Raw genomic sequence first — 288,358 nt, 5'->3', positions numbered from 1 at the left:
TGAAGGATTGAGAAAGTCACAGCCCAAGGACTAAGAAAGTGGGCGGAACCTCCGACTGCAGTCAAAAAGTGATGGCCCGCCACAAAAACCTCCCGGCCCAGCAGATTAACAGCCACTCTTCCCATCCTGGGCAGTGCTTGGGGCCTACATCGAAGGACTCCTCACAAGCTCCAGTAAAGTGCAGCTCTGGCGAAGCCGTGTCTCCCAATGACACCACTGGACCAGGGACCACCCCATGAGGGCAGCTATTGACAGAAGACCTTTAAAGGGGCATGCCGAAGACCCAAGGATTCCCTAGAATGTTAAAGTTAGTTCCCAGCTTTTTTAATAAAAAAACTTTTAAACAGTTAATGCTGTTGCTATTGACTCATTCTAAGTGTAATTATTTCATTTATTTCAATGATTGAGTATAATTATTAGTCAATATTTCTAAGTAAACTTAAGTTTTTCTTATTTATGTTGAATTTGTAATGTTATTAAATGACTTTTAAGTGCAGAGTGCTTAAAATTATTCATATTTTTGCATTTCGAAGATGACAACTCAATAATGTGGAGAAGAAGGAAAGTCAAAACTTCACAGATGAGGAATTGAATATTCTGTTACGCGAGGTAGAAGAAAGATGCGTGTATATCCTAGGATGTGGAAAATCTAAATCCCCAAGGAAATATCAGCTGGTTACAGTAGTTCTGGAGCTCAACAGCATTGTGCCTATATCAGTGCATCAGTGCCATAAGAAAGTGAACAATTTTACCCCTTCAACCAGGGTATGGATATATCTGAAATAAAAACAGAGCATGCTGGAAAAATTCAGCAGGTTTGGTAACATCTATGAAGCGGGAAGAGCCAATGTTTCATCTGTATGTCTTCTTCAGTGCTAAATGATATGTATATGTCTGACTACATAAAGTAATTTCTGTACTTAAAGTCCCACTTTGTGACTTTAAAAATTAAGATCAGAAATGTTTGTTCTGCCTACTAAGTTTCTGAGGTGTCAAAAATGCAGTTCCTGTGGAGATGCTTTGAACTAGTTTTAAGATAAAGATAGATAGTTTTTTGAAGAATAAAGGGATTAAGGGTTATGGTGTTCGGGTCGGAAAGTGGAGCTGAGTCCACAAAAGATCAGCCATGATCTCATTGAATGGTGGAGCAGGCTCGAGGGGCCAGATGGCCTACTCCTGCTCCTAGTTCTTATGTTCTTATGTATCCAATCTTGATAAGACAATACTGTTTATTTGCTAACTTTCTGAGGTGACGTAAAATGCAGTGACCTTAGAGATGACTCTGAAGTGTTATAATAGACCAACAAGTCCCCCAGGGTACAAGCTTTCAGCTGTCTCCAATCCCATCAAGAAAGCAATATGTCAGATGTGGGTTGAACGAAGGTATGAAAAGCCGGGCAATCACACCATCAAGGTGACAGTAAATCTGTTACAATAAATAATTGTGCTTTTCTTGCTCTCACAGATACCATGGTCTCATCAAATTTCAATGGAGGTGAGTTTATTGTTGCAACAGTGATACCTGCAAGAGGTCAGGATGTAACAGAGACAAGAACATCACAGCAGTGCAGCACTGTAGCTGTAGCGGAGGAAGAAGAAGTCCTTCAGGGGGGATGAGATCTCAGACTTTGAAGGTGATGCTGAGGAGCATCCTGTAGTAACAGAATGCTTAATGGTGCTTGGGGAGGGGGGGCCCGTGATGTCGAAGGGAGGGCTCAGAACCTTCGGAAGGTGAGGAACCTGCGGCATTGGCAGCTGAAGCTCCCCATCTCCATGACCTCACAGGCAACCTACAGCCCATGTGGTTGATGATGAAGTTGCTGAGATTATTCTTGACTGCCTGTGTTAGGATCTGTCACGGGGGTGGGGTGAAAATTGTGTGGTCAATTCACAGCTGCACGAACAAGCCTTAACTGATGTTTCCCAGTATCACAGAGGCCAATGCTCAGCAGGCTGAGTTTATGAGACAGCACAATGACCTTATGCAACAACATAATGAGTCTCTTTGTGAGATTCTTTCTAAAGTGCTAACACCTTCTGGCCAGGAGCCACACCGTTCAGAGACAGTTATTGATGCAAATGTTCCAGATCCTGCACTTTCTGTCCAGCAGCTGCCCAGTTTCGAGAAACCTGCTGCTGGTAATGCATCTGGGACACAGGATGTTACATCATGTGGACGGGGAAGGGGCCAAGGGCAACACGCAAGGAGTAAGGGTCCCTCTCCTCTCCCTCCAACATTGCCTCCTCTACCTCATTCGCCCCCATTTTTTAATGGCGGATATTTTTTTGTTTTTTCCATTGCTTTGTGCCCCTTGGTTATTGTTCTTTTGACCTCTGGCTTGACAGTAAACTTTTTTTTGTTACATTTGATTTTTCTTTTTGTTTGTGTTTGTATTAGGATATTTAAACCTTAATTTAAAACTGCCCTGTTCCAATCAAGATTTGTTGTTTATTTGAGTTATCTCCGATTTAAGTGTTCAGATTTTTTGATGTTATAACCACACGTTGGGCACAATCTACCCGAATGGGGACAGAGTCCCATAGTGCACACGATTAGCTGGGTGTTTCCTGGCCTTGGAGTGCCAAGAAACACTTTGCTATCTAACGTCCATCCGGGTAGATTAGGGGCCTCAGCAGGGAATGGGCGGCCTGGGCTGCACTTAGCCCCGTTCCCTGCACTGAGGAGCTCCACTCGCTGGAACTCAAATCCATGAGTGGAGCTCCTCAGTGCAGAGAGAGACTGGGATGTCATTTAAAAATGGCAGTGCCAGGCTGTCAGTGCCAGGGTGCCTAGGTGCCACCAGCAGCACCAGGGTGCCACCATGCCCAGAGGGCATGCACCTGGGGGCCTACGATCCCCTGGGAGACTCCCACAAGTGCCGTTCCATCTGGTCTCCCTTTGTGGAGACCAGTGTTGAACGGCGCTGGCCTTAGGTCTCCAAGGCGAGGGGGTTAAATCCCACACCTCGGTTAGATGTTGGGAACGGATATTAGAGTGAGACAGCTAGTCTCAGATTTGCCAGAAAGTGATCATGCTCACAATGGTCGGGATTCACATGCCGACATCTTGTGAGATCACATTAGATCTCATGAGGCGTGGCAAGCCGGGTAGATCCCAGAAGTGGAGTCCCCCGCTATCTACCGGCCGGGCTTCAAGCCTTTCGGGCGCAACGCGGCCGGTAGATTCCGCCCATAGTCTGTAAAGTTTTTATGGAAAACATCTGTTCAGGAATGTAAGAGATAGAAACATAGCAAATAGGAGCAAGAGGAGGCCATTCGGCCCTTCGAACCTGCTCTGCCATTTAGTATGATCACGGCTGATCATCCAACTCAATAGCCTGATCCTGCTTTCCCCCCATATCCTTTGATCCCCTTCACCCCAAGCGCTATATTTAACTGCTTCATGAAAACTTGATTAGGCCTCAACTGTTTTTTGTGATAGCAAACAAGCTCTGGGTGAAGAAATAGCTCCTCATCTCTGTCCTAAAAGATTTACCCCATATCCTCAGACTGTGACCCCTGGTTCTGGATACCTCCACCATCGAGAACATCCTTCCTGCATCTACCCTGTCTAGTCCTGTTAGAATTTTATAAGTCTCTCTGAGATCCTCCCTCATTCTTCTGAACTCCAGCGAATACAATCCTAACCGACTCAATCTTTCCTCATACGTCAGTCCCGCCATCCCATGAATCAATCTAGCAAATCTTCGCTGCATTTCCCCTGGAGCAAGAACATCCTTGGAAACCAAAACTGCACACAATATTCAAGGTGTGGCCTCACCAAGGCCCCGTATAATTGCAGCAAGACATACATCCCTGTTCCTCTTCTCAAATCCTCTCACTATGAAGGCCGACATACCATTTGCCTTTTTTACTGCCTACTGCTCCTGTAGGCTTAAGTTGTTGCTAACTTTGCCTTAGTTCAATTGCTCTGTTTTATTACCTTTGCTCTCGAGTCGTCAGGTATCTTTACGATACCGCCACGTGGTTCAAGTCCGAGTAATGATCAATAGTCCAATACACCGATTAGTAAGGTTTAAATCAAAGCACATTTATTATACACCGTAATCGCTACTCATGCACAAATTCTACGTCTAAGCTACTTCTATAACTAACAGGCCTATACTTAACTTGGAACTGGCCCACCAGGTCAAGTAAACAAATGGCCTCTCGTTCGGGTTCTGAGCCTGCGGGATTCGAAGTTGGTACAGATTGGTAGCTAGGAGCGCCTATCTCGTAGCGAGCGTTGAATTAAACTTACGGGTTCGATCTTCACTGCTCCGGTCACGGTCAATGTTGGTTCGTTGTTGCTGGGTGACCCAGGCAGGAAGAAGAGCTGAAGAGGAGCAGCTGAAGAGTGAAGAGAGTGATTTAAACTTGGGGCTCAATTCTTATAGTCCCCAGGGGCTTCCCGCCTTTCGGGACGGACTCTGTACCTGGTCCCAAGTGATTGGACTTTGTCCCAATCGCTTGGTTCGATTTTCTCCAATGCTGGAGCGGTTCCCTGATCGATGGGCGGTCTTGAGGTGCTCGTTCACCTTCTTTTGTGTAGGTTCCTGCTGGCGCCGAAGAGTCTGGTTTTGCTTTGTGTGTCTAAATGTTGCTTATTGTTCCCGGCGATTGCTCATTAGTATGCAGATGGCTGGTGTTTTGTTATGCTGATGGTTGCTGGTATCGATAGTGTCTGGCCTTTCCAGAGGTAAATACACAGCCAACCTGCAGCTGCTCATTTTTGTCTTGTTGGCTGACTTTCCCATCAGCCTTTGCCGTTCGCCATTTTGAATCGAGAGTTGGCCATTTTAAGTGGCTACAAAGTGATCGGTGTACAAGGATAACCAGGTCTCGTTGCACAGTCCCTTCTCTTAATTTATAGCCATTCAGATAATCTGGCAAATCTTTGCTGCACTTCCTCTAGAGCAAGAACATCCTTCCTAAGATAAGGAGGCCAAAACTACACACAATATTCCAGGTCCTGTGTAAATGCAGCAAGACATCCCTGTTCCTGTACTTGAATCCTGCCGCGATGAGCGCAAACATACCATTTACTTTCTTTACTGCCTGCTGTACCTGCATGCTTATCTTCAATGACTGGTGTACAAGGACACCCAGGTCTCATTGCACACTCCCCTCTCCTAATTTATGGCCATTCAGACAATAATCTGCCTTCCCATTTTTGCTACCAAAGTGGATAACCTCACATTTATCTAAGTTATACTGCAGATACTTAAAAATCTTAAATATTTTACAATACAGTGACCTTTGACTTAAACAGCTGCACAATGACAAGTGGCATGGCTGCATTATGCTCCGCGTTGCCCTCCTCCAGCTCCTCCATCTCTGACAACAAGCCACCTTCAGGGTGCAGTTCAGTCCTTGCTGGGGGGCAAAGTTGTGCCATGCGCAAGATAATACAACAATCTTTGAGACTATCTCAGGTGCACACTGTAACGTACCCCCTGACCGGCCAGAGATTGAAAACACGCCTTTAAATGTCCAAGTCTCCTGTCCACCACTTGACACATTGCTACTTGTGTATGGTTGCATTGCTCCTGTCCTTCATTTTTAGTCCTCTGAAATGATGCCATAAGCCACATTCTCAGTGCATGTCCCTTATCACCCAGTAACCATCCTGTAATTCCTGGTGATGTTGTCACGGCCCGGTGCAACATTGAATTCACCAAAGTGAATGAGTCACGGGGACTTCCCCCGTTGTTTGCATTCACATTGACAATCCTCATTTGAGCATTACACACTACCATCAAATTTAAAGAATGGAAACCCCTCCTGTTGAAAGAAGAAAAAGCCTCATCTTTTGGCACCTGCAATGCAATGTTGCTCCATCGACAGTCCCGATAATTTTCAGGAAACCAGCAATCCTCACAGGGGATATATCAAAAACAATCAATTCTGAAGCCCTAAAAGATTGCTTCAGTTAGCTGGTGAATGCAGGCCCTCACAGCATTCTGGAAAATGTTACCCATGTCACTGATGCCATGTTGAAAGGACCGAGGGACAATAGAAATTCAGCGCTGTCGTGAGTTTCATCTCCACTGTTAAGGCAATGCGGCATTTCGAGTTCAGCTTCAGGTCTTCCTTCAACATTTCACAAAGGTGTCCCATTGCTTTCTTGCTGAAGCGCAGTCTCCTGGCAGACATCTACTGGGACATCATTTCAGATGGCATCCTTTGCCTGTACATTCTGGGTGAGTAAACAATCAGTGGACAGATTGCCTGATTCTCTTCTCATGGCCCCAGCACCTACATGGTGGGAGCCCTTAACACAGGTTGAGCAGTTCCAATAAGCAGAGCTGAAATTGGAATATTCCAAAATGTTTGAACAGCTGTTCCAAATATTTATTACAGCTAATGATTTAAGCACTGCCTCTGACGCAACGAAAATATCCCTACTACTCTCAACAGGAGGGCATGAAGCTAGAGAAATGTATAATTGCTTTAAATACTTAGAAGGTAAAGAGAACACCAAAGTAGATGGTATTCTCAAAAGATTTGCTAAACACTTGTAACAGTCAGGCTGGTGCAATGCTGGAAAGATTTAACTCTTGTCAGAGAAACGGAGGGCCCATCTCTGATTTTATTACAAATCCCAAGTTAATACCACAAGGCTGTGATTATGCTGATTTCAGAGACATTGTGATAATGCATCAATTAATTTCTGGACTATCTGATAAAAATTTGAGGGAAGAACTATCACAAAATAAGCATCAAACTCTAGAAATTGCTATTCAAAAATGTGCTTATGAACTTGCTTATGAACAAAAACAAAATCAATACTGTCAGTCTTGACAAACACAGAATCGGTGTCTGGAGAAGAAAATCGGAAAAAACGGCGGCAAAACTTACCACGAGGCAGAGGCAGGATTGAAGGAAGTTCTGAGCGGCAGCCATTTTGAGAAAGGAGCCACACATGCGCAGTTGTGAAAAGAGCGCACAGTACAGGAAACTCGGAGTGCGCATGGGCAATCGAGTCCTACGCATGATGTCACGAGCGTCATGGCGTCAGCGGACCAGGACCACACCCACTTAAAAGGGAAATGCACGAAAATGAACGAAAAGAAATTTAAAGCTGCAAAACCCAATTTTCTTGCCTCAAAAGACAGAACAATGCCCAAACTTACACCAGCAGTTGAAAATAACTGTCACAACACCCTGGAACAAGCAGTTAGCACCGCCCTCGAAGATGATATGGTCCTTGTGGACTACGACTCAGACGAAGATTTCATCTTGGGAGGTGGCTACCCCAGTACCAAATCCGAACCGCAACTAGAGGTGTTGTACCGTGAAGACCCCGACGATGAGTTCTTCGGATTGGGGAATCTTCAGCCCAGCATATATGACATCCCGACTCGTGAGTGCAGGATTATGCTGCGGCCTGACGACAAGAAACAGAGAGTGGTCCACGCACCACAAAGGGTCCCAGCCTCCACACAAGAAGATGATTTGTTCATTGAACATGAAGAGAACGATCACAACTCCGAAACAAAAAGCGATGATTTGTCTATTGAACAATACACACAATACTGCTCAGACATGGCTGAGTTATTCGGCGATCCTGATCACAGCATCAGCAACATGGTTGAAAAGCTCAATACGACTCTTCTCATGGTAGATGAATCCAACACCATGATGCCATGGCAGATCGTCGATACATTGGATGACAGCAATACCCAAGACGAAGACTACGCCACACAGAGAGCACAGAACAACTCCGTTGAGAGAGCACAGATTGACTCTACAGCGAGAACACTGCACGACTCCACAAAGAGAGCGATGACAGACTCCACAGAGAGAGCGATGACAAACTCCACAGGGAGAGCGATGAAGGACTCCACAGAGAGAGCGATGAAGGACTCCACAAAGAGAACGACACAAGCCTCCACAAAGAGAATGACGCAAGCCTCCACAGACAGCTCGGTGACAGAATCAAAAATGGAAGCAAGCAAACACTCCATAGCGACCGCCATGCATGTACAAGACCATGAAGATCTATCAAGCTTATTTGAGCCACCAGAAGAAGACACTGAATGTCTACCCACTGTATGTGAGACAAGTGATGAAGAAATCATAATTCCCATACAGGATGTGCAGGATCCGCGAGATCGACATATCTCAGCTCGTCTGCACAGAAGCACTCAATAGTCAGAGGACGGCCACCCATGAGTCCAGAGAGACCACGTCAATTGAAATCTTGAAGATTTTGACTCCAGAAAAGGAGCACCAAGTGTCCAGAGAGACCACGTCAATAGAAATCCTGAAGATTTTGACTCCAGAAGAGGAGCACCACGACCCACAACAAAATGAAATTGTGAAGATTTTGACTCCAGAAAAGGAGCACAAAGAGATCACAGATGATTCAAGTGAACCTGAAATGACTCCAAAAGAGGAGCACCTAGAAATCAATGATGATTCAAGTGAACCAGAAATGACTCTAGAAGAGGAGTACCAAGTAAGCAAAGAAGAGGAATTGAATCCACCACAAATGACTGATGTCACCAACATCAATGCAACATCAGATCATTCTCACAATTCTCAAGAAGACACACTCAATGTAGCAGATACCACAAAGGACACTGACACCAATACCTATTACAATGACTCAAATCATCCACATGGCACACTCATTGAGCGCAACAAGAACAACAAAAACTGCAAGATGCACAGCAGAAACAAGAACATCAACAGCAACAACAAAAACGACATGCAGCGCAACAAGAACGACAAAAGCAACAAGAAGCATCCCAGAAACAACAATCACAACAACAAAAAAAAGGAACAAGAATAAAAGTGAAAACAATAAAAACAGAATCAACAAGCGCAACAAAAAGAACAAGAACGACAACAACAAGAACGCCAACGAAAACAACCAAGACAGAAACAACAGAAACAACAACAATGAAACAACGACCTGTACAACTCTGCATGTGAAGGACAATGCCACAGCACACTGCAAAACAATGACAAGCCTACAAACATGCCATGGCATGATAAAGAATCTCACGATTTCACATCTGCTCCAGAACAAACAAGCAAAACAGCTTTCACGAACGATGACATACAGAATCAATACCACAAACACAGGAAAAAGTCGAGGTCAGACAATGGTGCGACACAGAATCGCTACCCGCAATCAAATGGAACAGGGGAAAAAGGTGTCCACATCATTAAATGACTCATCAGCAAAGCAGCCAAGTCACATTCCAATATCAACCTAGCTCTGTTATTGTACCGAGCAACCCCATTGAGCTCAGGACTGTCGCCAGCGCAAATGCTCTTCGGCAGAGACATCCGGACAACCCTACCGGCAAAGCAAATCCGAGACCCCGGCAACGCACCGGTTCTTGACGATATGCGGGCACTATGCTCCAAACAAAAACTATACTATGATGAGCATGCGATCCCACTCAAGCCACTGACAATAGGTGATACCATCAGAATCAGGGACCCAGAAGGCGGATGGTCCGAGTCAGCCACAGTGATCAGGCAGGAGGCACCGCGGTCCTACATTGTCAAATCGTCTGTGGGAGTACTTTTTCACCGTAATCGCTGGGATCTACTCGAGATTCGACCTACAACGCCAGTATTTCCCACACTGGACTTGACCGAGTCCATTTGTCCACAGGACGTTCCTCACCACACAACGGCAGACAGTACTCTTGATGACATCAAACCATCATCCCTGCTACCACCGTTAAGACGCTCCAGAAGAAGCCGTAAGGCACCCGACCGGCTAGATTTGTGACGACACTTCAACACACGCACAAGACGAATATGGACATTTCTCACGATGGACTCGCAACACAGTTAATTGTTTCTGTATTACTTTCATCATTTTCATAGTGTGAAGGTTTGCATATTCTCACCAGTTTTCTGTACAGTTTTCTTGAGGCCAGTCTAGAAAACATGTCCAATAAAAGAGGGGGGGGGGGGAATGTAATGATCTGCACATCTGTAAGTACATCTGCACACATACCAGGGACTGCAGACAGATGCAACAGCCATAGCATCACTAGAGGGCATCAGAGATAGATATAAAGGGTCCAGCCCAAGGTAGGATCCGCCTCTTTCAGGAGCACAGGGCCAGTGAGCAGCAGCAGACAGAGACAGCTCAGCATAGGCAGCTTACCTTAGCTTCACTGGTCATACCTCTTGACTGTATTATATCTAGTTAAGCTCTGGAAACAGAAAAAACCTACTGAATAAAGTATTTTTGCAAACTGGAAGTCTACAATCTTTATTCAGACATCGAGAATAACATAGAAGCCTCTTCCAGACACTGCTATGAATTGAATCCATCATGTTAGATATAAAAGCATTTTTAAATCAAATAAACAGCAGAATTCATAGAATCATAGAATCCCTACTGTGCAGAAGGAGGCCATTCGGCCCATCGAGTCTGCACAAACTCTCTGAAAGAGCACCCTACCCAGGCCCAAGCCCTCACTCTATTCCCGTAACCTCACCTAGGGGCAATTCAGCATGGTCAATCCACCTAACTTACACATCATTGGACTGTGGGAGGAAACCAAAGCACCCGAAGGAAACCCACACAGACACGGGGAATTGTATGACAAAGTTGTAAAAAGATTAACATTTCTTATCTTTCCTACACTTTCTGCACATTGTCTATACTTACAACATTGCTTAAACATATATCTTAGGATCATTGAATTTATACAGTTCAGAAGGAGGCCATCAGCACATCGGGTCTGCACTGACCCTCTGAAAGAGCACCCTATCTAGGCCCACTCTATCCCCATAGCCCCACCTAACCTGTACATCTCTGGACAATAAGGGGAAATTTATCATGGCCAATCCACCGAACCTGCACATCTTTGGATTGTGGGAAGAAACTGGAGCACCCGGAGGAAACCCACACAGACACGGGGAGAGCGTACAAACTCCACACAGTCAGTGACCCAAAGGCAGAATTGAATCCGGGTCCCTGGCGCTGTGAGGCAGCAGTGCGAACCACTGTGTCACTGTAAAAACAGCCACCTAAAGAATCTCTATGAAATATTCCTGCCTCTCTTCACTGTAGTTAGGCCTGGAATGAAAGGTTTTCATAAATTCATTTACGGGTTGAGGGTGTTGCTGGTTCACCAGCATTAATTGCCCTTCCCTTGTTGCCTTTCAGAAGGTGGTGGTGAGTTGCCTTCTTGAACTGCTGCAGTCGCTGAAGTGTAGGTACACCCACTGTGCTGTTGGGGAGGCAGTTCCAGGATTTTGATCCAGCAACAGTGAAGGAACGACGATATATTTCCAATCCAATATGGTGAGTGACTTGGAGAGGAACTCCAGGTGGTGGGATTCCCAGGTATCTGCTGCTCTTGGCCTTCTAGATGATAGTGGTCGTGGTTTGGAAGGTGTTGTCTAAGGAACCTTGGTGAGTTACTGCAGTGCATCTTGTAGCTGGTACACACGGCTGCCTCTGTTCATCGGTAGTGGAGGGACTGAATGTTTGTCATAGGAGTAGCAATCAAGTGGACTGTTTTGTCCTGGATGGTGTGGAGCTTCTTGAGTGTTGGAGATGTACTCATCCAGGCAAGTGGAGATTATTCCATGTCACTCCTGACTTGCTCCTTGTAGGTGGTGGACAGGCTTTGAGGGGTCAGGAGATGAGTTACTCACCGTAAGATTCCTAGCCTTTGACCTGCTCTGGTACCAGAGTATTAATCTGGCTAGTCCAGTTCAGTTTCTGATCAATGGTAACCCCATTGGTTATGGAGGATTCAGCGATGGTAAGCCATTGAATGGCAATGCCATGGATTCAGCGATGGTAATGCCATTGAATGACTCCAACCAGCGGAGAGTTTTCCCCCTGATTCCCATTGACTCCAGTTTTGCTATGCCTCCTTGATGCTATACTTGGTCAAATGCTGCCCTGATGTTAAGGGAAATCACTCTCACCTCATGATGTCATGAGAAGAGAGTTAGGCAACATGTCCACTGAGCAATTACCCACACCCGAGAGTGTGAAAAGAAATCCATGTAAAATACATAGAACAACATAGAATATAGAACATAGAACAACACAGCACAGTACAGGCCCTTCGGCCCACGATGTTGTGCCGATCATTGATCCTAATCTAAGATCAACCTAACCTACACCCCTTCAATATACTGCTGTCCATGTGCCTGTCCAAGATTCGCTTAAATGTGCCTAATGACTCTGACTCCATCACCTCCGCTGGCAGTGCATTCCACACACCCACCGCTCTCTGTGTAAAGAACCGACCGCTGACATCTCCCCTATACCTTCCTCCAATCACCTTAAAATGATGTCCCCTCGTGACAGCCATTTCCGCCCTGGGGAAAAGTCTCTGGCTATCCACTCTATCCATGCCTCTCATCACCTTGTATACCTCTATCAAGTCACCTCTCTTCCATCTTCGCTCCAGTGAGAAAAGCCTGAGCTCCCTCACCCTTTCTTCATAAGACATGCCCTCCAGTCCAGGCAGCATCCTGGTAAATCTCCTCTGCACCCTCTCCAAAGCATCCACATCCTTCCTATAACGAGGCAACCAGAACTGGACAAGTGTGGTCTAAGCAGGGTTTTATAAAGCTGCAGCAAAACCTCGCTGCTCTTAAACTCAGTCCCCCTGTTAATGAACGCCAACCCACCATAGGCCTTCTTAACAACCCTATCAAGCTGGGTGGCAGATAGCCAAATACTTGCCTATCATTTTTTTAAAAGTATTTTATTGGCATTTTTCAAGTTTTTCCAGAATAGCAACTTAACATTTAGTGCACCTGATATTTACACGTTGTGACGTTTCTTATTTACAAATTTTACATACATTCCCCCGCGGTTATTCCCGGTCACAAACGTTCGCCCTGGATGTCATATTATTGTACTCCGCTCCTCTCTTCTGTGGTTCTTGTTGTCTTTTTGGGTTCAGGGCAGGGAGGTAGGGTTCCTGCCCCTTCTCCCTTTTTTCTCCACCTTTCTCTACATGACTCCTTTGGGTTCAGTTCTCACCTTCTCCCCCCTATGCTCCTCTCCATTGTGTGTGTTCTTATCTGCTCTCCTCCGTATCCCCTCCGTCCTTCTCTTCCTAATCATTATTGGCTTCGAACATGTCTTGGAAAAGGCACATGAATTGCCCCACGCTTTGTAGAAGCTCTCGTCTGATCCTCGGATTGTGTACGTGATCTTCTCCATGTGGAGAAATTCCGGCAGGTCTGTCAGGCAGTCTGCAGCTGCAGTTGGTGCTGCTGATCGCCAGCCGAGTAGGATTCTCCGGTGGGCAATTAAGGAAGCAAAAGCCAGGGCGTTGGCCCTCTTCCGCATATGTAGTTCTGGCTGGTCCGATACCCTGAAGACTTCAACTCTCTGGCATGGCTCCACCCTCACCCCCACAACCTTGGACATCGCCTTGAAGAAGGCTGTCCAGAACCCGATAAGTCTGGGGCAGGCCCAGAACAGTTGGGCGTGGTTGACCTCTCTGGCACCGTTCACATTTATCCTCCACCTCCGGGAAGAACCTGCTCATTGGGGTTCGGTGAACCACTTTGAACTGCATGGGGCTTAAGGCGTGCAGGAGGAGGTGGAGTTGGCCCTACTCAGTGCTTTGCTCCAGATCCCCAACCCACTTCGGTCCCGAGTTCATCTTCCCATTTTTGCCTGGCTCTGTCCAGTGGCGTCCTTGCCCTTTCCAGCAGTTGTCCATAGATGTCCCCACAGTTCCAATACTTGCCTATCCTTGGCGTATCTAGCAAAGTTAGCTCTAGCATGTGAATTTAAATAGAACCGCAGTGTAACTCGGCTGTGCAGTTAAAACTCCCGAATCAGGGGTGCGAAAAACTGGCGTGAAAAGCCACATATTCCTAGCCCTGCAGGGGGCTATCAGTGAACCAGCATGAAACTAACAGCTTTTGCTGCAAATACGGGCCCCCGCACTTCCGGGTCAGAGGCCACGCATGGCAGCGGCCTCCAGCAGCCAACGCGTGCTCCATGGTGGACTTAGGCCGCGGAGCTGGACCTGAAACATACTGCCCCCGATCGGCCCCAACCAGACCGCTCGACCAAAAATTGCCCGGCCGCATATAAAGCCCCCCTGCCCTCTGCGGACTGAGTCCGCAGCCGCCACGCTAGTATCCCGACTGGCCGGACCATGTGAGATCCACGCTGTCGGGACCTTGGACGGTCACGGGCGGAGAATGGCGGGGCGAGTCTCCAGCGATGGCCGCAGGTAGGTGCTATGCGGCGGTCCCGATTCCATGCGGGGAAATGGATTCTCCGCCCCGGCACTGGCCGTTATTTTGCCGTCGGGGTGCAGAGAATCCAGCCCCAGAACTTTGAATGCATCTGTGTGCGCCCGATGCGCAATTTCCAGAATATACTGCTGGGGCACCAGGAAATATTGTGGAAGTTAAGGTCACCCAGTGTAAATTTAGAGTGGATGAATTCAATGTCAAAGCACAGATACCGAACAAAAATAAAGAGGGAAATAAATATTGGATTAGAAGACAGAAAGTAAAAGTTAAAAAAAATTGATATTCAAAATAATCACTAACAAGGCCTAAAAAGAAGCCTTACTTGTCAAAGTTAATTTTCAGTGTCAGAGAGATGGACTGCCAGTAGTTAACAGTTAGCACATTGTTAAAAGGGTACTTGAACTGAAGTGGAGAAGATTGAAAAGCATTTGGCACATTTGATTCATATCTACTGCACAAATACAGCAACTGCATGCTGTTCAATGATGAAGCAGACAATGAGAGGCCATTTTCACTAAACTAATCACATCTCGCACACCAACTTTTGGATGTGGTTTTAAAAGGCATCTGCCCTCACATCGAGCTGCTGTAGCGTGTGTGCACAAATATAGGTAACCCCATTAGCCTTACAAATATTGTGACAGCAAATGATGGTGTAGTATGTTCTCAGCAGCCACATGCCTGGCATTGCAGCAATCTGAACAGAGGATAGCAGAAATCGTCTACGCAAAAGATAAAAGCCCAAAAAGCTTACTTTTCAAAGATCTAACCAAAAAAAACTAGGCAGGATTAGTGGTGTAATTCCTGGCGATAATAGCAGCAGGAACGACCCCGCTATATAACGGCATTCTGTTTCCCCTGGAATCCCTTTAATCATCATAGAATTTACAGTGCAGAAGGAGGCCACACGGCCCATCGAGTCTGCACAAGCCCCTGGAAAGAGCACCCTACCTAAGCCCACACCTCCACCCTATCCCCATAACCCTGTAACCCCACCTAACCATTGGACACTAAGGGGTAATTTATTATGGTCAATCCACCTAATCTGCACATCTTTGGATGGTGGGAGGAAACCAGGGCACCCGGAGGAAACCCAAGCAGACACATTAGATCTCACGAGGCAAGGCGAGCCGGGTAAATCCCGGAAGAGGCCTCTCCCAGCATCGATCGGTTGCGTTGCGTCCCCATTCGGAAAGGAAGCCACCGGGAGATCACGTCCTATACTGGAGCGCCATCTACTGCATAGATGACACAGAATTTCTTGGAACATTTTGACATAGCTAGAACACAAGTTGCACCACTTTTTCTGAGGATATTTGCACATGACTAGTTTACGTTAAAATATCATTAAATGTAGACGCCCTCTATCATTGACATCACTTCTGAGATACAGCCATCAAAAGTATCTCTTAGTCACCACCATGTGTCATGCCTGCCATGGTCCAGTGAATAGTACTCTTTTCTCTGAATCAAAAGGTTGTGTGTTCAAGACTAATTTTAAAGACTTGACCACAAAGTTTAGACTAGACACACGTGTGCATATCTGAGGGAATGCTGCACTGTTGGTGGTGCTGCCTTTTGCATGAAACATTGAACCAAAACCCCATCTATCCCATTGCGTGGATGCGTGTCACTGCAAATGGCCTCTTCCCACTCCTAGTTTCTGTTTCTATCTCAAGGTGTGAAGAAACCATCAGCTACACGACCAGGAAACACCAAAACTGGTTTGACACACCACCCAAGACCTCATCGACAAGAAGAAGAAAGTTTTCTGCATCTGGCAGAACAACATAATCAGCCAGGCAAATCAGAGAGCTCAACAATCAGCCAAGGCGGAGGTACAAAGAAGAACTAGGGAAATTAAGAACCAATGGTGGATTGAGAAAGCTTAACGAGTTGCAACTACTCACTGACACCTGGGGCTTCTTCAGTGCCACCAAGGCAAAATATGGACCTAACTCCCTAGGCCTCAAGCCTGTGTGGAGTAAGGACAGAGATGTCGAGAGATGGAGAAAACATCGGCCTTCGATGGAGAGAACACTTCAAAGAACTCCTAAACTGTGATACAATCATACATGAGGATGTGTTTGAAGAAATCCCGCAACTCCCCATCGAAGATTATCTTGGACTCCTACCAAGCGTGGATGAAGCTGAAACCACCATTGAACAAGTGAAGAATGGAAAAGCCGCAGGAGTGGACAGGATTCCAATGGAGATTTTCAAACTTGGAGGAGAAGTGATCACCCATCATCTCCATCAGCTGTTGCTGAAAATCTGGGACAGAGAAGTAATTACTCATGACCTCAGGGTTGCCGTCATCGCCACCATCTTTTAAAAAGGAGACAAAGGACTGTGGGAACTACCAAGGAGTCTCCCTACTTTCCATCGCCTGAATCCTTACTAGCCGCCTTCTCCCAGTCTCTGAAGAAATTCTTCCGGAAAGCCAGCGGACACAATTTTCACTGCTCTACAACTTCTAAAGAAATGCCAAAGACAACATCACCCACTCTACACGGCCTTCATTGATCTAACCAAAGCTTTTGACTCAGCCAATCGGGAAGTGCCATCGAAGACCCTGTCAAAGGCTGGCTGTCCAGAGAAATTCATCAACATTTTCCAACTCCACCACGACAAGGTATAGGCAACAATCCTCACCGAGGTCAAGGCTGGAATCAAGCAGGGAATGTCATCATCCCCACTCCTTTCTCCATCCTCATTGCCAGCATCCTTCAGCTTGTCAAGAATAAGCTTCCCAATGGAGCTGACACTATCTACACAGGATGGACGGAAAATATTTCCACCTCAACCAGTTGAAATCCAAGAAATAGGCAACGCTGACATCGCTGGTGGAACTTCAGTATGCGGATGCCATCGTCATCTCCACTCTCCTGAACAATAAGAGGACAAAGGAAGCGCTTCAAAGACACCCTGAAGGTTTACCTCATGAAATGCAACATAGATGTCAATGCCTGAGAGACCCTTGCTTAGAAGAGACCTACTTGGAGGAATCTCCTGATTGAAGGGACACAATTCTTCAACGACACCCAAAGGCAAGAGGAGACCCAGAAAAGGAGTCTGAGAAAGCAATACCAGCAATCTAGAATCCAAGGACCGACCCCACCTTCTAGAAATACCTGCCAAGTGTGCGATCGAAGAAGCAACTCTAGGATCGGGCTCATCAGCCATGGACCCACAGAGCCCATGACCAGTAACATGAGTTTCTTAAGTGGACAATCATACTAATTAGCGAGCGATCGCCGAAGAAAAAGAAGCTCACCGATGCCAGGTTTGTTTCACGATGTGTTAGAACCTAGAACATAGAACAATACAGCGCAGTACAGGCCCTTCGGCCCACGATGTTGCACCGAAACAAAAGCCATCTAACCTACACTATGCCATTATCATCCATATGTTTATCCAATAAACTTTTAAATGCCCTCAATGTTGGCGAGTTCACTACTGTAGCAGGTAGGGCATTCCACGGCCTCACTACTCTTTGCGTAAAGAACCTACCTCTGATCTCTGTCCTATATCTATTACCCCTCAGTTTAAAGTTATGTCCCCTCGTGCCAGCCATATCCATCGGCGGGAGAAGGCTCTCACTGTCCACCCTATCCAACCCCCTGATCATTTTGTATGCCTCTATTAAGTCTCCTCTTAACCTTCTTCTCTCCAACGAAAACAACCTCAAGTCCATCAGCCTTTCCTCATAAGATTTTCCCTCCATACCAGGCAACATCCTGGTAAATCTCCTCTGCACCCGCTCCAAAGCCTCCACGTCCTTCCTATAATGCGGTGACCAGAACTGTACGCAATACTCCAAATGCGGCCGTACCAGAGTTCTGTACAGCTGCAACATGACCTCCTGACTCCGGAACTCAATCCCTCTACCAATAAAGGCCAACACTCCATAGGCCTTCTTCACAACCCTATCAACCTGGGTGGCAACTTTCAGGTATCTATGTACATGGACACCTAGATCCCTCTGCTCATCCACACTTTCAAGAACTTTACCATTAGCCAAATATTCCGCATTCCTGTTATTCCTTCCAAAGTGAATCACCTCACACTTCTCTACATTAAACTCCATTTGCCACCTCTCAGCCCAGCTCTGCAGCTTATCTATATCCCTCTGTAACCTGCTACATCCTTCCACACTATCGACAACACCGCCGACTTTAGTATCGTCTGCAAATTTACTCACCCACCCTTCTGCGCCTTCCTCTAGGTCATTGATAAAAATGACAAACAGCAACGGCCCCAGAACAGATCCTTGTGGTACTCCACTTGTGACTGTACTCCATTCTGAACATTTCCCATCAACCACCACCCTCTGTTTGTACAGCAAAGATGTTGCAGCTGCAGACAGATGCAAGCTTCCAGATCTCTCTCATTATGCCTGAATAAGCATTAGACTAAATTAAGTTGTAGTTAGCACGAGTGGCTTGAGACCCATGTCCCATGTTCACAAATAGTAAAAAAGAATGCAAATGATCCATGCTCTTTGATTTAATGGCTAAAAATAGTCACAGTAGCTAGGACGGATTGTGAGCTCTTAGTTCATTGCTCAGCAAAATATACAACAGATATTGGTCAGGGAAAATATGCATTTTGTTTGCAGACATCACATACTGAAGAAGTAAATAAAACATTTATATCATAAAAGGTGCCTGATAACTTGCATTTCCTTGTGGACCTTAAAGCCAATCAGAACAATTCAGTGTAGAACCTTTGAACTACTTTGTTTCACAACTTTTCTTTGCGTGTGGATAGTAGTCCCCACTATCAATATCCTGGGAGTTACCACTAACTTGGATACTGCAAAGCTCTGTGCCTGGACAATATTCCGGTAATAGTACTGAAGACTTGTGTTCCAGAACTTGCTGCACCCCTAGCCAAGCTGTTCCAGTACAGCTACAACACTGGCATATATCCAGCAATGTGGAAAATCGTACAGGTGTGTCCTGTTCACGAGAAACAGGGCGAATCCAACCCAGACAATTACAGCCCTATCATTCTACTCTCCATTATCAGCAAAGTGATGGAAAGAGTCATCAGCAGTGCTATCAAGCGGTACTTACTCAGCAATAACCTGCTCACGGGCACTCAGTTTGGGTTCTGCCAGGGTCACTCAGTTTTTGACCTCATTGCAGCCTTGGTTCAAATATGGACAAAAGACCTGAATGTCAGAGGTGAGGTGCGAGTGACTGCCCTTGACATCAAGGCAGCATTTAACCGAGTGTGGCTTCAAGGAACCCTAGCTAAACTGGAGTCAATGGGAATCAGGGGGAAAACTCTCTGCTGGTTGGAATCATACCTGGCACAAAGGAAGATGGTTGTGGTGGTTGAAGATCAATCATTTCAGCTCCAGGACATCACTGCAGGAGTTCCTCAGGGTAGTATCCTAGGCCCAACCACCTTCAGCTGCTTCATCAATGACCTGCCTTCCACCATAAGGCCAGAAGTGGGAATGTTTGCAGATGACAGCACAATGTTCAGCACCAATTGTGACTTCTCACATAATGAAGCAGTCCATGTCCAAATACGTGGACAATATTCAGGCTTGGCTGACAAGTGGCAAGTTACATTCACGCCACATAAGTGCCAGGCAATGACCATCTCCTACAAGAGAGGATCTAACCACCACCCCTTGACATTCAATGGCATTACCATCGCTGAATCCCCCACAATCCACATCCTGGGGGTTACCATTGACTAGAAATTGAACTGGTCTAGCCATTTTAATACTGTGGCTACCATGGCAGGTCAAAGGCTAAGAATCCTACGGCAAACATCTCACCTTCTGACCTCCCAAAGCCCGACCACCATCTATAAGGCACAAGTCAGGAGTGTGATGGAATACTCTCCACTTCCCTGGATGAGTGCAGCTCCAATAACACTCAAGAAGCTCAACACCATCCAGGACAAAGCAGCCCGCTTGATTGCTCCCCCTTTCACAAACAGTCAAACCCTCCACCGCCGACGAACAGTCGTGTGTACCAACTCCAAGATGCACTGCAGTAACTCACCAAGGTTCTTAGACAGCACCTTCCAACTCCACGACAACTACCATCTAGAAGGACACGAGTAGCAGATACCTGGGAACCCCACCACCTGGAGGTTCCCCTCCAAGTCACTCACCATCCTGACTTGGAAATATATCGCCGTCCCTTCACTGTTGCTGGGCAATATCTTGGAACTCTCTCCCTAAGATCATAGTGAGTGCAATGAAAATGAATGAAAAATGAAAATCACTTATTGTCACAAGTAGGCTTCAAATGACGTTACTGTGAAAAGCCCGTAGTCGCCACATTCCGGCGCCTGTTCGGGGAGGCTGGTACGGGAATTGAACCATGCTGCTGGCCTGCCTGGGTCTTCTTTAAACGCCAGCTATTTAGCCCAGTGTGCCAAACCAGCCCCCAGATTGTTCAATAAGGCAACTGACCACCACCTTCTGAAGGGCAACTGGGGATGGGCAATAAATATTGGCCTAACCCACATCCCAGAAATGAATTAAAAAAAGAAACTGAACTAGGCTAGCCATAATATGGCTACAACAGCAGGTCAGAGATGAGGAATCCTGCAGTGCATAACTTATCTCCTGATCCCTAAAGCCTGTCCACAATGTACAAAGCACAAGCCGAAAGTGTACAAAATTGATTTGAAAACATTTGCTTGTAATGAATTTTGATGCAGGTTATTAACAGTTCAGGCTTCCACCTCACTCTGCTGTGTGCAGTCTGTAGATGGCGCTGTGTGCTGAGAATGTGCACAAAACTTCATGGGCGGGATTCTCTGTTTCTGAGACTTAGAATTTCTGGGCGTTTTACGACGCCAAAATCAGCAGGGAACTCTCACCGATTCCGCAACTGGTGAGGGGCTAGCAGCGGCGCCGGGTAAAACTCCCGGCTCCTGTGGCAAAAACGGCCGGAGAATGGCCGGGTCCATGGCTGCGCAGCCCCGACCTGCCAAATACGGCCCCACAGGCAACCCCCTGGCACCACCCGCAAGTTCCCGCAGCCCTCGCGGAAGCCCCCCCCCCCCGGCCAGCGGTATGGCTCCCGGCTGACAGTGGCGGCGCTGGGTTACCAACCGCTCAGACCACACATCAAATGCGCATTCGGGAACTCGGCCCATCGGAGGCGGTGCATCGGGGAAGGACCTTCTGATGACACGCCAACACCGTTCCAATGGCACGCGGCGTGCAACGCAATGATGCCATTTCGGAGAGGGCAGAGACTCATAAACCGACGTCAAACCTGCGGCGCCCCCAATTTGGACGTCGGAAGGGATTCTCTACCCGATCGCCGAATACGATATCGGTGTCAGGCAACGGAGAATCCCGCCCAATGTGTTGTTGCCAGCGCAGAATTCCATGACAGCAAAACTGGTTCTGCACCTGGAGCGATTCTGCTACTGTTGAGGGGCTAGCACTGGGGCCACATAGAACACAATCGATTCCAATGGGAAACGGTGCCGGATTCACCGGTCTCGTGATTGGTACTCAGGAGGCTGGCAAACTGCAGCCGCATATACACACTTCACTCCCCACACACAAACCATGCCGGCCAACAAGGCATGCGGCTCCACGCTTCACGGATGCCGAGCTGGAGACCCTCCTGGACCCGGTGGAGGAGGGGCGGATGACCCTGTACTCCGGCCCGGGAAGGAGGCTGCCAGCCGCCGTGCCTGGGCACAGGTGGCAGAGGCGGTCAGCACTGTGGGTATCGCTGTCCGAACTGGACAGCAGTGCAGTAAAAAAACGCATGACCTCCTCAGGGCGACCAGGGTGAGTAGGCAGCACTGTGGCCCTGGCACTAACCCTTGTCCCATAGACCTGTAACCCTAACCCCCTCAAGCCGGAGGGCGGCAGAACCCTCACCCTGCACCACATGCTGGCACCCATACCATCCGCTATGGCCGGGTGACGTGGCAACTGAGGCCACCAGCTACCCACCCCCTGGACGGCATGCGTTGGACTGTCTAACAGTGCCGTTATTTGGTCTGCCCACCCCCCACGCAAGGAGAAGGCCGTCCATAACCGGGAGTGGGAGAAGACTGGAGGGGGACCGCTCGACCTGTGGCCCCTAACCATGACAGAGCAGGGCCCTGGGCGTGGTCGGCGGCCCGGAGGAAAGGGAGGTCGCTAGGGTGGAGTTCGACTGCGGGCGAGGAAGTGAGACCCTCCTGAGTTGCGGTTCTCCATGACACGTGTGTCAACCCCCCCCCCCCCCACACCATACCACACCACCCTCACCCCCGCACCACCCTCATCCTCACTCCCACCACCCGCAACACCCTCATCCTCAACCCCACCACCCGCACTCCCCCCAGATCACGGTCTAATCATGCGTCTTGTCTTGTGTCTTCCTGGACCTGCTGGAGATGGGGCAGTTCGACCTGGCGTGGCCACCTCCAGCCAGTGCCACCTGTGAGCCGAGCAGCGATGAAGGGAGCAGCTTGGACACCAGCCCTCCACCTGAGATGCAGGAGACCCGGAGCTTGAGTCCGGGGATGACACAGATTTCCCATCACTGCTGTCACCAACACCCTTCCCCATCCCAGAGACACTCACCTCGGTTGGGCACTTTAGTGAAGAGGTTCCTGGGACACTGTCTGGTGCGCCCCACACACGTGCTCTGGTACATCAGGTGGAGGTAGGAATATCCGAGGGGCCAGACGGTCGGAATGCTGGCCGATCCCAGGAACTAGCTGCCGTCCAGACGAGTCTCCAGCTACTGTACGGACAGTCCCATCTATTGTGGAGATGCAGTCTCAGAGCCAGGGACTACATGAGGGGTTGTCGGCGAGCATCCAGCACCTGCAGGTGCAGTTGGAGGAGTCCAACCATCTGCAGCAGCAGGAGGTGGTGCTGACCATGCGTGTCACCCAGGCCAACACCACACAGGTGGCGTCCGCGGTGGAGGCATTGGGGGTGACGGTTTTGGCTATGGATCAGCGTGACAAAAGCCTGGGGCATTCTGTGCAGGCACTGGCCAAGCCCCAGGACAGGGTTACTGCCTCACAGGCATCCATGTGCTAGAGCCACTTAGGAAATTGCAGCGGCGCTCCTAAGCGTGGCCCAGACACAGCAGGCCATGGCTGGGAACGTTGGCAGCATTGCCCAGGCGCTGGCCGGCATGGCGCAGGCACAGAGGGAGGTGGCGCAGTCACTGGCTGATGTGGCAAAACCCAGAAGGTGGTGGCACAGCCACAGCGTGATGTGGCGCAGTCCCAGACGGAGATGGGTCACTCCCTGTGCTCCATGACTGAGAGCATGCAGGCCCTGGTCGAGACCAGAGTGAGCCTCCAGGACTGGCAGTAACAGGTGGTGCGGGAGCCTCTGGGGATAGCTCCACTCGCACTCCCATCCCTGGAGTAGCCCGAGGGCCGCGGGCACCCCGAGGGAGGAGGAGGTGATGGGGCCCTTGCCGGTGACTCCCACAGGGAGATGCCCAAACAGCGCAGCACCTCGGACTCTCCCCCCTCCAGTCCCTGGTGCATCTGGTGGGCAGCGGGCAGAACAGGGCAGCACCGTGCCACCTGGCATACCCGAGTAGCAGCCAGGCCCATCCAGGCCTGGTGCCAAAGAAGACAACTGCCAACAGGAACCCAGGTCGCAGGGTGGGAATCACAGCAGGCTGCCTCCGCTCCTGCTATACCGTCTGGGGAACCACCGAGACGTAGTGTTAGGTCCCATAAGGCCTGAAATTTAGACACTTACTAAGTTGGCACGGGTGCAGGGCACAGTTTAGTTAAAGAGGCTGGGGCATAAATTTGTATATATATTGTCACATTAAACACCTGGAGCGGGATTCTCCCCTACCCGCCGGAGCGGGCTGTACCGGCACATCGGATTGGATTTGTTTATTGTCACGTGTACCGAGGTACAGTGAAAAGTATTTTTCTGCGAGCAGCTCAACAGATCATTAAATACATGAGAAGAAAAGGGAATAAAAGAAAATACATAATAGGGTAACACAACATATACAATGTAACTACAAAAGCACTGGCATCGGATGAAGCATACAGGGTGTAGTGTTCATGAAATCAGTCCATAAGAGGGTCATTTAGGAGTCTGGTAACAGCGGGGAAGAAGCTGTTTTTGAGTCTGTACATGCGTGTTCTCAAACTTCTGTATCTCCTGCCCGATGGAAGAAGTTGGAAGAGTGAGTAAGCCGGGTGGCAGGGATCTTTGATTATGCTGCCCACTTTCCCCAGGCAGCGGGAGGTGTAGATGGAGTCAATGGATGGGAGGCAGGTTCGTGTGATGGACTGGGCTGTGTTCACGACTCTGAAGTTTCTTGCGGTCCTGGGCCAAGCAGTTGCCATACCAGGCTGTGATGCAGCCTGATAGGATGCTTTCTATGGTGCATCTGTAAAAGTTGGTAAGAGTCAATGTGGACATGCTGAATTTCCTTAGTTTCCTGAGGAAGTATAGGCGCTGTTGTGCTTTCTTGGTGGTAGCGTCGACGTGGGTGGACCAGGACAGATTTTTGGAGATGTGCACCCCTAGGAATTTGAAACTGCTAACCATCTCCACCTCGGCCCCGTTGATGTTGACAGGGGTGTGTACAGTACTTTGCTTCCTGAAGTCAATTACCAGCTCTTTAGTTTTGCTGGCATTGAGGGAGAGATTGTTGTCGCTACACCACTCCACTAGGTTCTCTATCTCCCTCCTGTATTCGGACTCATCGTTATTCGAGATCCGGCCCACTATGGTCGTATCGTCAGCAAACTTGTAGATGGAGTTGGAACCAAGTTTTGCCACGCAGTCGTGTGTGTACAGGGAGTAGAGTAGGGGGCTAAGTATGCAGCCTTGCGGGGCGCCGGTGTTGAGGACTATTGTGGAGGAGGTGTTGTTGTTCATTCTTACTGATTGTGGTCTGTTGGTCAGAAAATCGCGGATCCAGTTGCAGAGTGGGGAGCCAAGCCCCAGGTTTAGGAGCTTTGATATGAGCTTGGCTGGGATTATGGTGTTGAAGGCGGAGCTGTAGTCAATAAATAGGAGTCTAAGGTAGGAGTCCTTGTTTTCGAGATGCTCTAGGGATGAGTGTAGGGCCAGGGAAATGGTGTCTGATGTGGACCGGTTGCAGCGGTATGCGAATTGCAGTGGATCAAGGCGTTCTGGGAGTATGGAGGTGATGCGCTTCATGATCAACCTCTCGAAGCACTTCATTACGACTGAAGTCAGGGCCACTGGTCGGTAGTTATTGAGGCACGTTGCCTGGTTCTTCTTTGGTACCGGTATGATGGTGGTCTTCTTGAAGCAGGTGGGGCCTCGGAGTGGAGTAGGGACAGGTTAAAGATGTCCGTGAATACCTCTGCCAGCTGGTCCGCGCAGGCTCTGAGTGCACGACCAGGGATCCCGTCTGGGCCCGTCGCCTTCCGAGGGTTCACTTTCAGGAAGGCCAATCTGACTTCTGACAATCTGACCACTGATAAAAATCGCCAGTAGCAGAAATGGGTGGGAATCCCAGAATCAGAATACATTCGCCATTTTCAAATGCCCCCAGAGTTGTCCAGACTTGTCTAATCTGACTTCGGAAGCTGTGATGGTGGGTATGGGTGAATTATGGGCTGCTGGGGCACTCGCCAGTGGATTGTTGGTTACCTGCTCAAACCGAGCATAGAATGCATTGAGTTCATCGGGGAGGGGTGCGCTGCTGCCAGAGATACTGTTCGGCTTCGCTTTGTAGCCCGTTATGTTGTTTAGTCCTTGCCACAACCGCCAAGAGTCTGTCTGTGACTCTAGCTTGGTTTGATATTCTCTCTTAGCATTCCGGATGGCTTTGCGGAGGTCGTACCTGGATTTCTTGTATAGGTCAAGGTCGTCTGCCTTGAACACCTCAGATCTGTCCTTCAGTAGGGAGTCAATCTCGCGATTGAGCCATGGTTTCCGGTTGGGGAACGCACGTACTGCTTTCTTTGGCACGCAGTCGTCCACACATTTGCTGATGAAGTCTGTGACGGTGGTGGCATACTCATTTAAGTTGGTCGCTGAGTTCTTAAATATGGACCAGTCCACTGTCTCTAAGCAGTCACGCAAGAGCTCTTCTGTCTCCTCGCCCCAGCACTGCACAACCTTCTTAGCTGGATTCTCCCGCTTGAGTTTCTGCTTGTATGCCGGGAGAAGGAGCACCGTCTTATGGTCTGATTTCCCAAAGTGCGGTCGGGGGATGGAACGGTAAGCGCCCTTGATTTTTGAGTAGCAGTGGTCAAGAGTGTTGTCGCCCCTGGTGGGACAGGAGATGTGCTGGTGGAATTTTGGCAGTACACTCTTGAGGTTGGCCTTGTTGAAGTCTCCGGCCACGATGAACAAGGCCTCTGGGTGTTCTGTTTCGTAGTTGTTTATTACTGTGTGTAGTTCGTCCAGCGCCTTCCTCACTACTGCCTGGGGTGGGATGTAGACCGCTGTGATAATGGCTGAAGTGAACTCCCGTGGAAGATAATATGGGCGGCACTTCACGGTCAGGTATTCCAGGTCCGGGGAGCAGTAGGTCGCCAGAGTCGCCACATCCAAGCACCAGGAGGAGTTGATGAGGAGGCAAACCCCTCCACCCTTCGCTTTGCCTGATGATGCTGTGCGGTCCGCCCGGTGAACTGAGAAGCCTTCAGGTTGTATGCATTGGCCCTGGCACACATGTCCTGCGAGCTCCCGTACCTGCCTGGCTCCATGTCCTGTGCATCCTCCTCCTCCCCCGCATCCTCCTCGTCAGACGAGGTCTGGCATTCCTCCTCCTCCTCCAGCACATCGCCCCTCTACTATGCAATGTTTTGGAGGATGCAGCAGACCACCACAATGCGGGTGACACTCTCAGCAGCAAATTGGAGGCCTCTCCAGAGCGGTCCAGGCACCAGAACCACATCTTCAGGAGGCCAAAGCACTGCTCGATCATGCTCCTGGTTTCTGTATGTGTGTTGTTGTAGCGGATCTCCATGTCGGCCGGTGGCCTCCAGATAGGAGTCATCAGCCACGACCGCAGCGGGTAACTCCTGTCACCCAGGAGCCAACCCCTCAGCTGGGAGGGGGGATCTCGAAAATGTCATGAATTATCGAGTGTGCCAGGATGAAGGAGTCATGCACACTGCCCGGGTATCGGGCGTAGAGGTGACTGAAGCAGAGATGATGGTAACATATCAGCTGCACGTTCATTAAGTGGAACCCCTTTCGGTTTGTGTGGAGCGGCCTGTTATCCGCAGGTGTCCGTAAGGGCACATGCATCCCGTCGATCATCTCCTGGACCCGGGGCATCCTGTCGATGGTGGCGAACCCTGCTGCCCTGGCATCCTGGTGGGTTGACAATGAAATGAATGTATTGAGCCGACTGGGCATACAGGGTCTCGGTGACGGCGCAGATGAACCTGTGCATCGAGCTCTGTGAGATCCCGGACAGATCCCCACTCGCCGCTGGAAGGACCCCGTGGCGTAAATGTTCAGGGCGTCCATCACCTTGACGGCTACCGGGAGCATGACTACATGGTGGCACTGGTTGGCACTGTGGGCTCTGCCCTCACATGACCCCCCCCGCCACCCCAGTACCCCTGGCACCATCGGTGGCCGGTTGGCCCTGGCGGCCATCCCTGCTGCCAGGGGTACTATCAGTTGGCACTGCCTTTGCCAGCGGTGCACTCCACGGCCCCCATCTACCACCCCCCATAGGGGCTACTGTGGGCGTTGCCCTGGGTGGGCCGCCGGTGGGTGGCGGCTGGGTGGGCGTGGGTAACGCAGAGGGTGGGGCCACCCATGTGGCCAGTGTCACTCTGTAGAACCAGGGGGCAAGGTGGTTAGTCAGTGGAGTGTGCAGTAATGTGGCTTGCCTTGCAGGCTGCAGCAATGGCGCCCTGTACCTGGACACTGCCCTAGTCCTGTGGGGGGTCACCCTGGCCATTCGGCCCGTTCTCCCGTCAACCCCCTCCCCCGGCCCTAGAAAAGCCCCCCCCCCCCCCCCCTTCCCCCAATATCCGTCCCGGTAGCCCACAGTCCCGTCTCTCTGTGTCCTACCTCCTCTCTCTCCCGTATAAGCACAAATAAACCGCGCCGTCGAGAACTCTGCCCATCGGAGGAGGAGAGTCGTGGAGGCCCCGGAGATTACCGGGTCAGGCCGGCTAATGATATGCAGTGTTTACTGTACATACATTCTGGACCGCATTGTAGCCGCTGTCACGGTGACTGAGAATTGCGATTTGGCGCCAAATCGGCGCCCGCCGCGATTTTGCCGTCGGAACCTATTCTCTGTCCAATTGCGTTTCACGATTTCAGCATCAGCCAACGAAGAATATCGCCCCATTTTGTTCCACACCTGCACACATCACTGACACACTGCAAGTAAGATTACGCAAATATCAAATAAATTGCTCAAACTCTCCCAGCAATTGAAACGCAGTACCCAATCAAATATGTTTCACACATTGTAGTCAAGGAGAAGACAAGTTAGTTGTCAAAACATCTCATAGTGCTTCATAAAATGAACTGCTTTCTTTTTCAGTACTGTTATATATTAAGTTGTCATACATGCCCACCATACATGTCATACATGCCCACCATACATGTCATACATGCCCACCATACATGTCATACATGCCCACCATACATGTCATACATGCCCACCATCACTGACATTCAGGGCTGGATTCTCTGTTTGCCGACGCCAAAATCGAAAATCGCGATTGGGCGGAGAATAGCTTCTGACGCCGAAATCGCGGTACGCGTCAGTTTGATGCCAAATCGGTATGCTCCGGACGAGTTCTAATAATCTTTATTAGTGTCACAAATAGGCTTACATTAACCCTGCAATGAAGTTACTGTGAAAAGCCCCTAGTCGCCACACTCCGGCGCCTGTTCAGGTACACAGAGGGAGAATTCAGAATGTCCAATTCACCTAACAGCACGTCTTTCGGGACTTGTGGGAGGAAACCAGAGTCCCCGGAGGAAATCCACGCAGACACAGGGAGACCGCGCAGATTCTGCACAGACAGTTACCCAAGCCGGGAATCAAACCCAGGTCCCTGGTGCTGACCACCGTGCCGCCTTCGCTACCCTTCACTAACTGACTTTCTGAAGTTGAACAAGTTGCAGCAGGTGGCATATCTCTGTGACAGCCTCTTTGTGAAGTTGTAATGTGCAGCATGGTGTTTAAACATTGGTCATGGAGTTGTTACACCCGCATTATCATCTGCCCATAAAACAGTTCTCCTCATCTAGGCCATGCAGTATTGTCAGAGCCCCTCGAGGAAATCCCATTCTCATCATTTTGTTTGCTGTAAGCGGAACAGCAAGTTGCAATACTCTGGCAAATTCGTAACAGAAAACAAAATCACACTTTCACATTCCAGCTAGAAAATCATTTACATTGGGAGCAAAGTTCAACCAAATATCAAACCAAATGATACAAACTCTAAGAGGTGTAAAAACAGATTTCATAACAGTACTCTCATTTTAAAATCTAACTTTTGCAGGTTGGGACTGATTTGCCATTGAGCTATCTTATATGAACAAACTTAGCAGCGGTACAATCACCGAGACGTGAAAATCAGAGAGTGGTTAAATATATAGGATTTTAAAGCCAGCAATACGATTTTGCCAGGTCCACAGTTCTGCTCCTCTCACAATTGGAATTTTCTTCACTATAAAACAGCACATGACTGGCTGTGGCAAAAGAAAAGAGAAATTCCAGAAAGTTACAGAGTGTATCACATAATGTTTTTTATTTGTTCAAGAGACGTGAGGGTCCATAATAGTCCTCAATACTAAACAACAACACCGCCTCCATAATAGTCCTCAATACTGGGGCCTCACAGGGCTGCATACTTAGCCCCCTACTCTACTCCCTGTACACACACGACTGCGTGGCAAAACTTGGTTCCAACTCCATCTACATGTTTTCTGACGATACGACCATAGTGGGCCAGATCTCGAATAACGACGAGTCCGAAGACAGGAGGGAGATAAAGAACCTAGTGGAGTGGTGCAGCGACAACAATCTCTCCCTCAATGCCAGCAAAACTAAAGAGCTGGTCATTGACTTCAGGAAGCAAAGTACTGTACACACCCCTGTCAGCATCAACAGGGCTGAGGTGGAGATGGTTCGCAGTTTCAAATTCCTAGGGGTACATGTGGTGAATGTATTATGGCAATAATCCACCATTGTATTTGTATCTGTGCTGTTGCCCTTGTATTTGTATCTGTGCTGTGTTGTTGCCCTTGTGGGCTCCTCCTATGGGCCATTGTATGGCATTGTATGGCATTATCCATCGAGGAACGTGTTGGGGCCTGTATGGGCTCCGCCCATGGCTCCTCCCCTTGAAGGGAGGAATAAAGAGCAGTCGACCTGTAGGCGGTTTTCAGTATTGGCTCAGTCGCAGACAGGCACTGTTCTAAGTTGATTAAAGCCACAGTTTACTTCTACTTTTGTCTCGAGTGAATTGATGATCGCATCAATTTAATCAACTTAAACGCAACTATGGAATCGGCCCTCAAACCTGACCGACTGGAACTCGATCCGCAGGCCGTGGAGGCGAAATACATTTTTTCGCCCTGGCTCCGCTGCTTCAAGGCCTATATCGCAGCCTCTTCCATGCCTTCCGTCACCGACGGACTGAAGCTGAGCCTCCTCCACGCACGGGTGAGCCATCGAATCTCTGTTCAATTCGACGAGGCCTCCTCCTATACATATGCCCTCGCGCTGCTCGAACGCCTCTATGTACGGCCCGTGAACGAGGTCTACGCGCGACACATCCTCACCACTCGCCGCCAGCGCCCTGGGGAATCGCTAGAAGACTACCTACGTGACCTCAAAGCACTCGCACGCAGCTGCAACCACCAGGCCGTTACAGCCACTCAACATATGGAACTCGCCGTCCGAGACGTCTACGTGGCGGGAGTCCGGTCCATCTACGTGAGACAGCGCCTACTCGAAAAGGGGGCCCTGGACCTGGATCAGATTGTAAAGTTAGCCTCCTCTCTGGAAGTAGCGTTCCAGAGCCTTAACGAGTTCCCGGCTGACCAGGCTACCCCCTCGTGGAGCCCCGACCAAAGACTACCCCAGGCCTGTGCCCGCCCGCCCAAATACCTTGCTATTTCTGCGGCCAGTCCCAATACTCCCGGTAGCACTGCCCAGCCCGTAACACGAACTGTAGCAGCTCCGGGAGAATAGAACATTTCGCCAAAGTTTGCCTGGCCAGGTCCAAGAACTCTAACTCACAGGCCCGATCCTCAGTCTCACAGGCCCACAGACCCCGCAGTGTGGCAGCGTGTCTGCCGACTCCGCCCCCTGTAGACGCATCACCAGCCTTGTGCTATCCGTGGGGGAAGCCATCTTCCAGCCCTCACAGCACGTGCGAATCAAGGGGCCGCCATCTTGGCCATCCTTCCCCACGTGGCCGGCCACGTGCGATCCATGGGGGACACTATCTTCCTCACCGCCCGCCACGCTCGGCCAACGGGAGCCGCCATCTTGGCCGCCATCTGCTACGCCGCTCGACGCGTACGATCAACAAGGGCAGCCATCATGGAACCGCCCCAGCACCTCCGACCACGCCGGCTACCCGCAACTCAGCGCGGTCACCCTGGACCAGTCGCGACCCAAGCACCTCCGGAGCTCCACGATGGCCGTCCGAGTAAACGGGCAGGAGACGCCTTGCCTTTTCGACTCCGGGAGCACAGAGAGCTTCATGGTAAGACGCTGCTCGCTCCCAGCTTTCCCGGTGCACCAAACCATCTCCCTCGCCTCTGGGTCGCACTCGGTGCAAATCCGAGGGTGCACTACCACAACCCTAGCAATACAGGGCGCCGAGTACGCCAATTTTAAATTATATGTGCTCCCAGACCTCTGCGCTCCTCTCCTATTGGGACTAGATTTCCAATGCAACCTCAGGAGCTTAACCCTGAAGTTCGAAGGGCCCCTACCCCCACTCACCATATGCAGCTTCGCGAACCTAAAAGTCGACCCTCCCCCGCTCTTCGCAAATCTCACCGCCGACTGTAAACCTGTCGCCACCAGAAGCAGGCGGTATAGCATACAGGACAGGACTTTTATCAGGTCTGAGGTCCAGTGACTCTTACGGGAGGGAGTCATCGAGGCCAGCAATAGCCCCTGGAGAGCTCAGGTGGTGGTCGTCAAGACTGGGGAAAAGAATCGGATGGTTGTAGATTACAGCCAAGCCATAAACCGGTACACTCAACTCGATGCATACCCCCTTCCCCGGATTGCAGACATGGTAAACCAGATCGCTCACTACCGGGTGTTCTCCACGGTGGATCTGAAGTCTGCATACCACCAGCTCCCAATTTTCCCAGAGGACCGCCACTACACGGCTTTTGAGGCAGACGGCCGCCTTTTCCATTTCCTCCGGGTCCCCTTTGGCGTCACGAACGGGGTTTCGGTGTTCCAAAGAACAACGGACCGAATGGTGGACTGGTACGGGCTGCGGGCCACATTTCCGTACTTGGACAATGTCACCATCTGCGGCCATGATCAGCAGGACCACGTCGCCAACCTCCACAGATTTCTCCAAACCGTCCAAACCCTAAACCGCACGTACAACAAGGAGATTTTGTGTTTTCCGCACAACCAGACTAGCCATCCCCGACCCTGCCCGTATGCACCCCCTCCTGCAACTCCCCCTCCCCCACTGCCCCAAGGCCCTGAAGAGGTGCCTAGGGTTCTTTTCATATTACGCCCAGTGGGTCCCCCAGTATGCGGACAAGGTCCGCCCACTAATCAAGGCCACCATCTTCCCACTGGCAACTGAGGCTCGCCAGGTCTTCAGCGGCATCAAGGTGGACATCGGCAAAGCCGCGATGCGCGCGTGGATGAGTCCGTCCCCTTCCAGGTGGAGAGCGACGCATCAGGGGTCGCTCTCGCCGCTACCCTCAACCAAGCAGGCAGACCGGTAGCGTTCTTTTCGCATACCCTCACCACCTCCGAAATTCGACACTCCTCAGTCGAAAAAGAGGCCCAAGCCATCGTGGAAGCCGTGCGGCACTGGAGGCACTACCTCGCTGGTAGGAGGTTTACCCTCGTCACCGACCAACGATCGCTAGCCTTCATGTTCGATAATACGCAGCAGGGAAAAATTAAGAACGATAAGATCTTGAGGTGGAGGATCGAACTCTCCACCTATAACTACGATATAGTATATCGTCCTGGGAAGCTCAACGAGCCCCCAGATGCCCTGTCCCCGCGGCACATACGCCAGTGCGCAAGATGACCGATTACGGGCTATCCACGATGACCTCTGCCACCCGGGGGTCACCCGGCTTATCCATTATGTCAAGGCCTGCAACCTGCCCTACTCCACCGAGGAGGTCAGAGCTATGACCAGGGACTGCCAGATCTGTGCGGAGTGTAAACCGTACTTCTATCGACCAGATAAGGCCCACCTGGTAAAGGCATCCCGGCCCTTTGAGCGCCTCAGTATCGATTTCAAAGGGCCCCTCCCCTCCAATAACTGCAATACATATTTCCTCAAAATTACTGATGAGTTCTCCCGCTTCCCCTTTGCAATCCCTTGCCCCGACATGACCGCGTCCACCGTCATTAAAGCCCTACATAGTGTCTTCACCCTGTTTGGTTTACCCAATTATGTCCACAGTGACCGGGGCTCGTCGTTCATGAGCGACGAACTGCGTCAGTACCTGCTCAGTGAGGGCATCGCCTCGAGCAGGACTACCAGTTATAACCCCAGGGGAAACAGGTAGGTGGAGAGCGAGAACGCAACGGTCTGGAAGACCGTCCTACTGACCCGGCGGTCCAGGAATCTCCCAGTTTCTCACTGGCAGGAGGTCCTCCCCGATGCACTCCACTCTATTAGGCCCCTACTTTGCACGGCCACAAACAAAACCCCCATGACCGCCTATTCATTTTCCCTAGGAGATCCACCTCAGGGGCCTCGCTTCCATCCTGGCTGAAGACGCCTGGGCCAGTCCTACTCAGAAAACACGTCAGGAGCCATAAGTCCGATCGTCTGGTAGAGAGGGTCCTGCTCCTACACTCCAATCCCCAGTATGCTTATATTGAACTCCCCGATGGCCGACAGAATACGGTCTCCCTCCGGGACCTGGCGCCCGCCGGTTCCACCACCACCACCACCACCGCCCCTCCACCATATCCCTCCCAATCTGCCATGACCAGCACCCCCACCCCTATATGGCTCCCGCGCTCCCTCTCGCCCGCTATCCCCCTTCACTGATCCACAGGAATTAAGTTCCTGAAGAGACGCTGCCAGAGTCCACGTCTGTACCCGCACCGGCGCCCTCACTACCGATGCCAGAACAGACGAGCTCGACACCCGGGCCAGCAACAACGCCAGAGCTTCGGCGATCACAGCGCACAATCCGTGTGCCGGACTGGCTGAACGTATGAACCCGTCACCCCTGCCGGACTTCATTTTATAACAGGGGGTGAATGTGGTGAATATATTATGCCAATAATCCACCATTGAATTTGTATCTGTGCTGTTGCCCTTGTATTTGTATCTGTGCTATGCTGTTGCCCTTGTGGGCTCCTCCTATGGGCCATTGTATGGCATTATCCATAGGGGAACATGTTGGGGCCTGTATGGGCTCTGCCCATGGCTCCTCCCCTTGAAGGGAGATATAAAGAGCAGTCGACCTGTAGGCGGTTCTCAGTATTGGATCAGTCACAGGTAGGCACTGTTCTAAGTTGATTAAAGCCACGGTTTACTTCTACTCCCGTCTCGAGTGAATTGATGGTCGCATCAGTACACATCTCCAAAAATCTGTCCTGGTCCACCCACGTCGACGCTACCACCAAGAAAGCACTACAGCGCCGATACTTCCTCAGGAAACTAAGGAAATTCGGCATGTCCACATTAACCCTTACCAACTTTTACAGATGACCATAGAAAGCATCCTGTCAGGCTGCATCACAGCCTGGTATCGTAACTGCTCGGCCCAGGACCACAAGAAACTTCAGAGAGTCGTGAACACAGCCCAGTCCATCACACAAACCTGCCTCCCATCCATTGACTCCATCTACACCTCCCGCTGCCTGGGGAAAGCGGGCAGTATAATCAAAGACCCCTCCCACCCGGCTTACTTACTCTTCCAACTTCTTCCATCGGGCAGGAGATACAGAAGTCTGAGAACACGCACGAACAGACTCAAAAACAGCTCTGCCCCGCTGTTACCAGACTCCTAAAGGTCCCTCTTATGGACTGACCTCATTAACACTACACCCTGGATGCTTCACCCGATGCCGGTGTTTATGTAGTTACCTTGTGTACCTTGTGTTGCCCTATAATGTATTTTCTTTTATTTCCTTTTCTTTTCCTGTACTTAATGATCTGTTGAGCTGCTCGCAGAAAAATAATTTTCACTGTACCTCAGTACACGTGACAATAAACAAAATCAAATCCAATCCATTCCAAATTGCCCTTGAGGGGCAGTTAAGAGTCAACCACATTGTTGTGGGTCTGGAGTCACATTTAGGGAAGACCAGGTAAGGATGGCAGATTCCCTTCCCTAAAGGACATTTGTGAACCAGATGGGTTTTTACGACATTCGACAATAGTTTTGTGGTCATCATTAGATTTAATTCAATTACTGAATTCAATTTTCGCCATCTATAGTGCCGGGATTTGAACCTGGGACCTCAGAGCACTCTGGGTTACAAGTCCAGTGACAATACCACTACGCTACTGCCTCCTCTGACAAACAAAAAACTCTTGAAGCGTTTTCCATAATTGAATATAAACAGAGAGATATATCTAGTTCTAGAAGTTCAAGCCTATTCTTTTGCCGTTTTCGAGGACATAGATCAGTCACTGTGAGGGAGACATGGTAGCACAGTGGTTCGCACTGTTGCTTCACAGCACCAGGGTTCAAGGGTTGATTCCCGGCTTGGGGCACTGTCTGTGCGGAGTCTGCACGTTCTCCTCGTGTCTGCGTGGGTTTCCTCCGGGTGCTCTGGTTTCCTCGCGAAAGACGTGCTGTTAGATAATTTTGACATTCTGAATTCTCCCTCAGGTGTCGGAGTGTGGTGACGAGGGGCTTTTCACAGTAACTTCATTGCAGTGTTAATGTAAGCCGACTTGTGACAATAAAGATTATTATATTATTATAATGGATAAGCCCAAAGTGCACCTGCTATTGGACCCCAGGCCTCGCTAGCATTGGCTGCATCCCTAGTGTTATGGGCCAGGGTTTAGAAACTCTAAAGTGTATTATGAAGGCCACCTGACCTACAACCTTTATGTTGAATTTGGCTAGGATGAGCACGAGAGCCTTCCCTCCAGGTGTGATTCAACAGTCTTCCTAAACTCTTTAATCAAAATAAAATTTATTCTAAGAACTTAGTTAACATTCATACAAAAACACCGCAAGAATTTTTATCAATTACAAACATAAAGACATCCCACAGCTACAGTAATCTATGTATAACACTTAATGAATTCCCCCTTAACTGTTCTAATTCAAAAACAAAATCCCATAAACCAAAACCCCTTTTCAAGGGGTCTTGAATGGGCCAGCTCTCTGCATTCGCACTTGAATATGACTGGCTTTCCCTGAGATTCTGACCCCATCTCACCAACAGGTTTAAACCCTTCCGGAAAGCAAACTATATATTTTAAGTTACCAAAGCAGGTAGCTATAATCAATGTTTTTTTCCTGGAACAACTCTTCAAAATGAAAATAGAGAGAGACAGGCCAAACCACTTATTTACTCTGCCTGTAATCCACAGCAGTCAAAACTGAAAGTGAAAGTGAAACAAAACCTCACAGCTACAGCTGAGCTCCACCCACAAAATGACATCACTGAAGTCATGTGATAAGATAACAACCTTTCTTAAAGGGACACTCCCATGATACTAGGCAGCTTGCTGACTGCCGCAATGCCAACAGAGCTCTTCAGGGAAGGGGTAAAAGAGAGGTCATTGAAAATGGAAACTTGTAAACTGTTGGCGGCCATGAAGTGAATTGTTACAACTTTGGTGGCTCCCGTTCGAGGTGGATTTTTTTGGTTCTTCCCCACCCAAATTTTGTGGTGTTGGATCACAGAAGGTGTATGAGCTCTGAGGGAATTTAAACTCTTCTTATGTGACTGGTTTATGGCTAATTGGATGAGAAGTGCAACGAGAAAGGGACAGCAGCTTGTGTAAGAGAGTATTCGTGGTGCAACACAGGGGAAGATGACGGAGAGCAATGGGGCTCCACTAGCTTAGCCAGTGGTCTACAGAGCAGCTGGCAGAATTCCTCAACAGCAAGTTCCAAAAGCAGGGAAGGAGGCCTTAGAGGACCTGATTAAGGTGGTGGAGCCTCTTAGGGCAGTGATTGAGCGCGTGGAGCACAGGCAGGAGTCACAGGACCTAGGGATCTAAAAGGCGGAGGAGTAGGTGGGGAGTATGACGATCGGTTGATCTCGCTGGAGGTGAAGATGGGGATGGTGACAAGCAGTCAGAAAAGGCTGAGGGAGAAGCTGGACGATTTCGAGAACCCCTCCAGGAGGCAGAACCTTAGGATCGTAGGGACGCCTGAAGGCATTGTAGGTGCGGAGGCTGCCAAGGACATGGCGAGCATCTTGAACAAGCTGATGGGAGTGGGCGTTGAGGAGGTGGGGGTAGCTGTTAAATGCAATGGTGGTGAAGGATGGTGACAAGAAGAAGATCTTGAGGTGGTCGAGGCAGACCAAGTAGTGCACTTGGGAGGAGAGCGAGCTGTGGATCTATCAGGACCTGGGAGTGGTGTTGGCCGGGTACAACCGGATCAAGGCTGCCCCTACAAGAAGGGGGGGAAGTCTGGGGTTTTGTATTCTGCTCATTTGTGGGTTACGCACCAGAAGCAAGAGTTTTACTTTGACTCGCCGGAGGAGGTGAAGGTCTTTATGAGAGACTATGGACTGGGAGGACTGGGAGACATTGAACATTGGAGTGGTGTTTTGTATAAAATGAGGGCATGCGGGGGCAGGGGCAACGGTGAGGGTTTGTGTACCTTTTGTTTTTCCTTGTATGTTTTTTGTGTGGGGTTGAGGGGCGAATTGGAGGGGGAGGGGCAGTCAGAGGCCCCAGGCGGGGGCCACCATGCTAGCTGGTTGGGTTAGTTAACGGGAGTAAAATGCGGGTTGCCAGGAGGTGACGGGGGGGAATGGGTTTTTGTTTAGTTATGGGGAGGGGGGAAGGGATGCTGACATGGGCGCAGTTGGTTAAGGAGATGGCAGCAGACATCTTGGGGCAGGCCTGGAAAACAGAGAGACACGGACCGGGGGTAGCTGGCGAAAGAAGTGGTATGGCTGATCGGCGGAGAGGAGGGGCAGCGGGGGGGAGGGGGGCGGGCCGGGGGGGGGGGTTGGAGTCCTACCAGGTTGGTTACTTGGGACGTGCAGGAGTTTAATGGGCAAGTTAAACGGTTGCGTGTTTTCGCACACTTGAGGAATTTGAAGGCAGACATTAATGCCTCTGATGCTGGGAGGTCAGAAGAGGCTGAGGAAGGGATGGGTGGGGCAGGTGTTCCACTCGGGATAGGACATGAATACGAGGGGGATGACGGTGCTGGTCAACAAGAAAGTGGCCTTTGAGGTTTGCGTATTGTAGCCGACCTGTAGGTCAGATACATGATGGTCAGTGGGAAGCTGGAGAGGACGCCTGTGGTCCTGGTGAATGTTAACGTCCCAAATTGGGATGACGTGGACTTTATGAGGCGGGTGTTAGGAAAGAGCCCGGATCTGGACATACATCGGCTGATAATGGGGGGCGATTTTAATATGTTTTTGGATCCGAGGATGGATTGGTCGTGTTCCATGTCGCTGAAGGTATCGGCGGTGGTGAGGGGGCTGAGGGGGTTCATGGACTATGTGTGCGGGGAAGGGTGGGACAGACCTGTGGAGGTTTGGGAGGCTGAGGGCAAAGGAGTTCTCATGCTTCTCACATGTGCATCGGGTATACTCCTGGATTGATTTTTTTTCTGATGGCAGCGGTTGTTGGCGGGGGTAGTCGATTCGGAGTATTCGGCGATTGTGGTCTCTGACCATGCACTGCACTGGGTGGATGTGCGAGTGGTTCATGGGGAGGCCTAGCCGCAGCAGTGGAGGTTGGATGTGGGCTTCTTGGCAGATGAGGGGTGTGCGAGAGGGTGAGTGACGTCATTCAAGGGTATGTGGAGTGGAATGCCACGATGGAGGTCAACCCTCCGGAAGCCAGGGGTGAATTTATCTTGATTCTGGCGCATGGAGAGAGGATGAAACGAGAGGAGAGAGCGAGGCTGGTGGGTGAGATTTTGACGGCCGATCGGAGGTATTCGGTTGCGTCAGAGGATCGGCTACTAAAAGAGAGGCGAGGCTCCAGATGGAGTTTGGGTTGGTGTTCATGGGGAAGGCAGTAGGGCAATTCGGAGGGTCAGAGGGGCAGTCTACGAGTATGGGGAAAAAGCGAGGAGGACTTTGGCGCACCAACGTAGGAAGCAGGCAGCGATGAGGGAGATTGGAAGGGCGAGGGATGAGAGAGCAAGGTATTGTTGAACCCAGAAGGGTTGAATAGGGTGTCTGAGGCCTTCGAGAGAAGGTTGTGTGAGTCGGAGCCCCTCCTGGTGAGGAAGGCATAAGGTGGTTCTTGGAAGGGTTGGAGTTCCCAAAGGTGGAGGAAGAGAAGGTGCAGGAGTTGGGAGCCCAGAATGGGCTGAGGGAAGTGATGGACTGCATAGGCTCAATGCAGGCAGGGAAGGCCCCAGGGCCAGATGGATTGCCAGCTGAGTTTTACAAGATGATTGGTGCAGAACTGGGGCCCCTGCTTGTGGGGATGCATAATGTAGTGAGAGGGAGGGGGGAGCTCACCCCCACATTGACCCGGAGCAGTATGAGTCGTACCGCCCGATTACACGCTGCTAAACGTGGGTGCGAAGTTGTTAACAAAGGTTTTAGCATCGTGGATAGAGGACTGTGTACCAGGGTGATAGGGTGGACCAGACGGGGTTTGTGAAGGGAAGGCAGCTGTCAGCAAATGTGTGCAGGTTGCTCAATGTCATTATGGTGCCCTCGGAGGGGCAGGAGGTAGAAGCGGTGATGGCGATGGATGCGGAGAAGCTTTTTGATCGGGTGTAGTGGGCATATTTGTTGGAGGTGCTGGGCCAGTTCGGGTGAGGCCAGGGTTTCGTGGATTGTGTTTGGCTGCTGTATAGGGCATCGATGGCTAGTGTCCAAATAAATAGACAAGTTTGTGGTACTTTGGGCTGCATCGGGGGATGAGGTAGGGGCGCCCGCTCTCCCCGTTGCTCTTTGCTCTGGCAGAAGAGCCATTGGCAATGACACTTAGGACGTCGAGGGGGTGGAGAGGGATTGAGTGGGGTGGGATCGAACAAGGTCTCGTTGTATGCGGACGCTCTTCTGTTATACATTTCGGACCCGGTGGGCAGCTTTGATAGGATCATGGAGATCCTATGGGAATTTGGCCGTTTTTTGAGGTATAAATGGGGAAGAGTGGGGTGTTCCCGATTAATGCTAGATGGTAGTAGAGGCGGCAAGGAGAGCTGCCGCTCCGGGCGGTGGGGGCACGTTTCCGGTATCTTGGTGGTGCCGAGTTGGGCACAGCTGCATAAATTGAATTTGGCATGAGTGATGGGGGGCATGAAGACGGATTTCACAAGGTGGGATGTGTTGCCACTATCACTGGCTGGGTGAGTGCAGACGGTTAAAATGACGGTGCTGCCCAGGCTCTTGTTCGTGTTCCAGAATCCCCCCATCTTTGTTCCCAAGTCCTTTTTTTAGGAAGGTGAATGGGATAACTTTGGGGTTTGTGTGGGCGGGGCAGACCTTGTGGGTGAGGAGGGTGTTTTTGGAGAGGGGGTCGGGGGGGGGGGGGGGGGGGTGCTGGCATTGCAGAGTTTGATGAACTATTTTGTCCATGTTTGAACAAAGGCTGTAATGACGTCAGGAGCTGAGTGACCCTGGCAGAACCCAAACTGAGCGTCCGTTATTGTTATTGTTGAGTAAGTGCCCCTTGATAGCACTATTGATGACTCCTTCCATTACTTTGATGATGATGGAGAGTAGACTGATAGGGCAGTAATTAGCTGGGTTGGATTTGTCTTGTTCCTTGTGTACATGACACACCTGGGCAATATTCCACAATGCCGGGTAGATGCCAGTGTTGTAGCTGTACTGGAATAGCTTGGCTAGGGTTGTGGCCTGTTCTGGAGTACAAGTCTTCAGTTGTATTGCCGGGATATTGTCAGGGTCCGTAACCTTTGCAGTATCCAGTGCCTTCAGCTGTTTCTTGATAACACATGGAGTGAATCGAATTGGCTGATGACTGACATCTGTGATCCTGGGGACCTCTGGAGGAGATCGAGTTGGACCATCCACTCTGGTTGAAGACTGTTGCGAATGCCTCAGCCTTATCTTTTACACATAAGTGCTGGGCTCCTTCATCATGGAGGATGGGGATATTTGTGGAGCCTCCTCCTTCAGTGAGTTGTTTAATTGCAATCACTTGGCTCTGTTTATTATTTGCTGCTTATGCTGTTTGGCACACAACTAGTCCTGTGTTGTTGCCTCACCAGGTTGACACCTCATTTTTCGGTATGCCTGATGTTGCTCCTGGCATTATCTCCTGCACTCTTCATTGAACCAAGGTTGATCCCCTGGCTTGGAGGCAATGGTAGAGTGGGGACATGCTGGCCATGGGGTTGAATACAATTCTGCTGCTAATGATGGCCCACAGCGCTTCACGGATGCCCAGTCTTGAGTTGCTAGATCTGTTCAAAGTCTATCCCATTTACCGTGGTGGTGGTGCCACACAACACGATGGAGGGCATCCTTTATGTGAAGACTGGACTTTGTCTCTGCAAGGATTTTAATTCCAGATATTGTTTCATTAAGTTTAAATTCCATCACCTGCTGTGGTGGGATTTGAACCCGGGTCCCCAGATCCCCGCTGTGTAACTTTGTGTTGCCTGAAATTTATAAATGCAGTTAACCCGATCAGAGCAGGAATTGAATGAATAAAATCCCTCATCTGAACTACATCACATTGAAAGGTAGTGGGATTGATGCCCACATTCTCCATGTTGGTATGTGGAGCAGGGTCAAGGGGCTGAATAGCCTATTTATGCTCCCAATTCATATGTTTGTTTCTGGATTTCAGCGACGTGGATAAATTACTTTATATTTCTTTCAGTAAAAGGAAACTTTATCATTAGTTAGGCTGATTACAAAATGCAAACTCCGACAAATGTAATTTGCCATCCAAATTCCAATTTATATCAAGGAGTAATATTGCCCATCAATTAGGAAAATCCAGTACATGATACTACGGAAATAATCTGTACTGCAGATAACCCCTACAGTCGAAAGTTAACAGTTGCTAAGCAGATAAAATAGTGTCTGTTATTCTGCTGATAAGAAATTAATAAACAACCTGTCTTGCAGTTGAACCTTTGACTTTCCCAATCAGCTGCCAAAAAATACACAGGGAGTTTGCCACATTTTACCACAGCTGTTTGAGTGAAGTGCTGTGTCGAACTAATTTGTTTTAGGCGAATAAATAAATTCAGAGTCAGTGTGACTTATAAAAATGCTGAAATCTATTTTCAAACATTTAATCGGTGCAGCATTAATTATTGCCATTCTATTCTAAATGCTTCTCGATGAAAAACAATCGTATCTTGATGTTTATCTATCTTAACTTCAAATCTTCTAAATCCCCACCAAGTGAAATAACTTGCTTTCATCTACGTCATCCATACCTCTCATGAGTTTGAAGATCTGGGTGTCCTCTTCCAGCTTCAGATTTCTATTTCCTTTTTTGTTCATGGGACATGAGCATTACTGGAAAGGTCAGCATTTATTATCCTTGCCTAATTTCCCTTGGGAAGGTGCTGGTGAGTCGCTTCTTTGAACATCTGCAGTCCATGTGGAGTTGATACACTCACAAGGTTATTACTGAGGGAATTCCAGAATTTTGATCCAGCAACAGTGAAGGAAAGACAGTTCCAAGTCAATATGGTAACTTGGAGAGGAACCTGATGATGGTGTACCCAGGCAATTCCTGGCCTTTTTCCTTTGGACGGTAGATGATTAGGATGTGCTGTTGAATGATTCTTGACAAGATGCAGCAGTGCATTCATGGATGATCCACCACTGCTGCCACTGTGCGTTGGTGGTGGAGAGTGTGAAGGTTTAAGATCATGGGCAGGGTACCAATCAAATGGGCTATTTTGTCCTGGATGGTGTCAAGATTCCTGGGTGTTGTTGGAGCTGCACTCATCTGGGCAAGATAAGACTCCTGCCATGCGCCTTGTAGATGATGGCCAACCATTGGGGAGTCAGAATATGAGTTTTTTGCTGCGGAATTCTCTTTTCTTGGTAATTACAGTATATATATGGCTGGTCCAGTTAATCTTCTGGTCAATGGCAACCCCAGGACATTGGTAGTAGGAAATTCAGCAATGGTAATGCCACTGAATGTCAAGGAGACGATGGTTGGATTCTTCCAATTATTTATTTATTCATTTGATATAGGCGTTACTGGCATGGCCAGCATTTGTTGCCCATCCCTAATTGTCCTTTCAGGGGGCATTTAAGGGTCAACCAGACCGGGTAAGGATGGCAGATTTCCTTCCCTGAAGGACATTAATGAATCAGATGGGTTCTTATGACAATTGATAATAATTTTATTACTGAGGCAATTCCAGAATTATTAATTGAATTTAAATTCCACCAGCTGCCGTGGTGGGATTTGAACCTGGGAGACAATGATTACTAGTTCAGTGCCATTATCACAATGCCAATGTCTCCCCACACCTTGTCGGATGTGGTCATTTTCTAGTACTTTTGTGTTCAAACGTTACTTGCCACTTATCAGCCCAAGTCTTGGTATTGTGCAAGTCTTGTTGCATGTGGGGATGGGCTGCTTCAGTATCTTCAATATCTGTACATGGTACTCTGTGCACATGTTTGCTGTTTGCAAATTGAACACCTTGGGTACCGGAGCAATAGGTCAGAAGCTGAAAAAATTGAGGGAGAACTAGGGAATAGGGCCAGTATAGCTCGGAGGAAGAGCAGACAGGGAGATGTTGCTGAAAACAGCGGGGCTGGTGACCTGAAGTGCATATGTTTTAATGCAAGAAGTATACCAGGTAAGGCAGATGAACTTAGAGCTTGGATTAGTACTTGGAACTATGATGTTGTTGCCATTACAGAGACTTGGTTGAGGGAAGAATAGGATTGTCAGCTAAACGTTCCAGGATTTAGATGTTTTAAGCGGGATAGAGGAGGATGTAAAAGGGGTGCAGGAGCTGCACACTGGTTAGGGAGAATATCATAGTTGTCCTGCGGGAGGACACCTCAGAGGGCAGCGAGGCTATATGGATAGAGATCAGTAATAAGAAGGGTGCAGTCAACAATGTTGGCGGTTTACTACAGGCCTCCCAACAGCCAGCGGGAGATAGAGGAGCAGATAGGTAGACAGATTTTGGAAACGAGTAAAAACAACAGGGTTGTTGTGATGGGAGGCAAAGCCTGCGTGGAATATAAGGAAAGTAGGAAGGAACTTATCAAGGAGTCAGGAGGGCTAAAAGGGGTTACGAAAAGTCATCAGCAAGTAGGGTTAAGGAAAATCCCAAGGCTTTTTATACGTACATAAAAAGCAAGAGGGTAGCCAGGGAAAGGGTTGGCCCACTGAAGGATAGGGGAGGGAATCTATGTGTGGAGCCAGAGGAAATGGGGGAGGTACCAAATGAATACTTTGCCTCAGTATTCACCAAAGAGACGGAATTGGTGGATGTTGAGTCTGGAGAAGGGTGTGTAGATAGCCTGGGTCACATTGAGATCCAAAAAGACGAAGTGTTGGGCGGCTTGAAAAATATTAAGGTACATAAGTCCCCAGGGCCTGATGGGATCTACCCCAGAAGACTGAAGGAGGCAAGAGAGGAAATTGCTGAAGCCTTGACAGAAATCTTTGGATCCTCAAGTCTTCAGGTGATGTCCCGGAGGACTGGCAAATAGCCAATGTTGTTCCTTTGTTTAAGAAGGGTAGCAAGTGTTGCGTTTTCTTCTTTTACTCTTTTACTCTGGAGACGGTCCCTCATGGCAGACTGGTACAAAAGATGATGCCACACGGGATCAGAGGTGAGCTGGCAAGATGGATACAGAACTGGCTAGGTCATAGAAGGCAGAGAGTAGCAATGGAAGGGTGTTTTTCTGATTGGAGGGTTGTGACTAATGGTGTTCTGCAGGGATAGGTGCTGGGACCTTTGCTGTTTGTAGTATATATAAATGATCTGGAGAAAAATGTAACTGGTCTGTTAATAAGTTTGCGGACGACACAGAGGTTGGTGGAACTGCGGATAGCGATGAGGACTGTCAGAGGATACAGCAGGATTTAGATAATTTGGAGACTTGGGCGGAGAGGATGGCAGATGGAGTTTAATCCGGACAAATGTGAGGGAATGCATTTTGGAAGATCTAATGCAGGTAGGGAATATACAGTGAATGGTAGAACCCTCAAGAGTATTGACAGTCAAAGAGATCTAGGTGTACAGGTCCACAGGTCACTGAAAGGGGCAACACAGGTGGAGAAGGTAGTCAAGAAGGCATACGGCATGCTTGCCTTCATTCAGCATGAAAATTGGCAAGTCATGTTGCAGCTGTATAGAACCTTAGTTAAGCCACGTTTGGAGTATAGTGTTCAATTCTGGTCGCCACGCTACCAGAAAGATGTGGAGGCTTTGGAGAGGATTTACCAGAATGTTGCCTGGTTTTGAGGACATTAGCTATGAGGAGAGGTTGAATAAACTTGGTTTGTTCTCACTGGAACGACGGAGATTGAGGGGCGACCTGATAGAGGTCGACAAAATTATGAGGGGCATAGACAGAGTGGATAGTCAGAGGCTTTCCCCCGGGGTAGAGGGGTCAATTACTAGGAGGCATAGGTTTAAGGTGCGAGGTGCAAGGTTTTTGGGGCTGGTTTAGCACAGTAGGCTAAACAGCTGGCTTGTAATGCAGAACAATGCCAGCAGCTCGGGTTCAATTACCGTACCGGTCTCCCTGAACAGGCACCAGAATGTGGCGACTAGGGGCTTTTCACAGTAACTTCATTGAAGCCTACTTGTGACAATAAGTGATTATTATTATTATTATTATTATTATTATTATTATTATTAGAGGAGATGTACGAGGTAAGTTTTTTACACAGAGGGTAGTGGGTGCCTGGAACTCGCTGCCGGAGCAGGTGGTGGAAGCAGGGACAATAGTGACGTTTAAGGGGCATCTTGACAAATACATGAATAGGATGGGAATAGAGGGATACGGACCCCGGAAGTGTAGAAGATTTTAGTTTAGACGGGCAGCATGGTCGTGCAGTTTTGGAGGGCCGAAAGGCCTGTACCTGTGCTGTACTTTTCTTTGTTCTTTGTACTTCTGACCCTGAACAGACAGAAAAGAAACACATTTACTTTCCTCTGATATTTCAGGGTCGACTTCCCATGGTGGAACTTGCAGGAATGCTTAGTTGGAGCAGTGGACAGAATCAATTCAGAAACCACCGTTCCCTTTTTAGGGCACTAGCTGCCATATTCTGCAAGTAAAGGATTTAAATGTCTCAAAGCCTTGGAGAGAAGGTGAGTGTGTAAGGGTGGCGGTGGCAGCTGGGTAATGTCATAAGGTAGGTGGGGAGGGTGGCAAGTGGGTAAAGTGGCAGGTGGGCGAGGTGCTAGGGTGGAAGGGGTAAGCTGATGGGTAGCAGGTGGGTGAGTGGGTAGGTAGATTGGGGTAGTTGTGTCAGGTGCTAATCAGCTCAGGTCCAGGGATACTGGGGGTCGAGGGCAGGCATTGGGATGTCAAAGGGGGAGTCGGATGGTAGGGTAGGGTCAGGTGAGGAGCAAGGTTGGGGGGATTGGGATTGTGGGATAGTCAGGTCAGGTTGGTGGTCAGTGTGAGTGATATAATTATCCAAGAGTTAAACAATGTTTTTCCCAGGGTAACTATCCAGACCAGTAATCAGAATTGCCCAAAGTCTCCAACTGTCATTCAGAGTTGGAGATTTTTGGAAGTTTTTGAGGAGCAGGGTAATTACCCATTGGAAGTTGAAACATCCTGGGCAATTCCCACAGAGTCCTCGCATTGGGACTTCCAAGAATCTCATTACATATCGGCCAGGGTCCAGAATCATCGCTCTAGCCCTGGACTCTACACAGCAGTGGAAATATGTGAGGGGCACCTGGAACTTGGACCACCCTCCACGTGCCCTCCTCCTCCAACAACTCTCCAAGTGCCCTCCTCCTCCAACAACTCTCCACGTGCCCTCCTCCTCCAACAACTCTCCACGTGCCCTCCTCCTCCAACAACTCTCCACGTGCCCTCCTCCTCCAACAACTCTCCATGTGCCCTCCTTCTCCGACCACTCTCCATGTGCCCTCCTTCTCCGACCACCCTCCACGTGCCCTCCTTCTCCAACAACTCTCCACGTGCCCTCCTCCTCCAACAACTCTCCACGTTCCCTCCTCCTCCAACAACTCTCCACGTTCCCTCCTCCTCCAACAACTCTCCACGTGCCCTCTTCCTCCGACCACCCTCCACATGCCCTCCTCCTCCAACAACTCTCCACGTGCCCTCCTCCTCCAACAACTCTCCATGTGCCCTCCTCCTCCAACAACTCTCCACGTGCCCTCCTTCTCCGACCACCCTCCACGTGCCCTCCTCCTCCAACAACACACCACGTGCCCTCCTCCTCCAACAACTCTCCACGTGCCCTCCTCCTCCAACAACGCACCACGTGCCCTCCTCCTCCAACAACTCTCCACGTGCTCTCCTCCTCCAACAACCCTCCACGTGCCCTCCTCCTCCAACAACTCTCCACGTGCTCTCCTCCTCCAACAACTCTCCACGTGCCCTCCTCCTCCAACAACTCTCCACGTGCCCTCCTCCTCCAACAACTCTCCACGTTCCCTCCTCCTCCAACAACTCTCCACGTTCCCTCCTTCTCCGACCACCCTCAACGTGCCCTCCTCCTCCAACAACTCTCCACGTGCTATCCTTCTCCGACCACCCTCCACGTGCCCTCCTCCTCCAACAACTCTCCAAGTGCCCTCCTCCTCCAACAACTCTCCACGTGCCCTCCTCCTCCAACAACTCTCCACGTGCCCTCCTTCTCCGACCACCCTCCACGTGCCCTCCTCCTCTAACAACTCTCCACGTGCCCTCCTCCTCCAACAACTCTCCACATGCCCTCCTCCTCCAAAAACTCTCCACATGCCCTCCTCCTCCAAAAACTCTCCACGTGCCCTCCTCCTCTAACAACTCTCCACATGCCCTCCTCCTCCAAAAACTCTCCACATGCCCTCCTCCTCCAACAACTCTCCACATGCCCTCCTCCTCCAAAAACTCTCCACGTGCCCTCCTCCTCCAACTCTCCACGTGCCCTCCTTCTCCGACCACCCTCCACGTGCTCTCCTCCTCCAACAACTCCCCACGTGCCCTCCTCCTCCAACAACTCTCCACGTGCCCTCCTCCTCCAACAACTCTCCACGTGCCCTCCTCCTCCAACAACTCTCCACGTGCCCTCCTCCTCCAACAACTCTCCACGTGCTCTCCTCCTCCAACAACTCTCCACGTGCCCTCCTCCTCCAACAACTCTCCACGTGCCCTCCTTCTCTGACCACCCTCCACGTGCCCTCCTCCTCCAACAACTCTCCCCGTGCCCTCCTTCTCCGACCACCCTCCACGTGCCCTCCTCCTCCTACAACTCTCCACGTGCCCTCCTCCTCCAACAATTCTCCACGTGCCCTCCTCCTCCAACAACTCTCCACGTGCCCTCCTCCTTCAACAACTCTCCACGTGCCCTCCTCCTCCAAAAGCTCTCCACGTGCCCTCCTTCTCCGACCACCCTCCACGTGCCCTCCTCCTCCTACAACTCTCCACGTGCCCTCCTCCTCCAACAACTCTCCACGTGCCCTCCTCCTCCAACAACTCTCCACGTGCCCTCCTCCTCCAACAACTCTCCACGTGCCCTCCTCCTTCAACAACTCTCCACGTGCCCTCCTCCTCCAACAACTCTCCACGTGCCCTCCTTCTCCGACCACCCTCCACGTGCCCTCCTCCTCCAACAACTCTCCACGTGCCCTCCTCCTCCAACAACTCTCCACGTGCCCTCCTCCTCCGACCACCCTCCACGTGCCCTCCTCCTCCAACAACTCTCCACGTGCCCTCCTCCTCCAACAACTCTCCACGTGCCCTCCTCCTCCAACAACTCTCCACGTGCCCTCCTCCTCCAACAACTCTCCACGTGCCCTCCTCCTCCAACAACTCTCCACGTGCTCTTCTCCTCCAACAACTCTCCACGTGCCCTCCTTCTCCGACCACCCTCCAGGTGCTCTCCTCCTCCAACAACTCTCCACGTGCTCTCCTCCTCCAACAACTCTCCACGTGCTCTCCTCCTCCAACAACTCTCCACGTGCTCTCCTCCTCCAACAACTCTCCACGTGCCCTCCTTCTCCGACCACCCTCCACGTGCCCTCCGACGATGACCACCGTCCACCTGCCCTCCTCCTCCAACAACTCTCCACGTGCCCTCCTCCTCCAACAACTCTCCACGTGCCCTTCTCCCCCAACAACTCTCCACGTGCCCTCCTTCTCCGACCACCCTCCACGTGCCCTCCTCCTCCAACAACTCTCCACGTGCCCTCCTCCTCCAACAACTCTCCACGTGCTTTCCTCCTCCAACAACTCTCCACGTGCTCTCCTCCTCCAACAACTCTCCACGTGCCCTCCTCCTCCAACAACTCTCCACGTGCCCTACTACTCCAACCACCCTCCACGTGCCCTCCTCCTCCAACAACTCTCCACGTGCCCTCCTCCTCCAACAACTCTCCACGAACCCTCCTCCTCCAACAACTCTCCACGTGCTTTCCTCCTCCAACAACTCTCCACGTGCTCTCCTCCTCCAACAACTCTCCACGTGCCCTCCTCCTCCAACAACTCTCCACGTGCCCTCCTCCTCCAACAACTCTCCACGTGCCCTCCTCCTCCAACAACTCTCCACGTGCTTTCCTCCTCCAACAACTCTCCACGTGCTCTCCTCCTCCAACAACTCTCCACGTGCCCTCCTCCTCCAACATCTCTCCACGTGCCCTCCTTCTCCGACCACCCTCCACGTGCCCTCCTCCTCCAACAACTCTCCACGTGCCCTCCTCCTCCAACAACTCTCCACGTGCCCTCCTTCTCCAACAACTCTCCACGTGCCCTCCTCCTCCAACAACTCTCCACGTGCCCTCCTCCTCCAACAACTCTCCACGTTGCCTCCTCCTCCAACAACTCTCCACGTGCCCTCCTCCTCCAACAACTCTCCACGTGCCCTCCTCCTCCAACAACTCTCCACGTTCCCTCCTCCTCCAACAACTCTCCACATGCCCTCCTCCTCCAACAACTCTCCACGTGCCCTCCTCCTCCAACAACTCTCCACGTTCCCTCCTCCTCCAACAACTCTCCACATGCCCTCCTCCTCCAACAACTCTCCACGTGCCCTCCTCCTTCAACAACTCTCCACATTCCCTCCTCCTCCAACAACTCTCCACGTTCCCTCCTCCTCCAACAACTCTCCACGTGCCCTCCTCCTCCAACAACTCTCCACGTGCCCTCCTTCTCCGACCACCCTCCAAGTGCCCTCCTCCTCTAGTAGTCAAGGAGGTGCTAATGTTTGCCAGCAAGGAGGAAGAGGGTCAGCCAGCTGTTTCAGAGGCTTTCTCTCAGGGTGTTCCAAGGGCCTGCAGCTGCTCCTCAGCTCCTCTGCCAGTGACCCCAATGGTTCCAGTAGGTGATTCCAAAGGGGATGCATTTACACAGCTTTGTGGGGCACACCAAGCCTTAGGTAATCAGGGGATGGCCCACCCAGGTTATCTCAGACAACAGGGCATCACACTCAGCAGCCTGCCTCCATTTCAGCTGCAGATGCCGGGGTCACACCAGGTTGGAATGACTGTAAGAATAAGACCATAAGACATAGGAGCAGAATTAGGCCACTCGGCCCATCGAGGATGCTCTACCATTCAATCATGGTTGATATATTCCTCATCCCCATTCACCTGCCTTCTCCCCATAACCCCTGATCCCCTTATTAATCAAGATCCTATCAATCTCTGTCTTAAATACACAGTGATTTGGCCTCCACAGCCTTCTGCGGCAAAGGGTTCCACAGATTTACCATCCTCTCGCTGAAGAAATTCCTCCTCATCTTTGTTTTAAACGATCGTCACTTGAGTCTGAGACTGTGTCCTCCGGTTCTAGTTTTTCCTACAAGTGGAAACATCCTCTCCATGTCCACTCTATCCAGGCCTCGCAGTTTCCTGTAAGTTTCAATAAAATCCCCCCTCATCCTTCTAAACTCCAACAGTACAGACACAGAGTCCTCAACCGTTCCTCATACGACAAGTTCTTCATTCCAGGGATCATTCTTGTGAACCTCCTCTGGCTCTTTCCAAGGCCAGCACATCCTTCCTTAGATACGGGGCCCAAAACTGCTCCCAATACTCCAAATGGGGTCTGACCAGAGCCTTATACAGCCTCAGAAGTACATCCCTGCTCTTGTATTCTAGCCCTCTCAACATGAATGCTGACATTGCATTTGCCTTCCTAACTGCCGACTGAACCTGCACGTTAACCTTAAGAGATTCTTGAACCGGACTCCAAGTCCCTTTCTGCTTCTGATTTCCTAAGTATTTCCCCATTTAGACATAGTCTATGCCTCCATTCCTCCTTCCAAAGTACATGACCTCACACTTTTCCACAATGTATTCCATCTGCCACTTTATTGCCCACTCCTCGCCTGTCAAAATCTTTCTGCGGTCCCCTTGCTTCCTCAATACTACCTGTCCCTCTACAGATCTTTGTATCATCTGCAAACTTAGTAACAGTGCCTCAGTTCCTTCTTCCAGATCATTAATGTATATTGTGAAAATTGTGGTCCCAGCATCGACCCCTGAGGCACACCACTAGTCACCGGCTGCCATCCTGAAAAAGACCCCTTTATCCCCACTCTCTGCCTTCTGCCAGTCAGCCAATCCTCTATCCATGCCAGGATCTTACCCTTAACACCATGGGCTCTTAACTTATTTAACAGTCTCCAATGCGGCACCTTGTCAAAGGCGTTCTGGAAATCTAAATAAATACGTCCACTGGTTCTCCTTTGTCTAACTTCCTTGTTACCTCCTCAAAGAACTCTAAAAGATTTGTCAGACATGACCTCCCCTTGACGAAGTTGTGCTGACTCAGTCCTATTTTGTCATGCACTTCCAAGTACTCTGCGATCTCATCTTTAATAATGGACTCTAAAATCTTACTAATGTCAGATCTACATAGGTGGCAAGGGTGTTCCAATGCTAGAATCCAGTATATCTTAGTGTGGTGATTAAATAGTCTTGTTCACTTTATTCATCTATAGTGGGTGGTTTTGTTGGTGGGACTTGTTTCACAGGTTCTCATTTACCTGATAAGTGGCATCCTGTATGGGTGAAGGAGAGGTATTGACATCTCAGTGATTGAGCTGGGCGGCAAGGCTGGAGTGGTTTGTCTGCATACATGGGTGATTTGATGCCGGGTGGATATGCAAAGGTCACATTGGTGTAAGGCCTAGACTGATAGGTTTTCAAAGGCATAATTCTTGATGAAACTAGTTCAGAAAGAGGGAATCATGGATCTCCCTCGCATATCCCTCCACGATCTTGGCATCTGATTCTGAGACCCCAACACACAGGTTTTGCTCTTGTGGTGCTTCTTCCCGATCACCTTCCTGCGGTGAGAAGCGTGCTTCCTAAATGTCTGTCTGGCAAGCCCTGTCTGCTGTGCGAGGTTGTGCAGTACGCTGTAGGCTACTTTAATCCTGAGATCCTCTGAGGCGCAGAATGGAGAGCTCCGTCGGAGAGCTCAAGGCAGCTCGATTTCGGCGGCGTGAGAACAGCTGGTGAGTCAGTTTCAGCGGGAGCATTGCGGAAGGAGGTTGCTGGGAGGTAAGTCAACCTTTAAAAGCACTTGTCTTTGCAGGGGCAGGCCAGTCGATTTCGGCGGGAGTGGAGCTAGCTGGTTAGCCAATTTCAGCAGGAGCTGAGAATTTTTCTTTTTTTTTAAATTAGTTTTTTAGGCGGGAACAGGAAGTCGACCCGCGGACGTCTGGGAAGACCCTCACCAATAAATTCTGGTGGAGAGGAAACCCGAGACACTACACGTGTAGTGTCTCCCACCCGCCCTCCTCCTCTAACCTAATAATAAAACCCATTGGTCTGAGGTAAGTACCATATTTTATTTTATTATTATTTTTTATAAAAATTTAATTTAGTTGTTAGCCAGATCTTGGTAGAAAGTTAGAGGAATGGCAGGGAAGGGAGTGCAATGTTCCTCCTGCAGGATGTTTGAGGTGAGGGATGCAGTTAGTGTCCCTGCTGATTTTACCTGCAGGAAGTGCTGCCATCTCCAGCTCCTCCAAGACCGAGTTAGGGAACTGGAGCTGGAGTTGGAAGAACTTCGGATGATTCGGGAGGCAGAAGGGGTCATAGATAGCAGCTTCAGGGAATTAGTTACACCAAAGATTGGAGATAGGTGGGTAACTGTAAGAGGGACTGGGAAAAAACAGTCAGTGCAGGGATCCCCTGCGGTCGTTCCCCTGAGAAACAAGTATACCGCTTTGGATACTTGTGGGGGGGACGACTTACCAGGGGTAAGCCATGGGGTACGGGCCTCTGGCACGGAGTCTGTCCCTGTTGCTCAGAAGGGAAGGGGGGAGAGGAGCAGAGCATTAGTAATTGGGGACTCTATAGTCAGGGGCACAGATAGGAGATTTTGTGGGAGCGTGAGAGACTCACGTTTGGTATGTTGCCTCCCAGGTGCAAGGGTACGTGATGTCTCGGATCGTGTTTTCCGGGTCCTTAGGGGGGAGGGGGAGCAGCCCCAAGTCATGGTCCACATTGGCACCAACGACATAGGTAGGAAAGGGGACAAGGATGTCAGGCAGGCTTTCAGGGAGCTAGGATGGAAGCTCAGAACTAGAACAAACAGAGTTGTTATCTCTGGGTTGTTGCCCGTGCCACGTGATAGTGAGATGAGGAATAGGGAGAGAGAGCATTTAAACACGTGGCTACAGGGATGGTGCAGGCGGGAGGGATTCAGATTTTTGGATAACTGGGGCTCTTTGTGGGGAAGGTGGGACCTCTACAGACAGGATGGTCTACATCTGAACCTGAGGGGCACAAATATCCTGGGGGGGAGATTTGTTAGTGCTCTTTGGGGGGGTTTAAACTAATGCAGCAGGGGCATGGGAACCTGGATTGTAGTTTTAGGGTAAGGGAGAATGAGAGTAGAGAGGTCAGGAGCACAGATTTGACGTCGCAGGAGGGGGCCAGTGTTCAGGTAGGTGGTTTGAAGTGTGTCTACTTCAATGCCAGGAGTATACGAAACAAGGTAGGGGAACTGGCAGCATGGGTTGGTACCTGGGACTTCGATGTTGTGGCCATTTCGGAGACATGGATAGAGCAGGGACAGGAATGAATGTTGCAGGTTCCGGGGTTTAGGTGTTTTAGTAAGCTCAGAGAAGGAGGCAAAAGAGGGGGAGGTGTGGCGCTGCTAGTCAAGAGCAGTATTACGGTGGCGGAGAGGATGCTAGATGGGGACTCTTCTTCCGAGGTAGTATGGGCTGAAGTTAGAAACAGGAAAGGAGAGGTCACCCTGTTGGGAGTTTTTTATAGGCCTCCTAATAGTTCTAGGGATGTAGAGGAAAGGATGGCGAAGATGATTCTGGATATGAGCGAAAGTAACAAGGTAGTTATTATGGGAGACTTTAACTTTCCAAATATTGACTGGAAAAGATATAGTTCGAGTACAATAGATGGGTCGTTTTTTGTACAGTGTGTGCAGGAGGGTTTCCTGAAACAATATGTTGACAGGCCAACAAGAGGCGAGGCCACGTTGGATTTGGTTTTGGGTAATGAACCAGGCCAGGTGTTGGATTTGGAGGTAGGAGAGCACTTTGGGGACAGTGACCACAATTCGGTGACGTTTACGTTAATGATGGAAAGGGATAAGTATACACCGCAGGGCAAGAGTTATAGCTGGGGGAAGGGCAATTATGATGCCATTAGACGTGACTTGTGGGGGATAAGGTGGAGAAGTAGGCTGCAAGTGTTGGGCACACTGGATAAGTGGGGCTTGTTCAAGGATCAGCTACTGCGTGTTCTTGATAAGTATGTACCGGTCAGACAGGGAGGAAGGCGTCGAGCGAGGGAACCGTGGTTTACCAAGGAAGTGGAATCTCTTGTTAAGAGGAAGAAGGAGGCCTATGTGAAGATGAAGTGTGAAGTTTCGGTTGGGGCGATGGATAGTTACAAGGTAGCGAGGAAGGAGCTAAAGAGAGAGCTAAGACGAGCAAGGAGGGGACATGAGAAGTATTTGGCAGGAAGGATCAAGGAAAACCCAAAAGCTTTCTATAGGTATGTCAGGAATAAGCGAATGACTAGGGAAAGAGTAGGACCAGTCAAGGACAGGGATGGGAAATTGTGTGTGGAGTCTGAAGAGATAGGCGAGATACTAAATGAATATTTTTCGTCAGTATTCACTCAAGAAAAAGGTAATGTTGTGGAGGAGAATGCCGAGCCCCAGGCTAATAGAATAGATGGCATTGAGGTACGTAGGGAAGAGGTGTTGGCAATTCTGGACAGGCTGAAAATAGATAAGTCCCCGGGACCTGATGGAATTTATCCTAGGATTCTCTGGGAGGCCAGGGAAGAGATTGCTGGACCTTTGGCTTTGATTTTTATGTCATCATTGGCTACAGGAATAGTGCCAGAGGACTGGAGGACAGCAAATGTGGTCCCTTTGTTCAAAAAGGGGAGCAGAGACAACCCCGGCAACTATAGACCGGTGAGCCTCACGTCTGTAGTGGGTAAAGTCTTGGAGGGGATAATAAGAGACAAGATTTATAATCATCTAGATAGGAATAATATGATCAGGGATAGTCAGCATGGCTTTGTGAAGGGTAGTCATGCCTCACAAACCTTATTGAGTTCTTTGAGAAGGTGACTGAACAGGTAGACGAGGGTAGAGCAGTTGATGTGGTGTATATGGATTTCAGCAAAGCGTTTGATAAGGTTCCCCACGGTAGGCTATTGCAAAAAATACGGAGGCTGGGGATTGAGGGTGATTTAGAGATGTGGATCAGAAATTGGCTAGCTGAAAGAAGACAGAGGGTGGTGGTTGATGGGAAATGTTCAGAATGGAGTACAGTCACAAGTGGAGTACCACAAGGATCTGTTCTGGGGCCGTTGCTGTTTGTCATTTTTATCAATGACCTAGAGGAAGGCGCAGAAGGGTGGGTGAGTAAATTTGCAGACGATACTAAAGTCGGTGGTGTTGTCGATAGTGTGGAAGGATGTAGCAGGTTACAGAGGGATATAGATAAGCTGCAGAGCTGGGCTGAGAGGTGGCAAATGGAGTTTAATGTAGAGAAGTGTGAGGTGATTCACTTTGGAAGGAATAACAGGAATGCGGAATATTTGGCTAATGGTAAAGTTCTTGAAAGTGTGGATGAGCAGAGGGATCTAGGTGTCCATGTACATAGATCCCAGAAAGTTGCCACCCAGGTTGATAGGGTTGTGAAGAAGGCCTATGGAGTGTTGGCCTTTATTGGTAGAGGGATTGAGTTCCGGAGTCGGGAGGTCATGTTGCAGCTGTACAGAACTCTGGTACGGCCGCATTTGGAGTATTGCGTACAGTTCTGGTCACCGCATTATAGGAAGGACGTGGAGGCTTTGGAGCGGGTGCAGAGGAGATTTACCAGGATGTTGCCTGGTATGGAGGGAAAATCTTATGAGGAAAGGCTGATGGACTTGAGGTTGTTTTCGTTGGAGAGAAGAAGGTTAAGAGGAGACTTAATAGAGGCATACAAAATGATCAGGGGGTTGGATAGGGTGGACAGTGAGAGCCTTCTCCCGCGGATGGATATGGCTGGCACGAGGGGACATAACTTTAAACTAAGGGGTAATAGATATAGGACAGAGGTCAGAGGTAGGTTCTTTACGCAAAGAGTAGTGAGGCCGTGGAATGCCCTACCTGCTACAGTAGTGAACTCGCCAACATTGAGGGCATTTAAAAGTTTATTGGATAAACATATGGATGATAATGGCATAGTGTAGGTTAGATGGCTTTTGTTTCGGTGCAACATCGTGGGCCGAAGGGCCTGTACTGCGCTGTATTGTTCTATGTTCTATGTTCTATGTTCTATGTTCTAACTTCATTTTCAGCATTCCAACGGACTGTGGCTCTTGGGAACCATGGAAAACATTGTAACAATACTCAGCTGGAATTCAAGGGTTTCTGATTGGTGTCATCAACCAGGTCTTGAGCCTCTGCCACCCATAATTCATCCCGGCTGGCGTGCGGTGACCTCGAATAGCTTTGGAGCCAGTCGCAGACTAAAACGTGAGGAAGTCAATTGTCAACCCCCCCCCCCCACCCCGCATTTCTGGGAAACGCACAATTTCCCTGAAGCCCACTGATCCTGCGGCCTCACTCTCTAGACCCACATTGAAGTGCACAAACTCTCTGACCCTTGCAAATGGAACATTGGTGATCTCTCTGATGCAGCAATGTGTGGCTGCCTGGGAGATGCTACACACGCCGCCAATGGATCCCTGGAAGGGGCCGCTGGCCAACAGGTTCAATGCCACAGTTACTTTTAACATTTGGGTTCACTCCAGTCATGGAACCACAGAACAATAGAATCCCTACAGTGCAGAAGGAGGCCATTTTGATCCATCGAGAGTTCACCGGCACTCTGAAAGAGAACCCAACCCACCCCATCCCATCACCATACCACCATAACCCCACCTAACCTGCACATCATGACACACTAAGGGCAATTTAGCATGCCCAATCCATCTAACCCACACATCTTTGGAATGTGGGAGGTAGGGCAGCACGGTAGCACAGTGGGTAACACAGTTGCTTCACAGCTCCAGGGTCCCAGGTTCGATTCCCGGCTTGGTCACTGTCTGTGCGGAGTCTGCACGTTCTCCCCATGTCTGTGTGGGTTTCCTCCGGGTGCTCCGGTTTCCTCCCACAGTCCAAAGATGTGCGGGTTAGGTGGATTGGTCACACTAAATTGCCCTTAGTGTCCAAAAGGGTTAAGTGTGGTTTCTGGGTTATGGGGATAGGGTGGCGGTGTGGGCTTGTCTAGGATGCTCTTTCCAAGGGCTGGTGCAGACTCGATGGGCTCCTTCTGCACTGTAAATTCTATGATTCTATGATTCTATGAAAGCGGAGCACCCGGAGGAAACCCATGCACGGGAACAAAGTGCAAACTCCACACCAGAATTGAACTCGGGTCCCTGGCCACTGTGCCACTGTGCCACCCAACTCATCCGGAAGGACAGCACACGTGTCAGTGATTGTCTCCCTACACATCTTTCCACCACACTCTTAGACCAGGCCCCGTTCATCGCTCACACACTGCTCTAGGACCACTCCCTGCTCTTGGACCACAACCTGCTCTTACACCACACCCTGCCCTTCGACCACACCCTGCTCTAGGTTCCCAGGTGTTACGGTACACCAATAGATCATCGATACACACAACACAATTGTGTAATCGGCAATGATGTGATTTGATATCCTTTGAAATGTAGTTGGTGCAATCTTCAATCCAAATGGGATAATGGTACATTGCTACAGGCCACCTGGGGCTTGGCTTTATCTATTAGATGAACTTCTCAATAAGCTTTTAGCAATTTCTGTATTTCCAACTTGATCAATGCAATCTTCAAGTCGGGGAACTGGGTATAAAACAGTTTTTGTTACAGGATTAATTTTCCAGTGAACAATGCAGAATCTCAGTGATCCATCAGATTTTGATACCAATGATACTGGGAAACTCCAGCGACTTTGATTCAGTTCAATGAGATTCAATTTTAGGTAGTTCTAGACTCCTCTACCTTTGGGAAAAGATGTTGACTATCTATCTGATCAATGCTCCTCATTATTTTATAGACCTCGATAAGATCACCTCTAAGCCTCCAAGCCCCAGGGAAAAAAGTCCCAGTCTATCCAGCCTCTCCTTATAACTCAGACCATCACGTCCTGGTAGCATCCTTGTAAATATCTTCTGCACTCTTTCTAGTTTAACAATATCCTTGTCAACTCTCTGTGTCCCGTCATCTTGTCAATCTTCAATCCCTGACAATACGTTACTCCCTATATCATGAGCTTTTATTTTCCACCATAACCCTGTGATGTGGCATCTTATCAAATGCTTTCTAGAAATCTAAGTACAGCACATCCACTGGTTCCCCCTTATCCACAGCACATGTGACAATATTTCCCGTACTTTATGTTCATCGCACAATTCAAAGTGACTGAAACCAGTTGACCCATTAAGTGGATCTCTAATAGCAAATATTAAAAATGAAATTTCCAAATCCCTGTCCTCAAGATATATGAGACAACAAGCTTGAATCATTGTTTCTTAATCATAGCATACAATTCCCCCTGAGATTGTGGTTGGTATGCTGATGATTAAATCTGCTTTAATCCTGAACTATGCAACGGCTGGAATTTTCCGATTTCATCCATCACAGGATTGGAAATTCCCACCCAAAGTCAATGGACCTTTGGCTGCTCCATCAAATTTTCCCTCCGCCACCTATGGTTTCCCACCATAGGTGGGACCTAAAATACCAGCCATTGTCTTCTGGAGTGCTTGTGACATGAAATTTGATCCTTGATCAGACTGAAAATCTCTGGTTAACCCATACCTGAGGAAAAACGGAATTAATGGGGAGGCGGTGGCAGAGTGGTATCATCACTGGACTAGTAATCCAGCGACTCAGAGTGATGTTCTGGGGTCCCAGGTTCAAATCTCTCCACTGCAGATGGTGACATTTGAATTCAGTAAAAATCTGGAATTAAAATCCAATGATGAACATGAAACCATTGTCAATGATGACCAGAAACCATTGTTCACTAATGTCCTTTAGTGAAGTAAATCTTCCAAGCTGACCTGGTCTGGCCTGTATGTGACTCCAGACCCACAACAATGTGTTTCATTCTTAACTGCAATTAGGATGGGCCATAAATATGGGCACAGCCTGATGCACTATCAATTACGACGAGACGAGAGTAGAGAGTAATCGAGGCTTTATTACGCAGAGATGTGGAGCCTCCCGCAGCTGCTGCCGAAATGGCTGCAGCTCGGAGAGCACACACATTTATACTCCGCCTACTGTTTGAAGGTAGGGATCTACCCCCGTACCTGAACTACCTTACCGTAATACCCTCGTATGCAGTATATACAATACAACAGTGGTGACTACCACATTCACCCCCTGTTAAAAACGAGTCCAGCGGGGGTGGTGGAAAACTATTTACATACCGGTTGTTTAAAATTTAAGAAAGAGTTTATATATTTAGATGATCGGGCGCCTTGATCCGTTGTTGTGAGCGCCGCAGTTCTGGTGGCGATTCAGACGTTGGTTCGGTTGTCGGTGACTCCGGGAGCATGTAGACCTCATCTTCATCCCCGGGTGGGAACAAGGGGAGGACGGATCGTCCTGGAGCGGAGGCTGTGGTGGGGTGCGCCGGGGGGGAGGGAGGGTGCGCCGGGGCAGAGGGAGACTGTGTCTTGGCAGCCGTCAGCGTACGCTACGTAGGCGTACTGCGGGTTCGCGTGGAGAAGCTGTACCCTCTCAACCAACGGGTCCGCCTTGTGGAGCCGCACGTGCCTGCGGAGGAGAACGGGTCCTGACACTGCCAGCCACGTTGGGAGCGAAACCCCCTGAGGTGGACTTCCTGGGGAAGGCAAAGAGACGTTCATGGGGAGTTTTGTTTGTCGCAGTGCACAGGAGCGACCAAATGGAGTGAAGGGCGTCGGAGAGGACCTCCTGCCAGCCGGAGGCCGGGAGATTTCTGGACCGTAGGGTCAGCTGGACGGCCTTCCAGACTGTCCCATTCTCCCGCTCCACCTGCCCGTTTCCCCGGGGTTTGTAGCTGGTCGTCCTGCTCGAGGCAATGCCCCTGTTGAGCAGGTACTGGCGCAGCTCATCGCTCATAAATGAGGATCCCCGGTTGCTGTGGACGTAGGTGGGGAAACCGAACAGGGCGAAGATGGTGTTGAGGGCTTTGATGATGGTGGCAGACGACATATCGGGGCATGGGATGGCGAAGGGAAATCTTGAATATTCGTCGACCACATTAAAAAAGTACGTCTTGTGGTCGGTGGAGAGGGGGCCCTTTGAAGTCCACACTGAGGTGTTCAAAGGGGTGGGAGGCCTTCACCAGGCGCACACGGTCTGGCCGGTAGAAGTGCGGTTTACACTCCGCGCAGACCTGGAAGTCTCTGGTGACAGCCCTGACTTCCTCGATGGAGTAGGGCAGGTTGCGGGCCTTAATGAAGTGATAAAAGCAGGTGACCCCTGGTGACAGAGATCGTCGTGCAGGGTCCGGAGTCGGTCCAGATGTGCGCTGGCACATGTACCTCGGGATAGGGCATCGGGGGTCTCGTTGAGCTTACCGGGGCGGTACAAAATCTCGTAATTGTAGGTGGAGAGCTCGATCCTCCACCTCAAGATTTTATCATTTTTGATCCTACCCCGCTGTGTGTTGTTAAACATGAAGGCAACCGACCGTTGGTCAGTGAGGAGAGTGAATCTCCTGCCGGCCAGGTAATGCCTCCAATGCCGCACGGCTTCAACGATAGCTTGGACCTCCTTTTCGACAGAGGAGTGCCGAATTTCGGAGGCATGGAGGGTGCGGGAAATGAATGCCACGGGCCTGCCTGCCTGGTTGAGGGTGGCGGACAGAGCGACGTCTGATGCATCGCTCTCGACTTGGAAGGGGAACGTCTCGTCGACCGCGTGCATCGTGGCCTTGGCAATGTCGGCCTTGATATGGTTGAAGGCCTGGTGTTCCTCGGCCGTCAGAGAAAAAACTGTGGAGTGGATGAGTGGGTGATCCTTGTCGGCATAGTTAGGGGCCCACTGGGCGTAGTACGAGAAGAACCCCAGGCATCGTTTGAGGGCCTTGGGGCAGTGGGGGAGGGAGAGTTCCATGAGGGGGCGCATGCGATCGGGGTCGGGCCCTAGAACTCCGTTCTGAACCACATAGCCGAGGATGGCTAATCGGTTTGTGCTGAACAAGCACTTCTCCTTGTTGTAGGTTAGGTTGAGGAGTTTGGCGCTGTGGAGGAATTTGGAAAGGTCGGCGGCGGTTGCAGGCGATGAGCAGCCCGATAAGGTGTCCGACGACCAAGGGTCCTGATGTGGGGAAGATGGCGGCGCCCACGTGCCGCTCATGTTCTGAGGCGAGCAAGCTGGCGAGCAAGATGGCGGCGCCCACGGGCCGCACGTGTTGTGAGGCGAGCAAGCTGGCGAGCAAGATGGCGGCGCCCACGGGCCGCACGAGTTGTGAGGGGAGCAAGATGTCGGTGCCCACAGGCCGCATGTGGTCTGAGGCGAGGAAGATGGCAGCGCCCGCGATTCGCACATGGGGGGTGCCGGGACAATAGTGGCGACCGAGTGGGCCTGGCACACAGCAGCGAAATGTCCTTTCTTCTCGCAGGCCTTGCAGAGCGCAGTCCGTGTTGGGCAGCACTGTCGGGGGTGTTTTGTGTGTCCGCAGAAGTAGCACTTGGGTCCCCCCGGGTTGGTTGGCTGCCGCGCGGCGCAGGCCTGGGGTTGGCTGGGGGAGGTCGCTGATGGGGTCCACGGTGGGATGTTCACTGGCGGGGTCCACGATGTCCAGGAGGGGTGGGCCATGCCGGCGGGGGCATATGCCTGAATATTGCGTGAGGCGACTGTGAGCGAGAGCGTTAGTTTCTTGGTCGCTGCGAGGTCGAGGGTAGCCCCTTTTAATAGGTGCAGGCGGATGTAGGCTGACCCTATGCCCGTAAAAAATGCGTCTCTAAGTAGCAGGTCAGAATGTTCAATGGCCGAAACGGCCTGGCAATCGCAGTCTCTCACCAGGGCGTGCAGGGCACGCCAGAAATCTTCCACAGACTCACCGGGGAGTTGATGCCGTGTGGACAGGAGGTGCCTGGCGTAGATTTTGTTGGTCTGCTGAGTGTAGTTCTCCTTCAGTAGTGCCATGGCCTCAGCGTAGGTCGGCGCGTCCCGGATGAGGGGAAAAATATCGGAGCTCAGCCGCGTGTAGAGGATCTGGAGTTCTGTGCCTCTGAGGGTGGGTCTGTCGCAGATCCTATGTAGGCTTCAAAGCAAGCTGGCCAATGTGCGAAGGCCGACTTGGCATTGTCTGCTTGAGGATGCAGCTGCAGGTGATCCGGATTGATGCGGAGATCCATAGTTGTAAAATCTCTGCGTAATAAATTGATGCACTATCAATTACGACGAGATTGATGCACTATCAATTACGGGAGCCAATTTGACACCAAATTACAAATCCCTGTCACCACGACAGTGGCGTTGATGCGGTCTGGAACGCACATTCAGCAATCACCGTTTGCATATCGTTAGCAGGCCTGACCCGGTATTCTCTGTGGCCTCCGCGATTCTCCACCCTCCAATGGGCTAAGTTCCTGATGCCATGGTTCACTTGTGCTTTTAAAAAACGTGAAACCAACGTCGTGACTGCTGAGGGAGAAAGAGGGGGTACGGAAAATGTCCAAAATCGCCACAGTTGTGCCGCTGGCTGGGGAGCTTCTGCCAGAGTCGAGAGTAGTAGCGAGGGGTGACCAGGAGGTGGGCTGTGGGGTCGGGGTGGACGGGCAGGGAACACCATTGCATGCCGCTGACTGCCCACTGTGAACTTAGGGCTACGGGTCGTTTAGGTGTCTCCCCTGGCTACCCCCCCCCCGAGGTGTCCTCTGGCCCCAGCAGACCCATCAGCTGTATGGGCGCACTCCAGCACTATCAGTGCCATCTTGTTGGCTGGGATGAGTGTGTGTGCGGAGTGTAATGTGTATATGTGGCTGCAGCTTGTCAGCCTCCCGAGTGTCAATCACGGATCCAATTTTGCTGTCGTGAAAGTCCACGAATTCTGTGTCGGTGTCGACACTTCCGGCTGTTTCAAGTTGAGGGATTTGTATTTGGAGGAAGGGTTTGCCAGTCTGGAGGAGCTAAGGGAGGGGGTAGAGCTGCCGAGGGGGAGTGAGTTCAGGTATCTGCAGGTTAGGGGCTTTGCGCGAAAGGTCTGGACGGGAGTTCCTGAGGTTGCTGGGATACACCCTGCTGGAGCGACTGCTGCTTCCGGATGTGGAAGGGGAGGGAAAAATTGGGGATATATACAAGTGGCTGGGTGAGCAGGGAGGTGAGTGGGTTGTGAAGATCAAAGAGAAATGGGAAGCGGAGTTGGGAATGGAGATCAATTGGAGAGTACCGAGTGAGGCACTGCGAAGGGTAAACGGGACCTCCTCTTGTGCAAGGATGAGCCTGATACAGTTTAAGGTGGTGAATATGACTCGGGCGAGAATGAGTGGGTTGGTTCAGGGGGTAGCAGATGAGTGTGAGAGCTGTGGGCAGGGGCCAGCGAATCATGCGCACATGTTTTGGGATTGTGAAAAATTGGGAAGATTCTGGGCGGGAGTGTTTGCCCTCTTAGCCAGGGTAGTGGAGGAGGAGGTGGACCCGGACCCTTTGGTGGCGATATTTGGGGTTTCAGAGAAGCCGGTGCTCATGGAGAGGAGGAAGGCCGTGTCGTGGCCTTCGCCTTTCTGATTGCACGGCGACGAATTTTGCTGGAGTGGCGGTCGACATCGCCACCGGGGGTAGCGGCTAACCATTCCTGTGGTTAGAGAAGATAAAGTAAGAGTTAGGGGCTCAGCAGGGGAGTTTGAGAAAAGTTGGGGGATGTTTGTGACAGTGTTTTAGGAGCTGTTCGTCACAGGGAGGTGGGAAGGTAGGTGGTGGGGGGATGGGGTAAGGTGAAAAAGGAAAAAATCTGTACAGACTGCATAGTTGATTGCTGGTAAGTATGTTTCCCGGGGTGTTTATTGGCTGTAACCGTTTTGATATATGTTTGTAATAACATACATTTGAAAAAAACACTTCGGGTTGTTTTAGCAAGGTAGATTTGTAATGATATGTATATTGACTGGGATTTAAAGAGTTAACAAGTTAATGATAATGCTTCTCACCACTAGAGGGAACCACAGAACAGTCATATATATAATCTGACCAGGGGATTCTGGGATTAGAAAATGATTAGGACTTAAGAGTTAGGAGAGAGCTGAAAGAGGGTCAGGCTTAGAGAGCAGTTGTATACTTGAGAATTCTGTAAGTTAGTGATAGCATAGTTTTAGACAATAACCTACTACTTTAGGAATGTGAACAAATCTCAGTTAGTAGTGTAATAAATTTATAGTTTTGTTTGTTAACAAAGCTTTGTGTTCTTTATTCGACACTACGCATCCGAGCCATCCAGGTAAAGCAGAATAGAGAATACAACATGGTACAAGGAGTGAACAGCTTTAAATTTTAATGTACCACAATACAACATGGTATCAGAAGTGATCTTAGAGTAGAATAATAAGGTTTCGGGAGAAAGAAAGAACCTCAACTCGAAGAGAGAAAAAAACGTGTGAAGAAAAATCTCAGCCAGACTCCAGTAGCAACAATAAGACTCCAGCAACAACCAGAAACATCACAGAAAGAAATACCTAACCGAAGAGTCATAGAAGGTCTGCCATTTCCAAAAGCATTCAGCATATCGGGTAATGTAGATGTAAACTGGAAAATATTCAAACATGAGTTTGAACTGTATCTTTCATCCTTCAACCTCCAAATTTCCAGTGATAAGCGAAAAACTGCTTTATTACTATTGATGTTTGGACAACAGGCTATAGAAGTGTATAACCCATTCCACTTTGAGAATGAAGTTGAAAAAAATGGGCGTCATTCTCCGACCCCCCGCCGGGTCGGAGAATGGCCGTTGGCCGCCGTGAATCCCGCCCCCGCCCCCGCCGAAGTTTCTGGTACCGGAGATTGGGCGGGGGCGGGAATCGGGCCGCGCCGGTTGGCGGGACCCCCCGCTCAATTCTCCGGCCCGGATGGGCCGAAGTCCCGCCCAGAAATTGCCTGTCCCGCCGGCGTAAATCAAAGCTGGTATTTACTGGCGGGGCCAGGCAGCATGGGCGGGCTCCGGGGTCCTGGGGGGGGGGGGGGGCGCGGGGCGATCTGGCCCCGGGGGGTGCCCCCACGGTGGCCTGGCCCGCGATCGGGGCCCACCGATCCGCGGACGGGCCTGTGCCGTGGGGGCACTCTTTCCCTTCCGCCTCTGCCACGGCCTCCACCATGGCGGAGGCAGAAGAGACTCTCCCCACTTCGCATGCGCGGGAAACTGTCGGTGGCCGCTGACGCTCCCGCGCATGCGCTGCATTTCCGCGCCAGCTGGCGGGGCACCAAATGCCATTTCCGCCAGCTGGCGGGGCAACAAACGCCATTTCCGCCAGCTGGCGGGGCGGAAATCCCTCCGGCGTCGGCCTAGCCCCTCAATGTTGGGGCTCGGCCCCCAAAGATGCGGAGCATTCCGCACCTTTGGGCCGGCGCGATGCCCGTCTGATTGGCGCCGTTTTTGGCGCCAGTCGGCGGACATCGCGCCGTTGGGGGAGAATTTCGCCCAATAACTTTGAAGTGGTCACTAAAAAATTTGATCGTCATAGTTTAAAAGAAAATGAAAACCTGTGTAAAAGACTGCAAAAGAAACAAAAAACGATGCTGGAAGATTCAATCGAAAACTGCCGTGCAACTAAAGAATTTTAAAACTGTTACCTCACGGAGTTGATAGAGAGTCTTCGTAGTGGATAGTCATAATTTGTAGTAGCTCATAATTAATTTGTTGGTAGTTTTTGATAGTATTCTTATAGTTATCTTAAGACGCAATTGTTCAATAATAAAACTTGAACTAGAACATAGAACATACAGTGCAGAAGGAGGCCATTCGGCCCATCGAGTTCACACCGACCCAGTTAAGCCCTCACTTCCACCCCATACCCGCAACCCAATAACCCTTCCTAACCCTTTTGGTCACTAAGGGCAATTTATCATGGCCAATCCACCTAACCTGCACGTCTTTGGACTGTGGGAGGAAACCGGAGCACCCGGAGGAAACCCACACAGACACGGGGAGAACGTGCAGACTCCGCACAGACAGTGAGCCAGTGGGGATTCAAACCTAGGACCCTGGCGCTGTGAAGCCACAGTGCTATCCACTTGTGCTACCGTGCTGCCCTCCAGACGTTCTTTAGTGCACTCATTCCAACTGGCCAAGCACCGGAACCTAACAGGCTTTAGATTTAGATTAATTTATCAATAAGTCTTACTTTAGAGCTGGTGGAGATTACAGTAAAAACTTACCAGAATTCTCATCCACATTCCCCATGTGCTCTGAGACCACATTGCCATTGTTTCTTCTATCTGTTAAATGCAGACTCAAAATCACAGAATCCGCTGGTCCCAGTCTGCTTCACTCTCCTCAGCTCCACTCCCAGTCTGCTTCAAAATGCTGAACTCCACTCCCAGTCTGCTTCACAATGCTGAACTCCACTCCCGCCTGCTTCACTCTGCTCAACTCCACTGACACCTGATTAACTCTGCTCAACTCCACTTACCCCTGCTTCATTATGCGCCAACCCACTCCCAGTCTGCTTCATAATGCTGAACTTCACTCCCAGTCTGCTTCACTCTGCTCAACTCCACTCCCAGTCTGCAACGCTCTGTTCAACTCCACTCCCAGTCTGCTTCACTCTGCCTAACTGCACTCCCGTTGCTTCACAGGGAGTAGAGTTGAACAGAGTGAAGCAATGGGATATAATGGGATTGCGGATATAATGGGCTGGACGTTGTATGTTCAAAATCATACTGCTTCAAAAAATCCATCCCCTCGCAGCTGTTGAAGCACGGACCATTGTCAGTCATAACTATGAGTGGAATACCATGTCGAGCAAATACTTCCTTTGTGACTTTGATTACTGCTGTTGAACTGGAGTTCGATAAATGGTATCATCTCTGGGTAATTCGACGAATAATCAATGATTAATAAGTAATCTTTGCCATGAAAATAGAATATGTCGATGCCTACTTTAGACCATGGAGTCTTTACAAGATCATGCATCGTCAACTTCTATTTCTGTTGGAATGATTGGTTGCGTTGACAGGTGCTACATTCTCACACTAGGTTAGTGGTATCTGTATTAATGCCTGGCCAGTAGACTCTCTGTCGACCTTGCCTTTTACACCATTTGATACCTAAGTGACCCTCGCGAACCTTGTTTAGGATCATCTGTCTTAGTGTCGTTGGAATAACAATGCGATCTTGGCTAAGCAGGAATCCATTGATTATTCTTAAATCAGCTCGAATGTTTCTATAATTAGAACAATTTCCTTTGGGTGAACCATCTTTCAGAACTCTCATTACACGTTGTAATGTTTGATCTTTTTTTTGTTTCCTCTTTGATCAACTTGAGTTTCTCATCTGATACAGGTATATTCTCTTCCAGGAAATTAGTTTGATCTTCAACTACCTGTATAATGCATCTGTGTATCTTCTTCAGCAGCTCTAGATAGTGCATCTGCTACTATAAGATTCTTTCTGGGTGTGTATACAAGTTGGAAATCATAACGATGAAGTTTCATTATGATGCTCTGTAAACGTGGTGACATATCATTGAGATTCTTTTTTATGATACGTACTAATGGACGATGATCAGATTCTACTGTGAATGTTGGTAATCCGTAGACATAGTCATGGAATTTTTCAATGCCTGTCAGAAGACCTAAACATTCTTTCTCTATCTGAGCGTATCTCTGTTCAGTTGGCGTCATCGTTCTGATAGCATAAATAATGGGTCGCCAATGCTCCTCAGAAGTTCTCTAAAGGATCACCGCCCGAATGCCATTCAACTGGCATCAGTAGAGATTTTTGAATCCTTCATCAGGTCGAAATATGATAGAACTGGTGCAGTGGTAAGTGCTGTTTTCAAATCAGACCACTCATTTGCATGTTCACCTGTCCATGAGAACAAATCATTCTTCTTGATCAGCTGTCTCAATGATGATGTTCTAGAAGATAAGTTTGGAATGAATTTCCCTAGGAAATTAACAACACCAAGCAACCTGAGAACTGCTATCTTTTCCTTGGGCTTGGATATCCTGTTTATAGCTGAAATGTTCTCGTTGTCTGGTTGTACACCTTTCGCAGAGATTTGATCTCCCAAGAATGATAACTTGGATATCCCAAATTGGCATTTGGTCCGGTTGAGCTTCAAACCAAATTTATCTACTCGCTATAGTACCTGCAGAAGTCTTGCATTATGCTCTTCACGGGTTGATGACCATATGATTATACATCTACGTAAACTCGCACACCTTCAATTCCTTCAGTCATCTGCTCTATTGCACGATGGAATATCTCAGAGGCGGATATAATGCCAAAGGGCATTCTATTGAAGCAATATCGACCATAGGGAGTATTGAATGTGCATAACTTCCTACTGCAGTTATCCTATCCAGTTTTAACTGCCAGAAACTTTTTGAGGAATCCAGTTTGGAAAAAGATTTTGCATTCGCCATCTCACTGGTAATTTGTTCACGCTTGGGATGGAATAATGATCCCATTTAATGTTCTGATTTAGATCTTTTGGATCTGTACATATTTGAAGATCTCCATTTGGTTTCTTTACACTTACCATTGAACTGACCCAGTCAGTGGGCTCTGCCACTTTTGTGATGATTCCCAGCTGCTGCATACTGTTGAGTTCCTGTTTCGGCGTTCCCTTAATGGAGCTGGAATCCTGCTCGGTGGGTGAATCACGGCTTTGGTAGTCTCTTTCAACTGAATCTTATACTGGAATGGAAATGTACCCATTTCTTCAAAGATGTTTGGAAATCTTTCAATGACAGCATCTATTCATCTTGTGCATGGACTGAAATCTGGTCAGCACTGTGAATTCTTTTCATTAATCGCAATGACTCACATGTCTGCATGCCTAGTAGTGAAGATCTTTTGGGACTTACTGTCTCAAAGTTCAAATGCATCCTTGTGTCTTTACGTTGCACTGTTAGATTACATGTTGCCCATGTATTGATTTCATTACCATTGTAATCACGTAATTGACAGTCAGTGTCATGAATGGTAGGTTGTTGACTTAATTTGGGTAAGTCCAATTTGTTAAAAAGATTCACAAGAGCACCTGTGTCTAATTTAAATAAAATATTCACTGTCAATGGAATTGTCCAGTCATCTGTATTGTGGACTGTGGAAATTGGTTTCAAATGTTGTCTTATTAAAAAACAAGCTTTTCTACTATTCCTACAAAGAATGTATCTTCCTGGTCGTACATGTCTGGAACAGTGTTAGGTTTGCTCACTTGTAGTGCACTATTATCTTTATGAATACTCTGCAAAGTTTTCTTTTAATTATTTGAACTTCTTTTAATAAACAGAATCGATTTTGTTACTGTGCGGCATTGCGCAGCAAAGTGATTCTGCCTGCGACACTTCGCGCACACTTTCCCGAAGGCTGAGCATTTTTTCACTGGGTGGGCATGACCACAACGTTTGCATATCACAACGTTGGTTGCGTCATTCGCAAAATGGCCACCATCTGTAGCACGCTGTTTTTTCGAGTGCGCCACAGCTTCAATGGAGTTAGCCACATTGTTTGTTTTCACGCCACTTTCTCAAATTAACATTTGGTGAGCTAGCCTTTGACATTTGTCAGGAATTTCCGAACTTCCAGCAAACTCGCACGACACATACTGATAGCTTCTTCTAGAGTAGATTTTGCCGGAGCAATCTCTCACACAGCTTCTCATTTTTTTATACCGAATACAATCTGATCACGCAGAAGGGAGTCTATTAATAGCGAAAAATTACAGGTCTGAGCCTTGAGCCTGAGATCAGTTATAAAACAGTCAATCGTTTCACCTGCCTTTTGGACTCGTTTTCAGAAAATATAACGCTCAAAAGTTTCATTAATTTGCGATTCACAGTGTCTGTCGAATTTTGCTAAGATAATATCATATTTCTTCTGATCACTATCATTCTCAAAGTGGACCAGCCATGGTTAAAAACAGTGCAATCTTTCGCTGATCACTGACGCTTCGAGGTCTGGGTCTGAGAGATAGAGTTCAAACTGTGTTCTAAGATTCTATGGCCAGGATTTCCGGGGATTTCGGAAATTCATGACAAATGTCAAAGGCTAGCTCACCAGATCTTCTGTACCACCCATGACAGGTCCCACTGCGGGTGAGATCAGAAAACTCTGCTCTTGGTTCAATGAAGGGAATTTTCTCCTGGAGTGCGTGCCTGGTTGTGTGAGGAGCTTCCAGGCTTAGCGGGGGAGGGGGGGGGGCGGATTCTGCTCCTGTTTTCAGGGGGGAGTGGGAAATCCCATGGGAGTCCTAAAATGAGACTTATACCCACAGGATTTGCTGTTCCAGTGGTCCCTCTAACCCCCCCCCCCTCCCCGCAACAATGAATAGAACATGACCAATGAGCAGTCAGGACACTCAGGGGTGGTATCGCACTATAAAAGGGATGAGGCACTCACACCCCGCCTCTTTCCACAGATCAACATCTACAGAGTGAGACAGGGGGTGTCGTGTTGGGTGTTCCGATACACAAACGAACCAACACGGTTGTAGATGGTACAACTCTGTTTAATTATTCTGTGTAATAACAACTGTTAACTTCTGGCTGTGGTTCGTACTTCAGCAGTTAACCTGTGGACCCAGCCCTAGCACTATCTTAGTGAGGCACTCAGTACATGGTGTATGTCTGAGTGGCACGCTGTGAGCTCTGTGCTCTGAGCTATCTCCTGTGGAATCAGCGGGAACTGTGGTGTTCCCTGTTTTATAGTGCATGTGCTCTCACTGCTGATTGGCTGTGATGTTGCGTGTGTGTTGATTGGTCGGTCGACCTGTCCATCAGTGTGTGTGTGTGTGATTGCACCATGATATGCTAATGTGGATATCATGACAGGGGATATCCTTAGCATCACACCCCAGCACGTGGCTTAGAGCAAGGCTGGTTCAGTTAGACTGAGTTACTACATTTAAATTAGCAGAGAGTCGAACTTACTGAGAACTGTGCTAATAGTTCAATAAAACACATTGAACTCACTTCAAAGTCTGGAGCATCTTTTACTCAAAACTTCATCAAGTGGCAGCTTATGTTATTCCAAATTACATAACACAACATGATACCAGGAGTCTGTTCAATCTAGTTAGTTCAACTCAGCAAGATCCGTGACGACCAGCGAATGTATACGGCACAATGGAAAACATTCCGGCTCCTCACCAGCTCAGGACCTTCGGCAATCTCAGTGCCAACTGGCGGACATTCAAGCAGAAATTTCAGCTATACGTCGAAGCATCAGACCTCAATGGTGCGTCTGATGCACGGAAGATAGCTCTTTTCCTCACCACAGCGGGTGATCACGCCTTGGAAATATTCAACTCCTTTCATTTCGCCGAAGACCAGAACAAATTTCAGACCATCCTGGACAAGTTTGACAGCCACTGTGAGGTGGACACCAACGAAATCTTCGAGCGCTACATATTTAAGCAGTGATCGCAAGGTAAAGACGAATCCTTCACCTCATATTTAACTAACCTTAGACTGCTAGCGTAATCCTGCAACTTCGGTGATATCACTGACTCCCTGATCAGAGACCAAATCGTTTTTGGAGTTCACTCTGATCCTCTGAGAGAGCAGTTACTGAAGATCAAGCATATGACCCTGCCAGTCATGATTGAAACATGCACAGTGCATGAGCACGCTGAAAATCGCTATTCCCAGTACGAAACGGCAGAAAATGATAAACTAGCTTCCCATGAGGCGGAGAGTGTGCAGGCCATTTCCCGGATGCAGCGCCTCAACATTGACGAAAGCGGCCATTTCGCGCGTTCTTCCCGGGGCCTGACGCATGCGCGATGCGAACGGGATAACGAAGTGGCCGAAACCCGCATTGCGCAGGTGCAGACGTCTGAAAACCGCACTGCGCATGTGCGACGACGCGCGGACCGTCAGAACACCGGCGTCATGACGTGTTTGAACTGTGGCACCACCCATTTAAAGAAACAATGCCCTGCAAGAGGCAGACGCTGTTTAAACTGCGGGAAGCCAGGCCACTATGCAGCCCTGTGCAGATCTGCACCGCCAGTCAGGAGCCAGTGCTCCCATTTCCGACGACGGCGCATCCGGAATGTGCAACAACGCCTACAGGATTCTGATCCTGGCAGTGCAACGGATCCAGATGCTGAATGCCTGGACAACGCCTACCATGTGGGCATTATTACAAAGTGTGAATATGCCACACCAGACTCATCGTAAGTCCAGTCTATCCTAGCTGTGGATTCCGAGGACGGATGGTGAGCAGTGATGAAGGTCAACCACTGCCCCATCCAGTTCAAGTTGGACATAGGTGCCTCTGCCAACCTCCTCTCGCAGGCAGACTTCAGACACATTAAGAAGCTCCCCACGGTCCTTCCAGCTGCCTGCAAGCTCCTGGAGTACAACGGGAATGCCACCACTGGGCACTGGGATCCTGCCATCTGCACGTATCCAACCGACACACACAAGCACGGTTACGCTTTGAAATTGTAAAGCCGGACAGGGCATCCCTACTAGGTGCGCACGCCTGCAAGCAGCTGAACCTCATTCAAAGGGTTTACACCACGACATCCTCCCATGTGGTGCTTCAGGCCGGCATCGACGACATCCTCGCCCAGTATCCAGATGTGTTCAACGGGATGGGCATGCTGCCGTATCGATACAAGATTCTGCTATGACCTGATGCCAAGCCAGTGGTCCACGCACCACGACGAGTCCCTGCTCCACTGAGAGAGCGCCTGAAGGCACAGCTCAAGGATCTTTAGCAAAAAGGCATCATATCCAAGGTCACTGAACCGACTGACTGGGTCAGCTCGATGGTGTGCGTAAAGAAGCCTTTGGGAGACCTGCGCATCTGCATTGATCCCAAGGATCTCAATAAGAATATCATGCAGGAACACTACCCCATCTCGAAGCGGGAGGAACTCACGAGTGAGATGGCACCAGCGCGCTTCTTCACCAAATTGGATGCATCACAGGGATTTTGGCAAATCCAGCTGGAAGAGTCCAGCAGAAGGCTCTGCACCTTCAACACACCTTTTGGCAGATCCTGCTACAATCGCAAGCCATTTGGCATCATGTCGGCATCGGAGATATTCCATCGCATCATGGAGCAGATGATGGAAGGCATTGAAGGGGTCCGTGTGTACGTGGACGACATCATCATATGGTCCACGACCCCTGACGAACATGTGTCCCGTCTCCAGAAAGTATTCCGCCGTGACCATGCCAACGGCCTAAAGTTAAACAGGTCCAAATGTTGTTTTGGCACATCGACGCTCAAGTTCCTAGGTGACCAGATCTCACAGCATGGTGTGTGCTCGGACACAGACAAAATCAAGGCCATCGAGGCGATGAAGGTCCCTGAGGACAAAAAGGCGGTGCTGCGTTTCTTGGGTATGGTCAATTTTCTGGGCAAGTTCATTCCAAACATGGCCACACACACCACGGCCCTACGCAACCTGGTGAAAAAGTCAACTGCTTTTGAGTGGAAGGCGGCACGCCAGACAAAGTGGCTAGAGCTGAAAGCTAAGCTCACCACTGCACCAGTCCTGGCGTTCTTCGACCCGGACCCGGAGACAAAGATATCCACAGATGCGAGTCAGGATGGCATCGGTGCGGTGTTGCTTCAACGAGATGACACATCATCCTGGGCGACAGTAGCCTACGCGTCACGGGCAATGACGCCCACTGAAACCAGATATGCACAGATTGAGAAGGAGTGCTTGGGTCTTCTCACCAGCATCCTCAAATTTCATGATTATGTCTACGGCCTGCCGACATTCACTGTTGAGACGGATCATAGGCCCCTGGTCCACATCATCCACAAGGACCTGAACACCATGACGCCTCGGTTGCAGAGAATCCTGCTTAAACTTAGGAGGTATGACTTCAACTTGGTGTACACACCTGGCAAGGAGCTCATCATCGCTGATACATTGTCCACTGTCACCTCGCCCAGTAAAACGCTGGAGATCATCCAGCACATCGAATCGCAGGTGCAGCTGTGTGCTAGCACTCTCCCGGCGACAGATAAGAAGGTAGTTCTCATCCGTGATGAGACAGCCAAGGACCCCCTCTTGCAGCGCGTCATCCACAACCTCACCAATGCCTGGCAGAAAGGGCAATGCCAACAATTTTACAATATGAAGGATGACCTGACGGTGATTGATGGTATCCTCCTCAAGCTGGACAGGATTGTCATTCCGCTCAGTCTCCAGAGCTTGGTGCTGCGCCAGATTCATGAGGGACACCTGGGCATCGAGAAGTGCAGACGCAGAGCCCGGCAAGCTGTCTACTGGCCCGGCATCAGCAGGACATCACGAACATGGTCCTGAACTGTGCTACCTGTCAGCGGTTCCAGCCAGCGCAGAGCAAGGAGACGCTCCAACAGCATGACATAGTGACCTCTCCGTGGCCCAAGGTTGGCATCGACCTCTTTCATGCGAATGGTCGCAACTACTTATTGATCATCAACTATTTCTCGAATTACCCTGAGGTGCTGAAGCTCCCGCACCTCACCTCTTGGACCGTCATCAAAGCCTGTAAGGAGATGTTCTCAAGGCATGGCATCCCAATCACCGTCATGAGCGACAATCGCCTGTGCTTTACCAGTCGAGAATGGTCCACGTTTGCCAGGTCATACAATTTCCAGCATGTCACCTCCAGTCCGCACTATCCGCAGTCCAATGGAAAAGTCGAGAAAGGGGTGCACATTGTGAAACAGCTCACCTGCAAGGCTGTGGACTCTGCTTCCGACATACACCTTGCACTTCTCGCATACAGGGTGACTCCATTGTCCACTGGCATGTCGCCGGCTCAACTCCTGATGAACAGCAACCTGCGGACGATGCTTCCAGCCATACACTTGCCCAACATGGATCACCTCCCGGTGCTGCAGAAGATGCAGCAGCTCAGAGACCATCAAAAGCAGGGCTATGATGCCCATGCCACCCATCTGGCCGTGCTATCCCCGGCAGACACTGTCAGGATCAAGATACCGGATGGTGGGTGGTCTGCCCCAGCTATTGTTGTTCGACAGGCCGTGCCCTGCTCTTATGTTGTACGTATGGCTGATGGCTCCATCGTGCGAAGGAATCGACGGGCACTGCGCAAAGTTGCCTGCCCGCAACCACTTTCTCCTCCATTTCCATATGTTGAATTGCAACCTCCTGATACCTCGCACCATGAGGCCACCAGTCAGGCTTCCATCCCACCTGTCCAGGTGCCGTCGTCCCCTCCGCCACCTCTCTGGCGGTCGACCAGGATCAGACGCAAGCCTCAGAGATTGGACTTGTGAACGTTTGTTTTGTTTGCTCTGTTCTGTTGTCCTCCGTCAGTCACGTTAGACAGACTCATTCACATGTAAATACATTCACATACGCCAACAAAACATTTAAAAAAGGGGGAAATGTCATGATATGCAAACATGCAGCTAATGAACACATAGAATAGGACACAACCAATGTGCAGTCAGGACACTCAGGGGTGGTACCTCACTATAAAAGGGATGAGGCACTCACACCGCACCTCTTTCCACAGACCAACATCTACAGGCATGTTGATGTGTTGTGTGTGGGGGGGTTCTGTTTTTTTTGGGGAGGCGGGTGTTGGGCTGTTCCATCGCTTTGGGGTGTTCTGTGATTGGGAGGGGGGGGGGTCCAAATCTTTAGAGCCTACACTTCTGGCGGGCGGGCTCTAGTGTGTCTTCGTGGGATCCATCCCTTAAATTTTGTAAAATCAATTTGCCTGACAGTGTAGTGGAGGAAGCTGCCGTTGGTGCCAGTGGCTTCCATGTGGTTTTTCCCGTCTGCTGCCACACTCTGCAAAAACGTGGGAAAATGCCACCCTTACTCTCAGAAGGGAATTGGACCAGAGAAAGTTCCACCAACATCATCTCAACATGATGGCATCTCTGGATCAAAACCCCTCACTCAGAAACACTGGAAGACTAACATTAAGGACATCTTCAATGGATTCTGAACTGTTATAAGCTCCCAACTGAAGCTACAGACCCTGAGAAAATTCACCAGAAAAAAGTTCCAGTGAGAAGAGACACTGCACAATATCCCTTGGAAGCCCATATTCAGCACAGAGCTCATAGCCTGCGGGGGTGAACAAAAACCTTTTCACCTTGAGGCTGCAGCCAGTCCTGAGAAGTCCTGTTACTAATTCAGTCAGAAGCACTGAATGAACGATACCCATCACTAGTCCCGATTTTCCGCCTCTGAGCCTCAACATGTGGCCTTCGAGATTAACAGAAACAAAACAAATTAATAAATAACTTAATGAACCCTGGGGAAACGTCCAAATCCTTAAACAGTAAACTGCGGTTAGTTTTAAACGTCTTGCTACTCACAATGCATTGAAGAGCTCCTCAAAGATGAATGTAAGTATGAAACGATCCTCGCTGGTCGCCGAAGCTTGCTAATCCCAATTGTTGACACCCACAATCGAGCATCAAAACCTAGCAAGACATGAAAGGTGTAGCCTACTACATGCACCAAAGAAATGCCCAGCATTTCATCAATTCTGCAAGGAATGTGGCGGAAAAAGCCATAGGCAGCAGCAGGGCATTAGAGCAAAGGCTGAAACAACTATAAAGGTGGTGTGCAGATCCAAACAGACCATACAAAATGGTAACATCAAGCAATAAGAATGGCCATCTGGTAGACAGTCAGAAACATATACACGAGATGCTTGATAAACCAAAACATGATGATGATGTGCATGATGAAATGAAGAGCAGGGAAAACATGATTCACATTGTCAATCTTGTGGAAAACATAATTGCCATCACTCATTTACACATCGGTATAGATCAGATGAGAAGACTCGCTAGAGAAACAGTCTATTGACTGAGTATGAATAATTAGGTTGTCGTCAAGAAGTTCAAGAAATGTCAAGAGCAATTGCCAAATCAGCACAAAGAACCATTGATTCCACAAGAAGTTCCTATCCTTCCTTTGTCCAAAATTGAATCCAACCTCTTTCACGTCCATGACACTGACTTCATCATCATTGCCAACTACTTTATCAAGGACTGCATTATTTGACAATTGCGCAATACCTCAGGCACAACTGTTGTGCACATTCTTAAGTGTTATTCTCTTGTATCTTTCGTGTGCCGAGAGAGATCATTACGGATACGGTCTGCAATTTATTGGTAAGCCATTTCAGGATATGTATGAGAAGTCGAATATCAATCACGCTACTTCTTCTCCTCATTATCCAAATGATTCGCACAGCAAAATCCCTGGGCGCAATTTAACATGGCGTCCCACTGGAATTGGGACGGGTGCTGCCGGTAGATCCCGAGAGAGGACTCTTCTGGGATTCCCGACGAGACGTTTGGCAGACCAGTGTGTACCAATTTACCTGCTCTTACCCATTCTATCTCTCAGAAATTAGAGAGCAACTTACAAGAGAAGCTGACCAATGTGCATGATAAAAATGCAGTTACAAAATTGCCAAGTTTACAAGTTCACATCCAGGATTCCGCGGAAAGTATATGGCAACCGGCCAAGGTGACAAGGATTTGTTCAGAGGCAGTGTCCTATCAAGTCATTGTACACAAAGATGCAATGGTGAGGAGTAACCAAGTACAAATCAGATCTATTCCAGCTCCTCAGCCATCGCACAGTCTCATTGCATTGAGGACTAGATCCAAAATACAGCCAGGAACAACATCCAGGAATAACAACTCTACAGGTCACTGTGAGCGATTAAAGAAACCTGGAGATGAGATTACCTATTCAAGATCTGGGCATAGCTCGACACTTTGGCGACTCATAGATTCACCAGTCCTGTACACTTAGCAATGGTAACTAAACATGAACATATATTATAGTTATATTTGTTGGAACGGGGAAAAGTACTTTTAAAAAGAAATGGTAGCATGCCGTCACTTTAAGGGAAGTGTATCATGTGATCCAACCTCGGTTTCACTGCAGTCGGGAGCAGATACATCCATGCTACTGATTTTCTCAAGCTGTCCACATGTATCTGTTCGTATGTGCCGAGAATTTATAAATTAACCCAAGACATGTTCGTACAATCCCTTTTGAGCGATTGGTGTCTTTTATATCATTATACACACACAACAGAGGCCACAGCCCAGAAGATTGGGCATGTGTGTGTTGGAATCCTGCTGCAATGGAGTGTATGCTTTAAGATTGTAATTACAAGCAGCTACTGCCAATTGGGAAAAGATTTATACATTGGCAAATGTATTAAAAATGTACATAGTGGGTGTTGGGGGTGACAAGAGGAACATGTGCCTAGATTCTGTGGTCTTGGAAATAAATCTGGATTAAGGGAAATACTGGCTTGAGATTCAACCTTTCCTCAATGTTTTGTCAGTGGCTTTAACAGGCAGATTCCTCCCATGGGGTGCAGAGAGGGAATTGGGATTGTTTATTATTGAAACTGGAGAGTGTTATATGGGCTGCCGGGTATTCTTTATAAAAGTCAGGAACTATGCCACTGAGTGTCTGTTGAATCAATACAATTTTTCGGTAAACTAGTTGACTATTAATAGGAACTACCACCAATGTTCTGCTGCTATTTACTGAGAACAGATTTTCGAGGCAGATATGTTATAGTAAATAGCTATTTACTATGATAAAGTCCACAAAAACTGCATACATTTGGCTGAAAAATAAGTTGGATGTTAACATTCAGCCGCACCATTTTGATTTCCAAGGCGAAGGAGGCCATTCGGCCCATCGCGTCTACACTGATCCCTCTATAAGAGCATCCTACCTAGGCCCACTCCCCCATCCACTGAAATTGTTTCTGTTTTCCATGCATACCGCCAGCATTTTCAATCTTAATTGCAATCTGGTGGAAAATGAGGAAAAGCAAGAGCGCAGAGGTGGTGCACGTTTCTGGTTCCATCATTAGGAATAGCGTGCCCTGGACAAAATTACGCCCTTGATTTGGTAACAGCTATTTAAACACAAATCAGTGTCAGAACAGTGGGGAGCAGTCAAGAATGAGTTAAAGAGGGTTGAGAACAAACATATTCTAAAGAAGGAAAAGGATAGGATTCTCAAACATAGACCTGGATGTTAAAGGGCATAGAGGGTAGGATGCAGTGAAAGAGGGAAGCCTATGCCAGCTCTCCGGAGCTCAATTCAGCAGTAAGCCGAGACGAGTGTAGAAAATGCAAGGGAGAAATTTAAAATTAAATTAGGAAAGCAAAGAGACGACATGAAAAGTATTGACAAGTAAACTTAAAGAAAACCAAAAGATGTTTGTAAATACATGAAGAACTCAAGGATAATTAGGACGAGGGCCTGCAAGAGACCAAAAAATGGAATCTGTGAATGGATGAGTAAGACATGGGAATGGTTCTTAGATTCATGAGACTGGATTTTCGTTACCAAGGCAAGTAGCTTGAGTCAGGAAGTCTCCTTGCTTAGCAGACTCACCACAATTTAAAGGGCTCCATTGTACCCAATTTTGTTCCAATGTGGCAGGGGTGGGATAGAGCTGGTTGTACTGAACCTGGAAGCAGTTCGTAGGCAGTTCGACTAAAACCGCCGAGGTAGACTGGTTAGAAGGCCTGCCTCAGCTTTCTAGGAATTCGTCCCAGTTGCTTCCCCTCTCATGAAACTCATTCAAATATTTCAAATCTCCTTAACTGTTTAGTTTGTTATAAGGAACACAGATCTATTCAGTAAGCACATTAAATGCTTCAGCAATCTTTTTAAACAACTGACCAAAATGTGAACTCAAAGCTCCCTGCTGAGATAAGTGCCTTTGTAGCTTTTGAAACTCAACCAAGCATTTATAATGACAACATTTGGGAAATGTGAACAAAAACATGACTGAAACTGTGGAAACAGGGACGGGATTCTCCGACCCCCCGCCGGGTCGGAGAATCGCCGGGGGCTGGAGTGAATCCCACCCCTGCCGGTTGCCGAATTCTCCGGCACCGGATATTCGGCGGGAGTGGGAATCGCGCCGCGCCGGTTGGCGGGCCCCCCCGGCGATTCTCCGGCCCATGATGGGCCGAAGTTCCGCTGCTGGAATGCCTGTCCCGCCGGCGAGAATCAAACCACCTCTCTTACCGGCGGGACAAGGCGGTGCGGGCGTGCTCCGGGGTCCTGGGGGGGGGGGGGCGCGGGGCGATCTGGCACCCCCCGGTGGCCTGGCCCGCGATCGGGGCCCACCGATCCGCGGGCGGGCCTGTGCCGTGGGGGCACTCTTTTCCTTCCACCTTCGCCACGGTCTTCACTATGGCGGAGGCAGAAGAGACCCCCTCCACTGCGCATGCGTGGGGATGCCGTGAGCGGCCGCTGACGCTCCCGCGCATGCGCCGCACGGCAAAGTCATTTCCGCGCCAGCTGGCGGCGGGGCACCAAAGGCCTTTCCCGCCAGCTGGAGGGGCGGAAATCAGTCCGGCGCGGGCCTAGCCCCTCAAGGTGAGGGCTCGGCCCCTCAAGATGCGGAGAATTCCGCACCTTTGGGGCGGCGCGATGCCGGACTGATTCGCGCCGGTTTTGGCACCGGTCGGCGGACATCGTGCCGATTGCGGAAAATCCCGCCCCAGATGTCTAATGGCTTTTTTCGAACTTATATCAAATGGCCAACCAATCAGTTTAGCAGAGGATGTTTTTTTAATTCAAACTGAAAGCTACTTAAAGGGTTAGGATTTAAAAATCTTCGGATCATGAAACATAACCAGGCCTTGTCCACCCTTCAAAGTATATAGGACTAGTTTATAAACTGTGGCTCCTGCACTGCAGGTTAAAGCCCTCAGAATAGTTTTAAAAAGGGATCTGTTTGAACTCAGCACTAATTTGAAATGGCTTACTCAAATGGGTTTAGCCGCCTGTGTGATTCAGGTCCCTCCCCCTTCCTCCACCACCAGCATTAAGGGGATCTTCAGAAATCAGGGCATGACTGCTGCATCCGGGTCCCACCCGACATTTTTAAAGGTCTCCAGAGTTGTCCCAACTCAGCAAATATCCAGCCCATGGAGTCAATATGAAATGAAATGAATGAAAATGAAAATCGCTTATTGTCACGAGTAGGCTTCAATGAAGTTACTGTGAAAAGCCCCTAGTCGCCACATTCCGGCGCCTGTTCGGGGAGGCTGGTACGGGAATCAAACCGTGCTGCTGGCCTGCCTTGGCCTGCTGTAAAAGCCGTGATTTAGCCCAGTGTGCTGAACCAGCCCCTTTCCTGCCAGCTGGAAATATGACACAGGAATATGACACAGGAGGAGGCCATTCAGCCAGTTGGTTATTTCCCTGAAGTGCCTTGTTGCTCTCTTTGGTTGTTTCTGAATATGGCGATCAATATGGTCGCCTTCCTTAATCCTAATTGTGTTTACTCTAGAGTCGCCAGGTATCTTTCGATACCGCCACAAGGTTCAAACCCGAATACTGATCAAAGAGTCGGTACACCAGTTAGTTAGTTCAAAGTCAATACCATTTATTTACACACACAGTAATATATACTCATGCACGAAACGCTACAGGCTAAACTATCACTACTGCTAAAGCCTATACTTAGCTTCGGGAGCCCACTCAGTCCGAGGAACAATGGCCGTTGTTCGGTTCTGAGGCTGCTGGGGTTGAAGTGGTGAAGGGGAACAGCTAAGGTCGTCCGTCTGGTAGCGAGTGTTGACCTTGGACTTACTTGCTTCTGGTGATGCTGGTGGACGGGCCTCTCCGCTGTGAGAGCCGAGTCCAAGAGAGCGATTCTCTCTTGGGGCCTTCTTCTTACATCTGAAGGGGCTTTGCGCACTTTTGGGCGGGCCTTGAACTTGGCCCCAATTAATTGGGCTGTATCGTGATCACTCGTATTGATCTTGACCAATAAAGGGGTGGGTGCCCTGAAGGCTGGGTGTGTCCTAGGTGGCCGTTGGCCTGCTTTGTTTTCTGCTTTCGGTTTGGGGAACTGGCGCCGCAAGGTCTGGGGCCAGATCGGTTACTTAAGTGTCTTCCTTTGTTCCCGGAGATGGGCCATCCATATGCTAATGGGCCTACAGTTTCAGTCTTGTCTGGGAGCTGCGGCTCCAATATGCAGACAGGCTCTGTGCCTGCTTGCTTTCTTAACATTGTCCACTTTCCCCTGCAATCTTTGCAAATGTCCATTTTGTATTCTGGAAGTGGCCATCCCAGATGGCTACAGCCTGTCCAATATCTTTTTAAAATCATTAATCATCTCCACTTCCATCACGTCCATAGGCAGCCAAGTCCAGGTCATTACCACTTGCTGCATAAAAGTGCCCCACCTCACATTTCCCCCTGCATCTCTTGCCAAAATTTATAACTGTGTCCCATAGTCCTTGTACCATCAGATACTGGGAACAGTTTTTCTTTGCCTCCCTTATGTAAACCTGTCATAATCTTGTACATCATCACCAGATCTTGGGCATGATGTAATGGCCTCGTCGCAAGATTCGCGATGCTCGAAACGCCTCGCGAGATGTAACAAAATCTCGTGAGATGTCGCGACCTTGATCTCGCCCACATTGGCAGACCTTGCCATGACACCGTTTAGCACTGGTTTCCACAAATGTGGAACAAGCACGCGCCAATGTGCCCGGGTGTCAGGTTGCCTGTGCCAGGGACAGGTCCAGGGGTGCCTTGCCCTTAAGAGGTGGGGTTAGTGGAGGCTCGAGGACCCCATAGTAGGTACGATGTGTGCAGTGGGGGGTCTGGACAGTGTGGTGGGGTGGCTGAGGGGGGGTCAAAAATCGGGTCAGCATTTAAAAATAACGATCTGCGAGTAGTCTTCCCACACTGGCGAGCTGAGCTCCTCAGTGCACGAAATAATGTAAGTGCGGTCTCACCAATGCATTCCTCACCGAGGCCAAAGAAAACGGCAAAGTGCCGTTAAGTAGCGGTGTCATTTTCAGCGCAGCAGGGCGGCGCGAATCCCCAGTAAAAGCACTCAAAACAGGACTCTGTTTCTGTTCCGTTAAATCACTCCCCTTCCTTAAATGTCCTTTGCTGCGAGGAGAACAATCTCAACCTCACCAATCTAACCTTGCAACCAAACTAAAATCGCTGATTCCTGGGATCATTCTGGTAAATTCTGAGAAGGAGTGTGAATTATCAATTACAAAGCACAGCTAAATCAAAGATAGTCAGCAGCGATTTGTTAAAAGGTCAGATATAACTAACTTCATTGACGTTTTGTGGCAGCAACAAGTGGGTTCATTGAGGGCAATGTGTTTAACGTGGTCTTTAACCACGGTTTGACAATCAGTGGGATTTTCCGGCAGCGGAGGCGGCCCACCATTGGGCGCTGGCAGGATCTTCCAATCCCACTGACATCTACAGTGTTTCATGTGCCTCTCCGCTGTCTGGGAATGTCCTACGGGGGTCACCAGCGGCGGGACTGGAAAATCGTGCTGCCAGGAATGGCTGGAACATTTTTGACCAATATTTCACACTGCAGACAGATCAAAAGTAAAACCTCATACCCTCCATGGGAGATCAGCAAGCTGGATCCTAAATTGACTGAGTGGAAAGCAGCAAAGACTAACAGTTGATGGGCATTGTTCTTATTAACTAAGGGCCTCAATTAGCGATATGGGCGGATGGGCCAATCTAGGCCTCGCACACCACCAGTGAAATTGAGGATGGGTCGACATTTTTGTTATGTTTCCCTTTTGTTTCATTTTCTTCTCTCCTATCTTTGCTTTCAATTCTCTGCATTATCTTTCACTTCTTTTTAAAAAATATTTTTATTTGCCATATTTACATCATTTCCGCCATACAAAAAAGAAACAGAAACAAAACAACCCCAATAATATAATACATAAAACATAGAACTTTTGTAAGGGCCATGAAGAATACAGCACGAGTTTTAAGGATACAAAGTAATAACATTTATTTACTATAACATATATACATAACAGTAGCAGTAACTTCCCTTGCTACATACTCCTTCCTGCTGGTTCCTGAACTGGCCAGCTTTATTTATACATGGAGTTTACTAGTGGTTTCTCCGCCCCCCTCATTGGGGAAGCTCATACTCCCACAGGATTGTGGGATTGTCATTAGTCCCCAGCCAATGGTAAGTAGGCAGGTTATAACATCCCTCCCCCCCAAAGTCCAAAGAATCCACCGAAGACCCAGCCGAAGGAGGGCGTCGGACTCGTTTGGCCGCAGGCCGGACACCATTTGCACGCGGCGTTGGATCAGGCGGCGTGTAACGAGACGGAGACCGGCGCTTCCGTGATGAACGGCATAACGGTTGTACATCCACGGCCCGTGGACCCGAGGATTCCCCCTCTGATGCATCCTGTGTCTCCATCTCGGACTCAGAGTCTGCTGCCTCCGTCATGTCAGCGTCTCTATCTCCATTCGGTCCCGTAACGACCTGCGCAGGCTTCGAGTGAGGCATCAGTGGAAGATTGTGAGGACTACCTTCCCTTGTCTCTGGTCTCTGCAGCTGTAGAAATGACCTCCGGGGGCGGGGAATCTTTTGAGGGGATGGTCTTCTGGACCGAACGTGGTCTACATGTTTTCTCTGGAGACGACCCTGGGCTTGCACTTGGTAAGATATAGGGCCCGTTTGGCGAAAGATTACACCAGGAACCCATTGGGCACCACCAGCAAAATTCCGAACGAACACTGGGTCACCGGGCGCAAACTGCCGAATCGACCGATGCCGAGAAAAGCCCTGTCCCTGCCGTTCTTGTGTGCGGCCAACTTTTGCACCAATGTCCGGGAAAACCATACTAAGGCGGGTGCGAAGTCTCCGGCCCATGAGGAGTTCTGCGGGATCTACCCCAGTCACTGCATGGGGGGTGGTCCTGTACGTAAACAAAAAGCGAGCCAGTCTCGTGTCCATTGATCCGGGAGACTGCTTCTTTAGGCCTCTTTTGAATGTCTGCACTGCGCGCTCTGCCAACCCATTTGAAGCCGGGTGGTAAGGGGCAGTGCGGATATGGCGGATGCCGTTCATCTTCGTGAACCTCGCAAACTCCTCACTCGTGAATGGAGTGCCGTTATCCGTGACCAGCACCTCGGGGAGGCCATGCGTACTAAACGATAAACGCATCTTTTCAATTGTTGCGCAGGACATTGTTCCCTGCATATTATGCACCTCTAGCCATTTGGACTGGGCGTCAATTAGTAGAAGGAACATAGATCCTTGAAAAGGGCCTGCAAAATCTGCATGCAAGTGTGCCCAAGGCCGCCCTGGCCATTCCCAGTGATGTAGGGGCGCGGCCGGCGGAAGCTTCTGATGCTCCTGGCAAATGGAGCAGTTTTGGGCCACCTTCTCAATGTCGGTGTCGAGGCCTGGCCACCAGACATAACTCCGGGCCAACATTTTCATTTTGGTCATGCCTGGATGCCCATTGTGCAAGTCTGATAGTATCAGCTCCTGGCCTTTTTCTGGGACAATCACACGCGTCCCCCACAAGAGGATGCCGTCTTCCACGCTGAATTCTGACAGCTTGGAGGAAAATGCCCGCAACTCGCCTGGGCGCTGTCTATGCTGCCCACCATACAGGACTATATGCCGAACCTTTGACAGGACTGGCTCCATCTGGGTCCACTCACGGATCTGTGATGCCGTGACAGGCAATGTGTCCATAACATTTAGGGTTGCAACCACCTCACCGGTCGTGGGGGTCGACATGGGGCTGGTCGATAAAGGCAATCGGCTCAGTGCGTCGGCATTTGCTATCTGCGTACCTGGTTTGTGCTCCAGAGAATACTCGTATGCAGCAAGCAACAAAGCCCAGCGCTGGATCCGTGCAGAAGCAATGGGCGGTATTGGCTTATCCTCTCTGAAAAGTCCCAGCAGGGGCTTATGATCAGTCACGATAGTGAAATGGCGGCTGTACATGTACTGGTGGAAGCGTTTCACCGCAAAAACCACTGCCAGGCCCTCCTTCACGATCTGCGCGTACTTTTTCTCCGCTGCAGTCAATGTGCGGGAGGCGAAAGCTATTGGTCGTTTGGCCCCGTTTTCCATCTTGTGGGACAGGACGGCCCCAATACCATACGGGGATGCATCACATGTGACGAGCAAAGGTTTTCCAGGATCATAGTGGGTTAGTAACCCAGACGACGACAATTGTTGCTTTACCCGCCGGAAAGCGGTTTCTTGCGGCTGACCCCAAACCCAGGTGTGATTTTTCTTTAGCAGAAGGTGTAAAGGGGCCAGCGTAGTTGCCAGATTGGGGAGGAACTTCCTGTAATAGTTTACGAGACCGAGAAAAGAACGAAGATGCGAAGTGTCAGTCGGGGCGGGGGCATGTTGAATTGCACGCACCTTCTCTGCGACGGGGTGCAGACCTTCGGGGTCCACCTGATAACCTAGGTAGACTACTTCCTTTGCCTGAAATACGCACTTTATGCGACGTAAATGGACTCCAGCCTCCGAAAGGCGTCTAAGGACAGCCTCCAGATTTTCCAAATGTTCCTGCTCCGACGTCCCTGTAATCAAAACGTCATCTAGGTAGACAGCCACACGTGGGAAACCTCTCAAAATGCCCTCCATAACACGTTGAAAAATTGCGCAGGCAGAGGATACTCCAAAGGGCAACTGTGTATATTCATACAGGCCACGGTGTGTATTAATCGTTACATATGGTCGGGAGGCAGGGTCCAGCTCCAACTGCAGGTAGGCGTGACTCATATCTAATTTTGTGAACGAGAGTCCACCTGCAAGTTTCGCGTAGAGATCCGCTATGCGAGGCATTGGATATCGGTCGAGTCGGGAAACCGTATTCACTGTAAGTTTATAGTCGCCACACAAGCAAACTGTGGCATCTGGCTTCATTACAGGTACAATTGGTGCTGCCCAGTCAGCAAAACGGACGGGCCTGATAATACCCAAACTCTCCAAACGAGTGAGCTCCCCTTCTACCTTCTTGAGCAAGGTGTAAGGCACTGGGCGCGCCCGGAAATAGCGCGGCGTGGCTCCTGGTTCAACTTGGATACGGGCTACGGCCCCTTTTATTTTCCCCAAACCAGGCTGGAATACATCTGGGTATCGTCCTAGCACCTCAGTCAACCCTTCAGAAACTGTTTGGAGGATGTGCTGCTATTGCAACCGCAAATGGTGCAACCAGTCCCGACCCTACAGGCTGGGCCCATGGCCGCGCACCACAATAAGTGGGAAAAGCCCCTCCTGGCGTCCATAGACAACAGGGGTCATTGTAGTTCCTGCAATGTCCAGTGGTTTCCCCGTGTAGGTGGCCAACCTGGCCTGTGAGTTGTTTAATGTAAGGGTCTGTATACCCTGCTTGATGCGGTCGAATGTCCTCTGGGCGATCACGGAGACCGCTGCGCCAGTATCCAACTCCATCTCCAGCGGGTGGCCATTGACCCGTAATGTCACCTTAATGGGGGCCACATGGGGAGCTGCCACACAATGCAGCTGCAGGCAGTCGTCCTCCGTCTCCATGTCCTCAGGAGTAGTCGCCGCAGGTTCATCGACATGGAAGGTACGGCCTGTGGGCTGGTCCCAGTTACGGCCCCTGGGCTGGTCCCAGTTTCGGTCGGAACGACGACGCGTCTGGCGCCCCCAGGACCGCCGTCCGCGACAGGTCGGCGCCTACAAGTCTGACACGGACATGGCTCCTCATCCATTGGCTCTGGAGAAGGCTCCCTTCGGGGAGGAATGTCCGACAGCCACTGGCGTCGGTCCGGACGTTGCCTCGCCCAAGGTACCGCAGGAGTGCGGAGGGACGTTTTCGGACGGAAGGGGTTGCTCCCCAAGGCATGCACTTCCATTCCCTGTAGCTCCTGTACTCCTTGCTCTGCGCTCTCTCGGGACAATACTATTTGAATGGCCTGTTGAAAAGTCAATGTTGGCTCCGCTAACAAATTTCTCTGGGTGGCCGCATTGTTAATACCGCAAACCAAACGGTCGTGTAACATTTCTGACAAGGTCTCACCATAGTCACAGTACTCCGCAATCTTGCGTAGCCTGGATAGAAAATTGGCAAGGGATTCTCAAGGGGTCCTCTCAGCGGTATTAAACCGGTAACGCTGGACTATCGTGGACGGGGTTGAGTTAAAATGTTGCCCCACTATATTCACAAGTTCATCAAACGTTTTGGTGTCCGGCGCAGCTGGGTACGTAAGGCTCCTAATCACCCCAAATGTATGCGGGCCGCAGGCGGTGAGCAATATGACCACCTGGCGCTCGTTTTCGGTGATATTGTTTGCCCGGAAATAGTAACGCATCCGTTGTGTGTACTGGTTCCAGCTTTCCAGCGCAGCATCAAAAACATCCAAACGTCCGTACAGAGGCATGGTATAATAGAAAACAACTTCCAACCTGTATCCAACAAAAATCCAGGGAGGTGGCTTCAGCAGCGTAGACAGCTATTCACTTTAACCTTCGTCGCCAGTTTTGTAAGGGCCATGAAGAATCCAGCATGAGTTTTAAGGATACAAAGTAATAGCATTTATGGACTATAACATATATACATAACAGTAGCAGTAACTTCCCTTGCTACATATTCCCTCCTGCTGATTCCTGAACTGGCCAGCTTTATTTATACTAGGAGTTTACTAGTGGTTTCTCCGCCCCCCTCATTGGGGAAGCTCATACTCCCACAGGATTGTGGGATAGTCATTAGTCCCCAGCCAATGGTATGTAGGCAGGTTATAACAAGAACAGAAAAGGAAGCAGTCTCTCCCCTTACCTCCGTCCCTCCCCCCTCAATATTCAACGGTAACCAACTCCCGAAAATGCATAATAAACAAATGCCAAGAATTGTAGAACCCCTCCGTTGCCCCCCTCAGCTCTAACTTCACCTTCTCCAGGGTCAAAAACTCCCAACAGATCCCCCCGCCACGCCGAGGCACAGGGTGGAGAGACTGACCTCCACCCCAACGCCCAGACCGCACCCCCTCCCAATCCCCTCCCGCTGAAAACAAAACATAACCAGTGCACAAAAATCGCACCGCAGAAAATTGGCATGACCCCAAAGCCCAATATTCTCATACCCACTGTAGCCCATAGCAAGGGTACACTACCCTTACCCATCAACCAACCCAAAAACCAAACCCCCAACTGTTCCACCCACAAATACAAAACCAATACACATCCTGAAAAAAGAGAGAAGGCTGTATCCAACGTTTAACACCCTCCCTTCAGTCCAAAGCCAATCCCCAGCCCCATCTCTCATTTCAACCCCAGTCCTTCTGCCGACATGAACGCCTCCGCCACCTCCACATCTCAGAGTAGAAGTTTCTCGAGTTATAGGTCGCCCTCAGCTTCACCGGGTAGACCAATCCGAACCTCACGCCATTGCTGAAGAGTGCTGCCTTCACCCGACTGAAGGCCGCCTGTCTTTTTGCCAGCTCCACAGTTAAGTCCTGGTATATACGAATACCAGCTCCTTCTGTAGTAATATAATTAGGGCCTAGTTTTAAGGCCGACTAAATTGGATATCTTAAGTGAAAGAATTGGGCACTTTAAAAATCATCGTCTGCAGAAGCCTGCAGAATCCGAATATACAGAAAAGGCTGCCGGGGCATGGCTGGACCAGCCCCTGATAACCCATCAAGTAATTATTGCTGCTACTTGAGATACATTGGTCTATTGTCCACAGTTCCTGATAACCCATCAAGCAAGTATCGCACCTCCCAGGGAGGGTTCAGGTGCCCTGTCAATTGGTCATCAACCAGACCAATGGGCACTGAGACCTTTCCTTCTGAGACTCCATTGGCCAAAGACAAAGACTCAGTGTGTGAGGTGACCTTCACCAGACCAGAAGGAAGGAAGTAGGCAAGCAAGGAAGAAATAGCCAGCGAGAATCACCTTTGCAAAGAGGAACCAGAGGGACTCAGGGATCGGATCTACAGCTTCCCAACCACCTTTGCAGGTAGTCTCGTCAAATCCTGGGTGTTTCTTGTATGTACAGTGGGTAATTTACGGGTTAACTATATTTAACAAAGATTGTTGCATTATATCTGTGTCTGTATTTTGTTCTACTCATAAAACAGTAAAAGTGGTTATATATATTCTACTCATAAATAAAGACACCTGGGTAAACTTTAATTAAGGAGCTGGTTGAAGCATCTGAATTGGACAGATACATTTTGGCACCCCAGATGGTCCTTCGATAAGAAACGATACATTGTTCTGAAGTCGAACCTTCAACCCAGTGTTCTCCAAAATTCCATCTGAGCCTGAATTAAAAGGGCAGATTGTCCCACGTAATGGCCAGTCTTAAGTGAGTGGAGGGCTAATACAGATTTCGACCAGTAAAGTTGGGTCATAAACGAGGTGAACAAACTACATATTTAGATCTAGGATGGTCAAGGGAGTGGGGTAAAATCTGTCGGAGTGAATTTAGTGAAAGCCGGACCCGTAACCCAGAGGAATCCCACACAGCTGTGACAAACCCCAGGGGGAGAGAGAGAATACGAAGAGTAAAGAAATGGCAGAATGCCCAGAGTGAGGAGTGACCCAAGTGGGCACTACAGTAAAATAGAAAGGGTCTGGGACCTAAAGGTCAATAAGTAGAGGTCGGACCCTCGAGGTTAAAAAGCGCAGCACAGTTGCATCAGTGCTCCTCTCACCGGGTGGTGGCTGGTTTACTCATCCCCTCCTGTACTGTTTGGTAGCGTTAACCGTCCTGTAGTCGGTAAGTTCGTTAGTATTGACGTAAATCTGGCGTACTTTCCGCATCTGTACTGATGAATAGTGACTGTAAAAATTAGCGAATGGGACCGAGATCCCTAAAAGTCATGGAAGAAGGAAAGGATATTCAAACCACCTTGTGGAAGGTGGCCAGTGACAAAAGGCTCCTCGAGGGATACTTTGTGTCAAAGGGGGAAGGGAGATATGAGTTTTCGAAGAAGTGAGTGTGGAAATATGAGTTTTTGAAGAAGTCAGTGAAATATGAGTCAGTATGGAAACATGAGTTTTAGAAAAAGTCAGTGTGGAAATTTGAGTTTTAAAAGAGGTCGGTGTGAACATTTGTGCTCTGGATAGTCTGGGATTAAAAAATAAGAGGCTAGTGAGTCTTGGTACATGACGTTTTAAAAGTCAGTGGAGATCGGTGCTCTGGGAGCACCTTAATGTTAAAAGTTAGGAAAACGAGTTTAGCGTCTCCAGTCTGGAGAGTTTCCAGTCTCCGTCCAAAGGGTATGATGTGTGCTTTTGAGGAGAGGGACAAACTGTAAAGCAATTGTTCAAGCAGGAAAGTTTAAACTTACTGTATATGTTGTGAGAAATTTACCTTTTCTTTGAGTTTTAATTACAGTTTGAAGAAAGAATAATGAAGAACAAGAACAAAAGAACAAAGAAATGTACAGCACAGGAACAGGCCCTTCGGCCCTCCAAGCCCGTGCCGACCATGCTGCCCGACTAAACTACAATCTTCTACACTTCCTGGGTCCGTATCCCTCTATTCCCATCCTATTCATGTATTTGTCAAGATGCCCCTTAAATGTCACTATCGTCCCTGCTTCCACCACCTCCTCCGGTAGCGGGTTCCAGGCATCCACTACCCTCTGCGTAAAAAACTTGCCTCGTACATCTACTCTAAACCTTGCCCCTCTCACCTTAAACCTATGCCCCGTAGTAATTGACCCCTCTACCCTGGGGAAAAGCCTCTGACTATCCACTCTGTCTATGCCCCTCATAATTTTGTATACCTCTATCAGGTCTCCCCTCAACCTCCTTCGTTCCAGTGAGAACAAACCGAGTTTATTCAACCGCTCCTCATAGCTAATGCCCTCCATACCAGGCAACATTCTGGTAAATCTCTTCTGCACCCTCTCTAAAGCCTCCACATCCTTCTGGTAGTGTGGCGACCAGAATTGAACACTATACTCCAAGTGTGGCCTAACTAAAGTTCTATACAGCTGCAACATGACTTGCCAATTCTTATACTCAATGCCCCAGCCAATGAAGGCAAGTATGCCGTATGCCTTCTTGACTACCTTCTCCACCTGTGTTGCCCCTTTCAATGACCTGTGGACCTGTACTCCTAAATCACTTTGACTTTCAATACTCTTGAGGGTTCTACCATTCACCGTATATTCCCTACCTGCATTAGACCTTCCAAAATGCATTACCTCACATTTGTCCGGATTAAACTCCATCTGCCATCTCTCCGCCCAAGTCTCCAAACAATCGAAATCCTGCTGGATCCTCCGACAGTCCTCATCGCTATCCGCAATTCCACCAACCTTTGTGTCGTCTGCAAACGTACTAATCAGACCAGTTACATTTTCCTCCAAATCATTTATATATACTACAAAGAGCAAAGGTCCCAGCACTGATCCCTGTGGAACACCACTGGTCACAGCCCTCCAATTAGAAAAGCATCCTTCCATTGCTACTCTCTGCTTTCTATGGCCTAGCCAGTTCTGTATCCACCTTGCCAGCTCACCCCTGATCCCGTGTGACTTCACCTTTTGTACTAGTCTACCATGAGGGACCTTGTCAAAGGCCTTACTGAAGTCCATATAGACAACATCCACTGCCCTACCTGCATCAATCATCTTAGTGACCTCCTCGAAAAACTCTATCAAGTTAGTGAGACACGACCGCCCCTTCACAAAACCGTGCTGCCTCTCACTAATACGTCCATTTGCTTCCAAATGGGAGTAGATCCTGTCTCGAAGAATTCTCTCCAGTAATTTCCCTACCACTGAAGTAAGGCTCACCGGCCTGTAGTTCCCGGGATTATCCTTGCTACCCTTCTTAAACAGAGGAACAACATTGGCTATTCTCCAATCCTCCGGGACATCCCCTGAAGACAGCGAGGATCCAAAGATTTCTGTCAAGGCCTCAGCAATTTCCTCTCCAGCCTCCTTCAGTATTCTGGGGTAGATCCCATCAGGCCCTGGGGACTTATCTACCTTAATATTTTTTAAGACACCCAACACCTCTTCTTTTGGGATCTCAATGTGACCCAGGCTATCTACACACCCTTCTCCAGACTCAACATCTACCAATTTCTTCTCTTTGGTGAATACTGATGCAAAGTATTCATTTAGTACCTCACCCATTTCCTCTGGCTCCACACATAGATTCCCTTGCCTATCCTTCAGTGGGCCAACCCTTTCCCTGGCTACCCTTTTGCTTTTTATGTACGTGTAAAAAGCCTTGGGATTTTCCTTAACCCTATTTGCCAATGACTTTTCGTGACCCCTTCTAGCCCTCCTGACTCCTTGCTTAAGTTCCTTTAAGACTACTGTCTTAATCCGCTTCATTCGTTTTCTTTGAAAATTCTAATTATTTTTCCGTTTGTTGAGATTGAATGAAAGTATAATGATTTGAATTCCTTTTGTTTGAATGGAGGCCTCCATGGATTAATGAGGCTTGAAGTTAAAAACGCACCACTATTCTTAGAATTCCCCCTATACCACTAAGGGTCGATGTTCTAAATGGTGAACAGGGATTCTCACTCCCCGACTCCTGTGCAGGCTTCAGTGGGTGCTATTCAGGTCAAACTATGTTTTCAAGTTATCCCCCGGTATAACCCATACCTTCACAGAAGAATTTTACCTACTTACCCCTTAGTAGCATTGATATCCTGGGTCCTGCGTTGCTAAGTAAGTAAAGTAGGCTAGTAACCACTGTTTCAGGTTAAAACGTTTCAGTTATTTTATTATATATATTTTTTTCTTTTAAAAGATGCAATCACTTTCTTTAAAGAAAAATTAAAAGATCTTGCTTCTAGATCCTTCTGGTTGGTTGAAGGGACCTTTAGGCCCACCTTGACAATCAATCTTCTTTAAAGTCTGGTCTTCTTTAGGTGTATTCGCTGGTTAGCTTGGTTGCTGTGTCCTATCTTTCCCATGTACCGAGCTGTGAGAGCTGGCTCTGCTGGCTGTCCTCTTTCTTCAGGTTTATATATTTTTCCAACAGTTATTAAGTTTTTATGGCTTTATTGTAAAGTAACTTTTATTTCACTTGGATTGTAAAGGGTACCTTTAATCTGAATTTTTCTAACACGACGAAGTATTCATTTTGGGCATGGCCTCAGCCCATAGATCAGATTAAATTGTATCCTTTGTGATTTTAAAAATGCTTTGATTTCAAGAGACGTGTGAATTTTGATCCCTGTCATTTCTATAGTTTTATTTTCCAATTGTGTCCCCAGCTCATAATTTTGACTTTGATTTTGGCTTTAAATTATGTTTCTCGTAGACTGATAGTCTCCAATTTTCTTTTAATTTACCTGATGTCAGCAGAGCTTCACATCAATATATTTTTCTCCCTAGACATTCTTTTCTATCTGCTGATTTTACTTCAATGAAGGTGTGAATCATTGCTTTTAGCGTAATGCTAAAAATCCACTTGGTTATAACTTGAAAGGTTTACATTTATCACATAACTCAACTGAAACCCTCATCCATGCTTTTCCAGATGCTTACTAAGATGGTTAATTTCAATGAAGGTGTGAGCCATTGTTTTTAGCTTCATACAAAAATCCTGTTTGTTTGGAAGAAGGGATCTGCATTTTATAATCCTGCTCTTTGCAGCTGCTGTTAACCCTTCGTGGGCTCTTTCCCTACATTCTCTCATGTTTCCCTCAGACCAGATATTGCCAGACTTCCATGTTTCAAATGCCACATCTTTCCATATTATCAATTACACCCTGTCTTGACATTTGAAACATAACTATATCATTTCGTCAATTATCCCCCCATCCAATTGTACTGACTAACATATATCCCCGATCTTTGTCATTTGTATGTATGTTTTGTGATTTTAAATTGTGAACCAAAATCAATTTGTAAATGTATCCACATCACAGACCAGTGACGATAAGAGTTTTTTCGTTCTTTCCTCAAGTCCAATTACCGTGAACCATAGCCGCAGCCGCTCAGGAAGGTAACTCAATAGCTATATCCGTGTGATCCACTACCTCCAAAGCATTTTACTTCCTTGGGGTAGCAGCACCGTAAAAGCTTCCTCATGTCCCTTAGAAACAGCACACAACTCAGTCCATCAGTAACCAAAAAGAGCTTTTGCCCATCACTGGCTGTCTACTGTCCCATTTTTCCGTCATCCAAATTGCTTTCCATTTCTCATTGGAATGGTAAATTACGATATCATGTACCACCCACTGATTCCCTTGCTTCATTCATTTTAAAGGTTCACTTGATCCTGCTTCTATCCCTGACTTCCTCACATCAATGTCTAACATTGTCCTGAACCATGTATGTCTGCCAGCCCCTGATGTACATGTGAGAATATCTTTCTGATAAATTTCCTTCAAATCCCTTTCGTCTGTTATCACTTCCCTTACCACATGAAGTATATATTTTCCATTACAACATTTGCAACATAATATGTCAACAGTATTCGCAAAACCACATCGAACTATCACTTTTCTTTTTCCAAATAAATTCTCCCTATTGTTAAATACACAGTAAAAAAAAAATGAAGTCTTATCTTAATACATTACTCATTACCTAACCACACAAATAGACTGTGTGTTACAACTTTACATATTTGCAACTGTTATCACAATTTCAATACTAAAAATAAAGTACAATATCGACACAACCCTTCGTGGCTTTGGGACCAATAGTCATTACATACTAAATATGGCGTGTTAACAACATCAATATTATTTGTGATGTTCTATGCAGTTAAATCAAGAAAACACACTAAACTACCACTATTCCCCCTCTATTAAAACATGCACACATCTTAGAAATGCTGATCAAGTTCTTGAACAGCACACATCCCCCCCATTATCATACATAACAGTCCCTACCAATTTACATTACATTTCTACCTTAATAACTATTACAGCTCGTCTATGCAATATTGTTTGCTGCATTGGTAACAATGTTCCCACTGTGGCATCAAGCTACAAACATTCTTAAACTATTGTCATTTATCATGTTGGGTTCCTCGTCAGTCGCTGCTGTCTGCCGAGACCCTTAATAACTCCACCGCGTACATAGAACATAGAAAATACAGCACAGAACAGGCCCTTCGGCCTACGATGTTGTGCCGAACCTTTGTCCGGGATTAATCATAGATTATCATTGAATTTACAGTGCAGAAGGAGGCCATTCGGCCCTTTGAGTCTGCCCCGGCTCTTGGAAAGAGCACCCTACCCAAACTCAACACCTCCACCCAACACCAAGGGCAATTTTGGACATTAAGGGCAATTTATCATTGGCCAATCCACCTACCCTGCACATCTTTGGACTGTGGGAGGAAACCGGAGCACCCGGAGGAAACCCACGCAGACACAGGGAGGATGTGCAGACTCCGCACAGACAGTGACCCAAGCCGGAATCGAACCTGGGACCCTGGAGCTGTGAAGCAATTGTGCTATCCACAATGCTACCGTGCTGCCCTGAAGAACAAATAAATCTACACTATATCATTTTACCGTAATCCATGTACCTATCCAATAGCTGCTTGAAGGTCCCTAATGTTTCCGACTCAACTACTTCCACAGGCAGTGCATTCCATGCCCCCACTACTCTCTGGGTAAAGAACCTACCTCTGACATCCCCCTATATCTTCCATCATTCACCTTAAATTTATGTCCCCTTGTAATGGTTTGTTCCACCCGGGGAAAAAGTCTCTGACTGTCTACTCTATCTATTCCCCTGATCATCTTATGAACCTCGATCAAGTCGCCCCTCATCCTTCTCCGTTCTAATGAGAAAAGGCCTAGCACCCTCAACCTTTCCTCGTAAGACCTACTCTCCATTCCAGGCAACATCCTGGTAAATCTTCTTTGCACCTTTTCCAAAGCTTCCACATCCTTCCTAAAATGAGGCGACCAGAACTGTACACAGTACTCCAAATGTGGCCTTACCAAAGTTTTGTACAGCTGCATCATCACCTCACGGCTCTTAAATTCAATCCCTCTGTTAATGAACGCGAGCACACCATAGGCCTTCTTCACAGCTCTATCCACTTGAGTGGCAACTTTCAAAGATGTATGAACATAGACCCCAAGATCTCTCTGCTCCTCCACATTGCCAAGAACTCTACCGTTAACCCTCTATTCCGCATTCATATTTGTCCTTCCAAAATGGACAACCTCACACTTTTCAGGGTTAAACGCCACCTGACACTTCTCAGCCCAGCTCTGCATCCTATCTATGTGTCTTTGCAGCCGACAACAGCCCTCCTTACTATCCACAACTCCACCAATCTTCGTATCGTCTGCAAATTTACTGACCCACCCTTCAACTCCCTCATCCAAGTCATTAATGAAAATCACAAACAGCAGAGGGCCCAGAACTGATCCCTGCGGTACGCCACTGGTAACTGGGATCCAGCCTGAATATTTGCCATCCACCACCACTCTCTGACTTCTATCGGTTAGCCAGTTCATTATCCAACTAGCCAAATTTCCCACTATCCCATGCCTCCTTACTTTCTGCATAAGCCTACCATGGGGAACCTTATCAAATGCCTTACTAAAATCCATGTACACTATAGCCACTGCTTTACCTTCATCCACATGTTTGGTCACCTCCTCAAAGAATTCAATAAGACTTGTAAGGCAAGACCTACCCCTCACAAATCCATGCTGACTATCCCGAATCAAGCAGTATCTTTCCAGATGCTCAGAAATCCTATCCTTCAGTACCCTTTCCATTACTTTGCCTACCACCGAAGTAAGACTAACTGGCCTGTAATTCCCAGGGTTATCCCTAGTCCCTTTTTTGAACAGGGGCACGACATTCGCCACTCTCCAATCCCCTGGTACCACCCCTGTTGACAGTGAGGACGAAAAGATCATTGCCAACGGCTCTGCAATTTCATCTCTTGCTTCCCATAGAATCCTTGGATATATCCCGTCAGGCCCGGGGGACTTGTCTATCCTCAAGTTTTTCAAAATGCCCAACACATCTTCCTTCCTAACAAGTATTTCCTCGAGCTTACCAGTCTGTTTCACACTGTCCTCTCCAACAATATGGGCCCTCTCATTTGTAAATACAGAAGAAAGGTAGTCGTTCAAGACCTCTCCTATCTCTTCAGACTCAATACACAATCTCCCGCTACTGTCCTTGATCGGACCTACCCTCGCGTAGTACATACCCCGTGGAGACCACAGATCATTCATCAGCTGATGTCCAGTTAGCGATGTCTGACCGGAGGTTTCACTGTTCAGTAATAATTTGATATTTTGATTTGTTTCTAACCCGTAAAGTTTTTCTCCGGGCTCTGTCATTTAATTCTCTCAAATATGTAGCCAATTGTATCATTAGTTTTCCCCCAATCCTGTCTAAAACATTCTTCTCTGGAGTGTAGTTCTCTTCCTTCTTGTGAACTGGTTTGTCTGTTAATTATTTTTTCCATCTGAAAAATCAAATGAACAAGTCAAGGGTGGAGAGGGCCCTATTCTTTACTTTGTACTTTCCATTTTCATTTGGGTACTCCAGAAGTGCCCTCTCCAGGACTTCTGGATTTCTTTTGCCACCATTTCTTTCCATTTTCTTTTTGAACTGGTTTATCTTCCTTATCATTGATGTACATCATACAATTAAGGCGTGTTAAGCTTCCTCCTTCTGTCATTGCACCCCTGAGTGAGATTCGAAGAATCTCAAACTCCTCCTCTTTTGCTCACTCAGTGATCCAATCTGGTCGAAACCTTACCCTGATACATTCCTGATATTGCTACTGCACTTACTTTAATTTGTTTATTTTGATTACGACCGGATTTTTACGAAGGTAAGTTCCAAACATGACATTTTAACGTTATCATCTGTCCAATCAATGCTGCTAATGGGTTTTAATTCACTAAATTCCCACCAATTGGGTCATGTGTTTTAATTGTGATACTATTTCTTGCGCTCCAGACACCATGCTTCTCTAATTCAACTGTATGTTTACCCAGATTCTGAACAATCTTGTCTTTACATTTTACAGCTTCACTGATTATTTTTCCTGCAGTCTTAGTTGGTAGCTTCACCCATACTTCCTCCCTACTTGAGAATTTCCAGATTCACTTGGGTCCCATTGTCCCAGGGAGACAGAGGTTTCGAGATTACTATTAAGATAAAATACTATTCTCTCAATGTCTTTATCCCAGCCTGTGGGAATGCAATTGTTTTAGAGGATTTGATAGTAAGGGGAATAGATAGGCATTTCTGTGGCCACAAACAAGACCCTAGGATGGTATGTTGCCTTCCGGGTGCGAGGGTCAAGGATGTCTCAGAGCAGTTAAAGGACATTCTGGGGGGGCGGTGAACAGCCAGTAGTCGTGGTACACATCGGTACCAACGACATAGGTAAAAAAAAGGATGAGGTCCTGAAAGCAAAATATAGGGAGTTAGGAAGAAAATTGAGAAGTTGAACCTCAAAGGTAGTGATCTCAGGATTACAAACAGCACCATGTGCTAGTCAGAGTAAAAATAATAAGATGTATTGAATGAAAACGTAGCTGAAGAGATGGCGTGAGGGGAAGGGTTTCAGATGCCTCAAGCATTGGGACTGGTTCTGGGGGTGGTGGGAACTGTACAAATTGGATAGGTTACACCTGGGCAGGACTGGGACTGATGTCTAGGGTGGAGCGTACTTGCTTCAGCAGTTGGAGAGGGTTTAATCTAATATGGCAAGGGGACAGGAATCTATGTAAGGATTCAGAGCAGGGGGAATCAGGAACAAGGGAAAAAGAGAGAAAAGAGACAGAAAAGTGACAGAAAAGAGACAGAAAAGGCAGAGACATCAAAGGCCTGTATCAGACAATTACACTGTACAAATTGATGTGGAGATGCCGGCGTTGGACTGGGGTGAGCACAGTACGAAGCCTTACAACACCAGGTTAAAGTCCAACAGGTTTGTTTCGATGTCACTAGCTTTCGGAGCGCTGCTCCTTCCTCAGGTGAATGAAGAGGTCTGTTCCAGAAACACATATATAGACAAATTCAAAGATGCCAAACAATGCTAGGAATGCGAGCATTTGTAGGTGATTAAATCTTTACAGATCCAGAGATGGGGTAACCCCAGGTTAAAGAGGTGTGAATTGTATCAAGCCAGGACAGTTGGTAGGATTTTGCAGGCCAGATGGTGGGGGATGAATGTAATGTGACATGAATCCCAGGTCCCGGTTGAGGCCGCACTCATGTGTGCGGAACTTGACTATAAGTTTCTGCTCGGCGATTCTGCGTTGTCGCGGGTCCTGAAGGCCGCCTTGGAGAACGCTTACCCGGAGATCAGAGGCTGAATGCCCTTGACTGCTGAAGTGTTCCCCGACTGGAAGGGAACATTCCTGCCTGGTGATTGCTGCGCGATGTCCGTTCATTCGTTGTCGCAGCGTCTGCATGGTCTTGCCAATGTACCACGCTTCGGGACATCCTTTCCTGGCTTGCAAGGGAAATTAGATTCAAAGAGGCAGACAAATTGGCAAGAAAAAGCAATAGACCTGAGGACTGGGAACAATTTAAAATTCAGCAAAGGCAGACAAAGGGATTGATTAAGAAGGGGAAACACCATTTGAAAGTAAATAAGCGGGGAACATAAAAATTGACTGTTAAAGTTTCTCTAGGTATGTAACGAAAAAAGATAAATAAAAACTAATGTAGGCCCCTTACAGTCAGAAATGGGGGAATTCATTACAGGAATAAAGAAATGGCTGAGGAACTAAATTCTTACTTTGCTTCTGTCTTCACAAAGGAAGACATGAATAATGTATCGGAAGTCTGTTTAACACAAATTTTTGTGAGGAGCTGAAGGAAATTAGTATTAGTAAAGAAATGGTTTTGGGAAAATTAATGGATTGAAGTCGGTCAGTTCTCCAGGGCCTGATACTCTTCATCCCAGAGTACTTAAGGAAGTGGCCCTCGAAATAGTAGATTGGCAGTCAGTGACTAATCGGGTACCGCAGGTGTCTGTGCTAGGACCCCAACTGTTCATATTATATGTTAATGATTTGGAAGTGAGTGGGCACATGCATGGCAGATGCAATATAATGTGGATAAATGTGAGGTTATCCGCTTCGGGAGCAAAAATAGGAAGGTAGATTATTATTCAAATGAGTGTAAATTGAGAGATGTGGATACTCAGCAAGACCTTGGTGTCCTCATGCACCAGTCGCTGAAAGTAAGCGGGCAGAGAGTAATAATAATAATAATCTTCATTATTGTCACACGTAGGCTTACATTAACACTGCAATGAAGTTACTGTGAACATCCCCTAGTAGCCACATTCCGGCACCTTTTCAGGTACACTGAGGGAGAATTCAGAATGTTTAATTCACCTAACAAGCATGTCTTTTGGGACTTATGGGAGGAAACCTGAGCACCTGGAGGAAACCCACGCAGACACAGGGAGAACATGGAGACTCCACACAGACAGTGACCCAAGCCAGGAATCAAACCTGGGACCCTGGAGCTGTGAAGCAACCATGCTGACCACTGTACTATGTGCCACCCATGATAGAGAAATATGAAATGTGTCAAAAGTATCAGCGCCGGCAAGTGAAAGAACCAATGAACATAGCTCCGTGGCAAAAAGGCGGAATGGATTTATTCTACCTCAATGGCAAGGAATATCTGATAGTTGTTGACTAGATTCATGCCACACTAAACATGTCCTGACCCACGGATAAAAAGGGAGCACTATGAATAATTGACATGATCAATGGGCAAGTTCATTCCCAATCCCTCAGCCAAAATAGTGTGTCTCAGCGACATCCTATGGAAAGTGAATGATTTTGTTTGGACAGAACAGCATGAGCAGGAGTGGCTCCAGCTAAAGCAAGCTCTTACACTCAAGCCCGTGCTGCCATTTTCTGATCCAACAAGGAACACCAAAATATTACTGATGCATCAAAAGATGCTATAGTATTGCTGCAACAAGAAGATGGAAACAACGGGAAACCTGTGGCATATGCTTCATGGCCAATGACGGAATCTGAGTGTAGATGTGCACAGATTGAAAAAGAATGCTGAGGACTGATGGTTGGCTTGGAAAATTCCATATATCTTCCACATAGCATTAATCTTCATTTCATCTGGCTCAATTCCGTGAACAGAAAGCTTGTCACCCAGGAATGTAATCTTTTGTGCTCCAAACTGGCATTTGGCCTTATTGAGCCTTAACCCATTCCTCCTGATGCTTTGTAAGACCTTGATCAGTCTGTCGCTGTGTTCCCCTAAGGTGGACCCCCATACAATAATGTTGTCTACATAGACCCGGACGCCCTCAATGCCATTAATGATATGTTCCATAGCTCTATGGAATATCTCGGATGCAGATATAATGCCAAAGGGCATGCGAAGAAAGCAATATCTGCCAAACGGAATACTGAATGTGCAGAACTTGGTACTTTCGTCATCAAACTTGAGCTGCGATGCATCGAGTTTGGTAAAACATTTTGCACCAGACATCTCGCTTGTGATCTCTTCCCTCTGTGGAATTTGATAGTGCTCCCTTTTTAATATTTGCATTCAAATCCTTGAGATCCATACAAATCCTGAGATTGTTATTCTTCTTTTTCACACAGACCATTGAATTGAATCTTAGGTTCTTCTATTTTCCTTATGACTCCAAGTTGTGACATCCTGTCTAACTCAGCTTTGAGACGGTCACGCAATGGTGCGGGAACTCTTCGAAGAGTGTTTATCACCGGTTGAGCATCCTCTCTTAATTGTAATTGATATGTGAAAGGCAGGACACCAAAGCCCCTTGAATATTTCCGGAAAGGCCTTTACAATGGACTCCACTGAGCCACTGTGTGCACTCAGTGCAGTCAGTGCTATAGACTCTTCACACCAATTTCAGTACCTTTCACGCTTCATCACCCAATAATGATTCACGACCTTCAGCAACAATTGAGGACTTCAGCTTGTGCACTTAGTTTTTTACTTGCACGTCTAATTCGCACAAACCCAAAGTTTCAATCTTCTTATCATTGTAGTCTTTAAGTAGGACCGGTTTATTTTGAATTCTCGGCTTTAACTGCATGGTCTTAATATCACTTATACTGATTAGGTTTGTAATCGCACCAATATTTAATTCAACAGTAATTAGCAATCAATTGATAATCAAATGTACAGTCCACTTGTCCCTTGTTACTGCTGCAATATCACTTTCAGCACTCCTTATACTTGTGGGCGGCATTTTATCCGGTATGGCTTCATATGCTGTGTCTTCATCCGACACCAGGCCAACAAAAAATGTATCACTTAAATTAGTATCATCGATCACGTTAATCGACTGCCCTGAAATAATTTTTTTTTGTTGAGAAACAGTGTTTTGTGAAGTGATTCTTCCCTTTGTAATTCATGCATATTTTGCCAAAAGCTGGACATTGCTTTGGTAGGTGCTTATAACCACATTGTTTACATGCAATGGCTGTATGTTCAGACCTTTAAAAATGGCTGCTGAGACCACGATTCTTTTCTAAATGTGTCACAACACCAATGGTGGCTGCATCGCTTGCAATATTTGTGCCAAAACCGCATGGGTTTCACCCCACAACCAAATGATGTGCAGGTTAGGTGGATTGGCCATGTTAAATCGCCCCTTAATTGGAAAAAAAAATAATTGGGTATTCTAAATTTATTTTAAAAAACTTCTTGCATCGAATGTATTAACATGTTACGCAGCTGGTTCGCTAGCATGGCAAATTTTTATGGCATCTTCCAATTCAAGCTCATTTTCTCGTAAAAGACTCTCTCGCATCTTAGTATCATGCAATCCAAAAACAATTCGATATCTAATCATGGAATATTTCAGAGTCGCAAAGTTGCACGTCTGTGCTTTCAGCTTAAGGTCAGTAAGAAAACTACTGAATAATTCGCCAGTCTTCTGCGAGCCCATTTGAAAAATGAACCTTTTGATCACAGTATCAAATTTCTTACTGTCTTGCTCTTGCTCGTACGCGAATATATTACACATTTTAATTGCCTGTGGGCTTGCTATCGTAAGCAATAATGCAATTTTTCACTAGTCCGGCTGGGCCTGCAACCCAATAGCTGAGACATACAGCGTGAAGTGCTGCTTAAACACGTGCCAATTTCCATCCTCATTGAGGATGTTGAAGCTGTTCTGGAGCTTTCAGACCTTCCATTTGAAGAATCACATTTTTCTTGTAAGAATGTTTCTTCTTTGTTTGATGACTGTGCTGTTCAAATCACTCCTGGTACCATGTTATGTTTGTGTATTATGATAATACATGTATCAGTATACGACATAATATCTAGTTCAAGATTAGTTATTTAATGTTAAATAATCTGTGGGTAAACTAAACTATTGCTAACCAAACTATGGATCTTTCTAACCATAATGCTAACAGCTCCTGTAACTCTGATCAAGACAGGGTCTGTCCGGTTTCAGTGACATCTAGTGGTCGGAGGCTATATACACTTGTTCTATACACTGTTACTGCATATCATTACAGAGAGTGGTGAATCTGTGGAATTCACCACCGAAGAAAGTAGTTGAGGCCAAAACGATGTATTATTTCAAGAAGGAATTAGGTATAGCTCTTGGGGCTAAAGTAATCCAGGGATTGAATTTGATGATCAGCCATGGTCATAATGAATGACAGAGCAGGCCTGAAGGGCCGGATGGCATCCTCCTGCTTCTATTTTTTATGTTGAACACTACCCTGAGGAGCTCATGCAGCAAAATCCTGGGATGAAATGATTGACCTCCAACCACAACCATTTTTCTGTGTGCTAGGTATGACCCCAACCAGTGGAGCATTTTCTCCTGATTCTCATTGCTTCAGCTTTATTACGGCTCCTTAATACCATACTGAGTCAAATGATGCCTTGATGTCAAGGGCAGTACTCCAGTCACTCTCACCACATCTCTGGAGTTCAGCTCTTTTGTCTATGTTTGAACCAAGGCTGGAATGAGGTCAGAAGCTGAGTGACCCTGGTGGAACCCAAACTAAGCACCCGTGAGCAGGTTATTGCTGAGTAAGTGTCGCTTGATAGCACTGTCTTTATCAGTTTACTGATGATGGAGAGCAGACTGACGGGGGACGTAATTGTTTGGGTTGCTTTTTGTGTGCAGAACATACCTGAGCAATTTTCCACATTGCTGGGCAGATGTCAGTCTTGTCGCTGTACTGGAACAGCCTGGCTAGCCACAATATGTTCTGGAGCACCAATGCTGGACACCTTCTCCCACAAGCCCCCTCCCCCAATTCTCCTCACCAAATCCCCTTGATCGCCCACCAATCACTCCTTCCCCTCCAATCCCCAAGCCCTGTCTTCATCCCCCTCCCCTCCAATACCCTTCCCCAACTCAATCTCTAATCCCCACAATGTCCTCACCCAAGTGCCCTTTCCCGCACCCCCAATCCCCCCTCTCTCATCACCCAGTCAACACCACCACAATTGCTCATCTCCAATTCCCCTCACTCAACCTGATAATTCTCAGGGCGGCACGTGACAGAGTGGCCAGAACTGCAGCCAACTCTGCCAATTCTGCTCCCCAAAATCCCCTCATCCACCAACTCCACCCTGCTCATTCCCTTCATCCTTCCCATCATCTCCTTAAATCCCTCTCCTCAACCCCATCCCCACATTCATCTAATCTGCCCCACCCACAAGCGTTAAGGACCCAGGTTTGAATCCCGGCCTTGGGTCAATGTCCATGTGACCTTTGCACGTTCTACCTGTGTCTGCGTGGGTTTCACTTCCACAACCAAAAGATGTGCAGGATAGGTGGATTGGCCAAGCTAAATTGCCCCTTAATTGAAAACAAAGAATTGGGTGCTCTAAATTTAAAAACAAAAACAAAAATACCTGCTAATTTTTCCTCATTCCCCTCCCCTATCCCATCATGCACTCTTCATCTCATTCCCCCAATCCCATCCCCACATTCCCCCTCTCCTCACCTCCAATCCTTCCACTCCTCAGCCCCTTCCCTTTTTCCATGCCAATCCTCCTCTCTTTGTCCTCCCAATCTCCTTTCATCTCTTCCCATCATATGCCAGAACCCTCTCCCCTAATCACCCCCATCCCCAATCGCTCCTGACCACCCAAATCTGCCGCTCCCCTCATCCCTCTCAATCTCCAATCCCATTATCGCTCCATTTACCCACCCATCCCCTCATCCATCCATCCCCTTTCCTCACCCCCTCATTTCTCCAGTCATCCCTCCCTCCCCTCATTCCCTTCATTCCCAATCTCCCTTCTCCTATTTCCCCTGATCCCACCTGTCATTCCCTCATCCCTCCCTCATTGCATTACCCTTCCCTCATCAGACCCAATCTCCCCTCCCCTCATCCTCCATAATCCTCTTCCCCATTACCCCCTCTTCTCATCCCCGATTCCCTCCCCTCATCTCCGCTCTCCTCACCCCCAGCCCCTCTCTCCACATTGCCTTATCTTCATCCCACCCAAACCCCCCCTTCCCACATCACCCATCCCAACTTCCTTCACATCACCCTCATCATTCCCATCCCTCTCTTCCCCAATTACTCATCATTGCAAAGTGCCCCTCTCCTCATCCCTCAATCACCCCTCCCCATATCCTCCATAATCCTCTTACCCATTACCCCCACCTCTCATACCCAATTCCCTCCCCTCAGCTCCCCTCTCCTCACCCTCAGCCCCTCTCCTCATTGCCTTATCTTCATCCCACCCAATCCCGCTCCCCGCATCACCCATCCCCACTCCCTTCCCATCCATCACCCTCATCATTCCCATCCTTTTCTTCACCAATTACTCATCACTGCAAAGTGACCCTCCCCCATCTCCCAAACATCCCTCCCCTATTCCCCAGTCCCTACCACATCCTCCTCCCCTCATCAACGCAATCCACCCTTCTCCTCATCCCCTCAACACCCCATCTTTTCCCCTCACACCCCATTCTGCCTCGCCCAATGGCCTCACCCTCCCACAATCCCCATCCCCTCATCACCCCTTCCCTCATCCCCCAAAACTCCTTCTTATCCCCAATACCCCCCTTAGCCCTTCTTTCAGCTCTGCCAATTCTGCTCCCCAGAATCCCCTCATCCACCAACTCCACCCTGCTCATTCCCTTCACCCTTCCCATCATCTCCTTAACCCCCTCTCCTCAACCCCATCCCCACATTCATCTAATCTGCCCCACCCAACATTCCCTCAATCCTCATCCCCGCATCTCCCTAATCCCTCTCACTCTCCTACCAATCTCCCTTCACCTCCCCCACCAATCACCTTCTCACTCCCATTCCCCAATCACCCTCTCACTGCACCCCATCTCCATCCCCTCAAATCTCCTTCCCATTCCCCAATCTTACTCCCACCACTAATCTTCCTCTCGCTCCACCCCCACCAATCTCCCTCTCCCACCCCACCTCAAACTCCTCCCCACCACCTCCCCACTCTCTCTCCCCAATTTCCCTCTCACCCCTCCCACCCACCAATCTCCCTCTTCCCCCACCAATACCCCAATCTCCCTCTCCCTTCACCTACACCCAAAGTCCCCTCACCCACACCCCAATCTGCCCCACCCCCTCACTCACACCCTAATCTCCCCTTACCCACGCCCCAATCTCCCTCTTCCCCCATTCACACCCCAATCTCACTCTCCCCCACCCACACCCAAATCTCCCCCACCCACACCCCAATCTCCTTCTCCCCACCCACACCCAAATCTCCCCCCACCCACACCCCAATCACCCCCCACCCACGCCCCAATCTCCCTCTCCCTCACCTCAATCTTCCCCCACTCACACTCCAATCTCCCCGCACCCACACCCCAATCTCCCACACCATAATCTCCCCACCCACACCCCAGTCTCCCCACCCACACCCCAATCACCCCCCACCCACACCCCAGTCTCCCCCACCCACACCCCAGTCTCCCCCACCCACACCCTAATCTCCCCCACCCACATCCCAATCTCCCCCACCCAAACCCCAACCTCCCCCCCACCCAAACCCCAATCTCCCCCCCACCCACACCCCAATCTCCCCCACCCACGCCCCAATCTCCCTCTCCCTCACCTCAATCTTCCCCCACTCACACTCCAATCTCCCCCCACCCACACCCCAATCTCCCACACCATAATCTTCCCCACCCACATCCCAGTCTCCCCCACCCACACCCCAATCACCCCACACCCACACCCCAGTCTCCCCCACCCACACCCCAGTCTCCCCCACCCACACCTCCTCCCACCCACACCCCAATCTCTCCCCATCTCACCCCAATCTCCCTCTCCCCCCACCCACACCATAATCTCCCTCTCCCACCACCTACACCCAACCTCCCCCCACCCAAACCCCAGCCTTCCTCTCCCCCAGGTGGGGACAGTCCTATCCATGGGGCTGCTCTAATTTCAAACAAGCCCCGGCTAACTGCCGGCTCGAGCGCCTCCCCACTGAAGAGCGAGGCGTTGCCAGTGTCAGTGACAGCGAACCCGCCCGTGAACTTCGCTCAGCTAACTGACAAAAAGCATAAAATCAGGCTGGGTCCAGGGTAAAGAGAACTCGAAAGGCAACCTCCCGCCACTCTTGGTGCTTATAAGTCGTTCGTTTGTTTTTTCAGTGAAATCCTCAGTTTACTGAGTGATTTTAATCACCACAATGATAAAAATTGAAAAGACCACAAAGAATGTTTTAATTGTCAGCTTCGGGTTTTTGTTGCTGTTTACAGCCTTTGGAGGACTCCAAAGTATCCAGGTAACTTTTCAACACAGTAAATAAACATACGTTTCAACGTGATTTACAATTTGGAACTTCGCAGTTCAGAACAAAATCAGGAAATACTGGACAGTCTCAGCAGGTCCACATCAACAGATTCTGTCAGACCTGCTGAGATTGTCCAGTATTTTCTGATGTTGTTTCAGATTCTAGCATCCTCAGTAATTTGCTTTTATTACATTCATGGTAATTTTTTATTTTGATATGACCGTTCTGCTTAAGATGTATTTATTCTTTTGTGAAACATGTTTAAGTCGTCCCCGGTCCTGTTGCAGAGTCCAGACTATTATCAACATTAATGTAGTTATATATTTTTTTCCACCACAAAATAGTCTGATCATTCAATCTGGATCACGCATAGTTTTAGCTATTGATACCTGCAGTAGCGGGTTCCAATTGATTGGTAACTACCAACCTAACATTCTGCAAAGCGAGGAATTATAATAATAGTAATCTTTATTGTCGCAAGTAGGCTTACATTAACACTGCAACAAAGTTACTGTGAAGTTCCCAAGCTGGGAATCGAAAACTGGGACTCTGGTGCTGTGCAGCAACAGTGCTAACCACTGTGCTACCCTGCCACAATTACTGGTAATGCACTTGTCAATGTGCAACCAGGTATATTCAGGTTTAGACCTCTTGTTTGCCTTGTTCGCCTTGATTGAGTTGATCTCAGGATGCCTCAATTCGTTTTGATGTCCTAGAGAGTGGGAGATGGAACCAGCAAAGCTGGCTACTCCTGACCCTGATCTGGACAAATGATTATTCCTCATAATGTTTAGGTTGACATGTAAAAAGATTACCTCTTGGGCAAAGCACTAGAAGATTGTTTGTGCCCAGGCGATGATACGTCAACAGAAGCAAAGGCAAAATTACGTTGAGAGAACAAAATTCTATGTCAAAGCAAGTTATTGAGCAGAAAACAAAAAAACCAATTCAATATACAAATAATAATCTGTAAACTTTGTATGTATCTTAACGCTTCTTGGCCTTTTGGCTAATGGGGGGAGGGGGTAAAAGGAAAGAGGGAAGAATCTTCTTCCCACTTCTGGTTGAAGTGGGAAACAGTTAGTGGGAAAGGGGGACTGGGGAACTGTCTATGCCAGCCATGTTGGCTGGGTTTGGTTGTTGGTTGGGTGGGTGTTATTTGTTCTGTTGTTTTTTTTCCTCTTGAAAATTGTTAAAATTATATATGCCTTAATAAATGTGAAGCGGAAAGTAAGTTGTGAAGGGGACATAAGGAGACTATAAAAGATATAGATACGTTATGTGAGTGGGCAAAGATCTGGCAAATGGAGCATAATGTGGGAAAATGTGAAATTGTCCATTTTGGCAGGAAGAATAAAAAAGAAGCATATTATCTAAATGGTCAGAGAGTGCAGAGCCCTGAGATGCAGAGGTATCTGGGTATTCTATTGCATGAATCACAAAAGGCAAGTATGCAGGTACAGCAAGTAATTAGAAAAGCTAAATAAATGTTATCATTTATTGTGAGGGGAATTGAATATAAAAGTCAGAAGGTTATGCAGAGCACTAGTGAGACCACACTTGGAGTATTGTACACAGTATTGGTCGCTTTATATCAGGAAAGATGTAAATACATTGGAAACAATTCAGGGAAGGTTTACCAGACTAACACCTGGAATGGGCAGATTGTCTTGTTAGGAAGGATTAGACAGGCTTGGCTTGTGAACATGGGAATTTAGAAGAGTAAGAGGTGACTTGATTGAAACATATAGGGCAGGATTCTCCGACCCCCTGCCGGGTTGGAGAAACGGCGGGGGGGGGGGGGGGGGGGGGGGGGGGCGACGTGAATCCCGGCCCCGTCGGCTGCCGAATTGTCCGGGTGCGGGGTTTTGGCAGGGGTGGGAATCGCGGTGCGCCGGTCAGCACCGGTTGGCGTGGCACCGAGCACTTCCGCACCGGCTGACGCGGTGCCAAACACTCCGCCGCCGGCCTAGCCCCTGAAGGTGCGGAGAATTCCGCACCTTCGGGGCGGCCTGACGTCGGAGTGGTTCACGCCACTCCTCGGCCCCGGAGTGGCCCGTCCCGCCGGTTCGCGGGGAATCTCGCCATAAACTCCTGAGGGATCTTGGAAGGGAGGATGTAGAGAAGATGTTTCCTCTTGTTGGAGAATCTAGAACTAGGGGCCACCTTTTAAAAATAAAGGGTTCCCCATTTAAAAAGAGATGAGGAGAAATACTTTTTCTCAGAATCTTTGGACTCTCTTCCTGAAAAGGTGGTGGAAGCAAAGTCTTTGAAAATTTTCAAGACTGAACTAGATAGATCCTTGGTGAGCAAGGGGGTAATAGGTTATTGGGGTTAGGCTGGATGTAGATTTGAGGTTACTATTAGATCAGCAACTGTCAATATTGAATTCTTTACCCATCAGTCTGGCCTCAATAAAACTCAAGATGGATTTTGTAGGTATAGTATTATTTATTTCTAACCAACTTGCAAGTCTGACTCGCTTCACAGAGACTCGGAACACAGAAGCTGTCTCCTGGACCCCTCGAAAATGAATGAGGTCGGAGACAAAGAGATCTCTGCAAATACATTCAAATGGTATCAAGTTTCACATACACGATTCCCATAGGTCATCCTATACCCCTCCTGACCTGGCCATACATCCTGATTGGCTCACTTTGCATTCCTTAACCCTGGGCCTCTTGTTACCCAGCATCCTTTTCCCCATCTTCCTTGCCAGGCTTTCTGAATTCTGAATTCCTTTGTCCTTTGACCTCTGTGAACTCACCACTATTAGACTGGCCCACATCTACATTACTGTAAGTAATATTTGAACTAACTACTTTATATCACATTCGTCATTCCCTCCTTTTATCATTTCATGATAACCTATCTGTCCAACCCGTAGCTATGGCCCCTCATCTAAGAAGATTCGTCGTTGCATTTACAATTCCTGTTGCAGCACCCCCATCATCCTAACAGCCAAGATTCTAGGGGCGTCTATCTGTTCCAGTGCACCCTGCATTTTACCCATCACGCATTTAAGGATGGCCAGGCCCACAAAGATGCAGCCGAGTGCCACAGCTAAATACATGGCCATATTTATCAATCAGTCCTTCCAACCCCCCGATTCCCCAGTTACCCCAAGAGCCAGGGTCCTGCACACCGTCCAGGTGATCCCATATGTGATCCATAAATTTAGTGATGTTAGCGGTTAGGTCTTGAACTCCCATGATACACTTTCCCTGCACTATGGCACATACCCCACCCTCATGGGCCAGAAGATAGTCAAGAGCATACTGGTTCTGCATTGCAAACAACCGCAGCTGAGAGAATTAATTGGTTATTGCCCCGAGGGCTCCCAAGGTTTTGTTTCCCAGGGTGGTAAGGACACAAATAAACTAATTCCTATCACTGACCGCCAAGGAACCCCCCCCCCCCACCTCCCAGTGTCAAGACGCTCAGAATTCCCCATCCGGCTGAGTGGCCCCGGTAAGGGTGCGAGAACCTAAGGTTTTTTTCCAGTTCTCGCAGAATTCGGCTGAGACTGCCCGGCGTGCTAACTGATTATGCAGCATCCACGCCGAGGGGCAGGGGACTGTGGTAGGGACTAGCGGCCCGATAGCAATTTGGCGGGGAAATGGGGGTGACAAAACGTTGGTCGCTGTGCCATTAAATAAAAGTAGTATCCTTGCTCCGTGTACAGGCTAGCATCACAATCAGTATATATCGGTTGCGTAGGGATCCCCCAGTAGCCCAGTTTATCCAGCTTTGGAACGCCCATCCGTGCCTCCCAGCAATGCGGAAAGCCCTAGTCCCAACAGTGATATGAGAGACATTCGCCCAGCCACAAAGGAGCTGGAGGCCGGTGTTCAATGGAACGCAGGTGGTGCTATAACAAACGGAGTGGCGGATGCCTGAGTGATATGACACCTCCTGTCCGTACAGGTGGGGAACAGACATGTTATATTCATTTCCACCTCGACCCGCAAACAGCCGTACCCGTCACTGCTGAAACAATTCACGTACGACCGGGAGTCTCTATTGGGAGTGAAGTGGGTAGGTATGTACGCCCCCCACCGTTGTAGCCTATCATACTGTGAGTGGGAATTATCCCGAGGAACGGGAAGGCAAATAGCCGGTGGTGCTGAACCCGGATCGTAAGGAAGAGTGACTTGCTCGGGCGGTGGCTCGGAACGCTGACAATGAACCACCGTTTGGGGAGTGCCCCAAAGCGGTGAAACAGAAAATAACCTAGACACCGATGCGGGGTTCGGGTAGCAGACAACCCGTCCCTGGCCATACAAGCGGTGGTAGATCTGGTAGAAGAGATTCATACTACCCAGGTTTCCCTCATTCTGGGTCCTAAATGAATTAAGTATATCGACTGATAACCTATGTTCTAGTTGTACTCCCCTTCTCACACGCTCCGTCCTCTTTTTAGTCCCCCTCTCTCTCTCACAACCTCTTCCTACCCTCTGCGCACGGTCTGACTTTACCTTTGTGGCACCAATCTGAACACATCCAAAATCAAATTTACATACACTCCAAAAACAAGGCAATGTCCATGCAATGTTCCCTTCCCATCGCCGGGACTGCATTGTCCGTTAATCTGATGACCTTCCACGAGTTTGGGCAGCACGGTAGCATTGTGGATAGCACAATTGCTTCACAGCTCCAGGGTCCCAGGTTCGATTCCAGCTTGGATCACTGTCTGTGCGGAGTCTGCACGTTCTCCCCGTGTGTGCGTGGGTTTCCTCCGGGTGCTCCGGTTTCCTCCCACAGTCTAAAGATGTGCAGGTTAGGTGGATTGGCCATGCTGAAATTGCCCTCAGTGCCCAAAATTGCCTTTAAGTGTTGGATGTGCTTACTGGGTTATGGGGATAAGCTGGAGGTGCGGACCTTGGGTAGGGTGTTCTTTCCAAGAGCCGGTGCAGACTCGATGGGCTGAATGGCCTCCTTCTACACTGTAAATTCTGTGATCTGTGATCTGAGTCGATACCCTGTCCTCTTATATGGGGGCAGCGAAGAACATCACCTCGGCATAAGTGAAATGTCCGTGTAGTTTGGTTGGCGTTACAGATGTAGATGATATTTCCCTTTTCCATTTCCGCCGCCGATGTCACTCCAAGCGAGGCGAGGCCGAAGATTACACAGGGTAGCCACCCCATCATGCTCCACACCTGTAAAACAGCACTGGGGAAGGGAGGCAGGTTAATCTGTCCAAGAAAATGAGTCCCGTTATCAGAACTCAACTGAGCTGGTATGCCGTATCGGGGAATGATTTCCCGTATCAGAACTTTAACCACAGCGGCAGCTTTATTATCGGTAGTCGGATATGCCTCAACCTATCTGCTGAACACATCCACAATAACCAAAACATATTTATAACATTGACAACATTGACACCTTTCCAACTCAATGTAATCCATTTGGACTACTGGGAAACGGGGTTTGCCTCATATCACAAGGGATACCTTTGCCAGTGTTATATTGCTGACAAATCAAACGCCGATTACTGATACTCTGGGCCAGCCCCTGCATTTTAGGGTGCCACCAAGTGTCCAGCAACAAATCACTAGTCCCCCGAGCCCCACAATGAGTTGCAAAGTGTACACATTCGATGACTCATAAAGCCAGTACCTCAGACATACAAGTCTGATGTGCAGGCGTGGTCCATAAAGAGGAAACAGAATCATATGTACAACCTAACCGCTTCCACATTTGTTTATCACTCTCAGGAGCATCCTCCTGTAACCTTATGACTTCTTAGGTGGTTGGCATTGGCTTGTCAGAAGCAGACCTATTTATAGTAGATCGTTTAGTCTGACTTAACATTTTAGGCACCATCTCTTGCTGAATTTGCGCGGCTGTCCGCGCTGCACAATCTGCTCGTTCATTACCAACGTCAACTGGGGTCTTACTGTTTGTGTGGGCAGCGCATTTAATGACGGAAATCTGCGATGGCATAAGGAGGGCCTGCAGTAGGTCATTAATTAAACCCCGGTGGGATATTTCCGTGCCGGCCGAGATAAGGAATCCCCTATTCTTCCAGAGCTGTGGGTTGGCTGAAGTCGAGTGTTAATCGTTTCAGGAACCTCAAAATATTTTATGGAAGTGCCGTCTGGCGTGACTTGAAGTGCGTACTCTGTTGGATCTGAATGATCCACTGCCCTCCTTACCATATGCCCCAGATCCTTGGCATGGTACTGGTCGTGGACCTGACGTGTAATATGAGGGCCCACAGAAGCTGACTATGGCCATAAATGTGGTGGTATTGTAACAAAATCGGCTGTACCTTCTTTTCCCGTGACTGTGGCTGTAATCTTGACTGGCCATTCAGTCCCAGTTAACGGCCGGTATTTGCCCTCCAACTCCCTGTTCTGTCATAGGCCAGGGTAACGTGGTGCAGTGAACATTCAATGTCTAACGTCCACCACTGGGGAGTGATAGAAATATAGCACAGTTGCCTCATCCTCCATGATTGTACCGTTACCCCTTCGTCTCCGCACTCTAGCTGTAGCTGGAAGGTACACAGTAAATCTCGGGCCAACAAGTTACAGTCCAATCCAGTAGTCACCACAAACTGATGATCTGAAGTCTTATTCTCATAAGTGACTGTCACACGTTCAGAAATAGGATACTCACACACCTGTCCTTGGAATCCCGACCCTGTCGGGAGGTAAGTTTTTGCTTTAAAAACACTTGCCTTGCAGGAGCAGTCCTCAGAATTTCGGCGGGAGCAGAGTGCAGGGGCCTGTCGGGAGGTAAGTTTTTGCTTTAAAAACACTTGCCTTGCAGGAGCAATCCTCAGACGTTTGGCAGGAGCGGAGTGCAGGGGCCTGTCGGGAGGTAAGTTTTTGCTTTAAAAACACTTACCTGGTCCCGATTCTGTTCTTCTTTTCTGTTTTATTTTATTTTTTTTTTTGATATTAGGCGGGAACCGGAAGTTCGCCCCGCGGACTTCTGGGAAGGTTCCCCCCGCCCGCCCCCCAACCAATAAATTCTGGTGGAGAGGAAACCCGAGACACTACACGTGTAGTGTCTCCCACCCGCCCTCCTCCTCTAACTTAATAAGACCCATTGGTGTGAGGTAAGTGCCATATTATATTATTATTTTTTTATTTTATTTATTGAGTAACCAGGACTTGGTTGGAAGTTAGAGGGATAGCAGGGAAGGGAGTGCATTGTTCCTCCTGCAGGATGTTTGAGGTGAGGGATGCCGTTAGTGTCCCTGCTGATGTTACCTGCAGGAAGTGCAGCCATCTCCAGCTCCTCCAAGACCGAGTTAGGGAACTGGAGCTGGAGTTGGATGAACTTCGGATCATTCGGGAGGCAGAGGGGGTCATAGATAGCAGCTTCAGGGAATTAGTTACACCAAAGATTGGAGATAGATGGGTAACTGTAAGAGGGACTGGGAAGAAGCAGTCAGTGCAGGGATCCCCTGCGGTCGTTCCCCTGAGTAACAAGTATACCGCTTTGGATACTTGTGGGGGGGACGACCATAGGGTACGGGCCTCTGGCACGGAGTCTGTCCCTGTTGCTCAGAAGGGAAGGGGGGAGAGGAGCAGAGCATTAGTAATTGGGGACTCGATAGTCAGGGGCACAGATAGGAGATTTTGTGGGAGCGAGAGAGACTCACGTTTGGTATGTTGCCTCCCAGGTGCAAGGGTGCGTGATGTCTCGGATCGTGTTTTCCGGGTCCTTAAGGGGGAGGGGGAGCAGCCCCAAGTCGTGGTCCACATTGGCACTAATGACATAGGTAGGAAAGGGGACACGGATGTCAGGCAGGCTTTCAGGGAACTAGGATGGAAGCTCAGAACGAGAACAAACAGAGTTGTTATCTCTGGGTTGTTGCCCGTGCCAGGTGATAATGAGATGAGGAATAGGGAGAGAGAGCAATTAAACACGTGGCTACAGGGATGGTGCAGGCGGGAGGGATTCAGATTTCTGGATAACTGGGGCTCTTTCTGGGGAAGGTGGGACCTCTACAGACAGGATGGTCTACATCTGAACCTGAGGGGCACAAATATCCTGGGGGGGAGATTTGTTAGTGCTCTTTGGGGGGGTTTAAACTAATGCAGCAGGGGCATGGGAACCTGGATTGTAGTTTTAGGGTACGGGAGATTGAGAGTATAGAGGTGAGGAGCACAGATTTGACTTCGCAGGAGGGGGCCAGTGTTCAGGTAGGTGGTTTGAAGTGTGTCTACTTCAATGCCAGGAGTATACGAAATAAGGTAGGGGAACTGGCAGCATGGGTTGGTACCTGGGACTTCGATGTTGTGGCCATTTCGGAGACATGGATAGAGCAGGGACAGGAATGGTTGTTGCAGGTTCCGGGGTTTAGGTGTTTTAGTAAGCTCAGAGAAGGAGGCAAAAGAGGGGGAGGTGTGGCGCTGCTAGTCAAGAACAATATTACGGTGGCGGAGAGGATGCTAGATGGGGACTCTTCTTCCGAGGTAGTATGGGCTGAGGTTAGAAACAGGAAAGGAGAGGTCACCCGGTTGAGAGTTTTCGATAGGCCTCCTAATAGTTCTAGGGATGTAGAGGAAAGGGTGGCGAAGATGATTCTGGATAAGAGCGAAAGTAACAGGGTAGTTATTATGGGAGACTTTAACTTTCCAAATATTGACTGGAAAAGATATAGTTCGAGTACATTAGATGGGTCGTTTTTTGTACAATGTGTGCAGGAGGGTTTCCTGACACAATATGTTGATTTCTCGAGGAATTAAGGGCTATGGAGAGAGAGCGGGTAAATGGAGTTGAAATCAGCCATGATTGAATGGTGGAGTGGACTCGATGGGCCGAATGGCCTTACTTCCACTCCTATGTCTTATGGTCTTATGGTCTTATGCTGACAGGCCAACAAGAGGCGAGGCCACATTGGACTTGGTTTTGGGTAATGAACCAGGCCAGGTGTTAGATTTGGAGGTAGGTGAGCACTTTGGGGACAGTGACCACAATTCGGTGATATTTACGTTAGTGATGGAAAGGGATAAGTATACCCCCCAGGGCAAGAGTTATAGCTGGGGGAAGGGCAATTATGATGCCATTAGACATGACTTGGGAGGGGTAGGTTGGAGAAGTAGGCTGCAAGTGTTGGGCACACTGGATATGTGGAGCTTGTTCAAGGAACAGCTACTGCGTGTTCTTGATAAGTACGTACCGGTCAGGCAGGGAGGAAGGCGTCGAGCGAGGGAACCGTGGTTTACCAAAGAAGTGGAATCTCTTGTTAAGAGGAAGAAGGAGGCCTATGTGAAGATGAGGTGTGAAGTTTCAGTTGGGGCGCTTGATAGTTACAAGGTAGCGAGGAAGGAGCTAAAGAGAGAGCTAAGACGAGCAAGGAGGGGACATGAGAAGTATTTGGCAGGTAGGATCAAGGAAAACCCAAAAGCTTTCTATAGGTATGTCAGGAATAAAAGAATGACTAGGGTAAGAGTAGGGCCAGTCAAGGACAGGGATGGGAAGTTGTGTGTGGAGTCTGAAGAGATAGGCGAGATACTAAATTAATATTTTTCGTCAGTATTCACTCAGGAAAAAGAGAATGTTGTGGAGGAGAATGCTGAGACCCAGGCTATTAGAATAGATGGCATTGAGGTACGTAGGGAAGAGGTGTTGGCAATTCTGGACAGGCTGAAAATAGATAAGTCCCCGGGGCCTGATGGGATTTATCCTAGGATTCTCTGGGAGGCCAGGGAAGAGATTGCTGAGCCTTTGGCTTTGATTTTTATGTCATCATTGGCTACAGGAATAGTGCCAGAGGACTGGAGGATAGCAAATGTGGTCCCTTTGTTCAAGAAGGGGAGTAGAGACAACCCCAGCAACTATAGACCGGTGAGCCTCACGGCTGTTGTGGGTAAAGTCTTGGAGGGGATTATAAGAGACATGATTTATAATCATCTAGATAGGAATAATATGATTAGGGATAGTCAGCATGGCTTTGTGAAGGGTAGGTCATGCCTCACAAACCTTATCGAGTTCTTTGAGAAGGTGACTGAACAGGTAGACGAGGGTAGAGCAGTTGCTGTGGTGTATATGGATTTCAGTAAAGCGTTTGATAAGGTTCCCCACGGTAGGCTATTGCATAAAATACGGAGGTTGGGGATTGTGGGTGATTTTGAGATGTGGATCAGAAATTGGCTAGCTGAAAGAAGACAGAGGGTGGTGGTTGATGGGAAATGTTCAGAATGGAGTTCAGTTACAAGTGGCGTACCACAAGGATCTGTTCTGGGGCCGTTGCTGTTTGTCATTATTATAAATGACCTAGAGGAAGGCGCAGAAGGGTGGGTGAGTAAATTTGCAGACGACACTAAAGTCGGTGGTGTTGTCGACAGTGCGGAAGGATGTTGCAGGTTACAGAGGGACTTAGATAAGCTGCAGAGCTGGACTGAGAGGTGGCAAATGGAGTTTAATGTAGAGAAGTACGAGGTGATTCACTTTGGAAGGAATAACAGGAATGCGGAATATTTGGCTAATGGTAAAATTCTTGGAAGTGTGGATGAGCAGAGGGATCTCGGTGTCCATGTACATAGATCCCTGAAAGTTGCCACCCAGGTTGATAGGGTTGTGAAGAAGGCCTATGGTGTGTTGGCCTTTATTGGTAGAGGGATTGAGTTCCGGAGTCATGAGGTCATGTTGCAGCTGTACAAAACTCTGGTACGGCTGCATTTGGAGTATTGCGTGCAGTTCTGGTCACCTCATTATAGGAAGGATATGGAAGCTTTGGAACGGGTGCAGAGGAGATTTACCAGGATGTTGCCTGGTATGGAGGGGAAATCTTATGAGGAAAGGCTGATGGACTTGAGGTTGTTTTTGTTAGAGAGAAGAAGGTTAAGAGGAGACTTAATAGAGGCATACAAAATGATCAGAGGGTTAGATAGGGTGGACAGTGAGAGCCTTCTCCCGCGGATGGAAATGGCTAGCACGAGGGGACATAGCCTTAAACTGAGGGGTAATAGATATAGGACAGAGGTCAGAGGTAGGTTCTTTACGCAAAGATTGGTGAGGCTGTGGAATGCCCTACCTGCAAGAGTAGTGAACTCGCCAACATTGAGGGCATTTAAAAGTTTATTGGATAAGCATATGGATGATAATGGCATAGTGTAGGTTAGATGGCTTTTGTTTTTTGACTTCCCATGTCGGTGCAACATCGTGGGCCGAAGGGCCTGTACTGCACTGTATCGTTCTATGTTCTATGTAAATGCTGGTGTGGTTGGATAGTGGTAGTCGAAGTTCTGATTGCACCGAAGACATGGCTGCTCCAGTGTCGATTACAATTGGGCAGCGTTGATCTCCTATCTGCAGAGAAATAATAGGTTCTCTTTCCGATTGGAGAGACCTTATGACTAAATTAGCTAGTCAATCCTGTGTTGGGAAAGGGTTTGCCTGGGAGAAGTCGGTGTACCTTGTCTGTCCTCCCCTTGGTGGGTAGCCCCTCCTTTGGATCAGGTTGTCTCCTTCTGCTGCCCGTCTTTTAAAGGGGCATTCCTGATGCCAGTGATCTGCACGGCCGCAATTAAAACATGTATTGTTCCCTCTATATCTGCCGCTGGTTGGGATCTCAGATCATCCTTTTTCATTACACACTCAGTCTTAATCTTTGTAACTGAGCCTCCTTCCTGGTCTACACCCTCCTTCCACTAAAATCTGACTGCCTGGGCCATCTGGGAAGGGTCGTTCTCTGTCCAATTCATGTTATTACATTTCACGGCAGTAGCCACGGAAGGTGGTAAGCAATGCATTAACATAGCACAATATTGATGGGAATTCTGACCATTTTGGTACAGCAAGTCGCCTTACTGCCCACAGTAGATTTCATTAAAACGTTCCAGAAATTCCTCTGGCTCTTCAGTGTTTTTAGGTTTGAGGTCTAAGATAGCAGAGATGGTTATGGGCTTTTGAAATGTGGCATTCAACGCATTCAGGATTTGTGTCCATCTATCATCATCCAAGGCATGGGCTTGCTGAAGTGTGGCGTGGCTAGCATAATTCAAGTGGTTGAGGTAACTGCGGTGCTCTGCTGGGGTTAAAAGCTGCTGGACTAGAGCCCAGAGGTCCCTTGAATCAGCTTGATAAACTGAGGTGGTAGTTCTCAGATAGTCCACGAAAGCAGCAGGAGATTTCTTCCTGTCTGGGATTGCAGCCAGAATAGCCATCATCTCACTGGGTCTCCATGGGAAATAAACGTCAATCGTGGGCTGGGCTGCTGCTGTTGCAGCACCAGGGTTGGGTATTTTCCTAATCGGCAACTGTCTCAGAGTCTCACTAGGGGGCGCTTTAGCGGATTCCTCTGGCTCTTCAAAGCCTTCGACGTCCTTCCCTTCCACTAGGGGGTGCTCCGGCTCCTCAGAAACATTCCCGTCCTCTTTCTTTGTTCTGATACTTTTTTGTCCTACCATATCGGTCTTAAGGGATCTAGGTGCTATGCGTAATTGTTCCTGGATGGGATCAGGCCCCTCTCTCATTGTCTGAGATCGGGTCCTGGAGCTAACTGGGCTTGTGGAACAGAGCTCCCCTTCTCTAACAGATGGTGAAGGTGCTGAAATAGGGCCCAAGCTATTAACCAAAGGGGCTGGAGAGGCTGGCATGCTTTGAATCTGGGGAGCAGTGACTGGATATAAATTATGATACCCTGGTGGTTCTGGAATTAGTGCAGACAATGCTACTGGTGCAGTTGGGACTCTACCCGACATAGTCCAATTCTCTAGGTCATCATCTGCGTCTGTCAATGCAAGGTCAGCCATTGAACTACGTAGCCCATTTTTAAAACTCAAGTCTACCCTCTCTTTACTTGCGCGTTTTTTGAATGCACACTCCTTTTTCAAGATCTCCAGAGTTTTCTGGTTCCCCCCTTCACTAATTGGAATCCCCATTTTAAGGGCATTTTCTTGCCAACTTGATAACATAATCTTATCCCTCTCCTCTTGACAATATTGTCTCCATAATCCAATAAATTATTTTGCTTTCAGACTTTGGCCCTTTATTTATTTATTTATTTGCCTATTTATAACCAATGGCAATTTTTTTGCTACTTGGCAAAGTTAATTAAAAAGGTTTTTAACAGTTCTCTTTTAAAACTTAAAATGTTTGAAAATTCAAATTGAATTACTGCAACCTGCAAGCTTAGTTCTGATCTCGACTCAGAACTGAATTTAAGATTTGCTTAACACAAACTTTTACAACTTAATTAATTCTTTATCTTAACAATTTTTCTTTTAACAAGTTTTTCTTACATTCACAAAAATGTTGGCTGCTATCAATGAGGGAGCAGTTAGCTGCGGTGATTTATACCGGAGCAAAGTCAACTGTCATCTCCAGATTTACACTTTTAAAAATGGTGTCAGTGAGTTTCTTTAAGTTTCTATTAATTCACAAATAAAATGAAATAAACATTATTTCAAGTAATTCAAACTTAAGATTCTGGCAATTTCAATCAATTGCTTGCTAAAATAATTAACTTTTATCAAAGAGGTGGAGACACCCACTGGTTTCCTTTAATTAATTCAAAACGTAACTTTGCTGGAGTTTCACTGACTCAAAAGAAAGGTAGCCGATTGCACCACAGGCTGCTGCTGTTATCTCAAGGCCCGTGTGAGAAGCATTGTCTGTAGTCTTTAACTTTGGCTGCTGTTAACCCTTTGCGAGACTTCTGCTTTAACTAACATGCAGCATCCAGTTTGTTTTGAAATTTATCCAAGCAATTCCCCATAATCTCTAACTAGTCGTCAAGACTGCGTTTCTCGCCACTGCAGTCCAAGGATACAATTTTAGCTAAATCAACTATAGTTTTAAAAACATTCTCGTGGAACTGAACCATCCGTCCGATGTCCCATCAGTTCATCAAAAGCACTCGTGGAACTGAACCATCCTTCTGCTGACCCATCAGTTCATCAAAAACACACACACATGGAATTAAACCATCATCCGATGTCCCATCAATCCCAAAAAACACACACATGGAATTGAACCATCATCCGATGTCCCATCAATTCCAAAACTAACCCAAAACTGGACAATCAATATTATGATACCCCATCAGTTTAATTTTCTAATCCCCAGACTGACCCTTGATTTCGTTGAGACGATCTTTCCATACCAACCGCGAGTGACAAGACCAATCAGACCATGAGAGGAGGGTAAACTCAATGTGTGGTCATTTTCCAGCTACACACATTATGGGCCCGTTTCCACTTTCCTTGTCCAACATCAGTCTAGTTCTGATTTTGCAGCTGGCCGGTGACCGTCTGGAGAAATCCGGGGTTTCGGCACCAAATGTCAATATTAAATTCTTTACCCATTAGTCTGGTCTCAATAAAACTCGTGATAGATTTTGTAGGTATAGTATTATTTATTTCTAACCAACTTGCAAGTCAGACTCACTTCACAGAGACTCAGAACACAGAAGCTGTCTCCTGGACCCCTCAAAAATGAATGAGGTCGGAGACAAAGAGATCTCTGCAAATACATTCAAATGGTATCAAGTTTCACATACACGATTCCCATAGGTCATCCTATACCCCTCTTGACCTGAACATACATCCTGATTGGCTCACTTTGCATTCCTTAACCCTGGGCCTCTTGTTACCCAGCATCCTTTTCCCCATCTTCCTTGCCAGGCTTTCTGAATTCTTTTGTCCTTTGTCCTCTGTGAACTCACCACTATTAGACTGGCCCACATCTACATTACTGGAACTAATATTTGAACTAACTACTTTATATCACATTCGCCACAACGACTTTATTAAACGACAGAGCAAGCTCAATGGTTTGAACGGCCTACACCTATATTCTATGACTCTGTGACTCCATTATCTGCTCCTTGGTCATATGTATGTAGTTAGGGAACAGGAAGGTTACATCATGAGGGTCACATAACAATGCCAATATGGGAAAACATCTATTTTTTATTTTCATGTTTTTTTATCAAATAGATGAGTCAGCCGTAATTTCGAAGATGTGCTTGTAAATCTCCTGTGATTTGCAAAATATGTATCCAAGAACATTGTACTAATTTCAATGGAACAAATTTCCACCAAGCAGATTCTAGTGTGTGAGGATAAGGAAGTTGGTTGTTGATCACATTCAGCCATTGCACACTGAAAATTCCAGTATTGGACTTCCAGTGGCGGCCATGGTGTGAGTGGTCGCACACAGGGCAGCTCCTGCTTGAAGGCACAGGAAAGAGCTCTTTTTACCCGATATTGGGTGGAATTTCAACGAAAAGGTGTAGTTGAAGGTCGGTGGAGCAGTTTCCCCCAGGAGTGACATGTTCGCTGGATATCAAACCTGACAATGTCGGTGAGAGATCCGGTCAAAGAGTTGGAGGAAACCTGTGGGGCAGCAACCTGTGGAAGGATGGCGGAGGGGGAAGGGCTGGTGCAGGGTGGGAAGCCCCAGATGGGGTTGTTGATGGCTTTTATTAAGGAGGAATTCTACCAGCAGAGGAAGGAAATGCGGGAGGATCGCTCGAGGGTTACCAAAGGAGCTGTGGCAGCCCTGAAGAGTTTGTTGGAATGGGTGGAGAAGTGCTTGGAGGTGCAGGCGTTGCAGATTCGAGAGATCGAAGGAGTGATCTCGGACCACAACGATCGTGTGGTGGCTCTGGAGGCTGAGGTGGGGCTCCTAGGAGAACTTTGTAAAACGTTGAGGGAAAATGTGGAGGAGCAGGAGAATACCTCGAGAAGGCAGAACCTGCGAATGGTGGGTCTGCCTGAAAGAGTGGAAGGTATGAGGGCCACGAGGTACATCTTGAAAATACTGGTGGGGCTGGTGGCGGAAGGGGTACTAGGTAAGGCCCCTGATGTGGATTGAACGCACAGGTCCCTGAGGCAGAAGCCTAGAGCTGGGGAGCTGCCGCTGGCGGTGATAGTGAGATTCCACAAATTTGTGGAGAAAGAGAAGATCTTGCGTTAGGCCTGGCAGAAGCGCACCATCGAATGGGAGGTGAACAAGATCCAGATATATCAGGACATTGGGGTCGAGTTGGTGAAAAGGCAGGCAGGGTACAACAAGGCCAAGGCAGTGCTGTACCAGCGGCGGATCAGGTTTGGGGTGCTCCACCCGGCGAAATTATGGATGACATTTGAAGGCCGGGAATATTACATCGAGACCCCAGAAGCAGCCGAGGACTTCATCAAGGAGCATAAACTGGGGGAGAACTGAGTGGACAATGCTTGGAAACCGGGGTGCTGGCACATTGGAATGGTTGGGAATACGTTTGAAGTGGGGGAAGGGATCGGGGAATTTTCACCCCCTCCGTTTTGGAGATGTTTCTTTTTTGGGTTTGCTGTTTACTGTTGGGATTGTAAGGGGTGATAGGGGTGAAAGGTTGACGCGGCGAGGCAGGGGGTGAGAGATGACATGGTCAGGGACAAAGAAGGGGGCCACCTGGGATGGGCTAGGTACAGGGTGGATTTAAAGGGGCTGGAGTTAAGTGGGGAAGATGATGGATGGCAGAGTGGAATGGAGGCGTAAGCCTCTGGTAAAGTTGGTAATGTGGAACGTCCGGGGACTTAATGGACCGGTTAAAAGATTGCAGGTGTTTGCGCACCTAAGGAGCTTGAAAGCGGAGGTGGTCTTTCTGCAGGGGACACACCTCCATGTGAAGGGCCAGGTTAGGTTAAGGAAGGGGTGGGTCGGGCAGGATTTTCACTCGGGGTTTGATTCGAAATCGAAGGGAGTGGCAATTTTCATGATCAAGAAAATTGGATTTGTGAGCACGATGGAGGTGAGGGAACTGGGAGGGAGATATGTGGTTGCGAGTGTGATATTGGAAGGGATGCCGGTGGTGTTGGCAAATGTATGCACCAAATCGGGATGATGTTTGTTTTATGAGGGGGTTGCTGGCAGCGAGGGGGATGCAAAAGGTGTGGAGGACTTGTATTATTGATTAAGGAGACTATCACAGCTGAGGGAGGACACCATGGAGGGTTCAGGCAGCGGGGCAATATGGGTAGAGCTCAGGAATAGGAAGGATGCTGTCACAATGTTGGGGTTTACTACAGTCCTCCCAACAGCCAGCGAGAGATAGAGGAGCAGATATGCAGTGAGATCTTGGAAAAATGCATAAACAATAAGGTTGTTGTGGTGGATGATTTTAACTTTCCCTATTTTGACCGGGACACACTTACTGCTGGAGGCATGGATGGTGCAGAATTTGTAGGGAGCGTCCAGGAGGGTTTCTTGAAACAATATGTAAATAACCCAACTCGGGAAGGGGCCATATTAGACCTGGTGCTGGGGAATGAGCCCGGCCAGGTGATCAAAGTTTTAGTATGGGAAGAGTTCGGGAACAGTGTTCATAATTCTGTAAGTTTTAAGCTGCTTATGGAGAGGGACAAGAGTGGTCCTCAGGTGAAGGTGTTAGACTGGGGGAAGGCTAATTGCAACAGCATTAATAATAATAATATTAATAATCTTTATTGTCACAAGTAGGCTTACATTAACACTGCAGTGATGTTACTGTGAAAAGCCCCTAGTCGCCACATTGTGGTGCTTGTTCGGGTACACAGAGGGAGAATTCAGAATGTCCAAATTACCTAATAGCACATCTTCGGGATTTGTGGGAAGACACCGGAGCATTTTGGAAGGCGGAACCAGCTTTTTCCAAGCACACATGAAAATCCAGACCCAGGTCTGTGACCATGCCTGAGCTCCCATAATGCTTTTGTGCTTCATCCTGTCATGCACATCACCAAAATACCAAAATGATCAGATAATTGAGGAAGAATAGACAAGTGGAAAGAATATCTTGAACATCCATAAACTGTTCTGAGTTTGGTGAAAGAATCAATTCTGGAGAATCTGTCTTGTCCAAAATAGAAGGAGTTGATGCTGGATTTCTAGCAGAAGTAGGAAAAGGTGTCTGTTCAATGTCATTGAGTTTTACAGCCCAGAAAGAGGCCCTTCGGTCCATTGTGGCTCTGCCGGCCTATCTATTCTAATCCCATTTTCCAGCACTTGGTCCGTAGCCTTGGATGATATGACATTTCAAGTGCTCATCTAAATGCTCCTTAAATCTTGTGAGAGTTCCCAAGGCTTCTGATATCAATAACATGGCTGAACAGCTATTGTGAAACAGTGGTGCAAAGGGATTAGATCAAATTTGTGAAGCAAAGCAATAACCTGAAGATTGGTGAAAGGAATACAGTCTAGTAAGCCAGCCAATCTAATTCAGAAACAACAATGGAGTGAATTCATTCAGCCACATAGTCACTGCTCAACTGATGGGACAGGAATTTAGTAATAGCGTATGAACGATCAAAAATCAGCACTCTAACTATAACCACCGAGGAAATTCTACCGATAAAGAAATGCTGAAACTAGACCAATTAAATTGGTCACAACTGCTCCCACTGGCAATAAAAGGGTTTGTAACCAGAGGAACATGGAGCTGGATTCTCCGCCGGTGGTATGCTCCATTTTTCCGGCAGCCCGGGGGTTCCCGACGGCGTGGGGTGCAACGGAGCATCCCGCTGGCGGCATGAATGTGGCACGGCGGAGATTCCAGCCCGTGATTTAAGGTAGTTGGCTAAAAGGCCGAAGATAAGATGGTTTTTCAGACAGTGATATATATGTGAATGCACTGTCAAAATGGATTGTGCATATAGATTCAAGAGTAATTTTCAAAAGGGAATTGTTTACGTAATTGAATGGGGGAAAAGTCACAAGACTATGGGCAAAAAGCAATCATTGGAAAGCTTTTACAAAGAGCTGGTAAGGCAGAATAGGCCAAATGGTTTCCCTCTCCACACTTAGGGCAGGATTCTACGGCCCTTCTTGCCGACTGGTCTTCTAGTCCCACCGAAGGCAATCCCCTGCAGCGGGTTCCCTGGAGGTGGGAACGGTGAGCCACACAAAACATCATAGAGATTGGCGGGACTGGAAGATCCCACCAGGGGACAATGGCGAGCCACCTCCGCTGCCAGAGAATCCCAACAGTAGACTTTATGATTCTATGAAGGGAAGTATTACATTCCCTGACCAGACCCTAACAGTGCTTAGCGTAATGGACCCAAACCCCAATGTTTTAGTTTATTTTGTAAGACTGTGCAGAAAGAATTATTTGTTCCAGGAATGATTTCCAGGAAGAAATATGGAGTTGGTATTTTTAAAACAAAGCTTTATTATGAATACAGTATTAACCTCTTTAACTTCACAACCAAAAATAATAGCTTACAATAACCCCTTAAACACTACTACCCAATTCCCCAATAAACAATAAGAAAAGTAGCATACAACTATCAATCCATCTTAAAATCAGTATGGCACAGAGTAATGCTTGCTTCATAGAACGGATTTGGCCCTGTTGCACCCCTTCAGACTCATAGAACATAGAAAATACAGCACAGAACAGGCCCTTCGGCCCACGATGTTGTGCCGAACCTTTGTCCTAGATTAATCATAGATTATCATTGAATCTACAGTGCAGAAGGAGGCCATTCGGCCCCCTGAGTCTGCACCAGCTCTTGGAAAGAGCACCCTACCCAAACTCAACACCTCCACCCAACACCAAGGGCAATTTGGACATTAAGGGCAATTTATCATTGGCCAATTCACCTAACCCGCACATCTTTGGACTGTGGGAGGAAACCGGAGCACCCGGAGGAAACCCACGCAGACACAGGGAGGACGTGCAGACTCCGCACAGACAATGACCCAAGCCGAAATCGAACCTGGGACCATGGATCTGTGAAGCAATTGTGCTATCCACAATGCTACCGTGCTGCCCTTAAGAACAAATAAATCTACACTATATCATTTTCCCGTAATCCATGTACCTATCCAACAGCTGCTTGAAGGTCACTAATGTTTCCTACTCAACTACTTCCACAGGCAGTGCATTCCATGCCCCCACTACTCTCTGGGTAAAGAACCTACCTCTGATATCCCTCCTATATCTTCCACCTTTCACCTTAAATTTATGTCCCCTTGTAATTGTGTGTTCCACCTGGGGAAAAAGTCTCTGACTGTCTACTCTATCTATTCCCCTGATCATCTTATAAACCTCTATCAAGTCGCCCCTCATCCTTCTCCGCTCTAATGAGAAAAGGCCTAGCACCCTCAACCTTTCCTCGTAAGACCTACTCTCCATTCCAGGCAACATCCTGGTAAATCTTCTTTGCACCTTTTCCAGAGCTTCCACATCCTTCCTAAAATGAGGTGACCAGAACTGTACACAGTACTCCAAATGTGGCCTTACCAAAGTTTTGTACAGCTGCATCATCACCTCACGGCTCTTAAATTCAATCCCTCTGTTAATGAACGCGAGCACACCATAGGCCTTCTTCACAGCTCTATCCACTTGAGTGGCAACTTTCAAAGATGTATGAACATAGACCCCAAGGTCTCTCTGCTCCTCCACAATGCCAAGAACTCTACCGTTAACCCTGTATTCCGCATTCATATTTGTCCTTCCAAAATGGACAACCTCACACTTTTCAGGGTTAAACTCCATCTGCCACTTCTCAGCCCAGCTCTGCATCCTATCTATGTCTCTTTGCAGCCGACAACAGCCCTCCTTACTATCCATAACTCCACCAATCTTCGTATCGTCTGCAAATTTACTGACCCACCCTTCAACTCCCTCATCCAAGTCATTAATGAAAATCACAAACAGCAGAGGACCCAGAACTGATCCCTGCGGTACACCACTGGTAACTGGGATCCAGGCTGAATATTTGCCATCCACCACCACTCTCTGACTTCTATCGGTCAGCCAGTTCGTTATCCAACTGGCCAAATTTCCCACTATCCCATGCCTCCTTACTTTGTGCAGAAGCCTACCATGGGGAACTTTATCAAATGCCTTACTAAAATCCATGTACACTACATCCACTGCTTTACCTTCATCCACATGCTTGGTCACCTCCTCAAAGAATTCAATAAGATTTGTAAGGCAAGACCTACCCCTCACAAATCCGTGCTGACTATCCCTAATCAAGCAGTGTCTTTCCAGATGCTCAGAAATCCTATCCTTCAGTACCCTTTCCATTACTACCACCGAAGTAAGACTAACTGGCCTGTAATTCCCAGGGTTATCCCTAGTTCCTTTTTTGAACAGGGGCACGACATTCGCCACTCTCCAATCCCCTGGTACCACCCCTGTTGACAGTGAGGACGTAAAGATCATTGCCAACGGCTCTGCAATTTCATCTCTTGCTTCCCATAGAATCCTTGGATATATCCCGTCAGGCCCGGGGGACTTGTCTATCCTCAAGTTTTTCAAAATGCCCAACACATCTTCCTTCCTGACAAGTATTTCCTTGAGCTTACCAATCTGTTTCACACTGTCCTCTCCAACAATATCGCCCCTCTCATTTGTAAATACAGAAGAAAAATACTCATTCAAGACCTCTCCTATCTCTTCAGACTCAATACACAATCTCCCGCTACTGTCCTTGATCGGACCTACCCTCGCTCTAGTCATTCTCATATTTCTCACATATGTGTAAAAGGCCTTGGGGTTTTCCTTGATCCTACCCGCCAAAGATTGTTCATGCCCTCTCTTAGCTCTCCTAATCCCTTTCTTCAGTTCCCTCCTGGCTATCTTGTATCCCTCCAATGCCCTGTCTGAACCTTGTTTCCTCAGCCTTACATAAGTCACCTTTTTCCTCTTAACAAGACATTCAACCTCTCTTGTCAACCATGGTTCCCTCACTCGACCATCTCTTCCCTGCCTGACAGGGACATACATATCAAGGACACGTAGCACCTGTTCCTTGAACAAGTTCCACATTTCACTTGTGTCCTTCCCTGCCAGCCTATGTTCCCAACTTATGCACTTCAATTCTTGTCTGACAACATCGTATTTACCCTTCCCCCAATTGTAAACCTTGCCCTGTTGCACGTACCTATCCCTCTCCATTACTAAAGTGAAAGTCACAGAATTGTGGTCACTATCTCCAAAATGCTCCCCCACTAACAAATCTATCACTTGCCCTGGTTCATTACCCAGTACTAAATCCAATATTGCCCCTCCTCTGGTTGGACAATCTACATACTGTGTTAGAAAAGCTTCCTGGACACACTGCACAAACACCACCCCATCCAAACTATTTGATCTAAAGAGTTTCCACTCAATATTTGGGAAGTTAAAGTCGCCCATGACTACTACCCTATGACTTCTGCACCTTTCCAAAATCTGTTTCCCAATCTGTTCCTCCACATCTCTGCTACTATTGGGGGGCCTATAGAAAACTCCTAACAAGGTGACTGCTCCTTTCCTATTTCTGACTTCAACCCATACTACCTCAATAGGGTGATACTCCTCGAACTGCCTTTCTGCAGCTGTTATACTATCTCTAATTAATAATGCCACCCCCCCACCTCTTTTACCACCCTCCCTAATCTTATTGAAACATCTATAACCAGGGACCTCCAACAACCATTTCTGCCCCTCTTCTATCCAAGTTTCCGTGATGGCCACCACATCGTAGTCCCAAGTACCGATCCATGCCTTAAGTTCACCCACCTTATTCCTGATGCTTCTTGCGTTGAAGTATACACACTTCAACCCATCTCCGTGCCTGCAAATACTCTCCTTTGTCAGTGTTCCCTTCCCCACTGCCTCATTACATGCTTTGGCGTCCTGAATATCGGCTACCTTAGTTGCTGGACTACAAATCCGGTTCCCATTCCCCTGCCAAATTAGTTTAAACCCTCCCGAAGAGTACTAGCAAACCTCCCTCCCAGGATATTGGTGCCCCTCTGGTTCAGATGCAACCCGTCCTGCTTGTACAGGTCCCACCTTCCCCAGAATGCGCTCCAATTATCCAAATACCTGAAGCCCTCCCCCTTACACCATTCCTGCAGCCACGTGTTCAACTGCACTCTCTCCCTATTCCTAGCCTCGCTATCACGTGGCACCGGCAACAAACCAGAGATGACAACTCTGTCTGTCCTGGCTTTCAACTTCCAGCCTAACTCCCTAAACTTGTTTATTACCTCCACACCCCTTTTCCTACCTATGTCGTTGGTACCAATGTGCACCACGACTTCTGGCTGCTCCCCCTCCCCCTTAAGGATCCTGAAGACACGATCCGAGACATCCCTGGCCCTGGCACCCGGGAGGCAACATACCTTCCGGGAGTCTCGCTCGCGACCACAGAATCTCCTATCTATTCCCCTAACCATTGAATCTCCTACAACTATTGCTTTTCTATTCTCCCCCCTTCCCTTCTGAGCCCCAGAGCCAGACTCAGTGCCAGAGACCTGGCCGCTGGGGCCTTCCCCCGGTAGGTCATCCCCCCCAACAGCATCCAAAACGGTATACTTGTTTTGAAGGGGAACGGCCACGAGGGATCCCTGCACTGTCTGCCTGTTTGTTTTTTTCCCCCTGACTGTAACCCAGCTATTCTTGTCCTGTACCTTGGGTGTGGTTACCTCCCTGTAACTCTTCTCAATCACCCCCTCTGCCTCCCGGATGATCCGAAGTTCATCCAGCTTCAGCTCCAGTTCCCTAACACGGTCTTTGAGGAGCTGAAGTTGGGTGCACTTCCCGCAGGTATAGTCAGTGTGGACACCGGTGGTATCCCTCACCACCCACATCCTACAGGAGGAGCATGTAACTGGCCTAGCCTCCATCCCCTCTTACCTTACAGAATATATCTGCTGTGTGGACTAACTAGATCTCTGCCCTCCAACTCTGCTCCCAGTCAGCTACACTTCCTGTAAACTCCTGGCTCTCTTCGCACTCTTTGCGGAAATGTCGGAAACAAAATGAAAGGAGCACCTTACTCCCTCCTCACCTAACTCCCTCAGTCACCAAACTCTCACTCAAATGCACCAAATTCAGCACTCCCTCAGTCACCAAACTCTCACTCAAATGCACCAAATTCAGCACTCCCTCAGTCACCAAACTCTCACTCAAATGCACCAAACTCTCACTCAAATGCACCAAATTCAGCACTCAGTGCAAACAAAGTCTGCACTGTAGGGGATCACTTTTATACTGTGAATCTAGCCTCTGAAAAACTGGCCTAATCCAATTAACTAATTAACAAGCTCCAGCTGCAAGTGCCTAGAAGTAGAAGCCTGTTTAAAGCTGATTGAAAATTCACCTTCTTCTAAACCAAACAGCAACTTTTAAGTTAATTAACTAAATAAAAGAAAGACTAAACTTTAGATAAAAATGAAGCCTTATACTCCCTCGGTCACCAAACTCTCACTATCGCACTCAAAAAGCACCAAATTCAGCACTCAGTGCAAAACCACTGGCTGAATATCTTCAAATGGCTGGTTCATCTGGCATTTTTCAGCTTCTTCCCTGTCCTCAGACAAGCCTACTCTGCTTTACATGTTATTACTCTTTTTATAACTATCCTACAAGGAGAGAATTGTGGATTCAATGTCAGACAGATCAGACTTCAACTCCTCGAAATGTCTCTCTGAATCCCTTAGCTCCACCCTGAAATGACATTATCTCCTCAAGCTGATAAACAAACTAACTCTCCAGACTAAAAGCACATTAAAATCACTGAGTGTCTTTAAAAATCACTAAGTGTCTTTAAGACCAAGATAGATAGGTTCTTGATTAATAAGGGGATCAGGGGTTATGGGGAGGAGGCAGGAGACTGAAAAATACATTCTGCTGGTCAATTTCACTTTCTGGCTCCTAAAGCTCCAAGGCACTGCAAGACAAAATCCTTTTTGAAAACATGACCACTGCAGTCAAACACACTATAACCGCAGGCTTTTGACCCTTAAAATGCCAAAAGGTTTCTAATCCAAGTATTCATAAAATTCTACATTCGTCACAGACGTATTTGCCGTGAAACCTACAAATACAACTTTCTCAAGCCACTAATCATATTCTCAAATTGCCTGTGATTAGATACGCTTTCAGAACACCAGATAAATTCAGGTCACAATCAAGACTTTTAAAAAACCTATTCAGGCAAAGATAGCTGACACTTGCATCATGTTTGGTTAGACATTTGCAACATTGTGCAATAATGGCAATTACATGCATAACTTTAGATAATTGGTCATACGAATTTAAGTCAAGCCTTTAATATGAGCATATCCAAAGGTGTATCACAAGTGCATTACCAAACAAACGTTGACAGTGAGCTACATAAGGAGATATTTGGACAAATTACCATAATCTTGATTAAAGAGGTCTGAGAACAAGATGCTAATTGTTACCAATATGACATATTGGACATCTTCAACCTCTCCCTATTCCGTTCTGAGATTCCCACCTGCTTCAAGAAGACCACCATCATTGCGGTGCCAAAGAAGAAGCAGACAATGTGCCTCAACAATTACCCTCCGGTGGCCTTGACATCTATCTTTATGAAGTACTTTGAGAGGTTGGTCATGAGACACACCAGTTCCATACTCCCAGAATGCGTTGATCCACTACAATTCTCATTCGGCCACAACCGGTCCACAGCAGATGCTCCCTGGCCCTACACTCATCCCTGGAGATCTTGACAGCAAGGACTCCTACGTCAGACTCCTATTCATTGACTACAGCTCCGCCTTCGACACCATAATCACAGCCAAGCTCATATCAAAACCCCAAAACCTAGGACTTGGCTCCTCCCTCTGCAACTGGATCCCAAACTTCCTGACCCACAGACCTCAATCAGTAAGGATAAAAAACACCTCCTCCATGAAAGTCCTCAATGCCGGGGCCCCACAAGGCTCCAGATTTAGGCTCCAACACACGACTGTGTGGCAAAATTCAGCTCCAACTCCATCTACAAGTTTGCTGATGACACGTCTGTAGTGGGTCAGATCTCAAACAACAATGAGTCAGAGCACAGGAGGGTGTTAGAGAACCTAGTGGCGTAGTGTAATGACAACAATCTCTCCCTCAATGTCAGCAAAAGTAAGGAGCTGGCCATTGACTTCAGGAAGCAAAGTGTCGTACACATCCCTGTCTGCATCAACGGTGCTGAGGTGGAGATGGTTGACAGCTTCAAATTCCGAAGTGTACACATCACCAACAATCTGTCATGCTCCACCCACGTCAACGCTATGACCAAGAAAGCACAACAGCACTCTACTTCCTCAGGAATCTAAGGAAATTCGGCATGACCACATTGATTCTTATCTATTTTTGCAGATGCATCATTGAAAGCATCCTATCTGGCTGCATCTCAGCTTCGTATGGCAACTGCTCGGCCCAAGGCCGTAAGAAACTACAGAGTCATGAACACAGCCTAGTCTATCACACAAACCCGCCTCCCATCCACTGACTCTGTCTGCACCTCCCGCTGCCTTGGGAAAGCAAGCAGCATAATCAAAGACTCCACCCACCTGGGTCATTCTTTCTTCCAACCTTTTCCATCGGGAAGAAATATAAAAGTCTGAGAACATGCACTAACAAGTTCAAAAATAGCTTCTTCTCCACTGCTACCAGACTCCTGAATGACACTCTTACTGGCTGAACTGATCTCTCCACGCATCTTCTCTACTGTGCAGCACTACACTCCCTATGCTTCACCCGATGTCTGTGTAGTTACATTGCATATTTATCGTAGGTCCTATGTTTTTCATGTATGGAACGATCTGCCTGGACTGTACACAGAACAATACTTTTCACTGTACCTTGGTACACGTGACAATAAATCTATATCTAATCAAAATCTTTGCCATGAATCTTCTTACAAGTGTAGTTGATTATGAATAACATGTACACCCTGGGTGGGATTCTCCACTCCCGCAGCGGTTGGGAGAATCGCCTGGGCTGCTAAAATTTCCCGGGACGCCGGTCCGACGCCCTCCCGCGATTCTCCCAAGCGGCGGGAATGGCCTCGTCGAGTTCCGCAGGCCACAGGCCGGAGAATCGCCGGAGACACCCAAAATGGCGATTCTCCGGCACCCCCGCTATTCTCAGGCCCGGATGGGCCGAGCGGCCAGGCCAAAACGGCAGGTTCCCCCTGGCGCCGTCCACACCTGGTCGCTGCCATCGGGAACAGCGCGGGAATGCTGGGGGCGCGGCCTGCGGGGGGGGGGAGGGGGATCCTGCACCGGGGGGGTACCTCAAATGTGGCATGGCCCGCGATCGGTGCCCACCGATCGTTGGGCCGTCCTCTCTGAAGGAGGACCACCTTCCTTCCGCGGCCCCGTAAGATCCGTTCGCCATCTTCTTGCGGGGTGGAATCAGAGAGGACGGCAACCATGCATGCGCGGGTTGGCACCGGCCAACCTGTGCATGCGCGGATGACGCCAGTTATGCGGCCCTGGCCGCGTCATCTATGAGGCGCCGCCTTTATGCGGCGACAAGGCCTGGCCCGTGAAGATGATGTGGCCCCGATCCTAACCCATTGTCGGGGCCTGAATCGGTCGGGATAGGGGCTGTTTCGCGCTGTCGTGAACGTCAACGGCGTTCACGACGGCGTGGGCACTTCGGCGCGGGAGTGGAGAACCCGCCCCACATACTTCTGAACATACTTCTGCTTATAAATTGGATACATCTCCAGTTCCAATCCCTCATACTGCTCACAATAATCTGAAGTGCTTCTTTCATGGTACATGGCTATCTTGTAACAATGTATACAATATAGCAATAACAATGTATATGATGTAGCATTAATTATTACGGTGTCACATGACATTATATATTACACATACTGATTGCCTGCGCTTGTTGGAATGCATTTGCCTCCATGAAAGCGTGCTTTATAAACATGTTCATTCTTGCAAATATGCTGGGTGAGTCAGTGATTTAATGCACTTAGTGTGTCAAGAACAATTTGATCCCCATAATGTGACAATATGGATATTGAATGGTAGATGAAGGGTTACCAATTTCATGTAAATGCATCTAACCACCAGATGGTTACCAAGAGCAGTCACATTTATCACGTGACACCCTTGATTCTGGGAGAAGGTGTGATAGAGAGCAGTCGTGTGTTCAGGAGATCTGTAGATAGAGTTAGAGCATAGTTTTTTTCGCAACCTCTGTATCTTAGTGGGACGTTCGAATCTAGTTATAAGTAGTATTAATAAATTAGCTTTGTTAATCAACATAGCTTAATGTACTTTGTTGAACACCACACATCAAAGCCATCGTTATCAAGAAAACAGAGAACATCACATAGTACCAGGTGTGCTTGCAAAGGTAAAACAGAAAGGTTTAGCGAGAGAAAGAAAAAATCTCCATGAAAAAAAAAACTTGCGAAAAAAGAAAAAAAAATTCTACCAGCTTCCGACCTCCTTGAATCGAGTAACATCAAAGAACTGCCCAGTCCAAGCAAGATGGAAGGTTTGCAAACTCCACAATAATTTTGGACATCGGGTAAAGTTGATGTTAACTGGAAACATTTCAACAGCAGTTTGAATTATATATATCAGCCTTAGACTTCAAAGTGGCCAGTGACCAGCGAAAAATAGCGTTGTTTCTAACAATGGCTGGATTGCAAGCCTGAGGGATTTTCAACTCTCCGCTTTGAGAATGGGGATGATAAAAAAATATAGTAAAGTAATCAAAATGTTCGACAAGCATTGCGAGCTTCAGATAAATGAAAGTTTTGACAGATATATTTTCAGGCAAAGAGTCCAGAAAGCAGGTGAAACACTGGACTGCTTTATTACAGATCTCAGGCTTAAAGCGCAGACCTGTAACTTTTCCATTTTATTAGACTCACTTCTGCGTGATCAAATAGTGAATGGAGTTAAAAGTGAAAAACTGCTTGGCGATTACTGCGACAATCAAAGTTAATGTTAGAAGACACCATTAGTATATGTCGAGCAAGCAAACTTGCAAAAAAAAAATCAGTATTCTGAAATGTTGGTCGATGAAAGTGGCACTAAAACGAACAACGTGGCCGACGACATTGATACTGTGGTGCACGTGAAAAAGAAGCATGTTCCAGACAGTGGCTATTTTGCGCATGACATCACAAGCGTTATGACGTGCAAACGTTGTGGCCACTCCCACCAAGTAAAAAAGTGCCCTGCCTTCGGTAAAACCTGCGCGAAGTGTCACGGACTGAATCACTTTGCTTCTCAGTGTAGAACAGGAACTACATCGCAACAATTTAAGAAAATAGGTACAGTTAACAAAGACAAATCTGTACAGGAAATAAGTTTAAAGAAACATGAAAATAAAGCGAGTAAACCTGACACTATGAAAGATAGGGCAGCACGGTAGCATAGTGGTTAGCACAATTGCTTCACAGCTCCAGAGTCCCATGTTCGATTCCCGGCTTGGGTCACTGTCTGTGCCGAGTCTGCACGTTCTCCCCGTGTGTGCATGGGTTTCCTCCGGGTGATCCGGTTTCCTCCCACAGTCCAAAGATGTGCAGGTTAGGTGCATTGGCCATGATAAATTGCCCGTATTGTCCAAAATTGCCCTTAGTGTTGGGTGAGGTTACTGGGTTATGGGGATAGGGTGGGGGTGTGGGCTTGGGTAGGGTGCTCTTTCCAAGAGCCGGTGCAGACTAGATGGGCCGAACGGCCTCCTTCTGCACCGTAAATTCTATGACTATCTATGAGTTCGATTTAGAAGACTCTTTCTTTGTCGATATAGTTGAAACCGTAGACAAAGTTCAAAAGGCAATTTCCGATGAGGACATTTTAAAGCAGATCTCATGCATTCATGACAATGATGATTGGACGATTCTATTAAAAATTAACGGAACCAATATTCAAATGAAACTGGATACTGGTGCATGCACAAACCTAATAAATCAATCCGACATAGCCAAACTAAAAATAAAACCTTAAAGTGAAGAAAATGACTGTCAGTTGCGGGACTACAGTGGTAATGTTATTACCACAATGGTGACCTGCTATCTAACGGTTCATGTTAAAAACAAGAAGATACCTATCAAATTTGAAATTGTAGGACCAATGCGATCTTCATTGTTGGATAGTCAGGCGTGCGAGTTACTGCAGCTGGTGAAGCGCATTCACAGCTCAGACAAGATCTCAGCCAATGGCAAAGACCAAATTGAAGCCATTATTAACAAGTTTTCTAATATTTTTCATGGAATGGGTACTTTACCATTCAAATATAAAATACAGCTTACAGAGAATGCAAGACCAGTCATTCATCCACCAAGGAGGGTACTAGCTCCCTTTAGGGAATGCTTAAAACTGGAACTTGACCGCATGCAGCAGCTGGGGATAATCACAAAAATGGAAGAACCGACTGACTGGGTTAGTTCCATGGTGTGCATTAAGAAAGCAAATGGTGACCTAAGAATCTGCATTGATCTTAAGGATCTAAACCAAAAAATAAAAAGGGACTACTACCTGATTCCCAAATGTGAAGAAATCACCAGATGTCAGGTGTCAGAATCTTCACAAAACTGGATGCCTCCAGAGGCTTTAGGCAACTCAAGCTAGATGAAGCCAGCAGTAAACTCTGTACTTTCAATACTCCATATAGAAGGTACTGTTTTAATAAAATGCCTTTTAGTATCATATCAGCATCCAAAATATTTAATCGAGCGATGGAACAAATGATAGAAGGTATTGCAGGTGTGAGAGTATATGTTGATGACATCATCAAATGGTCAGAGAACGAAGAAGAACACAACGCACGACATAAAGTCATGCAGCGGATGGAGAAATTTGGTTTAAAACTAAATAAAGCCAAATGTCAATTTGGTATCTCCAAGCTCAAGCTTTTAGATGATCAAATTTCAGTTCAGGGTGTGCAGCCAGACACTGTAAAAGTTGCAGCCATCAACAAAATGTCTTCTTCTATGTCTTCTCCTAAAGACAAAAAAGCGGTTCTTAGAATGTTAGGTGTGGTAAACTTGGTGGGAAAGTTCACTCCGAATCTGTCATCCTGAACCATGGCTCTGAGACAGCTAATACGAAAAAATGTTGTTTTCACTTGGTCTGAAGAGCACAAGAGGGCGTGGTCTGACCTAAAAGACAGCATTCACCACAGCACCACTCCTGTCTTTCTTTGATCCAAAGTGTAACACAAAGATATCTACAGATGCTAGCAAAGATGGCATTGGAGCTGTGCTGCTACAGCAGACATGTGACGGGAGATGGCAACCAATTGCATATGCATCGAGAGCAATGACACCACCGAGCAGTGCTCTGTGTAAATAGAGAAAGAATACTTGGGTCTCCTCACTGGAATGGACAAATTCCACAAATATGTGCATAGTTTAGCCACCATCATCCTCTCGTATCCATCATAAAGAAAAACTTGAATGACATGTCTCCGAGACTCCAACGTATGGTAATGAAACTTCAGAAGTATGACTTTGAGATAGTCTAACCCCGGGTAAAGAAACTTGTAGCGGATGCATTGTCGCATGCAGCTGAAGATTCAGGGACGACCAATATTGTCCAGGTAATTGAAGCGCAGGCATCCCCAATTCAAGAAACTCTACCTGTCTCTGATGAAATTATGTAACTTATCAAGGAAGAATCCTCCAAAGATGAAACGATCCAACATGTGCTGCATTGCATATGAGATGGTTGGCCCAAAGGAACTTGTTTCAACTATAGGAACATCAGAGCGGATCTGAGCAGTGTTAACGGATTGCTGCTTATACAAGACCAGATTGTAATTCCAACTTTGTTGAGAAACATGATCCTTAGCAAAGTGTATGAAGGTCATCTGGGGATGGAAAAATGCAAATGAAGAGCGTGCCAGTCTGTATATTGGCCAGGTATTAATGAGGATATTAATAACCTTGTCGCACATGCAAAACCTGTCAGAAGACCCAGTCCCATCAGCAGAAGGAAACACTTACGATGCATGAAATAGTCATGACACCATGGTCAAAAGTCGGCATCAATCTGTTTTTCCTCCATGGAAATGATTATCTGTTAGTCATAGACTACTTCTCGAACTACCGCGAAGTGATTAAATTACCCAATACCAGTTGGAGGCGGTCATAAATGCTGCAAAGGAGATATTTGCAAAACATGGAATCCCTTGAACTCTCGTGAGTGACAACGATCCATGTTTTGACAGCTGTGATGGACTGAGTTCTCACAACAATACAATTTCCAGCATGTCACTTCCAGCCCATTTCATCCACAATCTAATGAGAAGGCTGAAAAAGGTGTACATGTTGTGGTGATATGCATCACTGTAAGTACACAAGGGGTTAATACAATACGACTAAGTAAACACTAGAGGAGCACCAGGGACATCATTACATGCAGACATACAGCTAATGAACACACAGAATAGGACACGACCAATGGGCAGTCAAGACACCCAGAGGTGACACTACCACAAGGGGGCATTACACAACCCATATAAAAGGACAGGGCACACATGCTCTTTCTCTTTCCACAGGCGACACTTAGAGAGAAGGACAGGGGCAGATCAGAAGCATCACACCCACCACATGGCTTAGAGCAGACTGGTTAGTTAGATTGAGTTACTATAGCAAGATTAGCAGGAGAGTCGAACTCAAGTAGGAGAATTGTTAACTGTTCAATAAATGTGTTAAACCTATCTCCAAGTCTGAACCATCCTTTGTCAGAGCATACATCAAGGAAGCAGCTTATGTTACATGAAGAAGCATAACACAACACATGTAGCCATGCAACTACTCAAAAAAGCAATGGATTCAAGAAGCGATCCATACTTAGCTTTGTTAAGCTATAGAGCGACACCACTACCGACTGGAATCTCACCAGCACAACTGCTGATGAATCGACAGCTACGTACGACATTACTATGTTTACCTACAGCAAATCCTGCCAATGACACTGCTGTGCAGAAAATTAGGCAAAACAAACAGAGTCAACAACGTTATTACGACAGGACAGTGATGGATCTAGCAACGGTAGAGCCAGGAGATAATATGCGGGTACAGCTTCCAAGGATGGTCTTCCATACACGTGTGATTCGCCGGGCAGCTCCACACTCATACATCATTCTAACGGAAGAAGGTTCAATCCTACGAAGGAATCGTAGAGCGCTTCTCAAAGTGAAGACAGCTCAACCTGTATTTCCACAGATAGAGCTTGACACAGAGTACTTAAGGCAACTTCCACAACTTCTACAGCACGACAGCGAGATGTTGTTACTGCATTGAAGACAACAACATCTGTTGAGCCAACACAGATGAGAAGGTCCACACGCATAAAAAAGAAACCGGGCAGACTCAATTTGTGAACTGTAAATAATTGTTAACACGTAGACAGTATCAATAATACCATGTATAGCATACAATGATCATTCCATGTAAATATGTTTGTGCAAGTCTCCAAACATCTTCAAAGAAAGGGGGATGTAACAATATGGATATTGCATGTTAGATGAAGGGTTGACAATTTCATGTAAATGCATCTAGCCACCAGATGGTGATCAAGAGCAGTTATGTAGATCACGTGACAGCCTTGATTCTGGGAGAAGGTGTTTAGGCGTGATAGAGAGCAGTAGTGTGTTCAGGAGATTCTGTAGATAGAGTTATAGCATAGTTTATTTAGCAACCTTTGTATCTTAGTGAGACGTTCAAATCTAGTTATGAGTAGTGTTAATTAATTAGCTTTGTTAATCAACATAGCTTGATGTTCTTTGTTGAACAATACACTTCAAAGCCATCCTTATCAAGAAAGCAGAGAACATCACACATAATTCTTTAAATGTTTAGTTTCTGAGCAAGCAACATTGAATTGTGTTGATTCCTTGACGTTTCATACTGTACATAGAACATAGAACATTACAGCGCAGTACAGGCCCTTCGGCCCTCGATGTTGCGCCGACCTGTAAAACCACTCTAAAGCCCATCTGCACTATTCCCTTATCGTCTATAGAGCAGTAATTTTCAAACTCAGGGTCGCAACGCACGGGTGGGCCATGGGGCCATCGCTCATGGCATTCCCGATCGTGGGAAGATGTGCCCAACGTTCGTATGCGTGACCCCTGACTCGATGGGCTGAATAGCCTCCTTCTGCACTGTAAATTCTATGATTCTATAATGAACAGATGACTGTAATTCATGTATGTATGTTAACTTAAACATCTGCTATTATTCCGGAGCCAATGAAGTTAAAATGTTCACACACTCTGGTCTATATTTTCAGCTTTAAGGTTGGAATTAGGAGGAGTCAATAGTTTTTCTGACTCGTTAATCCCACCTCTGTCCTGGCAGTGCGTGCCCAGCAGATTTTCATTCTGAGCTGGACATGGGCCAGAGTCACGGCTGCTGCCTCCTGAGGTAGCCCTGAGGTGGCAACGTAGACAGGTGGGTGGGTTAGATGGCCTGCTTCTGTTTACTGACACACGACTCAGCTGTATTCAAAGTTGATGGGCCCTCTAGCCTTCACATCTCTCATATCTCCCTATGGATCTACATAACCTTTCCCCTTCTGACCCAACAAGGTTGCGGATGCTGTGTGTGGGCTCACTACCCATATTTGCTTCAACAAAAATTCCCAGAAATGTGAATGATGCCAGGAATCTTGGAATTTGGTCCTGTCCACCCAGCAGCATGAAAATCCGGCCTTCTTGTTTCCTCTCCGCTTTTCTAAATCAGTAATGCAATTAGCCACATCTTATTCCCAATTTGCCAATGGCTGATGTCCTTTGTTACAAAGTGACTGATGAATCAATATAACCTTTTGGTAAACAGATTTACTATTAATAGAATCTGATATCAATGTTCTGATCCCAGTTGTCAATACATTATTTCAGAACTTGAAACATTGTACTTCCTTCCAGTTCTGCAACCTTTACTACCTAGAAGGAGAAGGGCAAGGTTAGGGCTTGGCAGCAGATTTATGGGAACACCATCGCCTGTAGGTTTCCCTCCAATTCAGACACCATCCTGACTTAGAATGACTCCACTGTTCCTTCACTGTCACTGGGTCAAAATCCTGGAACTCCCTAACAGCACTGTAACTGTCCTTGCACCAGATGGACTGCAGCAGTTCAAGAAGACAGCTTCCCACCTAATTCTCAAGGGCAATTATGGAGAGCTCCAAATGCTGGCTTTGTCAGTGACACACATTCTATGAAAAAATAAAAAACTTAAGTAACAATTTGTCATGCTGAAGTCCATAAAAACTGCATTCATTTGAAAAATCACTTGGTCTTTCAGGCATATGATTTTCCTATTCTTCATATAATATTGTCAGCATTGTTTAAATAAGGCACCATTTACAATAATACTTTCCATAAAAATCCCATCATATAAGCACTTTGTAATTAAGAGGAAGCCAAGATAATTTAAGAGTTTATTAGGGCAAGTTCATTACCAGTCAGCAAAGCTCATCATTCCTTTCAGCATAAGCAACAAAGCACCCTATCGAACCCAAATAACTAAAGTTATAAAATAACTGCAATAAATTAATAAATGGAATAAGATACTGCAGTAAAATTGAAAAATAAATAAGAAGTGAGCTTTATTGGGGAATTATGATAATTATTTAATTATGTAAGCAGTACAGAGATAAATATTACTCCGAAACACTGAAGTCTATTTGAAACCAGTCCATCATTGGAAATTGTAAGATATTGCTACGTTATGGGAACAAATTTCACACTGAAGCAATGTGTGGCCAGCAATCTGCCCTCTGGCTTTCAGTTCGTGCTCTTTTAAGTGTGTTCTGGCTCTCGGCTCCCTTTCCAATTTACTCACCCTCTGTACCTTCTGCACTTTTTTCAAAATTCCAAGACACATTTGGAGCTGGATTCTCCCTCCGGAATGCCCGGAATGCGTTCCCTGATGGCACGGCGAATTGGGCGTTGTGAAAAAATCAGAGTCATAGAATTTGCATGGAATCATAAGGCTGGATTCTCCCAAAATGGGACTATGTCCCCATGCTGGCATAAAAACGCTGGTGTTTCACTCCCGAGTTTCCGAAAAAATGATCAGCTAATTCACTCACCTGCAGGAGGCTGGCAGGGACCAAGAGTAATTCACGCAGCTTCAGTTGTGGATACGGGTCTCCGCACTTCCGGTTTCGAGTCCGCGCATGCGCACGGCGGCGGCCTCCAGTGGCCGCGCTGAGCGCCATGGTGGACTCGGACCGCGGAGACAGCTGCAGACTGTAGGCCCCCCCGATGGGCCGCATGCCTGAAGATCCGACCAGCCTGATCTGTCCCCCGGCCGCCCATAAGGCCCCCCCCCTCCCCCGGTGCCTGAATCCCCCGCCCCCAGCAGGGTAGCTGCGGCCTGAGTCCGCAGCCGCCACGCAAGCTTCCCAAATGGCAATCAGTGGTTAGAACCATGCCGTCGGGAACTCGGCTGGTTGGGAACAGAGGATCACTGGGCCGGCCTCTGGCAATGGTCCCCAGCTGTGCGGAGTACTCTGCGAGCACACCGATTCTCGGGTCCCGGAGAATCGCCGGACCGGTGCCGGGCCCGATTTCGGCGTGAAAATGGATTCTCTGCCCCCGCGCCAAATGCAATTTTGGCGCGAGGTTGTGGAGAATCCAGCCTATAGAATTTACAGTGCAGAAGGAGGCCATTTGGCCCATCGAGTCTGCACCAGCCCTTGGAAAGTGCATCCTACTTAACCCCCTCCCCCTCCACTCTATCCCCGTAACCCCACCAAACCTTTTGGACACTAAGCGGCAATGGGAAGAATGTACAAACTCCACGCAGACAGTCACTCAAGGCTGGAATTGAACCCGGGACCCTGGAGCTGTGCCCCCATGTCACGATGCTCTGATCCCATCGCCCCTGCCCCTACCCCACCGTGGACATTAAAGAAATAACAATCAAATGGAACTGTCACTCATAAACACAACCATTCATTCTGAAAAAAACTCCAGACCCAAATGAAAAGACTCAAATCTGCTCAAGTGGCTACTTAGTTGTTTAAAAGAAAATCTTCTCAATAACGACATCAAAGATCGGAGCTGAGGACCCTACAGCGCTGTAGGACCCAGGTTCGATCCCGTCCCTGTGTCACCGTCCGTGTGAAGTTGCACATTCTCCCCGTGTCTGCATGGGTTTCAGCCCCACAACCCAAAGATGTGCAGATTAGATGGATTGGCCACGCTAAATTGCCCCTCAATTGGAAAAACATAATTGGGTACTCTAAAACATTTTTTAAAAGAAAAAAAAAGACATCAAAGACAGTTTTTAAAAATGTCACAGGCTCCTCAAGATTCTTGAATTCTCAAACAAGTTGGTTTTTCAGAAGCCTTCAAAAGCCCACCCTGTCTGAAGAAAATACTGGGGGACAGGAATTGCCTTGGAGAATATTGCATGGGCCCATTCGCATTTGGAAATCTACATTTTCTGTGAAAAAGATTTTTGGTTATTCCTGACCCCATTCCCAATTCCAGCGGAAAATGCAGCCCATTCACGCGCCCACCCCGGCATACAGTTGTAAAAGTGTATACCATCTGCAAGATGCAATGCAAGCACTTCAGGTTCCTTCGACAGCACCTTACAAACCTGTGATCTTTACTGCCTAAAGGCAAGGGCAGCAGATGCAATGGAATACCACCACCTGGAGGTTCCTCCCCCAAGTCACAAACCATCCTGATTTGGAGCTATAATCGCTGTTCTTTCACTGTTGCTGGGTCAAAAATCCTGGAACTCAGCGTTGGACAATAAATTCTGGCCTTGCCAGCAACACTCTCGTCCTGTGAAAGAATGCATTTTAAAAATACACCTTTGATGAGAAATGAAGGAAAAAAAATAATCTTCATGGGAAACATGTGGGCCGGAATTCTCAGGCCGTGGGGATTCACTGTCCCTGCCAGCAGCGCACCCCCGCCCGCGCGATTCCCGGTGGAATGGGTGGCTTCAATGGAAAATCCCATTGACAAATAGCAGGAGTAGAGAATCATCGAGGTTTAGTCATAGAGGTTTACAGCATGAAAACAGGCCACTCGGCCAAACTTGTCCATGCCGGTCCTGCACGCAGCCAAGGAATACGTGGCTGGGGAACTGAGGAGTCCAGCCCGTGGCTTCCAAACAACAAATTTTATTAACTCAACCTAACAGTAAAACAATTACATGGGCTATTTGTGAGGCTACACCTAGTGTACTATGTGCAGTTTTGAATTTCTTACCCAAGGAAGGACACATTTGCACTCAGAACGAGTGCAGAGAATGACGATTTCGAGTTCTTTTTGCCCTCAGTCTGGTCTCAGTAAAATTACCAAGTCAGATTTATAGGTAAAAATCTATTTTATTCAAAGCAGCTTGCAAGCTAGACTCACTCTGATAACCCAGGACACAACATAGTTCCTGAAATTCCCAGAGCAAGTGAATGAAAAACAAAGCACATAGCATCTTATACACATAAACAAAGAATCAAATTTCACACACGACCAAATAAGGCAACGGTGGAAAATGCAAAGCTCCCATAGACTTTCCCTCACATTCCTTAACCCTGAGGCCCCTTTCACCCGTATCTCCTGCAACAGAGAAATGGTCCCAGTGGCTGCCCATCCCCCTCTTCATGCTTTGCGAAATCCCAGTTATAGGCAATTCGACTGCTACCCATTTTCTCCAGTCTAAGCTAGAGATGTTTAAAAGTCCGCTACCCTAATCCTCTAATCACTTGTATTAGTGTCTATTCCTAACTTTGCCTAACTACTTATAGCTACTTATCCCCTTTCTAGTACCTTGCTCTTTTGCTCCATTCCTCATTCCCTCCTTTTTTCATTTTCTGATAACTATTCAGCATCCTAACCAACATTCCCTTTCGTGACCTGCCGACAATGGGACACCGGTGGCGCAGTGGCAGATGCATTGGCCTGACGTCTGGGTTACGCTACACCTCCGTTCAGTGCAGGTGGAGAACAGACATGTTATATTTTCTTTCACCTCTGCCACGGGGGTCTCTATTGGCAGAGAAATGTTTGGGTAGGTATTCCCCCTGATGGTCAAAAATGTGCTAACAATTCGCCAGACCAACAATAGTCCTGTTGCTGTCTCGGTCCAAATTTGGATTTTGGTTAGGCATACAACTTCCAGTGTTATAAACATCCCCAGATTAATAACCTGTATCAATGTCAGGTCTGAAAGACCGTCCCGCAATTCATTACATTCCGTACATAACCACCGTATCACATTTTTACAGCCACTGGCTCTCCGTCCGGGTTCCTTCTGGTTTGATGGTCGCCAGTAATGGGATGTTATTTTGGTGATTGGTGATGGGCCGAGTCTATCGGCATCATCCGACCCATAGTCATCTTACAACACATATTAAGGCATCCAATGATTATACAGTATACAATTATAATAACAAGTATTATCAATCCATGCATCAGGTAAAACCCCATGACCGAGCTATGAGAGCTGACTCGAAGCTGAATCCTGCTTTAGGGTTTATATCCCCTTCTAGTTGTACTGACTAGCAGATATCCCTGATCCTTGCCATTTGTGTGTACATGTCGTGATTTGTAAACTGTGCACGGAAATCAATTATAAATTCATCCATCTCACAGACCAGTGTCGATAGACTCTTTATATTGTTCTTTCCTCAAGTCCAATCACCGTGAACCATAGCTGTCGCTGCTCGGGGAGGTAACACAATAGCTATATCCATGTGTTCCACTACCTCCAAAGCATCTGACTGCTTTGGGGTAGCAGCACCGTAGAAGCTTCCTCATGTCCCCTAGAAACAGCACACAACTCAGTCCATCAGCGACCAAAAGGGTTGTTTGTCCATCACTGGCTGCTTAAGAAAGTGTTTTCCATTTCTCATTGGAATGGTAAATTATGATATCATGTACTATCCACTAATTATCTTGCTTTATTAATTTCAGAAGCTTCAATCGATCCTGTTTCTATTCCTGACTTCCTCACACTAACGTCTAACATTGTACTGAACCATGTAGTCTGCCAGCCCTGGCTTACATGAGACAATAACTCAGTTTTCTTCAAATCCCTTTTGTCCGTTATCATTTCCCTTACAGCATGAAGTGTATACTTGCCATTATTTGGTTTTTTTTGGTTTGTTTTTACTTTGCAATAACACCACTTGCACATTTAATACAGGCAACTTTTGGGGTTACAACCCAATTGAATCCATACATAACAGTCCCGAACAATTTACAGGACATTTAGTCCATAATAACTATTACACTCTCCAATTGTTTGCTGCATTGGTTACAAATTTCCCGCCGTGGCATCAAGCTGCCAAGATTCTTAAACTATTGTCATTTAGAATGTGGGGGTTCCTCGTCAGTTGCTGCTGTCTGCCGAGACCCGTAGCAACTTCACCGTGTAGTACATACCCCGTGAAGACCACAGATCATACATTAGCTGATGTCCAGTTAGAGATGTCTGACCGGAGGTTTCACTATTTAGTAATAATTTGATTTTTGATTTGTTTCTAATCCGTAAGGTTTTTCCTCTGGGCTCTGTCATTTAATTCCCTCAAATATGTAGCCAATTGTATCATTAGTTTTCCCCCCCATACTGTCTGAAACATTCTTCTCTGGAGTGTAGTTCTCGTTCTTCGTCTGTATTATTTTTGCTTCATCTGAAAACCAAATGAACAGGTCAAAGGCGGAGAGGGCCCTATTTCTTAATTTGTATCTTTCTATTCTTGTTTGGATGTTCCAGAAGTGCCCTCTCCAGGACTTCCGGATTTCCATTGTCACCATTCCTTTTTTTTTTCTTTAACTGATTTGTTTTCCTGATCATGTACGTACATCATACGATTCAGGCTTATTAGGTCTCCTCCTCCTATCGTTGCACCCCTGAGTGAGACTCGAAGAATCTCAAACTCCTCCTCCTTTGCTCTCTCAGTGGTCCAATCAGGTCGAAACTTTCCCTGATACATTTCGGGTATTGCTACTGCTTTTACTTCAATGCTTTTTAATTCTAATTATGACAGGATTTTTATGAAAGGTAAGTTCTGAACATGACATTTTCACTTTATCATCTGTCCTATCGATGCTGCTAACAGGTTTCAATTCACTGGCATCCCACTCCACTGATTACATAATACTAGTAAGTGCAGTAATCTCCTGACACTCACAACCAAACATTCCTTTTCCCCCCAAAAGCCTGTCCATCGTCCAGGGTTTTTAATTTATCCACAGAACCCCCTTCCCTTTCTCCAGGTCTATTTTGATTCATATATTTTCCAAATTCATATCCCGGGTCAATCAAAAATTTAGTACAACATTCTTTATCCCTTGTCCGAGCGGTTTGGGGATATGATCTATCCTGTGGCACGGCATTGTTGCAGTGATACAGTCTCTAAACACTGTTAGGCTAATTTTATGTCCCCGGGTCATCCCAACATCTCTTAAACTACGTACTCCATCACTAATTGGTACCACAAGTTTGTCACTTCTCCATAATCCTGCACATCCTTTCACAATCATTTCGTCGTCAGCTAGGTTTTCTCTGCAGTAATTACAATTTGTCATTATCACACCATCCCGTGGTCACAAACTTCAATCATCAGTGTTGCCTGATGTTTCACAAACCAATCATGATAAACTGCATTCCCCAAATTTCCCTGGGAGCCGAAGCACTTCCCCATTTCTGTCGTTCTAAATGCAATATCAACTCACCTGAATACTCTGCATCTGCCATTCTCCTAGGTTTCATATGATTACTCCCTGTCAAAACTACTGGGCTACAGAACGTGCCACATCCTTGACACGATGTTTCATTATGTTCACAATGAATCCATTAATAACAGCCCTTGATCTATCATCCCATATTCTCAATTCCTTACTGATTACGTTTCTTTGTTTGTTGCCGATAGGTTGCCTATGGATTATAATAATCCCTCTGTTATTATTTAATTGGGTCGGATGTTTTAGTTCTGATGCAATTTCTTTCTGTTTCCTTATTTCCTGTACGTTATCAATTGGTTTTAATATCTTCATTTTTATTTCTGCCTCTATTTTTATTAAATCTTCCCCTGCCATCAGATTCTCATTTCCTGATACTGCAAGTAATACTCCTAATCTAAGCTCCGGTCCCATATCTTTATTCCCTAAAGCTCCATCTGCAATGTAGTTAACATTCTAAACTTCATTTCTTCTGCTAGTGACTTTCTTGCAAGTCAGCGGGCACTAGGACCCCGGTGGAGCTGTGCCGTGTCAATTCCATCGACTACCTCCTAATACTGGTCACATTCAGTCCCCGTGTTTCTGGCCCCTTACTGCCGCAATGCCCCTCTCCACTATCCCAATATAACGTGAGGGCATGTTTTAATTAATTTTTTCTTGAAAGCGGTATCCTGCTACGGTCCCCATTCTACCTGCTCTCAGGACTGCCTACCTTCCTGGGGTCAGTACTTGCAGCATCCCCTCAAGTTCTGAGTGCTTAGACACAAAGGCCCTACATTAGTCGAATAGTCCCCAGTATTTGCCTAACCCCACTTACAGTCTGGGGTTTGGGCATCTCTAAAATGGCCTTCTTCCTTTCTATTGGGATCTTCCTTTCCCCCTATGTAATCTTAAAATAAAGTTACAAATCCATAGTCCTTGCTATATGAAAATCCCCGATCAGTAAATTTGATGTGTAGTGAGTTTACAGAGAAAATACTGAAATCTCTACAAATTTGGAGCACACAGAACAACATTTTTAAATTTACGTACATCATCGCTGCCTCTAACAAAGGAGCACATGGGCTCAGTCCACACAGAATGCCTTGTCTTTGCATTTCAATTTAGATTCCTTTGTTCTCTCCTTTTTTGGGGGGGGGCAACCAAGAATATGCCGAGTTCAAACTAATCATTTACAAACCCCAATTTATACATTTTGATTTAGCTTTTTGTTTACTTCCTGAAAATTGTGTTCTAAATAACTTCCACAATGTTAATCATTATTACTGATTTTCTAAAGAACTTTCAAATACTTACCACATTTTAAATCTCACTTTAACTGCCGTGTATACCTCCTAATTGATGTGCAACTTTGTTTTGCAAAACACAACATTTTAAAACCTAGGGATACCAGAGGAAGTTCACAGATTCTTATTATACACACACACTCATTCATCCACCGAGACCTCCACTCATACGAAAGGAATTCAAAGCATTATACTTTCATTCATCTCAACCAACTGGACAATAAAAGTTTGAATTTGCAAAGAAAACACAATGTAAAGGACGGGGCTTTTCCACTACTCCAGAATCACCATGCTCGCACTTGAATTGCTTTACAGCTTATCCTGCTCCTTAACCTTATATTCCTTAAAACCAATAATTTTGCAATTTATTTCACATATGCAGTCAGAAGATAATTCCAACCAATACTGAGTTGTTAATTTAGCTCCCCTCCTTTGTTTTCAGATACTTTCCTAAATTTTCCAAGTCTTTGGTTCCCCCTAGTGGCCATTCATCTCCCAACTTTTTTTAAACTCATAAGACATATCTCCCAAACTATATTGGTTTCTCTGCCTCTCTCTTTGCCTCTCTGTCTCTCTGTCTCCATAATCAAACTAGTCCTAGGGCTGCGCTATTCACCCCTACAGTCCAAGAACAAAATTTAACTTAACCAATTGTAATTGTACGGAACTGAATTGTCTCCAGGATATTCCATCAGTGGTCTTAACTGAATTGTCTCTGCAACATTCCCTCAGTCCGTTAAAGACCTTAAACGAATTAAAGTGTAATTTAATGTAACCAATTTTAATTTTCAACCCACATGCACAGAACTATCACTGCAATATTCCCTCAGTTTCCAACTGAATTATCCCCAATATTCCCGCAGTTTCATTTAACCCTCAGCCGTACCTACATCGACTGAAATCAATTTTTCTAATCCGCCAGACTGACGTTTGATTTCGTCGAACGATTTTACCCGACCATAGGCGAGTGACCAAACCTGCTTCGGACTACGAGGCAAGGAAAAACCGACGTGGTCCTTTATAATCTACTCACACCGGGGGGCCCATTTCCCCTCCTCCGTGCAAGGCTGGTTTAATTCTGATTTCGCGGATAGTCGGAAATTCGCTCATGAAATCCCACTTCTGACACCAAATGAAGATTTCGAGTTCTTTTTGCCCTCAGTCTGGTCTCAGTAAAATTACCAAGTCAGATTTATAGGTAAAAATCTATTTTATTCCAAGCAGCTGGCAAGCTAGACTCACTCTGATAACCCAGGACACCAACACAGTCCCTGAAATTCCCAGAGCAAGTGAATGAAAAACAAAGCACATAGCATCTTATACACATGAACATAGAATCAAGTTTCACACATGACCAAATAAGGCAACGGTGGCAAATGCAAAGCTCCCATAGGCTTTCCCGCACATTCCTTAACCCTGAGGCCCCTTTCACCCGTATCTCCTGCAACAAAGAAATAGCCCAGTGGCTGCCATACTCTTCATGCTTTGCGAAATCCTAGTTACAGGCAATTAGACTGCTACCCATTTTCTCCAGCCTAAGCTACAGATGTTTAAAAGTCCGCTACCCTAATCCTCTAATCACCCGTATTAGTATCTACTCCTAACTTTGCCCAACTGCTGATAGCTACTTATCCCCTTTCTAGTACCTTGCTCTTTTGCTCCATTCCTCAAGAAAAGTTCACTAGACTGGTTCCTGGAATGAGGGAATTGTCTTATGAAGAGGGATTGAGTAGACTAGGAATCCTTTGGAATTTAGAAGAATAAGAGGTGATCTAATGGAACCATATACAATTCTTAAGGGCCTTGACAGGGTAAATGTTGAAAAAATATTTTTCCAGGCATGGAATCTAGCCGTCTCGGAATAACGGTTCAGCCATTTAGGACTGAGATGAGGCAAAATTCCGTCACTCAAAAGGTTGTGAATCTTTGGGATTCTCTCCCCCAAAGTACTGTAGATGCTCAGTCGTTGCATATATTAAAGACTGAGATCGATATATTTTTCTTATTGAGGAAATTAAGCGACATGGAAATTGGGCGAAAAAATGGAGGTTTGAGATCAGCCATGATCTTAATGAATGATGGAGCAGCATAAAAGAACCAAATGGCCAATTCCAGCTCCTATTTCTTATGTTTTATATTCTTATGCCAAGTCCCACTCTATACTGTGAAGGCACAGTCACTGTCTACAGTATGTGGGGAATACCAGTAGAAAGTCTAAATGATTGTCTCTTGGGACCATCGGAGAAGCTGACTTTATTCTTTTAAAAAAATATATATTTTATTCAAATTTTTTCCGGTCAAACAAAACAATACAAAGGTTTACCTTTTTACAACAATAAAACAATATAAATAACAGTGACCGTTTTTAACAAATAAATAAATAATATATAAACTAAATGGCAACTGCCATAACAAAAATAATAACTCTCCAGAGATAAAATCAAACAATCCAATATACATACCAAGTACAAATATCCATACAAAAACACCCCTGAGGACCTGCCCTCCCCCCCCCCCCACCCCCTGGGTTGCTGCTGTTACCTTCCCATTTCCTTTATCGTTCTGCGAGGGAGTCAATGAACGGTTGCCACCGCCTGGTGAACTCTTGAGCCGAACCCCTTAGTGCGAACTTTATCCTTTCTAGTTTTATAAACCCTGCCATGTCATTTATCCAGGTCTCCACGCCCGGGGGTTTGGCTTCCTTCCACATAAGCAATATCCTTCGCCGGGCTACTAGGGACGCAAAGGCCAAGACATCAGCCTCTTTCGCCTCCTGCACTCCCGGCTCTTCTGCAACCCCAAATATAGCCAACCCCCAGCCTGGCTCGACCCGGACCCCCACCACCTTCTAAAGCACCTTTGCCACCCCCACCCAGAACCCCTGCAGTGCCGGGCATGACCAAAACATGTGGGTGTGGTTTGCTGGGCTTCTCGAACATCTCCCACACCTATCCTCTACCCCGAAAAATTTACTGAGCCTTGCTCCGGTCATATGCGCCCTGTGCAAAACCTTGAACTGTATCAGGCTTAGCCTGGCGCACGAGGACGATGAGTTTACCCTACGTAGGGCATCAGCCCACCGCCCCTCCTCAATCTCTTCCCCTAGCTCTTCTTCCCATTTCCCCTTCAGCTCATCCACCATGATCTCCCCCTCGTCCCTCATTTCCCTGTATATATCCAACACCCTACCATCCCCCACCCATGTCCCTGAGATCACTCTGTCTTGAATCTCCTGCGTCGGGAGCTGCGGGAATTCCCTCACCTGTTGCCTCGCAAATGCCGTCAGTTGCATGTACCGAAATGCATTCCCTTGGGGCAACCCATATTTTTCCGTCAGTGCTCCCAGACTCGCAAATGTCCCGTCTACGAACAGATCTCTCAGTTGCACAACCCCAGCTCTCTGCCATGCTCCAAATCCCCCATCTATTCTCCCCGGGACAAACCTATAATTATTTCTTATCGGGGACCACACCGAGGCTCCCGTCCTTCCCCTATGTCGTCTCCACTGCCCCCAAATTTTTAGCGTTGCCACCACCACTGGACTTGTGGTGTATTTCTTCGGGGAGAACGGCAACGGCGCCGTCACCAGTGCTTGTAAGCTGGTTCCTTTGCAGGACGCCATCTCCAATCTCTTCCACGCCGCTCCCTCCCCTTCTCCCATCCACTTACACACCATTGAGATATTGGCGGCCCAGTAGTATTCACTTAGGCTTGGTAGTGCCAGCCCCCCTCTATCCCTGCTACGCTGCAAGAACCCCCTCCTCACTCTCGGGGTCTTCCCAGCCCACACAAAACTCACGACACTTTTCTCAATTTTCTTGAAAAAAGCCTTCGTGACCATCACCGGAAGGCACTGAAACACAAAAAGGAATCTCGGGAGGACTACCATTTTGATCGCCTGCACCCTACCCACCAGTGACAGGGACACCATGTCCCATCTCTTAAAATCCTCCTCCATCTGTTCCACCAATCTTGTTCAATTAAGCCTATGTAAGGTTCCCCAACTCCTGGCTATCTGAATCCCTAAGTACCTGAAATCTCTTATTACCTTCCTCAGCGGTAAATCATCTATTCCCCGGCTCTGCTCCCCCGGATGCACCACAAACAACTCACTCTTCCCCATATTCAATTTGTACCCTGAAAATTCCCCAAACTCCCTGAGTGTCTGCATTATCTCAGGCATCCCCTCCACTGTGTCTGCAACATACAGCAATAAATCATCTGCATACAAAGATACCCGGTGTTCTTCTCCTCCCCTGAGTACTCCCCTCCACTTCCTGGAGCCCCTCAGTGCTATGGCCAGGGGCTCAATCGCCAATGCAAACAGTAACGGAGACAGGGGACACCTCTGCCTCGTCCCTCTATGAAGACGGAAGTAGTCAGACCTCTGCCTGTTCGTGATCACACTCGCCACCGGGGCCCTGGACAGCAGCTGTACCCATCCAATAAACCCTTCTCCAAAACCAAATCTCCTCAGCACCTCCCACAGATAATCCCACTCCACTCTGTCGAATGCTTTCTCGGCGTCCATCGCCACCACTATCTCCGCCTCCCCCTCTGGTGGGGGCATCATCATTACCCCTAGCAACCTCCGTATGTTCGTCTTCAGCTGTCTCCCCTTAACGAACCCAGTTTGATCCTCGTGGACCACCCCCGGGACACAGTCCTCCATCCTCGTCGCCATCACCTTGGCCAGGAGCTTAGCATCTACATTTAAAAGGGAAATGGGCCTGTAGGACCCACACTGCAGCGGGTCTTTATGCTTCTTCAAAAGGAGCGATATAGTCGCCTCCGACATAGTCGGGGGCAACTGCCCCCTTTCCCTGGCCTCATTAAAGGTTCTCGTCAAAAGCGGGGCCAGTAGGTCCATATATTTCCTATAAAATTCCACCGAGAATCCGTCCGGTCCCGGGGCCTTCCCCGCTTGCATGCTCCCAATCCCTTTTACCACCTCCTCCATCTCAATCTGTGCTCCCAGTCCCGCCCTCGCCTGTTCCTCCACCTTAGGGCTCCAGCTGATCCAGGAAACACCTCATTCCCTCCTTCCCTTCCGGGGGCTGAGCCTTATATAACCTCTCATAGAATGCCTTGAATACCCCGTTCACTCTCTCCGCTCCCCGTTCCATCTCTCCCTCCTCATCTCTCACCCCACCTATCTCCCTCGCTGCTCCCCTCTTCCTCAATTGGTGGGCCATTAGCCGACTCGCCTTCTCTCCGTACTCATATTGTACACCCTGTGCCCTCCTCCACTGTGCCTCTGCCTTACCCGTGGTCAGCAGGTCAAACTCCACATGTAACCTTTGTCTTTCCCTGTATAGTCCCTCCTCCGGTGCCTCTGCATATTGCCTGTCCACCCTCAAAAGTTCTTTCAACAATCGCTCCCTTTCTTTACCCTCTTGCTTCCCTTTATGTGCCCTTATGGATATCAGTTCCCCTCTGACCACTGCCTTCAACGCCTCCCAGACCACTCCCACCTGAACCTCCCCATTGTCATTAAGCTCCAAGTACCTTTCAATACACCCCCTCACCCTTAAACATACCCCCTCATCCGCCAATAAGCCCATATCCATTCTCCAGAGTGGGTGCTGTTCTTTTTCCTCTCCTACCTCCAGGTCTACCCAATGTGGAGCGTGGTCCGAAATGGCTATGGCCGTATATTCCGTCCCTGTCGCCTTCGGAATCAGTGCCCTTCCCAAGACAAAAAAGTCTATCCGTGAGTATACTTTGTGAACATGGGAGAAAAATGAAAACTCCTTACTCCTAGGCCTACTAAATCTCCAGGGGTCTACCCCTCCCATTTGCTCCATGAAATCCTTGAGCGCCCTGGCCGCTGCCGGCCTCCTCCCGGTCCTGGACCTCGACCGGTCCAGCCCTGGATCAAGCACCGTATTGAAGTCTCCCCCCATTACCAACTTTCCCGCCACCAGGTCCGGGATACGTCCCAACATACGCCTCATAAAATTTGCATCATCCCAGTTCGGGGCGTATACGTTCACCAGAACCACTGCCTCCCCTTGCAATCTGCCACTCACCATCACATATCTACCCTCACTGTCCGCCACTATGGTCTTTGCCTCAAACAGTACCCGTTTCCCCACTAAGATAGCCACCCCCCTATTCTTCACATCTAAACCCGAATGAAACACCTGTCCCACCCATCCTTTACGTAGTCTGACCTGGTCTATCAGTTTCAGATGCGTCTCCTACAGCATAACCACATCTGCCTTAAGTTTCTTTAGGTGTGCGAGTACCCGTGCCCTTTTAATCGGCCCATTCAGCCCTCTCACGTTCCACGTGATCAGCCGGGTTGGGGGGCTCTTTACCCCCCCCCTTGTCGCTTAGCCATCCCCTTTTTTAACCCAGCTCCTCACCCGGTTCCCACGTACCCGTATATCCCCCCGACGGTGCCCTCCCGCCTCGACCACCCCATCCCATAACAGCTCCCCCTTCTCCTTAGCAGCAGCAACCCAGTTAACCCCCCCCCCCACTCCCCCCCCTCCGCTCGATCCCCCTCTAGCTTAGTTGCACCCCCCATGTTGCTCCCAGAAGTCAGCAAACTCTGGCTGACCTCGGCTTCCCCCTTATCCTCGGCTCCCACTGTGCGAGGCCCCCTCCTTCCTGCGTCTATGTTCCCGCCATAATTACCATAGCGCGGGAACAAAGCCCGCGTTTCCCACTCGGCCCCGCCCCTAATGGCCGGCTCCCACAGTTCCTCATGCTCCCCCCCCCCCCCCCCCCCAACATGGGGAAGAAAGAAAAGTTACAGGATCACAAAATTAACAAATTGAAAAATCATCCCCCCCACCCCCGTCCCCTGTAATCACACCACCACTTTGTCCCAAAAGCTCTTTCTCTCGCCAGGCTATTCCAGCTTCTCGTCCACAATGAATGTCCACGCCTCTTCTGCCGTCTCAAAGTAGTGGTGCTTCCCTTGGTGTGTGACCCACAATCTCGCCGGTTGCAACATTCCAAACTGGACCTTCTTTTTGTGAAGCACCGCCTTAGCCCGATTGAAACTTGCCCTCCTTCTCGCCACCTCCGCACTCCAATCTTGGTATACGCGGATCACCGCGTTCTCCCACCTACAGCTCCGAGTTTTCTTCGCCCATCTGAGAACCGTCTCTCTGTCATTGTAGCGGAGAAACCTCACCACTATAGCTCGAGGTATTTCTCCAGCCTTTGGTCTTCACGCCAGAACTCGATAAGCTCCCTCCACCTCCAAAGGGCCCGTCGGGGCCTCCATTCCCATTAGCGAGTGAAGCATCGTGCTCACATATGTCCTGACGTCCGCCCCTTCTGCGCCTTCGGGAAGACCCAGGACTCTTAAATTCTTCCTCCTTGAGTTATTCTCCAGCGCTTCCAACCTCTCCACACACCGTTTATGCTGTGCCTCGTGCGTTTCTGCCTTCATCACCAGGCCCTGTATTTCATCTTCTTTTTCAGCAGTCTTTGCCTTCACGACCCGAAGCTCCAGCTCTTGGGTCCTCTTTTAGTCCTTCAATCGCCTGTAATATCGGGGCCAACAGCTCCTTCTTCAACTCCTTCTTCAGCTCTTCCACACAGCGCCGCAGGAACTCTTGCTGCTCCGGGCCCCATAGCAAACGGCCACCTTCCAACGCCATCTTGCTTTGAGCTTCCCTTCCTTGCCGCTGCTCCAGAGGATCCTACGCAATCCGGCCGCTATCCTCTCCCTTTTCCATGCGTGTCCGGGGGGATTCCCTTCTGGTTTACTGCACAATGTTTTTGCCATTTAAATTGCCGTTGGGGCTCCTATTAAGAGCCCAAAAGTCCGTTCCAACGGGAGCTGCCGAAACGTGCGACTCAGCTGGTCATTGCCGCACCCGGAAGTCCGACTTTATTCTTCAATGCACCATTGTTCGTGAGGTTGCTCAACTAAATCTTTAGCACAGCAGCACTTTTAAGGGTCACATTCATCATTACTTGAGTTCAAGATTTGAAACTGTCTTTCCTTTCCGGGTCTGATCATACAGTTCTCAGATTTTGTTCGTTGTAGATGCATCCTTAAACCGACAGGGTGCTCATCTTATTAACCAGAAAGTTCAGGGCCAAAGGACAAAATTAGAACATCATTGGCACATAAGTGATTTAGAATTAAAGCACCAAAATTTCGGGGCAAGCATTTCACCTTTGGACAGCCTAATCTAGTATAGCAAAAAGGGATCTGTTCCCAGCCCCTCCATATCGGCGCAACAGGGAAAGATGTATTTCAAGTTTGTTCAAAATCTTTTTCGGCACATTATTATTTTCTTTAATTTACTACTTTCTTAATGTTTACCCATCATTCTCTCTAACACCGGGGGCGCGATTCTCCACTCCCACGCCGGTTGGGAGAATCGCCTTGGCCGCCAAAATTTCCGGGGACGCCGGTCCGAAACCCTCCCGCGATTCTCCCAAGCGGCGGGAACGGCCCGGTCGAGTTTCGTGGGCCGCAGGCCGGAGAATCGCCGGAGACACCCAAAATGGCGATTCTCCGGCACCCCTGCTATTCTGAGGCCCGGATGGGCCGAGCGGCCAGGCCAAAACGGCGGGTTCCCCCCGGCGCCGTCCACACCTGGTCACTGCAGTCGTGGGCGGTGCGTGAACGCTGGGGGGGCGTCCTGTGGGGGGGCGAGGGGGGATCCTGCACCGGGCTTCACCTGGAATGTGGGGTGGCCCGCGATCGGTGCCCACCGATCGTCGGGCCATCCTCTCTGAAGGAGGACCTCCTTCCTTCCGCGGCCCTGCAAGATCCGTCCCCCATCTTCTTGCGGGGCGGATTTGGACAGGACGGCAACCACGCATGCGCGGGTTGGCGCCGGCCAACCCGCGCATGCACGGATAACGTCCGTTATGCGGCGCCGGCCGCGTCATCTATGCGGCGCTGCTTTTACGCGGGCGACAAGGCCTGCCGCAGGTAGATGACGCGGCCCCGATACTGGCCCATTGTCAGGGCCTGAATCAGTCGGGACCGGGGCCGTTCTGCGCCGTCGTGAACCTCAACGGCGTTCACGACGGCGCGGCCACTTTGGCGCGGGAGTGGAGAATCTCGCCCATGAATTTTGTAGAAGATTTGAGCAGTGAGCATGAAGTTGGCTCTGGAAATCATGGTTTTGGGCATTCTGACTTAACAAAGCTCTATTTATCTCAGTACTTCAAAGGAAAAATTTCCTTTTACAACTCTAGGATCAAATTCTTTATGACTTTGTGGTCAGTGGTCTGCCCTTTGAGAGGTGATGGGCTGCATTCTCCGTTTCAGAAGTACTGACGCCAGGATTGAATTGCATGAGTTCTACGGCCCCGAAAGAAGCGCCAGTCTTGGAGCGAGTCAGGATATCCTAATGGGCTAGCACAGGTGTCTCTTCAAACTAGTGCAATTCCAACACACGCTGGCATGTGATTCTCCAGGGTCAAGATCAGCACTGGAGAGCCTCACAAGCAGGAACTACATAGAGACAATCCACTCCACACACACCCTCATCCCAGCCAAGAAGCGAACTGGTTGCGCCCATCCCGTTGATGGGTCGGCTTGGGCCAGAGGATACCTTGGGGGGGGGGGGGGAGGGGGGGGGGGGCGTGGGGGGGGGGCGGTGGCCTGGGGAGGCACCATAAGACCTGAGCCGCCAAGTTCACAGTGGGCAGTCAGTGGCATGTATAGCCACATGGTTGCCTTGTAGGCTGTCCCCAAGTCTTGTGCTGATAAACTACTTTTGGGGAAGAAGGCTTCATTTTCATGGAACACTGACACTATTCTGGGACAAGTGAGAATTGCACTGCTGAGACAGGGCTGAAAGTAAACTGTACTGGGACAAGCTCCCTGTAGAGAGGATAAGTAGGACTGTACAAAGAATTTTCAACCAATACAAAGGCTGATCAATTTCCTGGTTCCTTCTGTCTTCTCCGTCTTTCTGAGTACCTTTAAGAAATTACTGACAGCATTGAAGTGTAATCTTCACGTTATCCTCTCTGACAAGCTGCTTGGGTCTCTCAGGAGCAGGTTGTAGCTTATTGGCTCAGTGATTCTGAGGCTTGAAATCCAACATTACATGCACCTTGACTGTATGCATTCAGGCAAAAAGATCGCTGCCTGTTCCCTTTGTATGCCAGTTTGTGGACAAGCTCAATTATATACCAGTATAATTTAAAACTGACAAAGGTTAATGTTTTACCTGACTTGGTGATGAGTAATGAACACAAATTATTTAACAATATTATTGCAAGGGAACATCTTGCAAATAGTAATCATAATATAATTGAATCTAATCTTAGAAGAACAGATCACAAAACAAGATTTTAAATTTAAAATAAATGTCAAATTAATGAGAAATGAGAGAGCAAGTCTGTGTGAATCAGTGAGAGGACAATGAATCAGCAAAGAATAATTAAGTTGTGATATCGCAGTATAGCATGTAGGTGATTGGTTTTTCGGAGAGTGCTGAGGTGAGGAGCACATAGCTTAAGGTGTTTGGGGACAGAGCAGCAGAGTAGAGTGAGATTTGGAGGCAGTAGAGTCTCCAGTTTAACCAAAATGGCACACGAGATCTGCTGATTCTAGAGGTCCTTCCGTTGAACTCAGTACCCACCATTTTTGCTGGGAGTGGAAAGGGGGAGGGGGGGTGAGGAATGGAGGCAGGTTGTACTTTGCACATCTGTGGTTTGCAGAAGTAGTTGTATCTGTTAAAATGCAGCTGCCTTCAGAAAATCCAATTTCCATTAGTGGGATGTCCAAACCATACCTTGTGGGCTTTAGGCCTTTCGGGATAAGGTTTAAAGGTGCCAGAGATCTTTGTAGTGATTCTGGTACCACCACCCCCACTCCCCCACCCCCCTCTCCGTTTGCAAATGTCCAGAGGCCTTTTTGGGGAGATCAAGTACCCTGTGGGACAGGTCAAGTGCCCTTTGTGGAGGTGAACTGCCTTTGGGATTGTTAAAAGTAGACAGGAATGTGTGTAAAAAGTAGATTAACACACTAGAACGGCCAAGCTCACAGGTCCTGTCAAGTTGACAAGGGAACTAGCAGGTTGTAAAGGGAACTGTCAAATTTAATTGGAACCAACAAGCTGTCAAGGGATTTAAGTCTGTTGGCTTTTAATTTTTTTACTGCTTATTATTTCACTCTGTTGACATAAATCTGTGGACTATCAATATAGGATTGGTGCTGCATGACTAATTTCACAACCTATCACCAGAGTGGGAATGACAGCTCCAAGTCGTTGTAAAGGGCGCAAAACTCCCAAAAAATGACTAAGCGTCATTTTGGGCAGGTTTGGCAGGGTGTTTGGGTGCGTCCAGACAGGTATTCACCCACACCTGGGGCGTCATTTTCCGACCCCCCGCCGGGTCGGAGAATGGCCGCTGGCCACCGTGAATCCCGCCCCCGCCCCCGCCGAAGTCTCCGGTACCGGAGATTGGGCGGGGGCGGGAATCGGGCCGCGCTGGTTGGCGGGACCCCCCGCTCAATTCTCCGGCCCGGATGGGCCGAAGTCCCGCCCAGAAATTGCCTGTCCCGCCGGTGTAAATCAAAGCTGGTATTTACCGGCGGGACCAGGCGGCATGGGCCGGCTCCGGGGTCCTGGGGGGGGCGTGGGGCGATCTGACCCCGGGGGTGCCCCCACGGTGGCCTGGCCCGCGATCGGGGCCCACCGATCCGCGGGCGGGCCTGTGCCGTGGGGGCACTCTTTCCCTTCCGCCTCCGCCACGGCCTCCACCATGGCGGAGGCACAAGAGACTCTCCCCACTGCGCATGCGTGGGAAACTGTCGGTGGCCGCTGACGCTCCCGCGCATGCGCCGCATTTCCGCCCCAGCTGGCGGGGCAACAAACGCCATTTCCGCCAGCTGGCGGGGCGGAAATCCCTCCGGCGCCGGCCTAGCCCCTTAATGTCGGTGCTCGGCCCCCAAAGGTGCGGAGCATTCTGCACCTTTGGGACGGCGCGATGCCCGTCTGATTGGCGCCGTTTTTGGCGCCAGTCGGCGGACATCGCGCCGTTGGGGGAGAATTTCGCCCCTGGTCTTTTTTTTTGGAAATTGGGAATTCCTCACTGGAAAATTCTACACTTAGAATTTTTTTCTGCAATGGGGGGCTCAGGCCACGGACAAGACTGGCTCCTCACAGATTGGAGCACCGTTTTTAAAGAATGCCCAGATCTCAAAGTGAGGTTAAGGGTTGGCCACAACAACACCCATGACAACACGATGCCCCACAGACACAAGCAACACCCCCAACCTTCGACCCGGAAAGGCAACCTCTCCCAATCACTAACAGCTGATGCGATACCCCCAATCCCACACCACCCAGTATGAGGGTGACCAGCCCCGGTGTCCCAGTGAAAAGTCACGTGGGTGTCATTCAGTACTCCCTTTTAACTCGCTTAACCCCTCCTCTCCAACTGCTAACACCTCAATCCTCATTAAAGAAGTCAATTAACAGCTTCCACCTCCAGGCGAATCCATCGACTGATCCCCTCAAGATAAACTCCATCTTTTCCAACCTCAGGAATCTGGCAGGTTGCCCCCCCGCCCCCCCCCCCCCCCCCCCCCGCTTTCAGTGGCTCTCAGTCCCTCCACCCAAGCAACATCCGTCTCCGGGCTAACAGGGAGGCAAAGGCCAAGACATCAATCTCTCTCAGCCTCTGGACTCCTGGGTCTTCTGACACCCCAAATATCGCTACCTCTGGACTTGGGGCTACCTACACCTCCAATACCTCGGACATTACGTCCACAAACTCCTGCCAGAACCGCTTCAGTTTCGGATATGCCCCGAACATGTTGTTATGGCCCAGGGTTTAGAGAACCCCAAACTGTATCTTGGAGTTCACCTGACCTACAACTTTTAATAGATTGTGGTCATGGGAAGCACATGGGCCTGTCTTACAGGTGTGATGCAACAGAGAGTTAAAGTACTTTTAAATTAAAACAATGTTTACTCATGAAACCAGTTAACACTTTATATACCCACAGTAAACATCTTAACAACAACAATAAATCCCGCAAAGAATACAGTACTCTATAAGTAACTCTTAATCTTTCCTTGCAACATCCAGAAGACAAAAAAAAACTTTTTACAGAACGACATCAGGTTTACCTTCTCTACAGAAACAGATATTATTTTTAAATCACCAAAGGATCTGGAGACAGTCTTTAGATTGCAGAGAGATCCTTATGCAGCTGCTTGCTTTTCCTGCAGCTATCCAGCTCTCAAAACAAAACTGAAACACACCCTGTAGCAGACAGCCCAAAGCGAAAGTTAAAGCAGACAGACAGCCCAGCTCCACCCTCTCTCTGACATCACTGCAGCCATCCGATAAATACCCATTTCTTAAAGGTACACCCACTACAGCTATTTTATAAACACCCATTTCTTTAAGGTACTCTCACATGACAATGTGGACATGGTTCACACCACCCACACCTATCCTCTACTCCCTCAAAGAACCTATTCATCCTGGCCACCGATATATGCACCCTGCGGGCTACTTTAAATTGAATAAGACTGAGCCTCGCACACGATGAGGATGCATTCACCCTCTGCAGGGCCTCCTTCCACATCCTGGCCTGAACCTTGCCCCCCGCTGCCCCAACTCCTCCTCCCACTTCATTTAATGTCTCCCATCGGGTCCACTCCCAATCCATGAGCTCCTTGTAGATCTCGGACACCTTCCCCTCCCCTATCCCCTCCCTCGACAACACCTTAGCTTGCAACCCCAAGGGCGGCAACCCGGGAAAGGAAGGCACCTTCCTCGTCATGAAATCCCGGGCCTGCAAGTACCTTAAACCATTCCCCGTGGGCAGCTCGTATTCCTCCTCCAGGTCCTCTAATTTCGCAAAGCTCCCACTATGAACAGATCCCCGAATCGCTCAATTCTCGCCTGCTGCCACCCTGAAACCTTGCATCCAGCCCCCCCCCGCGCGGTGCAAACCTATGATTATCAGAAATCAATGCCACACCAAGGCTCCCTCCAGTCTCAAATGTTGCCCCCACTGCCCCATACCCTCAAGGCCGACACCACCACTGAGCTCACAGAGTACCTGGCCGGTGAGAAAGGCAGAGGCACTGTCAACAATGCCCTAAAGCTCGTTCCCCTGCAAGAGGCCGCCTCCATCCTCCCCCGTACCGACCCCTTCCCCAACTACCCATTTCCTGTGGCGATATTAGCCACCCAGAAGTAATTCCTTATATTCAGCAGAGCTAACCCCTCAGTCCTCCTCACCCCCGCTCCGAAAAAACCTGCGGGGCCTTCCCCGCCCTGCACACCCGAGAACAACGCATTAAAATTCTTACAGAATGACTTTGGGACAAAGATCGGAAGGTTCTGAAATATAAACAGAAACCTTGGCAGCACCGTCATCCTCACTGTCTGCACGTGTCCCGCCAACGACAGTGGCAGCACGTCCCAGCTCTTACAATCTCCCTTCAACTGCTCCACAAGCTGAGTCATGTTTAACTTATTTAACTGCGTCCAACCCCGCGACACCTGGATGGCCCAAGTATCTCCCCCCTCTCCCTACCACCTTAAATGACAGCCGCCCCAACCTCCTCTCCTGGCCTCTGGTCACAAAAAGGACACCTCACTATTTCCCATGTTCAACTTGTACCCACAAAACCGCCCAAAATCCTCCAATGCTACATAATGCTACCAATGCTCCCCAATAGGTGCGAAATATATAACAACAGGTCATCTGCATACAGCGAAACCCTCTTCTCGACCCTTCCCCCCCACATAATCCCTTTCCAATCTCTCGATGCTCTAAATGGCACAGCCAATGGCTCAATAGTCAAGGCACCTTGTACAGCAACCGGACCCAGTCCACAAACCCCTGCCAAAACCCAAACCGGCCCAGCACCTCCTGCAGATATTCCCACTCCACTCGGTCGAAGGCCTTATCTGCATCCATCGCCACTGCCACTTCCACTTCCTGTCCCTCCTGGAGCATCATAATCACATTAGGTAGGTTCCTCACATTGGCCGACAACCGTCTCCCTTTCACAAACCCCGCGTGGTCCTTACCTATCACCCCTAGGTCACAGTCCTCAATTCGCGAAGCCAATACCTTCACCAACAACTTGGCATCCACATTCAGCAGAGATATCGGACGGTACGATCCACACCGCTCTGGATCCTTACCTTTTTTCAGTATCAGGGAGATGGATGCCTGCGACAGTGTAGAAGGGAGTTCCCCCCTCTCCCTAGCCTTATTGCATGCCCTCACCAGCAATGGCCTCAGGTCCCCTCAAACCTTTTATAAAACTCGACCGGGAACCCATTCGGGCCCGGGGCCTTTTCTGCCTGCATCACCCCCATACTCTCTATCACCTGCCTCAACCCAATAGGGGCCCCAAAACCTGCACCAGCTCCTTGCCCACCCTAACAATCTCCAACACATTCAGGAACCGTTGCTTCACCCCCCCACCCCCCCCCTCCCCAACCTGGCCGGGGCTCCGACACATATAATCTCCCGTAAAATTCCTCAAACATCCTATTTACCCCCACTGGGTCCATCCTGTCCCATCCTTCACTGTACCAATCTCTCTCGCCACCCCCTGTTTCCTCAGCTGGTGGGCCAGCATCCTGCTCCCTTCTCCCCATACTCGCCCCCCTGGCCCTCCGCAATTGTCCTACCGCCTTCCCCGTGGACACCAACCCAAGCTCCATTTGGAGCCTCTGCCTCTCCCTTAACAACCCTGCCTCCGGGGCCTCCAAGATACTCCTGCCCACCCTCAGAATCTCTTCCACCAGCCTTGCCATCTCTGTCCATTCTGCCTTCTCCCTATATTCCCGAATCGAAATAAACTCTCCCGAACCACCGGCTTGATTACCTCCCACAGCGTGGTGGCCGTGATCTCCCCCGTGTCGTTCAGCTCCACATATCCCCGAATGCCGGCCCACACCCGCTCGCACACCTCCTCACCCGCCAACAACCCTACATCCAGCTCCACTGCAGGGGCTGGCCCCCCCATCCCTCCCCCGGTCCACTCGCAAATCCACCCAGTGCGCCGCATGGTCAGAGACCAAAATCGCCGAATACTCCAATTGACCACCCCAGCCAACAACACCTTGTCCACCAGAAAAAAGTCAATCTGGGAGTACAGCCTGTGCACATGAGAGAAATTCAAAACTTCCTTTGTCCTCGGCCTCCCATACACTCCATAAACCCCTTCAGTTCCTTCGCCATTGCCGACACTTTCCTCGACCTTGGGCTCGACCGGTCCAAGCTTGACTCAATGATTGTGTTAAAATCCACCCCGATGGTCAACCGGTGTAAGTCCAGGTCAGGAATCTTCCCCCTCGCCCGCCCCACAAAATCCACATCATCCCAATTTGGGGCATGAACATTTACCAGGACCTCTGGCATCCCCTCCAGCTTCCAACTATCCATCACAAACTTCCCCCCTCCCCCAATCGGCCACAATGTTCCCCACCTAGAACACCACCAGTTTGTTCACCAGCACCGCCACCCCCCTTGTCTTCATGTCTTGTCCCGAATGGAACACCTAACCCACCCATCCCTTCCTCAACCTTGTCTGGTCCCCAATCTTTAAATGTGCCTCTTGTAAAAAAGCCACGTCCGCCTTCAGACTCCTCAGGTGTGCGAACACACGTGACCGTTTGTCCGGCCCTTTCAGCCCCCTCACATTCCACGTGACCAGCCTGGTCAGGGAGCTCCCTGCTCCCTTCCTCTGCCAATCACCATATCCATTTTGGGCCTGACCCTGGACCGCGTCACACGACTTTCCTGGCCCTCCCTCGGATGTCCACCATCATCACTCCCTTTCCAACTATGCCACAACAACCACATCCTTGTCGGCACCCCCACTCCCTCCTCCCCCAAACAAAACAAGAACTCCATCCCCTTTCCCTGTTCCAACCACCGGACCACCCCCCCCACTGTGCTCCCGTTAACTAGCCCACCGAGCTAGCATGGCAGCCCTCGCCCAAGACCTTCAAACCTCCTAACCGCCCCCCCCCCCGATTCCCCTCCACCCCGTCCACATACCCCCAGGAAACAGAGAAACATAAAAAGGTGCACTCACCCTTGATGCTCCCAAGCACCCCACCACCAAAGCCATCAAAACATTTTCATGGACAAAAAGCACTCCAAAAAAAAACAAAAGTAAACACCTCCTTACACCTCCTCACACCTCCTCAAAGGTTCAGTGTCCTCCTTCTCCTGCCAGTCCATTGTCCCTCAAAAACCCCATTACCTCCTCTGAACAAAGAATAAAGAAAAGTACAGCACAGGAACGACCATGCTGCCTGTCTAAACTAAAATCTTCTACACTTCCTGGGTCCGTCTCCCTCTATTCCCATCCTATTCATGTATTTGTCAAGATGCCCCTTAAACGTCACTATTGTCCCTGCTTCCACCACCTCCTCCGGCAGCATGTTCCAGGCACCCACTACCCTCTGTGTAAAAAAACTTGCCTCGTACATCTCCTCTAAACCTTGCCCCTCTCACCTTAAACTTATGCCCCCTAGTAATTGGCCCCTTTAACCTTGGAAAAAGCTTCTGACTATCCACTCTGTCTCTGCCCCTCAAAATTTTGTAGACCTCTTTCAGGTCGCCAGTATTAGGAGGGTGGGAATTCAGAAGGATTGCAGACCACCTTAGTCTCCTTGGTGGAAGCCCCCAGGATGGCCCCAGTGCTTCCACCTCCATGAGGGTGTCATGAGGGCGCCCTTAGGGTCCTTGGTGTCTCCATGGGACAGAGAGGCAACTGGAGTGAATTCCAGTCGCCTCTGAGTTATCTGCCGCTGACAGTCCTGGAGTCTCCCCATTGTCTGCACCTTGGTGGCGACTGGCTGCCATCTCCTTTTGGATATTCCTGTCTCCACCTGATGTGGATCAGCAGATGTGCGGTGTCCCAGAGGCCTGTCAGCTAATGTCACAACCGAGGTGCTTGTCTCTGCGATGGTGGATGGTGCGGGTGATAGTGGTGATGCATCGCCGGTGGTCTCCTTGGAGCTCTCCTCCAAAGTGGTCTTTTGGCTGGCAGGGGGAAGAGACTCTGGATAGCCTGGCCCCATGAGGTGGTGATCCTACAAGACAATGGACATGGGTTCAGAGAAAGGGAAGGATAATTGTCTGTGCCATCAACAACTTACTTGAGACAGGTCATCTAGGTGAATGGCAATGGATCCTCAATTCTCTGGCACAGGTTAACCTCGCTGTCAGTCATTGCTCTCTCCTTGGGCAACTCTGCGATCTCTAGTGCCCTTTTCTCATAGGAGACAATGACTCGGATCTCTGGGATTCTGACCCGCTTCTTCCCCCATATTCCTCTTATCATGGGCTTGTGGTAGTCACCACTGTTGTATTATATTGTATATACTGCACTGCATACGAGGGTATTACGGTAAGGCCCCTGTACTACAGGTTAGGGGGTTGATCCCTGCCTGCTGGCTCTGCCCAGTAGGCGGAGTATAAATGTGTGTGTTCTCCGAACTGCAGCCATTTCGGCAGCAGCTGTAGGAGGGCACACATCTCTGCGTAATAAAGCCGCGATTACTCTCTACTCTCGTCTCGTCGTAATTGATAGTGCATCAATTTATTACGCAGAGATTTTACAAAGATGGAACTCTGCATCAAGCCTCATCGCCTGCATCTGCATCCTCAAGCAGACAACGCCAAAAAGGACTTCCAACATTGGCTAGCTTGCTTTGAAGCATACATCGGATCTGCGACAGACCCAATCCCAGAAGCACAGAAGCTCCAGATTCTGTACACGCGGCTGAGCTCCGATGTCTTTCCCCTCATCCAGGACGCGCCTACCTACGCCAAGGCCATGGCGCTACTGAAGGAGAACTTCGCTCAGCAGACCAACAAGATCTACGCCAGGCACCTCCTGTCCACGCGGCACCAACTTCACGGTGAGTCTGTGGAAGATTTCTGGCATGCCCTGCTTGCCCTGGTGAGAGACTGTGACTGCCAGGCCGTTTTGGCCGCTGAACATTCTAACCTGCTAATGAGAGACGCGTTCATTACGGGCATAGGGTCAGCCTACATCCTCCAGCGCCTCTTAGAAGGGGCCACGCTTGACCTTGCGGCGACCAAGAAACTAGTGCTCTCGCTCACAGTCGCCTCACACAACGTACAGGCGTATACCCCCGACCGCACGGCTCACCCCTCCTGGGCATCGTGGACCCTGCCAGCAGCCACCCCATCGTGGACCCCATCAGTGACCGCCCCCAGCCAACCCGACGCCTGTGCTGCGCGGCAGCCAACCAACCCCGGGGGACCCAAGTGCTACTTCTGCGGACAGCCAAAACACCCCCGGCAGCGCTGCCAGGCGCACCCCCAGCAGTGCTGCCCGGCGTGGAGCGCGCTCTGCAAGGCCTGCGGCAAGAAAGGACATTTCGCTGCAGTGTGCCAGGCCCACTCAATCGCTGCTATTGTCCCTGCACCCCCCGCATGCGGCCAGTGGGCGCCGCCATCTTCCTCGCCTCAGACCACGTGCGACCCGTCGGCACCGCCATCTTGCTCCCCTAACAACATGTGCTGCCCGTGGGCGCCGCCAACTTGCTTGCCTCACAACCAATGGGCGGAGCCATCTTGCCTGCCCCAGGACACGTGCGGCCTGAGGGCGCCGCCATCTTGCCTGCCTCAGGGCACGTGTGGCCCGTGGGCGCCGCCATCTTCCCCGCCTCAGGACCACTGCCCGCCGGGCACATCATCGGGCTGCTCATCGCCTGCAACCGCCGCCGACCAGCCGCGTCTCGCCTCCATCACGATCGACCAGTCCCGACCGCACAACCTCGTGACCGCGTCGACAAAGGTGAAGGTCGACGGGCATGAGATATCCTGCCTTCTGGACTCCGGGAGCACTGAGAGCTTCATCCACCCTGATACGGTAAGGAGCTGCTCCCTCGCGGTACACTTCATTAACCAAAGAATCTCCCTGGCCTCCGGATCCCACTCCGTGGCAATCCGGAGGTACTGCATCGCCACCCTCGCCATCCAGGGCGTAGAGTTCAGCGGCTTCCAGCTCTACGTCCTCCCCAACCTCTGCGCTACTCGGCCTGGATTCACAGTGCAACCTCCAGAGCCTAACCCTGAAATTTGGTGGGCCCCTACCACCCCTTACTGTATGTGACCTCACGAAACTTAAGGTCGACCTGCCTTCTCTGTTTGCAAACCTCACCCTGGTTTGCAAACCCGTCGCCACCAGGAGCAGATGGTACAGCGCTCAGGACATGGCCTTCATCAGGTCTGAGGTCCAGCGACTGCTGCAGGAAGGTATCATCGAGGCCAGCAACAGCCCCTGGAGAGCCCAAGTGGTAAGTGGTGAAAACAGGGGAGAAAAACAGGATTGTCGTTGACTACAGTCAGACCATCAATCGGTACACGCAGCTCGACGCGTATCCTCTCCCACACATATCTGATATGGTCAATCAGATTGCACAGTACCGGGTCTTCTCGACAGTGGACCTGAAATCTGCCTACCACCAGCTCCCCATTCGCAAGGCAGACTGCCCGTCCACCTCGTTTGAAGCGGACGGCCGTGTTGACCATTTCCTTAGGGTTCCCTTCGGCGTCACTAACTGGGTCTCGGTCATCCAACGGGAGATCGACTGAATGGTTGACCGGTACGGACTGCGGGACACTTTCCCGTACCTGGATAACATCACCATCTGCGGCCACGACCAGCAGGAGAATGACGCTAACCTTTCCAAATTTCTCCACACCACCAAACTCCTCAACCTAACCTACAACAAGGAGAAGTGTGTGTTCAGCATGAACCGATTAGCCATCCTCGGCTATGTGGTTCAGAACGGAGTTCTAGGGCCCAACTCTGATCGTATGCGCCACCTCATGGATCTCCCCCTTCCCCATTGCCCCAAAGCCCTCAAACGACGCCTGATGTTCTTTTCGTACTACGCCCAGTGGGTCCCTAACTATGCAGACAAAGCCCGCCCACTCATCCACTCCACCGGTTTCCCAGTGACGGCCGAGGCTCACCAGGCCTTCAACCGTATCAAGGCCGACATCGCCAAGGCCGTGATGCACGCAGTCGACGAGATGCTCCCCTTCCAAGTCGAGAGCGATGCATCTGACTTCGCTCTGGCCGCCACCCTCAACCAGGCAGGCAGGCCCGTGGCATTCTTTTCCCGCACCCTCCATGCCTCCGAAATTCGGCACTCCTACATCGAAAAGGAGGCCCAAGCGATCGTTGAGCTGTGCAACATTGGAGGCATTACCTGGCTGGCTGGAGATTCACTCTCCTCACAGACCAATGGTCGGTTGCCTTCATGTTTAACAACACACAGCGGGGTAAGATCAAAAATGATAAGACCTTGCGGTGGAGGATCGAGCTCTCCACCTTTAATTACGAGATTTTGTATCGCCCTGATAAGCTCAACGAGCCCCCCGATGCCCTGTCCCAAGGTACATGTGCCAGCGCACAAGTGGACCGACTCCGGACCCTGAACGACGATCTCTGTCACCCAGGGGTCACCTGCTTTTATTAAGGCCCGCAATCTGCCCTACTCCATCGAGAAAGTCAGGGCTATCACCAGAGACTGCCAGGTCTGCGCGGAGTGTAAACCGCACTTCTTCTGGTCAGACCGAGCGCACCTGGTGAAGGCCTCCCGCCCTTTTGAACGCCTCAGTGTGGACTCAGCGAGGCGAGGCTCCTCCCCTCCACCGACCGCAACACGTATTTTCTCAATATGGTCGACGAATATTCCAGATTCCCCTTCGCCATCCCATGCCCCGATATGACGTCTGCCACCGTCATCAAAGCCCTCTACACCATCTTCGCTCTGTTCGGCTTCCCCGCCTACGTCCACAGCGACCGGGGTCCTCATTTATGAGCAATGAGCTGCGCCAGTACCCGCTCAACAGGGGCATTGCCTCGAGCAGGATGACCAGCTACAACCCCCGGGTAAACGGGCAGGTGGAGCTGGAGAATGGGACGGTGTGGAAGGCCATCCAGCTGGCCCTATGGTCCAGACATCTCCCGGCCTCCCACTGGAAGGAGGTCCTCCCCGACGCACTTCACTCCATTCGGTCACTCCTGTGCACGGCGATGCACGAAACCCCCATGAACGTCTCTTTGCCTTCCCCAGTAAGTCCACCTCCGGGGTTTCGCTACCAACGTGGCTGGCAGCGCCACGACCCGTTCTCCTCCGCAAGCACGTGCGGCTCCACAAGGTGGACCCGTTGGTTGAGAGGGTATAGCTTCTCCACGCAAACCCGCAGTACGCCTACGTAGCGTATCCCGATGGCCGCCAAGACACAGTCTCCCTCAGGGACCTGGCACCAGCTGGGTCCCCACACCCCCTCGCCCTCTGCCCTGGTGCCACCCTCCCTTCCCCCAGCGCACCCCACCACAGCCCCCGCTCCAGGACAATCCATCCTCCTCTTGGTCCTATCTGGGGCTGAAGAGGATGTCGACATGGACCCGGAGTCACCGACGACCGAGCTGACGCCTGACTCGCCACCAGCACTGCGGCACTCTCAACGACGGATCAAGGTGCCCGACCATCTAAATTTGTAACCTTCTCTGAAATTTTTAATGACAACCTGTATGTAAGTTGTTTTCCACCACCCCCGCTGGACTCATTTTTAACAGGGGCTGAATGTGGTAGTCACCACTGTTGTATTATATTATATATACTGCACTGCATACGAGGGTATTACGGTAAGGCCCCTGTACTATAGGTACGGGGGTAGATCCCTGCCTGCTGGCTCTGCCCTGTAGGCGGAGAATAAATGTGTGTGCTCTCCGAACTGGAACCATTTTGGCGGCAGCTGTAGGAGGCCATACATCTCTGCGTAATAAAGCCTCGATTACTCTCTACTCTCATCTCGACGTAATTGATGGTGCATCAGGGCTATCTTGTCCTGTGGGGACAAAGAGAGGACATTGTGAGCCACATGCATGATAGGTCAGGAGGTCTATAACAGGTGACATGTGTGGGCACCTCACCTAGACATGAAGGGGTTGTGATGGTAGTTGGCAGTGGGTTCTGAGGAACAAGCTTGAAGATCGGATGTTGGGAGGGTGCAAGTTGTCAGTAAGTGGATTGGTTAGGTGGGGGGTGATTTGAAGGTTAGCAGGCATGATTGATGCCAGGAGTGAGGTGGCAGTTTAAACTTGCAGCTCACAGGAGGTTGTTCATCTCCTTCCTACATTGGATGACGGTCTTCCTAGGCATGCTGCCTGCACTCACTGCAAGTGCCACTGTCTCCCAGGTGGCATTGCCCACCGTGCTGCTGGTTCTCTGACCCCCCCTTGGGGCACTGAGTTGATAAGCTTGGCCAGGTCGCCATCCCTAAAGTGAGGAGCAGGTCTCCGCACAGCCATGCTTGTGTGTTGACTGGCAGTGAGTGCTGAGGGAGCGTTTAAAAGTAGCTCCCCCTTGTTCGAACAGCTGAGGTGCGAGTTGGGCGAATCAAACAGCGAGGGAGTCAGGAATGGCGAGATTCACGGAGGGGCTCATTTTCGTTACTAAGTGCGAGTGAATACAGATCACGATCGCGCCATTACAGCCAGTGCAAAACACCCGCCAAATGCAGCCAAAATGATACTGTCTTTTTTTGGGTGAATCATGCACCGGTCCTAATTTGCACCGGCGTGAGGATAGCTAGTGTGGCCAGTAACTACCGAGAGCCGGGAAACTGCTGCCTCAAATGAACTGAATAAAGCCTACTTCTGACAATAATTTAAAAAAATTATTTAATTTAAATTTAAATATGATTATCTGGAGCACACCAGCAATTGCGTAATCCGGATCGCGCATGGCTCAGCGCCCGGCGCAAAACCGGTTTTTGGCCTCTCCCGCTATGCACCCAGCACACCAGGATTGGCATCCAGTGCAACACAGTGGGAAAATCGTGCCCAAAGTCTTTGATGAGAGGCTATGAATACAAAGGTGTTTTATTATAAAATATTAAAGTAGCTGAAACAATTTAAATTGAGTGAAAGGGTTTTTATCAATGAGAGTGATATTTAAAATAGCAAATTCAGCAGTGTGAGGGCAAAGGGGGCTTGTGTATGCATGAATCATCATGTTGGCATAGGCAACTGAAAGGACTCTGGAGATGGATGGGGCCATAGGTTGGTATGCAGGTAGTGAAGGGTCATGGGTTATCATGGATGGTATGATGGACAAAAGTAGAGGGGCATAGGTTGGCATAGATGGGACATGAGGAATTTGAGGGTGTGGGTAGGGGGTGAGGGTGAGAGAGTCTTTTGTTAACATGTTTTTTTTTTGCAGCTGGGATAAAGTGCCAGATCTCAGTGAAGCAGGCTTTTTGCACTGCACACTTCAGCTGTCAAAAGGTGCAAAAAATTATTGTGTGCATTCTGGGTGAGATGTGAACAACTTTGAAGGCCTGAGATAATGAACTCTGAGTCTTATATAGAGCTGTGTGAGGTATCAGATTGAAAGTTGAATTTGATTCTTAGATGGAGGCTGCTGCATAACCTCAGAGAATGTCTAGAAGAGAGGAACGGCACGACACATGGGCTTCTCTTTGACATTTCTTGGCACATAAGCCAAGAGGGCAACATTACAGATAGCCAGTCTCACTGGATGTGCTGAGTGGTGTCCATGAAGGAAGGAAGTTTGAAGAAATGCATGCAAAACCCTCTCACATGTGCAATGTCGAGGAAAGGTGGAGGCAGCAGAATGTGGGAAGAGTATACTGGTACAGGTGTAGCTTTCTCAAAATGACCTAAAGGCAGTGTAAGCGAAGCCTTAGAATGTCTTTGGAAATAGAGAAGTCTGCACCTTATTGAAGGCAGACATCATGCCTTAAACAACAAGTGCCCATGCCTGCCAATTGCAGTGAAAGTTACCATGGTCCTCAACATTAATGCAGCTGGATCCTTTCAGGGCTCTGCTACAGAACTCTGTGGCATCTCTCAGTCAGCCACCCACAGGAGCATGACATCAGTGATCCTCTTTGCGAGGGTAGAAGAACACATTAATTTTCCAACAGATACGGAGTCTTAGAACCAAAGTGCAATGGGATGTGTGTGAATCACAGGATTTCTGCAAGTGCAAGTTATGATTGTGATGAATGGAGGATTTTAGGAATGTTGGCTTCTAAATATTGGGACAATTTAAGGGTTAAAAGACTGGGGTTATAGTGTTTTTGACTGCAATGGTCATGTTTATAAAAATGATTTTGTTTTCTTCAAGGAAAAGAAGTTGACATTGACCAGAGGAATGCTGTCTCACTGGGAAGTCCCTGGGGAGTTAATGTGATTTTGCAGCCTGCAGAGATAATTTGTTTTACAGTTTGGGGAGATGAGATCATTGTTGGATGGAGCCCAGGAATACAGATGGGCAATTTAGTTTTGGAGAAGCTTTGGGAGGGAGGAAGCTGAATTCTGATCTGCCTGAAACTGAGTCCACAATTCTCTCATAGCAGGATACTAGGATAGCTATAAAAGAGGACTGTGTACATTCCCTTGGCAGTAAAATACCTTTCACTGTACTTTGGTACATGTGACAGTAAATCGAATCAAATCAAAGTCAAAATCTGTAAAGCAGAGCAGTCTTGTCTGGGGACAAGGAAGAAGCTAAAGCACGGCAGGAGAACCATCTTTTTGAAGATATTCAGCCAGTCTGAAGGAGTTCTAACAGGAGCCAAACCTGTTTTATAAAGCGAGTATTACTCTATGCCATGCCAATTCAAGATAGATTGAGAACTGTAAGTTTGTTTTCTTGTTGTTTAATGGGAAATTGAGTAGTAGTGTTAAGGGGTGATTGTAAGTGTTCTTTTCGGGAGTGACGTTAAAAAGTTTAATATTGTATTCATGTTTTAGAAATACCGAAGCCCTATTTTTTCATGCAGTCACTCCTGGAGCGAATCATTCGTTCCTCACAGTCTTCCAAATCAACTGAAATATTGGGGTTACAGTGCAGTATCCTAGCCACCGTTGTGGTCTAGACCTGAATTGTAATACATAGATTGCACACATATCACCATCAAAGCACCATCACAGCAAGTGCACAGATATATGATTAGAAAGTAATTTTATTCCATCAACATACAGCTTGTGCGCGACCACAATGAGGTTTTCCTCTACACCAGTGTACAATTTCCTGGAAGCTGCCATGAATCTTTAATCTTGAGGGAGTGGAACCTTTCACCTTTTTGAGCCTTTAGCTCAGGTCCATAGCTGGCTATTGGGCAGAAAAGTTTGCACATTGAGGAGGTGGCTGCTTTCTCCATTGTGCAGGTGGAGATGGTGACAGAAAATTGTGAAATCAGTAGTCACCCAGGCAATCTCGAGCGCTTAAAAAAGTGTTTTCCATGCCTTGACCCTTTGGAGGAGCAGTACAATACTCCCTAGTGAGATTGTCACTGAGGGTAGTGCCTTGCTACATGCTGCACAATATGGTGCAGTGAAGGGATGTACGTTTGCAAGATTCAGAACCAGGTGAAGTAGTCCACTCATCGGAGGAAGAAGTGGAGAAGGAGATGCAACTATCTACCTCAGATGAAGATGTAATGGAGGAGGTGAGCACGAGGATGAGGGGGACAAATGGGGGGAAATGATCAGAGGTGTGTTCGAGTACGTAGAGCTGGCTCAGCACCTGATAGCATAAAAAACGGGGAAGGTCTAATACAGAGGTGATCTCCTCAGCAACATTGAGGATATAGATGCACTCTTAGAAGCAAATGGCTGTCCAGCTGTCATTAGATAAATGTCTTTGATAACATTGGCACCTCACGTCTTCCAGGAGATGCACATTCTGGCACAAGAGAGAAAATCTAAAAGTGTCCTTGCACTATTTGGCGTAACAATGGCCAGTCATCACCTTTATACATCAGTGTCTTGAGAGACTGTCCACGTGATGCACTGTGGCAGAGGGATCTGCAAGTGTTTTTTGGAAGCTGTCACATAGACGGCAAAGAAGGCTTCTAGTCACTAACCAAGGCCTTGCCACGATGTCTTTGCTCTTGTGCAGTTTTACTTGATGTGCAGATATCATGGATGCGTCACAGTAACACAGCAACTCAAGATGGGCAGCTTAAACTAAGCTTATTACCACACAAGAGCCAGGCAATGACTTTCTCTGACATGAGAGAAACTAACCATCTGCTGTTGACATTTAATGACGTTGCCATCGCCAAACACCCTGCTATCAACATCCTGAGAAATTATCATTGACTAGAAACTGAACTGAACCAACCATTTCATTCCTTTGGTTACAATAGCAGATCAAAAGCTGGAAAGTCTGGGCTGTGTAACTCAGCTCATGGTTCCCCAAAACCTATTCACCATCTGCAAAAGGCACAAGTCAGGAGCCTAATGGAAAACACTCCATTTGTCTGGATGAATGTAGCCCCAACAACACTCAAGCCTGACATCATACAGGACAAAGCACCTGGCTTGATTGGCACCACATTTTGCACTCTTACATTTTCTCCCTCCAACACAAATGCACAGCGGCAGCCACTGTGTTCCATCCTCAAAATGCATGGTGACAACTCACCAAGGCTCCTTCAACAGCCCCGACCAAACTCGTGACTTCTACCATATTGACAAGGGCAGAGATGCGTGGGAACATCATCCCTGCAAGGTCCCCTCTAAGCCATCCTGGGATTCACTTCCTAAAAGCACTGTGGTTGGACCTACAACACATAGACTGCAATGGTTCAAGATGGTGCCTCTCCATATCATTCGCAAGGGTATTTAGAATTGAGGGATTGGCAATAAATGCTGACCTGTCCATCGACGCCCAAACCCACTGTTGACTGCTATCAGCCGTGAACATCTCACAGAGCACCTGAATTGACTATGATGGACATGCATGGCTTCACCTCCACTGTTGTCAAGTTACTGAGGGAAGACTTCTGGCTGCAGTCTTCAGTGATAATGATAAGGGCATGCATTTGTATGTTTACCGGCTTACTGTGAGCACCACTAAGCAAATATAGACCAATGTATCCATCTGTTGATTCAAATAGTGCATTAACAGAAAATGGAAAAAGATATACTTAACAATGTGAGATACACCACCACGTGAGAACTCATTAATGATTGAAACGCTGTTACATCTTTCAAGCTCAAACACTCCTTCATGGTGCCCCCGTGTTTCCATAGGGGAGATGGCAGCTGACTGCTCACCTCTGGTCTTCATCTTAAATCTGAGCTCACTCCTAGCCTGCCTCGACTCTGTATTTGGACCTTAATCCAATTACTATTACTCGCTCGGTTACGCATATTCAGGCATGATATACCATTACTTCCTAGTAAGAATCATCCTATTTTATGCCTACCCTTGTAAAAACAATTCTGCCTGATACAATATTTGTTTTTCCTTTCAGCAATCAAACATTCCATTTGGTTCTCGGCTTTAACATGTTTTATTTGTTTATTTAATCTCTTTGTTACAGCTATTATTGTAAATCTAAATTCTCAATAGTCATAGCCTCAAAAATGTTTTGTCTCCTATTAGCATGCACAAGCTATGTCCCCTCAAGGTTTAAATAACTCAGTTCAGATAAAAAGTAATATAAACTATTTTTATGCCACCTTAACAAATTATAGAGGAAACTTTCATTATCTCATCATTGTTCTTGACCATTCTTCGTTCATGAATAGAGAGATCTGTACGAATTCTGCAGTTTATTTCTCTTCTAAGGTTTTGACTTCCATTCCATAACCCCAGAAAACTACTAAAGATGGCAAAATCCTAATACCTGTTACAACATCATCGACACTCCCCAGATTTTACGCTATCTCCCCATTACGGATCACCTCGCTCACGAACATGAGTCCTTACCCTTTCACAGAAAGTCATTAATTCCAATTCTATATTATCCTTTCTTACATAAAGTAATGAATTCCTAACCTATTAACATTTAAGTACATAGAATTAAACCAACAGATTTTATTTGTTCACATGTGCATTACCTTAGATAACACTTACTCATTGTAGGTAATACAAAAAACAGAACAAATATTGCTCTTCTAAAAATTATCCCAGATTCAGATAGTGACATCATAAATTCAGAATATGTTTGATTTATCTCTCTTCAAACAACAAAAAAGTTTTATTTTTCTTTGACGCTCAAAACTCATATAGAATATCTTTCCATGACCCATTTGTCAAAGATTAAAATTTGTTTATCCCCTTAAGCCTTTTAGGAGTTGTTATGCCATGTACTCAATTTATTCAGTCAATTAAATGTCAAGAACAACTATATCCAGGCATGGAAGAACATCAGAAACAGTAGTGCTTACAATTGGCATAGAAGTTAAGTCATCGTAATGGCACAAAAATGTTGCTAAAGAGGTAACAGATAAATCTAAATGAGTTAACTTTTTTTAACAAACAGCAAAGCCTTTAGTCCCCGATTATCGCTATGTTGCAATAAACAATCTTGAATCTTCAACTGCTCGACTTGCTTGCTTTCTGTGATTCATGATCCATCTATTTTAAAAAACAAAAGATATATTCGGCTTGGAGCCAAATGAGTTAATTTGGTCTAGATGTATCTTCTCAATTTCTCGAGCAGCAAATTAGGTGTATAATGAATTATAAAGAAAATAGTAAAATCTCTTCCAGTTGTGGAAAACAGAATAAAAGTTTTCAAATGTAATGGCATCTGGAATGTAGGTTGGGGTGGATGTTTGAGGGTAAATCAACATCTGGCATGTGGGAGGATTTCAAATGTCAGCTGATAGGAATTCAGGACTGGCATTGTTGCTGCTAACTTTAGCCTTAGTTTAATTGCTCTGTTCTATCACCTTTGCTCTTGAGTCGCCAGGTATCTTTCTCATACCGCCACGTGGTTCAAGTCCGAGTAATGATCAATAATCCAACACACCGCTTAGTAAGAGTTAAATCAACGCACATTTATTATATACAGTAATAAATACTAATGTATAAATTCTACGTCTAAGCTACTTCCTACAACTAATAGGCCAATACTTAACTTGGAAATGGCCCCCCAGGTCACGGAAACGAATGGCCTTTCGTTTGGGTTCTGAGCCTGCGGGATTCAAAGCTGGTACAGATCGATAGCTAGGAGCGCCTATCTCGTAGCGAGCGTTGAAGTAAGACGTACGATTTGAGCGGCTGTTGCAGAAGGCTAGTAGAAGGGTCGCAGGAGGGTGCAGAAGGGGTAGCAGAAGGGTTGATTTGAACTTGGACTCTATACTTATAGTCCCCAGGGGCTTCCCGCCTTTCAGGGTGGACCCTGTACCTGGTTCCAAGTGATTGGACTTTGTCCCAATCACTTGGTTCGATATTCTCCAATGCTGGAGCGATTCCTTGATCGATGGGTGGTCTTGGGGTGATCGTTCACCTCCCTTTGTGTAGGCTCCTGCTGGTGCCGGAAAGTCTGGGTTGGCTTTGTGTCTAAAATGTTGCACATTGTTTCCGGGGATTGCTCATTAGTATTCAGATGGCTGGTGTTTTGTTGTGCTGATGGCTGCAGGTATCGATCTTGTCTGGCCTTCCCAGAGGTGAATACACAGTTTACCTGCAGCTGCTTGTTTTAGTGCTGTTGGCTGATTTTCCCATCAGCCTTTTCCGTTCACCATTTTAAATCGGGGGTTAGCCATTTTAACTGGCTACACACCCTCCTTGTGATCCTAACGCGAAGCGTGAAGGATCACATCATTATGTTGCTTTCCATTCCCTGACCTGGGGGGGGGGGGCACTTCCTTCATGGCCTCTGCACTGACCATAGCTATGCACAAAAAATGTTAACTAGCAATTCTAATGGCGCTATGTCAGACAGGGACATGCATTATAAAACAATAAACTGGGAACCTCTAACTTATTCTTAATATACTACACTCACTTAAACATTCCATTATCCTACCTCCCTCAATCATACAACAAAATCATAGCATTTCATACAGTCTTTCTTGGCTTGGCAGTCAAGTGCAGGATCATACAATTTGCTTATGAAAAAGTTCTTTACAGTTCTTTATTTACAATAACAATAAACACAAGTGAATGTACTTTATTATAGATCACGGGGGTCGGGGGTCTGGTCGTAACCGAACATAGGGGATCTGATCCTATATACTGGGGTTCGAGCGCGGTAGGCTCTCCTTCTCCATTTCCTTAGACGCATAGTCTGCACGATGCAGCAGAGTATCGCCAATGCTAGTAGTGTTTCGATCACATAGAACAGGGAGTACCAGGTTATGAACCTGGCACACCCAGATGATGTAGTGTCGCTGGTGACTGGGCTCTGGTTACTGTGGGAAAGTGAAACATTAACGGCTGGGGGTCTTGAAGTCATGGGGTTCGCGTTCACGCGCAACCAAATGTCCAATAACACAAGGGTGATCCACTTGAAGGAAGTCCTCATGGCTCTTCTCTTTCCTTTTCTTTCTTTGTTTTCTCTGGTCCTGGAGCTTCTGGGGTTCTGTAGAAACAAGCATAATGTCTGTAACTATCTATGTTTAATATCTTGTATGCTAGTGTGTCTGTCCTTTGGTGCCAATTGTTCCCTTTATAATTGGTCACTATGTGTGACTCCCTCATTTTTTTTCAAAGAAACAAATTTTAGGACATGGCACACTTGTCAATAATGAACCAGTGCTGATTTAGCATCCTAATGTTCCAGGATGTAAATAGCTGATGGCTGGCAACCTAAAGGTTACCTAAACAAAACAAAACTTTTTGAACTGAAAAAGGCCAAAATGAGGTGCGTATGGGCCGCGACGGGTAAGAGTTGGATGGAGTCCCCGGGTAGGACAGCTACCAATGCCGTGTCTCTCCTACCCGAGCGTAATTGACCAGAGGGGGGTTCCCAGGCAGGGTGGGTCTCAAGCCGTTTCTCCACTGCCTGAGCAACCGACAAAAAATGTAGTCATCGTGGTGGGGCTGCCGTAGTGGTTTTATCCTTCGAACCAGAAGGGCAGTTATGAGCGGGCGTCTGGTACCCGAACAAGTGTCTGCAGACAAGCTAGTTCCTCTGAACTAGTGTCTGGCCACAGTGAGTCTCTGTAGGCAAGTCCTCAGAGGCTTCGGCCGAATAGGCGTGGGGCAGTGAGAAAAAATTCTCCTGTCGGACATACATTCAACAAACTTACAAACAACATAAAACATTCTGCAGGTTTCATCAGAAATGACAACACTTCTCCCAAGCAGTTCCTTTTAAAACATCATGTGGACACCTCAGTTCTCGGCTGCGAACAGGGTCGCAAAGGGGTTCTCGGTTTGGGAGTCAGACCCAAGGTCGTCCTCTTCTCCCGGGTGCCAAACTCTGGAGTGGATTAGGGCTGAAAGGGCTGCATGGTGTGAGGTGGGGTCGCTCTCGTCGTTGCGGACGAGTCGGTAGGAGTTGTCATGGTGCCAATAATTGGTGTCTAGTTGTGTGGGGACAAAATCTGGGTCGTCAGTGTGGTTCGGTGGTCGGTGGTGGGGCTTGTTCAGGAAAGTGACCAGGAAGGGATCACTTGGATCGTAGTCGGAGTCGCTGGGTGTGGGTCCGGTTGCATGGGGATAGTAGGGAGGCCTGCTGTGGCTAGCGTCCGAGTCACAGTCGCTGTCTCTGCTGCTGCAGTCTGTGGGCATTCCGGGGCAGATGTATATTTCGGGGGTGGAGTCGAGGCCGAGTCCGTGGCTGGGCTGGACATGGTGGGGGTTGGTAGGGTTACGTTGGCTGTGGGCGGGGCGTGGTGTGCTGCGTTGAGCATGACGTGGTGTGCGTGGTTCGACTGTGTTCCATATGCCTTCAGCTGGTTGATATGGAACCACGCAGTCTTACCATTGGGGTACTTTATTTTATAAACGGAAGGGCTTACTTTATCCGCAATGGAATACGGACCTGAGTATTTTGGTGACAGGAATGTGCTGGGGTTTTATACAGAAAGCATCACTTGCTGTCCGATACTATACTCAGTCTCATGCACTATCTTGCCGAAACAAGCCTTGCTCTGTTTCTTTCTGGTGCCCAATTTTACTGCGGCTGCTAGCTGAGCCGTTTTAACATTTGCAACTAATTGCTCCACGGCTTTCTCGTGTGTGAGGGCCGTCACTTTGGGGCTGGTCAGGTCCAAACCTAACAAATATTCTGTGCCTTGCATGGGGTGTCCGGTCATGAGGGTGTGTGGGGTGTAACCTGTGGAGGTAGAAATAGTGTTACGCAAAAACATCAGCGCAAAAGGGAGGACTGAGTCCCAAGTGGTGTTGTTCTGCTGGACCATTTTTCTGAGGGTGGTTTTTAGGGTCTGATTCATGCGCGCCACGATACCACTCGACTGTGGGTGGTATGCTGTGTGGAATTTTTGGGTGATGCCAAATATCGTGAGGACGTTTTACATGACACGTCCCGTAAAATGGGAACCTTGGTCGGATTCAATGCTGCGGGGGAGTCCCCATCTTGTAAAGATGTGGTGGGTCAGAATCTTGGCTGTGGTTTTTGCCGTATTTGTGCGGGCTGGGAATGCTTTCACCCATTTTGTAAATGTGTCAATTACCACAAGTACATATTTATAGCTATTCCTGCAAGGGGGCAATGGTCCTATAAAGTCAATCTGGAGGTTAGTCCAGGGTCCATTAACAGGTCGGGTGTGCCTGAGTTGGGCCTTTTTGGCATATCTGTCCGGATTATTCTGCACACAGATAAGACAATTATCTATGTAATGGGTTACATCTTCCTTTAAAGTCGGCCACCAACAAAGCTGCTTGAGATGGGCTGTAGTGGGGTCGATTCCCTGATGTCCATGACCGTCATGGAACAAACAAATCAGTTGATTCCTGTCCTGTTCAGGAACCACATAAAGGGTGTCCTTTAACACCACACCGCCATGTGTGGTCAGTGTATTTCTAAACCTCTCGTAGGATGCTGGATACTTCCCTTTTACAATCTCCTTGAGATTGGTGTCCTGCTTCTGGGCCTCCACTAGATCCTCAATCTTTGTCTGTGAGACCTGAACTGCACTCACTGGCGTGCTTTCGGGGGGTTTCCAAAAATACCCATGTCTGGAACCTGCTTTAGCCAGTGCGTCAGCTTTTACATTTCCAGGGGGGATGGAACGATGGTGGCTGCGGACTTTGATTATCCCATAAGTCCTGTTCTGGGCTTTTTCTAAAATATGATGGAGCACTGGGGCTGAGGGGAGGGGTTTTCTGTCTGCGGAAACGAATCCTCTTGCTTCCCACAAGGGCAGAAATTCCGTCAGGCTGTTACAGACATAGAGGCTGTCCGAGTATATGTCTGCTGGGCTGGGGAAGGAATTTGAGTGCTCAACTATATATTCGATGGCTGCAAGCTCTGCTGCCTGCGCGCCTAAGTGTCCGGGTAGTTTTAACGATATTTCCTCGCGGGCGCGTCCCTGCGCGTCCTCGACATAGATCCCGCAACCTGTTATGCGCTTCCCATCCAAGACTGTGGAAGATCCATCCACATAAATCGTTCTGGGCTCACACGTGTCCGTGTGCGTGGGGCTCTGAGTTGAATTACCTATCTTTCTGGGGGGTGTTTTAGCGATAAAGGGGCCTGTTTTGTGGTGTGGAGAGATAATCTCACATTCATGGGGGGTTCCGGGGTACTGTAAATTGTCGGCTAAATAGGTGTGTGTCTTTGTCCTTTTCACAGTGATGTCCCATCCCTGCAAGAGAAGGGTCCATCTAGCTGCTCGAATCTGACTAACTGTACCGTCCTTGAGTCGTCCGTCCAGTAAAAGTTGGGTGGGGGGATGTTCGGTGAGAACTGTGATGGGGTTCAGTCCGGTAATATATGAAAAGTACTGGACTGCCCAGAAAACTGCGAGCAGGTGCCTCTCACAGGCTGAAAATCCCTGCTCCACAGCATCTAAAAGTCGGAGGCGTAAGCTACGCGTCTTAACTGGTCTTGCCGTTCCTGGAGGAGCACGGCCGAAAGGGTGTGGTCTGTGGTCGCTACCTGTATGGCGTAAGGGGAAAGCGGGTCTGGAACTTGTAGTGCGGGGGCTGCTATGAGTGCCTGTTTTAAAGAGTCCACAGCATCCGTATGCTGCGGAAGCCATTCCCAGGGGGCTCCTTTCTTGAGGAGGTCTGAGAGGGGCGCTGCCTTGCTGGCGAAACCGTCAATGTGGTTTCGGCAGTAGCCAACCAGTCCTAAAAACGACCGGAGGGCTGAAACGTTCTGGGGAAGGGGCAATTTAGCAATCGAGTCAATCCTTTTATGCTCGATCTCGCGTTTACCATGCGTGATAATTGTTCCCAAATATATCACTTTTTCTTCCAAAATCTGGGCCTTTTTGGGGTTAACTTCACAACCAATTGAATGTAATAGTTCCAGGAGTTCGGACAGAAGCTCAATGTGCTCTTCCTTGGTGTCTGTCTGCAGTAGTAGGTCGTCTACATACTGTACCAGACATTGGGGGTGAGAGAATTTGGCTAAACCATTTGCCAGCTGTCGGTGGAAAATGGAGGGGGAGTTGTGGAATCCTTGTGGAAGGCATGTCCACGTGTACTGCTGTGCTTTAAAGGTGAAGGCAAATTTGTACTGGCACGCCTTTGCCAATGGAATGGACCAAAATCCATTACTGACGTCTAAAACCGTGAAGTATCGGGAATTGAGTCCTTGCTTGAGCATGGTCTCGGGACTCGTTGCTGCGGTGGGGGCTGCTGCGGGGGTGACTTTGTTGAGTTCCCGATAATCGATGGTCAGTCGCCATGATCCGTCGGGCTTTCTCACTGGCCAAATCGGGGCATTATTAGTGGAGGATACTGATCTAAGTACGCCCTGCTCTAATAAGCTCTCTATTACTTTTGAGATTTCTCCCTCTGCCTCTTGGGGAAATCCGTACTGTTTTGGGGGTCTAGGGTCAGGTCCTGTTATTTGTACGGAGCCAGTCATCCGTCCACAGTCATGCTTGTGGGTCGCGAATGCTGCCCTGTTCTTTTGCAGAACTGCCCTAACCTGTTTGTCCGTGCTGAGCGTGGTCGGGTTGAACCAAAATTCACATACGGCGCTAATTTTGTTCATATACTCTCCTATGTTGAGCGTCGCGGGGACTTTTGCGGATTTCGCCATCTTCCAGACACACTGGTTGACTGGATCGAATGATAAGTTGTGGGAATTCATGAAATCAATTCCCAGAATGTGTTCTGCTGTGTGGGGCAGGTCAACTAAAACCACGGGGTGCTTGGTGGTAATGTTACCAATTTCAATGGGTACAGAGGCTGTGATGTGTCCCTGCTGTGAGTGGCCTGTAAAGCCGCTGAGGGTGATAGTGGCTGTAGTGGGCCACGTGTCTTTTTGGAACATGGTGGAGGAATTTATTGTGGTGCGGAACCCTCCTGTGTCCCAGAGAAATTCGATAGGCTGTCCCTGAATTTTTGCTGCAACTATCGGTCATCCTAACCTCTCCCAAAGGGTGTCGCAGACCCAACTGGGGGAGCCCGTACCCCGTCAGTCCGTTCCGGTCAAGTCCTTCTGATCTGAACGGGCGCTAACGCTATGAATAGGCTCTGTCTTTTTCTTAATCAGAGTGCCCGTCTGCTGGGCTCTCTGTGGCTTTTTAGGGGCATTGCACTCTTTTGCGAAGTGTCCCAACTGTCCGCAGTTGTAACACTCTTGTGACCTGGGTGGGGGGCTGTTCTTTCCCTCATTCACCCATGCGGGGTTCTGGTGTGTTTTTACTGCCTGCATATCTGCGCCGGCCTGCTTTTCCTCGCTATTCTTAACGGGGGGTTTACTTTGAACAGATTGTTCCCAAACGCGGGACAATCTCTTCACTACCCACTTCTAGTTATCGGCCTCCTCTGAGGGATCATAACTCGTCCAAGCTTTCTGTCCTGTTTCTGTGGCATGGGAGATAAGGGTGTGGGTCCATTTGGCCATGTTATCTGGGGACAAATGGGCACGGTCTACGTCTCCGAAGACTGCTGTGAAGTGAATCCACAGGCGTCCAGCGAACGCTGTGGGGTGCTCAGATTTCTTCTGCCTACATTTATTGAGGCCATCTACGGGGTCACCCCGGTTATACCTGATCGCATCCAGGATTGAGGTATGCATTTCTGCAAGGGTGCCTCCTCCTACGTTCTGTGGGTCGGGAAGGGCTGCTGCTACCGACGGATCTAAACTTAAAACTGTGAGCTTTACATGCTCTCGCTCATCCAGGCCGTACATGTGTGCCTGATGTCTAACTGTGGCAAAGAAATGGTGGGGGTCTGAGGTGGGGAGGAACGGTGTGATCTTCTCGCACGCGTCCCGTAATTGGGTCACTGTTAAGGGGGTGGAATATAGATATTCCGCATCGTCCGATGTGGCTGTGCGGTGGGTGGTTACAGGATTCATTGGAGCGTGAACTATCTGCTGTGTGGGGGTTTGGGGTACTTTTCTCTTTTGGGGCTTTCCCTGCGCACATGTTCCCTGAACATATCTCTGCGCTGTTTCGTTTAACTCTTCCCGATCAGGGCCGTCTTCCTGATCTAATTTTTCCCCAAAGGTTTCCTGAAAACCTTTTTGAACAGAAAGCAGTGATTGCAGCTCTGCAATCTGCTTCCGGCACGTTGCATGATCTAAGGTGCTTTGTCTTTGTCTGTGGTGGCCTTGAGATCACTACACTGTTTCTGTAATGTCTCTACCTGTTTTTCTGTCTCCTCTCGTACCAGGACTGCACGTTGCGTGTCCTGATAGGCCTTTTCGTATTGAGGCTGGAAGCTGCTTAAATGCGCCAGACAAGACTGTTGAGCCCGTTTGGCGTCATCCACCTCTCCATCTTTTGCTGCCAATTTCCTCCTCAATTCCATATTCTCTCTTTCTACTTCACTTACATCGACCTTACTCATCCGATGTATGCCCTCAACTTCTTTCCGGAGCGTCCTGACGACCTCCTCTGTGCCTCGCAATTGTGCCAAGCAGGACACGATTGCCATCGGCTTGCGAGCTTTTCCCAAGCTCTTTTTGTGGATCTCGCTCAGGTTCTCCCACCAAGTATGTCCTATAATCCCGGGACCTGATTCCTCATTATCACAGAAATCATTCCAAAGGGGCCATCCTTTCCCTTTGAGATATTTCCTGATCTCTTCCTCCCAAATGGGACATTGTCCCACTCTGCTGCTGCTGGTCGCTGCGACCGCAAATTCCTCAGGGTTCATGAGGTGCTGCATTGCCTGCATTGCCATCTTTCCTATCCGAATGCTTCTTTAAATTTGGAACAGGGGAGCTAAGGCGGTGCTTTAAATACGGGTACGGCTTTCGCTACTTTCCGATATACAAACCTCCGACAGTTTTGACGCAACAAAAATCTATCAGTTTTACCTTATAGCCCTGTTAGTTACGCATGCATACACTCACTTCCGAATTATGACTACTGATCAGAACTGCTTGAACACCTGTGGTTTCCTGTTTCCAATTGGATTTCTAATTCAAAGGTTGTGGGTTTGAGTCCCACCAGAGTCGCCAAATGTTGCTGCTAACTTTAGCCTTAGTTTAATTGCTCTGTTCTATCACCTTTGCTCTTGAGTTTCCAGGTATCTTTCTGATGCCGCCACGTGGTTCAAGTCCGAGTAATGATTAATAATCCAACACACCGCTTAGTAAGAGTTAAATCAACGCACATTTATTATATACAGTAATCAATACTCATGCATAAATTCTACGTCTAAGCTATCTTCCTACAACTAACAGGCCAATACTTAACTTGGAAATGGCCCCCCAGGTCACGGAAACGAATGGCCTTTCGTTTGGATTCTGAGCCTGCGGGATTCGAAGCTGGTACAGATCGATAGCTAGGAGCGCCTATCTCGTAGCGAGCGTTGAAGTAAGACTTACAATTTGAGCGGCTGTTGCAGAAGGCTAGCAGAAGGGTCGCAGGAGGGTGCAGAAGGAGTAGCAGAAGGGTCGATTTGAACTTGGACTCTATACTTATAGTCCCCAGGGGCTTCCCGCCTTTCGGGGCGGACCCTGTACCTGGTTCCAAGTGATTGGACTTTGTCCCAATCACTTGGTTCGATATTCTCCAATGCTGGAGCGATTCCTTGATCGATGGGCAGTCTTGGGGTGATCGTTCACCTCCCTTTGTGTAGGCTCCTGCTGGCGTCGGAAAGTCTGGGTTGGCTTTGTGTCTAAAATGTTGCACATTGTTCCCGGGGATTGCTCATTAGTATTCAGATGGCTGGTGTTTTGTTGTGCTGATGGCTGCAGGTATCGATCTTGTCTGGCCTTCCCAGAGGTGAATACACAGTTTACCTGCAGCTGCTTGTTTTAGTCCTGTTGGCTGATTTTCCCATCTTTTCCGTTCGCCATTTTAAATCGGGGTTAGCCATTCTAAATTGGGGGTTAGCCATTTTAACTGGCTACAGCATGTTCCTGTGAAGAAGAAGGATAAGTATGGCAAGTTTTTGTAACCTTGGATAACGAGGATTTTGTGAACCTAGTCCAAAAGAAAAAGGATGCATTTGCAAGAGATAGAAGGCTGGGAACAGGTCAATCCCATGAGGAATATAAGGAAAGTAGAAAGGAACTTAAGAAAGGATGTCAGGCGAGCTAAAAGGGGTCACGAAAGGTAATTGGCAAACAGGATTAAAGAAAGTGCCAAGGCATTTTATACGGATATAAAGAGCAAGAGGGTAACCAGAGAAAGGGTTGGCCCACTCAAGGACAGGGGAGAGAATCAAGCCGTGGAGTGAGCGGAAATGGTGAGGTATTAAATGAATACTTTCCATCAGTATTCACCAAAGAGAATGACTTGGTGGATGATGAGTCTGGGGAAGGGTGTGTAGATAATCTGGGTCACATTGAGATCAAAAAGGAGGAGGTGTTAGGCATCTTGATAAACATTAAGATAGATAAGTCCCTGGGGCCTGATGAGATCTACCCCAGAATACTGAGGGAGGCAAGGGAGAAAATTGCTGGGGCCTTGACAGAAATCTTTGTATCCTCACTGGCTACAGGTGAGGTCCCAGAGGACTGGAGAATAGCTAATGTTGTTCCTTTGTTTAAGAAGGGAAGCAAGGACAATACAGGAAATTACAGGCCGGTGAACCTTACGTCAGTGGGTGGTAGGGAAATTATTGGAGTGGATTCTTCCAGACTGGATTTACTCCCATTTGGAAGCAAGTGGAAGTATTAGCCAGAGGCAGCATGGTTTTGTGAAGGGGAGGTCATATCTCACTAACTTGATCGAGTTTTTTGAGGAAGTGATCTAGATGATTAGTGAAGGTAGGGCGTGGATGTTGGCTCCATGGACTTCAGTAAGGCCTTTGACAAGGTCCCTCATGGCAGACTGGTACAGACAGTGAAATCACATGGGATCAGTGAAGAGCTGACAAGGTGAATACAGGACTGGCTCGGTCATAGAAGACAGAGAGTAGCAGTGAAAGGGTGCTTTTCTGAATGGAGGGCTGTGACTCGTGGTGGTCCATAGGGATCGGTGCTGGGACCTTTGCTGTTTGTAGTCTATATAAATGATTTGGAGGAGAATGTAACTGGTCTGATTAGTAAGTTTGCAAACGACACAAAGGTTGGTGGAATTGCGATGAGGGCTGTCAGAGGGTACAGCAGGATTTAGATTGTTTGAAGACTTGGGCGGAGAGATGGCAGATGGAGTTTAATCCCGACAAATGTGAGGATTTTGGAAAGTCTAATACAGGTGGGAAATATACAGTAAATGGTAGAACTCTTAAGAGAATTGACAGGCAGAGGGATCTGGGTGTTCAGGTCCACAGGTCACTGAAAATGGTAAAGCAGGTGGAGAAGGTAGTCAAGAAAGCATACAGCCATGCTTGCCTTCATCGGCCAGGGCATTGAGTATCAAAATTGCCAAGTCATGCTGCAGCTGCATAGAACTTTAGTTAGGCTGTGCTTGGAATATAGTGTTCAATCCTAGTCACCACATCACCAGAGAGGGTAGGAAGAGGTTTACCAGGATGTTGCCTGGTATGGGGGGCATTAGCTATGAGGAGAGGTTGGATAAACTGGGTTTGTTCTCACTGGAACGACGGAGGTTGACCTGATAGAAGTCTACAAAATTATGAGGGGTATGGACATAGTGGATAGTCAGAAGCTTTTTTTCCCAGGGTAGAGGGGTCAATAACTAGAGGACATAGGTTTAAGGTGCGAGGGGCAAAGTTTAGAGGAGATGTGCGAGGGGAGTTTTTTACACAGAGTGTAGTGGGTGCCTGGAACTCGCTGCCGGGGGAGGTGGTGAAAGCAGGTATGATAAAGACATTTAAGGGGTGTCTTGACAAATACATGAATAATTTGGAAATAGAGTGGAAATAGAGGACCCCGGAAGTGTAGAAGGCTGTAGGTTAGATGGGCAGCATGGTCAGCACATTCCTGGAGGGCCAAAGGGCCTGTTCCTGTGCTGTATTTATCTTTGTTCTTTGTATATTACCCCTTAAAAAAAACCAAAAGAACAAAGGAGCACATGGTCTCCCTAAATAAAGAGCACTTTCTTCAAATTCACTAGCGATTGCCACTCTCTGGGTCTGAGAGCACTTGGTGTCGCAGAGGCTGCACTACCCCTGCTTAGCCTCCTGAAGACACGAGTAATCTTGTTTAACAATCCATGTATCAAACCACCATTTAAAATAACGTATTGGAAACTCAAACTGTGAGAGTGTGAGTTGAGTATCAGCCAGATAAGCTCAACTCAGCAAATTATCTTTTGTAACATACCTTGCCGGCAGTTAGTCTTGAAGAAAGGTTGCTGAATAACATCTTCATTACGCAAGCCTAAACATGATGCCAACTCTGTTTGATGGCTATGGAATCATGAATCTGAAAAGAGGTGATTGAGGGAGTGCCCAGAAACTAAATCATTCACTTACTGCACCTTCACAATGATCAGTGCTAAGTGCGGTTCACAAACCATCACATGAAAAGCATCATTTTCCAAAATCCTGAAAATACCTTTCATGAACATTGAATCCAAATTTGACAATGACATTGACGGATAGGATAACCATTAATTAAAAGTTAAAGCCAGGCTGATTTCTCCATCAAGCCAGGCCCAATCATGGCAGGAAGGGAAGGGATGAGGAGTGGACCAGGCTAGCTTTCGCACTGTTAATCCTGAGATGAAGTAAATAAGGCCAGACCCAAAGAGCAAGGGAGCAGCTTGGGCACCAGAAGTACCCCGCCCCCACAATACATCATACAAAATAAATATTTTAAATTTAAAAATAAACTGTCAAAGAGCAAACTAATTCCGGGGTCGGGTGGCAGAATAATCAATTTTAGGACCATGAATGGAATCCTGTAAATTGGCCCTTTGTTAATAAAATATATAATAGAGAGCAATATCTGATGGGGATTTACGGTAGTTTCAAGGGTGGGAGTGTTGCCAACTTTGATTCCAGATTTTGGGATGAGGTGGTCTGGTACCTGTACCTGCTTTGTTCAACTCTTGGAGAATAAAATAAATTATTTCTAATGTGACATCTTGTCGTGCAATTCTCTCAGTTAATAACTGGGAGTTTGAGGGCTGGATTCTCTGATTGCCAATGCTGAAATCGCGTTCGGCGATTGGCCGGAGAATCCGCTTTTACGCTGGAAACGGGGACGGTGCCGTTTCTCCCAGGCTCTTCGCCCTCAAAACTGGCGTACATCGCACGCCGTCAGGAAGGCCTCAGGACGTCACCTGAGGCCCTGCCCGATGCTCTGCCCCGATGGGCCGAGTCCCTGACAGTGTGGGACACGTGTCCTCACAACTTTTGGGGACCTCGCGTGGCGGCTGCAGACTGCATCCAGAGGCGCCACATTGGGGACGAGCTGCTCCGCTGACAGGGGGCCTCAGCGAGAGGTGGGGGGACTGGTGGAGGGTGGCAAGGGGGTGATAAGGGGGGTTACAGGAGGGCAGTTTTTGGCAGGCCGGGTCCGCGTGTGGCCAGCACCATGCTGTATGGCACGGCCACCGCAGGACGCCGCCGTGCGCATGCGTGGCAATGGACCCGGACATTCTGCGGCCATATCCGTAGGTAAAGCCGGGGGCAGCACGGTAGCACAGTAGTTAGCACAATTGCTTCACAGCTCCAGGGTCCCAGGTTCGATTTCCGGCTTGTCACTGTGCGGAGTCTGTACGTTCTCCCTGATTGTGCGTGGGTTTCCTCTGGTGCTCCGGTTTCCTTCCACATCCCAAAGATGTACAGGTTAGGTGGATTTACCACGATAAATTGCCCTTAGTGTTCAAAAAGGTTAGATGGGGTTACTGGGTTACAGGGATAGGGTGGAGGCATGGGCTTAAGTGTGGTGCTCTTTCCAAGGTCCGGTGCAGACTTGATGGGCCTAATGGCCTCCTTCCGCACTGTAAATTCTATGATTTACATGGCACGGCTGCTAGCCTCCTACTGGGCAGAGGATCGATGTGGGGGCGGCGCAGACTTTCTGGTCGTAAGACCAGATGGATCCTGCAGACATAGCCGCAGAATCGGAGAATCCAGCCCTGAAATTCTTTTTTAAAATCATAATAAATTTAAGGTTTTAGAGACGACAATGAGGGGCAAAGGTCACTTGGAGAGATTTAAGTTAATTAAGGAGAGCCAGCACAGATTTGTATGATGCAGATTAAACTTGACTAATCTAATTACATTTTTACAAATGAGAAGGTTGATGAAGGGAATGCAATTGATGTTGTCCATAATTAATTTTTTAAGTGTTTGACAAAGTACCACATAAAAGATCAATGAACAAAATTGACTCATGGAATAGAAAAATCCATAAGCTTGGATAAAAGGCTGGCTTAATAAGAGAAAACAGCGGGATTTTCCACCCTCCTGCAGCTTTTTTTCCCTCAATGAAGGCAGCTCGCCATTGGTCAACAATAGGATCTTCCTGAGGTGAGAGTGACTGCCCTTGACATCAAGGCAGCATTTGACCGAGTAAGGCATCAAGGAGCCCTAGCTAAACTGGAGTCAATGGGAATCAGGGAGCAAACTCTCCGCTGGTTGGAGTCATACCTGGCAAAAAGGAAGATGGTTGTGGTGGTTGGAGGTCAATCATCTCAGCTCCAGGACATCACTGCAGAAGTTCCTCAGGGTAGTGTCCTAGGTCCAAACATCTTCAGTTGCTTCATCAATTGATCCCTTCCATCATAAGGTCAGAAGTGGGGATGTTTGCGGATGACTGCACAATGTTCAGCCCCATTTGCGACTCCTCAGATAATGAAGCAGTCCATGTTAAAATGCAGCACCTCCTGACCTCCCACCATTTACAAGGCACAAGTCAGGAGTGTAATGGAATACTCTCCACTTGCCTGGATGAGTACAGCTCCAACACTCAAGAAGCTCGACACCATCCAGGACAAAGCAGCCACTTGATTGCTATTCCTTCCACAAACATTCAAACCCTCCACCACCGACAAAGTGGCATCCGTGTGTACCAGATACAACATGCACTTCAGTAACTCACCAAGGTTCCTTAGACAGAACCTTCCAAACCCACGACCACTACCATCTAGATGGACAAGAGCAGCATATACCTGGGAAACCCACCACATGGAGGTTCCCCTCCAAGTCACTCACCAGCCTGACTTGGAAATATATCGCTGTTCCTTCACTATTGCTTGGGCAACATCATGGAACTTCCCCCCGAACAGCACAGTGGGTGTACCGACACCTCAAGGACTGCAGCGGTTCAAGAAGGCAACTCACCACCACCTTCTGAAGGGCAACTAGGGATGGATAATAAATGCTGCCCTAACTAGCAACACCCATATCCTGAAAATACATTTTTAAAAAACTCGGCGATGTATCCCAGATGCCATCAGAGCGGGTTCAATTCCTGTACTGGCCTCTCCGAACAGGCGCCGGAATGTGGCGACTAGGGGCTTTTCACAGTAACTTCATTGAAGACTACTTGTGACAATAAACAATTATTATTATGGGCAGTATATTCTGAAATAAAGTGCTTGGAACAATTTGTGAATATAGAGCTTCCTCTTTTAAATAAAGCTACCAGACACCATTTAACCACACACATCAGATAATTGCTATTTGAACATTCGATAACTCGCTGTAGTCTTATCAATAGGAAGCAAAACGTTTACATGCTTTTTGTTAGCACTTCTGCCAGCCTGTCTGATCGACCCATTATCTCTTGCAGGCTTTTCTGTGAATGTACACCTCAGCGAGCAGAATCTCACATATTAATTCAGAGTGCCACATAACACAACTTTCCCTGATTAAATCTCCAACTTCAACCTTTCATAGAACATAATTTATTTGGTGGATTGTTTTCAAGTTGTCTGGATAAAGCAGATACGACAGCCGGAATAGTGTTTTGTGGTTCTGTGCTTTCTTTTTTTTATTATTAAATAAACAAACCTGATGTGACTTGCTTTACATAGTGCCTGAGTGTCTTTAATTTGCATTTTGTTACTTACGTTTGCATGATGTGATTTATCTCACCTCTTGTTTTGTTGCTGTTTTGCAGAGCAGCCTGAACAGTGATCAAGGCCTCGGCCTGGCCTCGTTAAGTGTCATCTATGCAGCTCTTATCCTCTCATCAATGTTCCTTCCACCTCTGATGATAAAGTACCTTGGCTGTAAATGGACCATTGTTATCTCCATGTGTTGCTACGTTACATTTTCAATTGGCAATTTTTATCCAAGCTGGTAATAATATAAAATCTTCATACAATTTTACAAAATGGTCGGAATCCCCGAGATTCAAGGAGTAATGGACTGCACATTACTGGTGTTCTGTCTGGTGATTGGTCGTGTTCTGTTCTGTATGTTGATTGGCTAACCTGGGTATCTGTCACTACCTGCTTTTACTTCATGATGTGCATGGGTGCATATTGTGACATCCTCCCTTTAAAAAAATATTTATCGGCTGCTTGGAGCATATACGACATATTTACAAAAGTAACTATATACAGCAATTGGTGAGTGAATGGATATGTACATGTAAGGTGTCTAGCGTGCAGAAACATAACAGGATATATACAAAGGAACTATTTATAAGTCCAGTCGTTGGGGCTGTCGTCGGATTCTTGTGGACCGCCTGAGAGGTGGAGGCAGGGATGTTGGTGTCTTGACAGGTTGGCATGCAGCCAGATTGGTGGCCTCATGGAGCGAGGTGTCCGGATAAGGCAGAACAACATCTGGGAATGTGAGATCCGGTGGTGGACAGGCAAGTTTGCATAGTGCCCTTCTATTGCGCCTGACAATAGATCCATCAGCCATGCGAACCACAAACGACCTGGGAGCAGCCTGTCGAACAACAACAGCTGGAGCTGACCAGCCTCCACCAGGCAACTTGATGCGAACAGCGTCCTTCGGAGAGAGCACGGGCAGATCAATAGCATGAGCATCATATGTCCGCTTCTGCCGGGTTCTGATCTGCTGCATATTTTGCAGCACTGGTGATCAAGGTGATCCAGGTCAGGTACATGAATGGCCGGAACAGTCGTCCGCAGGTTACGATTCATAAGGAGCTGTGCCGGAGACATACCGTTGGACAGAGGGGTTGCCCTGTACGCCAGAAGAGCAAGATTAAAGTCCGAAACTGAGTCCGCATAATCCACATTGAGGACGGATGTGTGTGTTGCCGAATGCGAGGAGGCCTTGTCATGCATGGTGATGATGCATATGGGGACTCCGGGTAGTCGTCCTCTGGATCCATGACGGGATCAGATTCCAAATCCAGCAGCCCTTACTGCACACTTCGAACGCGTCAGCGTTGGAACTGGGATCGCTGGCCCCCTTTCGGAGGTGCAGACCTGTACAAAGCCGCATAATGGCCTAGCTTCTTGCAGTTGAGACATCGCCTGCCTCTTGCAGGGCATTGCCGCTTTAAATGGGCGGTGCCGCAGTTGGGGCACGTCATCACGTCGACGTCGTGCCGCTCAGTGCGTCGTCGCACATGCGCAGTGAGGTCAGCCGCCGCTCACACCTGCGCAGTGTAGTCTTCGGCTGCTTCGTTCTCCCAACCGTGGTGCGCATGCGTGGGTCCCCTGGAAAAGCGCGCGAAATGGCCGCCTTAATCGATGCTCAGGAGCTGCATTCGGGCAATGGCCTGTACACTCGCAGCCTCGTGGGAGGCAAGTTTGTCCTGCTCTGCCGACTTCAGGTGGGAATAGCAACTTTTCACCTGTTCGTGGGCTTCGCATGCCTCGATAGCCACTGGCAGGTCATATTTTTTAATTTTAGGACCTGGTCCCACAGGGCGTCGGAGTGGACGCCAAACATGATCTGATCCCTGATGAGGGAGTCAGCGGTGTCTCCGTAGTTGCAGGATTGCGCTAGAATGCGAAGATGGGTGAGAAAAGACTGGAAAGGTTCATCCTTACCCTGAAGGCGCAGTTGGAAGACGCAACGCTCTAAGCTTTCGTTCGTCTCGACATCACAGTGACTGTTGAATTTGGCTAAGACGGTCTGGAACTTGGTCGTGTCCTCACCGTCGGCAAAAGTGAGTGAATTGATGATTTGGATGGCCTGGTCCCCCGCAGTCGACAGTAGCAGCGCGATTTTTCGGGCATCGGACGCACTTTCGAGGCCCGAGGCCTCAAGGTATAGACTGAATTTCTGCTTGAAGACCCACCAGTTGGCGCCAAGGTTCCCGGAGATCAGAGCTGTGGAGGTGCCTGGATCTTTTCCATGCCGCTGGAAGGCAGTTGCTGGTCGTCAGTGAATTTTCTAAGGTAAATTACTTAGAAGCAGTAGCCACACCTGTTATCATGTCGTGTTATTTACCCTGGGGTCACACGGACTGCAACACGATGCAGTGAAATTATCAAGTATACACCAAACGTAGGCGTTGGTTCAATAAGATTTATTGAACTTCGGTAACGAAGCACACAGCTGCCTCTGGGTTGACTCTCTACTACTCTAAATAAACTAACATTAACTATCTAGATCAGGCTAGCTCTGATCCACGTGTAGAAGGTGTTGAATGATTTGTACACCCTGACTGTCACTACAGTTGTCACCAGTGGAAAGAGGCAGAGTGCTGATGCCTCGTGTGTTTTGTAGTTGGAAGCCCCCCTCTGGTGTTCTGTCTGGTTATTGGTCGTGTTCTGTTCTGTATGTTGATTGGCTCACCTGGGTGTCTGTCACTGCCTGCTTTTACCTCATGATGTGTATGGGTGCATATTATGACAGGGGGGTCAGTGCAGACTCGATTGACCAAATGACCCCCTTCTGCACTGTGGGATTCTATAGAAAATAGCAATTGAGATGGTGAAGTTATTGGAAAATATATCAATGGACTACTTGTACTTGTTTTCTTACGTACTTGTGTGAAAGGAATGATTCACAGTACTTAGCTGGATGTTACTTTACATACTTTGATGGTGTCATATATATATGTTGGAGGCTCAATAATCTGTTTGCACTTGCAAACTGATCAGTCATGTCAAGTGGCTCTTACATTGTGCTACGTTGGTCCTCAGATGAGGACCAAGTTAACCACTAGAGCATTGAGAGCAACAAATCTGTAACAGCAAAAACCTGCAGATCCGAGACCTGCAGCTCCAGAAGAGAAGGAATCAGCAATCAGCAGCTCAGAAGGATATACTTGGCAGACAGGATTACAGAGGGCAGGATCTTCCCGCCCCTCCCATTGATAGGATTGTTTGATTTTGCCAAAATTGAACCCTCGAAGCGGATTCCCCGGCAGTGGAGCCACGCAAAAGTCGTAGGCTTTGGTGAGGCCAGAAAATCCCGTTGGCGGTTAATGTCTCGCAGCATCTGCCATGGAAAAACCTGCCATTAGAGGGGGAGTTGGAAAATCCAAGCCAGAGCATACATTTCCGTGACATGTCAGAACACTAGTATCTCACGAGGGTCAGTGTTACATGTCAGGTTTTAGCAGTAATTTGCAGCCTTCAGGAATGTCATATAACTCCCAGCCTCATAAGCCTTATCATGTGCAATCAACTTTAATTGGCAGCTTATCGAATGTTTTCTGCAAATCCAAATACAGTTACATCCGCTGCTTCCCCTTACCTCACTTGCTAATTACATCCTCAAAAGATTTGCTAAATCTTTAAGAGAACCATGCTGATTCTACCCAATCATAGAATGATTTTCTACATGCCCTGTTATCACTTTCTTAATATATTTCCATCATTTTATTGATAACTCCCACCTTTCTTGAATCGTGGTGTTACATTTGGTACCTTCCAATGAACTGGGACTATTCCAGAATCAACAGAATTCTGGAAGATCACATCCAGTCCACCCTCACTTGTCGGCAGCCGTCTCTTTGAGGGAGGATCTCTTGGAAGTAGGCAGGAGATTTGTTGGATTTAGTCCCACCAATTCACTGGAAATCTTTCTTTGCAAATATTTATTACTTGGTATCCCATTTTTCTGGGATGGGGGGCCGGGCGGTTGCCATTTTTCTTATTTTGCATTATAATTTCTCCTATTCCAGCCTCTAAGGGAGTCATGTTGGCTTTCACTCTTCTCTTTTGGAACTGGCTGATGACACCGCTCAGAAACCTGAGGAATGAGGTACAAGAGGGATACAGTAAATGCCATGAGATTGCCAGAAGTGTGATGGAGTCATTGACATGTTGTGATGCACTTCAGGTGTCTGGACAAATCTGGAGATGTTTGTCAGTTCTGTTACAGTCCCCTGGGCTCGTGCATGGTCAATTCCAGCCCCACTTGACCCGGAGTCGCAACGCAATTGAAATGAATAAGTATTTCTTGGAAAAACACCCAAAGTCTTTGGCCCTTAGCTGCCCAATAGCTACAGTCACCAGGTTTGTAAATTTAAGCACAATTAAGTTCATTAATAACAATAACTATAATTAAATATGCAGCAAATACAACTGGTTAAATATTATCCAATTCCTATCCCCCCCCCCCCATTTAAACTCATCTCACACTTACAAACACACAAGACAGACAAACACAGAGGGATGTAAAACGAAAAGTAAAAGTAAACGATAAGGGACAGGGTTCTCCGTCGGGCAACGCTGGAATCAGGAAATGCGATTGGACGGAGAATCGAATATGATGCCAAAACCGTGGTGGCCGCCAGTTTCGCAATTCTCCGGTGCCTCGACAGCGGCCTCAATGCGTTCCACTCCGCATGTACAGTAAACACCGTTGGCACATCATTAGCAGGTCTGACCCTCCGGGGCCTCTGCAATTCTCCCACTCCATTGGGGGGAATTCCCGTTGGTGAGGTTCACTTGTGCTCTAAAAATCGAGAAAAAGGCACCGTGGCTGATGAGAAAGAGAGAGGAGGTAGGACACGGAGAGGCCTGACCATGGGCTGCCGGACTGAACTCGGGCAGGGCTGGTGGGGGGGGGGGTGGGGGGGTGGCCTGCGGCCGACTGGTGAGGTGTCCAGGCATGGACTGCCACCACTGTGGTCTGCAAGGCAGCCATCTTGCTGCACACCCCACTGACCACCCACCCTTAGTCCCTGGTTCTGCAGAGTGACACCGGCCGTATGGATGTCCCCACCCACCACACCCCAGCCCCCAACCCCCACTCCCATCCCGGTACCCCCGACCCCACCCTCTCCCCCACCACCCCCGCATACCACCCTCCGCAATACCAGCCCCCAACCGCCTACCCCCGGCGGCAGGGCATCACGTGGCCCACCCAAGGGCAATGCCCACAGTAGCCACGACAGGGTGATGCCGGACGGGGGCTGAGGAGTGTACTGCTGGCAAGGGCAGCGCCAGCCGATGGTACACCTGGCAGCAGGGACGGGTGCCACAGTCAGAGGGGAGGCATGCTGGTGCTGAGTCCGCAGTGCCAACCGGAGCCACCATGTAGCCCGTTGGACCTGGTTGAGAAATGCGCACTATGCTAACATGTCGGTCCTTCTCCCCCTGCAGACAATGGATATTGGAATTCAACCAGCAATGGTTCTAGACACCGCACCCCTGGGGGATGCACTGCGAATGTACAAGCTGGAGCTGCTCGAGGAGGAGGAGCTGCAGCAGCGGAGCGTGTCTTAGAGAAACAGGAGGCAGCCGCCCAGGATGGAGAGATGGCAGGCCAACAGGCTGAGGAGGTGAAAAGAAGGCGCCACATGAAGCCTCGCGTGTACCGGCAACGCCTGTCATTCGAGGACCTGGCTGAGCAGGGGGACAGTCCGACATATCTGCCAGATGATGGCAGACCTGGCACCGTGGGAGAATGGGGGAGGACACCCGCTACTGGCAGCCATCAAGGTGACGGACGGCCAGCACATTTATGGCCATGGGCTCCTTCCAGGCACTGAGTGGAGACCTGTCCAAGATCTCACAAAGCTTGGTGCACAGGTGCATCCGTGCCATCACGCATGCCATATATGCCCAGGCGGCTTAATACATCCACTTCAATGTGTACCGAGCCCACCAGGGTACCCGGGCAGTGGAGTTCGCTACCATCGCCAAGATGCCCTGGGTCCAGGGGGTGATCGACGGGATGTATGTCACCCTGTGAGCACCTGCAAATGACAGTTCGCTCCACAGAAACCAAAAGGGGTTCCACTTGATGATCGTGCAGCTGCTTTGTGACTATAGGATGCACATCATGCATGTCTGCACTCGATACCTAGGCAGTGTGCACAATGCCTTCATTCTGGCACATTTGACGATTCGACGATTCCCAGCTTCTTTGAGGTGCGCCCGCAGCTGAGGGCTCCTGGACGACAGGGTTTATCCGTTGCAGTTGTGACTGATGATGCTTATCTGGGGGGCCACAGACCGGCGCGTCCATTCCACGACCAGCAGCGTGTTGGAGCGCTGCTTCAACCTCCTGAAATGTGGTTCAGGTGCCTGGACTGCTCTGGAGGGCCCCTCCAGTATGGCACTGGGAGAGTCGCCCACATCATGGTGGCCTGCTGTGTCCTCCACAGCATCGTGCAACAGAGGGGCGACATGCTGGAGGAGGAGGAGGATGAACGTTAGTTCTCGTCTGACGGGGAGGATGCGGGGGAAAGCGAGAATGGCAGGATATGGAGCCCGGACAGACACAGGAGGCCACACAACGTGTGCGCCAGGGCCAATGCTCTGATTGCCTCCAGGTTCATCGACTGCGGGGGCGGGGGGGTGGGTCGACTGGTCAGGGGCACGATGAGCATTGGCAGAACTGCGGTCCCTGACCCAAGCCCATCCCTAACGTCTGCCTATTTACCCCACCCGTCGCCCCACCCATGCCCCCTCTGTGGCCAGCCCAGACCAGCTGCTCCTCACACCCTCTGACAGAACACTGAGGCAGGTTGTAACATTGTGCACAGGTATTTAATGTGAAAACATATATACAGATTAGTGCCCGAGTCCCTATCACTAAACTGTGCCCTGCATCCGTGATAACTGTCTTTTACAATTTCTTCCTTTCTTGTCTTTCTTTATATATATATTCACCCCCCCCCCCATCTTATCCGCCTTCCTTACACTTTCCCCCCTTTGCTTCTTCCTCCCCCTTACATCTGTCACACTTTACCCTCTGATGTTAGTTTCTCTGCTGTTTGGCCTTTCACACCTTTTATTCTCTTTGGGGTCTGCCAGTAGCACTGTTTTCCCTTGGTTTCTGTTGCTACGACTCATCTTTCATCCCCTCACCCTACAGCATAAATATCTCCCACTTTCTATGTCTTTTAGACTGGATTCAAAACGTTAGCTCTTTTCTCTCCCCACTGATGCTGCCAGACCTGCTGAGATTTTCCAACATTTTCTCTTTTGGGCCTGTGATAACTTAACTGGTGTCTAATTTTCTGGCCTTATGGGCCCTAATGCTTGATCCCCAGGCAGTATAGCAGGAATGGAAACAGCCTGCTGTGATTCCCGCCTTGCGATCTGGGTCCCCTTTTGCGGGCGTCTTCTGGGGTGACCGGGCCTGGATGGGCCCGGCTGTTGCTTGGGTGTCCAGGTGGCATGGTGCTGCCCTGATCTGCCCATTGCCCACCAGATGCACCAGGGCAAGAGGGTGGGGGGTAGGAGTCGAGGTACTGTGGTGTTCCGGGACCTCCCCTGCGAGAATCACCGGCACGGGCCTCATCACCTCCTCCTCCCCCGGGGTGTCTAATGGCCCCCAGGCTACTCCAGGGGACGGGGGTGCGAGCGGAGCTATCCGTTGAGGCTCCCTTGACACTGCCAGTCCTGGAGGCCCGCACTCGTCTCATCCAGGGACTGCATGCTCGTGGCCATGGAGTACAGGGACTGGACCACCTCCATCTGGGACTGTGCCACAACACCCATTGATTGTGACACCACCTTCTGGGTCTGTGTCACATCAGCCGGTGACTGCGTCATCTCCCTCAGGGACTGGACCACCTCCCTCTGTGTCTGCATCACGTCGGCCAGTTCCTGGCAAATGCCGGAGACGCTCTCAGCCGTGGCCCGCTGTGACTGGGCCACTCTCAGGAGCGCCTGCGAAAGGGCAGCCAGCCCTGGGCCTCAGCCAGTGCCTGCACAGATTACCCCAGTCCTTGAACAAGGCAGCACGGTGGCGCAGTGGTTAGCACCGTTGCCTCACGGCGCCAAGGTCCCAGGTTCGATCCGGCTCTTGGTCACTGTCCATATGGAGTTTGCACATTCTCCCCGTGTTTGCGTGGGTTTCGCCCCCACAACCAAAGATGTCAGGTGGGTCGGCCACACCAAATTGCCCCATAATTGGAAAAAATGAATTGGATACTCTAAATTTATTTTAAAGAAAAACATACTGAACCATAGCCGACGCCCTCGCTCCCAAGGCGTCCACCACCATCGCCACCTGTTGGCCTGGGTGGCATGCATGGGCTGGCACCACCTCCTGCTCCTGCAGGCATTTGGACTCCTCCACCTACGCCTGCAGGTGCTGGATGCTCGCAGACAATCCCTCATTTAGTCCCTGGCTCTGCGGCCGCATCTCCACGATTGATGGGACTGTCCATCCCAGAAGCCCAAAACCCGCCTGAGGTCAGCCCACCCTTTGACAATCCGCCCCCTTGGGTGCTCCTACCTCCACCTGATGTACCGTAAATGGTGCGCATCAGATAGTGCCCCACGCGCCTCTTCACTAAAGTGCTCAACTGAGGTGAGTGCCTCTGGGATGGTGGAGGGTGTTGGGGGCAGCTGCGACGGGAAATCAGTGTCATCATCCGACTCAAGCTCCGGGGTGTCCTGGGTCTCGTGCTGATGGCTCCCATCGGTGTCGGTTTCCTCATCGCTGCTCGGCACCTGGGGCTCTGGCTGTGGGTGTGGCTGGGGCAGGGAACACCAGAAGGACCTGCACCATCACCAGCAGCTCCTGCAAGACACAAGACAAGACGCATGATTAGACCGCCGGCTGGTGGGTGAGTGCTGGTGGGGGTGTGTGCGGAGCGGAAATGAGGGGGTAGTGTGGGTGTGGTGGTGGTGTGAGGGTGGTGGGAGGGTGAGGGTGGTGTGGGGGTGCCTTTGTGAGGCAGGTGTGCTCACTCTGCCAATTGCTTTTTGCCCTGGCAATAGAGCCATTGGCAATGGCGTTGAGGGATTGTTGGGTGGGGGGCTCGAGCACAGGGTCTCGCTGTATGCAAACGACCTGTTGCTGTGTATCTCGGATCCACTGGGGGCATTGGTGGAATCATGAGCATTTTGAGAATTTTCCCAGATACAAGGTAAACATGGGGAAGAGTGAAGTGTTCCCACTTGAGGCTGTTGTGTTTGGTCCCTTGTATTTTAAGATGAACTCACCAAAGACTTTGATCTGTCTAAACAAGATCCTTTTATTGTGTCTCGTGCAGTAGGATGGCAATCTGATACAGAGCACGTTATCATGGAGTCTTGCTACTCCTCTGGAACGTACAACTTCTGCTGACCTGTTGCATGAATGTCTTATCACCTCTACCTCGTGTTCCTCTGGAGATGGCTGGATGAGCCTCTCTTTATATACAGGTCCCCAGGTCACACAACCTTTGTATTGAGACCGCAGGGTGTGTCTGTACCGCCACCTGCTGGTTGGAGGTCTCACACCATTCAACTGTGATATGGCCCATAGGCATATCAGCACAGAGGCCAGGGGGCTGAAGAGGCGTTTGGGAGAGCTACCATTCAAGGTGGTGGGGGCAAGCTTCAGGTACTTGGCCATCCAGGGGGAGTTGGAGGCCAGGATGTGCGAGGAGGTGCTGCAGAGGTGAATGCATCCTTGTCATGTGCAACTGCCTTTTCCAGTTCAAAGTAGTTCATAGGGTACATATGATGGTGGCTAGGATGAGTTGGTTCTTTGAGGGAGTAGAGGATAGGTGTAGGTGGTGTGCAGGGAGGCCTGCAAACCATGTCCACAAGTTCCGGGCTTGTCCAAAACTGAAGGGGTTCTGGCAGGGATTTGCGGATGTAATGAAGGTGAAGGTTGTCCCGATCCCAGAGGTAGCAATATTTGGGGTGTCAGAAGACCCGGAAGTCCAGGGGCGAGAGAGATTCCAATGTCTCGGAACCACCGAAAGCGGAAGTGTGGGTGAGCGACCTGGCAGAATTCCTGAGCTTGGAAAAGTTTAAGTTCATCTTGAGAGGATCAGTTGATGGGTTCGGCCAGAGGTCGAAGCCTTTCATCGACTTCTTTAAGGAGGATTGCGGTGTCGGCAGAGAGGCGGGGGGTTGGGGGGGGGGGGTGCATTAAGGGAGTTAAAATGGGGAAGGCAGAGCAGGACATAGAACATAGAACATAGAAAAATACAGCACAGAACAGGCCCTTCGGCCCACGATGTTGTGCCGAAACTTTGTCCTAGATTAATCATAGATTAACATTGAATTTACAGTGTAGAAGGAGACCATTCGGCCCTTTGAGTCTGCACCGGCTCTTGGAAAGAGCACCCTACCCAAACTCAACACTTCCACCCAACACCAAGGGCAATTTGGACATTAAGGGCAATTTATCATTGGCCAATTCACCTAACCCGCACATCTTTGGACTGTGGGAGGAAACCGGAGCACCCGGAGGAAACCCACGCAGACACGGGGAGGACGTGCAGACTCCGCACAGACAGTGACCCAAGCCGGAATCGAACCTGGAACCCTGGAGCTGTGAAGCAATTGTGCTATCCACAATGCTACCGTGCTGCCCTTGAGAACAAATAAATCTACACTATCATTTTACTGTAATCCATATACCTATCCAATAGCTGCTTGAAGGTCCCTAATGTTTCCGACTCAACTACTTCCACAGGCAGTGCATTCCATGCCCCCACTACTCTCTGGGTAAAGAACCTACCTCTGATATCCCTCCTATATCTTCCACCTTTCACCTTAAATTTATGTCCCCTTGTAATGGTTTGTTCCACCCGGGGAAAAAGTCTCTGACTGTCTACTCTATCTATTCCCCTGATCATCTTATAAACCTCTATCAAGTCGCCCCTCATCCTTCTCCGTTCTAATGAGAAAAGGCCTAGCACCCTCAACCTTTCCTCGTAAGACCTACTCTCCATTCCAGGCAACATCCTGGTAAATCTTCTTTGCACCTTTTCCAAAGCTTCCACATCCTTCCTAAAATGAGGCGACCAGAACTGTACACAGTACTCCAAATGTGGCCTTACCAAAGTTTTGTACAGCTGCATCATCACCTCACGGCTCTTAAATTCAATCCCTCTGTTAATGAACGCGAGCACACCATAGGCCTTCTTCACAGCTCTATCCACTTGAGTGGCAACTTTCAAAGATGTATGAACATAGACCCCAAGATCTCTCTGCTCCTCCACATTGCCAAGAACTCTACCGTTAACCCTGTATTCCGCATTCATATTTGTCCTTCCAAAATGGACAACCTCACACTTTTCAGGGTTAAACTCCATCTGCCACTTCTCAGCCCAGCTCTGCATCCTATCTATGTCTCTTTGCAGCCGACAACAGCCCTCCTTACTACCCACAACTCTTCCTATCGTCTGCAAATTTAGTGACCCACCCTTCAACTTCCTCATCCAAGTCATTAATGAAAATCACAAACAGCAGAGGACCCAGAATTGATCCCTGCGGTACGCCACTGGTAACTGGGATCCAGGCTGAATATTTGCAATCCACCACCACTCTCTGACTTCTATCGGTTAGCCAGTTCGTTATCCAACTGGCCAAATTTCCCACTATCCCATGCCTCCTTACTTTCTGCATAAGCCTACCATGGGGAACTTTATCAAATGCCTTACTAAAATCCATGTACACTACATCCACTGCTTTACCTTCATCCACATGCTTGGTCACCTCCTCAAAGAATTCAATAAGATTTGTAAGGCAAGACCTACCCCTCACAAATCCGTGCTGACTATCCCTAATCAAGCAGTGTCTTTCCAGATGCTCAGAAATCCTATCCTTCAGTACCCTTTCCATTACTTTGGAGGCGGGGAAGGACAGGGGGAGTGTGGGTGTTGATTATTTATTATGTTGTACCAGTGTGTTCTTGCTTATTTGTGGGTTTGTTGTTTGTATAAATGCCTTAATAAAAATATCTATATTTTTAAAATACTTTCATTGTCTTTTTCTGCTTCCTCCTGGAAAGGTTCACTGATGGCTTTTGGGTGAAAAATGATTCAAAAATAATTTAATTGAGATTGCCCTAAACAATAGAGAAGTATTACAATGAGGCCAATGCTTCACACTTCCACTACCTGGACATTTTAGGAGGATTTTGCTCCATTCTCCAGATAATGGGCTGGATATTCTGGCCCCGCCCATCAGATCATCCGGTCCCTCCGAAAGTCAACGGAGTTTTGTGACGGGTCTCACCCTGGCGGGGCTGGAGAAACCGGCCAATGTGTCTCAAATAATTGGTGCCCATTGGGCCCTGCACAATTTTTTCATTCAGAAAAGGACATGTCAGGACTTTGCTGGCAATGAAGCCTCACTGGAGTCAGAGCTAAGTGAAGAAAAGGAACATAATGACCTGACTCAGAGGACTCTTTAATTAATCCTAGAAGGGACATCAGATCATTTTTTTACCATTGATGTCTTATTGTCTATCTTGTCCTGTATATAACTCAGCCTATCTATAAGACCAGCATTTTATTTTTCTTCCTACTTTCAAATAAAGTGGTGTTTCCTCATCCACTACCTATTTACAAGATGACAACATGCCTTTGTCGCTAAGCTGAGTGAATACGTCAGCACCAAATAAATGCACACAAGTATGGTTCTAACCTCCTTGAATAATACATAACAATATGCATTCTATTTTATTGCAAGTAGAAAATGAATCAAAACCAACCTCCTCTTAAAGTGTTATCCAGACTCCAACGTTAGCTCCCTTCTCTCTCCACAGATTGGATTGGATTTGTTTATTGTCACGTGTACGAAGGTACAGTGAAAAGTATTTTTCTGCGAGCAGCTCAACAGATCATTAAGTACATGAAAAGAAAAGGAAATAAAAGAAAATACATAATAGGGCAACACAAGGTACACAATGTATAAAAGAGAGAGGTTAGTAATAATGTTAGTCTTAGATTTAAATGTTAAAAGATTAGAACGATTGCAAGTTAAGTAAAAAGTGGATCTGTTAGGGAGAGCTCGCAGTGAGTCGCCTCACTCTGGCGCCATCTGGTTCTCCTGATGCTGTTAGACCTGCTGAAACTGTCCACTTATTTCTGCTGCTGTTGTACTCTTCCCTTAGACTGTGTTTTGTCTGAACATGCTTCTAACACCTATTGTACTGCTTAGCTTAGATGTAATATGAGGGACAAAATTGTGAGAAACGGCTGTTCATATTCTCTTAAAAGATAATGGAAGATGATTGTTATAACCCTCATGGAGGTCACTGCATCAGGACTATCATATTCCCTATTACCTCTACTGAATACGAACTCCCATTGTAACAAGGGGGCGGGGCGTTCCTTTAACAGGGGGTTGGATCACTAATATAAAAACCCCAACCTGGATGCAGGCCGGGGAGGGAGATCCTTCAGGGAGTGGAGAACTGGTAAATTGTATATAAAACCTAACCCTTGTTTCCTACCTGCTTGGTCAATGCGTGCTACTTTATCAGATTCTACACTGGCGACGAGAATAAAGTGGAGCTGTTGTCGATGCCAGGTACTAGGTGCCGGAGCCACATCGTCCAGGCCTAGATCCATCCGCCAAAATATTGCATATTGGTAAGCTCAAACCATTTCACGCAGGTGTCGATGACTGGGGGCAGTATGTCGAGCACATGCAATATTTGTTCCATGCCAACGGGATTATCGGGGATGAACGGCAGACTGTGGTATTTCTTATGGCCTGCAGTGGGCCCACGTACAGCCTCATAAAGAGCCTCACCCATCCGTATGTGCCAGATACCTGGTCGTTCGATGCATTGGTGGCCATTTTGACCTGCAACTGCCATTAATTGTCTGGCGATTCATATGGCCACTCAGCTCCAGTTGGAATCAACCAGCGACTTCCTGGCCCACCTCCACAAATTATTAGCTGAAGCCTGCAAATTTTGTGCCATGCTCAACGACTCGTTGCAAGACCGATTCATATGTGGAATCCGCGATACTGACTGCAAAGGAAACTGCTGGTTGTGACTGACCTGACTTTACAACGCACTGTGGAAATCACCATGTCCTGTGAGGGCGCAGAAAAAGGGGTCCAGGAACTGAGAAGAATGGCGGTGCTGAGCCTTGGCTGCCAAACCACACACCACCCAGGTTCCGTTTCGGAAGCAGGGCCCCGGCAGTGGGATGCCCCCTGCAGATGTCACTGCCACCACTGAAGACCGGAACACCACAGAGCACCCTTCCTCGACCGTGAAGACCCGGAGTACAGGTTCCAGCTGGTATCTCCTGCTGGTCATAGGGCCCCGGAGGGCAGCAGACCCAGAGCGGACTATGCACCCCGCCGCCCCACTAGATGTGACCACCACCCCAGGAACCAGGCCCACTTCGTGGATGATGAAGAAGAGGCATATCAAAGTCTGCATTGCGTGACTTTGTCTCGGGTTGCCCCCATTCAGACCGGTGAGCCTCACGTCTGTAGTGGGTAAAGTCTTGGAGGGGATTATAAGAGACAAGATTTATAATCATCTAGATAGGAATAATATGATCAGGGATAGTCAGCATGGCTTTGTGAAGGGTAGGTCATGCCTCACAAACCTTATTGAGTTCTTTGAGAAGGTGACTGAACAGGTAGACGAGGGTAGAGCAGTTGATGTGGTGTATATGGATTTCAGCAAAGCATTTGATAAGGTTCCCCACGGTAGGCTATTGCAAAAAATACGGAGGCTGGGGATTGAGGGTGATTTAGAGATGTGGATCAGAAATTGGCTAGCTGAAAGAAGACAGAGGGTGGTGGTTGATGGGAAATGTTCAGAATGGAGTACAGTCACAAGTGGAGTACCACAAGGATCTGTTCTGGGGCCGTTGCTGTTTGTCATTTTTATCAATGACCTAGAGGAAGGCGCAGAAGGGTGGGTGAGTAAATTTGCAGACGATACTAAAGTCGGTGGTGTTGTCGATAGTGTGGAAGGATGTAGCAGGTTACAGAGGGATATAGATAAGCTGCAGAGCTGGGCTGAGAGGTGGCAAATGGAGTTTAATGTAGAGAAGTGTGAGGTGATTCACTTTGGAAGGAATAACAGGAATGCGGAATATTTGGCTAATGGTAAAGTTCTTGAAAGTGTGGATGAGCAGAGGGATCTAGGTGTCCATGTACATAGATCCCTGAAAGTTGCCACCCAGGTTGATAGGGTTGTGAAGAAGGCCTATGGAGTGTTGGCCTTTATTGGTAGAGGGATTGCGTTCCGGAGTCGGGAGGTCATGTTGCAGCTGTACAGAACTCTGGTACGGCCGCATTTGGAGTATTGCGTACAGTTCTGGTCACCGCATTATAGGAAGGACGTGGAGGCTTTGGAGCGGGTGCAGAGGAGATTTACCAGGATGTTGCCTGGTATGGAGGGAAAATCTTATGAGGAAAGGCTGATGGACTTGAGGTTGTTTTCGTTGGAGAGAAGAAGGTTAAGAGGAGACTTAATAGAGGCATACAAAATGATCAGGGGGTTGGATAGGGTGGACAGTGAGAGCCTTCTCCCGCGGATGGAAATGGCTGGCACGAGGGGACATAACTTTAAACTGAGGGGTAATAGATATAGGACAGAGGTCAGAGGTAGGTTCTTTACGCAAAGAGTAGTGAGGCCGTGGAATGCCCTACCTGCTACAGTAGTGAACTCGCCAACATTGAGGGCATTTAAAAGTTTATTAGATAAACATATGGATGATAATGGCATAGTGTAGGTTAGATGGCTTTTGTTTCGGTGCAACATCGTGGGCCGAAGGGCCTGTACTGCGCTGTATTGTTCTATGTTCTATGTTCTATGTTCTATTCAGCTTGCGTTGCAAGTGAATGGGCATTCCATCCACATGGAGTTGGACAGAGGTGCAGCGGTATCTGCTGTCAATCACCATACCTTTGATCATATTCGTCCGGTCTCCAGACGCTGACCCTCCGGGATACCAACACCCGTCTCGCTACACATACTGGTGAACCGCTGGCAAGTGCGGGTACTTACATGGTCCTGGTCGAATACAGTCCACAGATGGCACACCTGCCATTGGTGGCCATAAATGGCAGTGGCCTGAGTTTGTTGGGATGTGACTGGCTGTGCCATCTCAGGCTGGACTAGGAAAGTGTTTGCTGAATGTACCCACATGGCCCTGAGGACGCCCTGGCCAGGTGCCCCACCGTGTTTCAGGAGGGGTTTGGCACCATCAGAGGGGCTGTGGCCTGCATCAGTGTCGACCCGAATGTCCAACCGAGATATTTCCATGTCTGCGATCGAGTGTGGATGAATCATCGTGAAAATTTGAAGATAATATGCCTTGTCCATTTCTCTGACTGGGCGGCACAGTCTTGCTGGTGATGAAGCCCGACCACTCCGTCCGCCTCTGTGGAGACTATAAGATGATGGTCAACTGTGCATCCCATCTGGATCACGACCTCGTCCTTTGGATTGAGGGCCTCTTCACTAAGCTCAGCGATGGATGTACTTTTTCCAAATTAGACATGAGCCATACCTCCAACTGCCTTTGGGCCGATTGTGATGATCAACACGCATCGGAGCTACATGAATATAACCGCTTCCTTTTGGGGTTATGCCCACTTGCGCTATCTTCTGGCAGGTGATAGAAAACATCCTGCTATGACTCCCGAGAGTGGTGGTATATCTTCACAATGTCCTGATCACAGAATCGTCTGACTGGGAGCCCTGGCTGAGATTCTCCAGAGTTTTGAAGAAATGGGGGTCCGCCTCCACAGGGAAATACACCCAAGGTCACCTACCTAGGCGATTGTGTGGATCGCCATAGGTTGCACCCAATGGAGGAAAAAGTACAGGCCAACCGTAAGGTTCTGGTGCCAATTGGACCGACAGAACTATGCTAATTTTTTGGCCGGGTAATTTACTATGGCAGGTTTATTCCGGACCTCACCACCGTTTGGCCCCCCTCCACTGTCTGCTAAGTAAAGGTCAATGTTGGGAATGGCCCCAGGCCCTGGAGTCAGCTTTCATGTCGGTGAGGAAGCAGCTATCCTCTTCCCGTCTATCGGCTCACTTTGACCCAACCAAGCTACTGTTGCCGATGTGCGATGCATCCCCCAAGGGATCGGAGCCGTCCTCGCCCACAGGATGGATGATGGGTCGTAACACCCCATAGCATTCACATTGCGACATATTGGTGGATGCGGGAAAAAACTATGCACAAATTGAGAAGGAAGGCTTGGCCATGGTGTTTGGGGTAAAATCAATTCCAACAGTGCGTCTACGGGCATGATTTCACCATCTGCACCGATCACAAGCCCCTGTTGCCGTTGTTTAAAAAAGATTGTGCAATCCCCCCCATCACCTCTACAGGATCCAGCAGTGGTTGCTACGTTTAGCAGCATACGAATATGTAATGGGCCATCGCTCTTGGATCTGCCATCCGGCACGCTGATGCATTGAGCCGCCTCCCTCTTTCTATCAGGCTGCCTGCACTGGCGGCATTCGGCAAAGTGACAACTTGCGCTATCTTCTGGCGGGTGGGATAATGAAGAAGAGGCATATCATCCAGCAGAGGGCAATAGAGCAGAGCTCCTGATTGGCTGTTGCGGGAAAAATTTGCATCAGTGCATTGCGGTCACTGCATCCAGAAAGTGTACCTGAGCAAGACACCCTAGGTGTTCAAGTCAAGGCAAGCATCCAGCAGAGGGCAGTAGAGCAGAGCTGCTGATTGGCTGTTGCGGGGGAAATTTGCATCAGTGCATTGCGGTCACTGCATCTAGAAAGTGTACCTGAGCAAGACACCCTAGGTGTTCAAGTCAAGGCAAGCATCCAGCAGAGGGCAGTAGAGCAGAGCTGCTGATTGGCTGTTGCAGGGAAAATTTGCATCAGTGCATTGCGGTCACTGCATCTTGAAGGTGGTTTGTGGAGGAGCTGTTGTCAAGTGACAGTTAAACCCGAAACACTTCTTCAGTGTTTCCCTCCCTACCTCCCCCTCTAACCCCCAAAAAAGGCAAGGATCCCAGCCGAGTAAAGATCAAGAGGGAGACTCGAGGGCGGGTAGAAGTAGAAAGAAGTTGAACCGTGACGTCACAACCTGCAGGTAAGTGATTGGCTGGTCACTAGTAAGTAGTTTTTCTTTTCCTTGAGGTGTTATCGTGCGGGGCGCAGTGGTTGCTGAGTGAGTGCTTGCTGAGAAGGGGAGTACATTTTTTTTTAAACTTACTGTTGTGAGTTTCCAGCTGAATCCGGTCGGAGTGAGGACCGAGTGACTGCTGGTGAAAGAGCGCGAGGAGAGCGACGGGGACTCAGAGAAAGAGCGCGAAGAGAGTGGCAGAGACTCAGTGAAAGAGCGCGAGGAGAGCGGCGGGGACACAGGATAAAAGAGCTGGAGGAGAGCGGCGGGGACACAGGATAAAAGAGCGCAAGGAGAGCTGCGGGGACACAGGATAAAAGAGTGCGAGGAGAGCGGTGGGGACACAGGCTAAAAGAGTGCGAGGAGAACGGCGGGGACACAGCTGCTGGAGAAGCAGCCTTCAGATTTTCGGCGGGAGCAGTGGCCAGGGGTCTGTCGGGAAAATGAGGGATAGAAATGGCAAGATTAGGGAACCATGGATGACGGGTGGAATTGTGAGACTAGCTAAGATGAAAAAGGAAGCATACATAAGATCTAGGCCACTTAGAACTGATGAAGCTTTGGAGGAATATCGGGAAAGTAGGACAAATCTCAAACGCGCAATAAAGAAGGCTAAAAGGGGTTATGAAATATCTTTGGCTAACAGGGTTAAGGGAAATCCCAAAGCCTTTTATTCGTATATAAGGAGCAAGAGGGTAACTAGAGAAAGGATTGGCCCACTCAAAGACAAAAGAGGGAATTTATGCGTGGAGTCAGAGGAAATGTGTGAGATTCTTAATGAGTACTTTGCATCGGTATTCACCTGGGAGAGGGACATGACAGATGTTGAGGCTAGGGATGGATGTTTAAATACTCTAGGTCAAGTCGGCATAAGGAAGGGGGAAGCTTTGGGTATTCTAAAATGCGTTAAGGTGGACAAGTCCCCAGGTCCGGATGGGATCTATCCCAGGTTACTGAGGGAAGCAAGGGACAAAATAACTGGGGCCTTAACAGATATCTTTGCAGCATCCTTGAGCATGGGTGAGGTCTCGGAGGACTGGAGAATTGCTAATGTTGTCCCTTTGTTTAAGAAGGGTAGCAGGGATAATCGAGGGAATTATAGACCTGTGAGCTTGACGTCAGTGGTAGGCAAACTGTTGGGGAAGATATTTAGGGATAGGATCTATTCACATTTGGAAGAAAATAGAATTATCAGTGATAGGCAGCATGGTTTTGTGCAGGGAAGGTCATGTCTTACAAACCTAATAGAATTCTTTGAGGAAGTGACAAAGTTAATTGATGAGGGAATGGCTGCAGATGTCATATACATGGACTTCAGTAAGGCGCTTGATAAAGTTTCCCATGGCAGGTTGATGGAAAAAGTGAAGTCGTATGGGGTTCAGGGTGTATTAACTAGATGGATAAAGAACTGGCTGGGCAACAGGGGACAGAGAGTAGTGGTGGAAGGGAGTGTGTCAAAATGGAGAAAGGTGACTAGTGGTGTTCCACAGGGATCCGTGCTCGGACCACTGTTGTTTGTGATATACATAAATGATCTGGATGAATGTATAGGTGGTCTGATTAGAAAGTTTGCAGATGATACTAAGATTGGTGGAGTTGCAGATAGCGAGGAGGACTGTCAGAGAATACAACAAAATATAGATAGATTGGAGAGTTGGGCAGAGAAATGGCAGATGGAGTTCAATCCAGGCAAATGCGAGGTGATGCATTTTGGAAGATCTAATTCAAGAGCGGACTATACGGTCAATGGAAGAGTCCTGGGGAAAATTAATGTACAGAGAGATCTGGGAGTTCAGGTCCATTGTACCCTGAAGGTGGCAACACAGGTCGAGAGAGTGGTCAAGAAGGCATACAGCATGCTTGCCTTCATCGGACGGGGTATTGAGTACAAGAGTCGGCAGGTCATGTTACAGTTGTATAGGACTTTGGTTAGGCCACATTTGGAATACTGCGTGCAGTTCTGGTCGCCACATTACCAGAAGGATGTGGATGCTTTAGAGAGGGTGCAGAGGAGGTTCACCAGGATGTTGCCTGGTATGGAGGATGCTAGCTATGAAGAAAGGTTGAGTAGATTAGGATTGTTTTCGTTGGCAAGGTGGAGGTTGAGGGGGGACCTGATTGACGTCTACAAAATTATGAGAGGTATGGACAGGGTGGATAGCAACAAGCTTTTTCCAAGAGTGGGGGTGTCAATTACAAGGGGTCACAATTTCAAGGTGAGAGGGGGAAGGTTTAAGGGAGATGTGCGTGGAAAGTTTTTTACGCAGAGGGTGGTGGGTGCCTGGAACACTTTGCCAGTGGAGGTGGTAGAGGCGGGCACGATAGCATCATTTAAGATGCATCGAGACAGATATATGAATGGGCGGGGAACAGAGGGAAGTAGATCCTTGGAAAATAGAAGACAGGTTTAGATAAAGGATCTGGATCGGCGCAGGCTGGAAGGGCCGAAGGGCCTGTTCCTGTGCTGTAATTTTCTTTGTTGTTCTTTGTTGTTGTACCCTTCATTTATGGATTCCTTGCCGGTCACGGTTTCCTGCTTCCGGGGATGGACTCAGGTGGATCCACAATTGTCCCGGGTACAGCATATAATCCAGTAAGGGTCCCAACACCACGCTTTGCTGGGGCATTTGAAGGTGTACACGAACAAGATACCCGAGTTAAGCATCGACGAGGTGTCATCACGTGGGAAACATGCATGATGGTTCCCGAGCATGCGCATGCACCACCCTGCAGCGCCTCCACAATAGACACCCGGGATGTCAAAGACGAAGATATTAGCCCACAGCTACATATGGTGGTCAGGCATTAACGTGGATATAGAGAAGGTGGTCCAGCATTGTACTCAGTGCCAGGAACACTAGAAGCTGCTGCTGGCGGCACTGCTCCACCCATGGGAAAGCCCGTGCCATCCTTGGCCCAGTCTCCACATAGATTTTGCAGGACCGTTCCAGGGAGCAATGTTCCTCATCGTCATAGACGACCACTCAAAGTGGATGGACGTCCATAAAACGCAAAGCATGACAGCTCGAGTCACAGTTGACAGGCTGTGGCTATCTTTCAGCACGCACATGATACCAGAAGTGCTGGCCTCGGACACTGGGAGAGCGTTCATGAGTGCAGAGTTTGGGGCAGTCATGACCACAAGCAGCATACGGCATGTACGTACTGCCCCACACCACCCGGCGCCCGAATGGATTAGCGGAGCGTGCAGTCCAGATGTTCAAAAATGGAATGAGAAAGCAGACTTTGGGGTCCTGGGGGACTCGGTTGGCATGATTCCTTTTTGCTACCGGACCATGCCGTACGCCACGACAGGAGCCCCTCCGGTTGAGTTACTGATGGGCTGTCAACTTTGTATGTGTTTGAGTTTGGTTCTCCTGGATATTGGCGGGAAAATCCACCAGCGCCAGGATAGAGCCGAGGCTGATGCAGGCCGCCGTATGTCTTTGCGCACCTTCCCTGTAGGAGATCTAATGTCCATCTGCAACTTGGGAATGCGCCACATAGACCCAAGCTTCGTGTTTTGATTGCTGACAATTCCTGGCTCCCTGACTGGTCATTTTCAAAATATTATAAAACATTACAATCAGAATAATAAAGATGAATTAACTTGACATCGACACAAAGGTTGGTTGGAGATGTTGTGCATATCTCCATTGTTACAATCAGTTAATATTGCCAATGCACAACTTTATCATTTATGTTTATTCTGAAAAATAATCTTTTCTAGCCCAAACACTGGATTTGGACCCATAACTAAATTAAACGGGTACTAATGGGTCGCCTGAATGGATATTGCACGCTGTATCAGCACTTATGATTAGCGGCATTAAATAGGTATAGGGTGCAATTTAGCCGGAGAAAATCTATGTCCGGAATGGGGAAGGTTTTGCAAGGTATTTCTCAATGGCTGCAGCGCCGAGAAACAGCCAGCTATTCATCGGCACTTTGGTGTTTTTTTGACCTCAGGGAGTTTCTCTGTGCCGAGGCCGCACATAGAGTAATTTCCTGATGGCGAGCTGGAAAGTCTCTCGCAGGTCAAGGCACCTTTCAGGTCCCCCACCACTCCCAACCTCATGGAGGCCCCGGAACCACCCCCTCATTCCGCTTGCTTAGGCTTCCATGGGCCTGATCCCTGGCAGTGCTAACCTGGCACATGAGCATCCTGGCACTGCCACCCAGGCAGTGCCCTAGACAGGGTGCCAGGCTGGCATTGCCAAGGTGCCTGGATTCCAGAGGGAGTGCCAGGGTGCCAACCTGCCCTGTTCCCGACCACCTGGAGCTTTGTGCAAGACCCCCCCACACCCCCGTGCGATTACGTCTGGTCCATGTTTAAACATGGCCACTAAACGGTGGCCTGGTGAGGTTCCCAGGTGCTGGGAGAATCCGGTGCATGCATATTTAAATGAGCCGAATGGCTCATTTAAAAATGCTGATATGGATCTCGCCCAGCGCGGGAGACATCCAGATCGTGAAATCTTGTGAAGTTCAGTTGAATCTTGCGAGATGCCTCGAGTGTCGGAAATCTCACGAGACACCAAGTTGGGTGTGACGAGCCGTTAAATCACGTCCATAATCTTTTGCAATGTTCTCGCCTTGTAAAATACCAAACGTGACAAAGCAAGTTACTATTGCATGTAAACACAGAATATACTAGTCCAGCCAAATAGGTTCTGCAAAACCAGATATACATAGAGTATAATATTAATTAATCAATCCTTGATGTGAATTATGAAGATTATATGACTCATACAAATGAATCTTAACGGGCAGCATGGTGGCGCAGTGGTTAGCACTGCTATCTCATGGCATGAGGATCCGGATTCAATCCCGGCTTCAGGTCACTGTTCGTGTGGATTGTGCACATTCTTTCCGTGTCTGCGTGGGTCTCACCCCCCCAAACTCAAAGAGATGTCTAGGGTAGGTCAATTGGCCACGATAAATTGCCCCTTAATTGTAAAAAGGGAATTGGGTACTGTAAATTTTAAAAGAAACAAATATATATATTTTTAAAACCTTAATGACAGTGAGTAAGACATAAAAGGTGAATCATATATTTCAAATGAAAATATTATTTTTTACAGGTACACACTTATTCCCACTGCAATAATCCTTGGAACAGGAGGAGCTCCGCTTTGGTCTGCTAAATGCACCTATCTTACCATTTGTGGTTATCGATACGCAAAAAAATACAATAAGGTTGGAGAAAATATAGTAAACCACTACTTTGGTATTTTCTTCCTTATATTCCAGTCGTCTGCTGTTTGGGGGAATCTACTGTCATCATTAATATTTCAATATACTTCTGGAAAAGGTAAGAAAACATAATCGGTTTGGAAGTACTAGAATATATACTAAATGTCTATTATCTATTAAAACAAACAGGATACCACCTCTTTTAAAAAGAAGTAACCAAAGGAATTTGGTATGAGTGCATTGTGCATCACTGACCATAATGACCACTTTTATTTCCGTAGAAAATTTGCTCAGATACTCTGTGGGATTGTTGTTTCTGAAATATGTCCGTTATTTTTAGGCTATGGCAGTGTACAGCGGGATGGATACTACTTATTTGTATTTAACAGTGTTGGAGGGACATTTGAGAACATTCAATTCAAAAGTGAAGGTCTTGCATGTGGCATAACCCAGAATCCTTCCCTTCTTCCTTTCAACACAAAGATATGGAGCTGATCTTTGTCTCCCATTGGAGGCAAGAATGAAGTTGGGAAAACTGAAATCTTAAATATTTGGCAGCAAAAATTCATTTCTCTTCTCTGCCCTGTGTTGAATGGTTCAATCAGCCATGATTGATTAGCGGAGCAGACTCAATGGACCGAGTGGTCTAATTCTGCTCCTATGTCTTATAGTCTTATGGTGTTATTTTCTTGTGGCCTTTCCTTGAGCCGAAAGGCCTTGGGTCATGAGGCTGCACATACATCTGCTGATGTCAGAATTGCCATAATAAAGGATGCAGCAAATTCTTTATTCTTGATGAGCAATAATGTTGTTTCCTGTGGTGCAAAATGCAAACCTTAAAAGCACATCTGCTCAATGGTCATAGAATGATCTTTGGCCATAGAATGGAATCCCGACAGTGCAGAAGGAGGCCATTCAGCCCATTGAATCTACACTGGTCCTCCGAAAGAGCACCCTACCTAGGCCCAATTTCACGCCCTATCCCTGTAACCCCATCTAACCTTTTGGACACTGAGGGGCAATTCAGCATGGCCAATCCACCTAACCCGCACATCTTTGGACTGTGGGGTGAAACCGGAGCACCCGGAAGAAACCCACCCAGACACCGGGAGGATGTGCAAACTCCACACGGAGAGTCACCCGAGGTCGGAATCGAACCTGGGTCCCTGGCACCATAAGGCAGCAGTGCTAACCACTGTGCCATCATGAATTTGAGCATTCACCACATGCATGGTCCAAGGGAAGGAGGAAGTAAGACACCTACAATGAGGTGTTGAAGGAGGTAGTACCAAGCTGAAAGAATCTGCAGCAACAGATCACTTTCTTGAACATGAGTGAGAGACAATGCCGGAGCAGATTGTGTATTTCTTGAGATGTGGTGGCTGAGCTTTGCATCCTTCTGCAAGAAGACCTCCAACCATGGGGACACCAGGTACATACATTCCCAGTGACATTGAAGGTCACTGTGACCAAAATATATTTGCTGGCAGCTAATTTCAAGGCATCACAGCCAAGCTGTATGGCACATCACAGGTGCATCCACTGAGTCACTAATGCCCAAACCATTGGGTCATTCGCACTTTAAAAGTTTCCGAGAATTATTGTAGCTTGTTGCATGCTCCAGACCTTGGCAAAAAGAAGGGGTTTGGTACAGGACAAGGAGAACAGTGATGAAAAGAACTTCTCCTCAGATAAGGAGCAACAGAAGAGAAGAAGAGAAGAAGGAATTTCAGGAGGGGAGAAGAGGGAGGATGAAGGTCCACAGGAAGGACCCCAGAGACAATGGGCGGGATTCTCTGAACCCGCGGCAGGTCGGAGAATCACCGGTGGCGCGGGAAATTCCCACCACGCCGGCTCCGACGCCGGGACGCGATTCTCCGGCGACTGCTGTCGTGTGTATGCACGGACCTGCACCGGCCGTGCTGGGCCGCCTTTCGGCGCCTGAGCAGCGCGCTGCACTCCGGCGCCGTGCTAGCCCCCTGAACACCGGTGAATTGCTGGGCCAGGAGGCCCATTGACGCCGGCGTACACCACTCCGGCGTACACCACTTACCTTGGCGTCAACACTTGGCCGGGATTTCGGAGAATCCCAGCCAATATCACTGTTGACGGGATGAGAAGGTCATGCAGGATGCTGCCACAGCTAGAAATCTGCTGATACAACAGTGTTTTGCATGATGTGAACATTCCGAGAGTGCAAATGGTGACTTAGAAGGCAGAGGAGGTCAGTGGAGAGACCAAGGGGATGGCATTGGAAACATCGGCCTCGATTTAACAGCTATGCTAGCCATGGGCACAAATCTTGTAATGGCTGCTGGACAAAAACGGGATTTGTGCCATTGAGAATTCTGAGCATGATCTTCCCAGGACCCCCTCCAATGATGCAATCAGGTTCACACCCAGGAAGGGCGTGAGCCTAATTAGCGTAAATTATAATATATTTTAATCTCATTAGCAGGCATCACACCGCTACTTCCACCCTCAATGTATCATCCCACCCAGCTAGTTGTAATGACTACACTGGGGATGCACAGGAAGATATAGCCCCCGGGTGATGAGCGACATGCCTGGCCAGTGCCCTGGGAGTGCCAAAGGAACAATGCCAGAGACGGGTTCTCTGGAGAGCCCCAATGGGAGGTTCCTTTTATGTGTGATGAGATGGGGAGTGCCCCAATGCCAGTGGGAACAATGCCTGTGAGGGGTTGGGGGAAGTACCCCAATGCTTGCATGATGGGGGTGGGGCGCCCGATGCTTGTGGGGTGCCTTCAGTGGGGAGGGGGGGCGGAGTTCATTCTCAGCAGAGGTCTGAGTGCCATTGTTAAAAGACTCCCCCCCCCTGAGAAGCGTTGAAGCATGTTGATTTGGAGACAGGATTGCTGCTCGCATCAATGTCTGGTGATGGTGTGAAACTAGAACCTTGCATCTGATAGGAATATGCTGTCTGGCCAGGCTGTGGTGCAGCAAATCCTGGGCAGTAACTAAGGCATCCAGTCTGTAGTGCAGATTGCGCTGGCGGTAGTCCTCCTTCGGTCTTGATTCCATTAGTGGGCAATCCGTAGTGCTGGCCTGTTTGAGAATATGCTGCATAGACTGCTGGCTGCTGCAGGCTTGAATACTGGGTTTGTCCAGCATGAGCTGTCATTTGCCGCACTGTCGGTGTGGAACAAATGTGTGGACAGAGCTGTGGTGAAAATTCCTCTTGGACTGTAGCTGCTGCTTGTTATTGCTGACCCAGTGTGATTGTCATGTGATCCATCTCCTGTCGTTGTGGCATCTGCTGTCAGCCTGAGCGTGCCATCACTGAGGTTGCGACACTGCCTGTCTGGAGTAAAAGTCTGGCTTACGTGAATCAGAGTCGGCGTTTGGTTGCTCCCCATCTCGAGTCTGGTCTGTTTTTTGTTGATGCTCCCCATCCGGAGTCTTAGCAGGTTCACTGGAGTCAGCTGAGATTTCTTGAAGCTGTACGTCTGGAGTCGGAACATGCAGGAATGCATTGACTAGTGGAGAGGTTCGAGCAATTGAGGGTGGAAGTAGTGTGGTGTCACCGGAGTCACCAGTGGTCTCACAGTGATCATCGAGTGCCTCTGTACGCACTAGCTGAGGTCTGTCACTTTGCACCTTTTGCATGGGAAGTGGGATGCTGTCGTCACTCGTTTCACATACCGTGGGTAGATCCTCAGTAGCTGCTTGCTGTTCACTAGGGTTGGGTAAATTGTCAGAGTTTTCATCTGGTGGTGCAAATAATGTGGGTGGACTGTCATTGTCTTGCCGTTGTCCTTCATTTGGGCTTTTCTTCTTTGGAATTTTAAATCTTCCCCCAGACATTACAGAACCTTGATCATTTCCCTCAATTTCTCCCATATGTAGGGCATCAAATGTTAGATCCAATGTTTCGTTCGTCATTGTACTAGTTTCCAAAGAACAGTCCGTTTCAATTTTCTTCTCAGTTACTTCATATGCATCCTTTTCTAATGTACATGCCTTCATAGTCTCTGACTCTGATTTTGCTGGGACTGGCACAGTCACAGTCTCTCTTTTACTGTTCTCAATTGCCCACATTCTACTCCCCAGACATAAATGCTTAATCTCTGGAGTTAATGTGGTACAATGGATAATCGGGTCGACCTTATCTGCATCTTCACCATCACTGGAAAGCACAATTGGTTCACTTGAAACTGCTGCGGGTTTTAAGTGCTTTATCTGGCTACTCAATGTCGGTGTCCTCAGGATTCTTGCTCCAACGTTCTGCTCATTTATCAGTGGAGTGTGCAGAGGTTCAATGCGATTAATATTCCCATCAGGGTTTGAAGAGTCAATACTGGCTAACTGCTGGTCTCTGTAGTTGGGACTTTGTGGTTTTGTGTTGAAGGGAGACAGTTGTCCCTGCTGTAGATATGATTCAGGTTGTGTTATTTCCATTAAATGAGGATCAATGACTTGTCCATTTTTTCGATACGTACTAAAGCAATGGCAATTTTCAGTCTGCTCCTTGCAAGTTAGACATACAAGCAATTTCTTTAGCAAGTCCTCAGCATCCTTCTGTGACTGTGCAGCATTATTAATATCTCTTCGGCTAGAATGATCCTGAAGGTCAGCGCATAATCCTTTTTTCTTTGGGCTTGGAAGAGGCGATTCCTTTGGCTTGTCATCATTTGGGCTTGAACAGTCATCAGCGCTGTGCCCTTCATTGTAGCATGATAGACCGTCATGGTCGTCCTCTGTGCAGTGGAGCATGGTAGACTGTTATAGCCTTCTTGCTGTTTACGTGAGCATGGCAGACTTGCATCGTCTGCCACTAGTTGGTCAGAGGAGGTTGCTAGACCCTCATGGTCTTGTTCCTGCAAGGACTGCGCATTGGAGTCATGCGTTTCTGCAATTGTGGAGTCTGTCCACGAGCTTGCTGTGGTGTCTTGTGACACTGGAGTCACGTCTTGTTCCTGCAAGGACTGCAGTGTGGAGTCTTGCATGTCTTCTTTCATAGAGTCAGGAACCCTGAGCGGGACGTGGACCATGCTGTGTGGCAGCAGGCCGCTCTCCGTGTGCTTGCACCGCTCCCTGTCTCTTAATTTGAGGCTGCAGCATCATCCGGCACTGATGAGTTGGGACGTCATATCTGCTGGGTTGAAGATCCTCAAATCCGAAAAATGAATCCGCATCTGCGTCGGATTCAATGCGGGGGTCGCCAATGTGCAACACAAAAGGTTCGCCTGGGTCGTAGTCGTCTAGGACCATGGAGCTGTCATTGGGCTCGCGAGGTCCAGAAAAAATGTAAAGATCGGTATCGAAGTATTCAAGGTCGGAATCATCGGTTTGTGCGTAGGTAACTGCTTGTTGCAGGGTCCTTCGGAGGTTAAATTCATTTCCTGGTTCAATTTGAGGCATTGTCCTGTCATTCCAGGTGAAGGAAGGTTGTTTTACAGCTTTAAAAGATTTTTTCTTTGATTTGGGACGTTTCCCCTTTAAGTTGGATTTGGGATGTTTTCCCTTTAAATTGGTGCGGTCTGGGGCCTCTGACGTCATGACGCGCGTGACGTAGCACGTAGGAAGCGATTGCGCATGAGCAGATCGTTGTTCCTTTACCGATGGCCGTTTTCTTGATTGCGCATGCACGGCGTGTAGCGCATGCGCAAACAAACCTTCCGGTTCTGCGCACTTCTCGCGCAACTGCGCTAGTGTAGTCCCTTTAGCAAGATGGCCGCCGACCCCGACCCAAATTGTTCTCTGGTCCGGGAATCTGGCCTCGAGGTGAGTACTGGCGCTTCTCTTACCTTTCCTTGCCGATTGGAGTGTGTTTTCCTCACAGTATTTGCCGAATTTGTCCAGGACTGCCTGGAAGTCGTACCTGTTTTGCCCCTTGGAGAACTTGAATTTTTAAAAGATTTCTTCTGCTCTTGCACCGGCAATGGTGAGGAGAAACTCTATTTTTTCATCATCGGCCAGGTCTTTATGTTCGGCTGCCACCAGGAAGAGTTCAAATGTTTGCCGGAATAGCTGCCAGTTTTCGCGGAGATCGCCGTGGCACTGAGGCGGCTGCGGAATCGGGAGCCCGTACATCTTGCCTGGGTATTGCTGGTTGTCACTGTACGCTGAGGTATGGCTATCTGGATTTAAGCAGTTCACTCCTGGTATCATGTTTTGTTATGTTTCCTTGGTAACATAAGTGGCTTCCTTGTGTTGCATTTGTCAAGGAAGGTCGAGACGTGTAAATAACTTCAACTCATTTATTTACACTATGTACACTTTTATAACTTGAGTTCGACACTACTGCTAATCCTATTGTAGCTACCTAAACTGACTCACCAGCTGCTGTCTTCCACGTGTTGGGTGTGATAATGAATCAACCCTGTGCCTCTCCTCACTGACTGTCTCCACTGGCCGAAAGGGGCTGATCATGTGTGTGGTGTCCTTTATGTATGGGTTGGTGTAATGCCCCCCTGTGGTCGTGTCACCTTGTGTATCGTGAGTGTCCATTGGTCGCCTCCCATCTAACTTATCTATTGGTTGAGTGTGCATGTGTGATGTTTCTGGTGCTCCCTCTAGTGTCTGTCTAGCTTACATGTATTTACAGTGATGCACATCACCACAACCTGAACATCAGAATGTGTAGTGCCTCCCTTGATGCCTCAGAGGAAGTGGAAGCAGGGTGCTCTTTTCTTTGGCTCTGTGACTGTGCTGATTATTTTGGTTGGCCTCATCCTGCAGGGACTTGGGGCTTTCCCTGTGACAGCATTTCCTGTTTCTTTGCAGCGACAGCCATCCTCGCTTGGATGCAGCTAGCATATACTGCAAAGGCTCTGGGCCCTGACAATATTCCAGCAATAGTACTGAAGACTTGTGCTCCAGACCTTGCCGTGCCCCTAGCCAAGCTGTTCAAGTACAGCTACAACACTGGCATTTACCTGGCAAGTGGAAACAGGACAAATCCAACCCAGCCAATTACTGCCCTATCAGTATCCTCTCCAAAGTGATGGAAGGAGTCATCAACACTGCTATCAAGAAGTACTTACTCAGCAATAACCTGCTCAGGAAAACTCAGTTTGGGTTCTGTCAGGGTCACTCAGCTCCTGATCTCATTACAGCCTTGATTCAAACATGGACAAAGGACCTGAATGTCAGAGGTGAGGTGAGAGTGTCTGTCCTTGACATCAAAACAGCATTTGACCGAGTGTGGCATCAAGGAACCCTAGCTAAACTGGAGTCAATGGGCATCAAGGGGAAAATTCTCTGCTGATTGGGGTCATAGAATTATAGGATCATCGAATTTACAGTGCAGAAGGAGGCCATTTGGCCCATCGAGTCTGCACCGGCTCTTGGAAAGAGCACCCTACTTAAGCCCATGCCTCCACCCTATCCCCATAACCCAGTAACCCCATTTAACCTTTTTGGACACAAAGGGCAACTTATCAAGGCCAATCCACCTAGCCTGCACATCATTGGACTGTGGGAGGAAACTGGAGCACCCGAAGGAAACCCACGCAGTCACAGGGAGAACGTGCAGACTCCGCACAGACAGTGACCCAAGCCGGGATTCGAACCTGGGACCCTGGAGCTGTGAAGCAACTGTGCTAACCATACCTGGCACAAAGGAAGATGGTTGTGGTGGTTGGTGGTCAATCATTTCAGCTCCAGGACATCACTGCAGGAGTCCCTCAGGGTAGTGTCCTCGGCCCAACCATCTTCAGCTGCTTCATCAATGACCTCCCTTCCATCATGAGGTCGGAAGTGGGGATGTTCGCGGAAGACAGCACAATGTTCAGCATCCTTCGCGACTCCTCAGATAATGAACCAGTCCATGTCCAAATGCAGCAAGACATGGAGAATATCCAAGCTTGGGCTGACAAGTGGCAAGCTACATTTGTACCATACAAGTGCCAGGCAATGGCCATCTCCTAGAAGAGAGGATCGAACCATCACCTCTTGACATTTAATAGCATTACCATAGCTGAATCACCCACAATCAACATCCTTGGGGTTACCATTCATCAGAAACTGAACTGGACTAGCCACATTAATACTGTGGCTACCAGAGCAGGTCAAAGGCTAGGAATCTTACGATGAGTAACTCACCTCCTGACCCCCCCAAAGCCTGTCCACCATCTACAAGGCACAAATCAGGAGTGTGATGGAATACTCCCACAACACTCAAGAAGCTCTACACTTACCAGGACAAAGCGCCCGCTTGATTGCTCCTCCTTCCACAAACAGTCAAACCCACCACCACTGACAAACAGTGGCAGCCGTGTCTAATATCTATAAGATGCACTGCAGGAAGTCACCAAGGTTCCTTAGACAGCACATTCCAAACACACGACCACTACCATCTAGGACAAGAGCAGCAGACACCTGGGAATCCCACCAAGTCACTCACCACAGAGTTGGAAATATATCGCCGTTCCTTCACTGTCGCTGGGGCAAAATCCTGGAACCTCTCCTTAACGGCACAGTGGGTATACATACACCTCAAGGACTGTAGTGGTTCAAGAAGGCAACTCACACCACCTTCTGAAGGGCAACGAGGGATGGGCAATAAATGCTGGCCTGACCAGCGATGCCCACATCTCACAAAATGAATTTTTTAAAAATCTGGCTGAGGGACCGAGATCTCAGAAGACAGTGAGATTCCTCAAAATACATAAATTCCTCATACTCCTATTCTGATTGCTCTGCTACAGAGATGGTGTCCAGGTGGCTGGAGCGGTGTGGTGCTCGGGACAGCTATTAACCACCTCGAGTTACCCATCTGCCACCCACAGGACAGTCCTTCATCTGGTGGACTGTACACTGACATCTCTGCTTCTGACACCTCTTCCTGCACACTGGTGCTCTGATCATCACTCGGTGATTACCACTCCATATCTGCACCTGTTAGCAGTTGTGGCTGACTCTCAATCTGAGGATGATGTCTATTCAGGGCCATGGGTTTGTGCCTTAAGTTTTAAGTGACTGAACAGGCTGATTCTCAAATCACTGATCTGTGAGCAGAGCCATGATGTCCAATGAGTAGTGGGATATGGGTGCATATTCGTCTTCCTATTCTTTCTTTCTCTGCCACTGGTCTGCCAAATTGTCACCACTTTGAACGATTAGTGGAAAGCTTCTTCCAGTCATTAATGTCAATACTGCCTTATTTCAATGACAGATTCAGAGCGTCTTTGAAGTGTTTCTTTGGGCCTCCCCAGAACATTAGCCATTTAAGACACTTTACGGCCATTTGGATAGTGTCTGTCTAGTCATCTGAAGTTGAATTTTCAGGAGTTTTGCCTGAATGCTTGTAGAAGGGCTTCAACTACCATTTGATTAACTTCCACCTCGTTGAATCCAGAGGATGAGGTGGAGGCATTGCTGGTGAAAATTTCCGAGTGCTCTTATATGTTGCTGATACACAGTCCATGTCTCACTGCAGGACAGGAGTTTGATGATGACAACTTTTCTGTACATTAGGGGCGCGATCTACTGGCCATGTCGCGCCCGACCTCATGGGATGTAATGCTGGTGAGAAAATTTGCATTTATTGCCCATCCCTAATTGCCCTTGAACTGAGTGACTTGCTCGGCCATTTCAGAGGTCATTTAAGAGTCAAACACATTGCTGTGGGTTTGGAGATACATGTAGACCAGACCAGGTAAGGACATTAGTGAACCAGGTGGGATTTTACGGCAATCGGCAAATGGTTCATGATTATCATTCGACTTTTAATTCTAGATTCTTACTGAATTCAGATTTTACTGTCTGCCATGGTGGGATTGGCTTCTGGGCCCCCAGAGCATTACTCTGGGTCTCTGGATTTACAGTCCAATGACAATTCACCACCTCCCCTCGAGATTGCATGTCACAACCTGGAGTGAAGAGCCCAATGAGATCTAAGGGCATTATTTGCCTGTTTTTCAGTGCTTCTGGGGATAACCCTGGGAGTCCTCATTGTTCTGTGTTCTCTGATGGAGAATGTATTCAGATGGGTGTTATGACATGAGAGGATCTGTGTTGGAGTGAGGGATACACCAGGTTCCCTGTGGAAATTTTCAGAAGATGGGTGCAGGAGAGATTAGAGTGGAAACATTGGATGAAAACAGTGAACACAGCCACAGCAGTTGGTTTCATTAAGGGCATGGAATCAATGGCCCAGCTCACACAGGACAGCCATGTTCCAGCCAACATCTAACACAACAGTGCTTACAGTAAAAAGGTTGCATGTCATCTCCAGTGGCCTATCAGGATTGTCTCTGGGCAGCTCTTTGAGCTTGTTTTCTTTAATTGCCCTTTTATTGTGCAGAGGATTAGAAGAACATGCCTCTGCTGGGCCTTTTTCTGGTTTGAACCCAATCCAAACTCAATCGTGACTTGAAAACCATACCTGCAACCTATGGCTTTCCAATTATTACCTACCATTCAAACCTGCCAGTGGCTTTCATAAACAGGAAGGGGTTCCACTCGATCAATGATCAGCTTGTATACATATTTACTCTTTAATCTCCCTTTGACAATTTGGTGCCTATTGTACATCCCCAACAGAGTTATTGACTTCTTTATGTTTTTTAGTTCAACCCACAGGGCCTCATTTGATGATTCTTCGAGGAAAGGATCCCTTTACATTACTGTAATTATTTATTTAACTGATATTGTGACTTTTTTTAAAATTCCTCTATTTCAACTGAAAAATCTGTAACCAGTAATTTGGAACTGCCTGTCCTTTGAGTCATGTTTCAGTAATAGCTGTGATTTTACACTTCAAAATCTGTCAATCTGTGTCCTGCGCTCATCTGCATTATTCATCAGACTCCTTGGGCGAAATTCTCACCCAACGGCGCGATGTCCGCCGACTGGCGCCAAACACGGCGCCAATCAAAGGGGCATCGCGCCGGCCCAAAGGTGCGGAATGCTCCGCATCTTTGGCGACCTAGCCCCAACATTGAGGGGCTAGGCCGACGCCGGAGGGATTTCCGCCCCGCCAGCTGGCGGAAATGGCGTTTGTTGCCCCGCCAGCTGGCGCGGAAATGCGGCGCATGCGCGGGAGCGTCAGCGGCCGCTGACAGTTTCCCGGCGCATGCGCAGGAGTGTCAGCGGCCGCTGAAAGTTTCCCGCGCATGCGCAGTGGGGAGAGTCTCTTCCGCCTCCGCCATGGTGGAGGCCGTAGCGGAGGCGGAAGGGAAAGAGTGAGGGCGTAGTCAGCCGCTCCTGCCAGTGGCATCAATCGACTTCCAGGAATTACAGGGCACTCAACACTGGCACCACCATTCCCAATATCTGCTCTTGGGCCTGGAGGGACCAGGAGATGGAACACAGGGCAAGGGAGGGTGGGCCCCGATCACGGGCCAGGCCACCGTGGGGGCACCCCCCGGGGTCAGATCGCCCCGCGCCCCCCCCCCCCCAGGACCCCGGAGCCCGCCCACGCCGCCTGGTCCCGCCGGTAAATACCAGGTTTGATTTACGCCGGCGGGACAGGCAATTTCTGGGCGGGACTTCGGCCCATCCGGGCCGGAGAATCCAGCGGGGGGTCCCGCCAACCGGCGCGGCCCGATTCCCGCCCCCGCCCAATCTCCGGTACCGGAGACTTCGGCGGGGGCGGGATTCACGGCGGCCTATGGCCATTCTCCGACCCGGCGGGGGGTCGGAGAATGAAGCCCCTGGTGTTGATGTATGCATCATTAAGCCCTACCAAATGTCTTTGTGCCGGATTTACTGACCACCCTGCCACATGTTTTCCGACGGCAGAGGCGGTCCGCCAGCGGGATATACTGACCCCACTGTTGGCAATGTGATTTCCTGGTGACAGCACCCCTCGTCACCAGGAAACCCATGCGCTGGCGTGGTACTGGAATTTCGCGCCGGTGTGAACAACAGATAAATCCCGCCTTTTGTTGTCTATTTTTTAATCTTTGTTTCCTCGGTTTTTCAGACATGCTTACTAATTTTCTGCCTTACAATTACAGTTTTGCTCCTCTTCCATAAGAATCTAAGGGCAGCCCTGCCAAGCTAGTTTAAACCCTCCACAACAGCACTAGCAAATCTTCCCACAACAATATTGGTCTGCTTGACGTGCAAATCCTTCACTTGGCCTTCCACACCCTCTTCCACACCCCCTGATATTCTCCTCTTTTTCCCTTTGTGCCTCCAACCTCTCTGCAGACTTCCACCCTCACTTCATATCTTGTACCCTCCCTTGCCCTGTGTTCCATCTCCTGGTCCCTCCAGGCCCAAGAGCAGATATTGGGAATGGTGGTGCCAGTGTTGAGTGCCCAGTAATTCCTGGAAGTCGATTGATGCCACTGGCAGGAGCGGCTGACTACGCCCTCACTCTTTGCCACCACTTGTGTCTGTTGGTCTGTCCAATTGTTTCACCTAGGTTTGCTCTCTCTATTCCCACTGAATCTTTGCCATTCTCTTACACTGTTTTAACCTGTCAGTCTCTCATGCTGCTTTCTCTCAGGCTTTCTCCTTCTGCCCTCACCCCGAGCAAATGGTATCATCCAAGTCTTGTCCACTGCTTGGATTAGGGCCTCCAATGTGGCATTGGAAAGCTTAAACATCCAATCCCCAGATTCTGTTGTTATTTCAATCTTCACAAGCATTCCTTTCTATTTGTGGCCAGTTTGCAGCTTCTTTAGAAGGAGCTGGTTAATTTAAGTGACGTCAGGGACACCCAATTTCCCAACACTCCAAGCACTTCCATGACTAATAAGCAGTACACAAAGCACTGGCTGCATGCCTTGTCCAATAGAATGATGTCCCAGCATCAATTCTGTACTTTCAGGCACAGCTACATTTCTCTGCAATATCAAAGCCCTTGGCTGTAATTTTGGCTAAAGTTGCTAACTCTAGTTCTATTCACTGATAGCTTTAATTGCATTCAGTCAATTAAGGTTATACTGAAGCCAGATTCTAGGTACAATTGCTTCTTGCGTTGCAAAGAAGCATTCAAAGAAATGAACACATCAGAAAGTCATATGTGCTTCACAATATTAATTTAACTTCTATGACGATACATGAGGTGTAAACTGTGACTGTATTTGTAATTTATGTAGATAAGTCTAATGAACATATTCAAAATGCTGATGCTCTCTTGTCAATATGCAATGATGTAATAACAAAGAAAGTCCGGATCCTGCAACAAAATTTGAATTTGTGCTCTGGCATCCAGTCAATCACATTCTTCGGTTTCAGCTAACATCACTGACGATATTTTAGCATACTGTGGACCCAACAATTGCCCACAAAATGACCCGATGGTAAATCGCAATGTAACGTCTGCTCAGCATTCAATGTCCACAATCCACACCCTCTCAGGAATTTATACTGGTAAGTAAAAATTATTTGAAGTAAATCTAACAGTGTAAATCTCAAATAAAAGCAGAAAATACTGGGTAAACTTAGCAGGTCTGGCAGCATCTGTGGAGAGAGAAACATTATTATGTGGTGAGATTCTCTGGCCTCCCTGCGCGCGGCAGGTTTCTCAGTGCGGAAGATGACCCACCATTGGTCAGTTGCAGGATCTTTTGGTCCCGCTGCTATCAATGGGACTTCCCATTGAATCCACCCCACGCCACCAGGAAAGCTACTGCAACATGCTTATTCAGAAGATGAAATGATGTTTTTCCAGCTTGCATTGGCTTCACTGTAAACCTCGAGATTCTTCTCATTTTACTTCATACTAGAAGTTTAACTTCCATTGGGCAATTAACCTGCACCTGGCATCATATGAAACTCTGATTTATATCAGAGACTTTGGATGATTCCGACTCTGTTACTAAAATAGTTACCCAGGAAAAGTTAGAAGGCTTAAAACCGCTTCTAACTCCTGGGTAACTATGGTACAGACTGCACCCATCCCTCCCCCTGCCGTGACCTGGACTTCCGACTACTCTCCACCTTCCTACCTTGCCCCTACCCCTCCAACTACCCCCCAAACTATCTCCCTTCCCACTCCCCTGACCACCCTACCTTCCACTGGACTCCCAACTATCTCCTCGATCACTGGCCCAACACCCCCCTACCCTCATAAATTAACCATTGCTATTCTCCTCAACTATTTCTTGTGATTGTGAGTTTCATTTCTTATCATTCTTTGGATAAAAAAGTTTCTCCTAATTCCCTATTGAATTTGTTGATGACTATCTTATATTCTTGGCCCCTAATTCTGGTCTCCTCACCAATAGAAAACATAAAATTTCCATTCACCTTGTCAAACCCGTGCATAATTTTAAAGACCTCATGAAGTCATCCCTCAGTCTTTCTTTGCATCTGCGTTACTCTGGCACGTGAGTCAACAGAACATACAGGGTTCTTGTCACAGCTACAGCTAAAGCTATCTGTGACTAGAGTTCCACATTCTACCACAATAACCTTTAATCCAGAGAACATAGAATTTACAATGCAGAAGGAGGCCATTCGGCCCATCGAGTCTGCACCGGCACTTGGAAAAAGCACCCTACTTAGGCCCACGCAGCCATCCTATCCCCATAACCCAGTAACCCCATCTAATCTTTTTTTTGGACTTTAAGGGAAATTTATCATGGCCAATCCACCTAATCTGCACATCTTTGGACTGTGGGAGGAAACCGGATTACCCAGAGGAAACCCACGCAGACACGAGGAGAACGTGCAGTCTCTGCACAGTCAGTGACCCAAGCCAGGAATCGAACCTGGGACCCTGGAGCTGTGAAGCAACTGTGCTAACCACTGTGCTTCCCTCGCCTAAAAATAATCGATCTACCTCTCCTTAAAAGTGTTTAATGACCCTGCTTCCGCCGCCTTCTGAGGCAGAGAGTTCCAAATCCTTTGAGAGAAAAAGATTCTCTTCATCTTTGTCCTATAAGGGCATCACCACATAGTGACAGTGTGAGGGAAGGACAACCATTCAGCTGACATCCTCGCAGAAAGGAGATGGAGTATGCACCATTATTGGGCACCCAGCTTAGACGCCGAGGATGGCAGTGCATGCTGCAATGAAATGAGAGCGGGTGATTTTGAATACATAAATGGTTGTGACATCAGTGCTCACTATCTTATCACCCATGCCCACGGTGTGGCTTTCATTTCTTTCTCTTCATTCCCATTAAGCTATGCCAAGGTGTTTCACCAGGATCCATATCTGAGGCGAAGGCGGCCTTCTGTCTGCCTATTGCCTGAGATTACCTTGGTAGGCGTCCCCTGGAAGGCTGGGACCTTGAAGGTCTCAGCCTGTTTTCAGGCAGCACAACTGTTGTAGTGTCCCCCTCCTCTGTGCGGGTCTGGAGTTTTGTCGGTCACAGGGAGTGGGGAGTCAGATGGCCTGGACACCCTCAGAGTCTCCTGGATGATTCTCCTCTCTGTGCCTGGGGCCCCCTGAGCCCCTCTATGGTATAGCGGGGCAGCTGGAGTGACATCCAGGATCCCTGCTGTCCTCTGGCATTGACATTGCAAGAGTGTATTGCTCGGCTCCTCCCAAACGATTCATGCAGTAGAAATTTATCTTGAGAACTCCAACTGCCTGCTCGATGGTGTTTCTGATGAGCAGATGGCCCTGGTTAAATCACATCAGTGTCTTTGTCTGGGACTCTTGTAGGGGAAGAGAGTAACCATCACTTCAAGAGAAATACCTTGTCACTTAGGATCCATTGAGAGACTTTGGAGGTTGGAGTGAAGAGCAGTCTGGCCTGCAGAGAGTGAAGAGCTCATTGCAACTGTCAGGAACAGGAGGGCACTCATGGAGTAATATCTTGTTGTGGGCACAGACCAACTGAATTTTGATGGAGTGGAAGCCCTTTCTTTTAATGAATCTGAGTGGGTGATCACTGGGTGCCTTGGTAGCCACTGTAAGTCTCTGGTGTTGACAAATGACTGCGACTATCTGTCTGAAGAGGCATATTTTCTGGTTTTCTGGTTGTTGGGCATCTTGCAATAGCTCCTTTCTTTGCCAGTAGATTATCTGCTGAAGGATATAAAGGTCTCCATTTACTTCTTGCCCCTTGTCCCTCTCCCTTGCCTCTTGATACCAGAGCTCTCTACTTTTTCAGCCTCTGACTGGTTCCACACTTTGTCCCTGTCTCCCTTAACCTGGTCTGCCCCAGACAGCATGCATCGCACGTGAACCCATGGGAAAATCACACCATTCCCCCATTAATGGGTTTTCAATGAGCTCTTTAACCAGTTTAATTGACCGTAATCAGGGATTGGGTAGAATTTCCCCTGTCCTGATGAGCATGGCCAGCACTGGCCATGGTATCTAGTAACTGGCATGCTGGCCATCTCTGTTCCATCCCTGTGCAACCCAAAAATCCAGCCCCTTACATATGATGGCCATGTGAAAAATCATTGCACACTTCGAAGGAGTTACATACAGACTCAACATGAAAGCTATTGTCCCCAATCATTTCACTCCCTATATGATTTTACACTCCTTGTTAACAGTCTTTCAACTTTGTGCTTAGGAAAGCTTACAAAGCCTTGGAGAGAAGTGTCCCTGATTTTTCATCTGCTTGTTCTAATACTGCCTTTTACTTCCTATAGGTGTTGGTATAGCTGGAGTAATCCTTGTTGCTTTCTTTCTGGATCAATTCGATCAGGACGACGTGAAACAGTTTAAAGAGAAGGACATAAATTTATTGTCTGTCCTGGTGGCTACTTTCACACAGTTAAAGGACAAACGCCAATGTCTGCTCATTGTCATGACAATGTACAGTGGATTTGAACAGGGCTTCCTTGCTGGTGATTATACAAAGGTACAAATTCTAAAAGCATTTACGAATATATAAATATCCTCCAAGGTATTGATATCCAGATAATTCCACATCACATGTGAATGAGTACAAAAATAGGATAGTGCAGCTGATGAATAACTCAAAATATGCAGAAGGGAGGGTTTTAGATGTTTGGGCATTGGGACAGGTTGGAGGGGAGGTGGGCCAAGTCATGTAGATTGCAGCTCAACAGTCCTGGGACCAATATCTTGGCAGGAAGATTTGGGGAGAATTTAAACTGGTTTGGTAGGAGGGATATGAACCCGAGCATAAATTCGGAAGGCGGAGAAGCAAAACTGGAAATAGAAGGAAGAAAATTAATAAGCAAATGTGAGAGGTTGAGAAATCAAAGAGAAAAAAGTAGAGAACGAAGCAGTTTTTCAGTGATTAGTTGTGCATTCTTCAATACAAGGAGCACCGAACAAAGCAGATGGGCTGAGGACACAGATAAACACTTGGAAGTATCAAATTATAGCTATTACTGAAACATGGCTTAAGAATGGGCAGGAATGGCAACTCAACATTTTTGATTCCCCTGCCCCCTGCTCGCACACCTCACAAATGACAATGAAACAAGAAAAAAGGTGCACTCACCCTCAATGCAACAAAACATCTCGAAACAGAAAGGTTGTCCAACAACCAACAAACGAGAAAAAAGATACAAGAAAAAATGGACAGGAAAAGCACCCATCTCCTCGCCACTCCTCCACAATTCAATGTCCTCCTTCTCCTGCCAGTCCATTGTCTCTTAAAAACTCCATCGCCTCCTCTGGTGTTTCAAAATAATGTTCTCGGCTATTAAAACTCACTCAGAGGCGGGCCGGGCACAACATCCCAAACTTCGCCCCCTCTTTAAAAATTGAAGATGCCGCTTTTTAAAGATTCACCCGATTAAACCCAGCTCTCCTCTTCGCCAGGAGTAATCCTTGTTGCGGCCAGGTCCTGGTACACCCGAAGCTCACTTCCTTCCCAGATACATCTCCTCATCTGCCTCGCCCATCTCAATATCTTCTCCTTGTCCAGGAACCGGTGAAGACGCACCACCATCGATCTCGGCGGCTCATTCACCTGCGGCTTCCTCATCAGCACCCTATGCACCTGGGAAACCTCCAGAACCGGTCGAAGGCCACCTCCATCAACTTCTCCAACATCTTGGTGATATAACGTGCCAGCGTCCGCTCCCTCAATGCCTTCAAGCATCCCCACGATTCTTAAATTCTGTCTCTGGGAGCGATTCTCCAGGTCCTCCACCTTCTCCTTTAACCGCTTGTGGGTCTCTCGCATCACTTCAGTCACCAATGAGACAAACTGCTCCTTGTGCTCCCACACCGTCTCCTCCACCTTCTGAAGAGCCTGGCCCTGGGACTCAATTCCCGCTTTTAACGGTTCCACCCCCTTGGATAGATCCTACTGGGCCTCCCTTCTCTGTTGGTTAAACTTCTCATTCTCTTGCTCCACCTGCTCCCTTCTTCTCGACCCACTTCTGGTCCGTGCATCCATCCACCAGCCCCACCAGTGGAGTTAAACGTTTCTCCAGTCACCCCTGCACCATTTTTCCACAAAACATCCGCCCTACAAACGGGGAAAAGTTCCAGAAAAACAGCCTTGAACGGGAGCTGCCAAATATCCTACCACTCACACCATGGGCGCCATCGGAAGGCGTTTATTTTAAATACCGTGGCAAATTTAATTTTGCTGATTTCTTGGCTGCGGTCAGCTGTAGATATTGCATTTAGTACGATATCTCGGTTGGCTGGTAGAGTCGGCTTCTCAAACTGAGTAACACTTTTATTCCAAGAGAGTGATAAACCGAGCAGTCCTCTGCTGAAGACTTTCTGCACACCAATTGCGTCACTTGCAATCTCTCTCAAGTGCCTGGCAGCTTTGCCTTGAAAAACTTCATCAATTGTGTATTTCCCAGAGGTTTTGTGTGGATCTGTCTGTAACAGCCATTGCTTCAATATCCAGAACTTTGCATTTTTAACAATTCTTCCTTCGATGCTTCAATGGATATCTAGATTGTAGCAAATGTCTCACTTTGCGTTCCCCTGAGGATGAGTTGTTGATTTCTCATCTTCATCTTGGAATGTTGCCATCCTATTTAAGCAGTTTATAGAACATAGAACATAGAAAATACAGCACAGAACAGGCCCTTCGGCCCAAGATGTTGTGCCGAACCTTTGTCCTAGATTAATCATAGATTATCATTGAATTTACAGTGCAGAAGGAGGCCATTCGACCCATTGAGTCTGCACCGGCTCTTGGAAAGAGCACCCTACCCAAACTCAACACCTCCACCCAACACCAAGGGCAATTTTGGACATTAAGGGCAATTTATCATTGGCCAATTCACCTAACCTGCACATCTTTGGACTGTGGGAGGAAACCGGAGCACCTGGAGGAAACCCACGCAGACACGGGGAGGACATGCAGACTCCGCACAGACAGTGACCCAAGCCGGAATCGAACCTGGGACCCTGGAGCTGTGAAGCAATTGTGCTATCCACAATGCTACCGTGTTGCCCATAAGAACAAATAAATCTACACTATATCATTTTACCGTAATCCATGTACCTATCCAATAGCTGCTTGAAGGTCCCTAATGTTTCCGACTCAACTACTTCCACAGGCAGTGCATTCCATGCCCCCACTACTCTCTGGGTAAAAAACCTACCTCTGATATCCCTCCTATATCTTCCACCTTTCACCTTAAATTTATGTCCCCTTGTAATGGTTTGTTCCACCCAGGGAAAAAGTCTCTGACTGTCTACTCTATCTATTCCCCTGATCATCTTATAAACCTCTATCAAGTCGCCCCTCATCCTTCTCCGTTCTAATGAGAAAAGGCCTAGCACCCTCAACCTTTCCTCGTAAGACCTACTCTCCATTCCAGGCAACATCCTGGTAAATCTTCTTTGCACCTTTTCCAAAGCTTCCACATCCTTCCTAAAATGAGGCAACCAGAACTGTACACAGTACTCCAAATGTGGCCTTACCAAAGATTTGTACAGCTGCATCATCACCTCACGGCTCTTAAATTCAATCCCTCTGTTAATGAACGCGAGCACACCATGGGCCTTCTTCACAGCTCTATCCACTTGAGTGGCAACTTTCAAAGATGTATGAACATAGACCCCAAGATCTCTCTGCTCCTCCACATTGCCAAGAACTCTACCGTTAACCCTGTATTCCGCATTCATATTTGTCCTTCCAAAATGGACAACCTCACACTTTTCAGGGTTAAACTCCATCTGCCACTTCTCAGCCCAGCTCTGCATCCTATCTATGTCTCTTTGCAGCCGACAACAGCCCTCCTTACTATCCACAACTCCACCAATCTTCGTATCGTCTGCAAATTTACTGACCCACCCTTCAACTCCCTCATCCAAGTCATTAATGAAAATCACAAACAGCAGAGGACCCAGAACTGATCCCTGCGGTACGCCACTGGTAACTCGATCCAGGCTGAATATTTGCCATCCACCACCACTCTCTGACTTCTATCAGTTAGCCAGTTCGTTATCCAACTGGCCAAATTTCCCACTATCCCATGCCTCCTTACTTTCTGCATAAGCCTACCATGGGGAACCTTATCAAATGCCTTACTAAAATCCATGTACACTACAGCCACTGCTTTACCTTCATCCACATGCTTGGTCACCTCCTCAAAGAATTCAATAAGACTTGTAAGGCAAGACCTACCCCTCACAAATCCGTGCTGACTATCCCTAATCAAGCAGTGTCTTTCCAGATGCTCAGAAATCCTATCCTTCAGTACCCTTTCCATTACTTTGCCTACCACCGAAGTAAGACTAACTGGCCTGTAATTCCCAGGGTTATCCCTAGTCCCTTTTTTGAACAGGGGCACGACATTCGCCACTCTCCAATCCCCTGGTACCACCCCTGTTGACAGTGAGGACGAAAAGATCATTGCCAACGGCTCTGCAATTTCATCTCTTGCTTTCCATAGAATCCTTGGATATATCCCGTCAGGCCCGGGGGACTTGTCTATCCTCAAGTTTTTCAAAATGCCCAACACTTCTTCCTTCCTAACAAGTATTTCCTCGAGCTTACCAATCTGTTTCACACTGTCCTCTCCAACAATATCGCCCCTCTCATTTGTAAATACAGAAGAAAAGTACTCGTTCAAGACCTCTCCTATCTCTTCAGACTCAATACACAATCTCCCGCTACTGTCCTTGATCGGACCTACCCTCGCTCTAGTCATTCTCATATTTCTCACATATGTGTAAAAGGCCTTGGGGTTTTCCTTGATCCTACCCGCCAAAGATTGTTCATGCCCTCTCTTAGCTCTCCTAATCCCTTCAGTTCCCTCCTGGCTATCTTGTATCCCTCCAATGCTCTGTCTGAACCTTGTTTCCTCAGCCTTACATAAGTCTCCTTTTTCCTCTTAACAAGACATTCAACCTCTCTTGTCAACCATGGTTCCCTCACTCGACCATCTCTTCCCTGCCTGACAGGGACATACATATCAAGGACACGTAGCACCTGTTCCTTGAACAAGTTCCACATTTCACTTGTGTCCTTCCCTGCCAGCCTATGTTCCCAACTTATGCACTTCAATTCTTGTCTGACAACATCGTATTTACCCTTCCCCCAATTGTAAACCTTGCCCTGTTGCACGTACCTATCCCTCTCCATTACTAAAGTGAAAGTCACAGAATTGTGGTCACTATCTCCAAAATGCTCCCCCACTAACTAATCTATCACTTGCCCTGGTTCATTACCAAGTACTAAATCCAATATTGTCCCTCCTCTGGTCGGACAATCTACATACTGTGTTAGACAGTTTGCTCTGTCTCAGTTCAAATTGCAGAAGTTCCAGTCATTTGAAAGATAAAAAAACATATTTTCAAAAATAAAGGGGCATTGTCTCATAATGGTGTTATCCAAAAGCAGCGGAATTCTCCGTCGGCAGGATCCTTCAGTACGTTGCAGCACACCCGCGCACGCGGGTTTCCGAACAGCGTGGGGTGGGAAACGCCATTGGCTGGCTGCAGGAATGGCGTATCCCGCTGCCAGTGGGAGCGCACCACACCGGAATACGCGGCTAGTGGACCAGAGAATCCGGCTCATGGGGCGAAATTCTCCTACCCGCCCCGCCACATTTCTGCGCCGACCGGCCGGCGGGAGTCTCCGTAACACCGGCCGGTCAATGGGGTTTCCCATTGTGGGGCAGCCCCACGCCGTCGGGAAACCCCCCGGTGCCGGCAAAACGGAGGCTCCCGCCAGCGGAGAATGACGCCCATGGTCTTTCAAAAGGAATTTTATGTGGTTCTGATCAGCAGATTATTACCAAAAATGGCCTGGGTTGGTAATCGATTGGGAGGTAGAAAACAAAAGTAGGGCTAAAGAGAATGTTTTCTGATTGACATGATGTGACAACATATGGACTTAATAAATGCTCTTTTTCTTGATTTCTACCTGCAGGCGTATGTTACTTGTACTATTGGAATACAATATGTTGGTTATGTTATGATCTGCTTTGGTGCTTCAAATTCCATTTTCTCTGCAATTTTTGGAAGAATTTCAAGATTTACTGGACGAATTGGATTGTTCGCCTTTGGTGAGTAAAGTTGGATGTTGTATCTGAAGATGCCAAAATTCAAAGGAATGTTTGTGTCTGCTTTATAAAACATATCCTATATGGTTGAGAAATCCAAAAGAAATGAAATTGATATTTGGAAATATGTGAACAAATAAATGAAAGTCAACATATTAAAGGCAAATTGTGTTTAAGGCTGCTTGGCAGGGTAGATGCTGGAAGATCACCTCATGGTGGAAATTAGAACTGGGGACATAGTTAAAGAACAAGTGAAGAATACACTCATTGGAGTGCGTACCTCTGCCATGTTGTGTTAAAGCCTCATTGTTACAAACACACAGCGCTTCCTTGAGGTATTTCCCTGCCTGTTGATGCTCTGTAACTGCAAAACTCAAAAAATAAATCTTTTTAAGAGCTTTCATCTCACTGAGGAGGCTTCAGGCCAATTCACATCCAACAACTTGATGTGAAAACTCTGCTCATATTTTGACAGCTGTGACAAATTCCACTCAGCAGCTGTGATAATCATAGCAATCTTAAACAGCCAACAACATTTTAAATAAAACAACTCTCAACATTCTAAAAAAAAAAATCAATTTGACGTATCTCCCAATATGTTAATGCTTCCTTGATTAAATTCCAGGGTCCAGATTTGAATCTTCGCTAAAAGCTAATCAATTCTTCCTAGGGCCATAACCTGTTGTGCAGCAAATTTTGTTGAAATTCTTCCATAACTATTCGAAATATATTGACCGATACCTTCTGTGGAGTGGCAATCCACTCCTTGTTATTTACCTGGAAATGAAACCAGGGGCGTCATTCTCCGCCGGCGGGAGTCTCCGTTTTGCCGGCGCCCGGGGGTTTCCCGACCGCGTGGGGCTGCCCCACAATGGGAAACCCCATTGACCAGCCGGTGTAACGGAGCATCCCGCCGGCGGGTCAGGGCAGAAATGTGACGGGGCGGGATGGAGAATTTCACTCCAGGTTCCTGAGGCCTTGGGCTGGATTCTCTGATTTTGAGACTATGTGCTGATGCCGTCGTGTAAACTGTGGTCTTTTACGTCAGGAAAACTGGCGTCAAAAGGCCACCGATTCCCCGTTTTACTAGGGGATAGCAGGGACTAGTCGTAGAGCATGCAGCTCTAGCTGCCAATATGGCCCCCGCACTTCCGGTTCAGAGGCTGCACAGGCGCACAGCGGAAGCTTACAGCGGCCGCGCCGTGCTCCACAGCAGACTCAGCCCGCGGACCTGGACCGCCAAAGTATTGCCCCGCATCGGCCGCTCGCGCGCCCTGGACCGCCCATCCACATTGCCCCCAGCACTGAATGAATCCCCCCCTGCCCGCCAATCGGCCCCCCCCCCCCCCCCCCGACTGTTGCGGCCCTGACTGAGTCCGCAGCCGCCACGCGAGGATCCCGGACAGTGTGAGCACACGTAAACCACGCCGTCGGAAATTCGGCCGGTTGGCAATGGATCATCGCGGAGCGGGCCTCAGGCAATGGCCTGGGGCGGTGGATACTTGACGTGACGTACTCAGGGGGCGGAGAATTAATAAACCGGTGCCACTCCCGATTTCGGCGTCAAACCGGATTCTCTGCCCCGTTGCCAAACGCGATTTCGGGTCGGGGATCAGAGAATCCAGCCCCTTATTTCAAGGGCTGGAAAATGAAAAGTAAGGAAGCCACCCGCCCCTTTTTTTTAACAGTACTAGCTGTCATAAAGTAGGCATGTTTAAAGGTCCAGTCACTTTGATTAGCTGGGGAGAAGGTAAGTTTGTATGGTAAGGATTGTGTGTGTGTGGGGGGTGGGGGATGGGGGGGGAAGTGTGGGCCATGTGATCAGTAGAGGTTTCAGTACTCAAGGGGCTAGATGTTGGGGGGTCAGGTGGTCAGTGGGGGGTCTGATGGCCAGTGGTAGGGTTTGGCTGGTCAGAGGGGAAAGGTGATCAGTGGGGTGTGGTCAATGGTTGGGAGATGAGGTGCTCAGCGACTGGTCAGAGGGCAAGGGGTGGTCAGTGGGGGGGCTGGTCAATGTGGAGGCTTGGAGGTCAGGTGGCTGGGGACTAGTGGAGTGGTGGGGTGGTCAGTGGAGGGGGTGTCAGGTGGTTGATGGGGTGATCAGTGTGGAGGACGTTATCGTGGTAGGACAGAGTATTTGGGAGGTGCGTGGTGGTCAGCGGAGGTGGGATGCAGATTGGAGGGTAGTCATATGGGTTCAGGGGTGTGGGAGGGAGCCCAGTGTGAACTTGGGGTTCAGGGTGATTCCATGGGGGTTTTAGTGTGGTTGGGTGGGGGGACGGCGGTCCTATGCGGGGTCAGGGGTGGGGGAGTCCCTCTCTGTTATCTAATCAATAAATAAAGTTACTCACTACATTCAACATCCATTCCCTTCACTACTGACACACAGTGGCAAGCGTGTACAATATACAAGATGCACTGCAGCAACTCACCAACGATCCTTCGATAGCACCTTCCAAACCCGTGGTATTTACCACCTAGAAGGACAAGGCAGCAAATGCATGGGAATGCTCCCAGCTGCAAGTCCTTCTCCAAGCACTCTGGCTTGGAACTATATTGCCATTCTTTCACTATTGCAGGATCAAAACCCTGGAACTCCATCCTCAGCCAAACTGTGGATGCCCCTGCACCAGAGGGACTGCAGCGGCAAGAAGACAGATCACCTCCAACGACTCAAGTACAATTATTATGAGCAACTGGCCTTGTCAGCAACATCCACATATCAGGAAATGTTTTAATGAAGTACTCTGTAGAAGCAGTAGTACTCTGCCCAGTGTGCGTCTCCTGTGCTCATTATAGCAAGAATTCCAAAGAACTGAGGCAAATCCTACTTACCAGGTTACAATTTCTAAAGACTTCTAAAAAAAATAATTTATGGGATGTGGGCATCGCTGGTGAGACCAGCATTTATTGCCCATCCCGAGTTGCCCTTCAGAAGGTGGTAGTGAGTTGCCTTCTTCAACCACTGCAGTCTTTCAGGTGCAGGTACATCCACTGTGCTGTTCTTCATAGAATTTACAGTGCAGAAGGAGGCCATTAGGCCCATCGAGTCTGCACCAGCTCTTGGAAAGAGCACCCTACCCAAGGTCAACACCTCCACCCTATCCCCATAACCCAGTAACCCCACCCAACACAAAGGGCAATTTTGGACACGAAGAGCAATTTATCATGTCCAATCCACCTAACCTGCACATCTTTGGACTGTGGGAGGAAACCGGGGCATCCAGAGGAAACCCATGCACACACGGGGAGGATGTGCAGACTCCGCACAGACAGTGACCAAAGCCGGAATTGAACCTGGGACCCTGGAGCTGTGAAGCAATTGTGCTGTCCACAATGCTACCGTGCTGCCTCTGTTAGGGAGGGAGTTCCAGGATGTTGCCCAGCAACAGCGAAGGAACGGCGATATACTTCCAAGCCAGTGTGGTAAGTGACTTGGAGGGGAACCTCCAGGTGGTGAGGTTCCCAGATATCTGCTGCTCTTGTCCTTCTAGATGGTAGTGGTTGTGGGTTTGGAAGGTGCTGTCTCAGGAACCTTGGCGAGTTGCTGCAGTGCATCTTGTAGATGGTACACACGGCTGCCACTGTTCATCGGTGGGGGGGGTTTTGAATGTTTGAGTAACGGGGAGCAATCAAGCGGGCTGCTTTGTCTTGGATGCTGTCAAGCTTCTTGAGTGTTGTTGGAGCTGCACTCATCCAGGCAAGTGGAGAATATTCCATTGCACTCCAGACTTGCCCTCGTAGATGGTGGACAGGCTTTGGGAGGTCAAGAGGTAAGTTACTCGCCGTAGGATTCCTAGCCCTGGTAGCCACAGTACTCACCTAATTAACTTTACTGCTGGCACAAATCCCGTTAAAGAGACTACAAAGTTAAGTTAAATACTAATAGCAAAACTTGAGTAGATTTTAGAAAGAGATCAACCATGAAAACACTTTGAATTTCCTCTCACCAAATTCTCGAGTTATGTACCCTGTAGAAGCATTGAAGTGGATCCCATGCTATTTGAAAACAAAGGTGGGAATATTAAAATCCAGCACACCATCCTGTCATTATGTAAGTGCCTGTGCCATTAATTCAGCAAACTTGACCTCACCATTGATTGTACACTGTAACTCCTGCTGTCGACCAGGAACAAGAACTCAGTTCTCATTCCATAAGGTTTTCCCACCGCTGAAGTCACTATGTGCATCTGCCTTCCACTTCCCGCTCCCTCCTGCTGCCCACCATCTATTCCACAGCTTCCAGTTTCCTCCCACTCCCCACAATGCGCTGTCCACCCTCCACTCCCACTTTTTCCCTCTTGCCCTCACTTCTGCTCTCGTTGCTTCTCCCTTCACCACTGGAAGCAGATAACACAGCTGGCAAATGACGGAAATAGGAAGAAGCAGGAGGAAACGATGAAGCGAGCAATGAAGAGAGCCAGGGAAAGTGTGGAAAGGCACATGGTAAAGAGAGTAGGGGGAAACAGCAAGGGCAGCTGCCAAAGAGAGTAGGAAAGTCAGAGGGATCAATGAGGCGAGCGGAAGAAAGTGAAGGGGCCAGTGAAGGGAGGCAAGCAATGTGGGAGGCAGGCAATGGGGCAGGAGAGAGCAGGAAGCGGCAAAGAGAGCAGTAGGGAACAATGTTGTGTGTCCTATTGCCTCTTTGTTTGGTCTGCACTATGTTTGATGCAGATAGTTACTGTGATATCGCTGTTGTTATATTTTAAATAATGACTGATCTAAAATATATATATTACTCTTGAATCCACCAGGATGATAAAATGACCAATAGTCTTCTTGTTGAAAGATTAACTATTTAATGAGTAATAAAATAATAAACTGTGTGTCCTTTTACTCAATACTAAACTAACAACAAAGAATTAAAGTACAATACAGATAACTATTTAACCATATACTATTATACCAAACTAGTTCTAACTTCTCTCACTCTAGCTATGCTATGTCTTGCTTGATCACTGTTCTGAATCACATCATCATGTGACTTAGAAAAGGTGGGAACTCAGTTCTTATAGTATCTGACTGTGAGCCATCTAGTGTTGAAATGACTGTACTACATTTACATATATTGATCATGTATATTGATCTGAATATCACTACATCCCCCTTTCTTTTTAACATTTTCTTTGAAATATTTGAAAAGAAAATTTACATAAGAAATGCAGTGTAAACGGTATACAGTAATCACTAGATTATTGAAAAAGTTCACAAATTCAGACGATTGGGTTTTCTTCTTCTTGTCGATGTTCTCAACTTCAAAGGTGATGAAGAATTCTCCAGTTTGTTTGAATCAGTACATTGGATTGCATTTTTCTTTCAAGTTGTTTAGAAACAGTCTGCTTCAAATCAAGACCTGGAAAAATGTTTACAGTATCTTTGACTTGAAGTAGATCTCTTCTATTTCTTCCTGGAATGATTCCATCAGAAGTTCTGATCAGATAAGATCTTGGTAAGAATTGCCTAATTATGTGAGCTATGTCAGACCAACCTCCTTCAGGAAGTCTGAATCTAACTATATCATCATCAGATAGAGAAGACAGTTCTTTCAAATGTTGATCAAAATGTATTTTCTGACTCATTTTCTGTTGTTGTATCCTTTTAAAAATGTTTTGTTGTTCTTGATCAGGAAAGTGTAATTGAGGTAATGTTGTTCTCAACACTCTGTTGTACAACATTTGAGATGGAGATAAGCCTGTTGATAGAGGAGATGTTCTGTAATTGAGTAAAGCTAAGTAAAAATCAGAATCAGATTCTTTAGATTTGCTAAGTAGCTGTTTCATGACGTGAACACCTTTCTCTGCTTTTCCATTTGATTGCGGAAAGTGTGGGCTTGAAGTGACATGGTGAAAATTGTATTTCAATGAGAAATCATGCTATTCATGACTTGAGAAACAAGGGCTATTGTCAGACATTACGATACTGGGAATACCGGGCGGGATTCTCCACTCCAACGCCGAAGTGGCTGCGCCGTCGTGAACACCGTCGAGGTTCACGACGGCGCGAAACGGCCCCGGTCCCGACCGATTCAGGCCCTGACAATGGGCCAGGATCGGGGCCGCGTCATCTACACGCGCCAGGCCTTGTCACCCGCGTAAAGGCGGCGCCGCATAGATGACGTGGCCGGAGCCGCATAACGGGCGTCATCCGCGCATACGCGGGTTGGCCGGCGCCAACCTGCGCATGCGTGGTTGCCGTCCTCTCTAAGTCTGCCCCGCAAGAAGATGGCGGACAGATCTTGGGGGGCCGCGGAAGGAAGGAGGTCCTCCTTCAGAGAGGACGGCCCGACGATCGGTGGGCACCGATCGTGGGCCACCCCACATTTGATGTACCCCCCGGTGCAGGATCCCCCCTCGCCCCCCCCGCAGGCCGCCTCCCCAGCATTCACGCACCGCTCATGACGGCAGCGACCAGGTGTGGATGGCGCCGGGGGGGAACCCGCCGTTTTGGCCTGGCCGCTCGGCCCATCCGGTCCTGAGAATAGCAGGGGTGCTGGAGAATCGCCATCTTGTGCGTCTCCGGCGATTCTCCGGCCTGCGCCCGCGAAACTCGACCGGGCCGTTCCTGCCGCTTGGGAGAATCGCGGGAGGGCGCCGGACCGGCGTCCCGGGAAATTTTTGCAGCCCAGGCGATTCCCCCGACCGGCGCGGGAGTGGAGAATCGCGCCCACCAAGTCTGGCAAAAATCTCCTTTCATGCCTTTATGACATTGTTGAATGTGATGTCGTTCAGTTTCACTATCTCAGGAAAATTGGAAAAAGAGTCAATGGCTACAAGGTAGTCTTTTCCAAAAAAGTGAAAAAGATCAGCACCAACCTTGATCCATAGCGATGTTACTAGATCATGTGGTTGCAGTGTTTCTTTGCATTGCTGATTTTGATGGGATTGACATGTTGAACACGACGAGATTATGTTCACAATATCATTGTTTTTTAAAAAATATATATTTTATTAAATTTTTCAAACAAAAATATTTCCGTTTTTACAACTCAACAAGAGATTATACATTAACTGTTAGATAACATTATTTAAATAATATAGTGAACTTACAACAAAAACTAAAAAGAAAAAACAAATAGCAAAAACACAGAATAGTGCTCCCCCCTCTCCCCCCACCCCCCCACCCCCCTGGGTTGCTGCTGCTGTCATTTCTATCTTTTCATTATCGTTCCGCGAGACGACTGGAGAACCCCTGAGCCGATCCTCTCAACGCAAATTTTATTCGTTCCGATCCTATGAACCCTGCCATGTCGTTATCCAGGCCTTCACGCCCGGGGGTTTCGCTTCCTTCCACATGAGTAGAATCCTACGCCGGGCTACTAGGGACGCAAAGGCCAAAATATCGGCCTCTTTCGCCTCCTGCACTCCCGGCTCTTCTGCAACCCCAAATATAGCTAACCCCCAGCCTGGCTTGACCCGGACCTTCACCACCTTTGAAATTACCCTTGCCACACCCCCCCAGAACTCCTGCAGTGCTGGACATGACCAGAACATGTGTGTGTGGTTCGCCGAGCTTCCTGAGCACCTCCCACACCTGTCCTCGACCCCGAAAAACCTGCTCAGTCTTGCTCCCGTCATATGTGCTCTATGTAGAACCTTAAATTGAATCAGGCTAAGCCTGGCACACGAGGATGAGGAATTTACCCTACTTAGGGCATCCGCCCATAGCCCTCCTCAATCTCTTCCCCCAGCTCTTCTTCCCATTTTCCCTTCAGCTCCTCTATCATCGCTTCCCCCTCGTCCCTCATCTCCCGGTATATTTCGGACACTTTGCCCTCTCCAACCCATGCCCCCGAAATCACTCTATCTTGGATCCCCTGCTTCGGGAGCTGCGGAAATTCCCTCACCTGTTGCCTCGTAAATGCCCTCACTTGCATATATCTGAAGGCGTTCCCTGGGGGCAACTTATATTTTTCTTCTAGCGCTCCCAGACTTGCAAACGTCCCGTCTATATACAGGTCCCTCAGCTTCCTAATTCCTGCTCGTTGCCAACACTGGAACCCCCCATCCATCCTCCCTGGGACAAACCTGTGGTTATTCCTTATCGGGGACCACACCGAGGCACCCGTCACTCCCCTATGTCGCCTCCACTGCCCCCAGATCCTCAAGGTTGCCACCACCACTGGGTTTGTGGTGTACCTTTTCGGGGAGAACGGCAGCGGCGCCGTCACCAGCACTTTTAGGCTCGTTCCCTTACAGGACGCCATCTCCAGCTTCATTCACACTGCTCCCTCTTCCTCCCTCATCCACTTACACAATATCATTGTTGATACCAGGCCAATAGATAGACTGTCTGACTCATCTTCTACATTTCTCAATGCCTAGATGACACTCATGTAATCTCAACAATATTTCAGAATGCATGCTTTGTGGAATTACAGTCAGGGGCGAAATTCTCCGGAAACGGCACGATGTCCGCCGACTGGCGCCCAAAACGGCGCAAATCAGTCGGGCATCGCGCCGCCCCAAAGGTGCGGAATGCTCCGCATCTTTGGGGGCCGAGCCCCAACCTTAAGGGGCTAGGTCGGCGCCGGACGAATTTCCGCCCCGCCAGCTGGCGGAAAAGGCCTTTGGTACCCCACCAGCTGGCGCGGAAATGACATCTCTGGGCGGCGCATGCGCGGGAGCGTCAGCGGCCGCTGACGGCATTCCCGCGCATGCGCAGTGGAGTGAGTCTCTTCCGCCTCCGCCATGGTGGAGACCGTGGTGGAGGCGGAAGGGAAAGAGTGCCCCCACGGCACAGGCCTGCCCGCGGATCGGTGGGCCCCAATCGCGGGCCAGGCCACCATAGGGGCACCCCCCCAGGGCCAGAATGCCCCGCGCCCCCCCCAGGACCCCGGAGCCCGCCCGCGCCGCCTTGTCCCGCCGGTAAGGTAGGTGGTTTAATCTACGCCGGCGGGACAGGCATTTTAGCGGCGGGACTTCGGCCCAACCGGGCCGGAGAATCGCGCGGGAGGGCCCGCCAACCGGCGCAGCGCAATTCCCGCCCCCGCCGAATCTCCGGTGCCGGAGACTTCGGCAACCGGCAGGGGCGTGATTCACGCCAGCCCCCGGCGATTCTCCGACCCGGCGGGGGGTCGGAGAATCTCGCCCCAGATCTTGTCTCAGCAGTATACCATCTACAATAGTCAGTTCTGACTTCATGGATTGATATTGCGGACAATTGCTTTTGGGCCATCCTTCTTGAAGATGTCTGATAACTTTCATTAACGTGGTAGCTTTCTGTGTCTCAATGCAAATTTGCTGAAATTTGACATCCGATACAGGCAGTAATTCTTTGAATAGCTGCAAATGTGAATCAACATCATTGATGAATTCTTCTTGGAGAATGTCAGTGTTGACTGACCTAGATAAAGAAGTATCAGCAATTACTAATGCTTTACCTTGTGTATACTTCAGTGTGAAATCATATCTTCTCAATTTCATCATCAAACGTTGAAGTCTGGGAGGCATGTCATTCAAGTTTTGTTCTATGATGTGTATTAGTGGATGATGATCAGTTTCCACTGTGAATTTGGGTAGACCATATATGTAGTCGTGGAATTTGGAAATCCCCGTGACTAACCCTAGACACTCTTTTTCGATTTGGACGTACCTACACTCAGTGTCAGTCATCTATCTTGATGCCTAGGCAATAGGAACCCAATTACCAAAACTGTCTTGTTGCAGTAAAACAGCGCCAATGCCATTTTTACTTGCATCAGTTGAAACTTTGGTTGGTTTTGTAGGATCAAAGAATGATAACCATGGAGCTTGTATCAATTGTTGTTTCAAATCAGTCCATTCTGCACTATGTTTGTCAGTCCAGATGAATTCTGTGTTCTTTCTGATCAATTGACATAGAGAAGTTGTTCTTGTGGATAGATTTGAAATGAACTTTCCTCGAAAGTTGACAAATCCAACAAAAAGTAAGACGGCCTTCCTACCTTTGGGAATTTGCATTGCCTTGATAGTTTGCACTTTGTCTTGATCTGGTTTAATGCCTTCAGCCGTTATGTTGTCACCTAGGAGTGTTAAAGATGAGGATGCAAACATGCACTTGGCCTTGTTTAACTTTAAACCATAGTTGTCAATTCTTTGAAAAACCTCCTGATATGCTCTTCAGGTATTGTTGACCAGACGATTATGTCGTCAACGTAAACCCGAACTCCTTCTATGTTCTCGGTCATCTGTTCCATTGTTCTGTGAAGAATTTCAGAAGCAGATATGATACCAAAAGGCATCCTATTAAAACAGTACCTTCCAAAAGGTGTATTAAAAGTATAAAGAAGTTTGCTGGAGTCTTCTGACTGCATCTGCCAAAATCCTTGAGACGCATCAAGCTTGGAAAGTATTTTAGCATTTGCCATCTCAGCAGTTATATCTTCTTTCTTTGGTATTGAATAATGCTCTCTCTTGATAATTTTATTGAGATTTTTTAGGTCCATACAGATTCTTATTTCACCTGTAGGTTTCTTGACACAGACCAGGAAGCTTACTCAGTCTGTAGGTTGAGTAACATCAGAGATTATTCCTTGACTTTGAAGTCTTGACAATTCAGCTTTCAGTCGATCTTTAAGTGGAGCAGGAACACGTCTAGGTGGATAGGTCACCGATTTGGCATCCTGTTTCAGTTGGATTTTGTACTGAAAGGGTAACGTGCCTGTACCTTGAAAAACATTTGGGTATTGTTGCAAAAGTTGCTGAACATCATCATTGAGTGAACTTGATTGACAGGTATTCATGAAGATTCTCTGTATGAGTTGCAAATCTTCTAATGCTTGTGCTCCAAGTAATGAAGAACGAGTATCATTGACAATCTCAAACCTTACTTGTTGTTGAATGTCTCTGTTTGTGACACTTAGGTAGCAGGATCCATGTGAAAAAATGGGGTTGCCATTGTAATTACGCAATGAGCATTCTGGAGGAATCATTTCATAATTACTCTTGATCTTGGACAGATCCTTGGAATTCAAAAGGTTCGCCGAGGCACCGGTATCCAATTTAAAAGTGATTGGAATTGTGTTAACATACACAGTAGTCATCCAGTCGTTGCTTGACTTTTTGTTCTTCCGTTACTTGAAGATTTTTCTCATACTCTCGATGAGGTAACTTCATTGTTTTAAGATGATCCTTGCTTGCTTGTAGATCATGCTTGATGAACGAATCAACTACACCAACGAAGAAAATATTTTCTAATGAGAAAATATCGTCATCTTCCGTGAAATCTTCTTCAGTGTTGATTTCTTCTGTTTTGTCCACAGTTCGTACTTTGTGATATTTTTTGTGTGTAGGAGGAATGTATTTTTCATTGACATTGTGAAGCATAATGGTTGAGTTTCTGACATTTTAAATATTGTTTGCCAAAAGCTGAACAATTCCCTTTTAGGTGGGCATTACCACATCTGTAACACGTAATTACGTTGTCGTCATGACGTACACACATGCGCAGACTTCTTCTTGAACGTCTTGCATTTGGTACGTGGTGCGTATGTGCAGAGCACCAAAATGCTTGCAGAGGATAGCTTCCGTTCCTTACAGATTTCTGCTTTGCTTGTGACACCATTTTAATTTTCTCTGTCTCGTGGTAGAGATTTGCGCTTTTTTCTTTTGGGTGAAATGCTAAATACTGGCTTCTGGTCTGTTCTGCTGCTATACATTTGTCAATCACGATTTGTAGAGTTAAATCATTCTGATGAATTAACACTTCTCTGATGTTATCATCAAGTATAGCATATGCTATTTGGTCTCGTACCAGTGAATCATGCAGATTTTTTCATAGTTACATGTTTTAGCTAAGAGCTTGAGATCTGTGATAAAATTCACAGGTTCACCAGCTTTTTGAATTCTCCGATGAAATTTCAGTCGTTCTAAAATTTCATTAGTCTGCATTTTACAATGTTCATCAAACTTCGCTATCACTTGATCAAATTTGGTTTTATCTTCATTAGCACTAAAATGAAACGAATTGAATATTTCAATTGCTTGCTGTCCTGCAAAAGATATAAATAACGCGATCTTTCTAGCTACTGGTGCTGCATTTAAATCAGTAGCTTCTAGGTAAAGCTGTAATTGATGCTTGAAAAACATCCAATTTAATTTCAAATTACCAGTGGTCTTGAGATCTCTTGATGCTTGAACTTGGTCCATTGATAGGTCATTTGCGTCAACGTTTTCAAAGTTGCGATGATTGCTATAGTCGAATAGTTGAATCCGTTTGTGCTTTTTTCTTTCTTCTTTTCTATGCTAAATCTTTGTTAGGCTTTCTTAAAAGATTTATAACCCACTGGTACCATGTTCTATTTTAAATAATGACTTATCTAAAATATATATATTACTCTTGAATCCTCCAGGATGATAAAATGACCAATAGTCTTCTTGTTGAAAGATGAACTATTTAATGAGTAACAAAATAATAAACTGTGAGTCCTTTTACTCAATACTAAACTAACAACAAAGAATTAAATTATATAACTATACACTATTATAACAAGCCAGTCCTAACTTCTGTCACTCTAGCTATGCTATGTCTTGCTCGTTCACTGTTCTGAATCACATCATCATGTGACTTAGAAAAGGCAGGAACCGGGGGTGGGTTTCTCTCAGCCCCGGGCCGGGCCGGAGAATCACAGCGACCGGCGCAAATCGCACCAAGCCGCCCCGACAATGGGACACGATTCTCTGCAGAGCGGAGAATCAGCGCCATAGGCACCGGCGTGTTCGGCACGCCGCTGGCCGGGGGCTGCTCTACGGGGACCCCCCCCCAGCGATTCTCCGCCCGTGCCACTGCGCATACGCGCGTTGGCACTGGTGCCACTGCGCATGCACGGATCCCGCGGACCCCATGATCAGCAGCTGGAGCGGCGTGGGTCGCTCCAGTGCCGTGCTGGCCCTCTGTAGGGGTCAGAATTGCTCATCCTGAGGCCATGTTGACGCCCTCGGGAAACGCAACGGCGTTTACGACGGCGTCAACACTCACCCTCAGGATCAGAGAATCCCGCCCTCAGTTCTTACAGTATCTGACTGTGGCCATCCAGTGTTGAAATGACTGTACTACATTTACATACATTGATCATGTATATTGACATCTGAATATCACGACAGCTGTCAGTAACTTCACAGATGCTGCAATTTCATGTGGGGAGTGCACCCTCTGCAGTTGCGGCATCAGTCTGGACATTAAAGGGAGAGCTGAACTGTGATTATTCAACTCTTTTGACAATGATCTATGTGAAGCTGCTCAAAAGTCCCAGCAAGTTATGGCGTAGTGTACATAATGGATAAACACACACAATATAATTTTTGCAACATAGATGCACCATATCCTGGTGAAGACTTTCAGCAAATTCAGGCCCATTATGATATGCTGGAAAGATCTAATGCATGTTCTTGTGCTGTATCTGAAATCATTTTTATTTGTTTCATGCCACAGCAACCATTACGAATCTGGCATCAATAATTGCCCTGTTTTTATGGCATCCACAACTGGAACAAATGGCAGTGTTTTTTGTGTTTCCTTGTCTTTGGGGAATGGCCGATGCTGTTTGGCAGACACAGACCAATGGTATGTTGACCGTAGTAAGTGACAATATATTTATTGTTAATTTTGCATTTCCATTTTACTATTCTATCTGAATTACTGTAGCAATACTACAAGAACAATGATGAAATAGACCTCTGACATAAGACTGTATTCCACTTGTTTTCATGGTCAATAGTTTTGTCCAACTGGAAATATTGAAGAAGCTTATACAATAGTCATTGTTCACAACAGACATTCAGGAGTGGAAAAATTCATGGTTTTCATTGTCACAACTACTAATCACCTTGCCTGGCTCAGGAAGAGTGTGTCAGTTAAACAGGGCAATTTTTAGTCTTGTTACCAGTGTAAAAATCTGGGGGGGGGTGGCACGCGGTGGAATCCATAGATGAGCTACAAAACACAAAGAAAAGGGAAGGAGGAATGGATGGAATGTGAAGAGGGGGGAGTGGGGGGAAAGGGAGTGGGCTTATCGAGTCTGCACCGACACTCTGAAAGGGTACCCTACCTAGGGTAAGGCCCTCACCCTATCCCCTTAAGCCAGTAACCCCACCTAACCTAACCTTTTGTACACTAAGTGCCAATTGATCATGGCCAATTCACCTAAGCTGCACATCTTTGGACTGTGGGAGGAAACCAGAGCACACAGCGGAAACCCACGCAAACAAGGGGAGAAAGTGCAAACTTCACACAGACAGTCATCCGGGGCTGGAATTGAGCCCTAATCCCTGGAACTGTGAGGCAGCAGTGCTAACCACTGTGCCACCGTATCACCCGGTTCTCATGAGCCTTGTGAAAAATGTAATCTTCTACCTCCTTCAGCCTTGTTGGCATTTTTCCTTCAATGCTCCTTTTAGGCCTATCATAACAGGCCAAGGCATGGATACAACATTGATCTCATGCGGTCATGACTTTTCCATCACATTTCTTCCAATAGCATTCTAGCTGTTAAGGACTCAATGGTGCAGAAGTAAGTACAGAAATCATTCTGTAGTGCAACAGATAACATTTCAGTTCTCACATTTAAGCAACAATGTGGGATATATGCAGTGCTTGTGGGTGCTCTAAAACTGTACTTCAACTGCAAACAACAAAAACTCCAGGCTCCTTAGACTCTTCTTGCTTAGCTATTGCTCCCTCGAGCTCTTGGAAGAGGTGATGGCATGCAGGTCAGTACACATATAAATTATACACTGGGTGTTATGCTGGACGTAGCTCTCAATCAAGAAGATAAATACCCCAGAGACAGGTCTGCACTCATGGCCTGGATGGATTAGCCTCTGGGAGCTGCTGCTCCACTAATTCCCATCTTGTTGATGTCTTATGGTGTCATTAACCTGAAGATGAGCATCACTGCGCCCTTCCATAGACCTCCTCCTGGGAATAGGCATAAGTATCCCTGCTTCCACCAGCTGCTTGGGCACATCTGTGCTTTGGTTGCCAGATGGTGCTATGATTCTCATACGCATTCAAATACCCGCCAACATAAATGTATCTGCGATGGTGGAGGGTGTGGTTAAAGACAAAGTCCTCCAATTGGGGCTTATGTCAAAATGGTGAGAACTGTCCCACAGACTAGTCAAGCAACATCCTGACACAGTCACAGACAGGGGAGATGGTGGCATAGTGTATCACTGGACTAGTAATCCAGCGCAATTCTTTGTGGACTTGGGGGTAAATCCCACCTCGGCAGAAGGTGAAATTTAATAAAAATCTGGAATTAAGAGTATAATTATGACCATAAAACCTTTGCTCGCAAAAATCCATCGGGTACATGAATGTCCTTCAGGGGAGGAAATCTGCCATCCTTACCTGGCCTGGCCTACATATGACTCAAGATCCGACGCAATGTGGTTGACTCTTAAATACCCTCTGAAATGGCCTCTCAAGCCACTCAGTTGAAGGGCAGTTAGGGATGGACAATAAATCCTGGCTCAGCCAGTTACACCAACATCCCAAGAACAAATACAAAATAAAATATTTACAGAGAATCTCTCAGACACCACCGTTGCCATCTCTGGGTATGTCCTATCCCACCGGCAGGACAGACCCAGCAGAGGCACCGCGGCACAGTGGTGTACAGTCAGTAGGAAGTTGCCCTGGGAATCCCCAACATCATATTCGGACCCCATGAGGTCTCATGGCATCAGGTCAAACAAGACATAGTTGTGATGAAGGGTCATACGGACTTGAAACGTTAACTCTGTTTCTCTCCCTATAGATGCTGGCAGGCCTATTGAGTTTATCCAGCATTTTCTGCTTTTATTTCAGATTTCCAGCACCCACAGTATTTTGATTTTTTTAGGACATAGCAGTTGACAGACTGGCTCTGTGGCAGTGGTGAGGGAACTAACAAGAGGGAAAAACATATTTGACCTCATCTTCACCAACCTGCCCGTTGCAAATGCATCTGACCAGTGCAGTCCTTGTGGAGATGAAGCTCCATCTCATGTTGAGAATATCCTCTATCGTGTTGTGCGACACTACCACTGTAATGAGTGGATAGATTTTGAAAAGATCTAGCAACACAAGACTGCATCCATGAGGCGCTGTGGGCCATCTGCAGCAGCAGAAATGTATACAACCAGAATCTGTAACCTCCTGGCCTGGTATAAACTCATCTCTACCATTACCATCAAGCCAGGGAATCAACCATGAATCAATGTACAGAGCAGGGAGTATCATATCAGGAGCAGCACCAGGAATAACTAAAAATGAGGCGTCAAGCTGGTGAAGCTACAACGCAGGACTACCTGCATGCCAAACAACACAAGCAGCATGCGATAGATTAGAACTAAGTGATTCCACAACCAAGCGATCAGATTAGTTCTGCCACATCCAGTTGTGAATGATGGTGGATAATAAAACAACTAACAGGAGTAGGAGGAGCCTCCACAAATATTACCATCCTCAATGATGGTGGAGTCCAGAACGTCAGTAAAAAAGATAAGGCTGAAGCATTTGTAACAATCTTTGACCAAAAGTGCCAAGTGGATGATATACCTTGGCTCCCTTTAGACATCCAGAGCATCGCAGATACTGGGCGAAATTCTCCGTTATCGGAGGAAAGTCCGCCGATCGGCGCAAAAAACGGCACAAATCCGACTTGCGTCACTTCGGAAAAATGGGTTGAAAGTCTCCGGCCCAAAATGGGCTATCAGCGACGTAACGGGATCCACGCTTGCGCAGTGGTTCACGCCGTGCAGCGTCATACGCGCCGCATGGCGTGATGGCTCATAAGGCCGCGCTGCTCCCCCCCACCCGACCGCAACACCCGACTGGATGGCTGGCCGCCGCTCAGCCCCGAGGTTCGAGTCACGGGATGTGGAGACGCTCCTGGATGCGGTGGAGCAGAGGAGGGACGCCCTGTATCCCGGGCACGGCCGCAGAGTTGCCCCACGCCACAGCCGGCGTCTGTGGAGGGAAGTGGCAGAGGCCGTCACCGCTGTGGCCCTAACACCACGGACAGGCACCCAGTGCCACAAGAAGGTGAACGACTTCGTCAGAGCGGGCAGGGTGAGCCTCCCCCATATCCCCCCTCCACCATATCCCCCCCTCCCCCATATCCCCCCTCCCCCATATCCCCCATATGCCCCCCTCCCCCATATCCCCCCTCCCCCATATCCCCCTCCCCATATCCCCCCTCCCCCATATCCCCCCTCTTCCATATCCCCCATATCCCCCTCCCCCATATCCCCCATATCCCCCCTTCCCCCATAATCCCCCTCCCCATATCCCTCCTCCCCCATATCCCCCCTCTTCCATATCCCCCTCCCCCATATCCCCCATATCCCCCCTTCCCCCATAATCCCCCTCCCCATATCCCCCATATCCCCCTCCCCCATATCCCCCATATCCCCCCTTCCCCCATATCCCCCCTCCCCCATATCCCCCTTCCCCCATATCCCCCCATCCCCCTCCCCATATCCCCCCTCCCCCATATCCTCCATATCCCCCTCCCCCATATCCCCCATATCCCCCCTTCCCCCATATCCCCCTCCCCATATCCCCCCTTCCCCCATATCCCCCCTTCCCCCTTCCCCCATATCCCCCCTCCCCCATATCCCCCCTTCCCCCATATCCCCCCTCCCCCATATCCCCCCTCCCCCATATCCCCCTCCCCCATATCCCCCTCCCCATATCCCCCCTCCCCATATCCCCCCTCCCCCATATCCCCCTCCCCATATCCCCCCTCCCCCATATCCCCCCTCCCCCATATCCCCCCTCCCCCTTATCCCCCATATCCCCAAGTGAATCCAGCCCTAACCTTAACCTCTGCAATGCACGCGCAACCGATGGCGTGCATTCATATACCTGCCTAACAGTGTTGCCTTTTACCCCTGCCACCCCCCCCCCCACAGGATAAGCGCGCACACAACAATAGGGAGCATGTGAGGACTGGAGGAGGCCCCGCTGATGAGAGGCCACTGACCGAACACGAGGAAAGGGCCCTGGAACTGGCTGGCAGACCTGACGACCGGGAGGTTGCTGATGCAGAGGTCGGGGGCATAGTAGCAAGTGAGCCACCGACAGCCCGTCCCCATATCCCCCCTCCCCTATATCCCCCTCCCCCATATCACCTGATCACTGCCTGATGTCTAACCATGCATGCTTCATTGTGTATCGCAGGACCAAACGTCCATGTATCCATCCCCGCAGATGCAGACCGCCCGCAGGATGCCCCTCGGAGGCCACGGGAGACGGAGAGACACGAACCCTCCAGCATGCGACGCCCGCAGGATGCCCCTCGCACACCACGGGAGATGGAGAGACCCGCACCCTCCAGCATGCGATGCCCGCAGGATGCCCCTCGCACACCACGGGAGATGGAGAGACCCGCACCCTCCAGCATGCGACGCCCGCAGAATGCCCCTCGCGCACCACGGGAGACGGAGAGACACGGACCCTCCAGCATGCGACGCCCGCAGGATGCCCCTCGGAGGCCACGGGAGACGGAGAGACCTGGAGCAACAGGGAGACGACACCCCCGTCACGTGCGGGAGCGACCACCCAGCGACGAGGGGGGCAGCCACAGGCCCCCGTCACATCCGAGCCAGGACACCACTACCCAAGTGCCATGGACTCAGAGTGGGACGAAGAGCACGACACAACGCCACTGCTGTCACCAACACCCTCCACCATCGCAGAAACACTCACCTCGGTTGGGCACTTTAGTGATGAGGCATCTGGTACACTCACTGGTGCGCACAACACAGCCGACCCGGTACAGCAGGTGGAGGTAGGAGCAGCAGAGGGGCCGGGCGGTCGGAGGGCAGCCCAGCCCAAGCGAACATCTGCCGCCCAGATGGATCCCGGGTTCCTGCAGTTACCACACCCACACATAGATCCGATGCAACCACCGACCCGGAGACGAGCGAAGAGGGTGACGGGCGGCTTGCGGCGGCTGCAGTCGCAGGTGGAGGAGTCCACCCGCGTCCAGGAGCTGGGAGTGGTGCCGGTCATGCGTGCCACCCAAGCTGACACCACACGGGTGGCGTCCGCGGTGGAGGCAATGGGTGCGACGGTGTCAGACATGGGGAACGGTTTGCGAGGCCTGGGGCTTTCCGTGCAGGCGACGTCTGTGGCCCAGGAAATGGCTGCCCTCTCACAGGAGGCCATGAGCCAGTGCCAGCGCCAGATGGCAGAGGCGCTCAACGCCATAGCCCAGTCTCTGCAGGCCATGGCCCAGTCTCAGCAGGCCATGGCCCAGTCTCAGCAGGCCATGGCCCAGTCTCTGCAGGCCATCGCTGAGGGCATCGGCGCCAGTGGCCATGTGCGAGCCGGCATCGCACTGTCACAGACAGGGTTTGCCAACCCCCTGGGCTCCATGGCTGCAAACCTGCAGACCCCTGTCGATACCAGCACGGGCCTCCAGGACTGGTAGCGCCAGATGTCGGGGGGGCGTCGGATGGCCAGTCCGTTCGCATCCCCCACCCATGTAGAGGCCTGGGGGCCATCGGGCACCCCCAGGGAGGAGGAGGTGGTGTGGTCCGTCCTGGCTCCCCCTGTAGGGGAGGTCCCGGTACACCGCGACACCTCGGACTCCCCCCCCCCCCCTTCCGTCCCAGGTGCATCGGGTGGGCAACGGGCAGGACAGGCTGGCAGCTCGCCATCCCAGTCGCCCGGGCCGCAGCCTGGCCCATCTAGGCCAGGACGCCCCAGGAAACGGCCGCCAAAGGGATCCAGTGTCAGAGGGCAGGAATCACAGGAGTCCACCTCCAGTTCTGCTGTACCGTCTGGGGAACCACGTAGACGTAGTCAAAGGGCCCGTAAGGCCAAACAATTAGACACTGAGTAAGTTGGGACGGGTGCAGGGCACAGATGAGTTTTAGGGGCTAGGGCACGTGCATGAACTCCTTTGGTTATTAAAGTCAATGTTACACCTACAGAAGCTGCCTTTGTGCTCTGTCCAAAGCGTGCGGGGGTGTCATGTACGTTGAGCGCAAGTGTGTGTGTGAGGGGTGGTCTTACCTCAGCCCCAGGTGAGTCTGCCCCCTTCCCCCTGGGCCGCCATCAACATCCCCCGGGCAGAGGACGGGACCGTGCGCTGCAGTGTCACAGCCTCATGCAGGGATGGTCCGGGTGGATGGTGGTACTGTGGCCATGGGTCAGACATAGTCCAACGATGTAGAGCCAGGAGCTCACCGCAGGGCGGGTTGTCATCATCCTCCATGGCCTGCAATAGACACGCGTCCACCCGCAACTGTGTGAGCCTGGCCCTTTGTGCCGCAGGTGGATCGGCAATGAGGGGGGGTGGTGTGCATGCGGGTGGGGTGGGTGGGGTTGGGGAGGGGGGTGAGGGTGCTGGGTGGGTGAATGGGTGGGGGGTGGGGGTGGTCGGCTGTTGTCATGGTGTGCGGTCTGTGGCCATACTACCCGATTCCCACGCCCATCTAGTCAGTGAAGCGGGCGGCTATCAGTCTGTCCCGTGCCCGCTGGGCCAGCCGGTAACGGTGGACAGCCACCCGCCTGTGTCTACCCCGTCTGCCCTGACCATTACCCCCCATACCCCTCATCTGGGGAGGACTGCGCCTCTTCCTGCTGCTCCTCCACTCCGCCCTCCTCTGCCTGCGGCACATCGCCCCTCTGCTGGGCGATGTTGTGCAGGACGCAGCACACCACAATGATGCGGCCGGCCCTATCTGACCGATACTGGAGGGCGCCCCCAGAGAGGTCCAGGCACCTGAAACGCATCTTCAGCACGCCAAAGCACCTCTCTATCACTCCCCTTGTCGCTACATGGGCATCATTGTAGTAGTTCTCCGCCTCATTGCGTGGCCTCCGTATAGGCGTCATCAGCCACGATCGCAATGAGTAGCCCCTGTCGCCCAGCAACCAGCCCCTCAGCCGGGGATGGCGTCCCTCGTACATGCCGGGGATGGATGACCGCGACAACACGTATGAGTCGTGTACACTGCCCGGGTAACGGGCGCAGACGTGCAGGATCATCATGCGGTGGTCGCAGACCACCTGTATGTTCATCGAATAGGTCCCCTTCCTATTGGTGAACACGGCCCTGTTATCTGCAGGTGGCCGCACGGCGACGTGCATCCCATCGATCGCGCCCTGGACCATGGGGAACCCGGCCACGGCAGAGAAGCCCACGGCCCGGGCACCTTGGCTGGCCCGGTCCACGGGGAAGCGGATGTAGCGGTGCGCTATGGCATATAGGGCATCTATCACTGCCCGGATGCACCAATGCACCGATGTCTGCGATATGCCGGACAGGTCCCCACTCGGTGCCTGGAATGACCCCGTTGCATAAAAGTTCAGGGCCACCGTAACCTTGACGGACACGGGGAGAGGGTGTCCCCCGCCAGTGCCACGCGGTGACAGGTGTGCCAGCAGGTGGCAGATGTGTGCCACGGTTTCCCGCCTCATCCGGAGTCTTCTCCTGCATTCCCGGTCCGTGAGGTCCTGGTATGACTGCCGGGGCCGGTACACACGGGGCGCCCTGGGGTGCCTCCGTTGCCGTGGGGCCGCGACGTCCTCCTCCCCCTCCTCGTCCTGTCGGTCAGGTGTACCTCCAGCCTGGGCGGCTGCCGCCTGTCCCTCTGCGGCAGCCTGCGCCGCCTCTCTGGCACGCTCCTCCTCCTCCTCCTCCTCCTCATCCAGGGCAACATAGACATGAGCGGCTGCCGCCACGGCGGCCAACATCGCTGGATGATCGGAAAACATGACGGCCTGGTGGGGGGGAGGGGAACGACGACATGTCATCATTGCCCATATCCCCTCCTCCCCCCAGCCAGGTGGCATGGACCGCATGGGTCCAACTGTTGGAGGCTGGCACCTGGCCAGGTGGACCAACTCACTTGCCCTCGCATCCCCCTCCCCGGCACGGACCCCACCCCAACCTCCACCCCGGCACGGACCCCCCCCCCAACCTCAACCCCGGCACAGACCCCTCCCAACCTCCACCCCGGCACGGACCCCCCCCAACCTCCACCCCGACACGGACCCCCCCCAACCTCCACCCCGGCACGGACCCCCCCCCCAACCTCCACCCCGGCACGGACCCCCCCCAACCTCCACCCCGGCACGGACCGCCCCCCCACCAACCTCCACCCCGGCACGGACCCCCCATCCCCCTCCCCGGCACGGACACCCCCCCAACCTCCACCCCGTCACGGACCCCCCATCCCCCTCCCCGGCACGGACCCCCCCAACCTCCACCCCGGCACGGACCCCCCATCCCCCTCCCCGGCACGGACCCCCCCCAACCTCCACCCCGGCACAGACTCCCCATCCCCCCCCCCCAACCTCCACCCCGGCACGGACCCCCCCCCAACCTCCACCCCGGCACGGACCCCCCCAACCTCCACCCCGTCACAGACCCCCCATCCCCCTCCCCGGCACGGACCCCCCCCAACCTCCACCCCGGCACGGACTCCCCATCCCCCCCCCCAACCTCCACCCCGGCACGGACCCCCCCCCATCCTCCACCCCGGCACGGACCCCCCCCAACCTCCACCCCGGCATGGACACCCCATCCCCCTCCCCACACGGACCCCCCCCCAACCTCCACCCCGGCACGGACCCCCCATCCCCCTCCCCGGCACGGACCCCCCCCAACCTCCACCCCGGCACGGACCCCCCATCCCCCTCCCCGGCACGGACCCCCCCCCAACCTCCACCCCGGCACGGACCCCCCCCCCAACCTCCACCCCGGCACGGACCCCCCCCCAACCTCCACCCCGGCACGGACCCCCCCCAACCTCCACCCCGGCACGGACCCCCCCCCAACCTCCACCCCGGCACGGACCCCCCCCCCAACCTCCACCCCGGCACGGACCCCCCCCAACCTCCACCCCGGCACGGAGCCCCCCCCCCACCCTCCACCCCGGCATGGACCCCCCTCCCCGGCACGGACCCCCCCCCCAACCTCCACCCCGGCACGGATCCCCCCCCCAACCTCCACCCTGGCATGGACCCCACCCCAGCCTCCACCCCGGCACGAACCCCCCCCAACCTCCAACCCGGCACGAACCCCCCACCCAACCTCCACCCCGGCACGGACTCCCCCCCCAACCTCCACCCCGGCACGGACCCCCCATCCCCCTCCCCGGCACGGACCCCCCCAACCTCCACCCCGGCACGGACCCCCCCCCCCCCAACCTCCACCCCGGCACGGACCCCCCCCCAACCTCCACCCCGGCACGGACCCCCCCCCCAACCTCCACCCCGGCACGGACCCCCCCTCAACCTCCACCCCGGCACGGACCCCCCCCAACCTCCACCCCAGCACGGACCCCCCCCCCAACCTCCACCCCGTCACGGACCCCCCCCCCCCCCAACCTCCACCCCGGCACGGACCCCCCATCCCCCTCCCCGGCACGGACCCCCCTAACCTCCACCCCGGCACGGACCCCCCCCCAACCTCCACCCGGCACGGACCCCCCCCAACCTCCACCCCGGCACGGACCCCCCCCCCAACCTCCACCCCGGCACGGACACCCCATCCCCCTCCCCGGCACGGACCCCCCCCTACCTCCACCCCCGCACGGACCCCCCCCAACCTCCACCCTGGCACAGACCCCCCCCAACCTCCACCCCGGCACGGACCCCTCCCCAACCACCACCCGGCACGGACCCCCCATCCCCCTCCCGGCACGGACCCCCTCCCGGCACTCCCCCGGAGCCCAGCCTACTCTAACCACCCCCCCCTCCCCCGCCGCACACACACACACACAACCCGAGACACACCTCTCCTCACGCATTCAGACTGCGGCCACGCCATCGCCTGCCCAGAGCCAACCCCCCAGGCCGTCACTCACCTCCACGCTGGTCGGCGTGAACCTGGAGCACAGGGTCACGCCGATGAAAAGGAGGTTTAATTTACGTCGACGTCAACGGTCATCACGTCGACGGGACTTCGGCCCATCCGGAAGGGAGAATATCGGCAGGCCGAAAATCGGCTGCCTTGCGCAGACCCGTGCCATTCTCTGACGGCCGCGGCGACATTAACGCCCCGCCGACTTTTCTCCCTTCGGAGACTTCGGCGGGCGGCGGGGGCGGGATTCACGGCCTCTGGATTTCACTTCCAGAGGTGAAAGTTACTGCCCATTATTGATCATGACATCAAGCAACGCAGCAAAATTGGACTCAAAGGGAATCGGGGGAAAGCCTTCTTTCTGCTGGTTGGATTAATAACCAGCACAAAGTGATATCATTGTGGTTGTTAGAGGGCAATTGCTTCAGTCCCATGACATCACTGCAGGAATTTCTCAGGATAGTTTTTGAGGCCCAACCACTTTCAGCTGCTTCATAAATGGCCGACCTTCCATCAGAGGGTCAGAAGTGGGATGTTCACTGATGATTGTACAATGTTCAGCACCGTTTGAGACGACAGATACAGAAGCAGTCTATGTCCAAGTGAAGCAAAACTTTCACAATATCCTGGCTTAGGCTGACATGTGGCAAGTAAGATTAATGTCACACAGTGCCAGGCAATGAGTATCTGCAACAAGAGAGAATCATAACTATCGCCCCTTGACATTCAATGGCATATCCTGCATTGACCAGAAACTGAATTGGACTAGCCATGTAATTACTATTGGTGCAAAAGTAGGTCAGAGGCTAGGAATCCTATGCCAGGTAACTCACCTCCTGATTCGCAAAGTCTGCCCACCATCTACAAGGAACAAGTCAGGAGTGTGATGGAATACTCTCCACTTGCCTGGTTGAGTGCAGCTCCAATACTCAAGAAGCTTGACACCATCCAAGGACAATGCAGCCCATTGGATTGGCGCACAACCACAAACATTCGCTCTCTCCACCAAGATGCACCACAGGAACTAATCAGGACTCCTCAGACAGCACCTTAAAAACCTACAACCACAACAATCTGGGACGGGGACAGCAGATACATGGGAACACCACTGCTTGGACGTTTCCCTCCAAGCCTCATCCTGACTTGGAAATATATCACCGTTCTTCATTGTTGCTGGGTCAAAATCCTGGAACTCCCTCCCTAACAGCACTGTGAATGTCCCTACACCAGATGGACTGCAGTGGTTCAAGAAGACAGTTTAACACCACCTTCTCAAGGGTAATTAAGGAAGAGAAATAAATGGTGGCCTAACCAGCAATGCCAACACCCCATGAATGAATATGTCAAGAAAAATTGGAGTCAGCACTGCAAGATATGGCACACGTCCTTCAATTCCTCTACTTTCTCTGTCGTGAGCTCTCTTCTGCAAATATAGAAATACACATTCTAACTTGCCCAACATAGCCACACCACACACTCTGTTGGTAAAGTCTGAAATTGCATCATTGCACCACAGAGATGCCTGCTGGAGTCAGGCATTCAGTAGTGGCAGTAGAGCAGTGAAATTTGACTGATGAGGGTCCTCCACTGAGAGTGTGCTGTGCATCTGGTATTTAATGCTGGTGCCTGATCACGATGAGTGACTGAGTGACATTCAAGGCTGCAAGCTTCAGGATACGGGGGCGAGATTCTCCGACCCCCCGCCGGGTCGGAGAATCGCCGGGGGCTGGCGTGAATCCCGCCCCCGCCGGTTGCCGAAGTCTCCGGCACCCGAGATTCGGCGGGGGCGCGAATCGTGCCGCGCCGGTTGGCGGGCCCCCCCGCGCGATTCTCCGGCCCAGATGGGCCAAAGTCCTGCCACTAAAATGCCTGTCCCGCCGGCGTAAATTAAACCACCTACCTTACCGGTGGGACAAGGAGGCGTGGGCGGGCTCCGGGGTCCTGGGGGGGGCGCGGGCGATCTGACCCCGGGGGGTGCCCCCACGGTGGCCTGGCCCGCGATCGGGGCCCACCGATCCGCGGGCGGGCCTGTGCCGTGGGGGCACTCTTTCCTTCCGCCTCCGCCACGGTCTCCACCATGGCAGAGGCAGAAGAGACTCCCTCCACTGCGCATGCGCGGGAAACTGACAGCGGCCGCTGACACTCCCGCGCATGCGCCGCCCGGAGATGTCATTTCCGCGCCAGCTGGCGGGGCACCAAAGGCCTTTTCCGCCAGCTGGCGGGGCGGAAATTCGTCCGGCGCCGACCTAGCCCCTCAATGTTGGGGCTCGGCCCCCAAAGATGTGGAGCATTCAGCATCTTTGGGGCGGCGCGATGCCCGTCTGATTTGTGCTGTTTTGGGCGCCAGTCGACGGACATCGCGCCGTTTCCAGTGAATTCCGCCCATGGCGCGGGATTCCCCGACCCCCCGCCGGGTGGGAGAATCGCCGCGGTGCCGTGTAAATCGCGCCACGCCGCCCCGACACCGGGATGAGATTCTCCCACCCCTGTGAAAATGGGCGCGCGCGAAAGGCACCGGGCCGCATGGAGAATCGCCGCAAAAGGCCGTAGTGGCGATTCTCCGTCGGCGCCGCGATTCTCCGGCCCGGATGGGCTAAGCGGCCATCCGAAAAAATCCGAGTCCCGCCGGCGCCGTTCTAAAATGCTCTGGGCCGGCGGGACCTCAGGGTTGAAGGGTCTGGGGGTTGCCTTTGGGGGGGAGGGGGGAGGAGGGGTCCAACCCCGGAGAGGCCCTCCGTAGTGTCCTGGCCCGCGATCGAGGCCCACCAATCGGCGAGCCGGCCTCTCTGGCTGCGGATCTCGGGCGAGATTCTCCGACCCCCCCGCCGGGTCGGAGAATCGCCGGGGGCTGGCGTGAATCCCGCCCCCGCCGGTTGCCGAAGTCTCCGGCACCAAAGATTCGGCGGGGGCGGGATTTGCGGCGCGCCGGTTGGCGGGCCTTCCCCCCCCCGCTCGATTCTCCGGCCCGAATGGGCCGAAGTCCTGCCGCTAAAATGCCTGTCCCGCCGGCGTAAATTAAACCACCTACCTTACCGGTGGGACAAGGCGGCGTGGGCGGGCTCCGGGGTCCTGGGGGGGGGGGGGCGCGGGGCGATCTGGCCCCGGGGGGTGCCCCCACGGTGGCCTGGCCCGCGATCGGGGCCCACCGATCCGCGGGCGGGCCTGTGCCGTGGGGGCACTCTTTCCCTTCCGTCTCCGCCACGGTCTCCACCATGGCCGAGGCAGAAGAGACTCCCTCCACTGCGCATGCGCAGGAATGCCGTGAGCGGCCGCGAACGCTCCCGCGCATGCGCCGCCCGGAGATGTCATTTCCGCGCCAGCTGGCGGGGCACCAAAGGCCTTTTCCGACAGCTGGCGGGGCGGAAATTTGTCCGCCACCGACCTAGCCCCTCAAGGTTGGGGCTCGGCCCCCAAAGATGCGGGGCGGCGCGATGCCCGTCTGATTTGCGCCGTTTTGGGCGCCAGTCGGCGGACATCGCGCCGCTTCCGGAGAAATTCGCCCCTCTTTCCTTCCGCGTGGGCTCCTGGATCCCTGAGCCATTTGGCGTGAGGGCAGGCGCGCAGTGATGACTGCCAGTGCGCATGCACTAGTTGGCGCCGGCCCAACTGCGCACGCGCGGACACCACGGATCCGCATTGTTTACGTGCCGCCGGATCTCTGACGCCGCTCCGAGGCCACGCCCCCGCGCTTCCCGCTACGCCCTACTAGCCCCCTTGTCAGCTGGAGAATGCCGTCTTGGAACGTGCGCGGCAGCGAGGTAAAACGCGGCCGTTTTCCTGCCGGCGCCCGCACTCTGTCGCCGGAGCAGAGAATCGCAGCCCCGATTTAAACTCACCTTTCCTGACCTGACTAGGTACATTCCAAAAAGGGAGACAGGTAAAAGAACTCAAGCTGGAATTATTTTAATGATGAAGATAGTGAATATGATGAAACAAACAAAAGTGTAATATGATGTATGTCGTGTGAATTATTCAAGAGTGAACTGTGCCAAGTATAAATTGAGCGGGAAAGTGAAGAAAATAAGATTGGAAAAGAGAGAATATGAGAATCAAAGGCAGTCAACATAAAAGGGAACCCAAAGATCAGCTACTGGCATTAAAATAGTAAGTAATTTGAGGTGGGGTCTCTTTGGACAAAGACAGTTTGGACGGGTTACATCCGTAGTTGCTAAAGGAAGTGGGAATGGAGATAGTGGAAGGGCTAGTCAGAATCTTCCAATCTTTCCTATATACAGGGGAGGTGCCATAGGATCGGAGAGCAGCGAATGTGACACCCTTTAACCTTATGAAAGGAATGAATAATTTCAACTGCAAAGTTAATTTGGAGAAGCTGGTGTTGGTTGCCTTGGAGCAATGAAGATTGAGGGGAAATTTGAGAGAGGTGTACAAGATTATTACAGTTTTAAATACCAAAAGGAAAATGCTGGAAAATCTCAACAGGTCTGGCAGCATCTGTAGGATGAGAAAAGAGCTAACGTTTCGAGTCCAGATGATCCTTTGTCAAAACTAAAGACAGAGAAAGTGGGAAATATTCATACCGTGTAATGAGAATGAAAGATGAGTCATAGCCACAGAAATCCAAGGAAATGGGTGCTAATGACAGTCCCCAGAGAGAACAAAAGGCGTGAAAAGCCAAACTGCAGAGAAACTAACATCAGAGGGTAAACTGTGACAGATGTAGATGTGGGGGAGGAGAAGGGGGAAGCAAAGAGGAGAAAGGGTAATGAAAGATGGATAAGGTTGGGGGGGGGGGGGGTTGAATATATATATAAAGAAAGACAAGAGAGAAAGAAATGGAAAAAAACAGTTAAATTGAAATGGGATGAAAGCAAATGGGTCGAGTGGGGTAGAGCTAATCATCCGAAGTTGTTGAATTCGATGTTGAGTCCGGAAGGCTGCAGTGTGCCTAACCGGAAGATGAGATGTTGTTCCTCCAGTTTGCGTTGAGCTTCACTGGAACATTGTAGCAGGCCAAGGACAGACATGTGGGCATGGGAGCAGGGTCTTGTGTTAAAATGGCAAGCAACGGGAAGGTCACGGCCCTGAATGCGCACAGACCGAAGTCTGCGTTAGGTCTCTCCGATATAGAGGAGACCACATTGGGAGAACCGAATGCAATAGACCAAATTTAAAGAGGTGAAAATGAAATGCTGCTCAACCTGGAATGAGTGTTTTGGGCCTGGGATGTTAAGCATGGAAGAGATAAAGGGGCAGGTGTTACACCTTTTGCGATTGCATGGGAAGGTCCCATGGGTAATGGGAGAGGTGTTGGGTATGGTGGAGGACTGGACTAGATTATCTCGGAGGGAACGGTCTCTGCAGAATGCTGACAGAGGGAATGAAGGGAAGATGTGTTTGGTGATGGCATCACGCTGGAGTTGGAGAAAATGGAGGAAGATTATGCTTTGAATACGGAGGCTGGTGGGATGAAATGTGAGAACGAAGGGGGACTCTATCCTTGTTCTGGGAGGGAGGGGAGGGGGCGAGGGTAGTGGCGCGGGAGATAGACTGCACACTGTTGAGGGCCCTGTCAACAACAGTAGGTGGGAAATCACGGTTGAGGAAGAAGGAACATATTTTCGAAGCACCATTTTGGAAAGTGGCATCATCGGAACAAATGCGACGGTGGCGAAGCAGCTGAGAGAAAGGGGTGGAGTCCTTACAGGGTGTAGGGTGCAAAGAGCTGTAGTCCAGATAGCTGTGGAAGTCAGTGAGCTTGTAGTGTATATTAGTAGATAGTCTATTGCCGGAAATGGAGACAGAAAGATCAAGGAAGGGAAGGAAAGTATCTGAGATGGACCAGGTGAAAGTGATGGAGGGGTGGGAACTGGAAGCGAAGTTGATGAATTTTTCCAGGTCCAGACGAGAGCATGAAGCAGCACCAAAATAGTCATCAATGTATCGGTAAAGGAGTTGTGGGAGGAGGCCTGGAACAAGGAATGTTCCACATACCCATAAAAAGGCAAGCATAGCTAGGACCCATGCCAGTACCATGCTTCTCCCTTCCCTTCCCCTCCCCCCACATCCACATCTGTCACAGTTTACCCTCTGATGTTCGTTCCTCTGCTGTTTGGCCTTTCACACTTTTTGTTCTCTCTGGGGACTGCCATCAGCACTCTCTCCCCTTGCCAGCAGGGGCATGCCACGCCAGAAAACAGTTGCGGCAGGATGGAGAATCCCACCGCATTTTTACGTGGACAACCTGGAACTGACTCCATATAAGGGTGGTGAAAGCAGTGACGCTGAATGATTTCAAAAAGAACCAGATGGGCATTTGAGAAAAATAATGCTGCAGAGCTGTGGGGTTTGGCACCGTCATGCAGGAATTGGGCTGCTTGGATTTCTCTGCAGAGAGCCTGAATGGGTTCAATGGGTAGAAAGGCCTCATTTGTTTGCTGCAATATCTCAATGACCTGTCTGTGTCCCTCTGCAGCATCTTAATGTCTTTGTCACTGATCACTGTTCCACTTACAATGAATCCCCATCAAATTTAGATACATTACACCTCATTTCAATTAATATAGATTGTAAATTGCTGAGACACAAAGATTGATCGTAGAATCCTTACAGCGCAGAAGGAGGCCATTCGACCCATCGAGTTGGCACTGACCCTCCGAAAGAGCACCCTACTTCAACCCACTCCCCCGTCACATCCCCATAACCCTAGCTAATCTTTGGACACGGAGGGGCAATTTAGCATGGCCTATCCAGCTAACCTGCCCATTTCTTGACTGTGGGAGGAAACCGAAGCACCCGGATGAAACCCACGCAGATACGGGGAGACTGTGTAGACCCTGCACAGACGGTGACCCAAGGCTGGAATTGAACCTGGGACCCTGGCGCTGTGGGCAGCAGTGCTAACCACTGTGTTGTCTGTTATATTACGATGTGTAATATATATATTACTCTTTTAATCTAGCTGAGTTGTTGAAATATAGCCATAGTCTTCCAGTGAGGATAACGTAATTCATTGAGTAATAAAACATAATCTCATGAGTTCTTTTTACTTAATACTGAACTAGGAAAACAAGCAAACAACTATAGAATTAACTAATTAGGTTATATGATACAATACTCTGTTAACTAATAACTTCTTCTCTCTAGCTTTCCTACTTCTGTTCTCTCTGCAATCCTGACACAAAGTCCTGAAAAAAAGAGCGGGAAAACATTTATATAGGTCCTGATAGTGTGGCCATCTCGTGTTTAATTGCCTGTACTAGCTTTACATAGTCTGATCGTGTATTATGACATACAGAGATCACTACATCCCCCTTTTTGTTTTACATTTTCTTATGGATATAAAATAAAATTTTACATTTGCAATACAGTGGTTACATAGTACAGCAATCATTAGAATTTGTTACAGTTCACACATTAAGTTGATTTGGTTTTCTTTTTCTCCTTGTGGATCTTCTTAATTCCAAAGGTGATAAAGAAGTTTTAATGTTCTTGTTGATTGTCGGATTAGAATGTAGTTGTTGTTCAACATGCTTTGAAATTGTGTAATGTAAGTCAAGGTGAGGAAAAATCTGCGTTTGATCTTTAACTTGAAGCAGATCACGACGATTTCTTCTATAAATAATACCATCTGAAGTCTTTATCAGATACGATCTGGGAGAGATTTGCCTAATAATGTGAGCAATGTCAGACCAACCTCCTTCAGGAAGTCTGAATCGAACAGCATCATCTTCTGCTAGAGATTTCAGATTTTCTGCATGTAGATCAAAATACTGTTTCTGTTTCATTCTCTGTTGATGAAGTTTCTTCACAGCATCATGTTGATCAGGATCAGGAATATATAGCTGAGGTAGAATTATTCTGATGTTCCTGTTAAATAACATCTGAGCTGGAGATAATCCTGATGCTAAAGGTGATGATCGATAAGTAAGTAATGCTAAATAAAAATCAGACTGTGAATCTCTTGATTTACTAAGTAACTGTTATATATATAGATGCTTTTCTCAACCTTTCCGTTAGACTGCGGGAAGTGAAAGCTTGAGGTGATGTGGTCAAAATTGTAAATTGTGGAGAATTCTTAATTAATTTGAATAATAGTCAATGACTAAAATGTAATCTTTGCCAAATGAATGAAAGACATCGATACCTACTTTCACCTATGGTGACATAACGATGTCATGCTGTTACAATGTTTCTTTGCACTGTTGACTTTGGTGTTTTTGACAAGTTGAACGTAAGATCATGTCTGAGATATCTTGATTAATATCTGGCCAATATATCGATTGTCTGGCTCGGCGTTTACATTTCTCTATGCCTAAATGACCTTCGTAAAGTCTAGTAAGCATTTCTGACTTCATGCTGTCTGGAATGACTCAGCAAAATACCATCTAGGATAGTCAGTTCAGACTGTATGCTCTGGTATTGTGGACAATGACCATTTGGCCATCCATTCTGCAAGTAATGGATTACTCTGGTCAAAGTGGCATCTTTCTGTGTCTCCTCACGTATTTGTTGAAGATTGTGATCGGACGCAGGAAGTAACTCTCTGAAAAGTTGTAGATGAGCATCAATGTGATTGTTTGATTCTTCTTGAATGATATCTGGACAGAGTGTCAGCTATGACTAACTCTTTACCTGGAGTGTAGATTGGATTAAAATCATATTTGTGCAATTTCATCATAAGTCGTTGTAGTCTAGGTGTCATATCATTAAGATTCTTGTCGATAATGTTGACAAGTGGACGATGGTCTGTCTCTACAGTAAATCTTGGTGAGCCATATACACAATTGTGGAACTTCGTAATTCCAGTCACAAGTCCAAGACACTCCTTTTCAATCTGGGGTACCTGCACTCAGTTGATGTCATTGATCTGGATGTGTAGGCGATGGAAACCCAATTATTGAAATGGTCTTGTTGTAACAGAACTGCATCTATGTCATTCTGGCTAGCATCAGTCAACATTTCCGTGGCCTTAGTCGGGTCAAAAAATATCAAGCTTGGAGCCTGGATCAACTGTTGTTTCAGATCTAACCATTCTTCAGTGTGACTTTGAGCCCAGTTGAAATCAGAATTTTTTTTCTGATTAGCTGACGTAATGCAGTTGTTCTGCTGGAAAGATTCGACATGGATTTTCCTGGAAAATTCACAAATCCATGAAAGCGTAAGACAGTTTTTTTGTCTTTCGGTTTCTGCATTGTTTTGATGGCTTGTATTTTGTCTTCGCCCGGCTTGATACCATTAGTTGTAATGTTGTCACCTAGAAATTTCAGTGATGAGGCGGCAAACATACATTTAGCTTGGTTCAACTTGAAACCATACTTGTGTATTCTCTTAAACACGTCTCTGAGTCGTATCATGTATTCGTCTGCTGTCGTAGACCAGATAATTATGTCATCAATATAAACACGAACACCTTCAATGTTCTCTGTCATTTTTCCCATTATACAATGAAATATTTCTGATGCAGAAATAATTCCAAAGGGCATTCTATTGAAACAATACTTAACATAGAACATAGAACTGTACAGCACAGTACAGGCCCTTCAGCCCAGGATGTTGTGCTGAACTAGTCTGAGACTAAGATCAAATCAACCTACTCCCAATCATTCTAGTGCACTCCATATGCTTATCCAATAACCGCTTGAAAGTTCCTAAAGTGTCCGACTCCACTACCATAACTGGGAGTGCGTTCCATGCCCCAACCACTCTCTGAGTAAAGAACCTACCTCTGACATCCCTCCTATATCTTCCACCATGAACCTTATAGTTATGCCCCCTTGTAACAGCTACATCTACCCGAGGAAAAAGTTGCTTAACATCCACTCTATCTATCCCTCTCATCAACTTACACACCTCAATTAAGTCACCTCTCATCCTCCTTCGCTCCAATGAGAAAAGCCCTAGCTCCCTCAACCTTTCCTCATAAGACCCACTCAACAATCCAGGCAGCATCCTGGTAAATCTCCTTTGCACCCTTTCCAATGCTTCCACATCCTTCCTATAATGAGGTGACCAGAACTGCACACAATACTCCAAATGTGGTCTAACCAGGGTCTTGTACAGTTGCAGCATAACCTCACGGCTCTTAAACTCAATCCCACGTTAATAAATGCTATAGGCTTTCTTCACGGCTCTATCCACTTGGGTGGCAACTTTCAGAGATCTATGGACATGAACTCCGAGATCGCTCTGCTCCTCCACATTCTTCATAACCCTGCCATTAACCATGTAATCCACATTCAAATAACCTACCAAAATGAATCACCTCACTTATCAGGGTTAAACTCCATCTGTCACTTTTCAGCCCAGCTCTGCATCCTATCAATGTCTCTTTGCAGCCTACAACAGCCCTCCACATTATCCACTACTCCACCAATCTTGGTGTCATCAGCAAATTTACTAACCCAACCTTCAACTCCATCATCCAAGTCATTGATAAAAATCACAAATAGCAGAGGACCCAGCACTGACCCCTGTGGTACACCGCTGGTGACTGGGCTCCAGGATGAAAATTTATAGCCAGTTACTGATCCAATTGGCCAAATTTCCCTCTATGCCATGCCTCCTTACTTTCTGCATGAGCCGACCATGGGGCACCTTATCAAACGCCTTACTAAAATCCATGTATACGATATCAACTGCTCTACCTTCATCTTTGTACTTAGTTACCTCCTTAAAGAATACAATCAAACTTGTGAGGCAAGACTTACCCCTCACAAATCCGTGCTGACTATCCTGGATTAAGCTGTATCTTTCCAAATGATCATAAATCCTATCCCTCAGGACCCTTTCCAATAATTTACTGATGACTGAAGTGAGACTAATCGGCCTATAATTCCCAGGGTTATACCTATTCCTTTTCTTGAGCAAGGGGACAACATTCGCCTCTCTCTAGTCTTCTGGTACTATTCCTGTAGACAGTGAGGACATAAAGCTCAAAGCCAAAGGCGCTGCAATCTCATCCCTCGCATCCTAAAGAATCCTAGGATATATCCCATCAGGCCCACTGGACTTATCTATCCTCAGGCTTCTCAAAATTTCTAACACATCTTCCTTCCGAATATCTACCTCCTTCAGCCAACCAGCCTGTATCGCACTATCCTCCTCAACAACATGGCCCCGCCTTTGTGAACACTGAAGAAAAGTATTCATTTCGGGCCTCTCCTATATCTTCAGACTCCACACACACGTTCCCACTACTGTCCTTGACCGGCACTAACTTCACCTTGGTCATTCTTTTAGTCCTCACATAAGTGTAAAAAGCTTTGGGGTTTTCCTTGATCCTACCCGCCAAGGACTTCTCATGCCCCCTCCTAGCTTTCCTAAGCCCTTTGTTGAGCTCCTTCCTAGCTATCTTGTATCCCTCAAGTGCCCTAACTGAACCTTGTTTACTCATCCTCACATAAGCCGTCTTCTTCCTCTTGACAAGACATTCAACCTCGTTTGTAAACTATGGTTCCCTCACTCGACCATTTCCTCCTTGCCTGACAGGGACATACATATCAAAGACACGCAGTATTTGCTCCTTGAACAAGCTCAACATCTCAATTGTGCCTGTCCCTGACAGTTCCTGTTTCCATCTTATGTTCCCCAATTATTGCCTGATCGCATTGCAATTACTCTTCCCCCAGTTATAAATCATGCCCGGCCGTATGTTCCTATCCCTCTCCATTGCTATAGTGAAAGTCACCGAATTGTGGATTGTGGTCACTATCTCCAAAGTGCTCTCCCACAACCAAATCTAACACTTGGCCTGGTTCATTACCCAGTACCAAATCCAATATGGCCCCGCCTCTTGTCGGTCTATCCACATATTGTGTGAGAAAACCCTCCTGAAAGGTGTGTTGAAGTGCAGAGGAGTTTGCTGGAGTCATAAAGCTGCATCTGCCAAAAACCTTGTGAGGCATCTAATTTGGTGAAAATTCTGGCATTGGCCATTTCTGAGGTGATTTCCTCTCTTTTAGGCATTGGGTAGTGCTCTCGTTGAATATTCCTGTTGAGATCTTTAGGATCCACGCATATCCTAATGTCACCCCATGGTTGTTTTACACTAGGGTGCTCACCCAATCAGTCGTGTGTTACCTTTGATATGATTCCTTGCGATTGTAATCTTGTTAGTTCAGCTTTCAATCTTTCTCTGAAAGGTGCTGGTACTCATCTCGGTGGAGGTTTCACTGGCATGGCATCTTTTTTGAGAAGTAACTTGTATTGATATGGCAGTGAGCCCATGCCATGTAAAACATCAGCGTATTCATTTAAAAGTTGCTGGATGTCTTCTTTAATTATAGCTGATTCAAAAGTACTGAGGAAAATTCTCTGAATAAGGTGCAAGTCTTTACAAGATTGAGCACCCAACAGTGAAGAACAGTTGTCATCCACTGATGTCCCTTTACGTGGCATTTAAATAACACAAGCCATGTGAAAAAATTTGATTGCCATTATAATCTTTTGATGAACATTCTGCAGGTACTATATCATAGTCACCTTTAATAGTAGACAAGTCCTTGGAGTTGAGAAGATTCGCTGAAGCGCCTGTATCTAATTTGAATGATATTGGTATATCATTGATAAATACAATAGTCATCCATTTGTTGCTGATGACGTTGACTTGTTGATCTTTTGTTGCTTGAAGATTCTTTTAATTTGCGTGAAAAGCTTTTTTTGTTGCTTGAAGTCTTGCTTAAAGTCTTGCTTGCTTGAAGATCTGCCTTCATTGATGCTTCAACCACTCCAATAAAGAAGGTATTTTCTAAAGAGAAAATGTCATCATCTTGGGAAAAATTTTGTTGCGTGTTAATTTGTTCATCTTTGTCAACAGCTCTCATGTTGTAATGCTTTTTGTGTGTAGGAGGGAGATAACTTGCTGAAGACTGGCACTGAGAAGCATAATGATTCATCTTGGAACATCTCAAACAGCGTTTTCCAAAAGCAGGACAGTTTCCCTTTGAGTGGGCGTAGCCACATCTATGGCACGTCATCACGTTTTTGCCATGACGTATTAGTGACATTCGTGCATGCGCAGACCCCTTTTGTAGAGTCTCGCATTTCTGTGTGAAGTGCGCATGTCCTGAGTTGGAAAATGCATGCGCTGGGTAGCTGCCATTCCGAACGTGCTTCTGTGCTGCCTGCGACACCATTTTTATTTTCTCAGCCTTGTGGTAGACTTTCATACCTTTTTTTTTCGGATAAAACTCTGAGTATTGACTTTTAGTTCGTTCACTGGAGATGCATTTCTCAATAGCAATTTTCAATGTTAGATCATTTTGACGAATTAAAGCTTCTCTTACAGATTCATCAGTTATTCCATAAACAATCTGCTCTCTCACTAGAAGATTAGCATAATTACAGGTCTGAGCTAGGAGTTTGAGATCAGTAATGAAGTTATTCACTGATTCGCCAACTTTTTGCACTCACTTATGAAATCTAAAACGCTCTAAAATTTCATTAGTTTGCATTCTGCAATGGTCATCGAATTTCACGATTATATGTTCAAACTTTGATTTATCTTCGCCTGCAGCAAAAATAAACGAATTGTAGATTTCAATTGCTTGCTGTCTGCTAGGGACAGGTGCAAAGCGATTTGTCTTGCTTCAGAAGCAGTGTTTAAAACACCAGCTTCCAGATAAAGCTGGAATTGTTGCTTAAACAACCTCCAATTAAGACTAAGATTACCAGTTGTCTTTAGATGTCTGGTAGCTTGCACTTGATCCATCGAAAATCTCTTTGTAGTCGAGGATTCCGTTGTAGCGATGACTTCACCAGTCGAAGTCGATTCCGAATTTTGTCATTTTTGTTTGAATTTTTTTTACTAGTCTTTCTTAAAAGCCTAATCTAACCTGGTACCATGTTATATTATGATGTGCAATATATTTATTACTCTTTTTGTCTTGCCGAGTTGTTGAAATATAGACGTAGTCTTCCAGTGATGATAAAGTAATTTATTGAGTAATATAAAATAATCTTATGAGTTCTTTTTACTTAATACTGAACTAGTAAAACAAACAACCAACTATAGAATTAACTAATTAAATTATATGATACAATACTCTGATAACTAATAACTTCTTCTCTCTAGCTTTCCTACTTCTGTTCTCTCTGCAATTCTGATACATACTCCTGTAAGAAAGAGAGGGAAAATATTCATATAGGTCCTGATAGTGTGGCCATCTAGTGTTCAATTGCCTGTACTAGCTTTACATAGTCTGATCATGTATTATGACATACAGAGATCACTATATCACCCATAATCCTATTCCTTGTGGTGCACAGCAGGTTCAACCTGTCAACCCAAACATGTCCCATTTATTCCGACTCTGTTGGTTGTGCATTAACAAATCTCAATCTATATTATTTTCTAATCTAAGGAATTCAAGGTCAAACCTAATGCATCCATTATCTCTGCAGGTAGCTCCGATACACGTCATCAGTTCAAGGGATTTGTCGCCACCTAGTCCCATTAATTTGTACAGTTCCATTTCTTTATTTACACTGATTTAATTGTTATCCTTGCTAGATCCTTGGTTCTTCGTTATTTCCAGAATGTTTTATGTTTTCTGTCTCTTTCTATTTTCCTTTATAATTTGCCCTGTCTTTGTCTCTGATGAGCCCACATTCAGTAATTTTCCTGTTTGCTTGCCCATTGAAACATTTACAATCTATTTTTATGCCTCTTGCTTATCTGCTCTCATATTCCCTTTTCTCTTTCCTTATAAATTTCTTGGTCCTCCTTTGCTAAATTCTAAAATGTCTCAATCTTCAGGCTTACTATTTTTGATAAAATTATGTAAGCTTCCTTCTTCGATCCAATACTTTTAACTCCTCCTAGTCATAGTTGGAATGCTTTCTGTGTAGGGCCTTTGCGCCTTAAATAATGTATATTGTCGCAAGTTATGTACTAATTCTTCAAATGCTCGCCTTTGCATCTTTTAGTATGGTTTCCCAATCTACCTGAGCCACTTTGTCCCTCATACCTATTTAGTTTGCTTTGTTTAGATTTAAGACCATTGTTTCAGACTTAACTATATTATTTTCAGACTCAATATAAAATCATTACACATTATGATTGCTCTTCCCTCAAAGCCCCTTTACTATGAGGTTACATTTAACACTTTTTCATGGCACAATACTAGATCCAAAATAGTCTGTTCCCTAGTTGGCTTCTTGACGTATCAACATATAAAACTATCATGTCTACTTTCCATGGACTCATCCTCTACATGATTACTGCAAATTTGATTTGATATATGAAGAATAAAGTCCTCCGTAATTATTGTATTACCCTTATAATATGTGCCTCAATATTCTGATTGATACTCTGCCTTACACTGCAATTACTGATTGGGGGCCTGTAAACAACTTGAATCCATCTGACCAGTACAGTCAATTGGTCAGAATTGGTCCAAATATTCCAGGAATCTAAAGTCTTCCCTCCTGTACCATCTCTCTAGCCTTGGATTTGTCTGCCCTATCCTCCTAATTCTCTTGCTGGTACCAGGAGAAATTGTTTGACCTTTTGTGGTTGATTTCCTTCCGGGCTCCCTAAACTCTGTCTGCAGGACCACATCCCTCTTCCTGTTTATGTTGTTGGCATCCATCGATACAGGCCATCACTGCTGGCTGCTCACCCTCACAGTGCTAACCAATTTAATTTATTATGAATGATTCATGCATTCAGATTTAGCTTTGAATTCTTTCTAATTTTCCAATGTCACCTAATCACTAATTAATACCTTTGTAACAACACTCACTGGCTCTTCCTGGCTCATTCCGTTTATTTTTACCTCCAAAAATTGCTCTGCCCAGAGCTTTAACATTGCTTGTTGGTTTTGAATTTGAAAATAAGACGAACTTGAAAATATTTCGGACAGTACAAAGGCATATATTTGACTTAATAATTGTCCTTTCTCATTCAAGCCCTTTATGGAGTTCTGTTTCTGGAGAACAAAGAAGCAGCATTTGCCAACTACCGGCTGTGGGAATCTGTGGGGTTTGTTACAGCATTTGCCTATGCAAACTTTCTGTGCATAAAAGTCAAGTTGATTATCTTGGTGATAGTCCTCATACTGGGCATGGCTTTGTACGGAATTGTGGAATATACTGAATATGTTCGATGCAGAAATGGAGAGCCTCATACTATTTCACAAATATTACGCGGCGTGCACCTAAGAGCTAAAAAGCCAGAGCAAGTGGAAAAGGAATTGAAAGAGGAAACAGAAACCACTGATGTAAAATCCATTGATGAAAATAATACCAAACGCTCTGAGACAAAGTTATAAAATCAGCATTTTCACTGATTTCTACAGACGCCTCAGCAAATGACAGCATCTATTTCTTCAAAAGATCAACTATCCACGTCTAAACGTACTGTTTTTATATTTAATTTAAAATTAAAATATAATTTTCTAAAGACAATATGAACTTTACAAAGACAATATTCTATCTTTAATTGAACTGTATAATGTATTTGAACTGTAACATTATGGATGAAATGTTATGCCCCCATTTTGACAGGAATGCAAAATGTGGCGATTTGTTCAAAGGTCCATTGACTTTGGCAGGGGTGGAAGGTCCTGCTGGTGGGAGTGGCTATAAAGATTTGCCCGATATTTCAGTGTATGTTCAAGAATACAGATTTTACTTTGCAGGGTATTTAATCTGTTTATAAAAACTCCTATCTAATCAGGAACACAAGTAAATGTGTTGAAGAAAATGTCCAAACTCTTTAACACAAGAGTCCGAGAAGATTTTGCAGAAGCTTATATTGCAACGCCCCGTGCAGAGTTTTTAAAAATATGCTACTTTTAAAACATAGAACATAGAAAACTACAGCACAGAACAGGCCCTTCGGCCCACGATGTTGTGCCGAACCTTTGTCCTAGATTAATCATAGATTATCATAGAATTTACAGTGCAGAAGGAGGCCATTCGACCCATCGAGTCTGCACCGGCTCTTGGAAAGAGCACTTCCACCCTATCCCCATAACCCAGCAACCCCACCCAACACTAAGGGCAATTTTGGACACTAAGGGCAATTTAGCATGGCCAATCCACCTAACCTGCACATCTTTGGACTGTGGGAGGAAACCGGAGCACCCGGAGGAAACCCACGCAGACACGGGGAGGATGTGCAGACTCCGCACAGACAGTGACCCAAGCCGGAATCGAACCTGGGACCCTGGAGCTGTGAAGCAATTGTCCTATCCACAATGCTACCGTGCTGCCCTTAAGAACAAATTAATCTACACTATATCATTCTACCGTGATCCATGTACCTATCCAGGAGCCGCTTGAAGGTCCCTAATGTTTCCGACTCAACTACTTCCACAGGTAGTGCATTCCATGCCCCCACTACTCTCTGGGTAAAGAACCTACCTCTGACATCCCCCCTATATCGTCCACCATTCACCTTACATTTATGTCCCCTTGTAATGGTTTGTTCGACCTGGGGAAAATGTCTCTGTCTACTCTATGTTTTCCCCTGATCATCTTATAAACCTCATCCTTCTCCGTTCTAATGAGAAAAGGCCTCGCACTCTCAACCTTTCCTCGTAAGACCTACTCTCCATTCCAGGAAACATCCTGGTAAATCTTCTTTGCACTTTTTCCAAAGCTTCCACATCCTTCCTAAAATGAGGTGACCAGAACTGTACACAGTACTCCAAATGTGGCCTTACCAAGGTTTTGTACAGCTGCATCATCACCTCACGGCTCTTAAATTCAATCCCTCTGTTAATGAACGCGAGCACACCATAGGCCTTCTTCACAGCTCTATCCACTTGAGTGGCAACTTTCAAAGATGTATGAATATAGACCCCAAGATCTCTCTGCTCCTCCACATTGCCAAGAACTCTACCGTTAACCCTGTATTCTGCATTCATATTTGTCCTTCCAAAATGGACAACCTCACACTTTTCAGGGTTAAACTCCATCTGCCACTTCTCAGCCCAGCTCTGCATCCTATCTATGTCTCTTTGCAGCCGACAACAGCCCTCCTCACTATCCACAACTCCACCAATCTTCGTATCGTCTGCAAATTTACTGACCCACCCTTCAACTCCCTCATCCAAGTCATTAATGAAAATCACAAACAGCAGAGGACCCAGAACTGATCCCTGCGGTACGCCACTGGTAACTGGGATCCAGGCTGAATATTTGCCATCCACCACTACTCTCTGACTTCTATCGGTTAGCCAGTTCGTTATCCAACTGGCCAAATTTCCCACTATCCCATGCCTCCTTACTTTCTGCATAAGCCTACCATGGGGAACCTTATCAAATGCCTTACTAAAATTCATGTACACTACATCCACTGCTTTACCTTCATCCACATGCTTGGTCACCTCCTCAAAGAATTCAATGAGACTTGTAAGGCAAGACCTACTCCTCACAAATCCGTGCTGACTATCCCTAATCAAGCAGTGTCTTTCCAGATGCTCAGAAATCCTATCCCTTAGTACCCTTTCCATTACTTTGCCTACCACCGAAGTAAGACTAACTGGCCTGTAATTCCCAGGGTTATCCCTATTCCCTTTTTTGAACAGGGGCACGACATTCGCCACTCTCCAATCCCCTGGTACCACTCCTGTTGACAGTGAGGACGAAAAGATCATTGCCAACGGCTCTATAATTTCATCTCTTGCTTCCCATAGAATCCTTGGATATATCCCGTCAGGCCTGGGGGACTCGTCTATCCTCAAGTTTTTCAAAATGCCCAACACATCTTCCTTCCTAACAAGTATTTCCTCGAGCTTACCAGTCTGTTTCACACTGTCCTCTCCAACAATATGGCCCCTCTCATTTGTAAATACTGAAGAAAAATACTCGTTCAAGACCTCTCCTATCTCTTCAGACTCAATACACAATCTCCCGCTACTATCCTTGATCGGACCTACCCTCACTCTAGTCATTCTCATATTTCTCACAGATTTGTAAAAGGCCTTGGGGTTTTCCTTGATCCTACCCGCCAAAGATTGTTCATGCCCTCTCTTAGCTCTCCTAATCCCTTTCTTCAGTTCCCTCCTGGCTATCTTGTATCCCTCCAGCGCCCTTTCTGAACCTTGTTTCCTCAGCCTTACATAAGTCTCGTTCTTCCTCTTAACAAGACATTCAACCTCTCTTGTCAACCATGGTTCCCTCATTCGATCATCTCTTCCCTGCCTGACAGGGATATACATATCAAGGACACGTAGTACCTGTTCCTTGAACAAGTTCCACATTTCACTTGTGTCCTTCCCTGACAGCCTATGTTCCCAACCTTTGCACTTCAATTCTTGTCTGACAACATCGTATTTACCCTTCCCCCAATTGTAAACCTTGCCCTGTTGCACGCACCTATCCCTCTCCATTACTAAAGTGAAAGTCACAGAATTGTGGTCACTATCTCCAAAATGCTCCCCCACTAACAAATCTATCACTTGCCCTGGTTCATTACCAAGTACCAAATCCAATATGGCCTCCCCTCTGGTCGGACAATCTACATACTGTGTTAGAAAAGCTTTCTGGACACACTGTACAAACACCACCCCATCCAAACTATTTGATCTAAAGAGTTTCCACTCAATGTTTGGGAAGGTGAAGTCACCCATGATTACTACCCTGTGACTTCTGCACCTTTCCAAAATCTGTTTCCCAATCTGTTCCTCCACATCTCCGCTACTATTGGGGGGCCTTTAGAAAACCCCCAACAAGGTGACTACTCCTGTCCTATTTCTGATCCATAAATCTGTGTTTCACAATTTGTTGAATATCCTAGTATACATTAATATTTTTGTCTTGGAGGTTAGTCTACAAATTCCTATTAATATGCTCAATGTTTTTGCAATGCATGTAGCCTGAAATAAATTTCTCCTGAAATAAGTGTCCTGTGAGTGAGATAGGAAATTTGCTGGTAATATTTGGTTATAAGTCAAGCAAGAAGATCAAGGTGTATGTTTCACATCATTACAGATATGCACATTTTTAGATTCTTCAATAATAATCAACAGGAGAAGGGAAAGATGACCAAAACAAAATTGGAGGGGTATTTTTATAGAAACCTTTGAGGCTGGGAAAAATGCAACAAGGCTGCGTTTAGCTTCTAGACGATGACTGAAAAATGGCTGAAGACTCTACCACAGATCATACATTGGTGGGTGCACAGCTCATAGGATTGAAGAAGGATGCAGATGTAGGAAAGTAATGATTTGAAGGTATGGATGAGGATTTTAAACTCAAGACAGAGTTCATCAGTGGGTGGGTGAGTGAACTACAATGTAGTTCTCGCTGGATTGAAATTTATGTAAAAGTGGAGCATTTGATTAAAGAACAGTCACAGAAGTTTGGTAAAAGTGGGCAAACACACTTTCAATTTCAGAGGCTAAAGGGGTTTCCGTTTTTATGGTTGAACTCCATCTTTAGCTTCCAGCACTTTACAGTTATGTAAGGAGTTAATGCTGACAAGGTCAGAAATGATTACATAGGCAGCAGTGTTTTTAATAATAAATGCAATATTCCAAAACTTCTGAGCTTTTGGTTGAATTTTATTTTGAACACTCTGGATGTTCTTGAATTGAGTGAATTACGCCTGATTCTCTATGCAGCTATACATTTTATGTTGAGATTCATGCCATTCTGGATGATTACGGCACACACAGGAGTTTCATTTCTAAAGCCTTGAAAAGGAAAAGTGAAAATGCCTGAAAGTCATCATGGTAAACTTTCTAACTGCTTCAAAATCGGATTTGTAGAGGAAATATTTGGGAAAACTAAGGATGGACTTTCTGTTTCCAGCACTACAACATGGCTTGTTACTCCGAATTGGAGAAATGAGTTCCAATGTGATGTCCATGAACAGAAAGAAGTTCTGCCATTTGATAATTTAGAGTACTCCAAATCCAATGTTGTTCTTATTGGAAATTAGGCAGGTTAGGGTACACAGATTTATCGATTTATGGGAGGGACCCACAGACAATTACTGGCCAACAAAAATATAATATTTGAAGCATAGTTGATAGCATGCTAGTCGTGGAGCAAGAAACCTGTGGAGTTCCAGCCCCATGTCAATAGACGTGAGCATAAAATCCATTTTGACACTGCCATGCAGTACTGAGTGGATGCTGCACAGTTGGAGGTGCCAAGGCCAGCTTGACGTCTCAGGTGATGTATAAACTCGCATTGCACCATCTCAAAAAATGACTGGGCAGCTATCCTTGGTACTCTGGACAATATTTCTCACTTAAATCAACATCACCAAATCATTATCTGATCATTGTCACTTTGCTGTTTGTGGCAGCACTACCCAACTTGTGTTTGTTACATTA

The 288,358-nt window shown here is 48.4% G+C and overlaps 1 protein-coding gene across 1 annotated transcript; it reads left to right on the top strand.

The window, feature by feature from the left end:
* The first annotated feature begins 109,597 nt into the window (after positions 1–109,597).
* LOC140419584 (protein unc-93 homolog A-like) lies at positions 109,598–287,556 on the top strand. Its single transcript, XM_072503511.1, has 8 exons — positions 109,598–109,803; positions 197,777–197,958; positions 220,912–221,141; positions 234,182–234,316; positions 237,506–237,717; positions 243,187–243,322; positions 256,727–256,858; positions 282,975–287,556. Exons 1-8 carry the CDS (start codon positions 109,708–109,710, stop codon positions 283,334–283,336), a joined length of 1,485 nt encoding a protein of 494 aa, XP_072359612.1. The 5' UTR covers positions 109,598–109,707; the 3' UTR covers positions 283,337–287,556.
* The last annotated feature ends 802 nt before the right edge of the window (positions 287,557–288,358 follow it).

The sequence above is a fragment of the Scyliorhinus torazame genome, chromosome 1, assembly GCF_047496885.1.
Source record: "Scyliorhinus torazame isolate Kashiwa2021f chromosome 1, sScyTor2.1, whole genome shotgun sequence".
Lineage (NCBI taxonomy): Eukaryota > Metazoa > Chordata > Chondrichthyes > Carcharhiniformes > Scyliorhinidae > Scyliorhinus > Scyliorhinus torazame.
The sequence above is the reverse complement of the archived record's forward strand: the minus strand, read 5'-3'. Positions and strand labels throughout refer to the sequence as shown.

Bases quoted from the DNA above. Each gene is read 5' to 3' on its own strand.
- LOC140419584 (XM_072503511.1), top strand. From the start codon at position 109,708: ATGATAAAAATTGAAAAGACCACAAAGAATGTTTTAATTGTCAGCTTC. The intron at 221,142-234,181 runs GTAAGAAAACAT...CTTCGGTTTCAG, and splicing joins TCAATATACTTCTGGAAAAG to CTAACATCACTGACGATATT. The intron at 234,317-237,505 runs GTAAGTAAAAAT...TACTTCCTATAG, and splicing joins CCTCTCAGGAATTTATACTG to GTGTTGGTATAGCTGGAGTA.